Source organism: Cupressus sempervirens, chromosome 3, assembly GCF_028749045.1.
Source record: "Cupressus sempervirens isolate cs-2001-9-10 chromosome 3, ASM2874904v1, whole genome shotgun sequence".
NCBI lineage: Eukaryota > Viridiplantae > Streptophyta > Pinopsida > Cupressales > Cupressaceae > Cupressus > Cupressus sempervirens.
The window spans coordinates 221287840-221576197 of record NC_143120.1 but is presented as its reverse complement, the minus strand read 5'-3'; the positions used below and the strand labels follow the sequence as shown (position 1 = coordinate 221576197).

The following is a 288358-nucleotide window of genomic DNA, read 5'->3' as shown; positions in this document are numbered from 1 at the left end:
GATGGTTTTCCCTGTGAAAGGCCTACCCTATTAAAGGCTTTACATAGTGTATATAGTGACCTGGTTAGAGGATTTACAAACACTTACATGAAGTGTCACCCTGTTAAAGGATTTACAATAGGTTGTTAAACCCACCTAATACATAGGATTTTCATCACTTTCTCTAAAGGTTCTCCTACCTAGCTATTAAGCTAACCTATCAACATAGGATTTCAACCTCTAATACAATTGTGAGAGAGTATTAGAATATTTGACCTGATTGTATGCAATCTCAAATTGTTGGGCACAGGTACTAAATTTTCTCTTCTTGTTCTGATCATTGCTTGATCTTATCTCTATATGTGTTCCTTATCGCTTGTACTATTCTGATCAATTGGATATGAAATTGTTGCTCTATTCCTCTAAGTCATTTCCTCTTCACATTGAAATTTCGTTATAATCTCCCCTTAACACTATTCTCTTCCACACATGCAATGGGTTCTTGACCTCCTTATAAAGAATTCAAAGACTTAGGGTTAGGTATGAATCTACGATCCATATTGAATCTCAGGTTCCCACTAATACCTTGGATTTTTCTCATTGGTTGCATGCCTTCTCATTTTTCTGATTGGTTGCATGCAGATTTCATAGGGAATGTAAATGATTCATCCTTATCCTTTTTCTCCTTTGAAATCTCTCTAAGTCAGCTCCAAAAATAGTTTACATCTTAGTTTGTGAAAGCACAAACTCTTATGTTGATCCTAAGTTACTCGGCACTCATTACATTACTGATGCTCGGCATGAACTAATTCCTAGATTGCTTGGCATCTATTACTTTCCTGGTTTGCTTGACACCTGTTAGACACTATATTGCTCGGCACATGTATGTTCTATATTGCTTAGCACCTGAACATTTCTTGGATCACTTAGCACATGAACATTTCTTGGATCACTTGGTACATACTACGTTCTGACTTGCTTGGCACCAACTGTGGCTCGACATACATTGTGCACTCGGCATATATAGTGAAAATGGTTAAGTGTGTTGACACTCAATTGTCAAGACTATTCTTTTGACCAACAATAAATTCACTTGCCCAAAAGAGGACTGTGTACCTTTAACATTCTTAGGTCTTGGTACTTTTTCAATGGTTGCTATCCTTTTGAGATCAATTTTGACCCATTCCTTGGATACAATATGGCCAAGTAGCTTTCTTTCTGCCACCCCAAAGGTGCATTTCTTTGGATGTAAAGAGACCCCATACTCTAGAGCTTTGATAAAAATCTTTTCTAAATGTTTGTAATGATCTTCAACCTTCTCTGAATATGCAGTTAGGTCATCCTTATATACAACCATAAACTTATCAATATACTCATCAAAAGCTACATCTGTGGCTCTTTGAAATGTTGCCCCTATATTGATTAGACCAAAGGGCATTCTTACATAAACATACGTTCCCCATGGCGTAGTGAAGGTTGTCTTAAATTGTTCCTTTTCATCCACTAGGACCTGATTATATCTAGAGAAACCATCCATCATTAACATTAGCTCAGAGCCAGTAACTCATTGCAACATGGTCTCCATGTTAAGTAATCCATAGTTATCTTTCAGGGATGCAACCTTCAAATTTCTAAAATCAACACAAAGCCTAATGTCACCACTCTTCTTTCTAATTGGTACCAAATTAGACACCCAAGAAGAATGTCTAATTGTCTTAATTATTTCCCCATCCCTAAGCTTCATGAGTTCTTGCATCTTAGGAGATAGAGTAAGACTGACATATCTTTGTTTTTGTCTGAATGGCTTGACTTCCTCCTTGAGAGGTATGACATGCTGAAAAAGATCTTCTCTATAGGCTTTAAGGTCATCATATGACCACATAAAGACATGTCTAAATTTCCTCAATAAACCTATCAAATATTTCCTAATTGTGGGAAATAAGGTCTACCAATGTATACCTTTTTTTGGAGATTCAGTAGGGCCCAAATTAATTTCTTCAAGTTCTAGTGGCTTATTATCTTTGATGTCCACTTGTACTCTATCATGATTATCAAAGACATTCTCAAGAACTACTAAACCTTTAGAGACCTTGTTATATTTTAGCTATAATATTTCCTGACCAAAGATGGTCTATTTTCCATCTACTATTTCTACAAAATTACTACAATCCAATTCCTAGCCATGATATTTATCCTCACTAAGCAGAAAATTTAAAATGTATTTACCATCTTTAAAAACTTGACAATTTTCTACATTGTGTTGTGGTTTCACAACACACTCCCCATTTTGAGTCACAAAATGGGAACCCCCTAGTATATTTTTTAGTTTTCCAGACCCCTAGTCTGGGGTCTGAGTCTTTTTTAGTGTCTTATCCAGTGTCTAAGCCTAGTCTGGCTAATTGTTTGAAAACCCAGTTGACATGAATTGGAGGTTTTTAGGGAAAAGTGAATTTTGGTGCTAAGGTGTGCACTAATGCACCTAGTGCACCTAGCACAACTTAAAGGTGCACACTAGTGCACCTAGCGCACCTAGCACAACTTAAACACACTAGTGCACCTAGCATGCACCTTAAAGATGCGCAAGGTGCACCAATTTTTTGTTCTTTAGAGGTGTAAATTAGGTTTTTAGGTGTTTTAATAAGGTTTTATATTCTAGGTCATTTTGTATTCACAATTATGGTTTGCTTAAGGTTTGATTTTCAACTTTCTAGACTAATGTTTGCTTCTTTGTGCAGATAAAAAGGGCATCCTTAACTTGTCAAGGTCATAACTTTTGACCTAGAGCTCAAAATTCAAAATTGTTTACACCGTTGGAAAGAAAGACTACATATCTAATTTCAGTAACTAAAATAGGGACCCTTTGGCTGCCCAGTTTTAGGGATTGATGAAAGTTTCAACTTAATATCTTGAGCAAAAGATCTGAATCTTTTTTAGGGCCCTATCCAATGTCTAAGCCTAGTTTGGCTCACTGTTTGAAAACCTAGTTAACAAAAATTGGAGGTTTTTTGGGAAAAGTGAATTTTGGTGCTAAGGTGCACACTAGTGCACCTAGCACACCTAGCACAACTTAAAGGTGCACACGAGTGCACCTAGCACACCTAGCATACCTTAAAGGTGCACAAGGTGCACCAATTTTTGTTCTTTAGAGGTGTAAATTAGGTTTTTAGGTGTTTTAATAAGGTTTTACGTTCTAGGTCATTTTGTGTTCGCAATTATAGTTTATTTAAGGTTTGATTTTCAGCTTTCTAAACTAATGTTTGCTTCTTTGTGCAGATAAAAAGGGCATCCTTAACTTGTCGGGGTCATAACTTTTGACCGAGAGCTCAAAATTCAAAACCGTTTACACTGTTGGAAAGAAGAATTGCATATCTAATTTCAATACCTAAAATAGGGACCCTTTGGCTGCCCAGTTTTAGGGACCAATGAAAGTTTCAACTTGAATTTTGAGTAGAAGACCTTCAAAAAAGCCAATTAAAAGGACCTAGAAAAGCTTCTTAAAAAGGATATATGAAAGTTTTAAAGATTTGATTGTTTTGGATGATTTGGATCAACTGGTCTCTGACCGGGAAGGATTGGGCAATCAGAAAGAAGAAGAAATCAAGGAATGGACTTCATAGTGCATGAAGTGTGCATAACACGAAGGTGTGGCACATAGCGTGCAAATTTTCATAGCATCTTCATTATCAACATCAATAGAAATCCCACCTAAGCTAGTAACCTTCACATTCAAAGGAGTCACGAGTGCCTTGAGATTTCAAATAGAAGTGGCGCTAGAAGGAGGGCCCCAACCATTCGGAATAGAAGAAAATAACTTGCAATTTCAAAATTTTGCATTCTTTACAAGTTCAAAATTTTTTTTGAGCATCTGAGCTTCTGAGGTGCACTTCTTTCAAAAGTTTTTATCTATAAATAGGGTGTAAATCATCAAAATGGGGGCAAAATAAGCACACTAGAGTGCTCCTAGACCTCATTTGAGAAAAACCCAGAAACCATTTTCAAAACTGAGAACTTTGATTTTTTGGTGAATTAAGCTTTCGAGCTTCTTAGGTGCACTTTTCCTAAAATTCTTTACCTATAAAGAGGGTATAAATCATCAAAAAGGGGAAAAATAAGTACACTAGAGTTCTCCCAAACCTTGTCTAAGAAAAACCCAGAAACTGTTTTCAAAATTGAGAATTTTGATTTTTTGGTGAATTGAGCTTCCGAGCTTCCGAGATGCACTTCTTCTGAAAGTGTTTGGCTATAAAGAGGGTATAAATCATAAAAAAGGTGCAACCTAAGTACACTAGAGTGCTCCCAAACCTTGTTTGAGAAAAACACAAAAACTATTTTCAAAACTAAGAACTTTGATTTTTTGGCGAATTGAGCTTCCGAGCTTCTGAAGTGTGCCAGGTGCGCTACTTCTGAGGTGCACCAGATTTTTTTTGAAGAATTTAGAATTCTATCAAGAGTTAACTACCAATTCCAAATTTAGAGCTTTCCATGCACCATAAATGCATTTTAACGACAATTTAACTCCTACAAACATCTAGAATAGTTTGAGCTTCTATTTTTGGCACCTCTAGAGACTCCTACATCATTTAATGGATTTCTTCTTATTTTCTCATGCTTTCTTTGATTTAAGACATGTAAAGGCTCATGCATCCATTTAGTGATATAAATATGGATGGAGTCCTAATAAGCACCAGTTAGAGAGTTAGTTTGTACATAATAGATTTATTTTATTAGTTTAGAAGCATATGTTTGCATAAAGAGATCTCTCACTCTCAACACAAATAAAGGAGATGATTTCTTATAAATTTGAGAATGTAATATGTATTCTAGGTTGTTATTTTGATGCAATAATATATGCTTTTGGTGCTCACATTTGGAGTGTAGTGATTCTTGCCTAAGTGTGTTATATTTTGCGAATGTATTTCCATGGAATGTAATTGAGCCAAAAAAATTATTGTGTTATTTTGATTGAGTGATCTTTTAATTCTAGTGTTTGCTATGGTTTTACAAATTTTGTTGATGTACTTAGTTTGAGAAGAGATCAACCTATTGTTCCTACATAGCTTTTTTTCTTGCATGAGCACACTTTCTATGGCCTTGCAATTTGATGAAAAGTGAAACATCTTAAGGAACCTTATTGAATTTCCATCAATGATTGTATCAATGGAATTAAGGAAGTTTTGCTCCTATTTTCATTGGTTACCTACCGATCTTTTCAAAGGCTTAACTCGTAGACGTGTTGTTTTTGTGACTTATGTCCACTAAGATTTTCCTTGTCATGTTATTTTCTTAAATTTCTTGTTACCCTACCTTCGTTATTTTCTTTACTAACCCTTGGTTAAATTAGGAATTCATATAGTTGTATTGTTAGATTGCATTCATTAAAAAAACATAAAAATACAAAAATTTATTTCTTTTTATGTGGTTATTCTTTTGAGATAGCAAGAAAATTCAAAATCTTATCTGAACTGGTCAGAACTAGCAAAGGCTTCCCTATGAACAAATACATTTATCTTCAACTAAGTGGATTCCAATAGGTCACAATATTACCTAGAACCTTAGAGTTGATCCTAGATCGGCTTTTCAAGAGAGGAGTTTGAAAGGATTCCTTTCGTTAAGCATTGTGCAAAATGATAGCTCAACACATTGTCAGGAATAGAAGGTCAATTCTACACTTCAATTGTAGATACAACAACAAATGAAATGTCATCCGGCTTGATTGCCACGTTAGCTAGCAAATCAGCCATTTTATTATTACTCTTATCCATGCAAGAGATACCAAAGGCATCAAATGATTCTATCTAATCCAAAACAACATTCCTATATTGTTTCAGTCTTTTATTCTTGGAGGCATATGTTTCTTTAATTTGAGACACAACTAATTCAGAATCCCCAATGACACAAAACTTCTTGATTCCATGACTAGCTACAACCTTTAATCCTAGTAGTAGTACATCATACTCTGTAACATTGTTGGTACAAGTGAAGTTCAAGGTGAATGAATACCTAAATGTGTTTTTCTCTAGGGATATAAATACTACACCAGCTCTTAAACCTTCCTTAGAACTTGCCCCATCAAAGTACATGGTCCATACCTTTTGTGATTCCAAACATTTAGTCACCTCTTGTGTAATCATGGGAGGTGGTTTTTCAGTTTCTTGGATAATAAGATCTTCCCTAAATGCATTTACCTTAGTGTCAAGAAAATAAGTAGCATCTTTATCAATATTATCTTCAAAGATATGAGTAACCCTTGGCTTCCTATCAACCTTGATAGACTTTTCCCCTATATGGAAAGTAGCATATGATAAATCACACTACAAGCTACCTCCCATAGTAGCACTCCACTTCCTAGAGAGCAACATTCCATAATGGGGAGGGATATCAACTATAAGGACAACCATAAAAAATTCTACATTAGGGTAAGGATCAGGTTTAAAAGGTAGGGCATTGATAGTACCTATGACATGTACTTCTCTAGCATTCATTGATCTACATCTACCTTGCTTGGTATCAACCTTCAAACCAAGGCCTCCATAACCTTAAAAGGCATAATATTATTTGATGCACCAGAGTCAATCATGCAATTTCTTAGAGTTCTACCATTTATTAGCAGACTAAGGAAAAAAGGGTCAATATCATCTAGGTAGGCTATAGATGAATTGTCCAAATACATTTGTGGTTTTTGGGACATGACCTATTTGTTGTCTTGATCCTTTACCATAGCTAATGTGTCAGATGACGAGACTATGTGTTTTTGTGTGATAACATTTGTATTTCCTGTCCCCTCCAACCAAGATAAAGCCTTATTTTTGTGTTCCTCTATCCCAAACATTTCTAATAAATGGATCTTGATAGTAATTTGTGATAACATTGATATATTGTCAATAGGATCATAATTGGTAGGCTTAATAGAAATACCTATGGCTACAAGCGTTTGAACAGTAGGAAGTTGCTTTGGCTTGAAGATATCAGAATCTAACTTCTTTTTTGATACACTTATCCTGATAGTTTCAACACCTTGAAACTGTACCCTTTTTTTCGGTTCCCACTTCCTGGTCTTAATTTCCTTGACCTTTGCAACCATTGGATCCTCTTTTCTTTTCTCACCATTTGCTTTGTGAATAGTATCCTTAATGAATATACCAGAAGACTTACCAACAATATTGTTGACATTTCTATTTCTCAGATTGTAAGAGCTATGAACTTGAGCTATCGTCTCAGTAGTAATCCTATCAATCTCCTCCTTGGATGGCTTCCTTAAGTTTGTATGGGATGTATTTAACAATGTACTACATGTCTGGTCATCATCACAATCCTCACTATCTAAAAAAACCTATTGATGATGTACTTGATAAGCACTTCTTTGGTCTACAACATCATGTTCAGATTCACCTAAATCATATTCAAACCCATCATCACATAAATTCACAATATTACTACCTATGTCCTCATGATCTGCTCCCACATTTCCATCCTCATTTTTTGCCTATTGATCTATAGAGAAAGATTGGGCTACTGCATAAAAATCAGGGGAATGAGGTGACTGACATATATTGCACCAAGGCACTTCATCATTTATATTTTATTGAATTCCTTTGTAAAGGGTTTGGGGGGCCTTTATCTTTGTTTCTTTAAGCAGGATTGGGAATTGGCTTGCCATCCTTCCATTGATTAGTATAAGGATAATTTTGCATTTTGGGCTACCTATTAAAATTATTATTGAAAGGGGCCTTCTCAGCAGCATTTGGCTTACTTGCATGGTAGGTTGGTGGATTCATTTTCTTTAATAGGATTAAAATTTGACCCATTGTATCCTCCTCAGGCTTCTTCCCTACAACAAGCTTTTCACCTTCTTTCTTATTTCTAGGATTGAACAATTTAGGGTCATCCCTTCTTCCAACTTTACTAGTAGCCTTTCTATTATTTTCTATATTTATTGCCATCTTATAAGCCTCCCTCAATGTTTTAGGATCCTTGTCCCTAAGATTATAGGCCATTTTGCAATCAAAAGCATTGAAAAAGGTTGTGAGACACACATCCTCATTCAACCTCATTACTTGTAATAGTTTGTACATTTTCTTCTAAAATCTGACATTGGAATCAAAAGTGGACTCATTTGCACCCTTCTTTATGTTATTGAACTCATTTATCACAAAGCTGGCATTGGTGTTATCACCATATTATTCTTTGAACAATTTTTCTAAGTCACTCCAAGAGGTTACACTGGCATCTATTAATCTTATGAACCAATCTCTAGCATCCTCTATCAGTGAATGAACAAAAAGCTTCATCACCACATCCTCATGTTCCACTTTATAATCATTGAGCATGTCAATGAACTTCTTGAGGTGTTCCTCACCAGTGATGGCATTATGTCTAGAGAATTTTATGACCTTGTCTCTAAGGTCATTAGAGATGGGATGTGGGAAACCAGGGATACCTAAGAAGGATATATGTTTGTATTTTTTCATGTAAATTGGTTTCCTTTGGAAACCTACAACATTTGATGTACTTTCCCCAAAAACTTGAATTTGGTTAGGGATTTGGGGCTATTGGGCTTGTTGAATAGTAGGGATTTGGCTAGCAGTAGTTGAAGTTGAGGCGGGGATTGGCAGTGAAGAGATTTGGCTCATTATTAGGGGTCTAGTAGTAGGAATAAATGGGGTAACTTGTGAAGCTTGGCCTGGAAAAAAAACTAGTGCAGAGTTAGATTTAATAAATTGGATATTTCTCCCAGTCTTAGTTGCCTAAGCTTCATTTTCTACTTTTTCAAGTTCCTTTGCCAAGTCTTGTCTTTCCTTTCTGGCCCTTTCGAACTCTAGGTCAAGCTTAGATGTGAAAAGCTAGTGAGCTTATTAGGAAGAGCTTGAGGCTCATTGATTTGCACTCTCACAATCTTTCATTTTCCTTTGTCAAGGTCTTTCACAATCAAATCTAAAATACTAGGTTCAAGAGTTTTGTAAGGTTGAACTTGTGTAATAACAAGCCCCTCCTTCTCTTTAAGAAGGTGCTCCTGCTCTCAGACTTTAGATTTTAATCCTTCCATATCTCTAAATATGTCAGAATGTAGCTTAGAAGATTTTTCCTCTAATCTCTTATTTTGTTCTTGTAGGGATGCCATTCTTCTAAGAAAGTTGTCTCTTTCAATGAGAGTATTCAAAGTGATCCATTCTTTCTCTTTTTCCAAACATATATGTCTAGCCTCTTCTTCTGCAACCCTCTTTCTAAGAGCTTCTAATTCTAAAAATAAATCTTTAGGGTCTGTAGAAGTAGTCTCTAAACTTACTAGATCATCTAGGTCTATGAGATTTCTCTCCTCATACTGACCTTGTCTAGGAGTAAACTCCATATCCATATTAACCCTATATCACCAACTATGGTTGATTTAATTTTCCAAATAAAGCCTACAAGGAATATTCCCCATTAAGAACATAGTTTTGTCATGATATATTTTCTTTTCTTGACATGGGGTGGTAAATGTTTCTCCTAATAGCATATTGGTTTCAAATTTAGGGCTTAAGGGAGATGACACTCCTTTCACAACAAGTCGGTATTGAGAATAAGTAGATACACTAGCTCTAGGCTTTCACATAGGGTTAGGGTCCACCTTCTTATTTTGGTTCTTCCTACCTGCAAGAGGTAACTTAGTGCATAGTGGTATCTCTGGGTTGGCCTTAGCAAAAGCTTGGGTATTATTCTTCTTATTATCTTTTCGTTGGAACATTTTTAGAAAATATTGCACTAGATACAAAAATATTTTACTTGAGTTGCCACCCCTTGAAGGGAAAAGTGTTTAAAAATGACGTTTTAGACTAAAAATACCACGATTTTTTATTTTTTAAACAAGGGACACCAATCAGGAGAAAAATGACATCACACACTGACTAAAATAACTTATTTTGCTGACAAGGCACATGACAAGACAACGGTCCAGAAGTATATCTCATATACAAAATCTTTTAATTCCCCAATGGAGTTACCCTTTTGTTGGTTTTTTTCCAGACTACTAGGTACTTTAACCCAATACCAAAAAACATAAGACAAAAACTAACCTAAGAATTAGCCAAATCCTATATTTAGTATGATTAGTCTTAGCTTTTGGACCAACTTCAACAGAATATATGCATACTCCCTTCACTTTAGGCTCTGTAGGGCCAAGGTGTGAAATCCTTAGGAATTTATCTGATAAATTTTATGATACTCTTCTTTTCAAGATTATCCCTTATAGTAGAAAAATGGTCACAATCTTCTTCTTAGATTTGTAATAAACTTCTTGATGACAATGGTTATTTTTAATCAATAGGAAATAAATCATGAATAAGGGTTGACCATAAAATTTAGTTCTTCATTACTTGAAATGGAAAATTGGATTTTATTGATGTATATATCTTGCAATTATATGAATCATCAACTTGCAACTAAAATTAAGTGATCAATGCCTTATCCATTGTTACATAGAGTCAATACCAATAGTCTTGGACCTATTTAACTGACTTGCAATTAAATTTGTCAATAGTGAACTTTGAACTTCATTCTTATCATATCTCTCTCATATACCCAAAACTTTACCTCTTATTGAAAGTAGTTACTTAATTCCTTGAACTAAATGCAATCAATAGGAGATATAAAATCTATCTAAATTATAATAAACTGAAAGAAAATTGCTCATTTCAATCTCAAAATCATAGATATGGAAGAAAGGAGACAAAACACAGATACACAGATATGCATAAATTCTCTCTTATATTAATTTCCTTTGAAAATACATACAACACTAGATATAGACTCACAATATAAATCATAACTTGGCCATTTGATCATTCATATTCATTATTCTCTCAAGTTCACAAGTTTGAGCACATTCATACAATTACAAAAGACTGGACGGATTGTAAAATAACATAAACTAAAAAATGTACAAACTTCCAACCTCAACTCTTCATCTTGGAAATCCTTAAATAGGATTGCAACAAGTTATAGATGGGAGGAGGACACATGTCATCACCTTAATGGAAAAGATAAAGGTAAGACATAAACAAAAAGATAATAAAAAAACATTCTCTTATGCTTGATTCAAAATTAGGAGGGTAGTTGAAAAGTCAGCAGGTGGCACTTTAATGCAACAACCTTATCTTTACTCTACTTTGTCTTCTTCTACCATCCACTTTGTCAAAAGTTTAAAAATTTGATAGGCCTATTTATGAGAGTTTTATCCTTTTGATAAATTGATCAGTGTATCTGATCTTACCTTTTAGTCTCTCGTTCACCTTTAATCCTAATAATATTTCAGTTGCTTCTTGCTAGTAAGGTCTTAATTTCTCCCACCGCTTCCCACACATAGATCTCTTTCTTGGTGGGCCATTCTGTATTTTTGACCTCCTCTAGGTCTTTAGTGGCTTTATTCCACCTGGCATCCATAATTTCTTTAGACTCAACAGAAAACTTGTTTAAGTATATCTCTACTCTGAAGAAGGAGTCAATCAATTTATTATATGGGGTACCAAAGCTATCTTCAAAAACTGCCACAGTGGCCTCTTGAGTCAAAATAGCACCAAAGGAATCAAACCATTCCTATCAATCTCTCATGGTACTAGTGGGATCTGAAATTGGTGGTATGCAGGGTTGTATTTCTTGAGATAAAAATTCTATCTTCCCCTATATGAGTTGCAGTTTAGTAGTGGCGAAGCCAATTAGTCCTTTGACTACCTCTAAGTCCTCCCTCACTGTGATTACCTTATCAGGAAAATTTTGGCTTTTTGCCCATCAATACAATTTAAGCCTCTCTAAAAACTATGTATATGGCCCCCATGAATTGAATATGGGTGATAACCATGAAATTGCCTCGTTGCAAAATTGCTCAGCACTTTGTAAAGCAATATAAAAATTGTGAGCTTTTTGTGATATATTCTTCAGAGTTTCAGCCCTGTGGCTCATCAAACTCTTAAGGATAATTGTTCTTGTCTCATCTCCTTGCTATGTTGGTGGAGCATTAATGCTCATTCTACTAGGTTCTGTTGTATCTTTTGCCTCCAACTCATCTATTTGCGTTGGGGCCTTAGTTGTGTCCTTAGCTGGCTACTCTTGATCTTTTTGTTCTTGGCTCTGCTATGCAGTAACCATTTGCTTTGCATGTGCTTGGACCTTAGCCTCAAGATCTACAATTTTATCCTTACATGCATCACTCTTTCTAAGCTCATCCTCATAGATCTTCCTTACATCAATGTAATCATGTATTGACTTGGAAAGTCTAGTCTCAATCTTCTCTACTTTAGCCTCATTCATGAATGAGAAATGCTTCATAGCCTTTAATATTTTTTTACTAGAGGTTCCCTACAAAGTCCATACAATCATGTTACCCTATTATGTGCTATGCACATCCATCAACTTTGGTTTATTTGATGATGGAGCCATGCTCCAAACTACCATAGATTTTGTATCTATGTTGAATCCAATTCCCCTCTGTAGTCCATCAACATCAAATGCCTCATATGATATGGCATTCTCATGTCTCCTTATTTGATCAAGCATAAATGCTTGCTCCAAATCCCATTAGGGTACCCACTAACAACATACCACTCCTCTACAAAAGGTCCCTTGCCTCTTCTAGAGTCATGATTTCACTCTTAGGATCATAGGCCTATAGCTTCTCAACTAGTTCCAACTTCTACTCCTGTGATTCTCCTAGATTCATCTTCAGCACCAAGTCACTTTGTTTTACCTTATATAAAAAGCTCTTGAACTCAACTGATTTGATGAATTCATCATCCTCTATGAATTGTTGGGCCTAAATGATCCTATCGTCCAACCTTTCTATTGCTAGTTCCAAGTCTGTGAGTGTGCTCTCAACTGCATTAATTATGTCCTCAAGATAGATCTTCCTTAAGTCATCAAAATACTAACTATTTCCTAGTAAAATTTGTAGGGTCCTTTGTTTCACCTCTGTAAAGATATGGACCACTTTTTGCACTATTGCAAGGCATGGAAAAGGTTTCTACAATCTCACGATATACTAGCTACTGTTACATCAGAGCTTTCTTTGAAAATCTTTACAATATCATGATAGGTGGTTTATGTTGCACAATGTAACATCTCATCTTATCTTTCTTCGGCTTACGATCCTATGATCAGGCTCAACTAACTACTTTGTGACTTTAGTGGTCATCTTCTTTACCCCTATGATACTATGAGAGACTGTTATCTCCCTTTATCATAACATCACCCACCTAAAATTTACTTCTATGATTTCTTGATGCATTGCCTAGGTCGTAGCTTCACAACACCCTTGTGCCACTCTTAAGATCTTACGAGACATTGATTGTTGCAAGATTAAGAACTAAATCTGTCAAATCATAAACTTATGTGAAGACATTTTTGGTCCCACTAGCTTGATGTGGCATCCACCTTGTACACTTTGTATTATCTGACCAATCGAAATAGAACACCCATCACATTTTTGACTTGAATTGCTAACTTGCTTTGTCATTTGTTTCTTTACAATCTTATGATCACCATCCCTGAGTCATCATGATCCTTAAAATCCCTTCCTCGATCTCATGGCTAGAGCATTTGGTGTAACATTGGAACATTCCTTAAGAACCATTATGATGCCACAATTATCTCTTCGTCATAACATCATGCCTTCCAAGTTAAAACTTTCATTAGAAACCTACGATACAATGACCGTAGCATATCTTAACATCAGGGAACCTAAAAGATCACTCTACAATCTTGTGCTAAACCTTGTATTGTAACATCGAAAGCAGGAAAAAGCAAGCCAGTGATTAGATGGCAAGGCCATAATCATAAGATTGGAGCCTTACAATTTGAAAGTCATAAAAAATCCTGCTTGAAAACTTAGGATAAGGGAAAAAAGGTTGTAATTTTGATTGAAAATTTAATGGAAAGATAAGTATACAACCTTAAGATACCCTAATAAAAACCTTAGGGCAAGATTTTCACTATTTTGAACTTGGGTAGAATGAAAATTGCTAGGGTTCCTTTTTTAAAAATTGAAATACATGAGACAAAAAACCCTGACAATGCACACAACTTCAGATCATTTTCACAATGAGGATCAGTATTTTAGTACAGTGAAAATGAGGGCTATCACAAAGGATGACCTAACAATCATTTGAAAGACTTAACATTCTATGTAAATCCTTTAGTAGGGTGACATTCTAAATGGAATGATCAAAGTCCTCTTAAAAGGCCACTCCTAACAGGATAATTAAATCCTCTTACTGGATCACATTTAACAATGTGTATTATAACCTTTAATAGGATTGGCTCCTAACAGTGCTTACTTCAAAAGAGTGAAAAAGTGGTGACATGTTGCTGGTGGTTTTTCTTTTCTATTCTTCAATAGATTCATCTTGGGAAATAATCTCAAGCTCATTTGTTCTTTCTTTTTTAGGTTCTAGTCCAGATTCTACATGCTCAACATTCTCTATCTAATGGTCGACATTGCCTGTCTGTGACTTGACATATTCAATCCGTTTCTTGGAAAACTACAATGTGATTTGCTTTTTCATTTGGAGTTTTGGGAGCACCATCATCCACATAGATGAATGCACTATAATCTTTAGATTATTTATTGCATGTAATGTCACTTCTTTTTGCAAACTTGTCAACTTTCACATTTGCAATTTCTACTACTTTGTTAGTGTTAGATTTTAAACACTTGTAAGCTTTACTGTTGGTGGAATATCCTAGGAATATACCTTCATCACTCTTTGCATCAAGTTTTCCATTCTTATTATCTTTAAGTATATAGCATTTACTTCAAAATATTTTGAAATATTTCACATTGGGAGAATATACATGCATAGTTAAAAAGGTGTAGCATTTGTACCTTTCTTGACTTGTACTCTATTCAGGGTATAGACAACAGTCCTAAAAAAATCTCTCTAATAATTCTTTGATACACTCTTCTACATCATCAATTTTATTGCATAGTATATTAGGATTTAACCACAAATAGAAATAACAATTACATGCAAATATAAACAATATCAAAAAATAATAGATCACACAGAATATAACACAAGACACCAAGATTTAATGTGGTTCACCCAAACCCTGGGCTATGTCCACCAAACAACAAGTCCAATACTATTATGATCCAGTGATTACAACTTGATTACAATCTGTAATCCCTTATAGCTCAATACTGCCGCAAGAAGCAATTTTTGCATCACACCTTATGAAACAATCCCTAACCCTAAGCCCTTTTATACAAGTATTTTTCCTGCTTTAGGGTTAAAATTAGTTACAAAATGTCTACCATAAATTGGTGAATATTAGCCATTGGCAAATGGTAGCACAATTTTTTTTTAAAGAATTTATGAAGTATGTACAATACTTCCCTGATCAATCACCACAAACTAACACAGTCCACTATTGATATGTTTCTCCTTTCAACTATTCCATTTTGAGGAGGGGTCCTTGGTGTTGATATCTATCTTTTTATTTCTCTGTCATTGCATAATGCATTGAACTCATTGGAAATGAATTCATCACCTCTATCAGATCTCAAGAACTTTAGACTCTTTCCTGTTTCTTTTTCAACTCTAGCTAAATACCACTTGAATAACTAAAAAGCATCAGATTTAGCTTTAAAACATCACCCTAGAGTATTCATCAACAAATAGAATGAAATACTTATCTCCACAATATCTTTGAACATCAATAAGTCCATATAGGTCAGTATGAACCAATTCCAAAATATCACTAGAAGTGTATGTTTTGCTCTTGAAACTAGACTTGGCCATTTTCCCCAATTGGCATTGTTTACACACAGCATTGTCAGGCTTCTTCAGTTTAGGCAACCCTCTTACTTTCTTTATTTTACTAAGGTTGACCAAATTGTCAAACTTCATATGACATAATATCTTGTGCTATAACCAAACATCTTCTTATTTTGCAAAAAAAATGCCTCATTAGATAAATATAGATAGAACAAGTTACCTCTTGTTTGATCACCATTGCCAATCAGCTTACTATCGGCATCATATATCTTGGCCTTCCTATGATGGAATTCAACTCTGTAACCTTATTTGATCAGCTGTGAAATACTCAACAGATTATAATTAAGCCCTTCAACCCAGTAAACATTGTCACATTTGATCTTGTCAGCTAGTTGAATAATACCTTTACCTCTTACAACACATGGGATGTCATTTCCAAATTTAACACATCCACCTTTGTATGGACCAATATCTTCAAATTTATCTTTATCACCAGTCATATGATTGGAGCATCTACTATCAATTATCCATCTGTCACTTTTGTTTACATAAGAGACTAATGCAGTTTTCTCATCTTCACCAAGATCTTCTTCCATAGAAACATAGACAACTTCATCATCATTACTTTTAGATTCATTGTAATTTTCTTTTTAGATTATATAACAAGATTTTTTACCTTTTTCATCTTCGTTTCTCTTGTAGTCTTGGTCATCTATTCTTCATTTGTACTTTCTTTCCTTTATTTCAGTCTTATCCTCTCTGTTAGGACACCTAGCAACAATATGACCAACTTTATTGCATGAGAAACAAAGAATAGGTAGTTTACCTTTATATTTACCTCTTCCTCTTCCAAATAATTTTTCAATAAGGGCTTCAAGTTCATCAAGCTCATCATCATAATTGTCACTTTCACTCTTCACATGTTTTGATTTCTTCTTGCTAAGAACCAGTTGTGACTTAAAGGTAGATTCAATAGTAGAAGGTGTATAGTTATCAAATTCAAGCATCTCAAAAGTAGTAAGTCTACCAATTACACCTTCCAAGGTCAAAGTGTTACCTTGTGTGCATCTCAATTCTTGAATTGCAGACACTCTAATAACTTATATAGGAAGTAGAATCCTCAATACCTTGTTTATTATTGTTTCATCTTTAATTTTTCCATTTGCACCACAAATAGCATTAACAAATTATTTGACTCTTGTGCACTATTGCACTATATTATCACCTTCCATCATTCTCATGTACATAATGTACTTGATTAAAATCCAATTGATTGATTTTAAAATGTACATAATGGGTCTCATTATATAAGAGAGGTGATAAGAGACAATGATAAGGAGAAGATAAGCTATCACCTACAAAAGGTGGAATCACATGTCTACCATAGGTAGATCATCCTCCATTATGCAATGAAGTATGTACAATGATGAGGATGATAATGTGATAAGTTCCCTAAAGGTGGATTGAGGTTACAACTATGAATACCTAGAGTAGAATTCTCCTACACCATGTGCTTAATTGAGATACAAACTCCTAGGTTTCTCAATGAAAAACTACTAAATGATGAATTAGCCTAAGTAAGCTTAAGGAAGTGTAACAGTGAATATCTAATTACACTAGCAAAGACATTTTTAACAATTATGAATAATCTAATATTCTAGCTTTAAATTTAATGAAAATTTCTATACCTAAATTAATAATAGAAGAAGATAATAAATTTCTTAACCAAAAATTCTCATTAGAAGAAATAAAAAGGAACCCTCTTTAATCTTAACCCAAAAAAATCTCCATGCCCGGATCAAGTTCAAGCCTTCTTCTTCCAAAAATGTTGGGATATTTTAGGTTATGATTAATGGTAAGCAATTGAGGCTTAGTATTTCTTCTTATAGAAATCAATAATACCTTTTTAGCATTAATTCCTAAGAAATCTAACCATGGGGAACCTAGGGACTTTCATCCTATTGCGTTATGCAATACCTTTTATAAAATACTAATTAAAGCTTTAGCTAACATAATCAAAACAATACTTCCTAAAATCATATTTGAAGAGCAAACATGTTTTGTACCTTACAAATCAATTCTCGATGGAGTAATTATAATTCAAGAAATCATCCGGTCAACACAAATCAACAAGGAACCTAGAAAGCTAATGAAAATAGATATACAAAAAGCATATGATAAAGTAGATTGTAGATTCTTATGCAAGAAAATGAAATTCTTTAGATTTTCTTGTCAATGGATAAATCTTATTTTCAATTGTATCTCAACACCCAAAATATTACTACTCATTAATGGAACACCAGATAGATTATTTAATATATCATGAGGGACAAGGTGAGAAGATCTGTTATCACCTTTCTCATTCATCATTATGGCAGAGGCATTTGGTAGAGCTATAAAGAAGGCTCAAGTAGAAGATAAAATCAAAGGTGTTTTAGCAAAAAAAAAAGGTGTGTGGTGTAGGGGCACCTAGGTGGCTAAGGAAGACCTAGAGTTCCATTAGATTTTTTTGGCTTGTAGTGGTGCTATCCACGCCAATAGGTGAATAATAGAGCTATTCTAGTCCTTAAGCGAGGTTGTTTAGGCTAGATTGCTCTTAGTTGCTCAATGTTGTTCAATATAGCTATGTAGAGAATTTTTGGGTTTTGAAGGATAGAAAGGTCAAATAAGTTTTTAAATGACTTTATTAAGTTTTTTTTAACCATTTAATGTCTTTTTCATGGTTTGGAATCATATAGAGCAAGTTTGAGAGTTAGATGCTCAAAATTGTCAATGTTGTCATTAACAACATTTGACAACTTTTCTTGCATTTTGATCAACTTTGTCAAGAAGGTATTTTAACTATATGACATAGTTAGGAGCATGGGTTGAAATCCTATATGACTCCATTCTCAACCTATTCAAGGGGTTGGATAAGTTAACTTTTGCATTGTACAGACTGAGCAATAAGATTTGAAAAATAATTTTGTGTTTTTGAGTGTTCTTGGCATATAGATGGATTAGATCTAGATCCTTTTGAGTTGGAATAGTTAGCATGAACTTATTTAAGGTTTTTTATAGTTCAATTTTGTTAGTTTACCAAGTTCTATGTGCTTAGATTAAAATTTTGATTCTCACCAGTTTGTTGTCCTAGGATAGACTATTTGCACAAATGGAGTCATAGGGCCATTTCCCACCGTAGGAATAGTGTGGTTATTTTGGGATTTGGAACATGAATCCATGTGCATTCTATATAGTGGATTTGGGGCTCTATAATTTTGAAGAGTTTCTATTGTAGTGATGCCCTAGGCAAGTCCTAGCACCTTGATTAGGGATCACAAACTGTTACAAAGCTGATAGGAGTGGTTGAACTGTGGATACTTGAACCTAAGCATGGATTATGTTGAAGGAAGGAGTGGTGTAACCCCAATCCAAATGGGAAGCTTTGGTGGGAGACCTAAGGTGTGAAAAATAAGTTTTTCAATCAGACAACATACAAACCCTTAAAACCCTTAATTTTAGGCTAAAATTGTGCCCATATAGTATGGACAATTTGGAAACCCTAGACCCCAAAAATCCTTAAGGTCTCTAAAAATAATATTTTGAATGGTGGTTTCTTTGATCCTTTGTTAATTATTTTTACAAGATACTTTGGTTTTAGTGCATTTGGAGGGCTAATTCTAGTAGCCTTTTTACAAGCATTTGAATGCATTTTCACTTGTGGGTTAGAACTCGGTTAGGGTTTTAGTGTTGTTTTTGGTTTGGAATCTTGAAGGGAGTCCATAGGCAGTCCAAGGTGACCATCCATCCATTTTTAATTCATTTGGTGTTATTTATGTTGATGGGGATTAGCAAGCAAGTTGTTCTACCTTATTAATGTGCACCAATTGAATGGTTAGGATATATTTTATAGAGTTCTAAGGAGTATAGGGTGAATAGAAACCCTATTTGGTCAAGTGTGAGACCTAAGGAGACTCTAGGAGAGCTTGGGGAGTAAAAGAAAGATTGGTAGTTACATCAGTGTGCCTAAAGTAACACACCAAAAATTTGTAGATGATAGTATTCTCCCATGAGAGAGCACAATGGAAAACGCATGAAACTTCAAAAAAATAATCAAATCATATATGGAAGCCTTGGGGTAGAGATTAAATTCTGAAAAGTCAAAAAAAAATCTTTTTAAACACTCGTATAGATATGGAAATAAGTATATACAACTTAACAGGATATAGACACGGTACTTTCCCATGTAAGTATCTAGGTATCCAATTGGAAAAGGAGCAAGAGATAATAAATCTTGGAAGAAAATTTAAGAAAAAATAGATTAAAAAATAGAAAATTGGAAAGGTAAATGGCTTATAAAGGTTGAGCAAGTAATTATGATAAAATTAGTACTATCAGCCATTCCTGTTAGAAATGGAAAAAGAAATCTGTAAATAAACAATACCAGGAAAGAATCTAAGTGAGTAAATGCATGAAAAGATATTACCATAAAATAGGAGAGAGAAAGCTTCAAGCTCCAACACCATGAGACAAGATATTTGGAAAGGGGAAAGCAAAGAAAACCCCTTGTGACATTATGAATGAGGCATGAAAAGCCTAAGAAGGAAGAGAGAGATAGATAGAGAGCAATGCTCATACAATAATTGAGAAGAGGAAGAAACCTCATTGTTGTTAAATGAGAGAAGAGGGTCATCTCTTAAATAGAGATGAGAGAGAGGAGTTAGAATGTAACTCCCATGTCTATGAATGCCACCATTCATATGTGTGTGAGGCCAAGTGTGAGATTCCTCTTAAGGAGGAATAATCTAAAATTAGAAATTACAATATATATTTGTCCTCACATATTCCACTAGATGACAAAATAAGATGTAGTGGAAAAAGGACAAAAAAGAAATATATTAGGATACCTTGGCTTATATCCTAATATATTATAATAATAAATAAAGGAGGTCTAACCTTGGTTTATAAATACACCAAGGAAAGATTACAACTTCTAACAATTCCAAACGATCAAATGTCATGTTTACCACTCCTGAAAGATATTAAAGAAATCTAGTAGGAAAAAAAAAGGAATTTATTTTGGAAAGGGAGAAAAGATAAGGAAAAATAGGCAATGATTAAATAAGAAAAAAATTTCAAATCAAAATAGTTTGGGGGCTTAGGAATTATGAATCTACAATGGAAAAATGAAGCATTAGGAGCCAAATTATTTTGGAGAAGGTATCATGAACATGAAAACAAATGGGCTAAAATTCTATATCATAAATATCTAAATAGCTCTAATCCCTTGTCTTTATTCCAAATAGAAACCCACCCAAAGACTAAAAAATATGGGACTTTATGATGCAATGTCGACCCTTAATCAACAACAATTTAACATGGGATGTTGGACTATATAGAAGCATTATTTTGGGAAGATTCATGGGATGGCCTCCCATCTTCAAATAGTTATAACATACCAAATAACATAAAAACTACTCAAACAAATACTTTTGGGAAATATATAAGTGACTATAGACAAGTAATAAATCATAATAATATTAGATGATGGAAATGGAGATCTATAGAGGAGACAAATTTGACAAAGCAACAAAAACAAATCTTTGACAAATTTTTAAATCAAAGGTAAGTCAATAATAAAAAAAGAAGGGATAGATTTATATGGGGAGCTTCCAGAAGTGGAAACTATAGTGTTATAAGGGGGCTACAAATTTATTATAAACACACAAAGATGGGAAAAGATCAATATCCCCCTTAATCTAGGATTCAACGTGCTTACCTAAATTAGGAATATTTCTTTCAGTTGCATTGCAAAATAGAATTCTTATAGTGGATAGATTTACCAAGATGGGATTTCAGGGGCCGTCTAGATGTCTATTATGTGAAAATGATTTGGAGATGTGAAAATGATTTGGAGATGATAGATCATCTATTTTTACAATATTTATTTTTTAACTCAATATTGGAATTGGCTATGCTAGAAACTCAATTGGTCATCACATAACAATCTTTTGAATCATCTAAAAAGCTGGCCCAAAAATGGAAAATCTAATAATTACAGTAACCTATGGAAAATATCCCCTTCTATCATTTTATGAGAAATATGGAAGGAAAGAAAAGGAAAATATGTGCTGATGAAAAATGACAATAACCTCCTTTCCAAACGAAGTGGAAGCCAACACAGTAGAGGTAATCAATAATAACTTAAAAAATATGCTCACTAAAGAAGGAACCTTCTTAGATTGGGATGAAAACATCTACAAAAGTAGGAAGAATCTTATTGATCCCTGATGACCTATCTAAAAGCTAATAAAAAATAAAGAGAAGAGTGTAAATGTGAACCTCCTTCATCAAGATGCACAAAATTAAAACTCAATTTAGCTTCTTGAGCCAATCCAGGAGAGTTAGAAATAGGATGTATCATTCATTTGGAAGATCGATCTTGGAAGGTAAAAAGAGCCAAGTATTTAGTGGTAACTAGTAGATATAGAGGCATTGATTGAAGGTCATCACATTAGTTTGGATTTAGGTTCAAAAAGACTAATAATCAAAGGGGATTCATAGATAATATTAAATGTAGTCCAAAAGAAAAGTACCAAATTGGAAAATCAATTCCAAAATGGAATATGCTTAAAATTTAATAGAAAAATTTGAGGAAATTAAAATTCAACATATATACCAAGAATGAAACAAAGAAGCAAATAAATTAGCAAATCAAGGGACTGACGATGAAGACTTTGATATTAGGAATGATCTAGCTATCCATGATTAACTAAAGCTTAGTGCATCTACCAACTCTAGAATTCTAATATTCTAGATAGATAGATCTCATATTAGTTTTAGTGTCTTAACTTCAATTTTTAGATATTGAATTCAAATTTTAGAAGGTAAAGAACTATCCAAAATAATAAAAAAGACAAATATGGTAAATATTCTATAGTCATAAGATGAAATCACTAGTAAATATCTTAATAAGGCATTTCAAATTTCATCATAAAAACTAAGCTAAAGAAAACAAAATAAATTTGGAAATTAGCAATTATTATATATTATCCTATTATAACTAAGGTTTCTCAATTCATTTAATGAAACTCTTAAGCTAAGGATAAAGAACCCATGATTATAGAATTTTGGAGAGTAACCTTTTTTGTCAACTTGAAGTGTAAATCAAGTTGCAAGGTTACTATAGATTGATGTAAAAAAAAAGCATAAAGAAAATAATCTAAACATGTTAATGATTCCAAATAAGAAGCACTGACATCTCAAAGAATGCAATTCAGAGGCCATAAGCCTCCTTTAAATCCAAGCAAGAGAAACACCAATTGTAAGATATTTAAGATATTTAAGTCACAAAGGTGAATGTATTTGTATGAAATTAGGAAATAAATTCCCTGGGTTATACTGGGGGTTTTCTTCCCCATTCTTTTCCTTCTTGTACCTGCACTTTGAATGAGGATAAGTTTTAAATTATTTTTAATATAATATATAGGGCTCTTTGTCTTATACCGACAAAAAATAATAAAATAATAAATAAATATAATTTGAAATATTTTTAATATAATACAATGAGAATTTATGTAGCATTTGCAATGGATGTGGTTTAGTCTCCTAGTAATAACAACATTTTTGATATAAAAGCAACCAAAACTAGGGGGCTGACCCATTACAACAACGGTGGCATAACTAGCAAAAAGCCAGCCAACAACCAACAAACAACCACACACAACACCCTCAATGATTTACATAAAAAACAAAAGGAGCAAAATAACTGTAATTAAAAGTACTAGGGATCCAACCCTTAGGACCAGGGATCATACCAGCTATAGCCCGAAATAAAATTTAACCAAAAAAACAAAACCATCAGCAAAGGATGGAGAGTGAGAACCAGCAGAGTACCAAACACAACATAAAACAAAGGGCCACTATGTGGCATCTTTTTTCTTTCTTTTTCCAACTAGGAGCACCTTGGCCCAATCTTCAGCAAGGAAGTCATAGAGAAGCTTCGAGTCCTCCTTCCCTAAGATGTCCTCTTCCAACACATTAGCCAATAGTTATAGAGTAGTCGTAGCTGCGTGAGTCACCTTCAGGGTAAACTTTGAGAACATGGAGAAGCCCTCCTCCATCATGTTGCACCTATCTTTGCGCTCCTGGAGATCCTTCCGGGTAACCTCCCCTTTCTCCTCTGCACCCAACTTTAACGCCTTGTTGTTCACCAGAGTTCTGTTGCTATTCTGCATCACAAGACTATTAGTGGAGGCCTTTGGGTTAACCAGGCCCACATTTTTGGCTAGGAAGGAAATGGTGTCAGGGGAGTCAATCATGATTTTAGAGTTCTCCTAGTAATAACAATGTTGATTGAATTTTATTTTTCAATTTTATTTGTCAACTTAAATAAGGATAAATTCATAAGCCAATAATGTAAAGTTAAGTTTCTTAAATCTTCTATTGGTGATATTTTCATATTCTATATTCTACATGTTTTAGTTAATTGTAACCAACTTTCAAAATTGCAACCATAAAGATGTTAAGATTTGAAGATGAATACAGATTTTTAAATTTTATTTATTTGTTTTTATAATTATCAACTTTAAATTATCTCATTTATTTATTTTAAAATATTTTTATTTATTTTAATACTGACTATAAATCTAATATGTTAAAATATAATTAAGTTATATTATAAATATATTTAATAAAATATAAAATGATTTTTTTAGATTTTATACTATATTCATAAAAAGTAGTGTGAAAATAATGTAAGAAATTAATTAACCTAATTTGATTCTCATAATAAAAATATTTGTAAAATATATCAATTTTGTTTTTCACTTATCCAACATAAATAAAATTTATTTTATTACTATATATTAAAAATCTATAATTAAAATATATTTACATTGAAAAATTACAACTTTAATATCATTAAGAATAAGTTGTTTAAAATTATTCTTAATGATATTGGAGTCGTGTATTTTAAACTTTAAATATAACTATTATTTATTTTAGATAAGTTAAAAATAGAAATTTATAAAAAAAAAAATTAACTATGCTCTAATTATTACGATTATAAATCTTTTGTCATAATAATTAGAAAAGTTAAATATATCAAAATGCAATTATATTATATTATTAATTAAATTTTTAATGTACAATACTTTTTGGTTGGATTAATAAATGTGTATGTACAAAATCAATTGAATTAACCTATTCCCATTTTACCTAATATCTCAAAATTTACCACAATAAAAGTTGTAGTATAAATATTAATAATCTATAAAAATTACTTCTGGGAACAATGAGTCTTATCAGGAGGGATAATCCCAATGGAAGTTATTCTGTTGCTTCTGGCTACAACTCTCTCTGGGGTTTAAAGGAGAAACCCCCTTGGGTGGATGCCTGGCTCACGGGCCTCACTCCAAAGATCAACATATTTTATTGGCTAGCCCTTCAGAACAAAATCCTAATGCAAGATAATCTCATGAAGAGAGGCCATGTTATGCCCAGCAGATGCCCGCTCTGTAAAAACCAATCTGAGTCGGGAAATCATATCTTCATTCAATGTGACTTTGCTAGGGAGGTGTGGAGTTCTCTTAATCAGGAAATGGAGATTCTCTGGTGTTGGTCGGATAACCTTATCAACTTTTTCAGTCATTGGAAAAGCCTTTGTAAAATTGCAGGCCGGCAGGATAATTATGCCTGGTTTTTGCCTCACTTCTGCTAGAGCATTTGGAAGGAAAGGAACAACAAAATTTTCAGGGACAGAGAGGAGCCAGCAATAATTCTAGGAAGGAAGATTTTGAAAAACATAAAAGAAAACCTTCAAGTGATGAAGGAGGGGGAAGTTGATATAGGGGATAGGAAGACGGTTAAAGAAAAAGACAGGAATCCCAAAAGACAAGATGCCAGATGGATTCTACCCCAGGAAGGATGGTCAAAAGACAACTTCGATGGCGCTTCTAAGGGCAACCCTGGCCCCTCTGGAAGTAGTGGAATTATAAGAAACAGTTTTGGGGAGGGGATTGCGGCCTTTTCTCTCCCGCTTGGTACCCAGACCAACCATTTGGCCGAAGCCAGAGTCGCGTGCAGTGTGGTAAAGCTGGCTTTTGAAGCTGGCGTTTCCAAACTTTGGCTTGAAGGGGACTCCAAAAACATAATTAACAATATTAATGGAATCTCCCCCCCCCCCCCTCGTGGTTGATTGCAAATATAATTGATGAGACATGTACCACCCTCACAAAATTTGAGAAGGTCCACATCACTCATGCGTTTAGAGAGGCAAACCTAGTTGCTGACTGGTTCACTAACAAAGGGGTGGGAGCAGACAAAGAGATGACCTGGCATTCTGGAAAAGATTTTCTGATGGAGGCTAAGTCACTAATCGAGTTGGAGAAAATCCACGGAAGTATGGGTCAATCTAACTGTTATCATGTTTAATAAAGAAAGATTGGATGTTGGCACGAACCATAATAAGTTTCTTGGTTTTCGTAATCTCAAGGGATTTTTTTCATCATTTTGACATGTTTGGAGGATCGTTATCAGTTTCACTTGCTATTTTATCAGAGAGGCGAATGATCACGAACCCAATAATAGAAACAGAGCCAAAATCTTGGCTGGAAAAAATTTGCAGAGATTGGGGCTCATGAGAATAGTTGAAGAAAAAGTGGATGTCATGACTAGAGAACGGAGCAAAAAGGAGCTGGTGGGTGAAGTGGAGAAGTGGAAGAATATGGGCAAAGTCTAGAAAAATTTGGAAAAGGGTGGGGTTGCAAATTTTTTTGAGAAACTCCATGGTTTTGACCCTGAGGTCACCAACAACATGGTGAACTCGTGGAACAATGGCAAGGTCAAGGTGAATGGGGTTTCTTTCCAAATCACAAAGGAGGTGGTTGTGGAGGTCACTGGTATCCCTATGGAGGGTTTCAAATTCTACAGGGACAAGAAACTTTTATCCAATGCAGTCAAGGAGTTCGTGAAAAATTCTGCAAAGATGAACAAGCTGGTAAAGAAAGAGTCTTTCTATGTGACAGAGACTATAAAGAAGTTCTGGAGGTATGTTTTATATGCCCTCGTTGATTATGTTACCCTGGACCCTAGGTTTGATCGGGTCAAAACTCACCATTTTGTGATTTTAAATCATTTTCGCCATAAGAGAAGAATTTCCATTCCCTTTTACCTTCTCACTTCTATGAACAAGGCAATCTCTAGTTTCAAGAAGAAAGCCACTGTTAACCCTGCTTTGCATGAGGGATTATTGCTCCTCATCCATGAGCATTTCAAATCTCAGTCTATATGCAATAGCCCTCCTCAAGTTGAGGATGTTGACAAAGGCAGCTCCAACTTTTCTTCAGACTCTGATGACATTGAGAGCATTAGCTTGGAGGAGGAGAATGTTACCTCAGGAAAGAAGAAAAAAGGTCAAGACAGGAAACAGTCCATAGCTACAACTCCGAATAGGAAAAGCCCTAGGGATCGCGGCCAAGCTCAAGCAAAAGAGAGTTATGTTGAGGAGGAGGAGGAAATGGATATAGAAGATTTTGAAAAAGTGTCGAAGGAGGAGTTGGAAGAGGAAAAACTTGGGAAAAAATGGAAGAGGGAGGTAGTGAGAGTTGAGGAGACTAGAAATTAGAGGATGGATGCTATTCCTCTTCCCCTCTCCCCTGTCCAGTCTCAGCTTCCTTTGGAGGAAAAAGTGAATGTCATAACTGGTGAGAATGAGGGGGAAGTGCAGGTCAATAATAGAAGAAAGGCCTGAAAAAATTTCAATGTGAGGACTTCTACTATGGGGATTTTTAGGGAAGTTATGAACCCTCAGATCCTGATGGACAACCTAGAGCAGCCTAGGCTCAATGAGCTCATAGACCCAGCTATCCTGGCCATTTCAGACAACGCAAGGGAGACTGGAATGAACCTTCTAAATAATGCCCACAATAGTATGATTGACAACTTCAGATCAATCAAATGGCTCTTCCATGAGCTAGAGGAAGTTAGAGAAAGGGTATCCCAGATGGAAAGTACTAAGAATAAGACAAGTATTGATAGCCAGGAGGACCAGGATAACAAAGAAATCTTAAATGAAAGGAGATTTAGAAATCTTGAAAACTACAACCACAACCTGGCAAGTCATATGATTTCTCTCCTGAGTTCAATGAATGACAACATCCAATCCCTTACTGGTAAACTTAAGGATAGGGGATTGCTGGTGGAGGAGGGAGGATAGAACAGGGATAAGGTCAGGCCGAATGATGACAAGGCCACAATCAGTACGTTCACCAGTATGGATCAGGGCATGGAGAAGGTCCAAGATCAAATGGCAAAGGAGCAACAAAAGATAGTCGAGGTAGCTCAAACTATGCAGGAAATGGAGAAGATAACTAAAGACTAGTTTTCTTGTCTTTTGTATTTTCATCTTTCTTGCTTTTGGCTTTTGGACAGGCTTTCTGTAGCCTGTTTTAATTTGTTTGTTTTCTGTTCTTTCTATGGGCCTTTGTTTTAGGCTGGGCCTTCGGGCTTTTTTTAGTTGTTGGACCTCTATTTTGGCTGGGCTTCTTTTTCTTATTATCAGCCTTGTTTTTTATAAAACTTTTGGGTTTCAGGATCCCTTAAAACCTATTTATCTTATCAAAAACAATGAATCTTATCAAATGAAAAAGTCATTTGTTAACTCTAGCACATGATAGATATTTGTTAACTCTTACACACGACAAATATATTGTCAATGTCATGATGGAAGGTCTCTCAAATTCATCATTAATTAAAAAAGAGAGCACTAATTAAAAAAATAGAAAATTGATTTTGATTATAAATTTTAAAAAATTGATGTTGATTTTTGTTTTTTAGATCAATTTATATGTTGTACCCAAAATTTCCAGCCAATACATGCACACGCGTGCACACACACACACACACACACACACACACACAATTTCTTTTTTAAAGCAAGTGTAAATCTGTAAACATATTGTACTTTAACAAGATTCTCAAATATAGAGTAATACAAATGTAGATTACAATAGAAACTCTTTCTTCTTTGCATATGAGAAGAAACTTTCAAACACATTAGAGAATCGACAACAAAAAAATTGCTCTTTCGAATCTAAGACGAACACACTAGAAAATGAAAAAAATAAGAACTTCCTTTTGACTAAACTTAATGTTGTCAGTTTCTATTTCATAATGAGCACATCTTGCACAGCTTAAATCATAGAGAGAGACATAAACTTCTTTGCATTTTGGATCTTTATATCTCCAAAAAAAGACATATACTTCTTTACATTTCACATATTTATATCTCAAAAGAAAGCACTCATGAAAAGTAACTAAAACACTAAACAACCTTGCTCTTTTTCACCTAACCATAATGACATCATGAGATCTCAAGGATCCTAGCCATACCCCAAAGCAAGACAACTCTTTGCAACCAAATATATTGGGTGCTATCTCAAAAGTTCTTTCTTAGAAATTATGGATCATTTCCTCTAAACAACATTTTATCACATCAAGAAGAACCCTATTATGAATACAAGAAAGAAATAACTTATCTTTCTATGAGCTCTACTTTAAGCTAGATCTTCATATTCAAAATGCAAGATCCATCTCTCCTCTTCCTCCATCTTTTTCTCCTAACTCCACTAGAATTGTCTTCAAGATGAAGAGTCAGTGAACAAGAAGAATGCTTTCCAACATTCTTATTAAAATCTTCTCCTTTCCTCCACATCTCTCAAGCTTTCTTGGGAAGAGTGTGGGTGGCATTGGTTTCTCCCCCCAACCTATACCATTCACAATAAATACTCTTGGTTTGTGTTCCTACTTATACAACCTTCAAGGAAAATGTTTTGTCCTTCCAAATCTTCACACTCTCCAAGAAATGCCCTTCAATTTCGGATATCTTGGGAAAACCAACTTTTGGTTGGTTCCCTAACTCCATTATGAGGGTTTATATGGCTAAAAATGTTCCTAATCCCTAGATATACCATATGTAACTTCAAAAAGTGTCCTAACCCCACCTTAGGATTCACTTTAACCCTCCTAAAACTCACTTAAAGTTTGCATACGGATTTCACTTACCTTTGACCCAATTCAAGGATCTTTAACCAAGGTTTTCACTTAGGGAACCTACATGGCTCAACCTAAGACATAGTTTCAAATGTACTCGTCCTCCATTAGACTTTACATTTTCTACCTTATATTATTACAAGTGTCAAATGACACCCCAAATACATAACACAACTTCCACTTGGCATGTCTTATGAAAATTACATAGTTACATAATTACAAATTTTTTAATTAACATTTGAGAAAACTTTTAGGTGATCTCTATTAACCAAAATGCCTTCCCACCAAATAGTTGAATTCAAATGATAACAGCTTGGTCCAACGGTTACATTCCATATTTAAATATTTAAATATTCAACGAAAATACAAAATTAATGAAATAAACTTTAACATTTCCATATAAGCCTAAGATTATTTTCCTGACCCCCGCAACTTTCTCTACTATTAGATCTTGTGCAAATCTATGATGGTCTCTTTTTCGCATTTTGACATTGCTTGAACTTTAAGCATTGCAAGGAAGTGACACCTCGACACGTGGTCATGTGGGGTCATTTTTTTTTCCAAAGGTCAATAGGTGGTGCAAAGGTGGAATACATGTCATTATTTCAAGTTGATTTTCCAAGAAGATTATGTGTTCTATGAGGTGGATGTTGAGTGTTTAGTGGGCCCAAAAATATTGAAGGAAGGCATCATAATACTAAAGACTCATTATCATTGATCATTGGTGATCGACAATCATTGTTTTCCTACATTTTGAAGATGCCAAGTTTTTAGACAATGTGGGGAAGCAACATAAGGACACGTGTCTTTGCAGGCTTGGGCAGTAAGTGGTGGTAGCAGTTGATAGTTAGTTGAGGTTAAGTTCATAGTTACACAGGGTAAGTGGTTAGTAGAACTAGCATGGCAGACAAACACTCAAAGACTTTGCAAGCTACTGAAAAGAAATAAAACCATTGGTCCACATGGTGCTTTCTAGTTGTTGGACATGTTTGACTACTAATTTTGATGTTTTGTCAAGCCAAGAGGAAAAGAAATTAGTCTTTTCTATGTGATCTGATCTTCATGATTGATCTTAACCACTTCAAATGAATACAAGACTAGTAACAATACAAAGGACATCCCTCCACCAACTGGTTATCTATCTACCTGGTCAAAACATTAATGGTGCTATTTCTATCACTTCAGGGTTTATTCTAGGTTAGGATCTACTCTTGTAATGATCTACTCGTCTCTATTTTCTTTGGCATTGCTTTGGCATGCTTATTGTAAATTCCCTTTGCCTATGAACTTCATGATATTTTGCCTTACCCCTTTCAACCATTGATGTACTATGTAAGACTCACTTGCCTCTCATCAATGTATTGTGGATGTCTATAATTTGCATAATTGTGTCTCCTTTTGACTAATGAATGGTATATAGTGAATCCTTCTTCCTGGTGTTATCCATTTGGTTATCTAATTTGCATGTGGTTATTGGATAAAAATAAGTCTGAATATGTATTTTTTTGATGTTGTGATAGTTTAATTGTGCATGTATGGGCAAAGATTTTTTTGAACACTATTTTGGTGCATCACCTCCTTAGGATAAATTAGGTAATTATTTTACATATGCTTTCTCCCCTTTTCCTCTCCAAGTGTAGCTTAAGTACACCCTAATAGTAAGGAAACCAACCTTCTCTGAAGATTCAACCTCATTGTTCAAATCCCACAACTTGGAAGTTGTTTCCATGTTTCACAAGGTTTCCTTTAAGTAAACACTTCAGGAAAGGGTGCAAACTTTTGTGACAACAGTTTTTGGCACACCCAATGGGATAGACTCTTGAAGCTCTATAAGTTCACTGGTGTCAAAGAAAAAAAGTTCCAATACATGCTAAGAATATAGTGTTGCTCTCAGTATTTTCAAGCCTTCAAGAGGTTCATTTTCAAGCACTTAGCGACTCTATCCTACAATATATCTAGTTTCTAGACCAATTTGTTGTGATTCATGCCCAAAGCTCATACAAGGGCATCTTCTAGAGGTGATTTTCAATACATGGAGCTTTCATTTTTTAACCCTAGAAAAAGTAGAAATAGAGTGTCTCTATCACCAATTAGGAGTATAATAGTACAAAAGTTACAAAATAGCTTGTTTTAGCACTTATATTTTTTAACAAGGTGTTTCAACTAGACTGTGATGGTAGTGGTACTACAATATGAACTATTTTGACCCAAGAAGGAAAACTTGTTGCTTATTTTAGTGTGAAGCTTAATAATGCCAAAAGAGAATATTTTGTTTACGATCAAGAATTTTATGTTATAGTTCAGATATTGAAGAAGTGGAGACACTATCTTCTTCATAAGGAGTTTGTTTTGTATACTGGTCATCAAGCTTTGTAATATTTGAATAGTCAAGAAAAGTTGAATAAGAGACATTTGAAGTGGGTTTGTAGAGTTGCTCATTTGTATTGAAATACACGAGCAAGAAGTCTATCAAGGTTGTAGATGATGTCTCTCCACTCCTCCTGTTGATAGATCATAACCTAGGTTTTTGTCTTTTCATATAAATAGGTCATTATTCCATATGGCTCAGCCTAAGGTGCATGTATTTTCCACCTTTAAGGGTGGGATTCCTCTCCTTTTGGCTCAAAGACATGATATTCTAGTGTCAACTCTCAAAAGTGTACCTGATTTCACTGGAAAAAATTCCATCTCCCCTATGGAACATATTCAAGAGATTTCAAATGTCTGTAATATACATGGTATTATAGAGGATGATGTTTCTTTTAGGCTTCTAGATTCATCCTTGAAAGGAAAAACATTACAATTGTATAGAGGTTTGCCCCATAACTCTTTTGTTGATTGGGATAGGTTAGGAGTAGGGCTTTGTAAGCATTTTGAGGACAAAAGTGATCACCTATCACTTTTAGAGCAGCTAACAACCATCAAGAGAGCACCCCATGAATATATGACTAATTTTAATTATAGGTTTCAAAAGACATGGGATAGAATACCTACTCTAGTAAAGCCTTCCCCTAGTAATGCATTCGTGTATTACCTCAAAGCCTTCAATAGTGATATTGCTACAACCCTACAATCTATGGGAGGGGACACTTTACCAAATTCTTATGAGATTTCTATAAGGGAAAAGAATATCTTGATTCAAGGAGGAAAGTTAACCCTAAGGCCTCCAATGCCTTTCTTTCCTGACATGCCCAATCATCAACCTGTAATAGCCCCTATCCCTACCACATCTACAAGTCAACCCCTTGTTGTGATCCCAATAGCTTCCACATCCTCTAATGGAGTTGATAATATTGAGGCCATGATGTAGACATTGATGCAGAGTATGGATAAGAGGTTGCAAGATCAAGAGAAGAGGATGGAGGACAACAGTGGAGTAATGCAAAAAAATAGTAATGAGTTGGTGACTATGAAGAGGCAAAAAACTCAAAATAATATTTCTCCCCAACTTCAATACCAAGGTACTATACATAATAGATCCTCAAACCAAAGTCATTTCCCCTACAATCAGAATAGACCTATTGAAAACACCCATACTACGAATACTAACCTAAACAAGGCTTTAGTCCCTCAAAATATTCTTGTTCAAGATCAAGACTTCTACCCTTCTTGTAACTACTCCTATGGATATTGTATGTGTTAGAGGGAAAATTCTTTTTTGGCATTAACTACATAAGAACAAGTAGTTGATCAGCAATATAATGCTAATCAACCTGTTGATGCTTCTCATCCACAATGACAAGGTGACTATTCCCTCATGAATCATCAAGTAGAAGAGCATTGTCATGTGAATCAAACCCCCATTGCTCACAACACTAGGAGAAAGTGAAGATTCATTGATGATGCTATTCCTCCCCTTCCCAATTAGGCCTCAACATTGAGTACAATACCTCATGTACAGGCAGTAAATGATCAATAAAATGCTCCTTAACAATAAAGGCAAAATAATAGCAGAAGAGATGTGAATGACCCTCAAGTTGTTCCATCTCAACTTCCTGCACATGTAGCCCCCTAGGTTTATACCAAAGCACCTAATGCATCATTCAATGTGGTAGAAAAAATGAAGAAAAAAAATGTGAACATTTCCATGTGGGAAGTTGTTGCTACCATACCTATGCAAAAGAAGTTGTTGCAATAGTAATTGGAGAGCATTGAACCAAAGAATCAACCAGCTAGCATGGAGAGTGCCACAAGTTTTGTACAACCATTAAAGGAGGTAGAAACAAGTGAAAAAGTTAGACCTCCATTTTATGTTTCTTTGATTATAGGGGATAAGCTAGTCCACAATTGCATGATTGATTCTAGGGCTAGTGGTACAGTGATGCCCAAGTGTGTTGTTGATGTCTTAGAAATGAAATATGAGCCCATTGTTAGGGATGTATTGTAGTTGGATGGTAGTACTATCAAAAATGTAGGAATCCTTAGGAATGTTGAAATGACCCTTCATGCATACCTTGGTTATATTGTAGTTCAAGATATATCAGTTGCTGAAGTTAAGCCACACTTTGCCATCTATCTTTTAAGAGATTTCACTGCTCAAATAGGTGGTTAGATATCCTCTGATTGGTCATACATTTTTTTTAGAACAAGATATGGAACTAAAGATTCAATCAAAGTAGAACCCTTAGCCCTCAAATCATATTGAGCCCTACACTCCTAATCTCATCAACATGAATTGCATTGTCCTAGAGATAGATGAAAATAATATAGTGTAAGAGTCTACCACTTCTTTGGTAGGGACACTTGATTCCATCTTGGATGAGTGGGTTAATGCATATTAGTTTGATCCTATATTAGAAACCCTGGAGAAAGGCCTTGGTACTTATTGTATATTAGAGAAGGACACTCTTGTCCCTGACCTCATTAAGAACAAAGAGGATACAAGGGGGATATTGAGCATGTACTTTGATGAATCAATAAATAAAAATTGATCAAGGGCTGGTGTGATGTTGGTTTCTCTTGCACTAGAAAGATACTACTTCTCAATTAAGATTGAATTTAGTTGTACTAATAACATTGCAGAGTATGAGGCATTGATTCAAGGTCTCCTTCTTGCTAAAAAAAAGAGGAATTCAAGCCTTAAGTGTATATGGAGATAGCAAATTGATTGTCTGTTACGTAAGAAACTAGAATGTCACCAAGAATGGTTTGCTCAAGTCTTATAAACATAGAGTATGGTATTTTCTTGAATATTTCAATGCATTTAATATTCAAAGAATCCCTAGGAAATAAAATAGACATGTTGATAGACTTGCAGTAGTGGGTGCATCTTGTGATGTGCCAAGGAGCCTTGAAGATGATAAGAAGTGATAGATTAGAGTGGTGGTTAGGCTTGCTATCCCTAATAATAATATCAACTGGAAAGTGTTTGAATCTGATGCACAAATTGTGAGTTTCTTGCAGAATGAAGTAGAGTTTTCAAATAGAAACCAATCAATATTACATGACTAGTATGGGGATAAGATCATTAATCTTAGTTCCAAAAAGTTGTCTAAGGGTCTAATTACCTTGGAAAGTGCTTTCACTCCTAATGATCAAACAAGAGATAGAGACATGAACCTTGTTACAAGTAAAGATGATCGCATACCATTCATGGTTGTTGATGGAAGAACCCTAAAAATGGGAGAGGTATGTACTAAAATTGAACAAGACAATTTCATTCATCTATGTCAAGAATTTAGTGATGTGTTTGCATGGACATATGATGATCTAAAGGGCTTTGACCCAAGTCTATTTCAGCATACCATAGATTTAAATGATAGCATTAAACTAGTAAGACAAAGTAAAGGCTAGTGAATCCTAAAATTGAACCCTTGATGAGAAATGAGCTATCTAAGTTGATTGAGGCTAATATTATCTTTCCTATCAAGCATTCCTCTTGGCTAGTAAACCTTGTCCCTATTAGGAAGAAGAGTGGAGAAATTAGATTATGTGTACACTTTAGGGACCTTAACCAAGCCTCCCTTAAGGATTTTCATCCCCTTCCTTCCATGGAAAATTCCTATCTAGGGTCATTCATTCAGAAAGGTTCTCATTCCTAGATGGATTTTCAGGCTACAATCAAGTTGGTCAAAGAAGTCGATAGATATAAGACTTCATTTACAACAAAGTAGTGCACCTATGCTTACAATAAGATGCCATTTGGGCTTATAAATGTAGGTGCCACTTTTCAAAAGGAAATGGAGATGGCCTTTAAGAATATTATAGAAAAATTTGTATTGGTCTATCTTGATGACATTATAGTATATTCAAGGAATGTGATAGATCATTTTGGCCATCAAAGAAAGGTGTTCACAGATGTAGAGAGTATGGAGTATCCTTGAACCCAAGTAAGTGTGTATTTTCCACTAACCAAGGAATTTTTTTAGGACACATTGTATCCAAGGACGGTCTGACTATTGATCTAGAAAGAATCAAAGCAATACTTTCTCTCTCTTCCTAATCACAAGAAAGGGCTGCAAAGTTTCCTTGGTAGGATTGATTTTGTGAGGAGATTCATTCCTAATTTGGCTACCATGGTGAAACCTTGTATAGCTATGCTCAGGAAGAAAAGGGTCTTTGCATGGACCAATGAAGGGAAAGCAAGTTTTGAAGAGATCAAAGCATCCATATCCTCAGCTCCTACTCTCATCAATCCAAATTTTGAGAGAGATTTCATTCTTTACACCTTAGGAGGTGAGTCAAGTATTTCTACTATTTTGATTCAATTGAATGATAAGAATGAAGAACATCTTATTTCCTTCTATAGTGAAGGGATTGAGGAGTATGAAGATAACTATAGTTATTGGAAAAGCAAGCCCTTGTGGTCATAAGATCTTTGAAGAAATTCAGACATCTTATATCCCACAATAAGATCCATTTGCTAGTGTCTCATGCAAGTGTGAAGGACTTCCATTTGAGAAAGGATATTAATGAAAAAAGGGAAGGTTGGATCACCAAAGTGATGGAGTATGATGTGGACATCTAGATTACCAAGTTGGTAAGAGGGAAAGGATTGTGCAAGCAGATGGTCTCATGTCAAGAATCGGATGAAGAAGTTGCCTTGGTATTGAAAAATAAGAAGTAGGAGATGATAATCCAAGGAGTTGGATAAATGACATTATGGTATTCCTATCAAGATATGGATATCCTCAAGGATTGGATAGAGCTAAAAGATGACAGTTCATATTGCAGTCAATTCCTTATGCCATAGTTGATGGTATTCTCTTTAGGAAGGACTTCGACAGAGCTTTGCTAAGATGTATTGATGCAAATCAAGTAGAAAGAATGATTAAGGAGCTTCATGATGGTCCCAACGGTGGCCACTTTTCAACAAGAACCACTACCATGAAGATAATATGGGCAAGTTACTATTGGCCATCATTGTTCCATGATTTCCATAAGCATATTAAGAAGTGTGAAAAATGTGCCTTCTTTTTAGGTAAGCAAAGACTTGCAGCCCTTCCACTTCATCATCTTCAAGTGGATTAGCCTTTTACTCAATGGGGATTAGATTTCTTAGGTCCTATTAACCCTCCTTCTAGTTCTGGCCATAAATGGATTCTAGTTGCTACAAATTATTTTACCAGGTGGATGGAGGCAATTGCATTAAATGATGCTACTAAGAATTTAGTTGTTGAGTTCTTAGATGGAATCATCACAAGGTTTGGAACTCCTTCCACCATCATTTCAGATAATGTAAAATCATTTGTTGGAGCTCATATTTGTGCATGGGTAGTAGATCATGGTATTTATGAGTACTTCCAATTACTACCCTTAAGGTAATGGACTAGTTGAGTCATCCAATAAGAATTTGATCAGAATAATGAAAAGAACCATAGAGGATAACACCTAAGAGAGTTATAGGAAATTCTCCTTTCATGTTGGTTTATGGCAGGGAAGCTAGGCTTCCTATTTCATTGGATTTTCCTGCTCTTGAATTGGTTCATCAACTTGAGTTATCTTTAAATGATGCTATGATAGTGAGAATAGAAGAGTTGATGGAGTTGGAGGAGAAGAGAAATTGAGCAATGCAAACCTTGGAAGCACATTAGTAGTAGACAAAAAGGTCATTTGACAGGAAGCCTAAATTCAAGAATTTTAAGGAAGGTAATCTTGTGCTGAAATGGCATGCAGATAGAGAAAACCAGGGAGGCATTCAAAATTTGATACATTATGGAGTGGTCCCTACATGATTATCAGTTGCAAGCTAGAAAATGTTTTCTAGTTGAGTAGGCCTGATGGTGAAATTATGCCTATTCCATTCAATGGAATATATCTTAAAGCTTTCTTCTAATAGAGATGAATATGCATGTACATAGTTAAATAGTTTGTTTTCTATTTTCTCTATTTTCCAAAGAAGTGCACAAGCACATAGTGTTTTTTGAAGTCTTGCAAAGGCTGCAAAGGGTTGTTTCCTAGTTTTACAACTGTAAAAGAGCGGTTTTAGCATTTTGTAGAGTAGGCCTTCATGTATTTAGGGACTCCATAGCCCAATGGATGTTTTATAGTCATTGGTCAATGCATAGCAGGCTTGCATTCCCTCCGAGTTGCTAGAAATGTTAACCAAAATGCCATCCCACCAAATATTTGAATTCAAATGATAACAACTCGGTCTAACAGTCACATTCCATATTTAAATATTCAAATATTCAATAGAAATATTAAATAAACTTTAATATTATAATATAAGCCTAAGTTTATTTTCTTGGCCCACGCAACTTTCTCTACTGTTAGATCTTGTGCAAATCTATGACGGTCACTTTCCCACATTCTAATATTTTTCAAACTTTAAGCAATGTAGGGAAGTGACATCTTAACACGTGGTCATGTGGGGTCATCTTTTCAAAAGTTCAATAGGTGGTGTTGAGGTGGAATATGTGTCAGTTAGTTCATATTGATTCACCAGGAAGATTACATGTTCTATGAGGTGGATAATGAGTGTTTAGTGGGCTCAAAAATATTGAAGGAAAGAATCATAATACTAAAGACTCTCATTATCATCGATCATTTGGTGATTGACGATCATCACTTTCCCACATTTTGAAGATGCAATGTTTTTAGACAAAATGGGGAAGCGACTTGAGGACATGTGTCCTTGTGGGCCCAAGTGGTAAGTGGTGATAGCAGTTGATAGTTAGTTGCAATTAAGTCCATGGTTAGTAGAATTAGCAAGGCGATCAAACACTCAAAGACTTTCCAAGCTAGTGAAGAGAAACAAAACCATTGGTCCATGTGGTGCTTTCTAGTTGTTGGACCCATTTGACTATTAATTTTGATGTTTTTCGAGCCAAGTGGGAAAGAAATTAGTCTTTTATGTGGGATCTGATCTTCATGATCAATCTCAACCACTCTAAATGAATGCAAGAGTTGCAAAGGACATCCCTCCACCAACTAGTTATCCATCTACCTAGTCAAAATATTAATGGCATTGTTTCTATCACTTCAAGTTTATTCTAGGTCTCTCGCCTCCAAAGATGTACCAGATCAAATCTATTGTCTAGATCACATCCAATCATCCTCTTAAAGCCTTGAATGCATTGGCTAAGTTGTGAAGCAATCTATAGGTTATGCCTAAGCTATAAAGATACATTTTAAAATACTTGTAATAGTCCACTTTTATCTATTTTCTTTGGCATTGCTCTAGCATGCTTATTATAAATTCCCTTTGCTTATGAACTTCATGATATTCTGCCTTACCCCTTTCAGTCATTGATGTACTATGTAAGACTCATTTTCCTCTCATCAATGTATTATGGATATTTGTATTTGCATGACTGTATCTCCTTTTGACCAATGAATGGTATATAGTGAATCATTTTTCCTAGTGTCATCCATTTGGTTATCTGATCTGCATGTGGTTATTGGATTAAAATAAATTTGAATCTATATATTTTTTGATGTCATGATAGTTTAAATTGTGCATGTCTGGGCAAAGATTGGTTTGAACACTCTATTTTGGAGCATCACCTCCTTAGGGTAGATTAGGTAAGTTTTTTACGTATGCTTTCTCCCCTTTTCCTCTCCAAGTGTAGCTTAAGTGCACCTTGATAGTAAGGAAGTCAGCCTTCTCTAAAGATTCAACCTCATTGTTCAAGTCCCACAACTTGGAGATTATTTCCATGTTCACAGGGTTGCCTTTAGGTAAACACTTCAACCAAGGGTGCAAACTTTTGTGACAATAATCTCCTTTACGAACAATCATGTTGCTACAAGGTATTATAGACCCAAATTTCACACATAGGTTTACTCCTAGTTCATGGTGAATTTCTTGCATAATTCAATTCATACATCAATAACAACAAAAATCATGCAATGTAAATAAATTACACCATCAACAAAATTCTATCTCAAATTCACTATTTTCTAATATTCAAAAATACAAACATGCATGATTCACATAAGAATCATTACTATTTTAGAGTCACTTATATAGAATGTATTTATTGCATTTAATTTGATTGACCATAATTCAATTACTAGAAGTATCTAATTATCATCATGAGATACAATGTAATAAGATAATGTGTTTATCCATAAAGTCAATTGCATTAGCTAATCTAAAAATTTGTCTGATTATGACAGTAGAAATATATCATATCTAATGTTATAAACCCTTTCAACATAATGTATCCCTATTACATATGCATTATCATGTCCTTAGGTAGAGAAGTTTAAAATTTCTTAGATCTCTATCAGTAACTATTTTTCAAATATTATTCCCATACCCTAAATCATGAATAGATTCCTAGTTGATCACAAGTCAAAACCTACATTTGCACAACAATTATCCTTTCCTAGAAGATGTATTTTCCCTAATATGAGCATAAACTTCTATTATACTAAATAATGATAGTAAAGCTTTGTTCAAGAATAAATCACAAGCTGGAACCAATCATAAGTTTGATAAATCCAAACACATTCCCTTCTATGCAAAGGAAATCATTTCACAATGAGAGCATGTTCACATAAATTAGAGAGTTGGTCAAAACTAGTTACATAGGACTACAAAATAATAGAAAATAATAATAAATGAACTTCGTATAAATATATTTAAATAAATAGATAAATGAATCTCTTTAATCATGCTACTAAGAAGAAAACAAGGAACTATTCATTATTAAGGGAAGACCTCATCTTGTCTACTATTGACACAATGAATATCGCTTTCATGAATTGCAATATAATCAACTATTTAATTGAGTTTTAATAGTCAAATAAAAAAATATGAAGATTGATTTATTATCCTAAGAAGTATGTGCTTATAAATCCTAAATGATGTGGGGTCTTACATCTCCCTCCCCTTGTCTTTGACTTCCTCCTAGAAGTCACCAATGTTTGGGAACACACATACACACACATTTATTTATCCTAAAATCCTACTTATATAAGCTATCATTTCAAAATTTATTGATTTACCATTGCATGAACATATATAGATCTATTGGACACATTTACACATGTACAAGCCAATTATTATTCTTTCCTTTAATCAAACACTTCAAAAGTTAGGGAAGGGATCTCTTAGAATGACAAAATAAACATTTCTAATTTTCACAATGTACAGTATGTTGAATCATACAGATAACTCCCTATCTTTACTTGTAATGATGCTTAGTGATATCAAGAGAAAAGGAGGAAAAATAAAACCATGGTATCCTGATTGTATCATGTGAAATCTAAATCTGGTAAATTTCGTTAACATAGAACATAATACATTGAATCAAAATAGGAATACTCTTATTAATTCACAACATTGCCAAATTTTGCATACTAGATCCACACTAACATTTAGAATCAAAAGTTAGAATCCTTGTTTAGAAATCACTTATAAGAAATAAAGATTTAATCCTCCTTCGTTACTAGTGATTCCTTCTTAACAACCATTGCAAATCACATTTTCCAAATGAAAAGTTATATTATGTTTTACCAACACACAAAAGAATAAGTGCACCAATATAGTCAATGTCATTCATTTGAGGAAACTTCAATCACATACTTTTCTTTTTGAATATCAAGATTTACGAATGTGTATTTATCCAAAATCACATTTTATGTTAAAATACTGTAATAATCAACATACTATATGTGTATCCTATACACACGTGCAAAACCACATTATAGGGATATCACATCACAAGGCTGGGGAGTGGTCATTGCTCTGCACAAGCTCTCACTCAAGGGTATATTACCAATCTCATATATATCTGGAGTCCATAGTAAAAATCAAAATTTGAAAATTTAATATATAACCATAATCCATGATCTAATCCATACATACTGGCTTGATGTTACATAGTCCTCACATACTAAGAGGTCATCCATACAAGACCATGTGCCTTACTCCTTATTTTTGTAAGATGGTTAGCTTCCAAGGAATAAACACCACACATAGGTGAGTAGTCAAATCAGTTGTGTTACAACCCCATAGACCCCCATCCTCAAAGGGTCCCTACGTCTACTTCCTCATATACACTCATCAAGTTTGTCTCCACTTTCCTCTATGATGAATCACATTACAACACAAGACCAACATTTAAAAACAGAAAAGGGGAACTAGTTTAGCCACCAAATTTTACTACAAAAGGAAGTTAAATTATAAACAACAACAAAAATTCAATGGATTGCAATAAAAACAAAATTTAAATTTAAATTCAAAAGTTATGACTAAACCATCATAGAAAAAGATAAATAAACTTGATGGTCAACACAGTCAAAGATAAAATAATTCTTGATTTCCACATTACATCATTGTGTGTCTATATCTAGTCACCTTACGAGGAAGGGGGGAACAACATTTGGCTATCATAATAGCCCCTCATGTGGGCACCATGGTGCACTATCCACATGGCATGGGGTATTGCCTCAACAATACCTCACATCAAGTGCACCTGGTATGTCATATGGTAGTTTTCCTTGCTAAAGTTACAAGATGCACCCCACATAGTGATCTCACATAGAGTATCATCAAATCAAGAGGTATACATGGCCAGGGTCCATCCATATGCCTACCACATCCACATGACTGAGAATCCATGTGTGCCCTTCTACTAGCATGCAAGCAACTCCAATAACTCTACATCGGGTATAAAAACATAGCATATATAGTGTATTCACATAACCATGTATGTGGCATCATGTTCTAAAGCTTGGCTCACTACCATCAATGACATGACATCATCACCTTACTCTATGTTAGAACATCAATGAGGTGTGGCATTGTACCCATTATTTCATGTCAAAACATGCATGAGTACGGTATCCATCACAAAATGAGTAAATACTCCCTCCATATGTTGGACAATGTAGGAATGTATACATATCCACAAATCATATGTCTACTCAAACAATCCCATAATGAATGTGTATATTATGCTCTCAAATGTGGGGATTGGGCTAAGACTTATGAACCGCATATGTGGGTTCATCATAAGAGGAAGCATTTGTTTACCTCCTTTTTTGGGTAGTGGAAACCAAGGTTGCTTCACACTGCCATTACTCGTATGTTTCCCATACTACCCAAAGAAGTGGTAATGATGATAGTAAACTACCCCTTCACATACTGAGTTGTAGGGCTAGCATTGGATGCTTCATCCCTCAAGTAGTGGAAGCTACGATTAATTTGTGCAACCATTACACATACACTAACCATTATACTTGAGAAATTGGAAACATATAGTACCCTCTTCAAACAAACCTCAGGGTGATATTATTGAGCTGTCATTTTGCACGATGCTTAACAGCAGGAATCCTTTTGAACTCCTCTCTTGAAAAGTCAATTTGGGATCCAAGGTTCTAGGAAATCTTGCGACCTATTGGAATCCACTCTGTAGAAGATAAATGTGAGTGTTCATGAGGAGGCATTTTCTAGTTCGAACCAATTTCAGATAAGATGATCAATCTACTTATTGTTTCAAAATTAACCACACAAAAAAAATGATATATTTTTGGTATTTTCTATTTTTGAATGAATGCAATCTAACAATGCAACTATATGAATTCCTAATTTAACCAAGGGTTAGCAAAGCAAATAACAAAGATAAGGTAACAAGAGATGAAAGCAAAAAAGCATAAAAGGGAAATTCCTAATGGACATAACCCACGGAAACATGTTTGTGAGTTAAGCCTTTGAAAAGATCGTTAGGTAAACAATAAAAATAGGAGCAGCACTTCCTTAATTCCACTGATGCAATTGTCGATGGGAACTCATTAACCATAAGATTTTTCAATTTTCATCAAATTGCAAGACCATGAAAAGTGCACTCATGCAAGACAAAAAGCTATGCAGGAACAATAAGGTGATCTCTTCTCGAACTGAGTACATCAACAAAATTTGTAAAACCATAGCAAACACTAGAATTAAAAGATTGCTCAATCAATATAATGCAATAAAACTATTGGCTCCATTACACTACATGAATATACATTCATAAAATATAACACACTTAGGAAAGAATCATTACACTCCAAATGAGAGCACTAATAACATATATTATCACATCAAAACAATGGCGGCACAAAATACATAATACATTCCTAAATTTATAAGAAATTCTCTCCTCAATTTGTGTTGAGAATAAGAGATCTCTTTATGCAAACATATACTTCTAAACTAATAAAACAAATATATTTATGTATAAGCTGACTCTCAAACTGGTGCTAAGTAGGACTCCATTCTTGTTTATATCATTTAATGGGTGCATGAGCCTTTACATGTCTTAAAACAAAGAAAGCATGAGAAAATAAGAAGAAGAAAGCCATTAGATGATGTAGGAATCTTTGGAGATTCCAAAAATAGAAGCTCAACCTTCTCTGGATGTTTGTAGGAGTTAAACTATCATCAGAATGCATTTTCAGTGCATCGAAAGCTCTAAATTTGGAACTGGCAGTTAACTGTCGGCACACCTCTGAAGTCTTTAAAAAAAAAAATTGTCACACCTCGAAAGAAGTGTACCTTAGAAGAAGCACACCTTGCACATGTTAGAAGCAACACACCTCAAAAACTTGAAAGCTTGTGCACCTCAAAAGCTCAAAAGCTCAATTCGCCAAAAAATCAAAGTTCTCAGTTTTGAAAATGGTTGATGGGTTTTTTTCAGACAAGGTCTGGTAGCACTCTAGTGTACTTATTTTTCCCTTTTTTATATGATTTATACTCTATTTATAGCCAAAAAATTTCATATATTTGAACCCCTTCTACTTCTTCTATCTAAAATCTCAAGGCACTCATGACTCCTTTGAAGGTGAAGGTTACCAGCTTACGTGAGATGTTTATTGTTGTTGATAATGAAGTTGCTATGAAACTTTATGCACTTGCACATTATGCGCCACACCTTCGTGTTATGCACATCTTCATCTATTTCTTGACTTTTTCTTCTCTCTGACTACTCGATCCTTCCCGATCAGAGATCAAGTGATCCAAATTATCCAAAACAATCAAATGTTTGAAACTTTTTCATATTTTTTAACAAGATTTTCTAGGTCCATTTATTTGGCATTTTCAGAGGTCTTTTTCTCAAAATTTCAAGTTGAAACTTTCATTAGTCCTTAAAATTAGGTAGTCGAAGGCTCATTGTTTTAGGGATTGAAATTAGATTTTTAGTTCTTCTTTCTAATGATGTAAACAATTTTGAATTTCAAGCTCTAGGTCAAAAGTTATGACCCTGACAAGTTAAGGATACCTTTTTATCTACACAAAGAAGCAAACATTAGTCCAAAGAGTTCAAAACATTAATTAAAACAAACCCTAATTACCAAAATAAAATCCAAAAACCCTAAATCCTAAAAATTAGCTCACAAAACACCTAAAAACCCTATTAAACACCTCAATTGAACAAAAATTGGCGCACCTTACGTACCTCAGAGGTGTGCTAAGTGCACTTCTTCTCTTAGCAAAACTTTCAACACTAAGTTTTTCAGTTAGTGTACCTTGTGGGGTGCACTAGGTGCACACCCTTTTTCATGTTTTTATGAAGCTTTCCTTTTGAAAGGTGTGTACCTTTTACTAGGTGATGTTTTGTGTTAACTTTAGGTTTTAGTTTAAAGTTTTTTAAGGTTCTGTAAAAGAAAGGTGTGCACCATGCGCACCTTGAGAGTCTGCATGGTGTGCATCTTCCCTTGTGTTCATTAACATGTTTATGTTTTGTTTGTAGGAAATGGAGCTGAGAGGCAGAGGTGCAGTAGCCAAGAGATGGAGGAGATAATGAAGTGAGGAGAGGGGCAAGGTCCCAAGCTTTATAGGCCTGAGATTTAGCGCACCTCTTGGAGGTGCATAGCTGTGCACTTTCAAGGGGAATGTGCTTTCCTCTAGCACACTGGCACACCTAGTGACGTGCACTAATGTGCCCTTTTATATGCAAATCTGATTTTCTCCTTTAGAAACATGGTTTTCGGCATCTGGGTTTTCAGACAAAGACCCAGATTCTAGACAAAAACACTAGGGAAAATCCTAAAAAAGACTTAGGCCCTAGACTAGGGATTTGGAAAGCTAAAAAATAAAGTAGGGGGTCCCCATTTCTAGTAGAAATAGGTGTGCATTGTGAAACCACAATAGATACTTAGTAGGATTACATACAAGCAAGTAATACAAAAGAGGTATGATTTCCCCCATAACTATGAACAAACATGATTCCCATAGAAGGGTTTATAATTACTCCTTCTCATGGGCACACAAAACAATTATTGGGTTTTGCACAACACCCAGCAAAATGTCGGTACAAGTTTAGTCACATGGACAAGGAAATACAAAATGATATCATCCATAATTTCTCATGAAATAAAAAAAATTTGATTAATTCCTCATGAAACCTATAAGATTGTATCCACTTAATTACATAAGGCATTTATATCTTGATCAATATAAGCCACAATGACCATCTTTTTTTTCAAGTGAGGGTATAAGGCTTTTATCTATAATCAGATAAAATATTCCCATCAAATATGAAAATATTGTTAACCAAAGAGAATATTAGATCTTGATCATTATTTCCTATTCTACTACTCATTGGATTTCTATTCTTTAATTACCCTGGTTACTAGCTTACTCATTATGTTTATACACAAATAATCTCACAATGTCTTAATATGTTCCAAAATATAATTTTACCTCGAACATCCCATAAAATTTCTATATTACTAAACAAATTATGTTTATTTTTAAGGTTAAAAATACATACAAGTGCAAATTTGTCAATACATCACATGCATCATTGGATACCCATTAAATTAAAGTACTTGTTTTATTCATTTAAATTAATGTCATGTCACAAACTTGCCAAAATATCACTAATTTTAAAGTCTCATTCTTAATATGCCAATATTACATTTGCAGTCTAAATCTAAAAGATTCTTAAATATAATTGAATGTATTGAGTCATAGTAACACATATAAAAGTTAAATGACTTATAAATTTGATTAGGTCCAAGATTACATAGATCAAGGTATTCGAGTTCTAAAAGTTAATCCTAATGTGGGATACAATAACACTTTCATCTAATACTATTTTATATGCTATTAGTCATTCATTTTCCACTTTTAGTTAAAGGTGTCATCACATTAACCTTCACTATGTTAAATTTTTTACTAACAGTTTTATCCTAATGCAAAAGATAATTAAATTGATCATCCCTCTTATCTCCAATATCAACTCCATCAATCAAACGTAGCTTGCAAATCTGAGAGTCGCCTGATATTTTATTTTTCCGTAGTGTTGTTATAAATTCAAATTCATCACAAAATTTAATACCACCTTTAAAGTATCTAAATCATGAACTATCATTATAATGTCCAGAACAATAAAATTTGCTAAAGTAATTACTATACGATCTTATGACATAACATAGATATATATAGAAGGATTAATATTCGATTTAAAATGATCAAGGACTATTTTCCCACTACACTTGATTAGGTGGTATAAAGGCTCCAAAACAACTTATCACTCTAGTTAAGTTTTCAACAAAAAAAACTTTTGCGAAAGTAATTTAATTTTAATTTCAAGTGAAATATGAAAATTTCAATGTAGTCTCATAAAATTCTTCTTCAAAGTGTAAATCCATCTTTGTAGTATGAGAACGTAAATAATATTAAATTCAGATCACCACCTTAAACAATATTGTAATCTTATTTAATAAGGATACTATTAACTATATTATTTAAACCACATAGGAAATGTACTACTACTTATTCACCAATTTTTTATCAACCATGTTAGAATATTATATTACTTTGTACCACTTTACCCACCTAAAAATCTAATTCTTAATAATCCTAGAAGGCAATGATCTCCTCCCAAGTATAATCTACAAAAAAAAATTTAAATTTAAAAAAAAAAATCCTTTTATAACCATTATCATAATTATATTAATTCTCCTCTTAATAACAATTTCCTTGTAATAAAACTAAACATTAGAAAAAATGGACTTAAAATTTTAAGAGTTACCATGATTTAATCATTCTTATGACCTCAAAACGTAAAAATCAATATAATGCCAATTAATCCATTAGTAGTAGTAGTGCCATACTCGTGATATGATAAAGTTATAGGCATATTCTAATGGTTATATTTAGTGCAACCATTAAGTATATATATACTGTTAGTGCAACTCCCTTATATATATATATATATATATATATATATATATATATATATATATATATATATATATAAACTTTGCTATAAGAAAAAAGTTGTTAGAAATTACAATTGGAACAATTGCTATGTTGTCATTGATGTCAAATCTTATTGGTGAGATTGTTGCTAGCTGAGTAGAGTGACCTATTAAGATTATTGATGAAGAGGATTTGAGAAGAAGAGATAAGAAGAAGACCTAGTGGAAAGGTTGAGTTATGAGGAATTTCAATGTACACTTGATTAGTTGGACTTTGACAAGATAATGTGTTGTTTAATCATAACACTAGGTGGAGACGATAGTTGTGTTCAACCCTAGTTGAGATAATCAATGAAGGACTAAATGCATAGGCTTAATTGAGCTTTAGAGAATAAGATAAAGGAACTTATAGTTGAAGTCAAGTTGTGCTAGTGTTGATTGAGTGAACTAGTAAAAGCCGAGAAAATATAGTGTCGATTAAGCACCAGTAAGACATAGTACCAAAAAAGTTAGACTGAGAAAAGTTAGTATAAGTCAAGCAAGAAAGTTAGTGATGATTGAGTTATCTAGTGATAATTGAGGCCGAGGAACATAGTTTTGGCTGAGTGTCAGCATTTGTTATTTTATGAAGGGATTGAGATTCCTGCCCGAAATAGTTTCAATTCCTAAAATATATAAAACATGTTGAAGATAAGTGTTAGAGTAATAAAGTATTTTCTTATTAATTAAATTATATTTATTTAATTATTAAGTCACTTATTATCTCTAGTTTACTTAAGCTAAACTTTGGACACATAATAATTAACTCTTTTTATATTTATTATCATGCAACCTAGGTTTTACCTTTTAGGGTTTTAATCTCCTTTTTAAGGATTGACCTCTTTGTAATAGTTCATTCATTTTTGATAATAGAAATTTATCTTTTGCTCATCAAGAATGTATCATCTATGGATCTAGGAATTCTAGCCTCCATAGCTTTTGTTCTCTCTTTTTGTGACAGGTGTTTGCATGCGGATGATTCTTGGGAGTTTTTGGGTTGATCTTTCATCAAATTCAACATGGTATTAGAGCTTCGGGTCTTCAATCCATTATTCTATTTGTGAGAGATTTGGCATCAATTTTTAGATCTATGGCTTTTAGAGGATCTTGTATTGGATCTAGGGTTCACTTTTTTTCAGGGCACTTTTAGCCCAAATGGACATCACCATTGAGCTTAGAGCACTTGAAAACCCCTATTTCCATATAAAATTTGTCCAATCTAGACAAAATTGTTTCTGTGGAAAAAAGTTTTACACCCAGGTCGTATTGACTCGAGCACACAAATCGATAAGATTGTATTTTTTTTTTTAATCAAAAATTTATCTTAATGTTTATTCTCTCTATTCATAGCACTGATTATTTTTTTGAGGGGAGCATGCAACTTGGAAAAAGCACATTATTTTTGGTGGGAAGGTCTATGTATTAAAAGTGCATATGAAATAGTATTTTTTAATAGGCAAGCCCACTAACAATCCTTTCGCTGTCATCATTTTTGGACCCCATTGCAAGGCATTACCTTTGAACTTTTGTTTTGGAAAAAGAGTGCATGTCCCTCTGTTTGATCTGACATGCTATTTTTTGGATGCAAGGTCCCTTATTGGTTTGAAGCCCTTGCATGTTCATTCAGTACTACAGGATCATCTCTGTCAACATAGGTCATTTTTTGTGGAGGTGTGGGCCCTCCAAATACCTTTTATTTCCCATCAATGCATTCACCAACTTTAGCTTGCACATGCAATTAGGGGAAGCACATCCTATTTTGGATGTCATGCATTTTGTTTTGGCACCAACTTGTTAGAAATAATAGTCCACCAAAATAACTAAGAGGGGGGTGAATTAGTTATCTAATTAAAATAATTATCAACCTTAATTAATCTTAACCATTCAATGAAAGTAAACAACAGCCATAACAAGATGCACATACACAATTACACCAAAAATTTTAACTAGGAAAACCCTTGATCAGAGCGAAAACCCCGTAGGAATGATGCCCACAAAGATCTACTGATATATATACTCCTTGTTAGAGGATGGACCCTGTTAGGAGTCTACGAAGGCATTCAGTACATAAAAGTCCCTATTAGGAGACTGAATCCCTATTAGGAGATTCCAACCCTATTAGGAGTTACAGAAAATAGAAGGACCCACTATCCAAATAGATTATGGGGCAAGAGCACTGAACTCACTGTCCAACTAATCTTTCAACTATTCCTTGTAGAATAATTGTTTGTACTATGTTTTAACCTCTTTCCTTTGTCCTGTCAACTAGACCAATCACTGTCAAACCTTGTAGAATAGGTCACAAACCTTAGATCCAAATATCAAACCTTGGATCTCATAATAAAACCTCGACAATGAAGTTATCTCCAAGTTTTCTCTGCTCTGCTTATCTTTGCATTTTTCTCTTCGTGCTTCCTATAATCATTCATTCATTCATACATAACAAAGGAAAATGTCTTTTCCTTTATACCAAATCCATAAAAAATTCCCTGAGTTGGCTATTACACCTTCTCAATTAATTAATATAAGACCTCATTAAGAACATGTTACACTTAGCGATAACGTTAATCTATCACCTTGTAACTTGAATAACTTTTAGTACATGTACTATCATGATGAGAAAGCTTAGTCATGTCATCTCCAACATGTCTTCTACACATGTTCAACCTTGCTTCTCAGAATAATAGATCTGCTACAAGATATAACAAGTTTACCAGAACATGCTTTTGTAAACTCTATCTCAAAATAATCATCACCAAAACTTGCATAACTTCTTCTAGACTTAATGTATTATGCTTGCAAGTATAGCTACATATACTAGACACTTAGCAGTATCTCCCTTTAACCTTACTTAGTGAAAGTAGTCAACGATCCGTCCATACCAACTTGATCTTTCCAATATTCTTCTATCAAATACCACAGAAAATTGTTATGTCGACATCAATGACAAAAATAGTCATGAATATAACATATCATTATGATAATGATCTAATCATGTTTCTACAATAATCCCCCATAGAAGTATCATCAACATCCATGCTTCCAACAATCTCCCTCTTTGGCATTGATGACAACATAGATGAAAAACATCTAGTTCCAAGGATACCAATATTAAAAGATTGTTATCCTTTCTTTTCAAATCCTCTTCATCAATCATTCTCCCCCATTAATATACCTCAATGTGCTCTATATCAGCTATAATCACTCCCTTCAATATACTCTATATCAAATTGTTTTTCATGTTGTAATCTATCCCCCATTGACATCAATGTCAAAGGTTTCAACAATCATCTATCTCTGCAACAATTGTCTCTAACTTTCTCAAGTGTCCAAAGACACAATTTAAAACAACATTTATCAAGAGTCCTAGATGACTTTATCCATTATAGATACTCCCCCATATAGGAAGCATCAACATTCAGTCCAAACAAACAATAGTGCTCTATAACACTGGACTAATGCACTCTTGCATCTTCTACTCTGATGTAGATAGGGGCATAATTCCTAGTATACCTCGCAAATACTCAAAAGTCTCTTTGGGAAGAGGCTTGGTGAAAATATTTGCAATCTTCTCTTTGGTGCTTGCATAATCCAATCTGATTTCCTTTTCTACAACTTTCTCTCTCAAAATGTGATATTTGATAGAAATGTGTTTAGTATTAGAATGCAATACTAGATCCTTTGACATATTCACTATGCTTGTGTTATCACAATGTATGAAAATAGGTTCACTAAATTCTATCCTTATATCCTTCAACATCTGCTTCATCCAAACAACTTGATTACAATTATTTGCTACTACAACATATTCTACCTCTATTGTACTTTGTGAGGTATAGTCTTGCTTGTTTCTTAACCAAGAAACCAATCTTCCTCCAAGAAAGAAGGCTCCACCACTAGTGCCCTTTTTATCATCCATACTACCTACCCATTCAGCATCAATATAAGCATATAAAGTGAAATCATTAAATCTATCATACCACAATTTGAACTCTAGTGTTCCCTTCAAATATCTAAATATCCTTTTAACTATTGCATAATGTGCTTCTCTAGGATTAGCTTGAAATCTTGCAACAATTCCAACTGCATTTTCTATATCTGGCCTTGTGTCAATTAGAATCCTCCAATCATAGATTTGTAACTCTTTTGCTCAACAGTAGGTGTCTCATCCTTTGTAGATATCTTTTGTCTAGTTACCATAGGTGTTCCAATTGGTTTACATGTTTCCAAACCAAACCTTTTCAATAGATCTTTCAAATACTTAGTTTGAGAAATAAAGATTCCTTCTTTATCATGCACAATCTATAATCCTCATAAGTGTATCTTCTCTCCTATCATGCTCATTTCAAATTCTTTCTTCAATTCTTCTACAAACTTGTAATTTTCATCATCATTTCCTCCAAATATGATATCATAAACAAATATTACCAAAATCATTAATCCATTATCTATCTCTTTCCTGTATAGACTATTGTTTTCCATACCTTTACTAAATCCAAGCTTTGTCAAATGCTTGCCCAACCTTGCATACCAAGTTCTAGCTACCTGTTTTAAGCTATATAATGCTTTCTTCGATCTACATCCCATGTCCTTGTTATTTGTTAAAGGAAAAGATTTAGGTTGTTCTATGTATACCTCTTCTTCAAGTTTTCCATTCAGAAATGTTGACTTGACATCCATCTAATGTGTTTGAATTTCTTATGTGCTGCATATGCTATGAATAACCTTACTACTTCTATTATTGCCATATGAGCATGAGTTTCATCATAGTCTATTGCTTCTTGCTATGTGTAACCTTTACATACCAATCTTTCTTTGTTCCTTACAACTTCACCTTGTTCATTCATCTTGTTCTTGAATACCCATTTTGTTCCTATCACATTATTGTATGTTGGTTTGGGGACCAATTCCCATTTCTCATTCTTCACTATTTGATCCAATTCCTCTTTCATAGCTTGCTTCTAATAGTTATCTTTACATGCCTCATCTACATTCTTTGGTTCTACTTGAGATATCAGACATAATTCTTCATTGATTCTACTTCTTGTCATCACAACTTTATCTTTGTTGTTGATGATCTACTTGGGTAGATGATTCTTTGTCATATTCTCACCTGAAGTAGGAGTTTTTATCTCAACTCTTAACTTAGTTCTAGGTTCTAAACTTTGTTCCTACCTTAGCTCTCCTTCATTTTACAAATCATTGTTAGTCTTAAAGAATACTTCATCATTCCTTGGTTTAGTAACAACAAAATTCTCATCATCAGAATTGTAGTCACCTTTTCTTTCTTGTAGCCTAAATTTCTCATCGACTCCTACATTTTCACTTTCAACAATAGTCTTAGTTCTCAAATTATAACATCTATAACCTCTACTTTTCAATGAATAGCCAAGAAACATACCTTCATCACTTCTAGCATCAAATTTACCAACATCATCATCTCTTTTGATTTAACATTTGCTACCAAAAATTCTAAAATACTTAACTGTAGGTGAGTGACCAAACCACAGTTCATAAGGGATATTGTTTGTGTCTTTCTAGACTTGCACTCTACTCATAGTGTAGACTGTTGTATTCACAGCTTCTCTCCAAAACATCTTGGATACATCATTTTTAGATAACATAGCTCTTGTTGCTTCTATTACTAGCCTATTTCTTCTTTTTGTAATGCCATTTTTTTCAAGAGTCTTCAACTAAATCTTTCTTCTTTCTAGGATTTAATCTTTTGTCTTCAATCTAATTCTCATTCTACAAGTCATTGCTAATGATAGCTTCCACATTTTCATGGTTAGCCTTTGGATCAACAATAGTTACCAAAGTTGTCTCTTCTACTACTTTCTTTTCCTTAACCAATTCAGTCTCATTATCACAACCATTCAAGAATCTTCCATACTTGCTTTAAATTCTTCATCTTCATCAAAAAGTGAACTCTTTCTAGTTGTCCTTACTCTCTTAGGGCATGTAGATGAAAAATGACTAAACTCATTACATGTCCAACAAGCAAAAATTTCATACCTTCTTTCTCTCTTTTCATAAGCAGATCAATACCTTCTTTGATCTCCATGTCTTATTCGGATCTCAATCTATCTTTACTTGTGTTTCTATCCAAAAACTCAATGATCAATTATGTACACAATTCTGATCTCTCACCAAGAAGCTCCATCTTCTGGGTGTCAAAATTTCCTCCATAAGACTGAAGACTATCTTTTCTGAAATAACTTGTCACCGATCTCCCAAATTTGTGAAGCTTATCCTTCAAGGACCTAATGCTCTGATACCAATTGTTAAAAATAACAGTCCACCAAGATAATTAAGAGGGGGGGGGGGTGAACCAGATTAAAATAATTATCAACCTTCATTATCTAATTAAAATAATTATCAACCTTCATTAATCTTAACCATTCAATCAAAGTAAATAGAAACCCTAACAAGATGCACATACACAATTACACCATATTTGTTAACTAGGGAAACCCTTGATCAGAGGAAAAACCCTTGTGGGAATGATGCCCACAAAGATATATTGATATATATATGTATGTATGTATATATTGTTAGAGAATGGACCCTGTCAAGAGTCTATAAACACATTTAGTACATGTAAGAGTCTCTATTAGGAGACATTGAATACCTATTAGGAGATTCCAACCCTATTAGGAGTTGTGCCAACCCTGTTAGGAGTTGTAGAAGACAAAAGGACCCACTATCTAAACAACTTTTGGGGCAAGACCACTAAACTCACTGTCCAACTAATCTCTCAACTATTCCTTGCAGAATAATTGTTTATACTATTCTTAACCTCTTTCCTCTATCTTGTCAACCAGACCAATCACTATCAAACCTTATAGACTAGGTCACAAACCTTGGATCCAAATATCAAACCTCAGATCTCATAATAAAACCTTGGCAACAAAGTTCTCTCCAACTTTGCTCTACTCTACTTACCTTTGCATTCCTCTCTTCATGCTTCTTGAAATCATTCTTTCATTCATGCATAACAAAGAAAAATGTCCTTTCTTTATACCGAATCCATAAAATACTTCACTAAGTTGGCTATTACACCTTCTCAATTCATTATTATAGGACCTCATTAAAAACACGTTACACTTAGCGATAACATTAATCGATCACCTTGTAACTTGAATAAATTTTGGTATGTGTATTATCATGATGTGCAAGCTTAGCCACATCATCTCCAACATGTCTTCTACATGCCATTAACCTTTCTTCTTAGAATAACAAATCTGCTAAGAGATATAACAAGTTTACTAGAACATGCTTCTATAAACTCTATCTCAGAACACTCATCATCAAAACTTTCATAACTTCTTCTAGACTTAATGTCTTATGCTTCTAAGGTTAGCTACATATACTAGACACGTAGCAGTATCTCCCTTTAACCTTACTTAGTGAAAGTACTCAATGATCTATCTGTACCAACTTTATCTTTTCATTGTTCTTCTATTAGATACCGTAGCAAATTGCTATGTTGACATCAATGACAAAATAGTCATGAATGTAACATATCATTATGATAATGATCTAATCATGTTTCTACATTACTCCCCCATAGAAGTATCATCAACATTCATGCTTCCAACACAACTATGTGCATTTTTTCATTGGATAAACAAAAAAAAAATCATTTGGGATCATGATCTCCCTATTAGTGCTCAACTCACTTCATACTATGTGATTTGGCAATTATTTGTGGCATCTATTTGTTAGAAAAGTTTTTTTTTTTTTATTGGTGCATTTTCTTCCATTTGAGATTGGTGGCTTTGCCAATGCCAATGCAAAGGCATTTTTTTGCCTTTGAAACAATGTATTTTGGAAATGATAGTGGTTTTCATCTTAGCTGACATGATTTTTAGTGTGTTCAATGGTGCTTGTTTGACATTTTTTGACCTCTTGTGGCCATGTCACTAATGTTCTTGTGATTTTTGGGGAGCAAAAAATATGTTTTATTTGCCTCTCTTCAGTGCATGTTGTTAGTGAGAAATTCTAGGCACTACAAGCTCTACATCACCTTTAGCATTGTTTCTGTGAGTGCATGTTTTTGGATGGTACTCCCATGTGAGTGGTCACCTCTGCCCACTTGCCTCAACATCCACTCTTCTCGGCCTCTAGACCAACATTCATCTCCATTGGGCACTCTTTTATGCATGATGATATCAACATCAATGTAATTGTCCATCCTTTGGCATTGCAAATCTCAAGTGCGAGTTTTAAGTCACAGGATTTGTTTTGAGCAGTGACAAATTTTTTTGAGCACTCTGACCTTTTTCTAACAACATTTTATTTTAGCATCCTTCTCTCTTTTTGCAGAACCTTTTTTCTAGCATCAGGGGTCTTTTTTAGCCTTTTTTGAACCCAATAATCAAATGACCATCAAATTTATGCTCGTCAGTTGCCAATGTCAACATGGCATCATCATACTTTGCAAGCCCTTGTAAGATTGTGGTGACTGATCATGAATTTTTGTGTTGTGGCTGATGTTGTAGCTGACATATCGCCAACATGTTGTAACCCTAAAATGGCATAAAATACTTGTATAAAAGGGTTTAGGGTTAGGTATTTTTCATTATGTTGTGATTTAAAATTACTTCTTGTGGTGGTATTGAGCTATAAGGGATTACGAATTGTAATCAGGTTGTAATCACTAGATTGTAATAATATCAGACTTGCAGTTTGGTGGACGTAGCACAGGGATTGGGTGAACCATGTTAAATCTTGGTGCCTTGTGTTCATTTCTATGTGATCTATTATTTTCTGTTATTGGTTATATTTGTATGATTTTTTTATTTCTATCTATGGTTTTATCCTAACAGGTGGTATCAGAGCAAGGTTGTCTTTCAATTATCCTCTATAAGAAAGTCTCGCGGTTGAGTGGGAGTCTCACGGTTGAGTGGGAGTCTCACAGTTGAGTGGGAGCAATGGCAGATGAGGGTAAGTTGAGAGTTGATAGGTTTAATGGGCAGAACTTCCAATTATAGAAGATGCAAATGGAAGACTATCTTTATTAGAAGGATTTATGAAAGCCGTTGGAAGGAAAAGCCAAGAATCAGGGATCTATGTCAAATGATGAATGAGATCTTTTGGACAGAAAGGCACTTGGAAGCATTTGGTTATGCCTAGCACCATCAGTGGCATTTAATATTACAAAACCGAAGATGACAGAAGAGTTGATGAAAACCCTAGCGACACTGTATGAAAAGCCCTCTGCTTCAAACAAGGTATTTCTCATGAAGCATTTATTTAATATGAGAATGGCAGAAGGTGGATCTGTTGCAGATCATTTAAATGAGTTTAATAATATTACTAGTTAGTTATCTTCTGTAGGTATGAATTTTGATGAAGAAATTAGGGCTCTCTTGATTTTTTGTTCTTTGCCTGAAAGTTGGAATGGCTTGGTAATGGCGGTGAGTAATTATGTTCCTAGATCTAGTACCCTAAAATATGATGATGTGATCAGTGTTGTTTTGAGTGAGGAAACTTGTAGGAAATCCTCAGGTGGATCTACATCAAGAAGTGCTTTGAATGCACAAAGTAGGGGCAAAATGACAGAGAGGAAGCAACTCTAGAAATTGTGGGAAATCAAGAGGAAAGTCAAAGAGGAAGAGGTCTCAATCGAGAGGATCAAACAACTGCTCGTACTATGGGAAACTAGGCCATAAAAAGAAAGATTGTTGGAATCAAAAGAAAAATGAAGGAGATAAACCAGATGGAGACAAGGAGGCAAATGTGGTAAGTAACAAATCTAAAGAGGATGTTTTTCTTTTGTCTTTAGAAAGTGTTGATGATTCATGGATTTTAGATTCTGGTGCTTCATTTCATGCTACACCTCATAGAGGTTATTTCATTGATTATGTCCAAGGGGATTTTGTGCTTGTTTATTTGCGGGATAATGAACCATGTTAGATTGTTGGAAAGGGAAAAATTAAGATTAAGTTGCAGAATGGGAATCATTGGCTACTACATGAGGTAAGACATGTTCCAAGGCTGAGTAGGAATTTAATTTCAGCAGGGCAACTCCGTGATGAGGGTTGTGTAGTTACTTTTAATGATAAAAATTGGAAGGTTTCAAAAGGTTCCCTTGTAGTAGTAAAAGGTGTGAAAGTAGGCACCTTATATCTTTGTACAGGTCATATTGTTCCTTCTACTTTGATTGTTTCAAAAAAAATGAATGTTCAGGAACAATTGTTGCAGTTGAGCAGGGAGAACAAATAGTTGCTGTAGATTTTGATACGGTGCTATAGCACAACAGACTTGGGAACATGATTGAGAAAGGTATGAAAGTACTTCATTCAAAGAAAGTTTTACTAGGTTTGAAATGTGTTAATATGGATTTCTGTGAAAGTTGTGTGTATGGCAAACAAAAGAGAGTGAGTTTTGTAAAGACTCGGAAGGAAAACAAAAAAGAGAAATTAGAGCTTGTGCATATAGATGTATGGGGACCGGCTCAGGTATCTTCCCTTGGTGGATCTCATTCTTATGTTACATTTATTGATGACACAACTAGAAAAGTATGGGTTTATTTCCTTAGACAGAAATATGATGTATTTCAAACTTTTAAGAAATGGAAATGCTTGGTTGAAAATGAGATTGGTAAGAAATTAAAATGTCTCAAATCTGATAATGGTGGTGAGTATTGCAATCATGAATTTGAAGATTATTGCTCCACCAATGGTATTCATAGACAGAAAACTATTCTAAGGACTCCATAGGAAAATGGAGTGGCTGAACACATGAATAGGACTATAATGGAGCGTGCAAGGAGCATGAGGTTGCATGTTGGGTTGTCCTTACACATGTGGGTGGAGGTTGTCAATATTGCTATATATTTGATTAATAGAGGTCCCTCTACTCCTTTGAGCTGTGGTATTCCAGAGGAGGCATGGACTGGTAAGAAGGTGAGTTATTCTTTTCTCAAGACCTTCAGTTGTGAAGCTTTTGCTCATATAGACTCTGAAAATAGAACCAAGCTAGAAGCTAAATCAAAGAAATGTGTTTTTGTTGGATATGGCATTAATGAATTTGGTTACAAGCTTTGGGATTTTGAAAATCATAAAATTGTAAGAAGCCGAGATGTCATATTCAATGAGAAAGTGTTGTACAAAGATCTACTGCAGTAACATGAGAAGAAAGAAGATGATTATGTAGTGTTGGATGATACTCCAAAAGCTAATGTTTCAGCCATTCCTCATGATGTGCAACAAATACCACACACACCAGTGAATGTTAGATAGTCAACGAGGCAAATTAGACCTCCACAAATATTTTCTCCCTCTTTGTATTCTATTTTACTTACTAATGCAGGTGAACCTAAAAGTTATGATGAAGTTGTGCAGGTGGATACTAAGATTCAGTGGGAGTCTGCAATGAAAGATGAAATGGACCCTTTGTTGAAGAATAAGACATGGGATTTGTGCAAGTTGCCTGTAGGTAAAATAGCTTTACAGAATAAGTGGGTTTACAGGTTGAAAGAAGAGGAAGGGGGTAAGAAAATATTTAAAGCTAGGTTAGTTGTAAAAAGATTTGCATAGAAAAATGGAATTGATTTTGATGAGATATTTTCTCCTGTTGTTAAAATGACTTCTATCCGTACTATTTTAAGTCTTGTGGCTATTGAAGATTTGTATTTAGAGTAGCTTGATGTTAAAATATCCTTCCTTCATGGTGATTTGGATGAAGAAATATATATCGCTCAGCCACAGGGTTTTGAGGTCAAAGCTAAGGAGAACTTAGTGTGCAAATTGAAGAAAAGTTTATATGGCTTGAAGCAACCACCCTCGGCAATGGTATCTAAAATTTGATAGTTGTATGCATGAGCAGGGATATAATAGGTGTCATTCATATTACTGTGTTTATTTTAAGAGGTTGGATGATGATAGCTACATCATTTTATGCTTATATGTTGATGATATGCTTGTAGCTGGGTCTAACATGGATCATATTAAGGGGCTAAAATGTCAGTTAGCACATGCATTTGCTATGAAGGATTTAGGGGTAGAAAAAAAAATCCTTGGTATGAAGATTTGTAGAGATAGGAAGAATAGAACATTGACGCTATCTCAGGCTGATTATGTTGAGAAGGTGTTGTAATGTTTCTCTATGGAGAATGCTAAAGCTATCAGCACACCTTTACCTGGTCATTTGAAGTTGACTAAGGAGATGTGTCCCAAGACACAAGAAGAGGAGGGTAAGATGTCCAAGGTACCCTATGCTTCAGTTGTAGGAAGCTTGATGTATGCTATGGTATGCACTAGGCTAGATATTGCACATGCAATGAGAGTCATTAGCAAGTATATGAGTCATCCAGGAATTGAGCATTGGAATGTAGTCAAATGGATTCTTAGATATTTGAGAGGCACATCCAATAAGTGTTTACACTTTGGGGGCTCTACTACTAATTTATAGGGCTATGTTGACTCAGATTTGGTAGGAGACATTGATACCAGGTGGAGTACTATAGGTTATGTCTTTACTATTGGTGAGGCAGTTGTGAGTTGGGTTTCTAGGTTACAGAAGATTAATGCTCTATCCACTACAGAGGTAGAGTATGTTGCTACTACAGAGGCAGCCAAGGAGATGATATGGTTTTATTTCTTCTTGGAAGAATTGGGACATCCTCAGAAGGATAATTATTTGTTCATAGATAGTCAGAGTGTCATTCATCTTACCAAGAATTCAGCTCTACATTCTAAGACCAAACACATACAGTTGTGGTACCATTTCATTTGGTCAGTTTTGGAGGATGGATAGTTAAATTTGGTGAAGATACATACAAATGACAATCTAGCAGATATGTTGACAAAGGTTATAACAAGGGAGAAGTTGAACTCCTTTTCAACTTCGGTTGGTCTTCTAGACTGAACATGAACAAAAGAACAACAGAGTCCAGGGTGGTTTGATCCAATGGGAGCCCCATGTGGTAGTCGTATTGCTACAGGATCAGTCTCCAAGTGGGAGATTGTTGTTTAGTGTGGAGCCTGATCAGTCCCCAAGTGAGAGATTGTTAGATTGTGCTGACTGATCAAGAAAGTAATGTACATACTTCATAAATTCAAAAAAAAATTGGTCATGGCCAACGTTGTAGCCAACATATGGCTGACATGTTGTAACCCTAAAATGGCATAAAATATTTGTATAAAAGGGTTTAGGGTTAGGTATTTTTCATTATGTTGTGATGTGAAATTGCTTCTTGTGGTGGTATTGAGCTGTAAGGGATTACAAATTGTAATCAGGTTGTGATCACTGAATCGTAATAATATCAAACTTGCAATTTGGTGGACGTAGCCTAGGGATTGGGTGAACCATGTTAAATCTTGGTGCCTTGTGTTCATTTCTGTGTGATCTATTATTTTCTGTTATTGGTTATATTTGCATGTATTTTTTATTTCTATATGTGGTTTTATCCTAATAGCCCTTCTAGCTCAATTTGAACCTACCTTTGCATTTTTGCTCCTATCTTGGGCATAAGGACTCTATTTTTTACAAACAAAATATCATCAAAAAGCTTATTCCATGCCTATCATAGTGGTATAGGTAATTTCCAGTTTTGATGCTTTTTTATGGTATATTTTGCTATCAAAATCAAGTTTACATTTTTGCACTCTAAGAGACATATCTTGAGCATCTGATCTCTAATTTGGGAATTCTTCATATCATTGGAAAGGCCTTTTAGATCTCTTTCTACTATGCTAGTTATTTTTCTAGACTCTTGTCTAGGAACATTATATTCACTTTTTTCTTATTTTTTCATTCTAGTGAATATCTTGGTTGTTTCAAGCATAGGGATTAATTTTGTTTCTTTAAATGACTTGTCATGGATTGTACTATCTCTTGTATCAGCCTTATGTATCTTATGGTCTTTGTAGACATTATTTGTATGCATTCTTGCAAACACACTGAGATAAAGTGTCATATCACATCTGTATTTTTGTTTCAATTATTTTTGTCATATTTTGCCTTCTAATTCGAGCAATGTTATCTAAGGACACACATACAGTGTATTCTTTAGATTCACCATATCTTGTGCATTAATTTACATGTACTACTTTGATTAAAGTACCATTGGGGTTGATGTTTTTCCTTTGTTTGTCATGTTCCTTTGTCTAGTAAGTTTCCCTTTTGTGACATTAGCCTTATGACATGTTTGAGATTGATCACCTTAGTACACACATATGTATTCTTTTGTGCATATTGGTCATGATTCCTTGAAATGCAATTCTTTTGGCCCACTTTCTAGTTTCCTATCACCTCATGCTTATCTACAATAGGGGGGTTCTTCTATTGTTTCTCATGCTTCCTTGGTTTAATGAGTGAGCTTTGTATTTTTTTTTTGTTCCTATGTACTACATGGATGCAGTGGCTAGGTACCTATGAATTTTGATGAGATGGATCATTTATCATATAGACTCTTCTTTTCATTCCTATTTTGGTCACATCCTTCCATGTTTGATTGATCAAATCTTAAGTCTTTGGTGTTTTATGCCATCAGTATCTTCAAGTTCAGTCATTTTCCTTTGTGTTCCTACTAATTTATGTAGTATCGTCTGAGAGAACTCATACATATTATAATATTCTCTACCTAGTCAAGCTCTATTTCAGTGGAGGTTCTTCATATCAACAGTTACTTTTGACAAAGCTTTGCAGCTTCTACATGCTTCAGTGGTGTTCTTTGTGATCCTCTTTTGTTCCTATCTTGTGGAACATTCCTTAGTTTGGAGGCTTCTTTAGTCCTTAACTAGTTCTTTTTAGCATTATTTCCATCTCTTTTTGGAGTAGGGTTTTTCCCATGTGATTTTCTCTATTTCTCCTCTTTTCAGAGATTTGGTTGTGCTTGGGTACCCCATTAGGCCTTGTTATTAGGACCCAAAATTTCTTTCAATAATAGTTTCTAGGTTTTTACCTACTCCCTAAGTTCATCTTGGGGGGGGAGGTATTAGAGTAATAAAGTATTATTTTATTAATTAAATCATATTTATTTAATTATTAAGTTACTTATTATCTCTTGTTTACTTAATCTAAAATTTGGGCATATAATAATTAATTCCATTTTATTATCATGCAACTTAGGTTTTACCTTTTAAGGTTTTGATCTCCTTAATAAGGATTGATCTTTTTTTAATATCTCATTCATTTTTTATAATATCAATTTCCCTTTTGCTCAACAAGAATGTCTCGTCTGTGGGTCTAGGAATTCCAGCCTCCATAGCTTTTGCTTCTCTCTTTTTGTGACAGGTGTTTGCATGCAGGTGTTTCTTGGGAGTTGTGGGATTGATCTTTCATCACCTTCAACAATGAGGTTGGTTAACAAACTTACACTATTTCCATCATACTGAGTAAAGTTAACAAACTTACTTTTGTCTCTTGTCATGTGATGTGAGCATCCACTGTCTATGATCCATCTGTCATTCTTGTTTATACATGTTACCAATGTTGTGGGCTCTTCTTCATCAGATTGGTCCTTCATGGCTACATAAACAACTTCATCATCATTGTAATCAGAATTTTCTTCAACAATATAACACTTCTTACCTTTTTATTTGTAATCTCTCTTGTCATCATCTCTTTTGTACTTGTATTTGTTGCCTTCCTTGGAATCCTTTTTTTGTGGACACCTTGCAGTAATATGACCTACTTCATTGCAATTGAAACAAATGATAGGCATATTACCTTTGAATTTTCCTTTGCCCCTATGAAATCTTCTAGTGAGCAATGCTTCCAATTGTTCCACATCTTCCTCATCAGTGCTACTATCACTGGATACATACTTCATTTTTCTTTCTTTCTTTAATTTCACATGTTCAACATCTTTCAGTGATAACTTGGCCTTAAAAGTACATTCAACATTTTTAGGTCTATAGTTGTCAAAGTTAGATAACTCAAATGCGGTGAGTCTACCTATTATACCTTCAAAACTTAGATTATTTCTCGGTATACATGTTAGCTCTTGTATTGCTGATACTCTAATAGCATAGATAGGGAGAAAGGTTCTTAAGAACTTACTATTAATAGTATCTTCATCTAGTTGACCACTCAAGCATCTTATTGCACTTACCACTTCCTTTATTCTTGCACCATACTAAGCAGCATTCTCATTTTCTTCCATTTTCATGTCATCAAACTTTCCTCTAAGACTTTCTCTTTTTGCTCTTTGTACATCCTGATCTCCTCCATAGATGTTTGATAGGGCTTTCCACATTTTGAATGCAGTGTCACATCCTTTGATATCATCAAATTCAGCATAGCTGAGTGCAGAGGCAATTTCCAACATTGTTTGATTGTGTTCTTGCTTGTTTTTCATGTCTTTTGCAGTAGAAGCTCCTGTTGGATCTACATGTTCAATGACAATTGAATTTTGGGCATAATCTCCTATGGATCCAAGATGTAGCTTCATCAAAAATTTTCATGCAAAAAAGTTGTCTTTGTTGAGCTTAGGAACTTCTCTCTTTGGCATTTTGATCTTTTTTGCTTGTAGTCCCTTTAAAGTAAATCAGCAATCAGGCTCTGATACCAATTGTTAGAATTCTTTAGAATAACTGAGAGAGGGGGGGGGGGGTGGGGTGAATCAGTTATCCAAAGTCCAAATGCCCTATTAATACCTTTTTACTACTTTTAATGAATCCATACACTTTTCATCCATCCAAACTTAAATCAATCATATAAGCAAGTTACAGTAAATCAATATGCAAAGATAAAACATCCAAGATCAACACATGACACAATGATTTACGTGGAAACCCAATTTGGGAAAAACCATCAATAACATGCTACTTGATTCTCACTCTTCTGAAGTGATGCCCTATTAAAAGCTTACAACACACTGTTAAATGTGACCCTGTTAGAGGATTTCACCAAACTATTAGGAATGGGCCTAGTTAAAGGTCTTTAGAACATTCACTTGGAATGTCACCCTGTTAAAGGATTTATCTTATGGCTATTAAACCAACCTAAGTCCATAGGATTTAAACTTATTGTTACAATTGCTAGAAAGTAACGATAATGGTCTTTTGATCTGATATAACTTACAACATACTTTGCAGATTTCAGATCACACTTTCAATTCAATCCTTATGCTTGGCTTCAATCACTCTAGCTCTGACTGCTTGTCTTCCTCTCAAGCTTCATCTCCTTGAGTCTTCTTACTCATTCTGCCAATGCAATCATCCTTGTGGTCGTCTATCCAAACAGAGTTCCTGTGCTTTCTTCTCCTTAGCACCTTCTTCAGTACTTCATGCTTTTTATGCTTGACAACCTCTCTTCTCTTTTTATTTTCATTAACTTATGTCTTCTTAAATAGAAATCTGATTTGCCTTTGCTGCTCAATTCTCCCTCTCCAATTTTAGGGTTTCAAAATGGATTAGGTAGGATACAATGTATCTACCCCATATCTTGTTCTCTTCTAGAAACTTTGCCAGTTGTATACTTAAAAATGTTCTACATGGTGTTCTGTGCCACCAGCTCATCATTCTTATCTTCCTTTTAATTCACAAATTTCTAGATAACAACCTTGTTGGCTTAGATCTGGCGAATCTTTGATTTCCAAAATAATGCAGCAACTCGGCATTATTGAGTTACTGGTGCTCGGCACCTCTGAGTTACTGGTGCTCGGCACCTCTAAAGTTTACTCGACATCTGAAGTGTACTCGACATCTAAAGTTTACTCGACATCTGAAGTTTACTCAGCATCTGAAGTGTACTTAGCATCTAAAGTTTACTCAACATTAACTAGGAATTTTCTCGGCTCTTACTAGCTTGCTCGGCTCCTTCTCTCTAATGAACTTAGTTGAGCTTTACAAAAGACTTAGCTAAAACCTTAAATCTTTGATATGTTTCAGTGTGCCCATTCTTTGTATCTTATAGTATGTCATCAAATACACTTTTTCATCAATGGCTTAGCTGATCCTTGTACTTCATTACAACATCATAACTGAAACCTTTCTCTAGGTGTTCTAGTTACATCTTATTGATTGCCTCCTCCTTAACAATCAACTAATTGATAGTATTTGGATCACTAAAGCAATTGTCATTCCTGCAAGTAGCAAGTTTGACATCAATGACAAAACAATGATTGAGGACATTCTTTACCAGTTCCATATATTATTCCAACAACTTTTCTTATGATCATTTCAATCATTTCCAACATTTAAATGGAAAAAGATCAAAAGTTACCTAGTTAAGGGGGCATTAGGATTAACCTATAGAGGTCAGAAGTTGCTAATTTTATTGATTGGCAAACTTGAGCATAAGGTTGAGAAGAAAGAGAAGAGCAATAGTGAAGAGTGATTTCTTGAATGATTTTCCAAGAAGATCAGAGAAAGTGACGAAGACATGAATGGAGTCTAGTCAGTAAGTTGATACATGAGCTACATCATGATCTATATTTTTTAAGTGAGTTGTATTTATTAGATCAACCTATTGTTACTTTCTAATCAATTCTATCAGTTAAAATCCTTTAATCAAGGTTGATCTAACAGTCATTTGTAAATCCTTTAATCAAAGTGACATTATAATGGAATGTTCTTAAGTCCTCTAACAAGGCCACTCCTAATAGGGTGATTAAATCCTTTAATAGGGTCACACCTAACAATGTGTATTGTAACCTTTAACAAGGTTGGCTCCTAACAGAGCTCACTTCAAAGGTGACATATTACTAGTGTTTTTTCTCAAATTGGGTTTTCATGTTAAATATCGATGTCTTACTTGTGTGAATGTTATCTAGGATGTTTTTTGTTTAATGTTTTACATACAGTAAGTTAGTTATTATTGGGAGAGTGGACTGCAAGTTTATGTTACTAATAAGTTACTATAGAGACCGAGCTACTTAAATATCAGATCTAAGTTGTTTAAAGAGTTCAAAAGTTTAATTTTTACATCTGGACCTGAGGGTAACTGATTCACCTCCCCTCAATAAATCATTCTAAAAATTGGTATTATAGTAGTAGTGCTTGTAGAGAAAAGTTTGAAGGGACTTATGGCTAAAGATCAAGATGTACAAGAAGGAGATACCCAAGTTGAACAAGGATAAATTACTTGCATGGAAAAGTTTGACAAAGTTGCACATTACTAGGATTGGATATTCAACAATATTCTACTTAGAAAATGAATATGTAATAGTATCTGTACCTATGACAACCCAGGAAATAAAGGAGAAACAAGAGAACAATCATGTAATGTTGGAGATTGCATCTACCCTAAGTTACTCAAAGTTTGATGATATAAAGAATTGCAATACTACAAAGAAAATGTGGGAAAATTTGGCAAAGACACATGGAGGAGACAAGAATGTACTTAGAACCAAATCATAAAGCTTGAGAAGAAATTTTGAGGACATGAAGATGGTAGAAGGTGACAACATTTCTCAATATGTTTGAAGAATCAAAGAACTTGTGAATGCTATCAAAGGAGCTGATGGAAAGATCAATGATGAGACTATGGTTAATAAGGTACTGAGAACCTTACTTCCTATTTGTGCTATTATATTTTCTACAATACAAGATGTCCTGATAGGAATGACAAGGGTGAGAGGAAAGACACTAAGTTCAAAGGAAGGAGAGATGATAAAGACAACAAAGTATATAATGACTACAAGGGAAAAGGTAAGAAGTCTTGTTACATTGCTAAAAAAGAAACTGATGATGATTCAAATAGTCATAATGAAGAAGTTGTTTATGTTGCTATGAAAGATGATTTTGATGAAGATCAGAAAACTACACTTATTTCATATGTAATTAAAAGTGATAGATGGATAATTGATATTGCTTTCTCACATCACATGATAGGTGATAAAAGCAAGTTTGAAACCTTAGAATATTATAAAGCAGGTAGTGTTAAGTTTTCTATGATACACCATGTCTTGTGAAAGGTAAAGGATCAATAAAATTGACTAATAAGATTAAATGTGATAATACTTATTGAGTTGAAGGTCTTAACTATAATTTCTTGAGTGTGATAGAATTGAATAGTTCAGGCTACAAAGTTGCATTTTAGCAAAAGAAGGCCAAGATCTACAATGGTTCTGGTGAATTGATTGGTAGTGGAGACCGAACTAGAGGTACCTTCTTCTATCTAGACCTATCTAGCGATACATGTTTGTTTGCACAATGTGATGATATATAGTTATGGAATAAGAGTATATGTCATGTGAATTTCATAATTTGGTAAGCATTAGCAAGATGAAGAAAGTAAGAGGATTACCAAGATTAAAGAAACCTAATAATGTGATGTGTAAACAATGTCAATTGGGAAAAATGATAGGCTAGTTACAAGAGCAAGACCTTCTAATGTTATTTTAGAGTTGATTCATATTGAATTTTTTGGACCTATTGGTGTGCAAAGCTATTGTGATGAAAAATATTTTATTCTATTTGTTGATGACCACTCTAGAATGGTGATTGTGATGTTTCTTAAAGAAAAATATGATGCATTTCAAATGTTAAAGTGGTATCTAACTAGAGTTTAAAAGGAAACATGTAAAAACTTGAAGTGTCCAAGATCTGATGGAGGAGGTGAATTCATATTTGGGGACTTCAACACATTCTATAATGATAGAGGAATCAAGAGACATATGACTATACCTAAGACCCCTCCACATAATGATATAGCTGAAATGAAGAATAGATCAATCATGAACTGTGCTGGAACACTGATGATGAAGAATAATATTACACCCTAGTACTAAAGAGAATTTGTAAGTATAGTTGTTTATACCTTAAACAAAGTACAAGTCAAGAAAGATACAAGTATTAAACCATTTGATCTATGGTATGGTTATACACCTAGTGTGAAATATTTCAAATTATTCGGAAGCAAATTCTTGTAACAAGCTAGAGTTGTCATTGCACCAAAAGATCGACTTGTCAATACCTGATACAACCACTAGACTTATAGAACATAGGAGGCAATTAAGCCATGTCACAAATCCTGAAGGGGAATGTTGGTGGTTAGTCCAACAATCCCTCCGTTAGCATAACCTGAGGAGATTCAAACATGTGACGAAGCTCTGATACCACTTGTTACAAGCTAGAGTTGTCATTACACCAAAAGATTGACCTATCAATGGCCAATACAACCACTAGACTTATAGAACATAGGAGGCAATTAAGCCATGTCACAAATCCTGAAGGGGAACATTTGTGGTTAGTCCAAAAATGCTATATATTGAAAGATAATAGAAATGGAAAATTGATGCAAAAATTGATGAAGTTATATTCTTAGGTTACTCCACAAAGAGCAAAGCATACAAGTGTTTGAAACTCTAACACTAACAAAGTTATGGAAAGTGAAAATGTGAAGGTTGATTAATATGTAGAAAAGAATGAAGTTGAATGTAAGAAGGAACCTAAAGATTACATAAGTTTCATATTCATTGATGAAGGTGAGCCCAACACCTTACCTAAACCTAAGAAGAAAGATGTTCAGAAGCAGTAACCAGTACATGTCGAGTTACAACAACAACGTATAAAAACATCAGGCATTTGGTGCCTAGCATTAGGAAGAACATGTTGAGCATAGTAAGTGATTGCCAAACAACTAGAAGAATATGCTAAAGTGCTACTTGAAGCTAATCTACAATATGAACCTGGAGAAGAAGAAAGAAGAAAGGAACCTACATTAGAAAAATATGTGAGACAACATCATGCACCTGATCAAATATTTGGAGATAAAGACTCAAGTGTTATGATAGGAAAATTCTAGGGAGTGATAGAGATTGAGCAGATAGAGAAGAACAAAACCTAGTCACTAGTACCTATACCAAAGGACAAGAATGTTATTGGAACAAAGTGGGTATTAAAAATAAGCTAAATGAAAATGGTAAAGTTACAAGGACTAAAGCTAGACTAATTTGTAAGGGATATGCACAAGAATAAGGTATTAACTATGGGGAGACATTTTCCTCTATTGCAAGATTAGGAATGAGAACTTTTCTTACGTATTCTTCTTACAAAGGATTCAAAGTATACTAGATGGATGTCAAGTCTACGTTTTTAAATGGAATTTTGGAAGAAGTCTATATTGAACAACTTGAAGGATTTTTTGACCCAAACAAAAGAGATATGGTATTTAAGTTGCACAAAGCATTGTATGGATTGAAATAAGCCCCCAGAGCATGGTATGAAATGTTGCACACATATTTGGTGAAGATTGGTTCTGCAAGGACTAATGATAATGGAAATTTATACTTGAAGACTGAATCTGAAAAAGGGATACTATTAGGTGAGATATTTTTTCATGATATCATATTGGGAGGAAAGGATGCATTGTGTCAGACATTTGTAGATCAAATGAGGGAAGAGTTTGAGATGTCTATGTTTGGAGAGATCAAATTTTTTTGTTGGATTGCAAGTATATCAAATGAAGAAAGGTATCTACATTACTCAATCAAAGTATATCAAGAGATACTAAAAACTTTTGGTATGGAAGACTCAAGACCAGTTGGAACAACCATGGCTACTAGACATAAAATTTCAAAGAATGATGATTCTACTGATGTAAACCAAACCTTATATAGATCAATGATTAGAAAGTTACAATATGTTGTTTATAGTAGACCATATATTGCACTAGTAGTTGGGATAGTTTCTAGATTTTCTGCAAAACCCTAAATAAAATCACATGATGGATGTAAAAAGGATATTTAGATATTTGAAAGGAACAGTGGATTATGGATTGTATTACAAGAAGAATGACAAGTTTGAACTGAAAGTCTATACTGATGCAGATTCAGCTAGAAATGTTGATGACAAAAATATTACAAGAGGTGGAGCTTTCTTTCTAGGAAAGAGACTAGTTTCATGGAGAAGCAAGAAGAAAAATTGTAGCGCTCAATCAACAACTAAAGTTTAATATGTAGCTTAATTGTTCTAACAATCAAGTAATTGTTGAAAGGAATGAAGGAAGAGACCATTGAACTTGTTGTCATATTTTGTGATAACACAAATGCTTTAAACATATCTAAAACTCCTATGATGCACACCAAGACCAAGCATATTGCTATCAAGTATCATTACTTCCGAGATTTGGTACAAGACAAAGAAGTAAGATTGGAGTATGTGAATACAAAGGAAAACATAGTTGATATATTCTAAAAGGCCTTACCTAAGGATGAACATGAATATCTAAGAGGCAAATTGGGGTTGATTCCCCTAACTGAGGCTACTTAAGCTAAGATGGAGCTCTACATCAAATATGTTGATTAGAATATTTTACAAATTCATGTAGAAGGTCACACTTTAGGACCTTCCTAAAGTACTGAAGAGAGAAGCACAAGAGGTTGAATTAGGCATAAGCAAGATGACAAAAGAAGAACATAGTTCAAAGAACTGACAAAGAGATATCTACATGATGAAGATGTCTAAGACAAAGTTAACTAAAGATGTTGAAGTGTCTTTGGAATTTTTATCAAAGAGGGAGAGATTATATAGTTACCATATGAGAAAGTCAAAAGGGAGAGATTGTAGATTAAAGAAGTCATACATGAAAGAGGGAGAAGTTTAGAAGTTACCATCTACATGAGTAAAGAGGGACAAATTGTCTAAATAGTTAAGAGGGAGAGTATGTACAATTTATTACCAAGAATTAGAAGACGAGGTGTTTCCATCAAGAGGTTTTGTGAAGTAGTTTAGGAGATGTATATCAAAGAGGGATTTCATGTTTTGATATGATAAAGGGATATGTTGGAATTGATACTAGAGGTATTATATATCAAAGTTGCATGAATGAGAATCAGAATGAAACTGAAAGATGAGATTAGAGAGACTGTTGGACACTAAGATGAGAATCAAAATCAAACTAAGGATATTAATGAAATTTTGTTTACTAAACATAGAGGGAGTTGACAAAAGAAAATCAAGTGGAAACTCAAATTAATTTTTGGATTGCATGGTAACTAGAGGTATTCTCATCAATACCAAAGAGGGAGATTGTTGGAAACTACAACTAGATAATTGTTATGTTCTCACTGATGTTAGACCTTATTGGTGACACAATTGATACCTGAGTCAAGTGCTATATTAAGATGATTTATGAAGAGGATATGAGAAGAAGAGATAACAAGAAAACCTAGTGGAAAGTTTGAGTTACGAGGAATTACAATGGGCACTTGATAAGTTAGGCTTTAATAAGATATTATGTTGTTTAATCATAATATAAGTGAAGAAGATAGTTGTGTTGAAGCCTAGTTGAGATGATCAATGAAGGACTAAATGCATAGGCTTAAGTGAGCTTCATATCATAAGATTAAGGAACTTATAGTTGAAGCTAAGATGTGCATGTGTTGACTGAGTGAACAGTAGAAGTTGAGAAAAAATAATGTAGTCCAAGCACCAGTAAAGACAGAGTATCAAAAATGTTGGACCAAGTGAAGTCAATGTTAGTTGAGCAAGAAAATTAGTGATGATCGAGGCCGAGGAACACAATTTTGGCCTAGTGTCAGTATTTGTTATCCTGTGAAGGAATCAAGATTCCTAGCCAACATAGATTGAATTATTGAAATATATAAAGCATGTTGAAGATAAGGATTGATGAGCTAGAAAATTTAATACAAACAAAATAGTGTTTGATAATTTCTAGGTATGGATTCAAAGAGAAGCTTTGAGAAGTTTCTAAAAGGAGAAGGAAATAAAATAATGGAAGGATTCGATGGCTCTGACCTAACCCTAAGATTGTTAGTGGTGTTTAAGCATCAAAAGATCAAATTTACCTGTTTAAGGAGGCATAAGGATTAACCTATAGAGGGTAGTAGTTGCTAAGTTTATTGACTGGAAAATTTAAGCAAAAGGTTAAGAAGAAGGAGAAGAGTAGAGGTGAAGAGTGATTGCTTGAAGGATTTTCCAAGCAGATCAGAGACAATGATGGAGACATTAATGGAGTTCAGTCATTAAGTTAACAAATGAGATACATTGTGATATGTATTTTCAAAGTGAGTTGTATTTACTAAATCAACCTATTATTAATTTCTAACCATTGTATTAGTTAATATCATTTAATCAAGTTTGGCATAACAGTCATTTGTAAATCCTTTAATCAAGGTGACATTTTAATGGATCGTTCTTAAGTCCTCTAACAAGGCCACTCCTAATAAGGTGATTAAATCCTTTAACAAGGTCACACCTAACAGTGTGTATTGTAACCTTTTATAGGGTTGACTCCTAATAGAGCTCAATTTAGAAGAGTGAAAATTGGTGACATGTTACTGGTGGTTTTTCCCAAATTGGGTTTGCATGTTAAATCCTTGTTTCTTACTTGTGTGAATGTGATCTAAGATGTTTATTGTTTAATGTTATAAATTATTCAAGTTAGATATTATTGGAACAATGGACTGTAAGTTTATGTTACTAATAAGTTACTATAGAGATTGAGCTACTTAAAGATTATATCTAAGTTATTTGAAGACTTGAAAATTTTTAATTGGTACATATGGACTTGAGGATAACTCATTCACCCCAACCCCCACCCCCCTCTCAGTTATTCTAAATCATTCTAACAAAAAGTACCAAGTATCAAACAGAGTATATGAATCACTACACCATGTACTCAACTTGTGGTCCATTTAGATCAAATTTTACAACATCAAAACATTAAAAAATGACTACATATGATAAAACAACTAGATGATAACAAACAAAAATATCCTAGTAATGCATATTACTCAACCCATGTTACCCCATGGAAGAGGTCCTCCGGCCCATTTGAGCCTCTTGACTCAATCTTTAATGATAGTGGTTGGGTCCTTTTGTTGGAAACTATGATTGGAACAATTGTTGTGTTGTTATTAATGTCAAACCTAATGGAGAGACATTTACTAATAGTGTAGAGTGTCATACTTGTTGATTGATGAAGATGATTTGAAAAGAGAGATAACTAGATGAAGTAGTGAAGTTTTGAGTAATGAGGAGCAAGTATGATGGAATAGCTATGGGTACTTGATCAGTTAGTCTTTGATAAAATGATGTATTGTTGAATCATCATATAAAGTATAGAAGTGTTGAGTTAAACACAAGTGAAGCTTAGTGCATAATGGTCATTCAATGAAGGAGTTGAAATAGAAGATTATGGAACTTAAGAGTGAGAAAACTAGTATTAGCCAAGTGATAGTTATGGTTGAGAAAGTTGAAGAAGAAAAATGTAGTAGCAACCAAGCATAGTGAAGATCGAGTGAGCCAGTAGAAGATGAGCAAGACAAAATAGTAGAGACTGAGCTACACATTGACAACCAAGCAGAAGAACATAGTAATGACTAAGTGTCAACAAAATTATAGTTTGTGAAAGAATTAAGTTTGAGGTCAATGTAGTTAAAGTTTTGGATAATTCAAAATGTGTCAATGATAAGGATTGATGACCTTGCATATTACATGCATGAATTGAGTTTTTTATGTGAAATCAAAGGCAAGGATTTAAAGAGAATTTTTTAGAAGTATCAAGAAAGGAGTAGAAGGACAAATTTATGGAGTGATTCATTGAATCTAACCTAATTCTAAGATCTATAGTGATGTGTAAGTGAAAAAGGATCACAATTACCTATTTGAGGAGGCATAAGAGATGTTTTCTAAGGTTCGTTCATTGTTGATTAACAATCTTAAGGAGAACCTCTAAAGAATAGAGTAGAAAAGGAGAAGTGAAGGGATTGAAAAAGTGTGATTGCTTGAAGGGTTTCTAAGCATATTAATAATGGAGAGGTTAATGAAGTTCACTCAATGAACCAACAAATGAGCCGAATGGAGATCTGAATTTGCAAAGTGAGTTATGTTTTATTAATCAAACATGTTGTTACTTTCTAAACATTGTGGCAGTCAAAATCCTTTAATCAAGGTTGACCTAATGATAATTTTGTAAATCCTTTAATCAAGGTGGCATTCTAATGAAATTATCCAAAGTCCTTTAACCAGGACACTCCTAATAGGGTGATTAAATCCTTTAATAGGGTCACACCTAACATAGTATTTTGTAACCTTTAATAGGGTTGGCTCTTAACTGAGGCACTTCAGAAGAGTGAAAAGTGGTAGCATGTTACTTAGTGGTTTTTCCCAAATTAGGTTTCCACATTAAATATTGGTGTCATATATGTGTGAATTTTATATATGTGATGCATTCTATTTACAGTTGGTTGACATATACTAAAAAAAGAATTAAGTAGTGAATAGTATATTAAGTTGTTGATGTGTTGCTATATGGACAGAGTGGTTTTAAGAGTTTGAATAAGTTGTTTGAAGTTGGTAGAAGTTGATTTGGTACATATGGACTTGAGGATAACTAATTCAACCCCCCTCTTAGTTATTTTGAATATTCTAACAATTGGTATTAGAGATTTTGGTTCTTGTAAGGAAAGTTTGAAGGAATTAAGCTAAATATCAAGATATAAAAGATAGAGGTACCTAAGTTGAACAAGGAGAAATTTGTAGCATGGCAATGACTGATGAAATGACATCTATCTAGAGTTGGAGATTGTGTAGTGTACTACTTTGAAAATGAATACATTGAAGTTTCTAGACCCATGATTGTTGAACAAATGAAGGAGAAGTAGGATCATAATCAAACAATGATAGATTTGACATCTTTGAGTTGTGTTGAATTTGATGATGTGAAGGAATTTACTACTACAAAGAAAATTTAGGACATGTTGGCACAAATCCATGGAGGAGACAATAATGTGTTGAGAGCTAAAGTAGAAAGTTTGAGAGGAAAATTTGATGACATGAGAATGAGAGAAGGTGAAACTATTGCTCAATATTGTAGCTAAATCAAGGAGGTTTTTAATGCTCTAATAGGATATGGAGGCATCATATCTAATGAGACTGTGATAAGTAAGGTATTGAGGACTTTACTTCTTATTTATGCAATTAGAGTATCTATAATTCAAGAAATGAGATGTACACCTAGTAATGATCTGACCTTGGATAGTCTAATTAGTAGACTTGCTACATTTGAGTTGTCAAATTTTGATAATTATTCCCTTGCTAATATTAAATGTGTTTTCAAGTATCAACTAACCTTTGATGGATCTAAGAGAAAGAAGAAAAGTGGACATGTGTAAAGTGACAGTGAATCAGATGATGATCTTGATGATCTTGAAGCATTACTCGTAAGAAGGCTACCAAGAGGAAAAGATAAATATAAATGTAAGCTCCCTATTATATGTTTTACATGTAATAAAGTTGGTCATATTTCTTCAAGATGTCCTGAAAATGATGAGAAGGAAGAAAGGAAGGATATAAATACAAAGGAAGAAGAGAAAGAAGAGATAGCCAAAGCAACAAAAGCTACAAAGGCAAAGGTAAAAATTCTTGTTACATTGTTGAAGAAGATGGTTTTGATAGTGACACTGATGACAATTGGTGTAGACATTATTTATGTTTCAATGAAAAATTAATCTGATGAAGATGAGAAAACTACATTGATTTCACATGTGAACAAGAATGACAGATGGATATTTGATAGTGATTTTTCACATCATATGATTGGTAATACAAGTAAGTTTGAAAAGTTATAACATTATAAGGGAAGTAGTGTTAAGTTTTGAAATGATGCATCATGTTATGTGAAAGGTAAATGACCAATTATACTAAATGATAAGATTAGATGTGACAATGCAAATTGGTTTAATGGCTTGAAATATAACTTTTTAAGTGTGGCATAGTTGATATGTTTAGGCTAACGAGTTAAATTTACAAACAAGAAGGCATAGATTTATGATGCTACAGGTGAACTAACTGAAAGTGGTGATCTAATAGGAGGTAAATTGTTCTATCTAGACTTATCTGAAGATACTTGTCTATTTTCACAATTTGAAGATATTTGGTTATGGCATAAGAGGCTATGTCATGTGAAATTTTATAATTTGTTAAGAATTAGTAAGATGAAAAGAGTGAGAGAGTTACCAAGATTGAGTAAACCTGTTAAAGTGGTGTGCAAATAATGTCAAATGGTAAAAATGATAGAGTCTAGTTTCAAGAGTAAGAACTATTGTTTGATGATATTTTGGAATTGGTTCATACTAATTTATGTGGTCCTATTGAAGTGAAAAGCTATCATGGTGAGAAATATTTCATTCTATTTGTTGATGACTTTTCTAGAATGATGATTGTGATGTTTCTAAAAGAAACATCTAATGCAAATGTTTAAGTGGTAGTTGGCTAGAGTTCATAAAGAAACAATAAATAGTCTAAAGTGCTTGAGATTAGATAGAGGAGGTGAATTCATATTACATGAGTTCAACATATTCTAAAATGACAAAGGAATCAAGAGAAAAATGAGTGCACCAAGGACTCCACCACATAATGGGATAGCTGAAAGAAGGAACAGATCAATCATGGACTATGCAAGGACACTAATGATGGAAAAGATTGTTTCACAAAAGTATTGGAGAGTAGATGTAGGTACTACAATCTATAATTTGAATTGGGTTCAAGTGAAGAAAGGTATAAATAAAATACCTTTTGAACTTTGGTGTGGCTATACACCTAATGTCAATTATTTCAAAGTTTTTAGAAGCAATTTTTTCATATTGAAAGATGCAAGGAAATTAAAACTTGATGCAAAAAGTGATGAAGGTGTTCCTAGGATATTCCACTAAAAGCAAGGCATATAAGTGTTTGAATTCTAACACTAACAAAATTGTGGAAAGTGAAAATGTTAGAGCTGATGAATTTGCAAAAAAGAGTGAGGAGGGATGCAAGAAAGAACCTAAAGACTACAGAAACTTTGTCTATGTATATGAAGGTGAACTTAGCACCTTATCTGAACCACAAAAAGAAGATGTCAAGTATTAGTATCTAGGAACTACCGAGGTTTAGTAGAAGAGTTCTTCTAAGCATCAACAGACTACCAAGAATCAGGCTATATGAGCTGAGTTACAGACAATAGAAGAAAAACATCAGAGATAGGAAACTAAACACTAGACAGACCAAGCCAAGTTGCATCCAAAGATACTTGTAGAAGAAGAGAAAGAAGAACCAAGTGAAATACATGAAGAGGAAAGAAGATATGAACCTATATTAGCAAAGTATGTGAGGAATCATACACCATACCAAATCGTTGGAAGCAAAGATTCAAGAGTCATGACAAGAAGTAAATTAAAGAATGACGCATGTTTACTATGTGAAGTTGAACCTAAATTAGTTAAAGATGCTTTTAAGAATGAAGATTGGATTAAGGAAATGAATGAAGAATTTGGTCAAGTAGAGAAGAATAAGACATGGACATTGGTACCCAGACCAAAGGATAAGAATGTGATTGGAACCAAGCAGATACTCGAAAAAAAGTTGAATGAAGTTACAAGGAACAAGGCAAGACTAGTTTGTAAGGGATATGCACAATAGGAAGGAGTTGACCATGGTGAGACATTTTCCCCAGTTGCAAGGTTGAAAGGAGTGATAACTTTGCTTGCATATGCTGCTTACAAAGGATTCAAAGTATATCAAATGGATGTCAAATCTGCATTTCTAAATGGAATATTAGAAGAAGAAGTCTACATTGATCAACCTAAAGGATTTGTTGATTCTAGCAAGAGGAATATGGTATACAAAACTACACAAAGCTTTATATGGTTTAAAGGAATCCCCTAGAGCATGGTATGAAAGGTTACACAATTATTTGGTGAAAATTGGTTTTGCAAGAACTAATGACAATAGAAAATTATACTTTAAAAGTTAATCTGAGAACAAGATACTATTAGCCAAAATTTATGTTGATGATATCATATTTGGAGGACATGATTTGTTATGTAAATCATTTGATAATGAGATAAAGAAAGAGTTTGAGATGTCAATACTTGGAGAGATCAAATTCTTTTTTGGATTGCAAGTTTATCAAGTGAAGAAAGGTATTTAAATTACACAATCAAAGTATATCAAGGAGATATTGAAGACTTTTGGAATTGAGGATTTGGGACCAGTTGGAACACTTATGGTTACTTTTCATAAACTATCAAAGAATGATGATTTTGTTGAAGTGAATCAAACATCATACATGTCAATGCTTGGAAAACTATAATATGTTTTACATAGTAGACCTGATATTGCATTAGTAGTTGGAATTGTTACTAGATTTTCTACTAATCCTAGAGAAAATCACATGATGCCTATAAAAAGAATATTGAGATATCTAAAAGGAAAATAAGACCATGGATTGTGGTACAAAAAGAGTGACAAGTTTCAGCTAAAAGTTTACACAGATGCTAATTGGGTTAGAAATGTTGATGACAGAAAGAGTGAAAGTGGAAGTGCTTTCTTTCTGGGAAGAAAACTGATTTCATGGACAAGCAAGAACAAAAATTGTATTTCTCAATCCACATAAGAGGCTGAGTATGTTGTTGTAGCACTTAATTGTTTAAACATTGTGTGGATCAAGCAATTGTTGAAAGTTATGAAAGAAGAAATTACTAAACCTATTGTGATATATCACAATAACACAAGTGTTATAAAAATATTAAAGAATCTTATAATGCACACTAAGACCAAACATATTTCTATCAAGTATCATTACTTGAGATAGTTGGTATTAGACAAAGAAGTGAGACTGGAGTATATGAACACAAAGGAATAGATAGATGACATATTTACTAAGGCATTACCTAAGGATGCTTTTGAGTACTTAAAAGGTAACTTAGGGGTGATTCCCCTATCTAAAGCAAGCTAAGAAGAGATGTTGGATTGCATCAGATGATATGATTAGAATATCTTACACATTGATGCAAGAGGTCACACTTTAGGAGTTGCCTAAAGACTGTAAAAACAAAGACTGGAGCATGAGGAGATGAGACTACAAGGAGTCAAGGTAAAGAGAAAGTGGCATTTTTATATTAGTGAGATAGTGATAGATAGTAGATGACATGTATGCTAGAGAAAAGAGGGAGATATATGTTATGGTTGATATCTTTCACATTGTTGTCAAAGAGGGAGAGGTTATGTAGTTACCATTCTATATCTGAATGAAAGAGGGAGAAGTGTAAGTGAGTGCAAGATGAGAATCAAAATGAAACCAAGGATATTAAAGAAGATATGTATCAATTCATAGAGGGAGTTGTTACTAATAAATCATTAGAATGTCTTTTGCATTGACATGATAACTAGAGGTGTTGCCATCAATGCCAAAGGGGGAGATTGTTGGAAACTACAATTAGAACAATTGTTGTGTTGTCATTGATGTCAAACCTACTCAAGACACATTTACTATAGTGTAGAGTGTTGTATATGTTGATTGATGAAGAGGATTTGAAAAGAGATAAGAGGATGAACTAGTGAAGTTGTTGAGTGATGAGGAGAAAGTATGATGGAATTATTGTGGGCACTCGATCAATTAGTCTTTGACAAGATGATGTATTTTTCAATCATCTTATGAAGTATAGAAATGTTGAGTTAAACAAAAGTAAAGATTAGTGCAAATTGGTTGCTCAATGAAGGAGCTGAAATAGAAGATTAATGAACTTAAGAGTTAGTTAAGTGAACCGGTATTAGCCGAGTGATAGTTATGACTGAGAAAGTTGAAGAAGTAAAATGTAGTCATGATTGAGTGTAGTGAAGACTAAGTGAACCAATTGAAGCCAAGCGAGAAATAATAGTAGAGACTGAGCTACATAGTGATGACTGAGTAGAAGAACACATTAATGAATGAGTGTGAATTAAGTTTGAGACTGACATAGTTGAATTTTTGGATTAGTCAAAATGTGTAGATAATAAGGATTGATGAGATGGCATATTAAATGCACAAATTGAGTTTGTTATGTGATCAAAGAAAAGGATTCAAAGAGAAATTTCTAGAGGTATCAAGAAAGGAGTAGAATGACAAAATGTTGGATAGATTCATTTAATCTAACCTAAACCTAAGATCTTTTGTGATGTTTGAGTGGCAAAAGATCAAAGCTACCTATTTAAGGAGGCATAAGAGATGTTTTCTAAGGTTGTTCCAATGTTGATTGATGATCTTAAGGAGAACCCATGAAGAACAAAGTAATAGAGGAGAAGTGAAGAGATTGGTAAAGTGCGATTACTTGAAGGATTGCCAAGTAGTTCAGTGATGGAGATGTCAATGAAGTCCAACCAATGAACCAATAAATGAAACAAATGGAAATTTTCATTTGCAAAGTGAGTTGTATTTTACAAATCAAACCTAGTGTTACTTTCTAACCATTATGACAGCCAAAGTCCTTTAATCAAGGTTGACCTAATAGTCATTTTTAAAATCCTTTAACAAAGGTGACATTATAATAGAATGATCCAAAGTCCTTTAACCAGGTCACTCCTAACATGGTGATTAAATCATTTAACAAGGTCAAACTTAACAGTGTGTTCTGTAACCTTTAACAAGGTTGACTCTTAATCGAGCTCACTTTAGAAGAGTGAAAAGTGGTAGCATGTTACTTGGTGGTTTTTCCAAAATTGGGTTTCCACATTAAATATTGGTGTCATATATCTGTGTGTGTGTGTGTGTGTGTGTGTGTGTGTGTGTGTGTGTGTGTGTGTGTGTGTGTGTGTGTGTGTGTGTGTGTGTGTGTGTGTGTGTGTGTGTGTGTGTGTGTGTGTGTACTTTATAAGAGTAAAAAGTGGTAGCATGTTACTTGGTGGTTTTTCCTAAATTGGGTTTCCACATTAAATATTGGTGTCATATATATCTGTGTGTGTGTGTGATGCATTCTATTTATTGTTGGTCAGCATATACTAAAAAGAGATTTAAGTAGTGAATAATATATTAAGTTGTTGATGTGTTTCTATATGGACCAAGTGGCTTTAAGAGTTTGAATCAGTTGTTTGAAGTTAGTAGAAGTTGAATTAGTACACGTGGACCTATGGATAATTGATTCACCACCCCTCTAAGTTATTATAAATATTCTAACACCTTCATTAGTGCTTTCCATGGAAGATCTAGAGCAGATGGAACAACGTTGAACATTAGACATGGGGGTCTTCCGATAATCAGGAACATTCTCTTTGACAACAATCATATTTGGGATATCAATATCATTTGTTGATTTATTGATAAAATGTCTTAACTTGGATCTACTATTAATAGGTTTGGTTGCACTAGTGCTTGGTTGGTTGACTATCTCCTTCTAGTTGTTCAGTTCTTTGAGCTCCCTTCTCAGTTTGATCTAGTCAAGCATGTTTTAAAGACTGAAATATAAGTTGAAGAGGTCTTTATCACTTGTCTTGACCTCATACTAAACTTTTTCCTCCTTGAGAATCTTGTTGTAGATGTTAGTGATCCTCATCAACTACTTTTCATTCACTTTATAGTTGATAGTGGCCCACATAGAGATTTTCTACATAGGAGTCTCTGTAAAGACTCAGTATGGATCCTAGTCCTACCTTTAAATATATCATCATTCCTAACTATCCAAATAAACCAAAGCAAATAAGATGAAAGAATGGCCCAAAATTTGTTAAGTTGTTTGGAGAGACTAGGGATGTTACCAACAAAGGCTTGAAGGATGTGGATATCAGAGTTAATAGGGATACCAAACCAATTCTAGACCTCCTTGGCAAAGTTACATTTAGATTCAAGCTAGGAGAAAAAAGTGCAAGGGTAGGGTTCTCCATCTAACTTAGCCAAAGGTAGTCTATGAAGCAAGGCATGGTAGAGAAAACATTGTATCTTTCATTCAACATTATGATGCCATATAGAGAACAAGCAGTTAGATCACCATTTAGAGTCAATGTGACATGACCACTTATTATTGAGAAACTCAAAGACTTCATCACTATTAGAAAACAAGTTAGATAGATACTTAGCTTTAATAGAGAAAAGAGGAGTCTCATATGGCCAATTCAGAAGAGGAAGTATGTCAATTTCCTCCCCACAAACCCCTAGGATTTTGGCACTCTTCAAGCACCTATAAGAACAACATATGTTCTTTTTTGGGATAGGGGGAGATTGAATTTGGAAGCAAGTTCCTTCCAACCACACAACTTACCATCATCAATGAGATCAATGAACCTGTGAATGTCCAATTCGGCCCATGACTTGGTTGAGTAGCCTTGTATGAGTGTAAGGGGTTTACCATTTCTTTTAAGATTCCACCAAGGGGACTTTTCTCCACAAATTTTGGAATGACTATATGTGATCACAACCATTGGCACATAATGTCTCACCCTCTCCCATGCTTTCCAAATGGATTTAAACACTACAAACCCTTCTACTTTGATTTTCCACCATCTTGAGAGAAGACCATGGATGTGTAAGGTTTTCCAAGACTTCCCCTTGCATGGGATACCATGAGCAATATTATCCTTGATTAGAACCTCCAGGGCTCATTACCTTTAGTAGACTTGGAAATCCATTTAGTAGCAAGAGATATACCCTACCACATGAGGCCCTTTAACCCAAGGCCACCCAATTCCTTTCTTATTGTTCAACAACCCCGATTAACTACATGACTTGATGAAAGTATTTTCATTGATGTCAAAGGATTTCATAAGAATGAATAAAACTACCAATTAGCATCAACAATGTCAAAGGTATTCGAGAATATGTTATTGATGTCAAAGTCAAAAACAACCAGGAGTTACATATACATATGAGAATACATGTATTATAGAAGATGAAACTATACTGATCATATGAACAAGTACCTTTTATAAATGTGGCATACAATAGAATGGATAAATAGCATAACTTTCCATTCTAGATAAATACATATTAAGAAAAGAATAAAGTGTTAAATATGGAAAGAAATAGTGTGATATGACACTTAACTCACTAGAGATTATAATACAATGGGGTCTGAGATGTGCAGCAACATATCATATTCAATCAAAATAAAATGAAACCGCTCGACTACATTTATATTTACATGATGAAGAAAAGACAGAGTTTGGAGAGTTCAGTGTACGCATTGAAACCAAAACTAAATAGTCTCGGGAGTTATTCCATGTCAGCCATGATACAACAAGCAAGTATATGAGTGATGATGTTTAGTAATGGCAACGAAGATATATGTGTTATGTCTGCTACAAACAAATATTTGTTGGAATATATTAATGCAGTTTTGATGTTTTCCCCTAGAGCCAAATGCTCACCTACCCCCCTAACATCTAGAACTGACAGAAAAATTAATACGGGTAGGTGAATTTTTTCAAATTTTGAAAAGAGGGGGAAAATGGAATGTGACAAAAAGGAATGTTTATTCATTCATTTGTAGAGTTCAAGCAGATCAAGCAGATCAGAAGTTGCAGAGGAGAGCAGAGCAGAAGAAGGAAGAAGAAAAGAAGTTTGTGCCTGCAGTTGCATGTGTTTCCCCTGTTCTCTCTATAAGTTGTTGTTTGGATTTTTCCTGTTGAAGCAGTGATTGATCCAGGCACCATTGTATGCAGCCATTAGAGTTGCAGGTTTAAAGTTTATTGAAGTTTGAAGTTTTACTAGTTTAGGGTTGTTTTAGGGTTTTCTGGTTGAAGCCGAATGCTCCCAAATTTTGTAATAGTTTAAATCAAAGATTGAATAGAAGGCAAGCAGGCATACTTGAATCCATTGTTCTTCCCTTGTATGTTGCATTTGAGTAATTTTTTTGAAAGCTTAAAGCTTTGGCTCTCTAGTTTTAATGGTGAAAGCATTCACATTGGAATTTCTTAAGTTATAATTTTTCAGTTGAACTGAACACTCGGCATCCTCTTTCTCCATTGGAGCTGAGCTCACTCAGCATCTATTATTGCCAAGCATTACCTTTGGATCCGAGCTTACTCGACATCCATTGTTGCCGAGTATTATTTCTTTGAGTGCCAAGCTAACTCAGCACCTGTTGCCTGTCACTTGGCACCATCAAGTGCTGAGCAACCTGCCACTCGACATCATCAAGTGCCGAGCAATCTGTCACTCGGTACCTTCAAGTGCCAAGTAAAAATGGCACACAGAACCTTCATGTGTCGAGCAACTTTTAAGTGCCGAGTAAAATTTTAGGCTTAGGGTTGTCAGTATTAAATTAAATTTTAATATATTTCTCACAATATTGTCAGTGATATGTATGATAAAGGAAAATAATAAAAGCCTCATAAATATTGAAATGATATAGCGAATACTCTGAATTCAAAACATTTACAGTCCACAAAGTTAGCAAAAGGATGGTTGAAGTCGATTGAAGGAAGAATAAATATTGTTATCAATGATGAAAGCGAGAGAACAAAGAAGTGAAGATGTTATTTTGTAAATAAAGAAATATACAGTCAATCGTTGTGTATTGAATGTTTGGTATAAGATTAACATGATATAATATAGGTTCGATGACACCAAGCAACAATGAAGTAGGCATAAAAATACGAAGGATTGAAGACCAAAAATGTCACCCATTGAAGAGGAATCATCATGGCAATAGATATATATTTGAAGGGACTTGTATATGTTGTCAGGAGTTTGTAATCATTTCTAAAGATATTATATTGAAGGAAGAATTTTCAAGGAAGTTGACCGATGGAGAGATATGCCGGTTCTTAACAGAGATGTGTTTTGGAAAACTTTCATCCATATTAGCATATGAGGAAATGACAATCTATAAGAAGCCACGAAAGACAAACAACCTACCAGGATGTCAAACGTAGACAATATTATTCTGAAAATGGAGGGCGTTGGGTAATCTCAAGACAAAATGTACTAAATACAAAAAAAAAAATCAAACATGATTCTTTTTCAGATTACGAAAACACAGTGAAATTTTCTCAAAATTTTTGTTGTTTTCGATCACAAAATAGATCAAATGTTGAAAATTTCAAAAAAAATCATTGTGTTTTCATTTTATTGAAATTTAGTCAATGGTTCAATTTGTAGGGAGGATAACCACGTCCAAAATGGAGTATGCTTTCAAATTTCCATTTTCAATATTTTTATGAAATCATCATTAAATTAGTGGTTTGATAAATAAGGAATAAACTAAAAACTAAAGTGGTGCAATTAACATTTCTTGTAATTAGTATAACAAGAAATTTGTTAAACTAAATGGTTTAAATTTATAAGAGACGTCTCTTTACCAAGAGACATATTTTTTCTTTGAATAAAAGGATATGTATAGAGAGAGTTTAGTTTGAAGAAAAGTGTGAAAGAACATAGCAGTGAACAAAAGAGTAGATGAGAAGAATATGTGTAGAAGAACGAAAATAAAAAAATAGTTGGAGTGAAAGTTCAAAAGAGAAATGAAAGTAAAAGACAAAGGATATGAAATAAAAAGAAGTGTAGGAGATGAATAAAAGAAGAATGAAAAGTGTGGAAGAAATATTTATATCCGAATATTAAAAAGGAAGAATAAAATATTACAAATTTGGCAATTGCAACCTTGCTACCAGATGTCTTGTAGAAAATATCAAGTTTTGTAGTAAGGTTGGAGATATTATCCTCTAAAAGTTCAATGAGTAAGGATGTGTCATCAACAAACTAAACATTACTTATTTCTTCCAAGTTTGGCAGAGTAATATCCCTAAATTTTGGAGATGAGGAGTTGTCTTTAAGAATATAATGCAAAATATTAAGATCAATAACAAATAATAAAGGGGCCTAAGGGCAACCTTGTTCAATAGACCTTAAAAGGGGGAAGGATATGACCTATAGCCATTGACTTCAACTATTGTAAAGGCATACACCATTCGAGTGGGCAATAATTTAATGAAGGTCTCCAAGAATCCTAAGCACTCTAGAATCAATTTGATAAACTTCCATTCTACCCTATCATATTCTTTTTCATAGTCAATCAAAAACATAGATGCTTGTTGGTATGATTTCTTAGCCCAGTTCATAGCCTCTCAATAAGTGATGAGATTTCAAGGATGTACCTACCCTTCACAAAGCCTATTTAAGTGTGGTTGATAACATAAGGGAGAACATCTTTGAGTCTAAGAGAAAAGATTTTGGCCAAAATTTTATGTGATACATTAAGGAAGGTAATGGGCTACTAGTTCTTGATCAAATTCTTATCACCATCCTCGAGTATAAGTTTGACAAGCCCTAAATTAACCTCAACCAACAAGGATCCAAACTCCACAACTTTTTGGGATAAAAGGAGAAGATCCTTCCAAATCCAATCAAGGTGAGTTTTATAGAATTCCATCTAACCCACGATCCTTAGCATTACTCATTTGGGAGACAACAAGAACAATTTCTTCTTTGGAGATGGGTTGTGCAAGCATAATCCTATCTTTTTTTGAAACCCTTTCTAGAATCAATTTCCTAATTATGTTTCTTTCTCTTTCCATGTCTGAGCCAGTATCTCCTAAGGTAAAAAGGTTCCTACAATAAGAGGTAACTACTTTCAAAATATTACTACTCTCTTCAATTAATCTATCCTCCTCGTTGAGAACATCAATCTTATATCTTTCTTCATTATTTTTGAGGATTTTAAAGAAATATTTAGAGCCCTTATCCGCATGGACAATCCATTAATCCTAGCCCTTGTTTTTCTCCCTGGATTTTGATCTGCTAAAGTCTCCTTAAAGCCTCTTTATCCTCAACTAGGGTGGTTTTTAAACCACTTCTCCCTAGATTAGATTGTATGTTTATTTCTATCACAACTAGAGTTTTATGCAAGGAGGTTTCTTCTCTTCTCATATCCTTGGCTTTATTCTACCTACTATCTGGAAAAATTTCCTCCACCTACTAACCATAGTTGTCCATCTAGTGGAGGCATTGGTAAACCACCTCACCATTATAGTGGTAGCATTCAAGTTAGCATCTTTGAGTGGGGGGTATTGAAAGAAAACCCAACAAATTTGGAGACAACAGATGATTGTTGCTTTATCCAGAAGATGGAGGCAATAATTGGGTGGTGATTAGATAAGGTGAAATGGTACACTAGAACATTGGTCCCTTCCTCTAAGTTTTGAAAACTGAAAGTGTTTCTGTTCACATAAAAAATATCCAACCTGTAATAGATCCTTTTGTTCCCCTTCTGATAGTTGGTCAAGTATATTAGAGGGCATTGGGTTCACTCCTACTTCTAGCAAGGGGGTCAAATAAAAGGTGTGTGTTGATAATTTTAGTCCAGGGGAACCTTTCCTCTCCCTTCCATTCAAATATGTAGCCTCCCACCTTATCTTATTGACTCTCTATCATATCAAAGTCTCCAGCCAATACCCAAGGTACATCTTTCAATTAGGAGATCCAATTCCAGAATATGATTCTATCCAAGTCATTTGGGGCATAAACTAAGTAGGCCCCAAATTCATTACCCTAGTGATATAGGATAACCCACACTACTCTATTGCATGGTGAGGACCTCCACTCAACCATTGTATTCTTCCATTTAGGACTAATAAGTATGGAAGCTCCTCCCTTGCCTCTGGGATGATTGGTAATAAAGGGTTTAATATCTCTCAAAATGCACTTCAAAGCTATGTCCAATTGAAATCTAGTAGCCTTAATTTCTTGAAGCAATAGAAAATTAGTGTCTTGGTGGGCTATCAAGAGTCTCTTTATTACATACTTCCTATCTGGGGTTTCAAGACCTCTAACATTTCAAGAAACATATTTGGCCATTATAATTGTGGGTATTTGTATAAACTATCCTTAGGGGATTTCAAACTCTTAAAACATTTAGGTAGATAACCCTTTTGGATCTTTGAAGGTTTAGAAGGAATGCAAGAGAGTGAGGGTCTGCCTCTTTTTATTTTCATCACCTAGTCACCCTCTCCCTGGATACTCTCTTCAAAGTTCATCTCATCAATCTTTTCAACAAAACCTCTTCTAGGTTTCCTAATATTTTTCTTGCCATTGAATATAAAACTTTCTTCTTTATCTTGGGTACTAAGACTAGGTGGTTCCCCTTTGATTCAAACATCTTCCTCTTTCTTTTATTCTTCAATTTCCTCATCACTTGGGATTCTAATCTTTAAGGCAATATTTCTAAAATTTTCACTTCCTTAAAGGGACAGTAGGGAGACTTGTCCAACCAGCATCACCACTAGGTCAAACCTATTAAATTTATCAACTGAGTCGTAGCTTTTCATAATAGCATTCAAACCATCATTTCTATTACCTTGTTTGAGATCCTGACTAGGAGTGGCTAGAGCTAAGATTGGTTTTGAGGCTTCTTTGCTAAAGTGGTTATTTGAGGCTTCTTTGCTAGAGTGGTTATCATGTTCATTGAAATAAGCATCCACTTCTTTAGGGGGAGGAAGAACAAGATGAATATTCAATCATTTCTCGAACTCATGACCATAAATTTTCTTGATTTTCTCTAGTACAATCTATTGAGAATTCATATTTATGTATTTTGGCTTTCTCTATTACAGTCTAAGAGACTCTAAGCAAGGTTTAGGTAGCTCAATGGATAAGGGCTCATTGGAAAATAATGTAGCATCTTTCTCGGCTGAGGTTTTGAAAGTTGATTGTAGGGCATTTAATTCGATGTATAGATCCACACAAACACACAGGGTGTCAACATTTAGGGAGGGGACATTATTGATTAGATCATTTTAGTGGTAGAAATTTCCTTCTTGACTTGGGATTTGGAATTAGCATGAGGGTTACTGATTGAATGGAAGCCCAACTCTTTTATAAGAGGGTAATTCTTTCTAACATGCCCTTCTTCTGCATGGGAAACAAGTACCAAGCCCACATAAAAAGGAGATAGAGAAGACATAATGACAACCTTGGATAGGAAAGGGGGCATCTTTGGGGAGGCATTTTTTAGGATCTGTAGCAATCAAGACCCTTACATCGATATGGGTCAGCAAAGTAGAGGATTTGCCGATTTGAATGACTTTGCCAATAGGGTTGAGGGCTTGTGGAATTATATTCTAAATAAAAGGTAGAATTTTACCAATGGAGATCCAATGCAATGAGGATAAAGTCAAAATTTTGGCATTGATTGCATCAGGTGTGCAGGGAATCACTTCAAAGGTAGAATTTCCAATTTTCTAGAATTTCCTATCAACAGCTCTCTTCTAGGATTTATGGTCTTCAGAGAAAATTAGAAGTAAGACATTTTGGATGATTTTGAGAAATAAGAAACATAAACCTAATTTCTCAAACCAATTATTTTGCAACTATTCATTAAGATATGATCTTGCAGGAATATTTTTAAGATCTTGAATAGCAAAGAAAGTTGTAGTGTCTCTAAGCCTAGAGATTTCATTCTTTATTTATTTTTTCATTTGCAAATTAGGAATTAGGACATATGAAGGAGAGGAATTATCCTTACCCAAATATCCTCATTGATTTTCCTTGACTCCACATATTTTCCCTATGCACTCAAAGTTGGCTCCATTTGGCATAATTGGTTCATTCCTTAGAGCCTGAATGAAAGTTTTCAAATTCATTGCACTTTGAGTAACTTCTTACAGACTAGCGATGGGTATTTCCTGAGAAATACCACCAGGAGAGGATATATTAATAAATGCCACTTTCGGATGTAGGTAGTACTAAAGTAACCAAGGTGGCGAGAATATAGGAGGCTAGCACTCCACCTTTTGGATGACCTCCTCAAGATTGTTGGAGAAGTTTGACACTTGGGCAAAGAGCAAGTTGCAAAGCCTATTAGGGCCGAATCTTATTGGGTGCATATATGCTAGCATCGCATTACAATAGATGCTTTTATTATCTTTTTAGTGTTCCTCTTTCAGTCAATATGAATACCACCACAATTTGTGAGGATGACTTTTGTTTTATTACCAATATTAGAATATTGATACTTCTATTATTTATAAATATTAAATCTCCTTTCAAGCCCATCAATAATCTCATAAAGTATTAATTATATAGTCATATACATAATTTATAGAGTCCAACATACACTTAAAGTCTTGTAGGTAATTAAATTCATCTTGACAGTCTAAACACTTTAGTTCTTAATCCTCGTAATGAACCAACCTGAAATTTATGGTGGTTCTACTTTATGTTAAACATTATTTATGATTCCTATCAATTAATATTATTCTCTTGATCCCTCTTATCATAACTCCTACCCTAATCCCATTTAGGCTTAGTTCATTCTGACTCTACCTATCCCATCCTTATCACATTAACCCATTTTCCTTCCCAAGCCCTAACCCTATTTCTATTGTATGGTGCATAAAAAATCTTGATGATGGATTGAGGATGTTTTGAATGATGGTTGGTGTCATACCTATAGGGCAGAAATGCAATTAGGGATGGTCTTCCTTGAGGGTTCAGTGGCATCGAGGGCACTATGCCCCCTCCCCTAGAATGATGCCTTATGATAGAGGAATTGTTGTCGCTTGTGTGGGGTCACTTGTCAATTTGGTACCACATAATTTCCTACATTTTTTTTTTGTGATTGGTTATCATGTAGGGTGGGCCTACATTTCCCTTGCTCAAAAGTGGTTAGCCTCTGTTTGGTTTGAAAGACTATAGAATCACATATATTGTTATTGTTGATCTTTTTTCTTATCATTTTATTCCTTGTTTGTAGGTTTGGTAGACCCTATGGTGGTAGATGGGGTTCATTAGTTGTTGGATAGTGAGCAGTGTTCTAGTTTAAGTCAGCTCACATTTCAATCTGAGTGGTAGAGGGGCTTGGTGGTGAACAATAGGGAGGTGCGACAATGAGGAAATGAAGTGGTGCCACCACTATTTGATCTTTACTCCCATGTATTGGAGGTTGTGACTACTGTATACAAGGACATGGCACATAAGGGGTTTGGGAGTGGTACCAAGCAAATGGGAAGACTACTATTAGAATATTTAGAATAACTGAGAGGGGGGTGAATCAGTTATCCCCAGGCCTATTTGTACCAATTCAACTTTTACTAACTTCAGACAATTTAAATAAATTTATAAAACCACTCGGTCCATATAACATATGAATAGCAACTTAACATATTCATTCATCAATAGTTCTTTGTTTAGTATATGAAAACTAACAAAAAATAAACAACAATAAATATCATGCATCACACATATAACATTCACACAATTGTGATGTGCCAGGATTTAACATGGAAACCCAATTTGGAAAAAAAAACCAAGTAACATGCTATCATTTTTCACTCTTCTAAAGTGAGCTCAATTAAGAGCCAACCCTGTTAAAGGTTATAAAACATAATATTAGGTGCGATCTAGATAGAAGATTTAATCACCCTATTAAGAGTTGCCTAGTATAGGACTTTGGATCATCCCATTAGAATGTCAACTTGGCTAAAGGATTTACAGATGACTGTTAGCTCAACCTTGATTAATGGATTTTTACTGCCACAATGGTTAGAAAGAAACATGTTTGATCTATAAAGATACTACTCATTTTTAAATTCAAATCTCCTTTTGTCTCATTCGCTAGTTCATTGATCAAACTTCATTATAATCTCCATCTTTGATCTATTTGGAAACCCTTCAAGAAACCATAGTTCACCAATCTTCTCACTTTTCCTTTGCTACTTTGTTCTTGATAGGTTCTCCACAAAATTGCCAATCAACAACAAACCAACCTTAGAAAACATCTCTTATGACTCCTTAAATAGGTAGCTTTGATATTTTTCCACTTAAACATCATCGTAGATCTTAGGGCTTGGTTAGATTTAATGAATCTAACCATATTTTTTTCCTTCTACTACTTTCTTGATTCTTCTAGAAACTTATATTTAAATCCTTGTCTTTGATCACATAAAAACTCTATTTTTGCATTAAGTATGTCAGCTCATCAATCCTTATCATCCACACATTTTGACCAATCCAAAAAATTCAACTGTGTCAGTATCAAACTCGATTCTTTGACAAACTATTATTTGATGTCACTTGGTCATCACTGTGTTCTTCTACTCAGTTAACATTGTGTATCTCGGTTTCTACTATTCTTTCTTTCCTGGCTTCCACTGACTTGCTTGGTCTTCACTATGCTCAGTTGCTACTACATTTTCTTCTTCATCTTGCTTGGTCATAACTATCACTTGGTTTATACCATTTACTCATCTAATACTTAGGTTCCTTAATCTTATGCTTCAATAGCCATCATTGACCGACCACAATTCACTAGGTTTTACTTATGTTTAACTCAACACTTCTATACTTCATACAATGAGCAAATAATACATCATCTTGTTAAAGAGTAACTGATCAAGTGCCTGTTGTAATTCCAACACACTTGCTCCTTATTACTCAACAACATCACTAATTCATCTATTTATTTCTCTTTTCAAATCCTCTCCATTAATCAATAGATATAACACTCTACATTGTTAGTAAATGTCTCACCAGTAGGTTTGACATCAATGAAAACATAATAATTATTTCAATTTTAGTTTCCAACAATCTCCCTACTTGACATTGATGGCAACAACTCTAGTTACCATGCAAATGCAAAAAAAAACATTCTCATGTTTTATCATTATTAGCTCTCTCTAATTCTCATCCATGCACTCACTTACACTTCTCCCTCTAACATACCAACTCTAATACAAATTGCATTTGTTCCCTCTTTCTCATATCTTCCTCATAACTATCATATCTCTCTCTTATATGTTAGCATATATTCTCCCTCTGGATATGAATGGTAACTATAGACACATATCTCCATCTTTGACAACAATGCCAAAGACATCATCCATCATCTTTCTTTGGTTTTATCATTCATGTTATCTTCACTTTACTATCTGAGTGATCACTATCTTATTGAAATATCACTTCTTCTATCATCTTAGACTTAACTCCTTGTAATCGCATCTTCTCATGCTTATGTCCATCTTTTCACAGCTTTAGGTAGTATCCTAAATATGTTCTAATCATAACATTTGATATAATGTTGCATCACTTCTCAGTTCACTTTAGATAGGAGAAAGACCCCTAACTTACCTCTTAGATAATCAAAAGCATCCTTAGGTAATGCCTTAGTGAATATATGAGTTATATGTTCCTTTGTCTTCACATACTATAGTCTTGCTTGTTTGTCTTGTACTAACTCTATTGAGTAATGATACTTCATAACAATGTGCTTGGTCTTTGTGTGCATCACATGATTCTTTGATATGTTTATAGGTCTTGTGTTATCACAATATATCACAACAGGTTCAATAATTTCTACCTTCATACCTTTCAACAATTTCTTAATCCACACAATATTTGAACAATTAACTACTGCAACAACATACTCAACCTCTATTATGGATTGAGAAATATATTTTTGTTTCTTGCTTTTCCATGAAATCAGTCTCCTTCCTAGAAAAAAAGTACCTCCACTTGGACTCTTTCTATCATCAATTTTCCAGCCTGATCAACATATGTGTAAACCTTTAGTTCAAACTTGTCACTTTTCTTGTACCATAATCCACAGTCTTATGTTCCTTTTAGACATCCCAATATCCTTTCACAACCATCATGTAATTTTATTTAGGATTAGCAAAAAATCTAGCAATAATGCCAACTCCTAATGCAATATCAGGTCTTCTATGTACAACATATTGAAACTTTCCACTCATTGATTTGTATAATGTTTGATTCACCTCAATAGAATGATGATTCTTTGAAATTTTGTGACCAATAACCATAGGTGTTCCAACTGGTCTTGAGTCTTCCATTCCAAAAGTCTTTAATATCTCCTTGATATATTTTGATTGTGTAATGTCGATTCCTATCTTCAACTAATAGACTTGTAAACCAACAAAGAACTTGATCTCTCCAAAAATTGACATCTCAAATTCTTTCCTCATCTCATTACCAAATGATTTACACAAAATATCACATCCTCCAAATATGATATCATCAACAAAAAATTCATCTATCAATATCTTGTTATTAGATTCACTTTTAAAGTACAGATTGTTATTGTCATTAGTTCTTACAAAACCAATTTTTGTCAAATAAGTGTGTAACCTTTCATACCATACTCTAGGGGCCTATTTTAAACCATGTAATTCTCTATGCAACTTACATACCATATTCCTTTTTCTTTGATCAAAAAATCCTTCAGGTTGATCAGTGTAGATTTCTTCTTCTAGGATTCTATTTAGAAATGCTGATTTGACATCCATTTGATATACCTTAAAACTTTTGTTATATAAACACCATATGAAAGAAAAGTTCTTACTCCTTCCAACCTTGCAACTGGGGCAAATATTTCTCCATAGTTTATTCCTTCCTCTTGTGCATATCCCTTAAAAACTAGTCTTTTCTTGTTCCTTGTAACTTCACCTTTCTCATTCATCTTGTTTTTGAATACCCACTTAAACCCAATTACATTCTTGTTCTTTGGTTTGGGTACCAATTTCCAAGTCTTGTTCTTTTCTATTTGATCAATTTCCTCATTCATTACCTCTATCTAATCTTCATTCTCCAGTGCATCTTTGACTGTTCTTGGTTCAAACTCACATGATAAACATGTATCATCTTCAACTTACTTATTGTCATGAGTCATGAATCTTTTCTAACAATGATTTGGTCAAGTGTATGGTTCCTTCTCACATACTTTGTTAGGACAATTTTATATCTTATCTCTTCTTGTTGTGATTCACTTAGTTATGCGTATTCATCTTCTACAAGTATTTTTGGCTATTGCTCAACAATGTCTATCTAATATTCAATTATCTCTCTCTGATTTTTAGCTTCTTCATTTTGTGATTCAACTCCCACAACCTGATGCTTGACAACCTATTGATGCTCAACAAAGCCTTTCTGCTAAATCTCGGCAGTGCCTCCCTATTGATGCTCAATAACCTCTTTCTCTAGCTCAGGTAAGGTAATAGGTTCCCCTTCATAGATGCAAACAAAATTTATGTAATCTTCAGGTTCTTTCATGTATTCTTCTTCATTCTTTTCTATAAATTCATCAACTCTAACATTTGCACGTTCAATAATTTTGTTAGTGTTATAATTCAAACACTTATATGCCTTTCTTTTAGTGGAATATCACAGAATTATACCTTCACTCTTTACATCAATTTTTCCTTTCCTTGAATCTTTCAATATGTAACACTTGCTTCAAAAAACTTTTAAATAGTTTACATTAGGTGCATCCCTACCAAATTTCAAAAGGTATTTTGTTTGTACCTTTCTTGACTTGTACTTAGTTTAGAGTGTAGATTGTAGTACTTACAAGTGGTCTCCAATACTTTTGTGAAACATTTGTCTCTATCATCTGTGTCCTTGCACAATCCATGATTGATTTATTCCTTCTGTCAAATAATCCATTATGTGGTGGAGTCCTAGGTGCAGACATTTGTCTCTTGATTACTTTGCCATTGCAAAATATGTTGAACTCATCTAATATGAATTCTCCTCCTCTATCTGATTTCAAAAAAAATAGACTCTTTTTTGTTTCCTTTTCAACTCTAGCTAAATACCACTTAAACATTTGGAAATAATCATATTTTTCTTTAAGAAGTATCACAATCATCATTCTAGAGAAATCATCAACAAATAAAATTAAGTATTTATCAACACAATAGCTTTGCAATACAATAGGACCACATAGATTAGTATGAACCAACTCCAAAATATTATTAGAACAATAAGTCTTACTCTTGAAACTAGATTTTGTCATTTTTCCCATTTGACATTGTTTGCACATCACCTTATCAGGTTCACTCAATCTTAGTAGTCCTCTTACCCTTTTCATCTTACTAATGCTTACCAAATTTTCAAAGTTGACATGACATAACATCTTATGCCATTACAAAATATTGTCAAATTGTGCAAATAGACAAGTATCTTTAGATAGGTCTAGATAGAACAAGTTACCTCTTATTTGATAACTACTTCCAATTAGTTCACCAGTAGCATCAAAAATATTTTCCTTCCTATTTTGGAATTCAACTCGGTAGACTGAATTGTTCAACCATGCCACACTCAACCATCAACCCAATATGCATTGTCACATTTGTTCTTTACATTCAATGTAATTGATCCTTTACCTTTCACATAACATAGTGCATCATTTCCAAACTTAACACTACTTCTATTATAATGTTCTAACTTTTCAAACTTACATTTATCACCAGTCATATGATGTGAACAACCACTACCAATTATCCATTTGTCATTCTTATTCACATGTGAAATCAATGTAATTTGCTCATCTTCATCAAATTCATCTTTCATTGCAACATAAACAACTTCTTCATCATTCTCATCAGAATCACTATCAAAACCATCTTCTTCAGCAATATAACAAGATTTCTTACCTTTTCCTTTGTAGTATTTGTTACCTCGACTGTCTTTATTGTCTTTCCTTCCTTACTATTTTTCATTCTTCCTTTCTTCCTTCTCATCATTGTCAAGACATCTTACAACAATATGACTAACTTTGTTACACGTAAAACATATAATAATGTTGAGATAATGGATGTTGCACACATTGCATAATATTGTTATTTTATTATTTTATTTTTATTATGTAATGTTGTACCTAGATGGACGTGCAACATGTAAAGATTCCCATGGAATATTCTTGATGAGTTGTATTGTAACATTGTGATAATATTTCATGTAATTATTTAATATTGAGGAAAAGAATTAAATGCCCAATATTAAATGTGGGGTTAATGGGTTAGGTAGCACATGGTTTATGTAATACCACTTAGTGGTTTTGTGGGACTTGCTACTATATAAGCAGCCACAAGGGTAGTTGTTGTAGAGTGACAAGGCTTGACAGGTTAGCCAAGGGAGCATTTGTGAAAGTTGGAAGCATGGCATGGGATGTGTGGATTCATGCTTGTTCACATAGTTTGCTCGGTTGTGGCTATGGCCATGAAGGCTTCCATAGTTGTATGGCAATGGTATTTTTTGCTGAATAATACATGGTGATGGATGCTTTTGGAGGCTGGGTTTTTCCCTCAATGAGGGTTTCCCAGGGTATATCTTGTTTCACAATTTTGTGGGTATGTTGTCTATTCTCTTGCATGTGGATTTTAATTCCGTATTTTTTTTTAATCTATTATGGGTTATGTGGAAGCAGTTATATTCTTTGTTGCCAAGTTTCCTTACAAGTGGTATCAGAGCTATGGTTTTATTATTTTAACCCTAGATTGAATCTATGAGAATGCATGAGAGGATAAAAGAAAGGGCAAGATATATGAATGATTTATTGTAGATCTGAGGGTTTTGGGGGGTAGCATGCAGAAATGACCTCTTGGGTAAAAACAGACCTCACCATTGGATCCGGGTTGACATTTTCATAAATTTTGATATATAATATGCCCTAGTTTGGCCATGTTTAGAGGAAATGAAAGAGTTATTTGGTTTCAGCCCATGATGGCCGTCAAATTTAATCCCGTCGGAATTTTCGTCACTGGAAAAAAAATTAAAAATGAAAAATCGTACTGAAAATGGTAAAAAGACTGTCTTAGTAAAACAGCCATAACTTTCTCTCAGAATATTGAATTTTAGAGTTCTTACAAGCGTTGGAAAGCTAATTCAGAGCACTACAAGATGGTGTAGGTTTGGTTCTATGATTTTGAAATTTTGTCAGATTTTGAAATTTTGTCAGGTTTTAAGAGCCCTAAAGGCAGATGTTATTTACTTTAAGCATGAATTGGGGCATAATTTGGGCATATGGAGTCAGATTTTGGACTTCGAGTAGTCAACAGAAAGCTCTTGGAGAGCTCTACACATTGGTTTAGATTTGGTGCAGGTTTGGCATGATTTATTTGTTGATATATTGATCTGAACAGTTTATAGGTATATTTTGACTATGGTAACTTGTGAGTTTATGGCATTAGAGATTTAAGATTTGATGTCATTGTATACTCAGTTCATATTTCAGATTGGTCTCATGATGATATGGTTATCAGTGTTTGGTTTGGATATGCATGATGACTTGTTGGATCTACAAGTTGTGCAGTGTTGTAAGCGGTCTATACTTACAGGTTGCATTTATAGCTTGGTTATGGGTTGTCTTTGCCCATTGATCTTTCATTATTGATGCATATTCAGATTGGTGGCTTGGATTTGGGTTGTCTATGCCCTAAGTCACATGATTTACTATTTTCTTCATGTAGAAGGGATGAGATGTTGTTACCAAGTACAGTCATGGTGGAGGATTGTGGTTGACTATTTTATGCTGACAGGTTGGACACTTTGAGAGCCAGATGCTCGGTTCATGGATATGATCATGGTGCCATGGATTTTGGCATGACATGATTGGTTATACAGGTACATCCTTCATGTTCATTAGCTTGGATTTCTGATTTGGTTATGGTGGTATATCTTCTTGGTTGAGGATCATGGTTATTTGGTTTCTTTTGAGGAGCTCATGATGTGCACTTTGAATTCTTTGATGGCTTGATGCCTTGGTTGATTCTCATGGTTAGAAGATGGATTTTTTCATCATGATGTCATGGATAGCTTGGATACATGGTTTAGTGGGAGCTTGTGACAGTGATAGGGTGATAGTGCAGGATTAGTTCCTAGTTTGGTTTATATCCTCTTGGTTTGGAGAGGATGGATTTTATGATGCCATAGGTGACTTGGTACCACAGTTGAGTGGGAGTTGTTGGCATTGATATATTTATTGAGTATTTGCAGATGTTGGAGGTTTGTCTTAGATCCTGTTGCTGCAGAAGCATCTTTGACATTTGCATGGTGCACTTGTTATCTTCATGGTGTTTGAAGATGGTTAGATCTTGAGGACTCATGGAGTTCTTGGTTATCTTCATGGTGTATGGAGATGGTTCTTCCTAGTATGTGGAGATGGCTCTTCCTAGTATGTGGAGATGGTTTTCTTCATGGTGTGTGGAGATGTTTGCATCTTGAGGACTCATAGGGTTCTTGGCAAAGGTGTGGTTTATGCTTTTATTTGGCATGTTATCCTTGATATGAGGATGGTTTCATTATTATGCCATGGTATACTCTTGATACGCGTTTAGAGTTGTGACATGTTATGGTATGTTCATATGGAGCATGTTATCTCTTTAGTTGAGATGGTAAGATCATGTTGTCATGTTTATGTTCCTGAGGCCATGGTTGGAACTTTGACATTGATCTTGGTTTAAGTTTCTTGGTATTGAGTACGCTGATCATAAGCTAGATACTTCATGATATTTCTATGTTGCATTTGGAGTTGGCATGAATTGATTGGTTACAGGTGCTCATGGATACTTAGAGACGGTGGTGATGCTGATTTCTCTTGGATTAGAGAAGTATTTGTTGGGACGGTTAATGGTTTCAGCAGGAAGTCCGAGGGGTAGTCACCTGATATGGACTTGAGAGGAGATTGTTCTTAGATGAATCTTGGTTGGAGACTTGGGTATCTTGATGAGCATTCTCATTCCCCACTCTTGGTCTACTCAGTGGTTTGCTACTTGAGAGGTATAGCTCATTATTTTCTCTTAGTTGCATTATATTTATGCTTGTCTTTCATGGATATGGATCTTGAGCTATGGTACATGAGTTAGTTCTAGAGGGTTCATTTGAGAGATGGTTTAGTATTGGTTATCTCCATGTGCATATGTTGTTATGCTGGTTGAGTTTGGGAGATGGTTTTATATTGGACATTTTTCCTTGGATTAGGAATGGTTATTCCTTGGTTTAGGAATGGGTTTATTGAGTTTGATCTTCTTGTGAGAGGCTTACATCCATGATTAGTTATATGGTATGGTTTGGGTGTTGTTGAGGCTTCTTGTTGGGGTTTTATGGAGGAGATCATACTTGCACAGTTTACATCTAGAGGTGTGTGTAGAAGGACATGATACAGGTTATGATTTGCATGGTTTCTCTGGTCTTGGTTATCTTCTTGGATGTTCAGTTTTGCCTACATTGGATTTGAGATTTGTTGGAGATTGTGATCACTGGTTTGTGCTCATGTATGTCATGTGAGAGATGACATGGTTATTTCTTTATCTCTTTCCTTTGTTGGTTGTGGAGAATTTGGGAGACTATTGGAGACTTGTTATGAGAGTTGTTCTTGCAGGATATTAGTTTATGTATTGTGGATGTCCTTGATACTACATGGATTCACTTCTTTGAGATGTGTTGAGTGGATTGGTTATAGATTTGACATTATCTTTTGCAGTGGGAGCTTCTTGGTACATATGTGGCAGGTATTTCTCTTGAGGCTTGTGATTGTAGGTTGCAGATTGGATATGTCGGTGATATGAGATTCACTTGTTATACGTTTGAGGTATGGATAGTTGGATGGGTTTGGCACTTGTTGTGGGTGCTATTTCAGCTATGGATATTTTGACAACTACGGATACATGTGATTACCTTTGGATCAAGTTTTTGTGCTTGGAATTTTAGTTGGTACAGGATTTTATGATCTTCTAATGCAACAAGTTGGGTGGCTTTCTCTTTGGATGGCTTCTATGTATGTCTAGTGGGAGTGGCATAATAGGAGGTGAGATCATTCATGTTCGAGATGCTGGATACTTTGATTTTGTTGCGGGTACCAAGATGGAGCACTTGGTGTATTTTGATCCATGATGGTGGATGTGCTGGGAGGGATTGTTCCCTTGTTCATTTATGTGGCTACGGATTGACCCTATGCAATGTATACAACAAGTGGGAGATTGTTGAGATAATGGATGTTGCACACATTGCATAATATTGTTATTTTATTATTTTATTTTTATTATGTAATGTTGTACCTCGATGGACGTGCAACATGTAAAGATTCCCATGGAATATTCTTGATGAGTTGTATTGTAACATTGTGATAATATTTCATGTAATTATTTAATATTGGGGAAAAGAATTAAATGCCCAATATTAAATGTGGGGTCAATGGGTTAGGTAGCACATGGTTTATGTAATACCACTTAGTGGTTTTGTGGGACTTGCTACTATATAAGCAGCCACAAGGGTAGTTGTTGTAGAGTGACAAGGTGAAGACAAAAGGCAAGAGTCGAGCGGGACAAGGCTTGACAGGTTAGCCAAGGGAGCATTTGTGAAAGTTGGAAGCATGGCATGGGATGTGTGGATTCATGCTTGTTCACATAGTTTGCTCGGTTGTGGCTATGGCCATGAAGGCTTCCATGGTTGTATGGCAATGGTATTTTTTGCTGAATAATACATGGTGATGGATGCTTTTGGAGGCTGGGTTTTTCCCTCAATGAGGGTTTCCCAGGGTATATCTTGTTTCACAATTTTGTGGGTATGTTGTCTATTCTCTTGCATGCGAATTTTAATTCCGTATTTTTTTTTATCTATTATGGGTTATGTGGAAACGGTTATATTCTTTGTTGCCAAGTTTCCTTACAAATAAGGAGTCTACCTTTGTATTTTTCTATTCCTCTTGGTATTTTTCTTGCCATTAATGCTTCTAACTCATCATGATGATCATCTGATTCACTATCACTTTCCACAAGTTTACTCTGTTTTCTTTCTCTTAGATCCATCAAGGGTTAGTGAGACTTGAAGGCACATTCAATACTAGATGGTGTATAATTATGGTAGTTTGACAATTCAAATGCATTAAGTCTATCAATCAGACTATCCAAGGTTAGATTATTACTAGGTATATATCTTAGTTTTTGAATTGCAGATACTCTAATTACAAAGATAGGAAGTAAATTCCTAAATACCTTAATTATCATAGTCTCATCAATTACATTTCCTTCAACTCCTCTTATAGCATTCATGACCTCCTTGATTCGGTCATAATACTGTGCAACATTCTCACCTTCTTTCATTCTTGTATCATCAAACTTGCCTCTCAAGCTTTCTGCCTTAGCACTTAACACATTTTTATCACCTCCATGGATTTTTTGTCAACTTATCCCACATTTTCTTTGCAGTAGTACATTCCTTTACATTGTCAAATTAAGCACAACTTAGGGAAGATGCCAGATCTATCATCATTTGATCATGTTGTTGCTTCTCCTTTATTTATTCAGTTATAATGGGTCTAGGAACCTTAATGTATTCATTTTCTAGGTAGTGTTTTGGTTTCACAATGCACGCCCCATTTCTCTTAGAAATGTGGACCCCCTAGTAATTTTTTTTCTTTTTCAGACCCCTAGTTTGGTGTCTGAGTCATTTTTAAGGCTCTACCTAGAGTCTATGTCTTGCTTGGTAACCTCCCTAAAAAACCCAATTATTAGATTTGAGTGTTTTGGACCAGAAAGGTGATTAAGAGGTAAAGGTTCACACTAGTGCACCTAGCACACATGCACATCTATCATGGGTGCTCAAGTGTGCTAGATGCGCAAGTGCACATGCACACCCTTTGGAGGTGCGCACTTGTGCACCTACACAATTGCACACATCCTGAAGGTGTGCATGGTCCTGGGTCTATAAATGCTCGAGACCACCCCTCCCCTTATTCATTTTCAACCACAGAGCATTCACAAGTGCACCTCCACACCTATAGAGGTGCGCTAATTTCCTCTTCTCCTACACAAAACACTTGGTTAGGGTATTATAAAGGTGCGAAGGTGGGCACCTTTCATCAAAACCTAACTAAGAAACCTAGGTAATGCTACACATATGCACACCATTTCAGACCCCTATAAACTAGAACACAAGGGTGCGCACATGTGCACCCCATCAAGGTGTGCATGTGTGCACCCTTACCACCACAAACCATTAACTTACCTTAAAGAGCACATTGCACTATGTGCAGTAGTGCATATGTGCATGTGCGCACTCCATAAGGGTGTGCACCTATGCAAGTGTGCCACTACACACTTAACAGCCTTGTAAAGGTTAATTAGCACACCTAGTGCACCCATAAAGGTTTGCAAGGTGTGCTAAATTGCATAAATAGAGCTAAAAGAGGGATTTAACTAATTTTGTGAGGGTTTTGATGTTTTGGGTCTAGTTTTTTAGCAATTAGAGCTTATTTTTCACCCCTCCAAACTAATGTGTTTATTTTTTATGCAAATAAAATGGCTTCCTCATTGTCATCACTTACAGAGAAGATGGCTCCAAAACTAATTTTTTTCAAGTTTCAAGGGGCACTTAAGAAATCATGCTTTGAGGATGCACATTCAAAGATTAGAGATACAGAATTGGGACATATAGGCTGAAACGCATTCCTAATACTTTGCAACAAGCCTAAGGAGAGGTCCCTGATGGTCTTAGCACTTTTAAGACCAGGCTTAGTTAATGCAACTTCACATCCCACATTAGTGCAATCTTTAGAGTTGGCCATGGCCTTGGTAGAGAATTATGTGTCAGAAGAAAGAGTTGTGAAGAGTATAATAGTGGAGATAGTCTCAGATTGAAGACTGAGAAACATTGAGAAAGTCTTCCATCTTCTAAGAATGGATCAATATCTAAAAATTACTTATCATCAAGCTGAAAGATGGTATGGGGAACATCAAAAGGAAGCTAAAGAGATCATACAATCATCATTCTTGATTGAGAGAACACTGGTGGGAAGAAGAGCAAGCAAGGTAGATATGACTAGAGGATATATGAAGGATGACATCGGATACTCCATTGTACTTTTGAGTAGGGTTATGGGTCTACCAACAGCTAGGCACCTGAATATTTGGATGATAAATTTCATCAAGACCATTAGAACAACTAAAATGCCAATTGGTTGGGCCACAATACTAAGTGAAAACTTAGATGCACAGTTGGTAGGAGTCAAATCCGACCCTAAGTTTTACATGACATCATACTTGGTGTATTTACTGGCGGCAAGGACAACTAACTATCCAAGATTATATAAGAAGGAAAGCATGCAAGATGTTAATGCTTGGCCTTATGCACTATATCCAAAACTGGTAAAGAAGAAGCTCTCAAATCAGAGCAAAGAATACATAATAGTCGATGATGCTTTCATTTTCACAATCATCTAGTTCATTGAGGGTGATTATGCCAATATGATGTTAGTAGAGGTAGCAGTAAGGATTGTGGAGATGGGTGCCTATTACATCTAGTTCAATACATTCACCGACCTAAAGGTAGTAGACACAATGGTGAATCCAAAGAAACTCCTGAGATATCCATTGGATAGGCTCATTTTACTGGAGATTGCTAGACAACTCACATCTGCATATGACAAAGTGAGGAAACAACATAAGAAGACCTAGGTACGGCCCATCACTATAGGTCTATTTGAAGTAGAAAGGAAACAAGATATCATGACCTTTGATGTAGAATGGGATCAATATCCCTTGGAAGATTACAACTCCCCTCGTTCATTTGTTGACAATATTGGCAGAGTTCAACTTTTGGTAGGGAAATAATGTGTTCATGAAGATGCAGTAGAAGATCATTGGATGAACATGATAGATGACTATGATATCCAAATTAGGGATTAATTGTAGGATGACTCTATATCTGGCAGGTAGCACCTTGAAGATAAAAATCCCACTTAAGGTTGTCCAACAAGATACTCAAAAGGTCTTGGATTCCTTGTACAATTGTGACAAGATATTTGATAAGACAATCATGAATGCAAAGGTTGATAGGGAAGAGAATGAAGACATCAATCACAGGGTGAAACATATAATCCAATTAACAAAGGATTGGATCAAGAAGCCCTTCAAGTTGGACCTAGTTCTCATATTGTAATCTTATTAGCCACAACACACCCAGTTAAGGGTAAAGGTGCAAAATAATAGTACCAACATATTCTATGCAATCTCTAGTCAAACCGAAAATGGAATATAAGCATGATATGGAAGTTGGTTACTTTAGGATAGAAAAAGGGAAGAATAAAAGGAAATGAGCTTCTCCAAAGCAAGTTGAACCCGAAGCTAAAGAACCTCAACAACAAGAGGCAACTCAAGCCCAAGAGGCAGCTCAAGCACCTAAGAACCAAGAGCCTCAAAATGTAGAGGCAACTCAAACTTGGGATATTCCACCAGTACCTCCCCTAGAACAAGCCCTAGAATAGGAAGCACAAGAGCTATCCCCACCTACACAAGAGGAACAAGCCTTTCTTTCACTTGCTAAGAAAGATAGATTTGGACCTATTGTCAGAAGGACTAGGAGGCAGAAGATACAAAGAAGGATTATACCTATTCCCCTAGTCCAAGAAACCATCACTGAAAAGGATGAGGAGGATGAAGAAGATGAAGAAGATAATCTCCCAAGAAGAGAAGAGGAGGAGCTCCACCATCACCCCACCATCTATTCCCAAGCAACCTATTGAGGTTACAACTTCAGAGGATGAGTAGCAATGGTGGGTAGATGAACAGGAAGGGAAAATAATATATATTTTCAACATGTCTAATTTCAAATTTATGTGAGTAGGGACTAAAATGGTGGGTGATAAAATATGAGATACACCCATGAACCAACCTCTAGGAGAGGGTTGGAATCAAATGCCACCTCTACCACAAGGATCTTTGGGTACCTCACCACCACCATTTTAGGATTTGTCATGTTTGGACAAAGGATCAACCACTCCTCTCCCTCTTGTCACTAAAGAAGAGAGAGCAGTGCATGAAGAAGAGCCTAAAAAAAGACCAGTCAATGAAGTATCCGAAGAAGGATGGATACCTGAAGAACCTTAGCAAATTTCTTAGGATATAGAGGCTAGGACTTTCTGTACAATAGATGCAGGGACACCAAATTTAGATCTCCCACAGAAGGAGAAGACTCCAAAAAGGAGTGATAAGGGAAAGGGGCCTGGTAGGCAAACCTCCTCTTCAATGAATTACTTGTCTCTTATGGGCACTTCACCAGCCTAGTTGAAGAGGGAAGTTATGGTCCAAAATAAGTGACAATTGTACCTAAATAAAGAGGAGAGTATGGATGCACTAATAGAAGCCATCAAGAAGTCTAAGCCACATATGGGTGATGCGCAACAATTGACCTTCATAATGAAGAACGAAGATCAAGACCTACTTACTCACATAGCCATTCCTCCTCCACATGCTGAGATCAAATATTTGACTCCTAAGGACTATCATATTACAGAACTCCTATTAGGAAAGCCCACGGTAGATATAGCCAAGGTAATGATCACTATGGGTGTCAAGGAGGTGTTCAAACATTTTGATGATAATAAGAGTGAATTGATAAAGATGTACAAAGAAAATGAACTACTAAGAGGATATCTACATGGAATTGTAGGTCCATTAGATCAAGACCACCCAAAGGTTACTCTTGATGTAGCATTAGAAAGGAGAGATAAGGGTAGTGTCCAAGTTGATTCATTTTTGGGAGCATGTCAACAATAGCGTGACAATTTTGAGCACAAGGGTGTAGAGATAATATAGGCTAATTTGAACCTGTTGCATAATGTTCATTCTAGTGCATAGAAATTGGTATCTATAGTACACCAAGATTTTGGGCTTATGGATGAGGTACATACTAAGGGAAAAGACCTTCAAGCTCTCCAAACAATAAAAGGTCAAAGGTATTATACACTCACCAAAGTGTATACAATAGATTAGATTGATAAACTTGAGGATTGGATCAAGAAGATAGCTACCAAGAATAAGGTCACAAAAGAACTTCATGAAGATATTTAGAAGTTAAAAAGCTAGTCTCATGAGCAAGTTTTGGATGCAGATGGATAATGTTGTTTCTCTAGAGATTTTTGAAGATGAGTCTAAGACAAAGCTCAAGCAAGTACAAGTAGTGGTTGAACAATTCCAAAGAACTTTCGAGGATTCTTTGTCTAATGAAGATATTAGACAAGCATTCAAGATTGAAGATGTATTGTTGAAACTTGATAGTAGACTTGACGATTTTGTGGAAACTCGAATGGATATCAGTAACTATCGACAAATAGTTAGGCATTAGATTTACTAGAAGCTTCCCAAGTAATGGAGATTATAGAGAGATTCAAGAGCAAACATCCAGAAATCGCCCTAGTATAAAGGGGAAGAAAACCTAGAAGCTAGAAATTCAATTTTGACACTTGGGAAAATTTTAGATTTTTTTAACATGTTGCGTAGATGTGTTATTCCAAAGGTGCACCAAAAATTTTGAAAAGTCAAAGGTGCGCTGACAGTTAACTGCCAATTCCAAATTTAGAGTTTTCCATGCACCAAAAACAAATTATGACAATAGTTTAACTCCTAGAAACATTCAGAGAAGGCCAAGCTTCTATTTTTAGAGCTTCCAGTGACTGCCAAATCCTCTTACAACTTCCTTCTTCTTATCTACTACTTATTTCTTTGTTTTAAGACATGTAAAGGCTCATGCACCCATTAATTGATATAGACAAGGGTGGAGTCCTATTTTAGCACCATTTAGAGAGTCAGTTTGTACATAAATAGATTTGTTTTATTAGTTTTAAGCATATATTTGCATGAAGAGATCTCTCACTCTCAACACAAATTGAGGATATGATTTCTTATAAATTGAGGAATGTAGTATGTATTATAGGCCGTTATTTTGATGCAATAATATATGCTATTGGTGCTCTCATTATGAGTGTAGTTATTCTTGTCAAAGTGTGTTATTTTTGTGGATTTGTGTTCATGATAATAATGGAGCCAATAGTTTTGTTGTGTTGATTTGATCGTGTGATATTTTTAGTTCTGGTGTTTTTCGCGTGTCAACAAATTTCATTGATGTACAAAGTTGGAGAAGAGATCACCCCATTGTTCCTACATAGCTTCTCGTCTTGCATGAGTGTACTTTATGTGGCATTGCGATTTGATAAGAAGTGAAACATCTTTCATTTTTACTAAATTCCTATTGATGATTGCATCAGTGGAATTGAGGGAGTGCTACTCCTACTTTCATTGGTTTCCTACCTGATCTTTTCAATGATTTAACTCGCATAAGTGTTATTACTGTGGTTTATGTCTATTAAGAATTTCCCTTTCATGTTATTTAATTTCATCTCTTGTTACCTTATCTTTGTTATTTAGTTTGCTAACTATTGTTTGAATTAGAAATTCATATAGTTGCATTGTTAGATTGCATTCATTAAAAAACATAAAATACCAAACAAAACAAAAATTGTGGTTAATTTTGAAACAACAAGCAGATTGATCATCTTATCCGAAATCGGTTCAAACCAGCAAAGGCCTCTTTATGAACAAATACATTTATCTTCAACTGAGCAAATTCCAGTAGGTCACAAGATCACTCAAAACCTTGGAGTTGATCTTAGATCAGGTTTCCAAGAGAGGAGTTCGAAAAGATTCCTAGTGTTAAGCATCTTACAAAATGATAGCTCAACAGGGAGTACAATGCAAATCTCCAACTTGAGATGGATGCAATTTCATTAGTCATTTCCATGTTGGGAAGTTCTCTTTGTTCAACTTAGGTACCTCTCTCTTGTACATCTTGATATTTAGCTTAAAGTCCTTCAAAATTTCCTCACAAGCACAAAAGATCTTATGCCAATTGTTGGAATATTTAGAATAATTTAGAGGGGGAGGGGTAGGGGATGAATAAGTTATCCTCAGGCCTAGATGTACCAATTTATCTTTTACTAACTTCAAACAACTTTAAAAAATCTAGAAAACCACTTGGTCCATATAGCATATCATCAAAAACTTGACATATTTATTCATCACTAGTTTTTTGTTCAATATATGTTGACTAATAGAAAATCAACAATAATAAATAACATGCATCACACATATAACAATCACACAATTGTGACACCAAGATTTAACATGTAAACCCAATTTGGGAAAAACCACCAACTAAAATGCTTCCACTTTTCACTCTTATGAAATGATCTTGATTAAGATCCAACCCTATTAAAGGTTACAAAACACATTTCTAGGTGTGACTTGGTTAGAGGATTTAATCACATTGTTAGGAATGGCCTGGTTAAATAACTTTGGATCATTTCATTAGAATGTCCCCTTGATTAAAGGATTTATAGAATGATATTTAGGTCAACATTGATTAAAGGATTTTCATTGCCTCAATGGTTAGAAGGTGACAATAGGTTTGATCTGTAAAGATACATCTCACTTTGCAAATTCAAATCTCCTTTTGGCTCATTTGTTGGTTCATTGATTGGACTTCATTATAATCTACATCTCTGATCCACTTGGCAACCCTTCAAGCAATCACACTTCACCAATCTTTTCACTTTTCCTCTACTAATCTGTTCTTCACATGTTCTCCACAAAATCACCAATCAACAATGAACCAACCTTATAAAATATCCCTTATGCCTCCTTAAATAGGTAACTTTGATCTTTTGCAGCTTAAATATCATTGTAGATCTTAGGGTTTGATTAGATTCAACGAATCTATTGATCATTTTGTTCTTCCACTCTTTTCTTGATACTTTTAGAAAGTTCTCTTAAAATTCTTTCCTTTTGTCACATAATAAACTCAATTCATGCATTAAATATTGTAACTCATCAATCCTTATCATCCACACATTATGACTAATCCAAAAATCCAAATATGTCGGCCTCAAACTCGATTCTTTCACAAAATGTTAATTTTCTGACATGCAGTCATCAATGTGTTCTTTTTTCTCAGTCAATATTGTGTATCTTGATCACCACTCTTCTATCTCACTTGACTTCCACTGACTTGCTCGGTCTTCACTACACTTGGTTGCTACTACATTTTCTTCTTCATCTTTCCTGACCATAACTATCACTTGGCTTATATCTCGGCTAATACTTAAGTTCCTTAATCTTCTGCTTCAATAGCCTTCATTGACTAACCATAGTTCACTAGGTTTTACTTGTTTTCAACTCAACATTTCTATACTTCATACAATGAGTAAATAATCCATCATCTTGTGAAAGACTAATTGATCAAGCACCCATTGTAATTCTAACATACTTGCTCCTTATTACTCAACAACTTTACTAGTTCATCTCATTATCTCTCTTTTCAAACCCTCTTCATCAATCAACAGATATGGCACTCTACACTATTAGTAAACGTCTCTCCCATAGATTTGACACCAATGCCCTCACATCTACCATTTTGTAGTCTAAAAGTATTTATGGAGTTAAAGGTCTAGATCTTGTGAATAAGCCTCATTTTAAAGATAATCCCATTTCCCATGTAATGGAGAATATTTTAATTTTCAATTGGGATCATGAAAACTAGGTGGTGTGGGAGTCATGTAATCAAGCTATAAGAGTTGTGGAAGAAATGACACATGAGGACACAATTGAGGGAAAAGAGGATCTTTTAGGTAATGATGAGATATTTGGTTCAAAGATGGATGAAAGTTTAGAACTTGGACATTAAAGAGGGGGGAAAGAACATTTGAATAATATTCAAAGAGATCTTTAGGATTTTGTGCCTTTTAACAACTTATAGGGGATTAAAGCTACAAATGGTTCTTTTACTTAGATGTATTGACAACAAGGATTCTCCAATATTATAGAATAACTAGATCACTTCTTTTCATACTATTCATTGGATTCCCTTTTGTTTGTGTATGAATATTTCATCCTACCTATTTTTGTTTTAGACCATTTTTGGTGTCTTTAGTGTTGCAAAAATACTTTGTTCCTCTTAGATGTCCTTTTAGATTTGAAAAGATGTGGGCTCATGAGGGAATTATTTTTGAGTTGGTTACTAAAAAAGGAAAGAATGAACCACCCTACTGTAGGAATAAAAGACTTAGTTTTTTCAAGAAATTGCAACACTTAAAGCCAATCTTGGGGTATGGAATAAAGCCCACTTTAAGAATACTTTGTTTGAAAAACATATGCTTCTAGAGGCTTTGGACATCAAAGAGATTAGAGAAGGTATGGATGAGGGAGATTTCCTTCTTGAAAAATATATTCATGCAAAATAATCAGAAGGGCTTACACAGGAAGAAAACATATAAAAATAGAAATCACGAGAGAATTAGCTTATAAAAAGTGATTGTAACACAAAAAAATCATTATTCTATTAAGGCTATGCTCTCCATAAATATGATTTCTTCCATTAAACACCCTAATGAGCAAGGGATTCATCACTCAAAGGAATTAACAAGCAATTTTTTTCCATTATTTTCCTCTCTATGGTTGACAAATGGATCAAGGTCAATGAAGGATTTTGATGAAGTTTGAGTAGTGCTCCCAAAGCTAATTATTAGAGTTGATTTAAACAAGAATCAATATATTTTAAGGAAGTCAAAGAATCTCTATTCTCTTTGGATTGGATTAAATATCTTGGCTTAGATGTCATTATTTAATCCTCTTGATTCCTATATTTTTTCAAGATGATTTTTACGCTTTAGACTTCTTTGTCATTTTTTCAATAGGTTATATGGTTTATATTACTTGATGATGTATGCAATTTTCAACTAATATTCTTATGACAGGTGCTAATTGTGTCCTGATGTTCAATTTTCTTTATAATGATTTTACAGTTTAACATTTTCTAGAAATGGATAAGGTTAATAATGAAACATTCTTTTCATTGTTGAATGTAAAGAAAATATGTTTTAATACAGGTTTATGATGCTTTATGATTTGGAATAGAATATGCTACAATTGAATTTTGATTATGGTTTTTTGGATATGAACCTACTAATGTAATTGTGAGTGGTTGAGTTCAATTACAAATGTGGGGATGTAGGCCAAGTAAAAGAGAGTGATAACTTGGCAATAGTAGGGAAAGATGTGTTTGACACACACCACTTAGACATGATTATATGCATATACAAAAGATGTTAGATTAAAGAAATATTTTTCTAACCCTATTTTAACATGATCAAGTTTATGCTTAATGTGTATATTGAAGAATTCATTTAATGAACTTTTTCCTAAATGTGAATTCCAATAACTGTAACATGATATTTGATTTTTTTTTAAATGACACCTTTTACCTCTCCCATTAATTGTTCATGCAAAATTATAAAAAAGGTATGTAGCATTATTTAATCATAGGAAGCATTCATGCTTGGTAAGTTGCTATATGAATGTGACAAAAATGTATTTGTTAACTATATTTTATAAAAGAAAATAATTCACATGAAAATGAAGAAAAGAAAATGGTGACAAATAGTGATATGGTCAAATGGGAGAAAATGATTATAAGGAGGTAGGTAGGGGTCAAGAAAATAGTTGTACAAGTTCAAATATTTGTACAACCACTTCTAACTATATTGCCCACTATTGCAACACATTTATACTAGACATTGCAATTAAATACTCTACATCTAAATAAACAAATTCAAATACTTGTCAAAATGCACCAATAGTTGAACATGCGAGGACCTATAAATATTATATTAAAAACACAAAAATAAAATTGTTAAGAAGTGAACTATATAACTCTTTGTTCCAAACAAAATTATCATAACTATCTACTTTAAGTGCATCATTTAAAAAATAATATACTCACATACACAAGCATTATTATTCTAGTAAAAAAATATTATTCTAATGTATACAATTATTGGGCTAGCCATGTATATGCATTGAAATTCCATATCAATAATTTGTCTTACACTATATATACCATTGTCAAAAGGTTTTAGTGTTCAACTAGTGGTCAATTTATCTTGGTAAGTTATATCTTATACAATAATGTGTCATTTTAATAACAACATTTTTTTTTATAGTTTGTTTAACTATTGGTCATTCTATGTGAGATTTAAAAAATAAAGATGATAAAAATTTATGATAATTGTAAATATTTGGTCCATTTAAATTGTATATATACTATATTTTCATAGAAATGCAATATTTTACTAATAACAAATGATATTTTTAAATTTGAATGTTAGAAAATTTTTAATTAAGTTTTGCTCAAATCTTTAAAAAGTTGTTTAATTAAATGTGTTCTAATACCACACATTCAAACTTTAGTTGTAAGTAGTTAAGTGACTATTTCACATTTCTAAAATTATTATATACTATCCAATGACTAGGGAAAGTGATCCAAAGTAACCTTTTTGTCATGTTTAACCCTCAATTACTACTATTAAAAGAATTCAAAGAATGAAAATACATGTACTAATAATATATCACACATGTACTAATAGTTGATCAATTTTTAGCTTCTTTGATTGTTGACTGGCCCATTTGTCCGCCATTATTGATATATTTAGCCGATAGGCTATTATAGGTGGATATTTCATAGGAAACCTGTTCGTCTATAAAAACCACTTACCACTAGTCATTTTAAACCAACATAAAAATTGCATACCACTAGTTGTTTAACTTTCAATTGGAAGCAACTCAATGAGCAATTAATGATAGTCTGAGTTAAAGCAACACAACCATATTTGTTTTTTTGGGATATTTGTGATCTGTGTAATCAGTATATATATCTTAGAAGATCTTTTAATGGTCGGTAAAATATGAAGATTGATTATTTCTTGAGATATTTGCTAGTTATAGGCCTAGCAACAAAGATGTTTTCAACTACTTACATCTTCTATGAAGATGTATGTGAATGGTGTAAATAGTATTGACACCTCCACTATTTTGAATAGTAGCTGGAATCCTAAATACTGTTGGGCAGTCATTTTACACGAGGTCAATGGCAGGAATCCATTGCGCAATTCCTCTCTTGAAGAACTAATCTTTTGGGATCAACTCCAAGGTTCAGTATTTGTCTTGTGACATACCAAAATCTGCTCAGTTGAAGATAAATGTGATTGTTCACGAGGAGGCCTTTGCTGGTTCTATTATGATCTTGAAATGAAATAAATTTGTTCATTGTCTCAAAATAACACACAAAAGAACAATATTTTTGTATTTTCTAATTTTTTTAATGAATGCAATTCTAGTAGTGCAACTAAAATGAGTTCCTATTCTAACAAGGGGGTTAGCAAAGCAAATAACGTGAAATTGAAATAACTTGAAATTTAAATCCTAAATGGACATAAGCTACAAAAAAAAACATGCTGCGATCGGTAGAAAACCAATGAAAGCAGGAGCAACACTTCCTAGAATCCACTGATGCAATCGTCAGTGAGAAACTTTAACAATCATATGATATTTCACCTTTCATCAAATTGCAAAGCCACAGAAAGTGTGCTCATGCGAGACAAAAAGCTATGTAGGCACAATTTGATGATCTCTTCTTAAGCTAGATACGTTAGCAAAATTCATAAATCTGTAGCAAACACCAAAACTAAAAGATCACACAACCAAAAACAACGCAATAAACCTTTGGCTCAATCATAATCCCATGAATAAAATTCATAAAACAATGACACATTCAGGCAAGAATAACTACACTCCAAATGTGAGCACCAAAAGCATAATTTTATTGGATAATAATGGCAACCCCTATTACATATTACAATGGAGTATTTATAAGAAATTGTCTCCTCAATTTGTGTTGAGAGTGAGAGATATCTTCATGCAATAAAATGTTTTTTAAATAGTAAAACAAACTAATTATATACAAACTAACTACCTAACTGGTGCTTAGTAGGACTCCGTCCATATTTTATTCATTTACTGGATGCATGAGCCCTTTACATGTCAAAAATAAAGAAATTATGAGAGAAGAAATAGGAGGAAGCCTTCAGTCAAAGTAGGAGCATCTGGAGGTGCCAAAAATAGAAGTTGGTCCTTTACTAGGCTTGTATCGAAGTTAAACTGTAGTCAAAATGCATTTTTGATGCATGGAAAGTACTATTTTTGGAACAAGCAGTTAACTGTCGGTGCACCTTTGAATTGCAGACCTGCATACCTACATAGCTGCACACCTGCGGAGCTATAGACCTGCGCACCTCAGAAGCTCAATTCGCCAAAAAATAAAGCTCTCAATTCTAAAAATGGTTTCTGTGTTTTGCTCAAATGGGGTTTTAGATCACTTTTTGTGTACATTATTTCCCCCTTTTTGATGATTTATACCCTCTTCATAGCCAATCACTTTCATAAACTTGAACTCCTTCTGCTTCTTCAATCTAAAATCTAAAGGCACCTACGTAGAATCTTGTCATTAATAGCTGCATAAGATGAGGAACCTGTTCCGCTTCATGTGTCCAACCTTTGTATCTTCAACCTTTGTCTTCTCTCCAACTGTCCTATCCTTCCCAGCAAGAAACCAAGTGATCCAGATTATCCAAAATGATCAAATGTTTGAAACTTTTTAATATTTTTTCACAAGTTTTTTTAGGCATTTTTAAATGGCTTTTTTGAAGGTCTTCTGCTCAAAATTTCAAGTTGAAACCTTCATCGGTCCCTAAAATTGGGCAGCCAAAGGCTCACTATTTTAGAGACTATAATTAGATCTTCAGTTCTTCTTTCCAGCAATGTAAACGGTTTTGCATTCTAAGATCTAGGTCAAAAGTTATGACCTTGACAAGTTGAGGATGCCTTTTTTAACCTACACAAAGAAGCAAATATTAGTCCATAGAGTTGAAAAATACTTAATTAAGATACACCTTAATGACACCAAAACTAAAACCCTAAAAACTAGTTGTGTAGCGTATGGGAGGTGAATGGGAGGCGCGGTGCGCACACAGAGTGATGGCGTGCAGTGCGAAGTGAGTGCACACGAAATAGAGGTGCGCACGCAGCGTAGAGTGGATGAGTGTGCATAGAAGCAGGGTTTTTGGAAGTGCGCATGGCATGAAAGCCTGCACGGGATGCACAGTGCTCATAGGTGGGCATCCAGCGCGGTGTGCACTGTGTGTTGTGGCATGCGCAGTGCTTGTAGCATGCGCTCAGTGTGTTATGGAACGTGTGGTGCGTTATGGCGTCTGTGCAAGCGCTCTATGGCACGCACACAGTGATGGAAGTGCACGCACGCAACATGTCATTTTTTTTTCAATTTTTCAATTTTTTTTTGTTTTTTTTTAACTTTTTGACTCTTAACATCTTTTCCCTCGACTCTCGAAGTGTGAGTTCAGGAGTCAGAAAAAGTAGGGGTTCCCCATTCCTAATGAGGAATGGGGCATGTGTTGTGAGACCACAACAAATACCAGAGTTATTTGGGAGTTTTCCTTTTGAATAAGGTAAATCCACTAATAAAAATCGCATTGAAGTTGCTTTTTAGTAGACGCAAAATTCGTCTACTAATAGACAAATTGAGCTGGAGTGTTTGTTGTGGTCATCATCGCACTTACAAGAAGTGGACTTAGAGATGCTATCCTCTATGGAGGAATGACAAGAAGATCAGTCTAATGACTCCCAATCCAGATAAAGGGGGTTCACTATAAGACAACAAAATCTTGTGAAACTCTTTCTCCAGATGGATCAAATTCTTGTAACATCCCATCTTGCGGTGTTTTTGTCGACCCACCAAAATTGATTCTATTTGTTATAAATTATTATGTTTTTAGTAACAAAGCATACGATATTGTGTTTTCTTTGTTTGACAGCTTCTTAACAACAAGCTTCTTGCTCCCTTGGAATTTAAAGTTGATCCAAGTGGACAAATGTTGGATATAATATGATTGTTTGACTTTTTTCTCTTCACCCACATATGGTCATGGGAGCTTATAGAGTAGACAAATTTTAGCCATCCAAGATTTTGGGTAGGTTTCCACTTGTAATCCAAAATGAAATTGCCCAACTCTACAAGTAGCTATGGTTTACAATATTCTAATTTGAAGATATATATACCTTTTATTGAAAGTTCTCAAAATAAGTGTGGAAATTCAACTTAAATAAAGATATTGGGAAGCCAACTTTGGAAGAAAGATCTCTTTTCCATTGGAATTATGAATTCCATAGACGCTTAAAACATCATTATGGTCTCTAAATTATTGCCACCTTTTGAAAAAAAAAATCATGGATCATAGAAGTGAATCCTTTTCATTGATTGTGTAGTGACAATGATTCTAAATGAAGCTTTGAGATTGTATACCCCTACCATACAGATGAGTCAACAACTTACAAGGAAATAAAGCTAGGAGACTTCAATATTCTAGTTGGCACAAAACATTCAATTCTAATCATTGCAATCCACAATGACCTGCAACTATGGGGAAGCAATGTAGAGGAGTTTAGGCATCAATGATTTGATGATGGTACTACTAAGGCTTCTGAAAATCCATTGGCATTCATGTCATTTGGATTGGGACCTAGAACTTGTTTAGGCCAAAATTTTGCTATGATTGAATTTAAGGTAGTTCTATTGGAATATTAAAACTTATTGGTTTTTCCTAGAGCCTACCCATCAGAAGACACTGCATTTGCAAAATTCAAAGGCATTAAATGAGGTAGGTGAGTTTGAATATTAAATGAGAGAGAGAGATTTTCAAATTAAAAACAAGAGACAAAGGGGGGGGAATTTTTCTTTCATTCTATAAGTCAGACTCAGACATTCAAAGAGTCAATTTTTGATTTCAACAAAGCATCAGATGCATGAAGGTCAATCAGATCCAATAGCAACAGCAAGGGTGGATGACTTTCTGGGTATTTTGTGAAAGTAACATTTTGTCTTGTATGAGTGGTGATTGCTCTAGGTTTATTGTATGCAACCATTAGTTTTTGTAAGTTTGATTCAAGTTATTAGATAGTTGTATTTATCTAGGGTTAATAGTTTATCTCCAAATTTGTATTAGTTTGATTTAGTTAATAGAATGCAAGCAAGCAAGTATATTTTCCATCTCCAATCTATTGTTGTTATAGATCTTGTCTCATTTAATATATTTTCCACTGTGCATGATTAGTGAGATTTGAGATAGTAGAGGAGAAACTATTTAACACTTTTTTAGAACATTGTTATTCCTCCCCACGTTACTTGGCTTCTACTTGAACCAAGTAAATCAGTTTGTACTGACTGAGCAACTTAGTCTCCTCTGCTAAGCCCATTATTGTCGAGCCACCCTTTGGCGACTGAGTAACTCCGTCTGTATAGGTTATGAGAAACTCAACACTCTCTACAGCTTGACATGCTACATTGTCGAGCAACTTGGCATAGCCTTACACACGACTCTTACCCTGCCAAGTGACTTTGATGCCTCTGCAATTTGAATTTTTTGTGAAATTTTTACATGGTATTAGAGCTATAAGGCCCCACATCCTCATATTTTTGGACATAGTTTTTTTGGGTGTTTGGTATTTTTGTGTAGGAGACATGGGTGGAGATGCAGGAAAGACATGGAAACAACCACTGTCCTTTGATGGAAAAAATTATGACACTAGGGCAAAGAAGATGAGAACCATTATGGTTGCAAATGACTTATGGGAGTTTGTAGTAAATGAGTTCAATGATGTATCTGACCCAACATAGTATGCTGCCCTCACTAACCATCAAAAGACTCAGCTAAAGGAGTCAAGAAGAAGGGATGCAAAAGCCTTAAGCTTAATTGAGGCAACCATGATGGAAACCATTTTTCCTAAGATAGCAGCAGCTAACTATTCAAAGGAAGTATGGGATATCCTTAAGACAAGTTTCAAAGGGACTGATAAAGTCCATATAGTAAAGCTATAGATGATTCAAAGGGAGTTTGAGAACCTTCAAATGAAGGATAATGAGTCTATTTTAGATTTTAGCTCAAGGACCTCTAGTTTGATAAACTAGCTGAAATCAAATGGAGAAGATTATGAGGAGCAAATAATAGTGGAAAGGATATTCAGGATTCTATCTCCAAAGTATGATAATATTGTGATGACCATTGAAGAAGCAAAGGACCTCACTATCTTGACAATGGATGAATTAATCGGTACTCTTCAAACCCATGAGCACCAGATTAATAGATCAACAACAACTTCCCAAGAGAAAGTTTTCAAAGCTCAATTAAATTCAAGAAGCAAGGGGAGAGAAAGAAATGGTTTTGGTAGAGGCTCTAGAGGCAGAGGTCATGGCAACTCTAGACAAAGGAATGCTAGAGGAGAAAGCTTAGGATGAGTAAGCAATCAAGAGGGAGCAAGCAGTTCTCAAAATAACTCTAGAGGAGGTAAGAAGAACTACAACTCTAACAAGAGTAATGTAGAATTCTATTAGTGTCATAAATTTGGGCATTATGCAAGTGAACACTAGAAGAAGCAAGGTGACCAGTCAAGTCAGAATGCAAATGCAGCTGATGTAAATGTGGGTGAAGTCAACAATCCCATAGCCTTCATCGTGTGCAACATTCATGAAAAAGACAACCCTGATGTATGGTATTTGGATAGTGGTTGTAGCAACCACATGAGTGGTAATAAAATCCTTTTTTCATTTATTGATAAGAATTTCAAATCAGAAATTAGAATGGGAAATAATGAAACCATTCCTATTATGCACAAATGATCTATAATGGTTTGCACCAAGAAAGGTGTGAAGAGAGAAATATAGAATGTATATTTTTCCTCGGGTACGAAGCACAACTTGATAAGTGTTGGACAACTCATTCAAAATGGCTATAAGGTGTTGATGGAAAATGACAAGTGTGTCATTCATGAGAAAGATGAGAATAAGAATGTTCTAGTAGCAGTCCAAATGACAAGGAACCAAATGTTTCCTCTAAGGATAGGCACTTGTTTCTCTTCTCAAATGATTGATGCATCTCCCAAGCATGCATGTATTGAAAACAATTGATCAATTGTATATTGTCTTTGATGTTACACAAAATGTCACATATTTACTAGTCAATGTATATCGAGCTCACTTGGGCAATGAAGACAATTTTCTGTGTTTGCTGAGAATTCTAGTGTTTTCCAAGCTCAGAAGATAGTATCTACCAAGCTCACTCGAGTAACAAAGGAAAGTTGGATAGAACTAGTGTTAATCGAGCTCACTCGATTACCAAAGGAAGTTTATGAAGCTACAATGTTAACTAAGTTCACTTGGTTAACACAAGAAAGTCATTTCAATGTTAGTATCTATCGAGAAGGGTTGGCTAACAAAGGATTTTCTTTTTTTGGCATATTGAGTTTAATGGATTTGTTTGTTGGTTCTAGCCGATTGAGGAGATGAACATTAATCGTTCTAGGTTGTATTCAAGATGACTTGAAAATGTATATGATATAAGTATAAGGTCAAGTTAAGGATTGAATGTGAGATAGTGTGGAAGAGAAGAAGATTCTTATAGGAAGTGAATTCGAAAGATAAGCAAAATATCCTTGTTGGGCGACAAAGATTAATCTGATCAGGAAGGATCAAGTATTTGAGCCAGAATTGAGATCTGAAATCAACAATATAGTTGAATCAGCAATCAGGTCATATCATTGTTACTCTCTAACCATTGTAGTAGTTTATCAAATCTCTTAACCGAGTTGGCTTAACAACTATTTGCCAAATCTTCTAACAAGGTGGCATTTCTAGATTGAAGTGTCTAAAGACCTGTGATAAGGCCACTCCTAATAGGGTGATTAAAACCTCTAACAGGGTCACACCTAATAGTGTGTTTTATAACCTTTAATTTGGTTGGCTCCTAACTGGGCTCACTTCAGAAGAGTGAAAAGCAGTAATTAGTTAAAATTGGTGGTTTTTCCCAAATTGGGTTTCCATGTTAAATCTTGGTGTCACTTGTGTTCTTGCTATTTCTTTTATGTGTATCAAACTAAGTTAATTAAGGATAATCATAGTTAATATCTTAAGATCTACATGTTCAGTATTTGTCGAGTAACAATTGATATTATAGCGCTTATTGAGTTACAACATACTGTTAGTGTTAACCAAGTGCCTGTGTGTTGACCGAGTAACAACATTTTCAATAGAGTTTATATTTTGTATTGACATCTAAGGGATCTGGGATTTATTTTTGTGGTAACTAATTCACCCTTCTCCTCTTAGTTACTTCTCTTGTATTTTCAACAATTGGTATTAGAGCTTTTGGTGCTTACAGAGAAGGTTTCAAGGACCTAAGCTAAAGATCAGGATGTCTTACATGAGAGAGATTCCTAAGTTGAACAAAGATAACTTTGAGGCATGGCAGGAACTAATGAAGCTACATCTAGAGTCTAAAATATTTGAATGCTCAGTATAAGGCTCCTACTAGAACAATGATTGTGGAAGAGATTGTTAAAAGAAAAATAATAACATTATGATGATTGACATTGCATCAACTCTTAACTATGTTGAATTTGATGAGGTCAAAGGGTGTGCTACTACTCATAAGATGTAGAAAAAGCTAAAGGATATCTATGAAGATGATGATAGTGTGAGAAGAGCTGAGGAGAAAAGCTTAAGAGATCAGTTTGATGAAATGAAGATGAGAGAGGATGAAAAAATTCCAAAATATGTTGAGAGAATCAAAGCTAGTGTCAATGTGATTAAAGCCTCTAGAGGGAAAATTAATGATGTGATAGTGGTAAGCAAGGTGCTTAGAACCCTTCTTCCTATTTATGCAATTAGAGTGTCACCCATTCAAGAGATGAGATGTGATCTAAATAATAAGATAAACTTGGATGCTCTAGTGGGAAGATTGACAACATTTGAGCTAGATAACTATGATAATTATGTTCCTAGTTCTAGCAATCTTGAGTCTGCATTTGAAGCCAAGTTGCCACTCAAGAAGAAAGCTACAAAGTCTAAAGGAAAATAATCTGAAAGTGAAGAAAAAGATAGTTCTAACATTGATCTTGAAGCCATTGAAGCACTACTTACAAGGAGATATCCCAAAGGCAAAGGAAAGTACAAAGGTAAACTTCCTCTATTCTATTTTTCTTGTAAAGAAGTTGGTCATGTTGCTACAAGGTGTCCAAATAGAGAAGGGAAAGATGAATAGAAGAACACCAAGTATAAAGGAAAGAAGGATTTCAAAAGTTGCAAGGACTACAAGGATAAAGGTAAGAAGTCTTGTTTCATGGCTAAAGATTTAGATAGTAGTGATGATGATGAGTTTTGAAATTTTTTAAAATAACTGAGAGGGGGGGAGGGTGAATCAATTATCCAAGGTCCAGATGTACAAATAAAACTTTTCATGGCTTAGTGAACCCATATCCATAAAACAGATTCATTATGCATGCATCCATTAGATCATACAATCACTTAAACTTTGTATATTACTATCAAATCAACTTTGTAGAAATATAAGCATGAAACATAACATATTGAATAACACATTTGAAACAATGATTTTATGTGCAAATCCAATTTGGGAAAAACCACCAGTAACATGTTACTCATTCTCACTCTTCTGAAGTGATGCCTTGTAAAAGGCCAACCTTGTTAAAGGTTACAATGCACACTATTAAATGTGACCTGGTTAGAGGATTTCAATCACCCTATTAGGAGTGAGCCTTGTTAGAGGACTTTAGATCATTCACTTGGAATGTCACTCGGTTAAAGGATTTACAAATGACTATTAGGTCAACTTTAATACAAAGGATTTACCCTAGATTGATAAAATGATGAGAAAGTAACAGTAAAGCTTGATTTGATAACAACTTACGACATACTTGCAGATTACAGATGTTTGTTTCAATCCTCCATTATGCTTGGAATTTACACACTTCAGCTCTGATAGCTTGTTCACCCTTCAAGCATCCATACTAGCCTTAAGCCTTCTTGCTTTGCTTTCCAGTATCACTCTTTTCTCTTAGGTCACTGAATGAAGCAATACCTTAGACTCCTTTTCTTCCTTAGGTTCTCGCACATGACAACCTTTGGTTATGACCATCCATCTCTATAAATAGATTATTTAGATATTTTTTCGTTGATCCTCTATTGTCCATCTTAGGGTTAGGTAGGATTAGGTAGGATTCAATGAATCTACCCATCTTTTCATTTTATTCCCTTCTAGAAACTTCTCCTTCAATCCTTTTTGAATTTGCCTCAAAACAATTCATCTTGAATTCTATGCCACCAGCTCATCAAGATTATCTTCCACACGGTTCACACAATCCAAGAAATCAAACTTGTCAGCTCAGATTCATCGAATTCACAATCTTTCTCATAATGCTAACACTCATCATTAACTTGCTTCTAATGCTTGGCAAATACTATGTGGCTCGACATCCACTATCAAATCACTCAGCACGAACTAAAGTTTACTAGTGCTCGACATCAACTAAACTTTACTTGGCTAACATTGTATCACTCGGCATACACTGAAATTTGACTTTGCTTGGCTCCAACTAATTTTTTTCTCGGCTTACACTAACTTTTCTCAACACCTACTATGCAGATTGTTGAGCTTAGTAGACACAATTCATTTTACTTGTTCTTCTAAACTTAATCAGTGTATCCATCCTTTACAACCTTAAGTACATAATCAATGCACTGTAATATCACTATCTTAACTAATATTTGTACTTCTTTTCCATATCATAACTCAACCTTTCCTTTAGGTGTTATTGTTACCTCATTTGATCAAATCCTCTTCATCAATCAAACAAATGATAGTACTCAAATCATCTAAGCAATTTTCTTACCAGCAAGTAGTAGGTTTGACATCAGTGACAAAAAAATGATTGAAACACATTCTCGTACTTGTATCAATCTGTTTTCAACATATATGATGGTCTATATAATTGTAAAAGATGAATTTGATAATGAAGAAGATAAAATGACACTTATCTCTCATGTTAGAAAAAATGATACATGGGTTATTGATAGTGGTTGTTCTCATCATATGACTGGTGATAAGACAAAGTTTGAATATATGGAACACTATCATTGTGGAAGTGTAAGATTTGGAAATAATGAACCATGTTGCATAAAAAGAAAAGGTTGTATTTCACTAACCAATGAACTTAGATGTGATAATGCTTATTGAGTTGAAGGATTGAAACATAATCTACTAAGTGTGGCACAATTGAATAATATTGGATTCAAGGTAGAATTCATGAATGGGAAGGCCAAGCTTATGGATGGAAAAAGAAATCTAGTTGGGTCCGGTAACCAAACAAAAGGTAACTTATTCTACCTAGATCTTAGTGAAAGTTCATGTTTCATTGCTCAAGTAGAAGTAAGTCAGTTATGACATAAAAGGTAATGTCATGTGAACTTTGACAACTTGATCAAGATAAGCAAAAATAAAAGAGTAAGAGGCATTTCTAGTCTAAGGAAACCTAATATGGGCCTATGCAAAAATTGTCAAATTGGTAAGATGGGAAAGACAAGTTTCAAGAGCCAAAACTATCATTCTAAATAAGTCATGGAGCTGGGTCATACATACCTTTGTAGACCTATTGGCATTGAGAGCTATAGTGGAGAAACGTACTTTATTTTATTTGTTGATGATTACTCTAGAATGATGGCAGTAATGTATCAAAAAGATAAATATGAAGCTTTTCAAAAGTTTAAGTGGTATCTGGAAAGAGTAGAGAAGGGAACAAGAAAGAAGCTAAAATGTTTAAGGTTAGATAGAGGAGGTGAATTCATTTCTAATGAATTCAATGAATTCTTTAGTGAAAGAGGAATCAAGAGACAAGTATCAACCCCTAGTACACCTCAACAGAATGGTATAGCAAAAAGAAGGAACAAATCAATCATGGATTGTGCAAGAACCTTGATGATAGAAAATAATGTTTCGATCAAACACTAGAAGGAAGAAATCAATACAATAGTTCATACCTTGAATAGAGTACAACTGAAGAAATACTCAAATCAAACTCCTTATGAACTATGGTATGGTTACAAACCTAAAGTTATATTTTGAAGGACACTATGAAAGGTAAATTTGATGTCAAAAGTGATGAAGGCATATTCCTAGGATACTCCAACATAAGTAAGGCATATAAATGTTTGAATGTAACCACTTATAAGACCATAGAAAGTGCACATGTGAAGATTGATGAATTTGCAAAAAAGAGCGAAGCAGAGAGCAACAAAGAACCTAAAGATTATAGAAAGTTTATTTACTTTGAACTTGATACATTTCCTAATCTAATTGGAAGTCAGTAGACTTGACCTCTCAAGTCCCTAAAATCTCCATAAGCACCTAAGTTGCAGCCAGTGCAACCCGAGCCACAATTTGAAGGACCCGAGTTGCAGTTAGAGGCTACCAAGTTACAGCCAATGCAACTTGAGTCTAAATCTGAAGGACCCAAGTCAAAGACAATGGGACTCAAGCATGACGTAGATGATCATGGCGAGGCAAGTGGAACCAATTCTTAATCCAAAGTACCTGTATTAGCAAGCTATGTCAAAATGCACCATGCACCTGTGTAGATAATTGGAGACAAGTCAGATGGTACAATGACAATGAACAAATTGAAAGGTACATGTTTGCTTATTGAATTTGAATCTAGAATAGTTAAAGATGCTTTGGATAATGAAAGTTGGATTGAAGCTATAAATGAAGAGATATAATAGATAGAAAGGAATAAGACCTAGACTCTTATTCCTGAACCCAAAAATAAGAATGTAATTGGCACTAAGTGCATTTTTAGAAATAAGCTGAATGAAGATGAAGTTTCAAGAAACAAAGCAAGGTTAGTGTGCAAAGGTTATTCTCAAGAGGAAGGTATTGATTATGGTGAAACTTTTTCTCCTATTGCAAGATTAGAAGGTGTTAGGACCTTACTTGCTTATGTTGCATATAAAGGATTTAAAGTGTATCAAATGGATGTGAAATCTGCATTCTTGAATGGAATTCTTGAAGAAGAAGTTTGCATAGAACAACCTAAAGGTTTTGTAGATCCTCACAAAAAGGATATGGTTTGTAAATTGCACAAAGCATTGTACGGTCTCAAGCAAGCTCCCAGAGCTTGGTATGAAAGACTTCATAATTATTTTATGAAGATTAGTTTTCAAAGAACAAATGATAACATCATTCTATACATCAAAGAAGGACCAGACAAGAAGATTGTGTTGGCAGAAATCTTTGTGGATGACACATTGTTTACTAGAAATGATGATTTATGCAAATCTTTATTAGAGGAAATGAGTAAGGAATTTGAGATGTCACTATTTGGAGAAATAAAATTCTTTGTTGGCTTGCAGATTCAACAGAAGAAAAATAGTATCTACATTACTCAATCTAAGTATATCAAGGAGATATTGAAGAAATTTAAAATGGAGGACTCAAGACCAGTTGTAACACCTATGTCTACTAGACATAAGCTTTCCAAAAATGATGATTCCAAGGAGGTAGATCAAATCACATATAGATCAATGATTGAAAAAATTTAGTATGTTGCACATACTAGGCCTGATATTGCTCTTAGAGTTGGTATGGTGGTGAGATTTTCAGCTAATACTAAAGAAAATAATATGATGGAAATAAAGAGAATCATGAGGTATCTAAAGGGTACTAAAGACCATGGATTATGGTATAAGAAAGGAGGCAATTTGGTTTTGAATGCCTTCGCTAATGTAGATTGGGCAAGAAGTGTTGATGACAAGAAAAGCACCAGTGGTGGAGTGTTCTTTCTTGGTAAGAGACTAGTGTCTTGGACAAGTAAGAAGAAAAATTGCATTTCTCAGTCTACAACAGAGGCAGAGCATGTTGTAGCAATAATTAATTATTCTAATATTGTTCGGTTCAAACAACTATTAGTAGGTATGAAGGTAGAAATTAAGGATCCAATGTTATCTTCTGTGATAACCCAAGTGCAATTAATATATCAAAGAATCCTGTGATGCATACCAAGACCAAACATATTGCAATAAAATGTTATTTTCTAAGAGAATTGGTGCAAGAGAAAGAGGTAAGATTAGAATATGTGAATACTAAAGAACAAATTGCAAACATATTCACAAAGTCATTACCTAAGGATGTATTTTTGTATCTAAGAGGTAAGTTAGGGGTTATTTCCCTATTTGAAGCTCACTAAATCAAGTTTAGTGATGCATCAACCAAAACGCGTTGAAGACCAATCAAGTTGATGTAGTAATGAAAGGGCAGATTGCATATGAATATGTGCATCAGGTACATTGATATTCACTAAATATTGTCTTTGGTATAAGATGTCAAAGAGGGAGAGTTTGAGTGTCATTTTACAAAAAAATTCTTTGAAGATTCCAAAGAGGAAGAACTTGGTCTAATATCAAAGAGAGAGAGTTTCCTATCAGAAAAAGATGTTGAAGACAAAGTTTGTTGATAGAGGGAGAAACTGAAGTTAGAGGGAGTTCACACTAATAAAGGGAGTTCTCATGGATGAGAATCAGAATGAAACTAAGGATATTATCCTTACTTTTATTTTTCTTTAAAAATTCATTGTATTATGACATGTTGTGTTTCCATCAATGCCAAAGAGGGAGATTGTTGAAAACACTTGATGAATTGTATATTATCTTTGATGTTACACAAAATGTCAGATCTTTACTAGTCAGTGTATACTGAGTCACTTAGGCAATGAAGATAGTTTCCTATATCTGCCAAGCATTCCAGTGTTTACCAAGCTTAGAAGATAGTATCTACTGAGTTCACTCAAGCATCGAAGAGAAGTTCATGGAAGTTTCGTGTTAATTGAGCTCACTCGAGTAAAAAAGGAAAGTTGGATGGAACCAGTGTTAATCGAGCTCACTCGATTACCAAATGAATTTTGTGAAGATGTAGTGTTAATCGAGTTCACTTGGTTAACATAAGAGAATCATTTCAATGTTAGTATCTACTGAGGAGGGTCGACTAGCAAAGGATTTTCTTGTTTTTGCATATTGAGTTTAATGAATTCATTTGTTGGTTCTAGCCGACTGAGGAGATGAATATTAATTGTTCTAAGTTGTATTCAAATTGAATTGATAATGTATATGATATAAGTATAAGGTCAAGTTGAGGATTGAATGTGAGAATGTGGAGGAGAAGAAGATGCTTAGAGGAAGCAAATTAGAAGGATAAGCAGAATATCCTTGTTGGGTGACAAAGATTAATCTGATTAGGAAGGATCAAGTATTCGAGCCATAATTGAGATCTAAAATCAGTAATACAGTTGCATCAGCAATCAGATCATATCATTGTTACTCTCTAACCATTGTAGTAGTGTATTAAATCTCTTAACTGAGTTGGCTTAACAATTATTTGCCAAATATTCTAATAAGGTGGAATTTCTAGATTGAAGTGTCTAAAGACCTCTAAAGAGGCCACTCCTAATAGGGTGATTAAGTCCTCTAACAGGGTTACACCTAACAATGTGTTTTGTAACCTTTAATAGGGTTGGCTCCTAACATGGCTCACTTCAGAAGAGTGAAAAGGAGTAACTAGTTGCAATCAGTGGTTTTTCCCTAATTGGATTTCCACGTTAAATCTTGGTGTCACATGTGTTCATGCTATTTCTTTTATGTGTATGCAACTAAGTTAATTAAAGTTAATCATAGTTAATATCTTAAGATCTGCATGTTTAGTATTTGCTGAGTAACAGTTGATATTATAGTGCTTGTCAAGTTACAACATACTGTTAGTGTTAACTGAGTGCCTATGTGTTAACTAAGTAATAATAGTTTCAATAGAGTTTATGTTTTGTATTGACATCCAAGGGATCTGAGATTTATGTTTGTGGTAATTGATTCACTCCTTCTCTCTCAGTTACTCCTCTTATGTTTCTAATAGTATGTACAAAAATAAATCATCAATCATTTTTAAAGAGTGTAATTGAAGAGCCCTCCAAGCTGTGGCATCTAAGGTATGGACATTTTGGTTTTGTTGTCCAAGAAAAAAATGATAGATGGTTTTCCAAACATTATTGATTCATGTGACAAGTGTGAGGCTTGTATTTTGGGTAAGTAACATAAGCTCCCCTTTAATTCTGGTAATTCTAGAAGGGCAAGGGCACCATTAGAGTTGGGCATTCTGATTTAGTTGGCCCTATGCAAACCACTTCTACTAGGGGGAGTACTTATTTTATGACATCCATAGATGATTTTCAATTGTAGGACATGGGTGTATTTTATGAAAATAAAATATGAAGCATTTGATAAATTTGTTGAATTTAAAGCCCATGCTAAAAAATAATGTGGACATTATGTAAAAGTCCTAAGGTCAGATAGAGGGGGGGGGGAGTATACCTCCAATTCTTTTGTAAATTTTTGCAGGAAAAATGGCATCAAGGAGCTTACAACCAGTTATACTCCATAACAAAATGGAGTGGCTAAGAGAAAGAAGAGGACCATTGCTGAGATGGCAAGGAGTATGATGAAAGAAAATGGACTCCAAACTGAATATTGGGGAGAAGCTATAGCAACAATGGTATATCTGATAAATAGGTGTCCAACAAAGGTAGTCCATGACAAGATTCCACTCGAGGCATGGGCAAGACACAAATGGACAATTGAGCACTTGAGAGTGTTTGGATGTGTAGCATATGCACATGTGCCAAAAGAGCAAAGGCAAAAGTTGGATGACAAAGGTGTGAAGTGCATCTTCACAAGTTATAGTTCATAATCAAAGGCCTGTAGATTGTATAACCCAATCACCAAGAAAATCATCATTTCAAGAGATGTGGAGTTTCTTGAAAATTAGTCATGGGATGGCTCGGTGGATGAATCTTCAAGCACTTCAAGTAAAGTGTTGATTGTTGATGGAGAAGATGAAATTGGTGATCAACAAGATGAAGAAGCAGCATATATACATAGCTGCAGATAGAGGAAAAAAGGAAAGCAACCTCAAACATCTAGAGAATCAGTTCCTAGTAGCTCTAAACAACCCCAAATTGGTATGCAAAATAATAGCAACAACAATATGAAAATTTTGATCCCACTCTCACCTCCCTATTGCTAAGAAAGACTAAGAGTCTAAGGGAGATATACCAAGATGAAAGGTATGATGAAGATTATGATGAGAGTGTTAATTTTTCATTATTTTCTCATAGTGATCCAATATAGTTTGAAGAAGCCATGAAAATAAATAAATGGTGTAATTCCATGGATGGGGAAATAGATGCTATAGAGAGAAATGAAACATTGGAGTTAACTGATTTGCCTCCTAAGAAACAAGTAATTGGAGTTAAATGGGTCTATAAGGCCAAGGGCAATGCTCAAGGAAAAATAGATAGGCATAAGGCACAACTAGTGGTCAAGGGATATAGACAACAATATAGTAGAGATTATGATGAGACTTATGCCTCAGTTGCAAGAATGGAAACTATGCGTGTTGTTATAGCAATTGTAGCTTAGCACAAATGGAAGGTATATCAAATGGATGTGAAGTCTACCTTCTTGAATGGTGTGTTGAAAGAAGAGGTGTACGTGGAGCAACCACCTGGTTACAAAGTTGTAGGTGAGGAACACATGGTATATAGATCGAAGAGGGCTCTTTATGGGCTCAAACAAGCTCCATGGGCATGGTACAATAGGATTGACTCGTATTTGATGAGCAATAGCTCTAGCAAAAGCGACGGTGAGCCCACTCTCTACATCAAGACAACAAATGGTAAGGTTTTGATTGTTATTTTGTATGTAGATGACTTAATTTTCATTGGAAATGATAATTTCCTATTTGGTGAATTCAAAGAGGCCATGAAGAGTGAATTTGAGATGACAAACTTAGGCCTCTTGAAGTACTGTCTAGGCATAGAAGTAAAACAAATGCATGATGGCATCTTTATCTCTTAAGAAAAATATGAAAATCAGATCTTGGAGAGATTCAAAATGAAAAACAGTAAGGTAACTTAGGTCTAAAGTTGAGCAAGAAAGATTGCAGTAGAAATGTGAATCCAACATTATACAAAAGCATGGTTGGAAGTCTGATGTATTTAACAACAACTCAGCCTGACATGATGCATGCAGTAAGTTTGATTTCTAGATTCATGGAAGCTCCTAAGTATTCCCATTGGCAAATGGGAAAGAGGATCCTAAGGTATGTGAATGGTACCAAGGGATTTGGCATTTTGTATACTGTTGATAATGATTTTAGGTTGATTGGTTATACCAATAGTGATTGGACTGGAAGTCTAGATGATAGGAAGAGCACTTCCAGTTATATGTTTCATATGATTTTGAGTGCAATTTCATGGGCATCCAAGAAACGACTAATTATTGCTCAATCTACAATAGAGGTTGAATACATAGCAACAAATGCAACAACATGTCAAGCTATTTGGCTAAGAAGAATTTTGGTAGATTTGAATGAAAAGCAAGAGGATGGAACCGCAATCTTTTGTGACAACATTTCCTCAAATGCATTGACCAATAATCCAATTTTTCATGGGAGAAGCAAGCATTTTGAGATCATATATCATTTCATAAGAGAGCTAGTGGAGAATGGAGAAATCAAAATGAAATATTGCAAATTTGAGCAACAGCTAGTAGACATTTTCACTAAGCCATTGGGCATAGCAAGTTTTGTGCGTCTAAGAGGGTCTTGGCGTAGTTGATTTGGATCAGCATTGATCCTGGTATTGTTGGCTTGGGACAAAGGGGAAGTGTTGGAATATTAATATTTATTGTTTGTCCTTGGAGCCTTGCGTCCACCTACCTGTCATAAGATACTGTAGTTGCAAAAGTCAGAGGCGTTAAATGAGGTAGGTGAGTTCAAATTTTGAATGAGAGGGAGATTTTCAAATTGACAACAAGAGACAAAAAGGGGGGAATGTTCCTTTCATTCTATAAGTCAGACTTAGACATTTAGAGAGTCAATTTTTGAGTTCAACATAACAACAGAGGTAGGAAGGTTGATTAGATCCAATAATAGCAACAAGGGTGGATGACTTTCTAGGTATTTTGTGAAAGTAACATTTTGTCCTGTATGAGTAGTGATTGCTCTAGGTTTATTGTATGCAACCATTAGTTGTTGTAAGTTTGGTTCAAGTTATTAGATATTTTTATTAATCTAGGGTTAATTGGTTATCTCTAGATTTGTATCAGTTTCATTTAGTTAATAGAATGCAAGCAAGCAAGTATATTTTCCATCTCTAATTTATTGTTGTTATAGATCTTGTCTCCTTTAATATATTTTGTTGTGCATGTTTAGTGAGATTTGAGATAGAGGAGGAGAAACCATTTAATGCATTTTTAGAATGTTGTTCTTCCTCCCCACACTCAACTTCTACTTGAACTAAGTAACTCGGTTTGTATTGACTGAGCAACTTGGTCTCCTCTGCTGAGCCCATTGTTGTCAAGTTGCCCTTTGGTGACCGAGTAACTTGGTCCATATAGGTGTCGAGCAACTCGATACTGCTTGCGACTCGATAGGTTACATTGTTGAGCAACTCAACATAGCTTGACAATTGACTCTTACCCTGTCGAGTGACTCGGCTGCCTTTGCATTTTAGATTTTTTTTTTTTGTGAAGTTTTTACAGTTCTAGCAATGATTTTGCAAACATTATCATTTTTTGTGTCCCCATCTTATTTTCATGCATCTTCCACTGTAGCCACTCTGCTACCTCAATATGGAGCTCAGATAATTCTTCAACTACACAACTGTAGAAAAGTTTTAGACGAGTGGTGATGGAATAGAATGAAAAACCTTTCATTATGAGAAATAAAGAAGCAAACTAGATACCAAGTTAAAATGTAACACAAAGTCATTTTTTAATCTTGATATAACAATAATAATAATGAAGGCATGGAAGAGCTTTCAACCTTATGAACTATTCTCAACTTGATGTCTAATTATATTCAACAACTTCTAAAGTTCTCTACATATATAGTGTTTTAAATTTGTTAGGGGCCAATCAAAAATTTTGATCTCAGTAAACAAATATATAATATATTATGGCCAAGGATAAATGATGGAACTTATAGTTGTTTTCTTAAACAATTCAATAATCATCATTTATTTTTCAGATTCATTAAAAAAATACTATATTGATCATGCAGAGCAAGTTTACACTAATAGGTAGTGTTCTACAAGGCATTTTGGTATAGGGGTACTTGGGGCCTAAGTTTGGGAGCCCCAAGGGGACAATGATGGTAGGGGTAGTGGAGGAATGATGTCAACATGATGATAATACATATATAGTATATTATTATTGGCACTTGAAAAATTACTATTATTTAAAAAAAGATAATGATGTATAACATAATAATAGGAGTCTAGTATTAGTATTCAAATGACAAATGTCAAAGTTCAAGTTATCAAGATTCAAATATGTTCAAACTTCATACTTCAAGCTTAAGTAATTCTGCAATCAAGGGCACGTGACTTGCTTTTCTCTACAATTCCTTCTCATTATCAATTAAAAATCCCCACTCTAGAAATCGCCAAGCTCTGAGAAGTTGAAATAATGTAGCTAGTGAATTATAATAATGGAATTCAGCCTTAAAACTTCCTTAGAAAACATTGAAATTACATGAAGTGTGCAAAGTTAACTCATACATTTAGGGCCCATTTGGTTACAAGCATAGGAATAGGAAATTATAATGGAAAATGGGAATGAGAATGTGAATGGGGAATGGGAATGGAAAATGACATTATCAGTCTTGTTTGGTTCAACTACAATTTAATTGGGAATGTGTTTTAATTTTCAAAAAAAAAATTGTTCTTCTGAATGTTGTAAAAAATTTCCACTGAATCTATGTGTAGCTCTAGGTTCCAACCCCAAAACCAACACTATTCCCAATGCAACTTACCGTTTGCACTCCTCCCTTGAATTTGCCCTTGTAGGATCCCCCAATTGCCCTTCCGCTGCATCTGCCTCCGTTGAAGAATGGCCAGACTGAGGAGGGACTAAAAGAAGAGGCAAAACAACCACACGAGGAGGAGGTTCGTAGTGGCGATGGAAAATTTGGGGAGGGTAGCATATTTTTCTATTTTTATTAATAATATATTTATGAATGCTTTTCTTTCCATGATAAATAGATTTTGGTGCTACGATATATTGGTACCCTATTAAGGAGATCGCTGCCAATTGTAATTTTTCCTATAAGTGCCGCAAGATCTCATCCCCTGGTAGTAGCAATGGTGGGGATGAATTGGTGGAGAGTATGTACAAGGACTTGGAGAGCCTCCTAACTTGGTTGTATCCAAGCCTACATACCAAAGTGTCTTGTCCACAAGAGAAGTATTCCTATTCTCCATTCCAATAATAGGTATTTTTGGAAATGGACATATGCTCATTTTGGGGCTAAAATGGGAATACATATTCCTATTCTCCATTCCCATTCTGCGCATCAAACGAAGAATACAACCAGATATTCTAATTTTCAATGATTATTTCAGTTGTATTCCAACAACCAAACATACCCTTAATGAAATGATCATTTTTGCGCACTTCGCTTCAACTCAAAACTTCCACCATTGATCCCTATCTACTTCTCCATCCACAACTTAAAATTGATCCGACCGTCGTTGAACATCTACTTTAACAATTGGGATCACCACCTTTAACCAATGGCAAGGAAAAAATGTTTTAAGTAAGCTACCCATTACCCATTTGACATTTAAAAACTCATACGACAATCTTCTTCATTGTTACAAATTTACCCTTTTACTACATTTCTTCTACTTTTGTTTGAAAATACTATATACTTCTACTTATATGTCCTACTGTACAATATTCACAATTATGCATACAAATAACAATATACATTTAATTTATAGAAAATTACAAATAGTTTCCTATCAACATACCTCTTGCACCTCCTTCAGGTGCAAGTGCTAGTTTATAAAAACTACTAGAATATTTGATGGAAATCGCATTTTTTAGTGACTGACTACTGATACAAGAATATTCTCATGACACCTTTGAAATGCCATTTTTTCACCACTTTGAATTCAAAGATAAAAATCCACAAATATATCAGAAATCTTAGCTTTAAACTCTTAGCTTACTACCAAAATATATTAAAGACTAGGAAAAATCTGATTTCCAACAATTTAAAAGTTCTACATTTAACGTGGATGGCTAACTAGTCATCTCCCTGCCCAAGCATTAATTACTTTGTGTTTTTGTTAGTTCCTGCCAAAGGCAGGATACCATTGCTTTCGTTCAATTCAAATTTTCAATTCAATTGACCGATCAACTCATAGAGATTAAAATATTAAAAGAAACTTCAAATGTTTATATCTTTTTCTAATTTTTCATTATTTTATATATCACATTTTTCATTCATTCTATTATTCCATACTATTTTCAGTAGGGAGAAAATTTAATTTTCTTTAACAAAAATACAATTATTTTCTAACAACTCTATCATACATTAATTAATGTATTAATTACAACTTTATCTTTTTCACATTTGTGACAAGTTGATTAGATTTTCAAAAAATAATCATTTTTATCTTCCACCTCACACCACCTTGGACAAAAATGAATGTCTAATCAATATTAATTATCACAATCTATTTTTATTACCAAGTTCAAATATAAGGTTAAATGTTTTATATTTACTATTTTAAATATATTTATTAATTTTACATTGATGTTTATTTTTACCAATTGTAAAATGCTATTTCTTTAAGTTTACACTATGTTTTACTAGCTACTATTTTACAATCATGCTATAATTTATTTTTTATACCATTTTACCAATTATAAAACTAATATTACTCCTCACACTTATTAGATATTTTGGTAGTTTGAATTAAATAATCAACAATTTATTTTTGAAAATTAAATATTTCAACTAATAATTGAATTGATAGAAATGAATAATTCATTCATATAGTATAATTTATATTGTTATTTATATATTTCTTAAAATAATATAATTATTAATTTTTTAAAATTCTCTTCAATCATCTTTAAGCTCTTTCTTATATACTTCCACTTCTATCTATAAATCTCAATTTTCCTCCTTTTACAATTATTTAGAGGAACTTTGACATTGCGTCGCTAAAGGGAGACATTCTTAAAAGCAAACGAGGGAAAAAGAGGGGAGTCTCAGAAACAATACAGAAAACATAGACGACGATGGGTAAGGAGAATTGAGGGGAATTTAGGAAATTCGAATTCATTTAATAAACAGGACGAACGGAACCAGGAAAGAAAGGAAAGATACAAGGCGGGCTAGCGAAGAAGCAAAAGTTCTGAAAGGGAATCGACATCAAATTCCAGGTTCTTTAGCTGTCACCTTCTTAATTTCAAGAAAATTTGAGGGCTTATGGTTCCTTGCTGAGAGTAATTTATGACTGTCTATGCATTGTTTAGTGAGCCTGAAACCTTTCATCAGAAGTACTTAGTTTATACATCAATCTCGAACGCATAAATTTATTTCCAGTATAAAGAATATGATCTTAGAAGAAAAGAATGATGGGAAAGATATACCATTTCTTAGACAACACAAAACGGCTTTCTAATAGGTACTGAAATGAGTAAACTTTATATCTATTTTAAATGCCAGTTAATGGACCTGTTATAATCTTCCGGCATATTCCTTGCCGTATGCGAGCCGCATAATAAGATTTATGTTTATGAAAAAAAAACGCTCAAGTATTGTACATGTTTTCCCTTCATTCTGTTCAATTTTTCACCTGAGTTATTCGCTGTAAATAATGCGAACTCTATTAAACCTGTATGCGGCTTTATGGGAAACAAAGTTGTTCTTTTCGATTCACCTATTTTCCTCAGATTTTGCGATGGCTACAACATGACTAATGTGTGGGTTTTTTTGCTTAAATTCCATTTTTCATAGATTTGTTTAGCTTTCTATTTTAGTTTCGAGCAAAGGTTAACCTCCAGATTTGTCGTTCCGGCAGAATAATGGAAATGGTACTGTAAAATATAATATTTAGTTAATTAAAAATTAAAAACAGTAAAATTTTCTGGTTTTCGAATTAATTAATAATTCTAAATCTTTCACAAACAAAATTATAAAAAATACTAGCCACAGAATAGTGGTGTTTCAGTCAATGATTATACATTGCAAGTTGACGCATAGTAGCCACAGAATAGTGGTGTTTCAGAAAATTACCCAGCCAAGTGAATGCCATCTGGCATTTTGTGCTGCTTCTCATTTCACCCAGTCTCTTCATATCTTTTGGTAAATTAATTTTGGGTTTCACGGGGCAATTAATTTCAAACATTTCAAGTCGCTCAGAATGTGACGCCAGCAACAATTTTTTAAATAATCAAATCCTGAAAAAAGCATCAAGAGACCGCCCATGGTAAGGTTTTTCTTTAATAAAATTGTAACCGGCAAATTTCTTGTACAGGAAAATGGCTTCAACCACTGTAAAACAAAGTGAAGTAGGAGAACGTGAGGGGCGGCTGAAGGAGCAGCTCCAACAACTCCGCAGGGAGAGTGAAATGTTTGAGAGAGTGATGTACAAAAGCAAGAACCAGCACCGACGCTGCCTTTACTACAGATCTCTCTCCAAGGTTATACATTTCTTTTAACAGCTGGCTACTAGCTATATTAGAGTTTCTAGGGTTAGTTTATAACAGAAATGGCTACTGGCATGTTCAATAATAATGTGAAAAATGGTTTTCTATGGATTTATAACATCAAGTTCATTTTCTTAATATGTGTTGGATGAAGGTGAGGAGAGACCTGAAACTCTTTGAACTTGCAAACCTCAAAATAATTCTGAAAAAGCATTTCCCCATAATCAGAGGCAACACGCCCACTCAAGCAATTAGTCTTTTGGAGAGGTGAGGTCTGCTCTGTTTCATGCTATCTATTACTATTTAGTAATCTAGTAGACAGTTTTTCTTTTTCATTTTTTCTGGTTTTTTAACTTGTAGTATTGTTAAACTCTTCATTGTCACAGCTTAAAAGCTGGAAAAAAGGCCACCGAAGGAGTGGATTTTCAAAAGGGACTTCTAGGAGTTGCGCGCTTACTGGCACAGGTCTTTCCATTTGATTTGTGCTTGACATTCCCGTCACAGTTTACGTTTTGATACTCACTTTAGTTTTTGGCTCTCATAATTTGGTAACTTATGAGAAGAAAGCAATGGAGAGTGATTTATTGTAATTCTTCTAGACTAGAATAATACTGTAATTGTTCTCAGCACTTTAAGTTTTCTTTTTTGACAAAGTCCTAGTTGAGATCGGTATCAGCAGTTTTTAGTGTCAACTTGCAATGTATGTTTAGTAGAATTAGCTCAGTTCCTGAATTGGTAACTCAATTCAGGATCCTGACCTTAAACAATTATTCACATCCTTAAAATGAAGTCTTCTAGGGAAATCAATATTCGGTTTACTTTTATTAAAGATCCATTCTGTTCTTTTCTAAAGTGTAAACCTTGTTTATGTGTTTATCCATTCTTGAAGACAAGATCAAGGTTTTATTAAAATTCTAGTTAAACTAATTTTATAATTGTACAATAAATGTTAAATTCATTATTCAAAATTTGAAACTTAAACTTTTGAAATGAACATAGGTATGTGACAATTTACATCTTGATATCTGACAATCTACATCTTGATATCTGCTTTGCATTCTCTTAAGCCTACAAGGAAGCCTCCACAACTGTCAACTACATTGCATGGAATTTTTACATTGTACTGAGTTATTAAACTTTTATCTTGCATTTATCTTTATACCATTTGCTAAAACCTAATCTTCGAAAAATAGCATTCTTATCTCTCAAAAAGAAAGCAACATTGTTTCATGCAGGAGATGACTTGGAAGAAAAAATCTATGTCATTAGTGATTCTCTTCACTTTATTGATCTTAGTTAACTAAATAAAAGATTCAATTCAATCATTAAAGTGAATTACAAACTAGAGATGGCTTGAACTACTTGCACAGTTGTACTCAACGTGTGCAGAAGTTCCAAACTGAGCTAAAAAATTAACAGATTTAAACCAGCTAGTATTTATATATCATAGATAACATACAATTATTCTAGACACCTTGTGGGATTGGACAAAAATCCAAGTCTATAAGGGCCTAAATGGTTTGAACTTCATGCACATTCATTCTGAACGTGTGCAGAAGTTCTGAACTGAGCTAAAAAATTAACAGATTTAAACGAGCTAGTATTTATATATAAGATAAAATTATTCCAGACACCTTGTGGGATTGGACAAAAATCCAAGTCTATAAGGGCCTTTTTTAATTTTCTATTAGTTAATTACAAGGTTAGCTGGAGATGGGGAGACTTGGAGGTGTCCGGTACTGGTACTATTAATTTTTCAAAAATAGGAGGGGGTACTTGGAGATGACAAATATTTAAATTTATTTTAATAATTTTTAAGGCTTATTTTATCAGGAGACGTGAGAGACTTATTTTTTGGAATTGGAGCTTAGATTCTTCAGGAGACTTCACCATGAAGCCTCCAGCCATTTTTGAGACTCCGGAGACTTGAAAAAGTCTCAAAGATGCATTTCCGTTTCTGAGATGTGTCTTGGAGGGGGGGGGGGGAGACACATCTCTCAGTAGCACTGCTTAATTACAAATGCATTGTACTTTGTACTCCAGTCAGCTTACTTCTTGTAGTTTGCGTATAACTATCTTTTTCCTTATTATTACTACTCCAGTTCAGGCACCATGTGACCTCCAATCTAAGCTGACACCTTACTAGCTTAATATTAAAATAAATTAAATCAAGAGTGGACCTCAACAAATACATAGGTATTGACCATGTGTAGTGCAACAAGCCTTGGTGATGTTAGTCATCTGTTGCAGCAGATTCAGAGTACATGTTATGAAGTCCGAAATCATACACGCTTGTGTTAAGCATCAATATTTCTATATGATTGTGCAGGAATGAATCAATTATGGAGGAATAAATTAACTGTTACTTTTTGGAAATATATCTGCCCTAGTGCAGTCATCAGTGTAATGTCCTCTTTTGGGATACCCTTATGCCCTAGAATCACAACTTCAATAAAACGAGAAACATAATATAGTTAGAGATATACCTTTACCCAAATAATGTGAAAGCAATCTAGATCCTGGTTGAGATCATGCAATCATGTTAGATAATTAGGAACATTCAATTCATAAAATCAATTATTATAACTAGGGTTAGAGAACACATATTCACAATCATTAAGAACATTAGTTTTCCACAATCCACCATTGTTATAACTGCTGCTTCTAGTCTAGATTGTGTCCAAACTCTTTGCATCAACATTTCAGGATCACACTTTGTGATCCTTTATGGTTTAGATTGTGTGTGATTTTTTGTCTCTTTAAGCTTGCTATCATCTTGATGATGGATCACAAAGTGTGATCCGTAATGTTGATGAAAGAAGAAAACACAGTTCACAATCATTTTAATCACACACGCACACACACATACTAGGTTTAACCATAATGGGGCTTGGATAAGCAGACATGAAGGGTACCCAAAGTGATCTTCACAATAGGCCCAAAAATAGATATACTATTTCTCTTGGACTCATGTGGCCTTCTACCATCCATCCTTCATGAGGTGCTGCACCTAGGGAGGAAGCTTGTACCTACCCTCCTTATTCATGTCACTAATCATATAATATATTTAACTCATTATTTGGGTTCAGCCTTAATGGGCTTGGATAAAGAGCCATGATAGGGTGCTAGAAGTGATCTTCATGCTAGGTCCATGAGTGGATATACCATCATTGTTGGCCTCACAATGCCTTTAGCTATCCATCTTTCATGAGGTGGTGTACCTAGCGAGGGAACTTGTACTTGCCCTTCCTATTCACGCCACCTTATTTACTCTTCTATGACTGAGACTCCTTAGGATCCATTCTAACAATCAAACATTTTAGAGGTTGGAGGTGAAATTACAATAGGTTGCTTAGACCATCCTTCCCATCTAAGCCCATGGATGGGTTACACCTTGCCTCCCTTGGCCTCATGTGGAGGACTACTAGCCAACCACCGTGAGGTGGTGTATCAATTTTGCCCTCATTGCATTTCTTCCCCCACCCTGCCATAATTGTTTCCATGGGAGAATAACTAAATTAAGAATTTAGAATGATTAGCATTTCACATAAGAAATTATATGTTAGATAATATCTTCATTGCCTATATGCTAAGCATACATCTCATGCACACTACAATTGAACAAGAATGCTATTGCCTGGAATAGGTAATAATCTCTGATTAGATCCATCTATGTGCCTGATCATTGATATCTGATGAAATGATCTGCTCTTATGAGCAGCGATGCTAATTGGATTGATTGTCTTCATGCTTTGGCCATTGTGGTCTTCTTGCCTTTATAACTTGACATCTCTTGAAGAGGGACAACTCTTGGTGGTGTTACGGTAAATCAATGTTGTTATATTAAATAATGGAGATGAAAGCTCCTTATAGTGTACAAAGATGATGTTTCTACAAGAAACAATCGTGAATTAAAGACGAAAATAGAAACTACCTAATAAATTTAAGACTAACTAATATGATCATTAAATAACATTATAATATTTTAGCACCCTCCCTTAATGGTCATCGTTTAACTACTGTCTTTTGGTCACAGATTCTTTGAAACATTCTGCTGTTGTTGAGACACTTCCTGGATCTGCAAAATGTTAATGGCCAAGAAGCCATCCAATCTAATGTTGTGTAATAAAGGTATTATCCCTGCAACCAGAGATAACAAGATGAAACTGAAACCACGATTTTGAGGAAAAGTGCCATACCCTTTTTGCAGATGAGCACTATACCCCAAAACGAACTGCAACAAAATGATTCACCTAGAAATTTTGTAGATGAGCACTACGACTCAAAATAGATTGGAAAAAGTTAGGATTTTTTAGGAGAAAAATCAAAAAATCTAGACATGATTTTTGAGGTGAAAAATCGATCAAAACCAGACAACAATGTCAAAACACTGATTAGAGAATACAAAGCTTCATTTTTGAGGAAAAACCGGTAGAACCCAACAAATAATTTTGAGGAAAAAATTAAAACCCAACAAATAATTTTGAGGAAAAAATTAAAACCCAACAAATAATTTTTGTGGAAAATTATCAAAATCCAACTGGATAATTTTCGAGATATTTTTAAATTAAAATCCACCTGATAGTTTTTGAGGAAAAAACTATTATAACCCAACCATATTTTTTTAAAGGGAAAAATTATGGAAACCTTCATGCGGCAAAACATGAGACTTCCAGTGATAAAACAACAGATGCAAGTATATGAAACTCACAAATTTGCACATGCAAGTACCTAAAAAAATTAGAGACTTTTGTTCAAATCAGAAAATCACATGATCAAAACCCTTGACCAGGCTCGCAATCGCAGCAAAATCTTCGAGAATGAACCACAAAATTTTCATAAAATACCTTACAATTTTTATTTCAAAAAATTGAAAAATAAATTTCTTGAAAAAAATTCCAAATAAAAAGAGGTTCGAATTGTTCTTAAACAAATCACAAATTTTATGAAAAACCATCGACTTGCTCTGATGCCATGTTACAGTAAATCGATGTTGTTATATTAATCAGAGGAGATGGAAACTCTTTATATAGATTTACAAAGATGATCTTTGTAAAAGATTCAATCGGGAACTAAAGACAGATATATAAACTACCTAATAAATTAAAAATTAACCCAGATGACTATTAAAGAAACATTATAATATTCTAACAGGGGATTGCTGTCCTTAAGTGACAGATACAACCTTTCTTAAAAATATTTTTTCATAACTAAAACTAATTTCTGCATAATAGGAATATTGTTTCCTTTTTATTAATAATCACTGCTAAAATAGAATTGCTATCTAATATATTTCTGCTGCTGCTTTTGTTAACTTACCGCGCTTAAGGCCTGTCTCTGCTTTTCTCTTCTATTATTTCCTGGATACTTTATTGAATTTCCTCCTGTAACTCTATCTCACTTACTCTTTTTAGTACCTGATCCTACATTTTCTTGAAAGGAGGTGGAATTTTGTAAATAGGGACAACTTTCGAAGGGTGCTGACTTCTCTCCCAAGAGAGGTCCTTCATCATTACTAGTCATGAATCAGCCTTCTCAACCCTTGATCACTTTATTGATTTATATCCTTTAATTGTTACTGGATTCTCTAAATGATGCAATTATGGAAAGATGGTGGGCCCTTCACATATATGCCATTTCCCTTTTTGTTGTTCTCAGCAGTCCCTTTGACCCCTTTTGTGTTCTCTTGCCATTTATAAATTAATCTTATCACATCTTTTGTTGTTGCTTGGGTTGGCCCTAACCCCCTCCTTCCCTAGTTGGCTCATGCAATGTATCGTTTGGGTTTAGGTAGTATTGGTTTGTGGAAGTCTCCATGGCAGGGGCATGATAATCATTTACTCATCAATTGTTTATTTTGTGTTAGTCACCCATCAATTATGCATTTTCTAGTTATACAGTTGGATAGTTGCAACTTGTTAGGATTAATGAGACATAGATAACAATTACATGCAAATAGAACCAATATTAGAAAATAATAAATCACATAGAAGATAACACAAGACAAAGATTTAATGTGGTTCACCCAATCCCTAGGCTATGTCCACCAAATAACAAGTCCAATATTCTTATTATTAAGTGATTACAACCTGATTACAATCCGTAATTTGTTATAGCTCAATACTGCTGCAAGAAGCTACAATCTCATCATACATTATAAAATCTCTAACCCCAAGCCTTTTTATACAAGATTTTTGCCGCTTACAAAATTAGGGCTAGAATAAGTCGTCCAATAGAAAAATAGCAGTTGATGCCTTTTACAATAAAAAGTCGGTCGAGCCTTTGGGGGCACTATTCCCAAAAACCCTTGCGGGGGCATTGCTCCTTGATCGCACCCTGTACTATGATAGGGAGTAGCTTTGTCCTAGGACCTTGCAAGGGGCATTGCCCCTTGACCCTGGTAGTAAAATCTGGGGGGCGACTGCGCCGAATAAAGTGGGGAAAAATTAACCTATGAATCTAATTATGCTCCACATCTCTCACTTGGAGATTGATCAAATTCCACAACAATAACCTTCCACTTGGAGACTGATCATAGCACTGCTAAACTTGTAGCTCCCACTAGAATGTAAAACCACTGGGGCTCTATTGTTCTTTTATTTTGTTCAGTCTAAAAGACCAACCAATGCTAAAGAGAAGTTCAACTTCTCCATTGTCATTGCCTTTGTAAACATATTTGCTGGATTATTGTCTATATATATCTTCTCTAGCTTTAACTATCCATCATCCAAAACTGACCAAATGAAATGGTACCATTACTGTATGTGTTTGGTCTTTGAATGTAGAGCAAAATTCTTTGTTAGATGAATGACACTCTGACTATCTGTAAACAAATAATTATCCTTTTGTGGGTGTCCCAATTCTTCCTTGAAGAATTGAAGCCATATCATCTTTTTGAGTGCCTCTATAGCAGCAACATACTCTGCCTTTGTAGTGGATAAAACATTAACCTTCTGCAACTGAAAAATTCAGCTCACTACCGATCCACCCACAGTAAATACATATCCTATAGTACTTTGCTTGGTATCAAGATCCCCTGCGAAATCTGAGTCAACATAGCCTTGTAAATCAGTAGTAGAGCCCCAAAACGTAAACACTTACTGGATGTTCCTCTCAAATATCTAAGAATCCATTTGACTGCATTCCAATGCTCAATACCAAGATGACTCATAGACCTTCTAACAACTCTTAGTGCATGTGCAATATCTAGCCTAGTACATGCCATGTCATACATTAAGCTCTCTACAGCTGAAGCATAAGGTACCTTGGACATCTTATTCTCCTTTTCTTGTGTCCTTGGACACATCTCTTTAGTAAATTTTAAATGACTAGGCAAAGGTGTGCTGATAGCTTTGATATTCTCCATAGAGACATGTTGCAACACCACCTCAATATAATCAGCTTGAGATAATGTCAATTTTTTGTTCTTCCTATCTTTGCAAATTTTCATACCAAGGATTTGTTTTGCTGCCCCCATCCTTCATAGCAAATGAATGTGCTAATTGTTGTTTTGACCCCTTCATGTGATCCATTTTAGACCTAGATACAAGCATATCATCAACATATATGCATAAAATAATGTAGCTGCCATTATCCAACCTCTTAAAATAAGCATAATGATCTGAATGACACCTAGTGTATCTATGCTCATGCACAAAATTGTCAAATTTAAGATACCATTACTGAGGTGCTTGCTTTAAGCTATATAAACTTTTCTTCAATCTGCTCACTAAATTCTCCTTACCTTTGACCTCAAATCTCTGTGGTTCTGCCATACATATTTTTCATCCAAATCACCATGAAGGTTGGTTGTTTTAACATCAAGCTGCTCTGAATGCAAATCTTCAGTAGCCACAATACTTAAAACAGTGCGAATAGAAGTCATTTTAACAACAAGATAAAATATTTCATCATAATCAATGCCCTTTTTCTGTGCAAATCCTTTTACAACTAACTTGGCTTTATGTCTTTTCTTACCTCTATCATTTTCTTTCAACCTACAAATCTATCTATACTATAAAGCCCTTTTACCTACAGGTAACTTACATAAATCCCAAGACAATTTTTCAGCGTCCATTTCTTCTATCATTGCAGACTCCTATTAAATCTTTGCATCCACCTGCACAACTTCATCATAACATTTAGGTTCACTAGCATTTGTTAATAAAATAGAATACAAAGAGGGAGAAAATCTTTCTGAAGGTCTACTTAGCCCTGTTGATTGTCTAACATTCACCTGGGTTTGTGGCATTTGTTGTTGCTGTTGTTGGAGAGCAGAAGGAACTACAAAAACATCATCTTTTGGAGTATCATCCATTACTACATATTTTCTTTCTTCTCATGTTGCTGCAACAGATGTTTGTACAACACTTTCTGATTGAATATGGCATCCCTGCTTTTTACAATTTTATGATTTTCAAAATCCCAAAGCCTATACCAAATTCATCAATGCCATATCCAACAAATACACATTTTTTTTGACTTAGCTTCCAACTTGGTTCTATTTTCAGAATCTATATGTGCAAAAGGTTCACAACAAAAGGTTATGAGAAAAGAATAACTCGCCTTCTTACTTCCTTTAGAATACCACAACTCAGAGGAGTAGAGGGAGTTCTATTGATCAAATATATAACAGTATTGACAGCCTCATTCCACATGTTTAAGGGCAGCCCTACATGCAACCTCACGCTCCTTGCACGCTCCATTATTGTTCTGTTCATGTGTTCAACCACTTCATTTTCCTGTGGAGTCCTTGGAACAATTTTCTATCTATGAATAACGTTAGTGGAACAATAATCTCAAATTCAATCTCAAATTCTTTGCTGGAATACTCACCACTACTATCAGATTTGAGACATTTTAGCCTTTTACCAGTCTCATTCTCAATCAAACATTTCCATTTCTTTAAAGTTATAAATACATGAGATTTCTGTTTAAGGAAATAAACCCATACTTTTCTAGTTGCATCATCAATAAATGTAACATAATAATGAGAGCCACCTAGGGAAGATACTTGAGCTGGTCCTCATACATCTGTATGCTCAAGCTCTAATTTCTCATTTTGTTTTCCTTCCCACTCTTCACAAAACTCACTTTCTTTTGCTTTCCATACACACGACTTTCACAGAAATCCATATTGACACATTTTAGACTTGGTAATATTTTCTTGGACGAAGTAATTTCATACCTTTCTCACTCGTGCCCAAGTTTGTTGTGCCATAGTGCTATAGTAGAATCTACAATAACTGTTTGTTCTCCCTGCTCAACTACAACAGCTGGTCTTGAACATTAATTTTTCTCTGAAACAATTAAAGTAGAAGGAACAATATGACTTGTACAAAGATATAGGGTGCCTACTTTCACATCTTTTGCTACTACAAGGGAACCTTTTGACACCTTACAATTTTTATCATTAAAAGTAACTGTGCAACCCTCATCATCTAGTTGCCCTACTAAAATTGAATTCCTACTCAGTTGTGGAACATGTCTTACCTCTTGTAGTAGCCAATGATTCTCATTCTGCAACTTAATCTTAATTTTACCCTTTTCAACAATTTGACAAAGTTCATTATCCCCCAAATAAACAAGCCCAAAATCCCTTTGGACACAATCAAGAAAATAACCTCTACGAGTAGTATGAAATGGAGCCCCTTAATCTAAAACCCGTGAATGATCAACACAGAAGCAAAGCATCCTCCTTGGATTTGTTACTTACCACATTTGCCTCCTTGTTCCCTTCTTGTTTGTCTTCTTCATTGTTGTTTCAAGTCCAAAAATCTTTCTTCTTATGTCCTGGTTTCCCACAGTACTAATGATCTCTTGGTCCTTTGAATTGAGACCTCTTTCCCTTTGATTTTCTTCGTGATTTTCCACGATTTTCAATATTACTTCCTCTCTCATTCTTCTTGCCTCTGCTTTGTGCGTTCAAAACACTTCCTAATGTAGATCCACCTGAGTTTTTCCTATGATTTTTGTCACTCAGAATAACACCAATCACATCATCAAATTTTAGGATATTAGATTTAGAAATAGAATTATTCACAGCCATTACCAAGCCATTCCAGCTTTTGAGCAAAGAGCACGAAATCAAGAGAGCCCTAATTTTGTTATCAAAATTAACATTTATAGAAGATAATTGACTGGTAACTGTATTAGACTCATTTAAATGATCTGCAACAGATCCACCTTTTGCTAGCTTCATATTAAATAAACATTTCATGAGAAATACCTTATTTGAAGCGGAGGGCTTTTCATACAACCTTGCTAGGGTTTGCATCAACTTTTCAGTCGTCTTCGCTTTTGTAATATTAAATGCCACCGATTGCGCCAGGCATAAACGAATACTTCCAAGTGCCTTTCAGTCCAAAATATCCCAGTCCTCATCCACCATTGTTGTTGGTTTCTTGGATTTTCCTTCCAATGGCCACCATAAATCCTTCGGATAAAGATAGTTCTCCATTTGCATTTTCCATAATTCAAAGTTTTGCCCATTAAACTTCTCAACCTTCAGCTTACCCTCGTCTGCCAATGCTCCCACTCAATCATAAGACTCCCACTCAACCGAGAGACCATCCTACAGAGGATAACTGAAATTAACCTTGCTTTGATATCAATTGTTAGTATTAATGAGACAAAAATAACAATTACATGCAAATATAACCAATATTAGAAAAGAATAAATCACATTGAAGAGAACCCAAGACACAAAGATTTAACTTGGTTCACTCAATTCCTGGGCTATGTCCACCAAATAACAGGTCCAATATTCTTATTATCTAGCGATTATAACCTGATTACAATATGTAATCCCTTATAGCTCAATACCGCCACAAGAAGCTACTATCTCATCATACATTATAAAATCCCTGACCCTAGGCCTTTTTATACAAGATTTTTGCCGCTTACAAAATTAGGGCTAGAATAAATTGTCCAATAGAAAAATAGTAGCCGACGCCTTTTACAATAATAAAGTTGGTTAAGCTTTTGGGAAAAAATCCCTACGGGGGCGTTGCTCCTTGACCCCACCTTGTACTGCGACAAGGAGCACATCTAGGGCTCTACCCCCGAATCACAGTAGTAAAATCTGGGGGCAAATCACACCAAATAAAGTTGGGAAAAGTTAACCTCCGAGTCTGATCACGCTCCACATCACAACACAACTAGGTAGATATCAATAGGAATATGTCAATTATAAAAAACCAATCCTGCTGTAGGCAAAAAGACTATGAAGTGAGTGAGATTCACTGCCTGCAAGAGCTTTAGAAGGTCTTGAAGCCTCAAGTGAAAGTGTGTTTTGGGGCCAGAAAATGTGAGCCAAATCCTGGAAGCCTGATCACAGCTAAGCATGATCCCATACCGCTCTTGGACTTTCCTTGAGTCGGCATACATATCTTCTCAGAAAGCTTTTATTTATGTGCTGTTTTGGGAATGTTTTGTGGGGTTAACTAAAAGTTTATTTCATCTTTTGAGGTCAAGTTTGCTCTTCTAGAGATTTCAGAGCCTAGGATAAATCATAAAAATAAAATATATCAGAGGTTTCCAAAATCTGCAATCTTTTTTCAGAGATTATTTTATGCTCTTCATCAGTTTCAGATTTGGTTTATGACAGTGATATTAGAGGTAGTTTCTTGGCCTTATGGGAGAAGCATTAGAAATTACGAGAGTCTATTAGTCTTTTTGAAGAATCTCCAAAAAACCTTTTTTTTTTTCAATGTATGCGACATCTAGGAAGAAAGTTTTGGAAGCACATCTTGGAAGTTGAATGCTGTTGAATGAAATCAAATAGTTCACTTAATGAAATAGTTGGCGAGGATGAGCATTTGAATGAGTTTCAAAAAGTATGAGACGGGCAATGAAGATTTAGCTGTAAACTTCTCAAACACTAAAACATCCTTGTTACTTGGTGTTGTTAAGAAACCTTTTGGAAGGAGGTTGCAGCTGAGAAAAGGGAAAACTTTGTGACCATATTCATCTATATCCCTGTTCTAGTTAGATAAAAAAGAAAAACTTGTGAGCAAATTCATCTATTCCCTAATCCCATTACTGTATTAAAATAAAAAGAAGTACAGAAATGCAGCAGTTGTATTTAGCTCAGGAAATATGGCTCTATGGTCTGTATGTCATTCAATTATCTGTAGTTTGTCTTGGAGATGAATGGCTGTGCATAGAACGCAATAAACTTGCTAGGAAAAGGCTTTTTCCAATTCATAAGGTAGCCAGTAGAATCAATTCCTTTGCTATTGTGGAATGAGTTGAAGGCATAGCCTTCCATTGAGAAAACTGGGATGTTGGAGCCATGCATTTTCCTCAATTGATAGAACTTGTTTTAGCACCTCATTGTTATAAGCTATTGGCTGTTGTTTTGGCAATTCATGACTTATATCACTTAAAGAAATGGTCCCTTGATGTTCTCCCTAGATTGTGCCAAGTCAAGTACCACTTCATAAGGATACACTATGAACATTCTCAATTATACAATGTTTATGATAGAACATGATCTGCACACTTGGGACTTCAACTGTCGTCCAATCAGAATTGGTAATGGCAGCAACATGCAAAGCAATTTGGCTGTGTTGGGTTCTCAGCAACATTCAGTTGGACCGTATGCTTTGTACAGTTTGATTTGTTCTAATCTATTAGCCATTTGGTTCTCAAAAAAAATGAATTTATATGCTAGAATCAAACTTATTGAAATACATCAATTAGGAGACTAGAAAGTACGGAATAAGGTAGTGGAATTGTTTTATCATTCCGCTGAAGATTAGATTACAAGAATTTTGAATGCAACTTTGAAATTTCAAATTTATTTTCAGAAACTTAGACCTCCTTTGTGTTAGAAAAAAAACTTTGTTGTAGCAGAGTTTTGCTTTTGACAACCAATTAATCATTTAATTTATAATTTTATAGTTTGTAATTTGTAATAACCGGAAAATATACTAATATAGCTACGTATTGTATGTAGTTTGACTTCATTGTTATTCAAGTTAATTGATTTTAGTAAGTCTATGACGGCGAGCATGTTCTTAAAGCAGTGAAATGGATTCAAGCATTTTACATACTCTCTTTTTCTTGATTTTCTTTTATGTGGATTGCATTTTATGCAGAGGGAATACAATAATAGATTTTTGATTGCTGTCTCAGTAAGTCTAAGATTATAAATATTTAGATTATCTTTCCCTTTAGTTCAAGTTTATGCACCATAGTAAGTCTGCATAAAAAAGTATCCATGTAGTCAAGGGGTTCATTCTATAGATCTTGTTTGGTGTTATCTTTTTCTATCATGGAGATCGTTTTTCATGCCGAGGAAGTGTAAGAACAGGTTTTTCATTTGTGAAGGTTCTTGTATGTGTTTTCTTTATTTTACTAATCCATTGCTTTCCTTTTCTATATTTGGGCCAGCTTTTGTAATTCTAATGTGCAATTTATTTCTGCAGATGACCAAGCCAATTATTGAAGCAGGACTGTATCCTCATTTTAACTTTTTATAGTTATAAAAGATGGATTGTACATACTTTTTAGTATTTTTTTATTCATCTTATAAAACTTGCAGTTTTGATTGTCTCTTTACATGAGGGTAGGGTGAACAAATTTTGGAAATGCTAGGTCTCATTATGGCTCCTCCCAAGCCTTATGGGTGCCTTTTTTTGACTTATTTTTCATTGTAATGACTTCATGTGTTGAATTCACATTAAGTAATATTCGTCTGAAGAAATGGGACAAAATATATTTAATAGAGTTCAATTGTCATTTGCGGTTTGTCCTTTTGTTCATAAATGTACTGATATTTATATGATCTACATAGCTCCACAAAGTTTACTAATGTGGGGATGCAAGGACAGGTTTCAAGGATCGGGGGACCAAGGGACTAAAGTGGGGACTGGTGGTGGAATAAGAACTACTGAATATTTATCAAATTGCAAATTAGTAAAATACAAAAACTTAAATACTTCTAAACTTGAAGTGAACATCAACAATTTAACCTTCAAGTTTGAACAATGAAAATGTCCAATTTGATTTTTGTATATTCTAGATTAAGTACAATGATTTCAAAATAACAAAAGGGAGTGAAGTAAGGCTTCTAATTATCCCTAAAATCTTCATCACTAGAATTACTGGAAGTGGACTCATGATCAAACTCTTCCAAACTAATACCAAGAAGCTTTGCTTGTGTAACTGTAGTATCCTCATCAATCTGTGTTGGTTTCTTTTACTCTACATCCTACTGTGTTATTGGACTTTCTTTGTCTGAAAGAGTCTTGTGTTCAATGAGATGCAAAGCACTATGTACAACCAAAGGCTTCTCTCCTCTCCTAGAGGTAAGTTTATTCCTCTTAAAAGAGTGGATGAAGCTGATAATTCTCAAATTTGAAATAGGATTTAGCAATACATTATTAATAAATTTAAAAGATAAGAGACTAAAAAAAAAAAAAAAAAAAAAAAAAAAGAGTGAATAAACTTAAAATCTAAGTTGTCGGTTGGGGTGAGAGTCCAGTTTATGGATTCGTGATTTTTTTCTCCATTACGATTCGTATGGATTTGTGTGTGTATATATATATGCCTTATATATACGAAAAAAAAGAGAAATATACATAACTGTAAAACTAAATCATTTCATAGTATGAAATTATGAATCTATGATGCTTGATCATTGATCAATGCCAAATGTCAAAGATAAACATTAAAAAGTTAAATACTTGATCGTTGGTCTATGTTCACGATTCTAGAGAAAATCATCACATTAATTTATTGAATTACAAAATGAAAATTCAAAATATAGTTCCTTAGAGTTTGAAACATGATTCAATGTTCATGAATCATGAAAGTGTTCATCAATCATCGAATGGATTATCACAAAAATCTGGATCAATGGGGTCTTCAACAATTGCAATTGGTAGATCATCATCCTCATTGGAACCCAAACTGATTCCACTAGCACTAGAGGGTGCCGTGTCATCCTTATCATCATCACATCAAGCAAAGTGGCATTAGTGAGATCTTGAATGATCATATGGAAGTCAATAGACTTGGGTGCTACATCCCATAGCTTCTCCACCCCTCTTCTTGTATTTTGGATACTTACGTGCAATGAGGCGCAAGTTGTTGGGAACAAACACCAAGTCTTCTGCTTTTTTTGAACCCAACTGGTTACACTTCATTGAGTAGCTAAAGGAGTATGTACTCTAATTCCATTCAGTGGTAGCAGAACTCGCAACTTAGAGAGAAAACCAATAAAAAAAAATAAAAATAATACAAGATGAATTCAAGAGTGTGAAGCGTTGAGTGTTAAATTCTATAATGCAAGTGGCCAAAGAAAAAAAGACAAAAGAACATACAAAATTACTTTTGATAAAATCTTAATTACAAGAGGCTAGAGGTATACATAATCTTGCCCAAAAAGGTACCACCATGTAATAGCATCCATTTTGCATTGGTCATTCACAACAATAGGGTTTGCACCTTTCCATGAGATGAATATTTCAAATTCTGTTCTAACATTTGCCCCATTGCTGAAGAGTCTACTAAATGCCCTCTTATATCCTCTAGCAACCTCACCATCTCTATATGGCGCCACTTTACCTAAAATAGCAAGTACCTCTGCGCTATAATACCTAAGAGAGAGCATATGCTAGGAGGTGCAAAGCTGTTGTCATCTTATTCCAGTGATGAAGAACAATTGCTTCCACTTTTTTTTTACAAGGTGTCCTCAGGATCATTTTCTCTCCTTTGTATGGTCTAGGATATCAAATGATGTTCATGTAAGTTATTTTGATGTAAGTTATGTTAATTAAAAATTTAGATATCTCCCAATAAACAAGGATAGAGGATTGTATTAGAACTTACCAATTTTACTTTCTCCAACATGGTGTCTAGTGCATCATAGATGTCCTCCAAGCATGGTTTATAAGTGTCCTCAAACCAAATCATAAACGTGATAGGCTCAGTGAATTCCTATACATGATCCGCATAGCCCACCAATCATCATCCAATATCATTACCTTCACCTTTTGGGCCTTTTCTGTATTGTGTGATGCAAAGTAGGTTTCAACCACCTAAGAATATGTTAATAGTAAGTTAATAACATATTTAAAATATGTAAGCACCCCAAAAAATATTTTATTCAATTATGTAAAACATGGCATAAAATGATAAATGAAACTAAATAATCAGATTTTAAAATTTACCTTCGATAATTCCAATTTGGAGAAAGTTCTAAAAATTGCTTGTGACATATGGTGGTTTTTCACAAACATTTGAATCTCCTCACCTTCCTCGTATATTTGCCTCACCCATTCTATTTGGGTGCCAATTGCTTGAATCACCAAATTAAGGGAGTGAATGGTTCACGGTGTCCAAAAGATGTGATCATATCTACCCTGTACCAAAGCACCTGCAACCCTACAAACTTTTGCATTGTTCGTAATTATTTGGACAACATTGTCATGATCCATTGACTCTATAGAATCAATGATAATTTTGGCAATGAACTCTCCATCTTTTACTTCTCCTTTACAATCAACCTCTCTCAAAAGCATTGCCCGCTTAGGGGATACAACAATTACAATGATTAGTGCATAGTTTTGGCAATTATTCCATTCATCGAAAACAATAGACACACCTGTTTGAACCCAAGAATCTCTTTTTGGTTTTAGTTAGATCTCTACATTTTCTCTCTCATTATGTAATAAGGTAGTGGTCACCTTTTCATATCTAGGGCCTTGGTGACAAGAAGGTTCATTATTTATTGCTTGCACTAAGAAGCTGCATTGTTTTTTGTTGCACTATCTCCCTATAATAAGGTGTTCTCACTAAGTTGAATGGAATACCATTCCCATAGAGGCAATGACCCATTTTTTCATCAACAATATCTCTTAACTCATTTTGAAATGACTTATCTAATGGACCTCTCTTGCAGGTGGTGGCTCTTCTACTTCTTCATCCTCCCTAGAAGGCAAAGGCAATAAGGGATGTCTAGAGGCTAGTTGAGTGGGCTGCGTCATTATTTTTTTGTTTCCTGGTATAACCATCTTGTTTCTCTTTTGAAATTGATTTGTCAACATCTTCTTGTTATTTATGAATGCTGCTATTTGCCTAGTTGACAACCCCCTTCCTATCTAGCTCCTCACACATATTAATCCCTCTACCTCCAAGGCCCAAAAAATGAAGTTTGACTCAGGGGTAGGAGCTTTTATATTGTGTGTTACAAAAATTACATTTCCAAATAAACCTTCCACCTACAGGAATTGAGAAATTATTGTAGGTTGTCTCCATAAAGGAGACCCTTTATTAATTTTAAATGTTTTGAGGCCCCTCCCCACTTACTGAGCTTTGACTGCTCATTGTTGCAATCTCTGAGAAAAAAAACAAAAAAAAACGTCAAAACTTCTACAAAAACTTAATTTAAAAAAAAATCTTCTAAAAAACTTAAACAATCTATCAAAAAACTAAAGAATTATGGTTGAAATACATGCCTTGAACACTAAAGTCTGCTTTTTGGAAGGTATCTTGTAATGTACCTAACCACATGACATTGAAATTTTCCACTACAAGTCACATACCTTTGTACCCAAGAGAAGCACTTGAGGGAAACAACCAAGCAAAATACCGAAGAGTAAATTGTTAGAAATATAAAGTCCACCAAGATAATTGAGAGGGGGGGAGTGAATCAGTTATCCAACTATTAAAACATTTATCAACCTTAATAATCTTTAACCATGTGAGCAATGTAATCAGCAACCATAAGAAGATACAGATAAACAATAACACCAAATATGTTAACTAGGAAAACCCTTGATCAGAGGGGAAACCCCGATGGGGATGGTACCAACAAAATGATGTACTAATATTAAAGTTCCTTGTAAGAGGATAGACCCTATTAGGAGTTTGTAAAATACATTCAGTACATATCTCTCCCTGTTACGAGACTTTGAATCCCTGTTAGGAGATTCCAACCCTGTTAGGAGTTGCAGAAGGCAGATGGACCCACTGTCCAAACAGCTTCAAGGGCAAGCCCACTAAACTTACTGTCCAATTGATCTCTGTATTATTCTTTGCAGAATAATAGAATGAACTGTACTTGTACTTTCCTCTTCCTCTGTCTTGTCAACCGGACCAATCTTCTATCTCGATCAAATTACCAACTTCACATCCAATAATCCCCTGGATCGCTTACTCGCATTTACCAAATACTCTGCTCTTGTTCACTTGATCTCAATCGCAATCCATATTTCAAAAAAGGAAAATGTTCTTCCTTTATACTGTGTTCTCAAAATAATTACTTGAGTCGGTTGTGTACCTTTCCCAATTAATCAAATAGAACTTCAATAAGATAAACACTTATTTTGACAATCACATATTATTGTCGGCTATCACGCGCACTTCATCACGTTACCAAGTAACTGTCTTCTTCTTGTAGCTAACTTCACATGTCGTGATTATATCCTTGTTAAAGATATAACATGAAAATCATTAACTGCTTCTTACTTGCTCTGTTTTGGAACAATCTTCACTAAACATCGCATAACTTGCGTCCGTCTTCATAACTTTGCTTGTGCACTTATCTACTTACTCAAGACCACTGTAGAATATGTTTGTAACAGTGCAATTCTCCAACTGATACCAAAAGTTTTTACTAGCTCAATCTCAGTCTGCTACTTTGCTAGCCTTCACAGAAACAATACAATGTTGACATCAATGACAAACATAGTCATGAATGCAACATACAATCTCATCAACTACCTCATATACTCCCCAAAGAATATCATCAGCATTCATTGCTAACATAAATACTTGAGAGAAGTCTTGAAGGGAAATACCCGAGGGAAGCATTGGAGGGAAATAATTGAGGGAATTACTTGAGGGAAAATACCCGAGGGAAAAGTACCTTTGACACCTTCGAGCCTCAATCAACTATACTTGGCACTCTTTGGCTTTAGACGATACTGTTCTCCTCCATTCATAGATAATTACTCTGTCATAAGATTATTGTAATGCAAGAAATCATCGACACAGAGTATACACAAACAACATTGAATAGCTAAGGACTAGATATTTATAATTATATTTCCATACAGTAGAGATAGATCCAACAATGAAGTACAAAGTGAAATATTTGAAGCGATATCTCGAATGATAGATGAGGGTGAGGAGTTACTCTCATTGAAACTATAAATACAGAATAGGGAGTATCTTGTACCTTCTGAAATTGCATACAAACTACCTTTAGCCTTCATCTTTCAGAAACATGAGTCAAACACATTCCATAATGATTTACAATGCCCTTCCATCTCCTTATAAAGGCCTCGAGGAATTGTCTAGAGATTTACAACAAGTTGACATTATTTTATTAATTTATGAATTTTTGTCCCCTTTTTATTTAATATTTAATTCAATCAAGTCCGTCCTTATGATATTTAAATTTTTGGACCACTTAATTAACCTAATTAAGACACTTATGAAAAATAAGGACATTACAGATCCTCATCGCCAAAAGCAATATCGTTGAAAGCTTGATGCTGCACCATTATTACAAACACCACCTGCAAATCTCCAACAAATTTCCATTGTGTCACTCTGATATATATGTTTCCATCCTTGGAGTCAAGATCCCAATGTAGCTAATCATCAAACACATCAATGGTTAGATAAAAAGCTTTTATGTTATCAATCTCCTCTGGAATCTCATAATTCGGGTTGATCTTGTTGTTTCCATGAGGAAGCCCCTCATAGGGAGGGAATTTAACCATGCACGTCTCATGCTCTACCAAAGGATATACTCCATAATCAACCAACTATAGTTGCTCCTATAAGAAATCATTGATAACATGTTCATGAAGTTGATCAATCACTGATAGAGCCTGATCATTCAAAGTGTCACTGATAGAAATCCCATTTCCATCAAGTTGATCATTAGGTGCTAGTTCAACGAAATTGGTGCAATCTTCACCTTTTTGGAAATTTGGATGTGTTATAGTTGAAGGGAAAATTGCTGACTCATTCTTGTCCAAATCCTCCTGTGGCTGTAGTGAAGGCACGACTTCATTCATAGGGCTCATAATTCTAAGTACCTCATTGTTTATTACCCAATTGAGATTTATGCTGCAGGTCCTATTACCTTCAAAGGATGAGTACCTCAACCTTAGGTCTTTGTAGTCCTTGAGGGATATGTTTGTCTACTATCCTTCATCGATCCAATCCTTCTTGATTTTTTTCAATGACTTAACAACAATCCATTTCTAAATTGTTCCACAGGCTTGCGAAAATTGGGCTTTTATACTACTTCAATGTACCTAACTGCAAGATACCTAAATTTTCATTGTACGTCACGTACTTCTATACCCAATGTTAAAGTACCCAAGGGAAGTACCTAAGGGAAGCACCCGAGGAAGTACCTGAGGGAAAATACTCGAGGCAAGTGCACGAGGGAAGCACCCAAAGGGAAGTACTTGAGGGAAGCACTCGCGGGAAGTACCTAGGGGCAAACACTTGAGGGTAGTACTTGAGGGAAGCACTTGAGGGGAGTACCTGAGGGGAGCACCCAAGGGAAGTACTCGAGGGACGCACTAAGTAAAGTACCTGAGGGAAGCAACTGAGGGAAAAGTACCTTTGGCACCTTCAGCCCTCAATCAACTACACTTGGCACCCTTTGGCTCCAAACCGTAATGTTCCACTCTAATTTTAGATAATTACTTTGTCATAAGATTATTGCAATACATGAATGAATCATTGACACAGAGTATACACCAACAAGATTGAATAGCCAAGAACTAGATATTTATAATTATATTTCCACACGATAGAGATGGATCTGAAAATGAAGTATTAAGTGAAAAATTTGAAGCAATATCTCCAGTGGACAAACTAGGGCGAGGAGTTACTCCCACCGAAACTACAAGTACAAAATAGGGAGGATCTTGCACCTCCAAAACTACATACAAACTATCTTTAGCCTTCAACTTTCAGAAACACAAGAGTCAAATGCATTCCATAATGATTTACAGTGGCCAACCATCTCCTTAGAAAGACCTCTACGAAGTGCATGGAGATTTACAAAAGGTCAACATTATTTTATTAATTTATTAATTCTAGTCCCCTTTTTATTTAATAATGAAATTAATTAATTAAATAAGTCTTAATGATTTTTAAATTTTTGAACCACTTAATAATTAATCTAATTAAGACACATGAAAATTGGGGTCATTACATATTTGGCACTTCACAATGTTATTTTCCGAATTCAATCACCTCTCTTCAAATCTGCAAGATGCAGAGCAAAATGAGAGAGCAAATGTGAAATGAAATGTGTTTTTGGAGGCTTCACATTAGGGTTGTTTTAGGGTTTGGAGCATTTTATTTTTAAAGTCACTTTGACCCCCTTTTTTCATAGTTTGGCTCGTGGATCCTTGAGGGTCTATGTTGGATTCCCCGTGGGTCCTTGAGGGTCTATGTTGGATTCCCCAGAGTTTGTGATGGATATGGGCAGGGTCCATGTTTGACCTTGTGGGTCATCTTGATGAATCCATAGGGTTAAACACAAACCCTGCTTAGATCCATCATGGACCGATTTGTGAATCCTGTTCACACCCATACTCGGTTCAAGGGCCTAGGGTGCAAATCCGGTAACATAGCTTAAAGTATAACATAATTAAAATTAAGTTAATGAAGGGTCAAAAAGACATGAAATGAAAAGTTGTGACTCCCTTAAACATAAGATACAAAAAGGAAGAAAAGAACTCCATTTGGAAGCAAAGAGAGGAAGAATAGAAATGGAAAGGTGTGATTCAAGAAAGCATTAATGGAAGATAAAAAGGAATAAGAAGAAAATAAGGAAGTGGCTCCTTCAAAAGGCAAAGTTATGACTCTCTCAAAGATAAGATTATTAATCTCCAACAAGAGACTACAAAGAGGGTATGGGGGATTGCCAAGTACAACGAAAGAAACCAACCAACAAAAGGACCACCAAACGGTGTTTGGGGAAAACAAAGCGAAGAAGATTAGGAGGTGGGAGCAGCAACCAACAAGCAACTAGCTGCTCCCCACTGTGGAAAAGAAATCCAAAACTGGGGGATATTGCCCATGGAAAGAAGATGCCTTGTGCTATCTTTGAGATCCACTAGAAGTGGAGGACCATTGACGCATATATCTCTCGCGAGGTCTTATAGACCTTGTGTGACTAAAGAGGGGGGGGGGGGGTGTGGAGAACGTGCTATCGCTTTGTACTCTAGGCCAGAGAAGTCATTGGAAATGAGGTGATTAGCTGATCAACGATTTATCTTAGAGATTAGATTTGTAAGGTGTGATCCAAAAGTCTCATGGTCTCTTGTAAATGAAGTGCAAGGCACCGTTGGTTGGTAGACTCGAAGAAGAGATTTTGGTAATCTCTGAAGAGGATAATAAAATCTCCCCTAGATCTCATAATAGATAGGACAACAAAAAATAAAGTGTATATTCAACTCTGCCACCCTATGTCGTGAAATCGACAAACGCGATCCTCCTTCTCAATCTAGTGATAAGTCTGAGTATGGAGTCGATGAGAACCAACTCTGGAGGAACCTAAGGTGATGTAGAGTGCATGAGTCCAATGCCAAGAAAGATATGTAGGGTGAATGATGACTCAATGTTGAATAAGTAGAAATTGCTCTGCATAGAAGGCCATCCTCAGACGAAGTCCCTTGTGGGGATCGACTTATGTGGTGGTAATGTACTGTTTGTAAATATCCAATTTGATGTGCTTGTTTAACTCTTGCCATGAGGGAAGGAGATGAGCAGGAGCGTCCAAAGAGTACTAAAAGGGAGGGAAATAGTTAATGTTGATCCCCACTATCTTTAGAAGGCCAAAAGTGTGCGCATACCAGCAGCAGGCCTGAGAAATGAAATTCGAACTTGCAATCTCCTCAGAAGACCACTAATTGAGGTAGGGATATTTGTGTCGCCCATCAGTCGAAGAAGGAAGAGAGAGTCTGGTAAGCTTTGAAGAGGATTACAAAATCTCCCCTAGATCTCGTAGTAAATAGGACAACAGAAAATAAAGTGTATCTTTGTCTTTGCCACCTTATGTTGCAAAGACGACAAACGTGATCCTCCTTGTCAATGTAGTGATAACTCTGGGTACAGAGACAATGAGAACCAGCTCTGAAGGAACCTAAGGTGATGTAGCGTGCATGAGTCCAATGCTAAGAAAGATATGAAGGGCAAATGATGACTCAATTTTGAATAATCAGAAATTGCTATGCATAGAAGGCCATCCTTGGGCTGAGTTCCATGTAGGGGTTGACCTATGTGGTGGTAATCTACTGTCTGTAAATATCCAATTTGATGTGCTTGTTCAACTTTTGCCAAGAGGGAAGGAGATGAGTAGGGGCGTCCAAGGCGTACTAAAAGGGAGGGAGATAGTTAATGTCGATCACCACTATCTTTAGAAGGCTAGAAGCGTGTGCATACCAGCAATAGGCCTGAGAAATGGAATCCGAACTCGCAATCTCCTCAAAAAACCACTAATCGAGGTAGGAATATCTGTGTCGCCCGTCAGTCGAGTCCGCAAAACATCGAAGATGACAAAGAAACCAAACAAGCTCGAAAATGCCCTATAGTCTGAAAGGATGAGCCCCAAACTCTGCCAAAATGATATTGAGGGGGGTAGAGTAGTTGTACTTGATGATGTGCAAGAGAAGAAGGAATTGGACCCCTCTCCACCATGACCCAATCTGACTTCAGCAACGAGTGACCCCAAACCACAAAACCATAAAGAGCCATAAAGAGCAATAATAATGAAGGGTTGTGACTTTTTCAAAAGGGTTGTAATTATGAAAGGCTGCAACTCTTGCAAAGGAAGCAATGTTGAAGGGTTTTGGTTCTCTTGAAAAGGTGGTAATTATGAAATGTTGTCTCTCACAAAGGGTAGAAATGGTGAAGTGTTGTTACTCTTTCGAAGGGTGCTACTTATGAAAGATTGTGACCATTGCAGGGGGCATACATGATGAGGAGGTGCTATTCTCCCCCACATTGGAAGATATAAAGGGGAGAATATTTCATTTGAGGAGGACATTCAAGGTAGATCAATGTGGGGAATAATATATAATTCTCAAAGGCAACAATAAAAAGGGGTGACTTAATTCTTATTAAATTTGGGAATCCTTTCACCAACTAAAGTATAAAGGACGTTTCATTCCAAGCATTAAAGGGGGAATTTATCAATCTATATCCTTTTTTGTCAATCATTAATGCCTCAATCAATCATCAAATCCACAAAAATATCAGTTCATTTTGGGATCAACAAAACATACAATTCAACAATCAAGTGTCAGTCCATCAAATCAACATTCGTTCAATCATCATCCACCAAAATATCAAATTGAAATTCATTATATCATTCAATCATCTAATCAACAATTACTTAATCATAATTCTACAATACTTCAAATCATCAAATCAAAGGAATTCATTCTATCAATCAATCATTCAACAACAATCAAATGAACAATCAAGTCAGGACATCAATAAGCATTAGTAATTGCATAGCATTGAACCAATCATATTTGTCTTAAAGCGATCTTAGTCAAACATAGAGAATCTAAATATTATATATAATTGGTATAAAACATCATTTCTTATTATAAGAGGCAAAGTGCATCTTATTTATGATTTCTTGCTTATAAATAATGTATGAACGGGATATTATTATTATTTGACCTTTTTACGAAGAATACATGCAATGATTGTAACTTTTATATGCTTTCTATAATCAATCATTGTAGTGATAATAAGGAATACAAAGAGCTAGAAATTCTTATGAGGTCCTCTTCAAAGCACATCACTTCATGTGGTAACGGGTTGTCCCATGAGGCCAAAGGGGTGCAAGGAGTGCCCCATCCTGGACATAGAAGGGAAGGATGCTAGGAACACCCTTTCCTCAAACCCTTGGCTAACCATTATTTATGGCACTCTAATCATTAGGAGGATAAGGGTGGCTATGCAAGAGGAGAAAGATTGTGAATTTCCCCACTAGGCACACCCATTCATATGGATGGCAAAGAGCCACATGATGGCCAAGAGGGATGATATCCACTCTTGGGCCTATGGAAGGAATTGTAAATGGATATGGAATTCCTCACTAGGTATACCCTTCATATGGATGGGAAAGAGCCACATGATGGCCAAGATGGATGATATTTTCTCTTGGGCCTAGGGTAGAGGATCGTAAAGAAATAAGGCACCCAATATGCATAGGACACGTCCCATGAGAGTACTTCACTTCACCTTGGTTGGAATTTGAAACTATTTTTGGTTGAAATGTTTGACCCCCAAGCATGCTTAATAGCCCTTCAAATAATGAGAATTTGAAATTTTGCATTGCTGCAATTTTTGTTACAATAAACACCCTCAATTTCTTGGGGAAACACTTGTCATGTGGTTTTTAAATTTTGTCAAGTCACATAATTTTATAATTGTTTACATTTATTGCCAAAAATAGCTATAAGTACTTGCCATTTATTTGATAATTTAGAATGTTTTTAAATAAGCTATTAAAAATCATTGGCAATTATGTCCTAATGCTAGAAAACATTGCATAAATCACACAATACTACAAACATCAATTATAGAAGCTCACACACATGATTACACCTTCACATCCATTTTTTATATTTAGTTTTCTAGTTGTTTAGAAAACTCAATCTTTCTCTCCTTTGAAAGAAAAGTTTGAATGGCTTGCTTACTATCTTGTATCTTGCTCCCATCTTTATACCAATTCAGCTAAAAATCTTATCTTCCAAAAATTCAATTTCAATCACAAAAGCATCCTTATCACTTATAAGGATGAGATGGAAGATAAGTCTTAATTAGTATTTGCATTTCTACACTTTATTAGACATATTTAGCTGAATAAAAGATTAATAACCTAAGTGATATACAAAATAGACTAACCTGAACCACTTGAACTTATACCTACAAATACTTTTAGCCAGAAGGGAATTTTACATTGCTTCACATTTGACTTTGAGACTTTAAACTTCCATTTTGTGAACGTCTTCATTGGATATCAACTTGTTGTTTGGTGGACGTGTATTGGAGCTTCATTGCTCCCTTTTGAATCTTATCTCCAGAGAAGTGATAATTGATCTCTATGTGCTTGGACTTGTGATGAAATCAAATAATCTATGTGATTTTGACTTCCCTTTGATTACCAATTTTTCACAATAAATGATTGTTGTTTATTGCTATACTAGGTAAATTACATACAAATAATAATAATATAGATGACAGTGTGCACCAAATACAAGAGTTAAGTACATCTTGAAATATATCTTTATTTGCTAATGAACTTGTTACAAAGAAGAAGACTGGAGATGGTCGGGTGAGGATTACAATTTATCCAACTATATCCTCCCCTTCCTTGGTGATACATGACATATTTAAAGGACCTAACGAGTTCCAAGGGGAACAAAATTGCCAACCAATTGACATTACAACTATTCAAGAGTGATAACAAACTTAGTACTAACAATCAATACATTGATGGATAGCTGATATTATCAAACATAACAATAGACATTTACGTCAACTATGTCATACCCCCAAAAGAAAAGTCGTCTTCTAAAAGACAAGTATGTATCCAATAATATCTCATAAGACTAATGTGTACTATACAAACACAAAGTTGTAGTGTACTTCAAAAATAAAATAGAGGTCTAGGGGTAACAACCCTAGTGGGTTCAAGGAATAGTGTCCCTCACGAGGGTTTGGGGGTAGTGCCCGATGAGTTTTGAGGGCAGCGTCCCTACTACCAAGACCAATATAATACCTTTAGAACCACATGCACTCCTTTGCACATCATTTTAAAATTATTTTGGACACCAAATACAATACAAATAAATCTTGAAATGAGAGATTTCATGTGAGAATTGTGAGATATCCTTTCCGTGTGCTTGCATTTTTTCTTACATGGTACAATTTCCTATGTCTTCCGTTTGATGTATAGTTTTGTTTGATCACCAACTTCCTTGGTCATAAGGGTGTTTTGGGTGTGCAATGTTAATTTGTCTTTGATGTAATGTAGCTTGACTTCGTACGAAGATGTCTTCTTGTGGCATATGGATTTTAACTTCTTTCTTGCCACTTGTGCGGTCAACTTCTCTCATACAAGAATCTTCCACTGCCATGCACCAACCTTCAACTTCCTTTGCACAATTGTTCTGCTCAGTGCAATTGTTTTATTGTTCCTCCATATGGTTGACCATATGATTAATTTGTCCCATACAAGTAACATGTTGCTCCATACGGTTGACCTCTTTCCTTCTCAGTACACTAACTGTTCCACCAGTACAATGTGCTTCTCTTATTGTATGTCATGGAGTCGCTGGCCTGATCCCTCCTCTTATATGATGTGTGGACAACCTCTTGTCTGTATGGTGTGTTTCTCTTATTACTATACAATTAACTAGCGTGCTTCTCCCTTCTCTATTAATGCAGTCAACTTGTGTCTTTGTTCCTTCTCCTTTTCCCTTCGTATTTCATACAATTTGTAGTTTGTGCTTTTTCCATATACCGTATGATTGATGATTCTTTGGCATGATTTACAGACGTGATTGCTTTATGTGGTGCTATGGCAATTTTTGCATGTCTTTCAATTTGATTTGTACAAGGTACATAGCTCTTTTTTGTTGTCCTATTCAACTTTGTACGTCATTTCTATTGTTATGTAATATACTTTACATGACACCATGTGCCTTCTGTATGGGGTGGTTCTCCTTTGGTACAATTATCAACTTTCCTTTGTCCCTTAAATTTATACTTTCCTTAATCAATTCTTCCTCGCTTCTTGTCTTTGGCTCAATCCCCATTCTTCTCACTTTCAGAATCAATTGTCCACCTAGTGTACTTTTATAATCCCCATCGACTAGCTTCGTCCACTTCCTGGACATGTAGCATGTTTCACTCTAAGTGGGAGACTTCTTCTAACCAACCATGAAATAGCCCATATTGTGAACTTGTGTCATCCTTAAAGCAGTCTTCCAACTTGAGTAACGCTTCGTCATTTGGTTCCATTCTCTTTGTTTCCATACTCCAATCATCATCTCTAGACTCTGAGTTGGAAGATGCCAATTATTCACAAATTGTCTAACTCCTCAGGTTGACGTACTTCCCCCCTTTACTCTAGATCAAGAGTGTGTTCCACTTCTAATTATGATTCACCTTGCCAAAAATTAGCCAAACTCTACTAAGAAGCGCATCATATGCCTTCTTTGCAAACATGATAACTACAAAATCTTGGAAAAACATTGTGTGCCAATTATTACCTTTTGTGCCATCAATGTTCCCAATGACTTAATTGCATGTTTTTCGACATCTATCAAATGGAAGGTTGGCGACAAGAGTGTTGGCTTGCTAAGGGCCTTCCATGACTCCTCCGAAACACATTCACCTCAGAGCCTTTGTCGACAATAGTATTTATTAGCTTTGGTCCCATTATTTCCATCTCAACCACTACAATCCTCCCAATGCCTATTGCTAGTAGCATCGGTCGGTGGTAATTGTCTTTTTGTTCCTTTTTCGACTTGACATGGTCCTAACTGAGTGTGGTTTTAGTTTTACTAACTAAACTGGTAATGGCCATCTTAGTTGTGGCATGGTTTACAGAAGATCAGATACTTGTATGGGTATGGTGGCGTGCAACGACTGTCTCATGATGGCCTTCTTTAACTCTAACTGTAGTGGAGTAATGGCAGCATCATTTGAGGTTGTTCTCTCCTCCGCCATTATTTATTCAATGTCAGTTTCACTTCCTTAAGTCTTTCTTTCTCCGTACAAGGGTTAGGGTATACTTCCTTCTTGGTTTGGAGTTTGGTGATTGCCAACACTTCCTCCTTTGGGTCTTTTACATCCAACACATTTACTCACTTTTGCTTTGGGCAGTTAGTGTCATCATGGTTCCCCAAACCCCACCACTTGCACAACAAACTCAGGGAGTTCTGTTTGCTCTGACAATTTCGCACGAAGTGACCCCACTTGTTACATTGTCAACTGAATGATAGGACATCCTCTTGAGTCGTACTACATTTGATTCCCACATTGATTTATATGATTGTCTGGGGATACATTTTGTGGTTTCGATAGAGTGGACTTTTCATGTGTAAAGAGTACTTGCATGCTTTTGGTCTTTAAGTTAAATGGACACTCCTTTATTAAATGGCCTATCACTTGGCAAATCCTTTAGAACATCACTTGCACAACAAACTCTTGTTCTGCCTGCTTTGTTTATGGAGTCATCTTCATTGACATATAAATTAAACTATCCTAATTATCTGTTTCTCTATTAATGTTTACTTTCTATACACCTTATGTTTTTGACTTTGACATTGATAGTTATATTTCCGTCATGAATATCCAACATTATTTCTAAAATGGAGCCCCAAATTTTTGCAAAAATTAGGTCTCCATCAAACTTGAGGATGAGATAACTTTGCTATTGGTGCAAGGGGCCTTTCTCTAAAGGTCATACTTGTGCATTAAGGCCAAAGGGGGCAGCCAACCGTGGTATGTGGGTTTATATTGATGAGATTGACAGAGTCATCGTAATAGTGTGAGGATGAGGATGGGGATGGTCATAGTAGGAGTAGAGTATATACTGTGATGAGTGTTTATAGTGTCATATTTGACTCACATGTTCAAGAGTTGCATTGGGTGCAGAGTTAGTTTGTGCCTATGCTGGATTATTGGCAGGATGGTTGGATGGGTATTGTGAAGGAGAGTATGCTGAAATCTCCTATGGAGTTGTCTTTTGGTGATACCCGACTTCTACATCATTAACATAGTTTTGGAGTGCTATGTTGCAAGTTATGTTGTTGGTTCTAATGATGTTACTGGCGTACAGTTGGTTCAATGATGACAGGGATGTCATGTGTTTCTTATGGGATCTTGGTGGAGGTTTCAATGTATTACCGGATTGCTTGAGGACGAGCATCTTGAGGAGGGAGGACTATAATGTCCCCATTTTTGGCGAGTCTTTGCAATTGATTGAGTTAGTTCATCATAGCAACCCTCATGAACTGGCAGTGAGATTTGAGTGTCTCAGTTGTGGACTTACAATTTTTAGTGAGTCTATTGCAGACAGTTGCCATATTTGGCAGTGCTGTTGGTAATGTTGGCAGTTGGTCATCACTTGCATTGGATGGGGCTATTTATTGCACGGGCTCATATTAATTAATTAATTATTAAGTATACATTATTATAAGGTACTTTACTATATTTAATGTTATGAAATGATGTTGTGTTAATGAAGCTTCTTAAGTGGAGTTACGTTTGGGAAACTAAGTGCCATTTGGGGATTATAAATTTGAGCCCATTGTGAAGGAAAAAGCATCTGATTGCCTATTTTGCTTTGTTGTCTTGTGAGGATTTCTGAGGTTGATGATTTCTATGCCCTTGCTGAAGTATAAGGGTTTGAAATTGTGAAGTGCATTGTAATTCACAGCTGTGGTATTATGAATTAGTTTTGAGAATTGTTCGAATTGAATTATAGATTTTCCGTACTGTTTTCCATTGTGTCTGGGAAGTCAATTAATTGGTAGCAAGTCTGGAGTTTGTAGAGGATTTCATTATCTATTGCCGAGGGTTCGATTTATATTAGAGGATGTTGCAATTGCATAGAATATATCTGCGAGTTTGGAAAAGGAAGTGTAGTGTGCTGGAGGCAGTGATTTGGCATTATTTGACTCGCTGCGTTCATCTTTCTAGGCCTGCATCCATTATTCTGGGTCCTGTGTTCAGCCATTTGAGGCCGTGGCTACCTGCGTGAGGCCTGCAACCTGATCTGAGACGCCAGCATTACCATTTACAGACCTGCAAATTGTTTGAGAAGCCCCCAATTCCTAGTAGAGGACACAGTTTGCATTTCAGGGGCTGCCGTCACTAAACTTGGCAGTGGTTCAACTCCCATCCAGCTGCAAATTAATTGTGAAGGCTCACAATCACATTGTGATGGTCTGCAACCATTCTGAAGGAGCTTGCGATCTGATTTTATGAGATCTGCGTATAACTTTTGGGTGGCCTATGGTTGTTCCAGGAAGGCACGTCCCTGTTGGCGGCTTAAGTAGCATTTTCAGAGAGTTGCGAACTGATTGAGAAGGAGCTATTGCATTCAATTAGCCTCATGTGTGTTTGGAGAGGGTGGCTAGAGTGACCTGGCAGGTTGGGAGCTTGACTGGGCACGGCATCACATTGAAATCTGCATTCTGTTCAGGTTCCTTATACTGATTTTGTCCATTTTGTGTAATTGCAGCTAGCATTGTCATTGTGAAATTGAACAAATAAGAGATTGATATTACCTGTCCATTTGTAATTTAATGTGCAAACTTTCATGTGAGAAAGAAAAATTGTTGTGATTGCAAATCCCAATTGTGACCAAAGCTGCAGCTTTGAATTATGAAACAACTTTCAGTTTAAGTTTAGATAAATTTGTATGTCATCCTATCCTTGGCATTGCATGTTTGTTGGAGGAAAAACTTCAAATTATATATATTTCAATTCAAAACTGAAAGACAATAAGATAGTTATCAGTATTTTGCCAATTCCGTTAAAGTGCCTTTCAGGGTCTTTACAGTAACATTTCTTTGAACCAAAATTTGCACTCTCAGGTCCATGAATGGCTTGAAATACATCCCCAAGATACACATTGTGCTTGTATTTTTCAGTATCTGTGGTATGGGCTACTCATTCAAGATTAGATATGGGGCTGAAAGCTGAAAATTTAATGTCATATTGAGACCAATTTGTTAATCACAAATTTTTAATGTTAAAAGAAAAAAATAAAAATTTGCAAAGAATATATCTATTTGCAGTGACTTACTTGTGACAATTTTAAAGTGTGCTTGTAATATTGAAATGGTCTATGATACACATGAATGACAGTTATTTTTCCCATTAGCAATTGCTTCCATTTTTTAATCGCTGGGGAAATACTATATAATTCCTTACCATATGTGCAATAATTTGAAATTGCTTCATGGAAGAGTTCTCAATAATATTAGACGAGCTTACATCCTAGCAATATGTTGATAATGATGTTACTAGCATGCTTTTACACCTAAAATGGTAGCTGCAAATTTGATGGTTCTGAAATGAGTGCATTGCTAATCTCCTACTCCAACTCAACAAATGCCGCTGCTTTCTATGCCAGCTAAAGGACTCGTCTCACACACACACATATTTGGATATTGGTTTTCGCTGGGTTCACTATGCCCATCCAAAAGATTTATCATCCAAAACAAAAACCCCAATTTCATCACCATTTTGCCAATAATGACAAAGATGAAATTCCATCTAATAAATCCATAAATATGAAACACCATCATTTATCATCCGAAACAAAAACCCCAATTTCATCACCATTTCGCCAATGATGAGAAAGATGAAAATTCCATCAAATTAAATCCATAAATATGAAACAACATCATATATATCTGGTAGAGAACATACATAATATTCTTAGTTCCCGATTCCGGATACAAATCCGATTCGGGCACGTGAATCGGATTCGTGATTTTTTATTTTTTTATTTTTCCCGTTATGATTCGTGAGGATTTGTGTGTGTGTATATATGCATTATATATATTTATTCCAAAGTTTGGCGCTTGTTTCCTTGGGGATTTGTGTTGTTGGATTCGTGAGGGTCTGCCTGGATTTTACAGATTTGACCCTGGTGATTTGTCCGGATTCGCGGCCCACTGATCTGGATAATATTGCAACATATAGTTCACCATTTTCTATTGACTACCATATTGACTCCTCTATCTGGGATCATACAAAATACCGACCAATAACCTGTAATGTATGTGATGTCCCCCTTCAGAAGTAGAATTTAATAATATGTAATTCAATATAATAATAATAATTTATTTATTAATAAATAGTTATAATTAATAAATATCACAAACAAATAATTATGAAATTATCTTGATGATTATATGCTATTAGCGAACACCTAATATGTTATTACTTGTTTATAATAAATATCATGAACAAATGAATTATTCACAATTATCTTCATGATTATATCTTACAAGTTATTAATAGTCAATAAATAATATATATTAATAATAATATGATTCATTATAATAACACTATAATATATAACTAACGTAAATCTATTTACTGACCGTAAGAAATTGTAGAACAAAGGAATAATATTAATATTGATTCATACAGGTCAGATCGGGAGATAAGCTAAAGCCATATAGAGAAGTGATAAATAATAATAAAAATTATCTATCATTTGATATCCCTTTAAAGATTATTACACCCAATAGATATTCAATCTGTACATTGAGCAACATGAGTCAACAATTGTCACATCGTAAAATGAGTAGAAAACTGATAAAAGAAAAGATGCAATAATAAGGATTTGGAATTAATTTATTGAAGTTCAGTGATCATTTTAAAGAGATGCTAGTCCATCCATGAAGGACAGGATTCAGCGATTCAGTAAATGACGACACCTCTCTGTTAAAAGAACAATAAAGATTTAACTGCAATAAGTCAAGGGGTGCGATCATAGTTAAGGAGTTGTCATTGATTAAAGAAGAGTCACAATCCTTTTGTGACACAACTGTTGAAAAGGGTACATGAAAGATGTAAAATTGAGATTGAACAGATTGAGGAGGGGGCATGGAATTATAATTGATTAAAAATTTAAATATGAGGATTACGGATTAGAAAGAAAAGGATTAGGAAAGGATCAGAATTATCATTTATGATTGATACTCATCGATAAAAAAAATAGAAACAAAGCAGCATTACAGAATAACACATATTTCCCAGGCAATCGAAAGTTCCAGTCTGCAGGAGATTCATTTCAGACCATGGGAAACTATAAGACATTCATTCAGGATCAGAACAATCATTCATTTGTCAACAATATGATCAGTTTACAACACATAAATTGCTAAAAACATATATTCTGTGCCAGATATATACAGAAGCTTGAAGCTCTTTTAATGATTGATGAACATACTTAAGACATACAAATAAATATTATAATTATATACAAAAAACCATATTCAATCCTATTAGTTTTTGATTTATAAAAGGGAAGTTTGTGATGTTACCAAGGAGGGGGTTGTATAAATCCGAGCAATGGATCTTATTAATGTTTGATAGCTTTTGTCGGATAAACATATGTATAATTATATGAGATATAATTGAGCTATAAATATATGAGATAAGAAATTAATATAATAATATACATATATTATATATATGATTAAATATATTATTATATTAATTATCTGATTAACAAATAGACATGTCCCTTCGTCTATTCATCTACCTATTCTCAATATATATCTAAAGAGGATGTTGCATTTGGAAAACACATACCAATCCGGCAGTGCTTAGTACATTTGCAGCGATCCTTGGAAAACTAACATGGTATCAAAGCCAAGCTGCAAATAAATAGACATTTATACACATCACAAGTATTGAAATTCTCTACATCTGGAATATTAATTACAGTGGCATACGGAGGACAAAAGTAAGGAAATCATTCCTCATAGGCAGTCAATGCCTCGAATAGAACAATGGACTTCTACAGAAAATATCAGTTGGAAATTATAAACCTTTATTTTGAGTGTATACCTTGTGGCAAAGGATTATCCTTGAACAAGAGGAAATAAAAGTTGAGTGTCACTGTTGATGTCCGATCTGCTACAACTGTACAGGATCTGAATGTGCATGCCTTAGATGATGAGGCACTCCTGCATTAGCATTGACAGAGATCAATGTCTAGTTAATGGCTTGGCTGCAATCAGGAGCAACTTGTGCGTAGTATTACGCAGATGTAAGATCATAAGGTGAGAAGCTCAAATGCTGGATTTGTTGAGGAATGTTGGTCGATTTGGGTCCGCTCGAAGGAAATATTAATGTAAAAGAAAATATTGATGTCGAAGTATTTCACATATAATACTTAACTATTGTGGCAATAGGAGTTGCCATGACACCTCTTCATGGGTTTGACCCATTTCATACTTCAATGTTTTCGCTCTGTACATGGCTAGTGGCTAATATGGACTAAGGACAGATTAGAAGAAGTGATACATGATATTTAAGGCCAATAAATGATGAACACTAAATGTAGAGACAACGATATTGGTATCAATAGTATGAGTATATATGGGAGGAAGCAAATTGTTCGAGCACATCGAATAAGAGAACATGATGGAAAAGGTGAAAATAGTCTCAGTCGAATACTGCTCCACATTAAGAGATTTACAAGAGTTTAGATATCAATAAGTTTACATAAAATAATGAATGTCATCATATGCGGACTAAGAATAAGCACTTATGGAACCATCGACACTTTTATAAGGGGATTATAATATAATATGCAATCAGACACATTGAGATCTATGATGATTGCAAAGAATATTGATACATTGGTAGTATAAATAAAGGAATTACTAGTGTGATATGATACTAACATAAAAGAAAGATAGTAATAAAGAAATACAGCGATAGCAGGTGACCATACCATGGAAAAATGTGGACCTTGTGCATTGGGTAAGTAAGGAAAACAAGTTTTAAAGCAGGAGAACTCCCATAGTTTGTTGGTGGCCACGTAGAAGGTGGACTCACCCAGGACCATTAAATAAGAAAATCTCAGCCTGTGCCTAGATTTGTATGCAAGGGGGAATTTAGTCTAGATGTCAATTTAATTTGATTAAATTAAATATCAATTATGAAGTAAGGAATAAAACAAGTATGAACTGCTTTAATAGAATAATCGACCACCTTTTAAGAGATTTGGTCTAAACATAAAGACCAGGTTGTATATGGATATTGTACAAGGTAAAAAGAGTCGAAGAGTGATCGGTAATCACCATATATTCAGAATATAGGTGAATGAAGGAGGTCATGTTAAGTTCTTCATGTTTTGGAGGGACAAGGTGACAAAATTGCAGATAAGTATTTATTATCCTTGTGTATTACATTTATCTACTCATTGTAGTTTCTCTCTTACTTGTATATATACTAGACCAATGATTTGCCTTGATCTTTTTTTTTCTTTGAGTATGATTCTTGCAGGAAAAAGAGGGAGATTGAGATTAAGAGGGAGACTGACATTTCAGGCAACCTTGAAAGAGAGGGAGCAAATAGAGAATGTAATTCAGTTAATCTTCGGTGATCTCAGTCATATTGGTTCAGAGGCAGTAAACCATGTTGAGATGGATTCTTCAGTGAGCTATAAATTGTAGCAATCATGAGGATTGTGATTCATGAATATACCTTGTGGCTATGTGATTTTAATTGGCCTACCCCCTGTGTACATCATGAGGAAGTGACAACTTCCAAATGATGTCACTTGTATTTGCAGAAGTTATTGTAAGGTGACAATCTTATAATAGCTTGTATTATGAGATCAAATAAATTGAGTAAATGGTGAATGTCTTGCATCTCAACATTTTGGGAGACCATTACTCGGAGTATTTGGTGAATATCTTTGATATTCTGGGAGGCCAATACTCTTGATATCATATGTGATATCAAACCTTATTTTGAGTAATTAATGAATATCTTATGATATTCTGGGAGACCAATACTCATGATGTCAAATGTGTTATCACACCTTATTTGAGTATTTGGAGAATATTGGATGTCGATATTCTAGGAGGCCAATGCTCTTGATATCAGATGTGATATCAAAATCTTTTGAGTACTTGGTGAATATCATTGATATTGTGGGAGGCCAATACTCGTGATGCTGAATGCAATATCATATGGTGGAAAACTTGTGAGGTATCTAATGAGATATCCTTAAATTTTATAATACTACCAATGGTGTAATATTTGTCTTTTGTTCATCCTCCCTAGCTAAGAGGGAGTGTTAATGTTTGATAGCTTTTGTCGGATAAGCATATGTATAATTATATGAGATATAATTGAGTTATAAATATGAGATAAGAAATTAATATAATTATATATATATATATATATATATATATATATATATATATATATGATTAAATATATTGTTATATTAATTATCTGATTAACAAATAGACATGTCCCTTCGTCTATTCATCTACCTATTCTCAATATATATCTAAAGAGGATGTTGCATTTGGAAAACACATACCAATCCGGCACTGCTTAGTACATGTGCAATGATCCTTGGAAAACGAACAGATCTTTGTTCCTAGATAGCGTAGGGTCTGCATTCCATAAGCCTTGAAGGATACAGACTTGGACCTGTAAACTTTGAGGAAATCCATTGCGAAGTTGGCATCTAGGCAATTTGGAACACCTACACCTTCCATCAATAAGCTGAATAGTAATATGATTGGATATGTGAGTATTAATAAGTAATTTGTCATGGATAAACTAATACTATTTATCTATGCTCCACGGAGTTTCCGGGACGGGGACGTTTTAGGGGACGGGAACGTGTTTCCGGTACGGGTACAGGTCGAAGCCAAAATTTAGGGGACGGGACCTCAGGGGACGGCTATAAAATATAGGGGATTTTAAATTTTTTATATATGGAGAATTAGACTTCTTTAGAGATATATTTTTGATATGCATACCATAACAATGATAAATCATAACATTGATAAACCATTCACCATAGAATACATGGAAATTGAAAACTATTAAGATTAGAATCAAAATGAGAATATGATATGATGATATATCCGAATATCGCATACAATTAGCAAAAATGCCCAAAGGCTCCAAGTATCAATCTATCATCATCATGCATGAAATGAAAATCAAAATGACACAATGAAAGTAAATACTAGAAGTGTAAATGAGATGTCCAACTCCATAATAATCAAAAGCAATAATGTATCTGAGTATCTGAAAAGCAGAAAGCCAAATATATGGCTGTCCTCTAGGAATCTAAATCTCTATCTAAATCAAGATCATCATCAATCTCATCCTCTGAATCACTGGCAGGGGTAGGCAGAGGGTCCTCATCCAATGGAACTCCAAGCAGCCCTGGGGGTGTGTTATCCTCATCAATCTGCAATGCATCCTCAGGATTAACATCCCAACGTAGTGCTGGAGTTTGTCGATACTCAAGACTCTGTCGCTCCTGTAGTCGCAATACACTATGAACAGCCACAAGCTTCTTTGATCGTCTAGAGGTAAGGTTGTTCCTCTTGACCGATTGAATGAAGCTATATGTAGACCAATTCCTCTCTGCAGCAGAGGAACTCACAACCTGTGAGAGAAGACGGGTGGCAAGGGCTTTGAGCTCAGGTGCATCTCTACCATGCCATGTCCACCATCCAATCGGGTCCTTTTGAGCTAATGTAGCTCTATCAGTCCTCGCCTCTGGTCTACCAAATGTTGGACCACGAAGATTGGCAAAGTCAAGCCATTGCCCTCGAATTTTTGCAGCATCCTCTGTACTATACATTTTTGAAAGGGCCTTGAAGAAGCCGTCCTTCACCTATATTGAACAAACAAAAATTAAGAAGTGAGAACTTAGAGTTTATAAACTTTACAAATAAAATAAAATATTTAAAAATGTATTATAAAATCAGAATTCTTTAATAAATTAAACTCACCTCCTCATCATTAGATGGAGGCACTCTTCCAGGCCTTGGTGCATACCATTTTGGATTGACTGCATAGGCTGCCATATGAAGTGGATTGTTCATAGTGTTCCACCTTTTCATTACAATGGGCTTAAGATGCTCCTCATAGAACTCCAAAGTAGGTTCCTTATCTTTAACAGCTTGCTTGATCTGCCCAAGCATGCTATCAAAGGTCTCATAAATCTCTCCAAGGCTAGGAGAGTCAGTATCAGCATATCCAATGACCTGCACAATAGGGTCAATGAAGGAGCAAATGTATCTGCAAATGAAAGAAAATTGCAAGTGAGAAACATAATATGTTAAAAAAATCAGCAAGTGCTTAAATCAATTTTTTTTTTTATTAAATCAGCAATAATAACAATTATGATATCCACCAATTCTTAAGTTTCTTACCTCATTGTGGTCCACCAATTTTCATCTAGGATTCTTCGTTTGACAAGTCTTCCATATGGGGTGCTTGATTCATGCCATCTATTCCACTCTGCATTGACCACCATGGATTGTAAGGCCTCTTGGACCTCAAGCATCCTCTCCAACAAAATGAAGTAGCTAGCATATCGAGTCTCCACAGGCTTGAGGAATTCTTTTTTGGAAAATGTCCTAAATAATGCAAGAGATGTGTGATGATTGCAAATAAACATTTGCACGTCTCTAGCCTCAAACACCATAGTCTTTATCCAATCAATTTTCCTAAAGTCCTTCAAGGTGTTATTCAATGCATGTACACAACATGGGGTCCAAAAAATGTGTCTATAGGTGCTCTCTACTATCAATCCAGCTGATTTACACACACGGGCTGAATCAGTGACTACTTGCACAACATTTGAAGCCCCTACCTCTTCTATAGCATCCTTCAAAATCTGAAATTGGAAGGATGCATCCTTCTTTTTTCCCGAACAATCAATGGCTCTAAGAAAATATGCCCCTGCTGTACTAGTGACAATAAGATTGATGAGTGGCCGATGTTTGATATCGGTCCAACCATCCATGATAATAGAACATCCATCACTCATCCATGTTTGCCTCATATCCTCCATCAAAATGTTTACTTTTGAGTACTCTTTGTCAAGGATAGTGGTGCGTAATTTAGTCTCTCCTGGTGGTACAAATGAGGGACTAGCAGCATAAATATCTTTGCACATTTGTTTATAGAATGAGGAACGAGAAACATGGTATGGTATGCCATGAGCAACAAGAAATCTGCCAATGGACTCTTCAGCTCTATCTTTTGCTTGTATGTTAAATAAATCAGCCACATTGGTATCTCTCTTAGTCTTGGCCTTTCCCTTCCCTTTACTAACAGTGCTAGTGGGAGTCAATGAGGGTGTGGGTGTGCTACTCATAGGACCCCCGGATTTCAATAACTCCCCCTCCACATACAACCTATTGGCCTCAAGTTTTTCTTCCTCCGTAATTTTTTTGCAACCTTTCACCCCTTGCCCACCTATCCATAAAATATGGCAATACACTCTTGTGTAGCTCCCAAAATAATGCTTCTTACATAAATGACACTCCCATTCCCTACTACCCCCCGAATTTTTCTTCTTATTCTTGTCTACTTTTGTGGCAAATTGTAGGAGAGGTTTCTTAGGGTTGAATGGGCCTTTGGCATATTGTTTTAAGGCTTTGGAAGGGCACTCAAATGGATTAAGCATTGCATCTTCCATAGGGACATCTACATTAGGCTCATCAATGGCTGCCCTAGGTCTTTTTCTTGGTCTTTGTAATTGTGACACTTGAGTTTCTTGCATGGCAACTTCCATGCTATCACTACTTCCCTCACTCTCACTGCTGCTCATGTTTTTGCCTTTGGATTTTACAATGATTTATAGTATACTGCTGCAAGTTATAGAAAAAAAAATATTTCAATGTTCTATTAACATGCCCTCTTTATGTCATTGAAAAAAATGAAAAATGACAACAAACAACAATGAAGTTTGAATCAAACAAAAAGAAAATAAAAAACATACCTAGAATGAAGTAGAAATGAAGGCAAAACTTTCTCTTCCACCTCCAAAACACACTCCTCTTTTGTTGTTGTTGAATGTTCAATGTTTTCCTCTTCCTCCTCCCAACTTGCAAACAACTCCAAATGAGCAATGAACTCCAACTTTAACTATTTAAGAAGACACATTAGGGTTAACAACTTAACATCCATGTGGGCCCTAGGCGGAATAGAAAAGATTAAATTTTTTTTAACTTTTTAACTCACCCGCGGCCGGCTGGAAAATAGTAGACGGTGTGGGCAAAAGGGTACGGGCGAGGGACGGGAACGCCGTCCCCGGTACGGAAATCCGTACCCAAGTTTCTTATGAAATTTTTTTTTGCGTTTCGGGGACCGTCCCCTTTCCCCTCAAAAAGGGACGTCGCAGGGTACGTCCAAAATCCGTACTCGCATCCCCGTTTCGTACCTGGTACGAGTACTAGGGTACAGAGGCAGGGGACGCGTCCCCGTGGAGCATAGCTATTTATGAATACCTTAGATTGAAATTATTGTATCTTAGGACATAGAATGTAAGAATTTGAATGAAATATGTAATAATTATGTCTAACCTAACAGGGGACACTACAGATGGTATTAGAGCTATGATCTTGCCATCTTGCAGGGTAATGATAAACATAGAACCATTTTAGTGCGTGGAAATGAATTTATCTATCTATCTATCTATCTATCTGCTTGTCTCTCTGTCTGTCTGTCCGTCTATTTGTCGATCTATCTATCTACATATCTATTTGAAAGAAATTATATAATTAATAGACTATAGTCGTGATTGTGTTGTTGATTGTCTCGTAATCAATTGGATCGTATAGAGGAAACAAGTTGGGAATTGCAGTTTACTAGTTCCCCCAAGCTAAGTAGGCCGCCCCAAGGGATGAAATTGTCATAGTAGGACGTTCCTGCCTCTTGTGGGCCACAAGGTGAGTTGTAATGGGACATTGCATGCTTTTGGGTTGAGCAATTTACATGCACCCTCTAGAGGCTTTCCTATCGAGTTAAATCATGGTTGATTATGAAAGATACATTTAGCATTCTTTGATTTCTATTTAGTAAGAATGAATCTAACAATGTGTTATGTGTATACTTTGGGTCTTAATGCATTAATGTGTATGCTTCATGTCTTCATGTATCACTGTGTATGCTTTGTGTTTTCATTCATTTTATGTTTTCAAGTGCATATCCCATGTGTGGTTCGAATTTGGTTTATCTAGTATAATAGATGGTTTATCTAGAATAATAGAATAACAAGATAGATGAATTTGAGAACTTGGTTTTAGAAATTCAATAGACACCATTATAATCTGGTCTAAGATCATTCCTCTGAAAAATCAAAGAAAACTTAAGTCAAATTATAAGGAGAAAGACATGTAATTGCTTGAGGAAAAGCAATTTTGGGGAGGGAAGGACTGTGATGTCCCCCTTCAGAAGTATAATTTAATAATATATAATTAAATATAGCAATAATAAAAAAAGAATTTTATAAATAAATAATTATAATAGATAAATATCACAAACAAATAATTATTATCTGAATGATTATATGCTATTAATAACTACCTAATATGTTATTACTGGTTTATAATAAATATTATAAACAAATAATTATTCATAATTATCTTCATGATTACAAGTTATTAATAGTCAATAAATAATATATCAACAACAATACGATTCATTATACTAACTCTATATTATATAACTAATGTGAGTGTATTTACTGACCGTAAGAAGTAGCAAAACAAAGGAATACTATCAATATTGATTCATACAGATTGGATCGTTAAAACGGAGATAAACGAAAGCCGTATAGAGAAGCAATATATTATAATAAAAATTATCTATTGCTCGATATTCCTTAAAGATTATTACACCCAATAGATATCCCACATGTACGTTGAGCAATATGAGTCAGCAATTGTCAAATCAGAAAATGAGTAGAAAACTGATAAAATAGAAGATGCGATCATAAGGATTTGGAATTAGTTTATTGAATTTCAGTGATCATATTAGAGAGTTGCTAATCAGTACATGAAGGACAGGATTCAGGGATTTGGGAAATGACAACAACACTTAGTCAAAAGAACAATAAAGATTTAACTGCATTGGGTCAAGGGGTGCAATCATAGTTAAGGAGTCACTGTTTATTAAACAAGAGTCTCAATCCTTCTGTGACACAACTGTTGGAAAGGGTACATGAAAGATATAAAATTGCGATTGAACACATTGACGAGGGGGCATGGAATTATATGTTATTAAATATGAGGATTATGGATTAGAAGGAAAAGGATTAGGAAAGGATCAGAATTATCATTTATGATTGATACTCATCAATGAAAAAAATAGAAAACAAACCACAGTAATACAGGATAACAAATACCTGTAGGCAACCGAAATGCCCAGTCTGCAGGAGAGTTTGTTTCAGACTGTGAGTGCGAAACCAGTAGCAATACAAGTTACCATAGGAAATTACGAGACATTGATTGAGGATCAAAACAATCATTCATTTGTCAACAATATGATCAGTTTATATGACAACACATCAACTGCTAAATATATATATTCTGTGCCAGATATATACGGAAGCCTGAAGTTTTTATTAAATGATTGATGAACATACTTAAGCCATACAAATAAATATCATGATATTATAAAAAAACAATATTCGATCCTATTACTATTTGATTTATAGAAGGGAAGTCTGTGATTTTAGCGAGGAGGGGCTCATATAAATCCAAGCAATGGATCTTTTCCCCAATATAGGGTAGGGGTTAGTGTTCCGTAAGGCTTGAAGGATATGGACTTGGACTTGTAAAGATTGAGGGAATCCATTGTGAAGTTGGTATCTAGGCCATAGTTGAAAATCTCGATCTCGGCAATATCTCGGCCGACCCAAAAAAATCCAAAATTTCGAAATCGCCAAAAACTTGGCTAAAAAATTGGCAATAAATAAGCAATTTTATCAAACATTTTAAAATATATAATTTCTTAAAATAATCTAAAAAAACACACAAGTATACAAAATTTATAGAATGTGTACTGATTTGAGATATCCATCATATATTAATCAAAGTTTTGACATAAATGCATAACAGTTTGTCAAATACAATTTGCATATTAACATAGATATTTAGAATCATTTACCAAAAAACAAATGTGACATCTAAATATTTAATAAGCATAAGTTCAATACATATAAAACTTTATGAACTACAACTTGTGAATACATATTAAATTTCAAGGTCGATCAAAACTAGAAATAGAAATCATAAATTGCATCTACGAGTAAAGTTCAAAAGAGATCACTGCTGCTGGGTGGGTGCTACTGAAGTAGTTGGAACATCCTCAATAGGTGCCTCCACATGTGCCTAATTGTGCTCATGTTATTCTTCACTTGCTGCCACTTCTACATCCCAATCATCTACCTCCATCTCAAACTCAGCTAGTTGCTCATCAGTCAACAAAGGATCTCCATGCACATCCGCATCATCACCATCAGGAGGAGCTAACCAATCTTCTGCATATGGATCAATATCATCCAAGTCAAGTGCTTCATATGAAGCTTGCCCTTGCACCCTCTTTTCATGCAATCAAAGGTTGTACCGCACATAAACTAAGTCATTCAAGTGCTTTTGAGTCAACTCTTTGCGTTTCTTTGTGTGTATGTTCTCAAAAGTGCTCCAATTCCGCTCGCAACCAGAAGCACTACAAGGCTGTGATAATATTCGAATGGCAAGCTTTTGAAGATTAGGTGTTGTGGCACCATAATCCTCCCAACACAAATTTGCAAGGATAAAAAGCCATTTAAAATGTGCTCAAGACTCTGGTAAAGTTATAAACTAATGAGTGAAATCAATGGTATAATAAAACAGAACACATGTTCTTTTTTACCTGGTTGTAATGTGTATCTCCTACGTTTGCAATCAGGAGAAGAAAGGAATGGCCCCTCTTCCCTCTTGTAGCTCTATAGCTCACCAAGTACAAGGTCTCGAAGGTCCAAATCAGCAACCAATCTTCGAATGCATGTGTCGAGGCCAACATGAACCTCTGCATCTACTCGAAGAGTGTCAGCGAAAAAGAGCTTGGGGTTCAAATAGTAGGCAGCTGCATGAATATGCTGGTGGAGTTGTCAGTTCCAACTACGATCAATAATGTTCCATATGGGTCTCTATTTGGTCTCATTTGACCTATTTAAGTGTTGAATGGTCTCTTTGGCCCTATCCATTGCCTCATATAGATACACCATGAGGGCTTTATCCCCATTCACAAAAATCAACAAATTGCAATATTTGAAAATTAAATAATAAATCATTAATCAAAACTTGAAATCTTACTTTGATGATCTCCTCCATTAGCTTGCCGAGTCTAGTATCAAACACAACCTTTACAATCTTCTCTGCTTCAGGCTTCTTGGCATAAGGACTTTCCAACCATTTCTTACTCAAAAACATACGCCTTAGGTCTAACAATGTTTCCAAGTTGAGAAAATTAGTAGCAGAGCGTGTGACCCCTGCTTGCACAAGATCCTTGCCACCGGTGTGCTCTCTCATAAGACTCAGGACTCGTGTGATTGTAGATATACTTTGCAATATTGCTTCCATCTTCAACCACCTTCTCCACCCAACTCAATTTCCCTATGTCCTCAATGAGTAAGTCAAGACAATGGGCAGCACAAGGGCTCCAAAATAATGTGGGATGCCTTTCCACCAAAAGTCTATCGGCTGCCACATATGCAGCTGGATTATCAGTCACAATCTGGATTACATTAGCCACCTCTACTTCCACTACCACCTCATCCAACATGTTGCATAAAGTTTCTGCATTCTTCACTTGATCAGAGGCATCAATTGATTTTAGAAATATCAACTACCCCCTTGAAGCAACTATAAAGTTGATGAGCATCCTATTCCTGCCATCTGTCCACCCATCAGATATAATAGTGCAATCCCTATGTTCCCATATTTTTCTTTGCTTTTCCACAAGTTGATGAATGTTTTTTTACCTCATTGTCTAATAAGGACCCACTCACTTCATAATGAGTTTGGACCTTGAACCCCTCACCAGACATAGAAATCGAAGTGGCCACTTGATCCCAATATGGACTACATAAAGCATTGAAGGGAAGATCATTGTAGGTCCAAAATCTTGCAACTGTCACCTTTGTCTTCTCATGCATCTATTTGTCACACGCTGTGCCTTTCAATCCAGGCTGAGCACTAGGAGTGTTACATGGAACCCAAAAGTCTGAAAGATGACCACTCACATTCTCGGGTGACGATCCTTGTATTTGTGGGCCAATGGAAGAAGAAGCCTTTGCACCTGTTTGAGACCCTGTAGAACTAAAATCTCCCATTGGAGCAGCGATGGCATTTGCTGTCCTCTTTTTTGCTATCTTCTTTTGCTCATATGCATTAAGGCTTGTTATAACCTCCCTAGTAGCCTCTTTAGGATACTTAGCACATGGTGTGATATCATGGCCTTCTATCTTTCCAATGTGATATTTTAGTTGAGTTATGCCCCCACTCATCGACTTAGGACAATGGTTACAATTCACATCTCCTTTTTTGCTCCTAGTGTCCCATGTTTCCAAAAGGGATCCCTGGTTCTGCCACTGGCCATTCTCTAAGTATAGATATTGATTATTTTATCTGTGGCTTTAAGTTTGCAAAAAACAAGAATAAAACATAAGTTTTGATTCAAAATATTTCTATATTATTGTATTTTAAATAAGTATTTAATTCAAAAGAAAGAGTCTTTGTACAAGATTTGATTATACACATTCATTTAGAAGTTTGAAAAATTACAAATTTATATATATTTGAGGTAAATTTATCTAGAAAGTGAGAAATGATACAGTAACTAGTTAACTGTTATATCATAATTAGAATTTACATATACGAAATATATAAATTTGGTTCATACATATGGAGGAAATGTGATATTTCATATTATTATATATACAAAGTTTTGTATATTCTAGAAAATTGGAAATCCGAAATATACAATATGAAATATGAATATACGAAAATTAATAGCACATATTATTATATCACAATATAAATATAAATGTTGGTATACATCCATATTATTATATAAAATTATAAATCATAAAACAATATATTATTTGACTAACATAATGATAAATCATAAAACAATAAAAAAAATATTAGTCAACTTTGATACCAATTATCGCGAGTGATATATGTTCCGAAGTAAACTATTAAAATGTTTAAGTTAGCTCTTGAAAAAAAAACTTTCACCTTATTTTTGATATCATCAATATCATCACAGAGAAGGTATATCACAGCTGCATTCAATAAGAGAGAAGTACAACTTAGTACATATTGTAGCACCAGTGACATTGTGTTGACCAATTGTTTGCTTGGGGTTAAGCATTTGTGCCAGTATCACATGAATCCCCACCTTGGGAGAGCCATCTACCTCTTTGACTAGTGTTTGTATACTAATAATCCATAGCCAAAGAACATTGTTTTGAATATCCCTCCCTAAAATAGAAAAAATATTCAACGTGTCCATATATTTTTAGTTTCACCCACAAGCATCTACATATGTATGTATATATATGTATTTGTATATGTATACCTATATATATATATATAAAGTTTGATAAGGAGCAAAGATATAGGTGATTATTAGTAATATCGATACATTGGAGTACTGGACTTGACGGAACAACTGCAATGTGGTGTTATGTAGGTGCATATGCTATATATGTTTGTGTGTACATACACATATATGTATATACATTTAAAGACAAAAGGATTTGAATTTATTTTGTCAAAGCTCCTATTGTAGCTAGTCCATCAGATTTTCATTTGTATGTCAATTCATAAGAAATCTTGACTTTAATTCGCAGGAGAGTATCTACTTTGCTTGGCCAGAGTTTCTTCATTCAATTTGCTCTCACAATGCTATCATGTCTTGCTCGCCTCCGAGTTTTAGTTCAACAGGTTTGTATCACTTTTCTTGATTCCCAATATTATGGATTTATAATTTTCAGCTTTAGAAATGTAACCTTAAACATGTTTGTTTTTGTGGCTTGTTTGCTTGCATGGATAATGCATAGAAAGACAGAAAGGCAAGCTGTTTAGTAGTTTGTGGGATATTCAGATATTAACATATTGAAGTGAATTGACCCATTTGCATTATATATATAAATGTTAGTGATAAACACTTAAGTGAATAAAATTTAATGGTTCTGCACATATTGTTTGCATAAAGAGCTATTTTTTGGTTACAACTAAGAAATAAAATTGTAATAGATTGTAACAATTGTAATAGATTCAATTGTCTAGGTTGTCATTTCGAAAATCAAACTGCTTCAATTGTTTGACTCATATTCTGTTCAAGTAAAAGCAATGCAGGTCCTGCTTTAATTGAAATTGTTGGAGAAAATGTTGTACATTTAGAAATTCTGTCAAGTTTGGTCTAACATATTGTCTCTGACCAGTGCCTTAACTAGGATACCGTATTTTAAGCTCATTTTTGTTCATGTGATGGTCAAAATTAAAGTGGCATACCTTATAGAAGAGGGTTGAATAGGAAAGTGTCATGCAGGTAATGAAATGTTGCTTGTCGCTCAGAGAGCCTTAGATCTGAGGAGTTGTTCAGTTTAATAGTTGTAGGATTGTTTATTATATGCTATGTGAAGAAATTCTAATGGAGTGGAATATTCTAATTATAGAAGTAGTCAAAAGAGACTTTCTATCCCATAATTTTGAGTTCACTCTTTGTGATTGGATTTCATTTGACTAATGTTTCAATATTTTACAACATGTACATTTTACTGTTGACTTACTAGGCTTAAAGTGTGGAGTTTTCTGACATGGTATTAGAGCGTCATTGATGCCTAAAGCTGTGCATGCGAATTCAGTTGTGAGGTGGAAGTAAAACCTCACAAGTAATGCAGACTAGATTGCTTGTAAGAATAGTTGAAGCATGTGAGTGAATGTTGGACTGCATTTTTCTGAAGTATATTGATCCTAGATGTCTATAAGAATAGATGTGAGCCTGACAAGGAACATGAGTTGCAGTATGTTGAGCCTAATTTTGAATAATAATATCCTTTGAAATTATGGACAGAATGACCAAATAAAAGTAAGCTAATATAATTTGTATATCAGTTGGAATTGTAATTATCTAAAGACAAAAATGAAGGAGATGGAGCTATTGCTACCATGGTGTTGAATGGTACAAGCTTTTTCAATTATGGTAAAAATTATTGACATATTGTAGAAAGGAGAACAAAATGATTGAAAATTAGAAAGCCTGAGCAGGAATGTATGTGTGCAGAGAATTGTAACATGTTATAGTCAAACAAAAACAAAGTTAGATATCAGAGAAAGAAGGAGAAGATTGATCCTGTTAATTCTGTAACTCTGGTAATCATGACTGATCTGAACTACAGATTGTACAGATCCTGTAATGCATGAATATCCTTAGTCGGATTTGCCTCTTTAATAAACTTAGATGATTAACCTTATCGTTGGCCTTCTTAGGAGCATTTAATAATGTTCTTTTGCATGATTGTTGTTAGTATAATCACTAACTAATTATGTTTTCTAGGAGACGCCGATTACAGAATATAATCAATAGTTTATTCATAAGGACCGACCTAGAAAGAGACATGTCCTTTGAAAGGACATGCCTCTTGGGTGCAATATAAGAATGAGGTAAGAATGAGGTTAGAGAACACACAACACACAAACAAGTCTGCTTCTATACATTACTGCCTTATGCGATTTATTGAAGGTATAAGAACTTTTCCAGAATAGTTATTATACTATTGGTAACACTTAATACAAGTCTGATATATATAAAAGATCATCTTCAACAAGTAGATAAAGGCATTATAAAGTTTGGTTGTTCAGAATTTGCAGAAACGTTACTGATTCAACATGTGAAACTTCATGAAATTGATCTAAGCTGTGGAACTTAGATTGTAACAATTCAGTATAGTGAAAAATATCTCTGACTACATGAAATGGTTGTCTTACTAAAAAGTATTTAATGCTTTTTTTTTTAGTTGAGAATTTTATATTGGTGTCCTTTCTATGTATATTTAGTCCTTGGATACTTGGTTTAATCACAAGATGATAGATTGGAAATAGGTTTCACATTAAAATGGAAACTTCCTTTGATGATTGAGCTACGCGACTTTTAGGATTATTAGATTTTTTTGGTTGGTAGCTGTTTATCATATATAGATAAAGAAGGAAGAATCTATGAATTCATACCATAATTGAAGACAAAGAGCTAACATTTATGGCTATAGATGGGTTACCCGATTCATGGGAAACATTCTCACAAGGAGTAAGTGCTAGAGACAATCTTCTAGACTTCAACAGACTTAAAGGAGATTGCCTTCAAGAAGAATCTAGGAAACTTAAGAAAGGAGGAAAATTGAAAACTGAAGATGAAAAACTTCATGTTCTCAACACAAATTCTTATAAAGGTAAGAAGAAGCACTTCAAGAAGAAGGAAGGTAATCAAAGAAATGACAAACCTAAGTAAGATTAATCCAAAATAAAATGCTTCAAATGTGAAAATTTTGGATGCTATAGATCTAATTGCCCTGAGAATACAGATTCAACATGTGAAACTTAATGAAATTGATCTAAGCTGTGGAACTTTGATTGTAACAATTCAATATAGTGAAAAATATCTCTGACTAGATGAAATGGTTGTCTTACTAAAAAGTATTTAATGCTTTTTTCTTTTGTTGAAAATATTATATTGGTGTCCTTTCTATGTATATTTAGTCCTTGGATACTTGGTTTAATCACAAGATGAAGATTGGAAATAGGTTTTACGTTAAAATGGAAACTTCCTTTGATGATTGAGCTACGTGACTTTTAGGATTCTGAGATTTTTTTGGTTGGTAGCTGTTTATAAGGGTATTACACGCTTATTTTAAGTCTGAAGATGCAGACACGAAATAGGTGCTAAAGATTTTGGTGGAGGAAAACTAGAAATCATGGGACCACAATCATTTGTGGTTATTGGAGTTAAAAGAAGATCTAATAGGCAAAAATAGTAAGAATTTAGATAAAATGTTGAACGTTTTTTTTTCTGAATCTATAGATGATTAAATTTACACATGTTTGAGTAGAGAATCAAGATTATGAGCATTAAGAACAGGAATATAAATTTGAGCAAGTTGAGTATTATATAGTTAATAGACATAATATTGCTTGAATCATCAGATTTTATTTATTAGCATTAATTAAATATCAAATGAGCATGGGCACAGATATGGACATAGATATGGATACAGGTACAAATAGTTTTGAAGACCCCCCAATATGGGTACGACTGGATACACCATTAAACACATTAGATTTCCATAGTTCATATTGATTGAATTTGAGAGCTTTTCAATTGAACTATGCATGTTTTTTATCAATGTTTCAAATTGTTAAATTTGAGGACTAGAATTCAAGAATGCAGCATACAGAAAATCAGAAAAACATGTGAACAAATGACATTATCATTCACCTTGGGAAAACCCTCCTACATGAGGGAAAAAATGCCACAACCAAAAAGTAGACCCTTTATTGAAAAATCTATAAGTCTGAATACAAAGCTCACAAGCTTCACCAATAGTAAATCCTATATTGAAATTGTTAACACTTTACAATCAAGATTGGTTTCATAGTCATATGTAAACTACCAGACTTCATACACATAACCTCCTTTTTGTATCAACCACTGATACTATTCACATCACGATAACATAGACAAAAGTCATATATCTTCCAAACATCCTAGCCAATATCAAGTTGTCTTTTAGCAAAAAGAACACAAAATGATCACTTCAATGCAAAACTGAGTCACCTGCAGCTGCAACATTATCCGATGCTCTAGTATCTCACGAACATCAAAATCCCTCATGTTTGCTCTCCAAGCATAGAAATCTTAACTACACACTTAGAGGTTCCATGAGTTTTGAGAAATAAATCTCACCATAATCTCTGTCGCAGACCCTTACACATAAGTGCCTTCAAAATTGTATCACACGAGACCAAAAGACTCTACCATAGAATATAGAATGACGCCCGTTCCAAGACAATGAACCGACAACAGTTACATAGACATGTTGGGTGGATATTTTGCAACTAACAGTTTTGTGAAAATCTAGTTGCAAAATAGGATGACCAGCCACAATGTCTGAGACAGAGTCTCTCCTACCTTAAAAGGAAGGCTCCCCCTTCTCACAATTCCTTGGATCAACTCAAGGTAAGTGAGAAGTTTAAGAGATTCTGAAAGGGGTATTACCAATATACTTTCCTCTTTAACTTTTAGGAAAGAAACCACTTACTTGTAGAGCGAGTAATGGGCAAGATGAAATTTCTAACTACTCTTCTATCTAAAGATGGAAATAGTGATACCGATAAACCAACACTAACTCAAAGGCTAGTTGAAAGCGTACCGGTTTGGCTCTAAGTCCGGTTTTAATCTATTCTATAAGAATAATCTTTACTATTGGGGCTCAAAGACGTCCAAAAGTAAAGAGTTCTAATTGTTTTTGTGATTTAAGAAGGAAATACAAGCTAAAGTCAAAGCTCCTAGTCTATGTATTTCTACGATCGCTTCAAAGATTCAAATCCGACTGTTTCTTAACTCTTTATGCTTAATTATTTAAACCAAACAACAAAAGCATGAATTAAAGACGACAGACGCAAATTACAGTCAAAGCTTCCAATTTACACTAATCACAATTGCACTCAATCAAAGTTCACCTCCAGTTGTTTCTTTGTATTCACTTTTCATCCGAAATAGTATTACACAATCAAAGTTATGCTTGCACAATTTCTTCAAAGCTTTCTTGCATACAATAAAAGATGATGTTTTACAATGAGAGAACATTCCTTTATATAGGCAAAGGAGTTGAAAGAAAAGTGGAGGAAAAAAAGGGAACAACTCAACCAGCTTTGACTTGGTCTAACTAGGCGAGAGAAATTATTGGATTACATGTCATAAGGATATGCAATCGAATTACGTGTATTTACATAATTTCATGCAATTCATTTTCTCCAATCTACAGACATGGAAACTAAAGAAAGAAGAAGACAAAAGAAAAATGAAACAATCTTAGGGATTGTTCTGAAGGGCCTTGTAGTTGGCGATACAATCATGTATTGTAGGAAGATCTAAGATTTCCATTGTCTTTGATATGGCTTCAATTCTGACTGTATCGACACAGGCTGATTTCACAACCTTGTAATTTGGTGAAAGAGAATCCCATAGGTGTTTTGCTACCGATTTGTATGCAGCAAACTTGTTCATTGTGTGCGATCCAAATTCTTCACAATCAAGATTAGCATTTACTTTGACTGTATACTTTGAAGTCATCTCCTCCTCTGTGACCAAGTTGTCATGTTCTATGAGGACATTACATCCCATTTGCTTCAAATTACACATGATCTTTGTTTCAATTGATCGATAGTCTTCTAAGGCTGGTTGCAACTTTATTAGAAGTTTTCTTAGTGTCTCTTCTTTGTGATCGACGAGTTCTTGACATCTGTAGAACATTTTTGAAGATGGAACACATCATATGTAATCAAACCATCTAAATCAGCATTAGCCATTTGATTCCAATGACCTAGGATTTCTTTCAAGGTATCAATTTCTTGATTCAAAAAAGCAATCAGGTCATGTAACATCTCTTCTACGCCTCAGATATGTTCAAGAACTTTGACCGCATCCTTGGTGGTCTGAACTCCTTCAGAGACAACCTCTCCAAACCAAGTCTTTGCTGCTTCAATTATTTGTTTTTCTTGAGGTGTTTGAGGTGTGGTGCCTGCGTGTTGTGAAGATTGCTAGCGAATGACCTCATTGAGACGAGCAACTTCTTGCTTAAGCTGATTCTTCTTCTCCCACAACTCATGGTTGCTTTTTGACACATTGGCAAGTGCATCTTGAGTATCTTGTAGACAATTCAGCCGTGATTGTTTACCAAGTTCAATTTTAGTGAACTTATAATCTAAATGGTTAAGTTCTTCAGCTGGTTTATCTACCAAAGGTTCAACAATCTTTGCATGCTTAGTCTTTTTAGAATCTACCACAATCCTTAAAACAATCATGTCCTTCAAAGATTTAGACTTATTTTTCTTGATAGGAAGATTGTTTGGAGGTACGACGACCTTTCTTCTTTTCATAGTGATCTTACCTAACCATGTAGGCAAACTGAAAGCCTCATTTGATGAAACAAAGACAATGACCACTACAAACATCGATCCTGATTGTATTTCCGTTGTGACAGTGCATGCTTTAGTCTGCACAGCTGAATTCATAGGTACTTGATGAGAGGATTCTATCATGAACAAATCAAAACCAGCTATTGAAGTATCAAGTTGGGAAGCCCGAGAGAGAGTGGTTCTAGAGAGCATGGTACGGGACGAGCTTTCGATACCACCAACAGTGTATGATCGACTTGGACAAATTCCTCAGCTATTGGCAAGAAATTTGGTACGCCTGGAGGAAGAAAGAGCCAAAATGGAAAGAGAGTAGAGGTAGACAAAATAATTTCTATGCTCATTTTTTATTTGAATTTGAATCCATATTGCAAACAATGGTGGCTGGTTATGATAAGAAAGCTCATAAATTTGTAATCCAGTATTCACAGCAAACACTGATGGCTAAAGAGATAAATAAGGTTTTCAGAATCCCCAACCGTGGCTAGGAACTGTCGAAAACCTTGATGACAATGGAGGAAAAAAAGAAGTGGTTAGGGTTAATGTGCATAAATGATCTCACGAAACAGGAGTCAGAGAGCATTCTCAACAAAAAGAATAGTCGGGGTCTAAAGAAAATCTACATAGCTAATGAGAAATGGCGATGCATTGTAGACTTGGTAAAAAGTAAACTTACAGCTGGAAGTCGCATATTAGACATTGCTATACAGATGTTACTAGTGGTTGATGGATTAAATAGGGGACGAGTGTAGAATTGGGCACAGTTTCTCTCAAAGAGATTATAAGAATTGATGGAGTTGAAGCATAAGGCATTCTACATGCCACACCGTGCGATAGCCTTATTCCTGGAAGCAATTCAAACTCAGGTGGCTGATGAACATAGAGGGTCATTGCTTCTAGCAAATAGAGTGGAACCGTATAAACTACCCATGACAGATTAGTTTCACATGGACACTTTCGGAACAGGGTTAGGTTGTGATATCCCCATTTTGACATATAATTTAATAATAAATAAGTATTATATATAAAGTTTATAATATTAAAATGATCAATAATGTATATAAATTATTATATATCAAATATTATCATATAACTATACATGTATATATATGTAATATATACATATATACACACATATATATATATTAGACATTTAAAATACTATACTATTGAATATAAATAATTAATATATATACACATATATCAACTATTGACAATTACATCATTTTAATAAAAATAGTATTACAAGGAAAATGATTCATATAATTAATATAATATATAATCATATATAATTAACATAATAATATATAATATAATTACCTTATTAATATAATTAATATTAATAATGAAAGGACATGACTCTTTGAAATACACACATATATAGAATATCAAACAATGAAAAGGATATCATATATGAAATTATCAAACTTATACGAATTGAAAGGCAAATAAATAATAGACCTAAACGAGATATTACAAGTGGTATCAGAGCATGATTCTGCCAGCCTGTAGGATAAAATATTAGCAAATATCTGCATCAAGATTGCAACAAGAAGAGCCATATCCATGATAAAATCTTGGCGGAAAGGATAGGTAATTGCGTGAGTGGAAACACTGATATTATGAAAGCTATTACAAATATTTGATGGATTGAAAATAAGGTATCAATGGCAACTTAATCACCCAACAAATAATTGCCAAAATAAAATGTTGATCTAAGGTATGAATATATGTCTCCGGATGATTTACTGTAAAGTTTGGGCCTCTGTCATCCCATGTCTATCATAGGTTCCTCGATATAAAATAGATTCTTAAAAGATTTAAAGTTTTCCCTAGTAGAATATATCAAGAGAAATGAAAGTTATATATAAACTGAATACATTTGGAAGGTGAGGGTAACTATTAGGAAGGAGGAAACATATTAAGAGCGAAATCCTCTGCCTTATCCCAAAATGTGGGTGAACCAACCCAATAGCAAATGCTGAATCCGATACTTCTTTCCCAGTAGGGTGGGGCTCGCTCGATTGAGGAAGTCTTGGATTAGCAATCGATCTCTACATGCGGCCAGCCGAAAACTCTATAAACTCCTGTCTGTTGTTGAGGAGTGATCGAGGAGGACGTTTGATCAGATCTTTTGTTATATGGCCAACTATGCATCACTTAAGTGGAATAAGATAGTTGCATATCATCGAGGAAATCATATTTACTATCACCATATTATCAATTGTTAATATTAGATGATCAGATACATCATATTCAACAACTAGTATATCATATCTCCTATTCACTGAAAAGAGTGGCGATTGAAGGAGAAGTGCTACGAATGAACTAGTGAGAGGATAAGAGAATAAGAATCATAGGTAGTGATATTGTACTGTGAATATAAGAGCAGTGAAATCACAATGCGACTTAAAGAGCAACGGGGACGAAAGATAATACACCATTTACAAAAAAGGACAGTTTGACAAATTAGGACCCACCAAACATGGTAGCATCAAGCGAAGTAAAAGCCTCCAAAAATCGAAAGTAAAAGAAATCTTAGCTTGCAAAGTATTAGCAGAAATCACTGCATGAATCAAAGGAAAAATATAGAACCATTCGTCCATGTTGATGAATATAGGGGTAGTCCAACAATGTAGGTTATATTTGTTACATCCATCTAGTCTCCTACTGAGAACTGCCTTCTCAAGCATTAGTCACCATCACCTAAGTTTAAATAATAAAAATTGGAACCATAAGATTGTAGGCTGAGTACATCACAAGTTTTGGAAGTATTATGTCTCATGTCAGCAGGAAATATTGAAAGAGTGTAAAGTCATTCTCGAATCCCATATGAAGGAAAAGGAAAAAAATAATGGACAAAGGAGATTGGACCCATGGAAGTAATAGAGAGAATCATTTTTTTAAAAAGTTTAAAAGGAAACATCGATCAAGATCAAAGACAAATATATTTGAGTTCTTAATTGGTAATGGAAGGAACAACATGGTCATTGGGTTTCACATCAGCATTAACAAAGGACATGGAACGAAGTCAGAAAGAGCATTACAAGCACTTGAGAAGGGTGTGAGACTTGGGTATTCGGATACATTTAGACCCGTCAATCCTTAACTGAAACTGTGGAGTGTCATACACGATCATCGGATTATAACATAGCCAACGATAAAAACAAACAAGGGGAGTGTTAAGCCATCATATATTAGTGCCTTAGAAATCGAGATAAGACTCCTTTACCACATAATTGAGACTTTAATATATATCAACTATTCAATATTATGAGATTCATTTATACATGTAATATATAAGGGGTATTTAGATTGGAAATGGTTGATTAAAGGATAAGTAGATTTCTTTCCATGCTTAATAATATAAATTGAAGGTTTAATAAATTATTATGTTAAGTAGAACTACTTAAATTATCTAAGATCGTCATCTTCCCAAATAAGATAAGGCCGACGGTGGAATGGGCTGGATGACGCCATACAAAGGTACTAGTTAAGGCCTGTAGTGGAGTGAGCCCAGTGTACATCATACAAAGGCACTATCTTGGAGATGATGATTGGAGAGAGATAACTACAATAAGGGGGAATGGTGAGGCCCACTAGGTACACCACTCCATATGATATGGGGCCAAGGGGGGTAGAGGATCTGCCCTTGGACCTAAGGTTGGGTAATAGGGCACCCTATTATAGTTTCTCCACCCATACTCAGGAAACGATAAATTAATATTATTGGCAATATGTTAAATAATGAATTATACTTTTGATTGATAAATCACTGTAAGATCAAATTTCTGTTTATTCTCTAAATTGAGATTATAAATAACTTGTCAAGGGATTAATATAGGGAAACTGTAAAAAGGGACATTACAGGTATATGAACGTGTACTAATGATTTGGTGGTTGCAGGTTCACAATCATGGAATTGCATAACGTGTGTATTGTGTGTTTACATCATGTATACTTCATGTCTTCATTTGTCTACATCGTGTATGCTTCGTGTTTTCATGCATTCATGTGACTACTTTGTGTCTGCTTCATGTTTTCATTCATTGTAGATGTATATCTCATAAATCTTTTAGGCCTTTTGTATGCAAATATGTTTTGTATCTGTGAAGGAGCTTGTGTATGAATGATTTTGCTTGAGAACAAGCAAATTCGAGAGGGGATGACTGTGATATCCCCATTTTGACATATAATTTAATAATAAATAAGTATTATATATAAAGTTTATAATATTAAAGTGATTAGTAATGTATATAAATTGAAAATATAAATTATTATATATCATAAATATTATTATATAACTATACATGTATATATATGTAATATATATACACATATATTAGATATTTGAAATACTAATGAATATAAATAATTAATATATATACACATATATCAACTATTGACAATTACATCTTAATTACATATTAAAATTAAAATAGTATTACAAGGAAAAAGATTCATAAAATTAATATAATATACTCATATATAATTAATATAATATATAATCATATATAATTAATATAATAATATAATATAATTGCCTTAATTAATATTAATAATGAAAGGACACGCCTCTTTGAAATACGCACACACACACACATATATAACAATGAAAAGGATATCATATATGAAATCATCAAACTTATACGAATTGTAAGGCACATAAATAATAGTCCTGAAACGGGATATTACATAGGTGGAGTAGGGCCAAGGAAGAAGAAACCAAGATAGACAATGGTACAAGAAGCATCTATTCAAAGCTCAGGTCAGGAGGAGATTGCAAAAGACAGTTTGGAGGATGACACTAGTACGGACACATCTTCCAATTTCCAAGATGAAGAAATTCATCTGAGCCACCTCAAGGGTACTCTTAGAGATATCACTTTTCTACCAATAGGGGGAGGACCATTGCCAAGAGGGTTACCGAAGCACGCTAGGATTTACCAAGTTGATGTTAGGGGCACTTAGGAGGGTTGTACATAATCTAATCGTACAAAGGGGGAGGCCGCCCCTACACAAGCCCATCTGGAAGGTGTCCATAGTTGATAACCACTCTACAACCCTTTGTCTTCATGTCCCCAAAACTTGTCTCACCATCCCCTCATCCCCTTGCCTCAATGGGTGGTGGTACACTGCACATAACCAAATTGGAGAAATGAAAATTGTTTTATCATGGCGTTGGACTCACACGTTCTACATCTCAAATCAACGATCCAAATCAAATCCCAGAAACCCTAATTAGGGTTGCCACCCCATCGGCCAATGAGAAGATGCCACCTCATCAATGGACCAATGAAAAAAAAGGAAAAGTGGCAACCAATGAGAAGTCACCAAAATGGTAGCTAATCAGAATCAAACACCTATCCTACCCAAGAAGAAGGAGAAATTGTCACTTGGGCTTACATCAAATGATCTTCTAATATAATTCTACCCTTTTCTTTCATCTTTTTAGCCAAGGCAATGAACTTGGCTAGCCTATCGTTAACTTCCTTCAGAAGGAGGGCTGAATTGGAATTCATTCTGGGAACAACTTTGAAAATTTGAAACATCATTGGTAGACATACCCTTCATTTATCACCATCAACACTATTTGGCGCTCGTATACTTTACCAAACCAGATATCATCACCATCACAACGAGAGTTTGGCAATCCTTGAATGAATAACATAAGTCCGCCTACGTGATTAACCAACAAATCACATTAATATAACTGAGTTAGTATCCACAGGTGTAAGGAACATTGGAGTTTTTCTTATGTCTTCATGAGTATTTACTTTTCAAGAGAGGGATTGAGTGTTTGATATTCCATGTTAAATATTCAATCGCTATATGTTATGTAGTGGTACAACACTGACATCAATAGAGACCACGAGACTTCAGGACCATACACTACAAATTCAGTCCCCCTCGAGATAGACCACATACAAGTTCATCACCTCCTCTTTCTCGATGGTCTCCTTGGCTCGATGTACGAAGCGGTTGCCTGGTCTCCGTACCCCTATGCACACTAGGTTTGTGAGGCCTCGCAAGAGTTATTCATGAGACTAGTCCTCCACCTCTTGCGACTCAACGACAACGGTGGATTTCCTTTCACCCTAGGTTGTATCCTTCGGTTGTGGACTTATTCTCCTTGGTGGGGGCCTCTTGGCCTGTTGCTGATGGTTTCCTCTGGTCCTTTTTGTTTGCTTTGAGTTATTGTTGGTTCTTCTCTTCCCTTGGCCACTGTTTGGTGTTCTTGCTGTTGGCTGGCTTCTCTAGTCGTATTTTGCTGTAATGGACACCCAGGAATGCCCAAAAGCTGAACCAAGGCTGAAATTATATTAATTCTAAAAATGCTGCAATCAAGTACAAAGAGATGTATTCCAAAGGCCAAACCCTAAGGGAATGGCGTCTAGAATATTACAACAGAGAATGAACGTCCCCTATTGCCAAAAAAGAGTGTGATTCACACATCCAAGCTCTTATCAAATGCAAGTTATAATCATCCGATGCAATAATCCCATGCTCAACAATAAGACTTTCAGCCCTATTTATCCTTTTCTTCATCCTTCTAGAAGGAACTAAAACATTAATTAATTGCAAGTGCTAGAAGCTTCCTCCTTCCAATAATTAATGCATTCTCTAGAAATCCCTCCCTAGCAATAATTAATTAAATGACGAGAGGCTTCCGTCCTTCCAATAATTAATACATACCCTAGAAGCTACTCCCTTGTAATTAATAATTAAATTAATTAAATACAAAGTCACCTTTAAATTGAATGACTTTATAAGAAATTAATTTAATTTCTTCTTATCCTCCACTTAGACTTTGGAGAACGTGAAGGCTAAAACATGGGATCATTACATTTGCCAATCCCTTAGACCTTCTTTGCAGTCTCTCATTGGACATTAATGAACTTATCTTATCAAAAACTGTCATAACATACAATGGTATTGGACATGAATATGATGGTGGAAACATATAACTGGTCTAAAATCTTGAACTCACATAAATACCATTCGCTAGGAATAGGTTCAACGGTTGTGATTTACGAATGATTGTCATTAGTAAACCTCAAATTTAAGTAACAATTCTTTTAACTTTGAAGTGCACCATTGTTCAACGTTAGGGTTGATGTTTCTATTGTCTTTTATTCAGGAAGTTTGTATAAAAAATTTCTGTTTATGAACTGCGATGAAATATATTGCTTTATGGCTCCTTCAGCTATAGTAGAGATTTGATGCCAAACGGCTCTTGTTTTCTTGCTAAAATTGGATTCATTCTACTATCATACACTTTCATACATCATTGGAAGATTCAAAATTGATTATTGAAGTTCCTTTTGCAGATATTGCTTGATGTTGTATGGGTATTTAATATGTCGGCGAGTGTGTCTCAAGCTCAACAGTCTTCGAGACTTACAAAGGAAGGGCCTGCAGTATGTTTCTTTCCCATAAAATCTGTTAAATGGTCTGTTTTATCTTATGCCTTCGAGGAACCTAGATTGCATTTGTATCATATGCAATAAGTATGGGGAGAAACTTGGAGGAATTTAGATCTTTCTGTATGTTTCCATTTGGCCTTCTAGTAAGATGCCTTTAGATAAACAATCCTGTTTCTTTTAATCAGATTTATTATCTTTGTATATTTATGTGTATTGGAATTGGTAACTCAGCAATTAAAAATATGATGACTTAAGTGCTTTTCTAGTTCCAGCACATTTAAATATTGATTGAAACATGTCACATTGAGAAACATTTATAAGATAGATCGATAAACATAAATATGAAAATCAAGTGCAATAAGTTGAATGTTTGAGTTGCTAGTAATATTTAAATTTAATGTGATCATACTTACTAACTGAATTGCACTATTGCTGACCCATGCCTTATTCAGTGAGAATTTCAGTCAGTGGGTTTCTTTGAGATAATCAGACGCAAAATTCTGGATCTGATCTGTATAAGCATTATACTGCTGAGTTTGCTACATTAAATGGGCTGACGTAGAGAAACCTTGGGGAGGACAAGATAGGTAGCTTGCCTGATATGGATTAGATAAGGCAACCAAAAGATAAAGAAAAATTCTATTGTTTGCCTTTTATTTATATATCTAGCATAGAGAAACCCTTTATTTATCTATTGGTTGCCTTTTATTCAATCATAATAAAAAATCTCTCCCTTTTGTGGATTTGATAAAAAAACCAATAGATAAATAAAGGGAAAGGAAAGCTGAATAAAATTTTGTCAACACCTTAATAAATGGAAATTACAGCAATCATGTGGTATCGTCAGCCAAGGAATGGACTGTAATAATATTAAAAGAGTTTTCACAAGAAAATCATTAAAATAAATACTCGAGGTCACGTCACACACTTAGAAATCAAGAAACATTACACACCACACATAAATCATAGAGATCTGGAAATCTTCATAGAAAATTAAAATACTAAAGCATTGGAAACACTCACATTGAAATGCCAATTGAAAACACACAGAAAACTTGCCAACCCTACAACTATGAAAATCTGGATCTTCAGCAATTATCACCAATGTAATCCTTGAGTTGGGATACTTCACCAGTAACCCAAGATTTTTCATTACTGAATCTCAATAACATCTCTAAGGTTTTTTTTTTTTCCTTTGAATCTTGCAACCACAAGGGGTTTTATGCTTGCTTTGGTTTTTCAGTACAAGTTCTTTCAAATGAAAGAAGTTGATAATAAGATTCATCCTTTAAGCTTTTCCCGTCCTTTTATAGATTTGTTGAAGGAATAATTAAATATTAGTTCATTCTTTTCTACTTATTCCCCTCCACTTCTTTGGTTTAAAGTTTGTAACTTATAACTCTCATCCCAAAAGATAGAGATATGATAAAATATTGCTAAGAGTTACAAATGACCTTATTGTGCCCTGTTTAGGTGGTCAAAAGAAGTATACAATAATTTTCAAATAATATTATGACTAAATGACTAACTTTATAGTCTAGTAACCCTAGGTCCACTTCCATAACTAGATTTATTAAACAAGGAAGAAGTTGTCCTTTAAAATATTTGAAAATCAAAATAACTGGCTCAGGTACACTTGATTGTCTTTTGTTCAGAAAAAGGACACCACACAATGTAGGTAGGTACTCTTGTCACATCCCATTCAAAGAAGATTTACAAGTTACCTATGCTCCATGGAGTTTCCAGAACAGGGGACATTTTTATAGTAGCAGTATGATTCAAAGCCAATTTTTAGGGGATGATTGGGGATTACTATTAAAAAATTGGGAAGTTTTTATATAGAGAGAGAGCTCAAATATTGCTTAAAATAACATGGTAAACCATTCACCGTAGACATTTTAGAAGCTCAATACATAAAAAAGTAGCAAAACTCAAATACTTTCATTGTAAAAATATGGTGTACATATAGCAAAAATGCCCAAAGGCTCCAAGTTTCATGCATGGAATCAAACTGACATAAAGTGAAGTCCAACTAAAAATGCTAAATAGTAAACAATAACATAGAAGTTCAACTCCATAATCAATAATGTATCCGCAAATAATATATGCCAAATATATTGCTGTCTTCTAGGAATCAAAATCAAAATCAGAGCTAGCCTTTGAGTCACTGGTAGGGATGGGCTGAGGGTCCTCATCCAATGGAACCTCAAGTGATCACGGAGGTGTGTCATCCTTGTCAACCTACATAGCATCGTTGGGATCAACATCTCAATGTAATGCTGGAGTCTAACAATATTGAACACCGCCGATCTTGTAGCTGCAATGCATTGTGAACAACCACTAACTTCTTTGATCGTCTAGTGGTAAGGTTGTTCCTTTTGATTGATTGGACGAAGATATATGTTGACCAGTTCCTCTCTACAACATAGGAACTCGCAGGCTATGAAAGAAAATGTATGGCAAGAGCTTTCAGCTTAGGTGCATCTCTACAATGCCACTCCCACCATCCCATAGGTTTCCTTTGAGCTAATGTAGTTCTATCTGTCCTTGCCTCTAGCCTACTAAAGTTTTGTACCACATAGAATGATAAAGTCAAGCCACTGTCCTCAAAGTTTACTGACATTATCTCCATTGTACATTTTTGAATGGTCCTTGAAGAAGCCCAACTTCACCTGAGTTGAGCAAATAAAAAATATATTAATTAATGAATCATAATTAATGAACATTGAAGATTGAAGAGATTATCATGAGATATCTACTTTTCAGCTTGCTATTCCAAATTTCAAATTTCAAAATTGAGATTTCAGATTTGAGACTCATCTTCTCATCCATAGATAGAACCACTCTCCTAGGTCTCGCTGCATACCATATAGTATTGAAAGCATAGGCTGCCATATGAAGCAGGGTGTTCATAACTTCCACTGTCCCATCACAATAGGCCTAAGATTTTCCTCATAAATCCCAAAGTAAGGTCCCTGCTATGAATAACATGCTTGATCTTCCCAAGCATGTTATCAAAGATCTCATAAATCACTCCAAGGCTAGGAGAGTCAGTATCAACATATCTAACCACTAGCACAATAGGCTTAATGAAGGAGAAAATGCATCTGCAAATGCAGGCAAGTTATAAGTTAGAAACATAATAAATTTTAAAAATCTTAGTTCTTAAATAATAAAATCAGCAAATGCTAAAATGAGAAATAACTTTATTAAATCAGCAAAAATAATTTTCAAAGTTTCTTAACTCATTGTGGACCACCAATTATCACCAAGGATTCTTCATTTAACACTAATTCCATTCGGTGTGCTTGATTCATGTGATTTACTCCACCTTGCATTGACGACCATGGATTGTAAGGCCTCTTGGACCTCAAACATCCTCTCCATCAAAATAAAGTAGCTAGGGTATCTACTATCTACAGGTTTGATGACTTTTTTCTTGGAAAAGGTCCTAAATAATGCAAGAAATGTGTGATGATTACAAATAAACAATTGCACATCTATAGCCTTGAGCACCATAGTCTTTATCCAATCAATTTTTCCTATGTCCTTCAAGTTGTTGTTCAATGCATGCACACAACATGGGGTCCAAAAAATGTGCTTATAAGCATCTAATACCATCAATCTAACGAGCTAACACACCCAGGCTGAATTAATGGCTACTTGCACAACATTTTACAGTCCAACCTCTTCTATAGCATCTTTCAATTTTTGAAATTGGAAGGCTACATCTTTCCTTTTCCCTGAACAATCTATAGCTCTAAGAAAATAAGAGCTCATTGTGCTAGTGACAGCAAGATTGATGAGTGGTCAATGTTTGATATTGGTCCTGTTGCCAAGTTGGCTAGTATGGATGCATGGATGTTATCATTTGTGGCAACACTCTCATAAGGTAAGGTCGTTTGAAGTTAAAGTATGATTTTTGGTCTTGGTGAATGAAGAAATTGTCTAAGCACAATAGAAGATAACTATCAGCAGAGGTACAGAGTGAGTCAGTGAGCTTCACTGAAGTAATATAATTGGCCACAATTTTGGAATATGATGCAACAGAGTCTAAAGATGATTTATTAATGTTTGTTGGTATTAATATAAAAGATGGCATGAGTTTTTGGTTCAAAAACATAAAGACAGATTATTATTGCAGAGTTAGGATATAAGGCAAAGATCAGATATTTTGGCAAAGGGATTGAATTTATTGACAATTCAAGAACTTGGCAATGTAGGGACGACATCCTAGATGTTAACCCTCAGTTAGCATATTGTGATAAGTTTTGGATAAGTGTTTACACATTTTGCTATCAAGCCGACCAAACAAGAAAAATGTAAAGGGTATATAAGAAGGCATTTTGGATATGCGAAGTACAACTATGCTATGATTATGTTATGCGAGCTTTATGTATGTTCGAATATTGATGTTTTGATCATTAGATGTGATCAATTGATGCATGGGCATGATCAAATGCAAGGAACACAAAAGGACTAATTAAATATTGAAGATATTAGTATAGTCAGTTTTAGTACAATATCTATATCTCTTATATAGATTGTATATCATTGTATGGGTAGTGTGCTCCTTTCGTTATATAACTCCTAACAGGGTTGAGACCTCTAACAAAGTCTAGTCCTCTAACATGGGCTAATGTACTAAATGTATGTAATAGACTCCTAACAATGTCAACACTCATAACAAAGTATTTCTTACTAGTGCACCATTTTTGTGGGTAGAATGTTCACTGGGGTTTTCCCTTGGCTAGGGTTTTCCCTAGTTGACAAATATGGTCTTATGAGTTTATTGTGTTGTGCACTTTACTTTTCAGTTGACTCATTTGTGCAACTATTTGGTTATATGCTGAAATCTATTATTGAGCAAAAAAGTGTTGGAATACCGATCCATCCTCCCTCTTAGTATTCCCTATTTCTAACAATTGGTGTCTGAGCTAAGTTACTTGGAAGAAGTTTAATAGCTTGAGGAAGACCACAATAGATTCAGCAGATTTGCAAAGCAACTATGAAGCAGCACTTGAAAAATTGGATCAAGCAATGATGAGAAGGAAAGGCTGAAAACTAACTCAAGGATGCACATGGTTATATTAAGAAGCTTAACAATTAGTTAGATGTTTCAAGAACTAAGAGGAAAGAGCTAGCTGAACAGATCAAGGAATCAGATTTGGTCATGAAACTGAGGGAAAAAAGCCAAGCACTAAAGCATGAACTTGAGGTCACATCACTTAAGTTGTTCAAGGGATCAGATGAAAGCAAATCGGGAAACGACAATCTTGAAGCAAATCTGAAAGGTAAAAATATTGAATGCAAGGATTTGAACACTCAGCTTACAAAGTAAAATCAGAACTTGATGATTCAAAGTTAAATACAAGGAACTTGAGAAGTATAATAATATTGTGAAAGGTGAGCTTGTTGAGACAATGTTACATCTTGATAATTTATACTCAAGTACGGATAAGCTTAATGAACAATTGATGTTACAGAAGCCTAAGGGAGACATGACAGGTATATGATATATAGAAGGAGAATGTTCTAAGGAATTTGAGAACTTGATTTAACAAGAACTTGAACAAGATCCAAATCAGATATCAGATCTGATTGAGGAACCCAAGGAACAAAGGAAACCATTCAAGGGAAGATGCCATGCTTGCAACAAATATAGGCACATGAAGACAGATTGCAAAGGTAACATGAATACAAAACCTTTTACTGGATATTGTTTCAATTGCCGGATTTATGGACATAAATCACATGAATGAAAGAAACCTAATCAAAGATTTAGTGGAAGAACAAATGAGAGATCTAACCTGACAGCAAGGAGACCTTTAGGATTGAACAATGTCATAAACAATGGTGTTACATGCTACAAATGTAATACTTTTAGACACATAGCCAAAGATTGCAGATTGCAAGTTAATCAGAATGGACCAAGGTATGGAATTCAGACGTTACATGCGATAATTGCAATAATTTGGGTCATACAGCTAGGTATTGCAGACTTAATGGATTTTTGAACAACATGAGAACTCCTAATATCAGAAGGAATAATTATACTAAAAGAACAATAATGTTAACAAAACTCAGTATGAAAGCATTGACAAAACTTTTGTGAAGGAAGGTAGTTGTTAACAGCAAGGTATGGAAAGAAAAGGATCAAATTAGTGCAGAAAACTAAGGGGAAATGGTGCCAAACATTGAACCCTCAACTTCAACCTAAATAGCTATCATAGCTATAGAGGTAGCATTTCAATTAGTAAATCATCAGACCTTGAAACCGAAGAGTTAAGGTATGCAAAGTTAATATGAGGTATGTAGGGCATCACAAATCTTGTTTTTATGTTTGCAGATCTTAATATGGTAGTATGAATGTTCGCTGTAAGATTGAACACGTTCTATTGAAGTCTGTCAGCTTTTTGTACTACACAATAAACATATTAATGACAAAGTTTTGCTAAGAATTTAAAGGGTAAAATTGAGTTGATTATCATCATTCGAGCAATTGAAGTCATCAAAGATCCAAGGTTAAAGGATTGGAAGAAGATCAAAGTGTTTTTGAAGCATTTGTAGAAAGCCCTAACAGGATCATTAAGAGGTATTCTATGCTTTGTGAAGTTCGTTATTTGAACATATTTCAGTAGTTATTGAAGTTAATCAAGTATGGACAAGCTAGAGCTATATAATGTTAAAGATAGGCCTAAATATTAGTTCAAAAAGTACCCTTTTATATACATGGAAGACGATCCTTCTAGTGTGTTTTTGCAAACGCTTGAGGGAGTATTACACGTAGAAGACATTAGAGCATACACTTAATACAAGTTTGAGTCAATTGGCAATGAGGATGAAAGGAAAGACCTATCTGAGATTTACTAGGTAGATAAGACCCTTAAACCTGAGTTTGCACATTTTGAGAAACCTAAACTTACTTCAGTATATGGACTATGAGGAGTTTGAAGAACCTGAATGAATTAGGATAGTTCTTAGCAGGATCCATGGCCAATTCTTTTGGTTAGGAGATAAGCCTACTATGATCACAAAAGAATTGATTCACCTTATGTCTGGATTGGATAATGCTCACATAGCGCCTGTTGCTACCAAAATGGTGAAGAAAGAAGTTGAAGTTAACACCGGTACAAAATGGGATATGAGAGCAATGACATTGTCTGATATAAGACAACAAGATGTAAGGATAATTGCCAAAATCTAGATTACAAGATGCACTATAGTACAAGGAACAATTCAGTTTCAGCTAGAGTTATACATATTACAAACAACAAATCAAATGGTAGTGGAGAAAGAACATTTTGATACTTGTGAGATACTAAGACAACAACTATTTGAGAATCTGAGGAGAATTAAACATGACAAGAATCAACCATTCAGATTTGGGTTACTTATATTGCACATGTTGTTTCACATCATGCACAAGCTCCCAAATATGCACCCTTATGCATGGACCAATGACCAACCCACCATGGAACTAATAACAGAGCACTATAACTTGTAATGCAAAGGAAATATCACCACAAACCTATTCGGTATGTTCAAAGGCTTTCAGAAAGAAATGACACAGAGATATAGGATACTAAGATCTATGGTAGAGAACTATGCAGAGACCATTTGTTTTATGGTAGAGACAAATGTTACTTGTATGGAGGCTGTTGAGGCTAGGGAAATCTTTATTCACCCACTTGGATAAGAATTTGAAAAAGAAGCATTAGAACAATATGTGGAAGTGATGCTTGCATCACCTAGGGATAAGGTAGCAGAGAGATGGGACACTTATAAAGAGAAATTTAGTCAAGTTAGAGGACAATTATAAAGGAACAAGAAAGAGAAAAGTAGAAAAGATCGTGGAGAAGGTAGAATTAAAAGAAGGTATAACCGAAGAAAAATGGGCAAAGACTAAAAGGGGAAGCAAAGTTCCCTCAGGGGCCAAGCTTGGAAATACAAATATTGAGCCTACAAAGGAAACAATCACATAATTGAGGTGCAAGATACTAGGAGGTCTACCTCAACCTCGCCAAGCAACTAGGAGGTCTACAAGGACACCACCTGCAAAAAAGTTAGACAAGCTTGTTGGACAAACTTCTACGAGGTCTACAAGGCAGAAGGCAAAAACCCAAGGTCCAAACCTTATGAAAGAAAAGGTCACAGATAAGAAGGGAGACAAAGGAAAGAAAACAAAAAAAACAAAAGATAAACTTGTGACTGCAGTATCTCCTTAGGTAGCAGAGGTTAATATAGAAGAAGAGAGGAAGAAATGAAAGCCGAATATCAAAAAGATCACTGCAAGGATTGAAACTAAAGGGAATTTGGATCAAATCAAGAAGTATTACTTGAGATATGATGAAGATGATCAAGCAAGTATTGAAAATTCCATTATTAAGTATTTATTGAATTTGAAGAGGAATCTTGTAGAGGTCAAGGGTAGTATTCCAAACCCTATATTGGTAAGTTAGACATCAGAAGGCAACACATCTTAGAAGAGGATAAGAATATAAGAGAGGATAAGTTGTGTGAACTTTGCACACTTAATGAAATTAAGAGGATTTTAGAAAAGGCTAGACCAAAGATGAGAACCTAGATGAGGTAGTTAAAATCATGATAGGTTAATATGATGAAATCGTAGATGAGACAAAGAAAGCATTGATTAAGGTTTTGAATGAACCTAGTTCCAGTACATATCACATTATTGAGCCTACACACAGGACAATTGGTATAACCATATAAGGAACCATTAGTAAAATCTAATGAAGAAAGTGGTGATGTAAATCAGTTTTACAACACAATGAAACAACGAAACTTCTATCTGATTGGTATCTTAGTTACTCTTGATGCATCGCTTGAAGATAAGAAACAAGAGCACGACACATCTGAGGATAACTTAATGAGCACTGAGGACATGCAAGAGATTATGACAGAGGTGGTAGATCAACCAGATCAGATTGATGATGATGAAGATAATTAGGACAAGGAAAATGATTAAGGATAGAAGGATGAGGTTGTCAATCAGTCAGAGGTTAGATCTATGGAAAATGAAGGTACACCTTCATTTCCCATAGCAGATGCTAGTACACGAGAATATTGTCTCCTACACCATCAGAACAAAGGACAACTACAATTGGCAACATTACAATTATGACTGAGATGAGGGAAAAGGTACTTGTTTCATCACCTATTTCACCTAGTTCATCACTGTAATCATTGTTGGCAAGTCACCTTAATCAAGACATTTGCAATTTTGTAAAGGAGGTTATGGATGAGAATGCATTAATGAGTGTATCACTAATAGCATTTGCCAAAGCAAAAGAGCAATTAGAGAAGAAATTTGAGAAACATGCAAGAATCTTAGAACAAGCACTTGATAGATTACAAAACACTTTACCAGTACAAAAGACACTTGATAATAACAATGTTGTAGAAAACTTGACAAAGGCAATAGAGGGATTTGATGCTCATTATACAACACTTGCAGAATCAGCTAAGGCAAGAGCTTAAAGAGAGTTTGAAGAAAAACAATTCCATAAGGTTTGTGCAAATATTGCAAATACTGTCGAAGTAATAAATGAATGTATCAAGGACTTAAGAGGTTGTGTACATCAAGGTAAGCAAGTCTACATGACATGCACTAAATTAATCAACTATGTTGAAGATGTTACAAAATGTATCAAAGAAGATGGAGAAAACTTAGAGAAGCTAGTTGATGAATTTGAGAAGGGAGAATTAAGTGTGATAGACATGGATAAGGCAATAAGAAAAACACTTGATGCCATCAGTATTCTACAAGAGGAAAGAGACAAAATTTTAGGGAGGTTTGTACGATTGCGAAGTCTTTTGACCCCCAAATTTGATATGATGCAAAATAGAATTAAAACTATTGGAGTCTTCGGAGAAGACTTATGAGACATTTAGAATAATGGGATAACTTGTAGAAGTGGTAGTGGTAGTGGGGCGGTGCAGACAGTGCTACTACCTATGGAGGTGTCTTGAATAGGTAGAGGGAGTGGATTTGAATCTTTGCAAATAGGATCTTTGTGGTCTCATTGATCTAGGTTGAAAAGGTGAGTCCAAGTGCCTTTTGGTGGCACAAACCATTTAAGGGAAGAAAGAGGTGATAAGCTAATTAGATAGAGGATGTAAGGGGCCCTAAAGAGAGTGGTCCCTCAAGCAAGTAGTCTTTTGAAGATAAAGAGCCACACATCTTTGGTCCGTGTACTTGAAGAAGGATAAGATTGAGCGAGACTCTCTAAAAAGATAGAAGAACCTACCATGAATGTCATAATAGATAGCACAATGAAAGATAAAGTACTTCGCCAGCTCCACCTCACTAAGAGTACAATGCTGACAGATCCTGTCTCTACTATCAAGTGAGTGATTAGTCTTGGTATGGAAAAGATGAGAACCGGCTCTGAAGGATCCAAGAGGAATCTAGGAAGGATGAACAATGATACCATCCTAAATCTCTAAATAATGCCAAGCGTAGAAGGCTATCTTTGATTGAAGCCCCTCATGGGGTTTCACCCAAGTGATATGAATGTAGTGCCTGTAGATATCCTCTATAACACATCTGTTGAGCTACTACCTTAACGGGAGAACTTGGGTAGGGACATCCAAGGAATACTAGAACGAAGGGAGGCAGTCAATCTCAATCCCAATAGCATGCAAAAGGGAAGTGACCCCTTCAAACCACCCACAGGACCGACTTGAGGGGGCAGCAAAGAGCAAGGGACTCCGAAGAATAGTAGGCAAGGTAAGGATATCTCAAACAATCCTCCCCAAAGTCAACAAAGCCATAAAGACAATGAAGGAACTAGACAATGTTGAAGATAGCTTGAAGCATGAAGGGGCGTGCCTGAAACTCAGCAAGAACAATACTATGAGGTGTGAATGGTCTGCATCTAATAAACTGCTAAAGGAGAAGATTCTGTACCCACTCGATAAATGTCCAATCTGACACCAGGAGAGAGCCCCCAGATAATAGAGCCATAGAGAACTGGGGGGCGTGCAAGAGTGTCAAGAAGTCTCATCTTGGACGAGACATCCTGGAAGTGATGCTTGACGCACTGTCTCTCAAGAAGAGCCAAGGAACTAAACGTCTTAGAGATACGCAGATAGATAGTAGGTCTCAGGCTGAAGTGGTAACTTGAGAATTCAAAGTCGTTAAATGTGAAGTGAAGATGGGAACTCCTAAGATAATTAAACACCATAACTTTAGTCTTACCCAAGTTCATAGATAGTTGTCTCAGATCACAAAAGGAAGCTAAGCAGTCCAACTGTCTCTGTAAGTCCTCTTGGGAGGAGGCTAAAAGGACCACATCATTAGTGAAGAGTAAATCTAAATCAAAACTTGGTGGAGAAGGAAATCATCACCCATAGGAAGGTGGTTGATCACGGAGAAAACCCTTGAGCTCATCAATATAAATCCCAAACAAAGTAGGAGATAGCGGACAACCCCACTTCATCCCCATAGTGCTATGAATGGAGTTGCAAAGCGAGTGGGAAAACTAAGACAATCAAGAACTAGCTCATAGTCTCATGATAGTATTGATATGTTTGAGATGTCAATGTTCCAAAGTCTCTAAAAGAATACCCAACAGGGAACCATGTTGAAGGCTTTGCGAAAGTCAACAAAGCAATAGTAAACCTTAGAGGAGCGAGAGTGGTCCTCCTCAATGATTCTGCAAAGAGTCAAAATGTGGTCCATAGTTTGATGACCCTGTTTGAAACCTACTGGACATTTGGCCCTAGCCTAATGTTGATCAAACTCTCTAGAAAGAAAGATATTAAGGTTTATGACATACAACTTAGGAAAAGTGTGGCCGATCATGATGGTTCTGTAGTTACTAGGATTGGAAACCACACTTACCTTATAGATCAAATGAATGATGTGGTGGGAACAGGAGGGAGAGAACCCCAAACAAACCACCTAGTTAAGGAGCTCCGAGAGATGGGATCCAAGGACAGTGACACCAAGCATGAAGAGTTCAGTTTGAAAGCCCTCCTCATCAAAAGCCCCATCAATCCTCATGTATTTGATAGCCTCCAAAATAGTTGAGCAAGTGAAAAAGATGACACATAGAAGTGGGGATAGGCTAGATAGGAGGCTAGCTGGGGATATCATACATAGTGGAGACATGGGAGTGTAAGGTGCTCAACACAAGCTTAGGGGGAAGGGTGGAGTGATGAGGAAAAAAAGTATGCAAAAAGAGTCGAGAGAGCGAAGGAGAGAGGAGTGAAAAGAGACCCTGCAAGATATATGAAGAGACTCTTCTTAGGTGGAGGAGGCAATAAGACTATTGCAGGAAGGGGGAGGGGGCAATAAGCATGGGTACATCAAGGTAAGAAAGTCTACATGACATGCATTAAAATCAATCAAGTATGTTGAAGATGTTACAAAATGTATCAAAGAAGATGGAGAAAAGTTAGAGAAGCTAGTTGATGAATTTGAGAAGGAAGAATTAAGTGTGATAGACATGGATAAGGCAGTAAGAAAAACACTTGATGCCATCAGTATTCTACAGGAGGAAAGAGACAAAATTTTAGGGAGGTTTGTACTATTGCGAAGTCTTTTGACCCCCAAATTTGATATGATGCAAAATATAATTAAAACTATTGGAGTCTTCGAAGAAGAGTTATGAGACATTTAGAATAATGGGATAACTTGTAGAAGTGGTAGTGGTAGTGGGGCGGTGCATACAATGCTATTGCCTTTGGAGGTGTCTTGAATAGGTAGAGGGAGTGGATTTGAATCTTTGCAAATAGGATCTCCATGGTCTCATCGATCTAGGTTGAAAAGGCGAGTCCAAGTGCCTTTTGGTGGCACAAACCATTTAAGGGAAGAAAGAGGTGATAAGCTGATCAGATAGAGGACGTAAGGGGCCCTAAAGAGAGTGGTCCCTTAAGTGAGTAGTCTTTTGAAGATAAAGAGCCACACATCTTTGATTTGTGTACTTGAAGAAGGATGAGATGGAGCGAGACTCTCTAAAAAGACAAAAGAACCTACAATGAATGTCATAGTAGGTAGCACAATGAAAGATAAAGTACTTCACCAACTCCATCTCACTGAGAGTACAATGCTGACAGATCCTGTCACTACTATCAAGTGAATGATCAGTCTTGGTATGGAAAAGATGAGAACCGGCTCTAAAGGATCCAAGAGGAATGTAGGAAGGATGAACAATGATACCATCCTAAATCTCAAAATAATGCTCAGCATAGAAGGCTATCTTTGATCGAAGCCCTTCATGGGGTTCACCCAAGTGATATGGATGTAGTGCCTATAGATATCCTCTATAATGCATCTGTTCAGGTACTACCTTAAGGGGAGAAGTTAGGTAGGGAAATCCAAGGAATACTGGAAGGAAGGGAGGCAGTCAATCTCAATCCCAATAGCATGCAAAAGGGAAGTGACCCCTTCAAACCACCCACAAGACCGACTTGAGGGGGCAGTAGAGAGCAAGGGACTCCAAAGAATAGTAGGCAAGGTAAGGATATCTCAAACAATCCTCCCCAGAGTCAACAAAGCCATAAAGACAATGAAGGAACTAGACAGTGTTGAAGATGGCTTGAAACATGAAGGGGCGTGCCCGAAACTCAGCAAGAACAATACTATGAGGTGCAAATAGTTTGCATCTAATAAACTGCTAAAGGAGAAGAGTTTGTACCCACTCGATAAATGTCCAATCTGACACCAGGAGAGAAGGCCCCCAGACAATAGAGTCATAGAGAACCGGGGGGGCGCACAAGAGTATCAAGAAGTGTCATCTTGGACAAGACATCCTGGAAATGATGCTCGACGCACTGTCTCTCAAGAAGAGCCAGGGAATCAAACATCTTAGAAATACGCGGATGGATAGTAGGTCTCAGGCTGAAGTGGTAACATGAGAATTCAAAGTTGTTAAATGTGAAGTGAAGATGGGAACTCTTAAGATAATTAAACACCATAACTTTAGTCTTACCCACGTTCACAAACAGTTCCCTCAGATCACAAAAGGAAGCTAAGCAGTCCAACTGTCTTTGTATGTCCTCTTGGGAGGAGGCTAAAAGGACCACATCATTAGTGAAGAGTAAAATCTAAATCAAAACTTGGTGGAGAAGGAAATCATCACCCATAGGAAGGTGGGTGATCAAGGAGAAAACCCTTGAGCTCATCAATACAAATTCCAAACAGAGTAGGAGATAGACGACAACCCCACTTCATCCGCATAGTGCTACGAATGGAGTTGCAAAAGCCAGTGGGAAAACTAAGACAACCAAGAACTAGCTCATAGTCTCAAGATAGTAGTGATATGTTTGAGATGTCAATGTTCCAAAGTCTCTGAAAGAATGCCCAATAAGGAACCATGTCGAAGGCTTTGCGAAAGTCAACAAAGCAATAGTAAACCTTAGAGGAGCGAGAGTGGTCCTCCTCAAGGATTTTGCAAAGAGTCAAAATGTGGTCCATAGTTTGATGATCCTACCTGAAACCTACTGGACATCTGGCCCTAGCCTAATGTTGATCAATCTCTCTAGAAAGAAGGATATTAAGGGTTATGACATACAACTTAGGAAAAGTGTGGCCGATCATGATGGTTTTGTAGTTACTAGGAGTGGAAACCACGCTTACCTTATAGATCAAATGAATGATGTGGTGGGAACAGGAGGGAGAGAACCCCAAACAGACCACCTAGTTAAGGAGCTTCGAGAGATGGGAGCCAAGGACGGTGGCACCAAGCTTGAAGAGTTCAGTCTGAAAGCCCTCCTCATCAAAAGCCCCATCAGTAATCATGTATTTGATAGCCTCCAAAATAGTCGAGCAAGTGAAAAAGATGGCACATAGAAGTGGGGATAGGCTAGATAGGACGCTGGTCTGGGATATCATACATAGTGGAGACATGGGAGTGTAAGGTGCGCAACACAAGCTTAGGGGGAAGGGTGGAGTGACGAGGAAAAAAAGTATGCAAAAAGACTCAAGAGAGCGAAGGAGGGAGGAGCGAAGAGAGACCCTGCAGGGGAGATGAAGAGACTCTTCTTAGGTGGAGGAGGCAATAAGACTACTGCTGAAAGGGGGAGGAATGGTGACGCTGGGTGAAGGCATGGCAAAGGTGAGAGTCAAAAGCCTTATTGTCTGCATCATACCAACAACTCATAGGACATGAATGTCTAGGCCATGGCTCGAAAAGGGCAACTGAATGAGGGACAAACAATAAGGTAGCCTCTTGAATAACAGTAGAGAGACGAGAGAATACGGTGGAAGCGTGGGGGAGTAGGGAAAGGGATTCGCTGAAAGGAACTATCTAAGATTGGAAATGAAGAGGTAATGGTCATCATCCTCAAAGTGCAGAAGGATATGAGTAGCGAGCCAAACAAGAGGGGCAAGGGGGGGCGAGGAGGCTAAGGTAGGGGGGATCTCAAGCTAGAGATGGAGAGGCAAAGGAGAGAGGGGTGATGGAGAACTGAGAGATGAAGGGGATGAACAACTGGGAGGAGATAACATAAACAACAATGTTGGCCCCACCAAAATGTGGTTTACAGGTGAAAGCATGGGAACCCAAAAAGCACTAAAGCCTATTGCAGATCACAAGAGCTAAGGACTCACAAAAAGGGAGATGTTTATCGTACTTAGTGGGCGAGCTTGCAGAGACAGCCAAAGATTTATTGAGGCTAGATGCACCAATCTCAATATCCTTAGTGCAATAAGAATTAGTAACTGTCATGTAGTAGAGCCTGCCTAATCTGGGTACATGCATTAAAGTCGTTGAGAATAAGAATGTCATCGTCAATCGAAAATTGCGAGATATTGTTTGATAAGATTGTTGTATGGATCCCCATCAATAACATTATGAATGGCAAATGAAGAAGAGGTCGATGGGAAGTAACATACTGCAATAAAGAGACATCCCTAAGGTAACAGGTAGTGCGGCGAACATAGACCCACATGAATCTAGCCTAAGTGTCAAAGTTGAGAACGAAAACTTGATGCTAGATATTATACTAAACCAATCACCTCACTCCCCTTGAACCGCGAACACCACCTGAGAATCTAGTTTCCATTCGACAATCAAACAACCACTGAAAAGTAGGAATGCGAGAAAGGGGACAAACGAGGCTCTTATGGGTTTAAGTAAGACAAAAAATATCCGAGGTACCTAAGGCGTCAAGAAGCAGCCGAGGCGAAGATCGAAATTACTATTCCAACAACTTACTATAAGATCAGAAGTTGCAGAACCATCTCACATCTACTCATTACGTAGACATCATTTTCTATCCTCGGGATGACTTTGATCAGTCAATTGGAAAAGAGTCCTTGATGACAACCTTTAAGTTAGGAATCACAGTCCATTTGTCATTTTTCCTAACCTCAACAAGCAATATTCTAGATTGCTTTAGTTCAACAACTTGCAACTTTGTTAAATCTTCCTCAAGAAACATCTTTGAGGGCAAGGGGAAAAGTTTCCTCCTTGGCTTAGGAGCACAAAGGCGATCAACAACTTTAAAATGGAGAATCAAAGCAAAATCGAACCCAAACTAGGCTCTGTCAAGGATGATCCCTATAAGACCCTGATATTCGTCAAGCAAGGTGCCAACCACGACCATAGGATCCTGTGACAATTGTGGAAGCCCACAAACTCCAAGATTAAGTTCCTTAAATTATTGTGACCGTTCCTAAGTAGTTTTAGATTGTACAAGCACTTCAACACCTATGGAATAGGAGAATCATTATTACTGTTATTGTAGATAGAAGCCTAGGAATGAAGTTCCTTATTAGTTTTCGCAATGAGGTTGTCATGAGACGAAAGCAACTCAGTGTATTTGGCCTTGAGCTTTGAGATACCCAATTTTTTGGCATTGGTCTATGTAATGTTGGCATTGATTAATTGTCTTAATTTGGTGTTCTTAGTGGTCAAAGTAGAGACCAAAGTAGATAGGTCATTAAGAGAGCATTTAAGAGCTTCATTGTCTTGTTCCAGTTTACCCATGCGTTCCAAGATGTCTTGAAGGGTGGCTCAACCGCTGGTAGGTGACTAGAGGAGTAGAGATGATAGAGTCAATTGGAGGGGCAACAAAATTGCCATCCACGTGGTCTAACATGGAGAGGAGTGGGGGAGCAAACTCAAAGCAGCATCGAAAGACAACAAGACAACCAAGACAAGACCAATTCTGGAATAGAAAATTAGGTCAAGTACATCAGAACCTACAACTACCGCAAAACAAGCAAGTAGGACGTAGGTGTGGGAGGAGTAGTAGTGACGAACACATACAACAAACAATCACCCAACAAGCCCAGACTACCACGTCACTAGATCTCAAACTACCAACACAAGGTGAGCGTCCAGACGTGAACATGAAAACAAGTACAAGAAGATGATGGATGAAAAGAAGGGAATGAGAATGAAGAAGGCATGTAGGTATGAAGACAAACATGAACAGCCTGTTGGTTCTGAAAACCACATATTGGAAATCCAAGAGCTTGCCCTTCTCCAATAAGATTTCACAATCAATTCTAGCGATTGAACGAGAATGACCTTGATTCTTGTGCACTTCAGGCTCCACTACACCTAGGCAAGTAGACCTTCACCTTAACCGTTGATTGCTTTCTTTAAGGCTTTTCTATAGTGAATCTAAGCTTTGATGAGTTCTTCGGTTGACAAAGTCCTTGAACTTGATCAATTACAAGTTGCATGCTGAATGCTGAATGTTTGAATTGATTGAATGTTTTGTATAATATTTGTTAATAATGGATTTGATGCTTGTAAGAAGGAAGATATATATTTTCCGACCTCAAATATAAACCCAATTTCAATGATTCAAAAGACCAGTAGGCAACAAAGTCAACTACAATGAAGATTTCCATGTACAACTTTATAAAGTTCTACGCACTTATGCTATCAACAATTAAATAATCAAGATGCGACAGATCAAATATATATGCAATCTTAAATTAGTCCATATTGAATTTTAACTCCTATGGTAGGGAGACAAACTGGACACAATTACGGAAACAATTTGATATTTCACCATATCTATGATAATCACATTTAAGATGCTAGATGAATGTGTCCACTTATTTGACGTTTTAAATTGTTTACAATTTTTTTAAAAATGATTATAAAGGATGAAACAATTGCAGTTTAAATCTCCATGCCTTTTAAATAAGAAAAAAGCAAAAAAGACTTTAATTTATCGTTAAATATAATAAATAAATTTATATTACAAAATCATCTTTAAGCTCCTTATTCCTCCCTACAAAAATATCTCTTTTATAAATGCTTCTTTGAATATGTTTCACTTGTCTTTTTTGCAAATAGGACAATGCATATTTATACTTGATATTGTGACCTCTTAAAGAATCATGTCTCTTTTAAAAAAACTTACCTAAATGTTTGTAAATTATAGACTAAGATAAACATATCATATGGCATTCCTAATTTATAATATGCTCCATCATTGATTTGTATTTGAAATAGGGGAGAGGAATTAGTAGTCGTGAGGGCTAACTTCGTCAACATGTAGCCGCTACATGAGATATCGTAAGACCACCATTTTTTTTAGAATTGTAAAATGGACATTAAACTACTTACAACTAAAGGTTTGAAGATGTGACTCATTACGCAACTCGTTAAAATAGTGCACCTAGTGAGATGTGTCCAAAAAATGACTTTTTAAACATTTGACCAAAGTTTAATCTAAAATTATTTAATAATTGAATTTAAAATTATCATTTGTTGTTAATAGAGTATTGTATAACTATATGAAATGTAACATATATGTAACTTAAATGGACGAAATAGTTATTATTAATCATAAATATTTGTTATATATAACACAAAAGGACAAATACTTCAACAAAAAAAAAATTATTTGTTGTTATATAAATAACACATTATTATATAAATACAACCAATACAAAGGGACCATTAGTTGAACACTAAAAGTTTTTGACAATCTCACACATTTTATAAGAAAATACAAGGCATTTATTAGTATTCACCTTTTATATTTGTGATGAGACATATTATTAATATGATTTACTCTATGCATATACATTGCTACCCCAATAGTCATACACAAGAGTAGTATTTGTACACTAAGATATCAATGTTTATTTAATTGAGCATATTATGTTTTGAGTGACACATATATGAAATAGCTATGATATTTTATTTGAGACAAAAAGTTATTTATTTAAATCATTAATTAATTCATATATTTATTTTTTCTATAACATTTATAAGTTTAAATGTGTTCAAGTATTGGTATATTTTTTATCAAATTAATTACAATATATAGTAAAAATGTGTTGGAAGATTGGACTCTATAGTCACCATAGAGTGACTGACAATTGGACCTCGCTCAACTATTGGGTCCTCTCCCCTATACGATAATAATCCTTGCTTTACCGTGGATGACACTTTTACCATGATATCCCTTGGCGATGCGGCAGGTCTGAATCATTCAAATCTATCACTCTCGGATTTATCTTCAGAAGATATTCAAAACTTTTGTTTTTATTTCAAAGCGTCCTCTCGGAGAGTGGTCCTCCCTCTTATAGTGTACTCAGAGCAAAAACTCACCAAGAGAAATTTGGTTTCCATCGACTATGGCCATCGACTGCAACGATTACAAGCTTATCTAGAAAATCGTAATTCCTGTGAAAAATCAACTATTGCAGTCACTAATTATTAATCTCCTATCACAAACGATTATTAAACTGCTGAAAATAAATTCCCAGCTAATATCGAAAAATAACACAACTCCAACTTCACTTATAAAATACGGAAAGAAATGCGCAACACAATGAACACAATATTTTCGGACAAATTGTCCCTGGAAAAACCCCTAAGGGAAAACCAGTTCTACAGATGAGGAATTATATTAAACTTCAGCAAATCAAGAGATACAAAATTCTTTGCCTTTCTTTGGCAGAACTCCGACAACCTCCTAATTTCTCCCGCCGATATTCCCCACTGCTATCCCCACGCTAACACTGCGCCCTTGCTAACACTGCAAGACTGTTTGCTAACACTGCAAACGTTTCTTTTCAAAACTTGTTCTCCAAATGACCCAATGACCCCTTTCTATACTACTCTTGTTGGTAAACCAACGATCGAGATTAAATCTAACCAACGGCTGAGATTAAGACAACTCGACAGCCAATAATAGAATTGGTTGCAAAGTGTCCAAAAGGAATCACTAAAATTAGTAAATAATAACCATTTACTAATTTTTGGCAAGTGGACAAACAGCTGTCCAAACCACCCATAAATACAACCGCTATTCATAGATAAGGACGAACAGCTGTCCAAGCTACCCATAAATACTACTGCTATTTCCGGGTCAGAAATAACAGTTGTCCAACTGACAATAATTAACAGAATTTATTTTCAGCAGTTTAATAATCGTTTGTGATAGGAGATTAATAATCAGTGATTGCAATAGTTGATTTTTCACATGGTATCAGAGAATTGTTAAGGGTAGAAGAGTTTTGCCCTAGGAAAGAAATTTTGATCTCTTTAGATTTATTATTGCTTTAAACCCTTGAGATGGCTTCAGCTGGTTTGAGAGATCAGGATAGATTGGATGGTGCCTCAAATTTTGGTGTCTGGAAGGCCAGAATTTCTTTATTGTTGGAAGAGAATGGTATCAAGGATTATGCTACCAGTGGTGTACCTGTACCAACGGATGCAACACAACTTGCAACATATAGGAAGGACGATGCCAAAGCGAGGAGGATTATCCTTGATGGTGTCAAGGATCATATTGTTCCACATATCTCGGAGCTAGATACAGGAAAGAAGATGTGGGACGCCATTCTAAATCTGTACCAGAATGCTACCACCAACAGGAAGTTGATTCTCAAAGAGAAGCTAAAGAATACCCGGATGAATCAGGGAGAAGACGTCACAAGTTACCTCACCAGGCTCAGACTTGTCAAGGATGAGTTGGCAACTGTTGGAGATAGCCCTAGTGATGATGAGCTAGTGAGAATAGCCCTAAATGGGTTTACTAAACAATGGAGTGTCTTTGTTCAAGTTGTCAGTGGACGAGATACTTTACCGAGTTGGGATCGACTATGGACTGATTTCACTCAGGAGGAGTTTAGACTAAGTCTTGTCAATGGGGCCAACAAGAGTCAGAAAAATGAGGTGGAACAAGGGAACGTTGCCCTAGCGGGTAAAGGGAAAGCAAAGAAGGGATCTAGCAAAGGATCAAATTCACAAAGTGAAAAGAAGAAGGACCTTTCTAAGGTCAAGTGCTTTGGATGTCACGAGTTTGGCCACTATGTTAGTGATTGCCTAGAGAGGAAAAAGGGTAAGAAGCAGGTGGCAGCTTCAGCAAGTGCAAAAGAACTCTCCAGCAGAATTGAAGATGAGTTTGCACTCATAGCTTGTATGGTTAGCTCAACCTCACAGTGTGTTTGGTGTATAGATAGTGGGGCGTCATTTCATATGACAGGAGTTAGAGAGTACTTCTCTAGTTACAAGGAGGAGGACACCAACATCCAGATTTCTATGGGTAACTTGTCCAAACTCAACCCTGTTGGGAAAGGGACTGTTTAGTTTCAGAGGGAGAATGGAAAGATAATTCCTCTTCATGATGTGTTATATGTGCCAGGCTTAGGTATGAATTTGATTTCTGTATCTGTTCTTCAGGATAGGGGGTATAATGTACTCTTTAGAGGGACACATGTGTTGATTAAGCACAAGGATTGGAAATCACCCATAACTATTGGAGTTAGGAGTGGTCGCCTTTATAGATTGCAGTTTGATACTCCTAAGGCACTTATGAGCAACAGTAATCCTAGAGATCTTGGAGAGCTATGGCATAGGAGGATGGGCCATATTCATCATGGAGCACTTAGATTGCTTCGTGAGACCGTGACAGGTGTTCCAGAGGTGAGCACAGAGCATGACGATGTATGTAAGGGATGTGTGTTGGGGAAGTTTGCGAAAGCATCTTTTCCAAGGAGTGACACCAGATCTAAGGGTGTTCTTGATCTAGTACATTCAGATGTTTGTGGACCAATGTCGACGAAATCTCTCAGAGGATATGAGTACTATGTTACTTTTATTGATGATTTCTCTAGAAAGACCTGGATATACTTCTTGAAGACTAAGGATGAGGTTTTCAGTCGATTCCAATAGTTCAAGGCTCTTGTGGAGAATTCGACAGGAAAGAAGATAAAGGTTCTTCAGTCAGACAATGGAGGTGAGTACAAAGGAAATGTCTTCCAGGAGTTCTGCACCAGAGAAGGAATCAAGAGAGAATGGACTGTTCCTTACAATCCACAGCAAAATGGAGTTGCTAAGAGGAAGAACCGTTCTATATCGGAGGCAGCAAGAGCTATGCTACATGACTAGGACATGCCCCGTTACTTATGGGCAGAGGCGTGTAATACCGCAGTCTACATTCAGAATAGAGTTCCACACAAGGTGCTAGGGAAGATGACACCAGAGGAGGCTTTCACAGGGAAGAAGCCAGATGTTAGTCACTTCAGGATATTCGGGAGTTTGGCATATTGTCATATTCCTGGAGATACACGTACAAAGTTAGATCAGACTGCAGAGAGGGGGTACTTTGTTGGGTACAGTGAGACCTCAAAGGCATATAGGATTTTCATTCCAGGGACTAAAAGAATTATTGTCAGACGGGATGTCAAGTTCATGGAGGACAAGGCATTTAGGAGATCCAGAGATTTGCTAGCAGATGATCGGAGTGAGCAGCCAACAGAAGCTCCAAGACCAAGTCAAGGGCAGCAAAGCTCAAGTACAGTTACCAGTACGAATGTAGACTCAGTTAGTGAAGATTCACAGAGTATGGAGCAACAGGTGCAACAGGAAATGCATCTAGAAGACTTCGAGGTTGACATTTCATCCTCTACAGTTGGCAGTAGGAACCATGTGGTTCCAGATACACAAAGGGATACTCAGGAGTTTGTGGGAGCTCCTAGGAAGAGTACTAGACAGCGAAGACAACCAGCCAAGTTCAATGACTATGTGGCATTAGTTAGTCAGTTGGTAGATAGTGAGCCTTCTAGCTATCAGGAAGCTGCAAAACATCAGGTATGGCGAGATGCTATGGTTGAGGAATATTCTTCAATAATGCAGAATGATGTGTGGGAGGTAGTAACTAGACCAACAGATAGGGCTGTAGTTGGATCACGCTGGATCTATAAGATAAAGCATGGTGCAGATGGTAGCATCGAGAAATACAAGGCTAGGTTTGTGGCAAAGGGGTTCTCTCAGAAGGAGGGAATAGACTATGAGGAGACATTTGCTCCAGTTGCTAGGTATACTTCTATACGAGCTGTAATCTCACTTGCAACACAGATGGGATGGCAAATCCATCAAATGGATGTCAAGATAGCATTCCTCAATGGTGAGTTGAAGGAGGAGGTATACATAGAACAACCAGAAGGCTTTGTAGCACACAACAAAGAGACCCACGTGTGCAGATTGAAGAAAGCATTGTACAGACTCAAGCAGGCTCCTAGAGCGTGGTATGAGCGCATTGATACATACTTGCAGAAAATGGGCTTTGTGAAGAGTGAAGCAGATGCTAACCTCTACTACTTGATGGTTAGGGGTGAGATTCTCATTCTTGTTCTTTATGTGGACGACCTATTTCTTACAGGTTCACTAGGGCTCATAGTGGATTGCAAGAGGAACCTTGCAAAAGAGTTCGAGATGAAGGATTTTGGACTTATGCACTACTTTCTAGGCATGGAAGTGTGGCAGACAGATGGGGAGATTTTCCTTGGTCAAGGGAAATATTGCATTGAAATCTTGAAGAAATTCGGGATGGAGGATTGCAAAGCCATGTCTACACCCATGATCACGAATTGGAGGAAGGTAGATACAACTAAGGAGAAGGATGTAGATCCCACTTTATATAGACAGTTGATTGGTTCGCTTATGTATTTGGTCAACACTAGACCAGATATAGCATTTGCAGTAAACTCTCTTAGTCAGTTCATGGTTGAACCAAAGAGAATGCATTGGATAGCGGCTAAGCATGTGCCACGTTACTTGTGTGGTACAGTCGAGTATGGGATCAGATATGTTCGAGGTGAAGGTATCAGGTTGATAGGCTATATTGACGCGGATTGGGCAAGAAGTACAACAGACAAAAGGAGCACTTCAGGGTGTTGTTTCAGCTTGGGATCAGGAGTTGTATCTTGGTTCAGCAGGAGCAGAAGTCTGTGGCTCTAAGTTCAGCAGAAGCAGAATACATAGCAGCTAGCATGGCGACATGTGAAGCTATATGGCTTCGGAAGTTGTTAGTAGCCTTGTTTGGTCAGAAGGTTGAGACTGCTGTGATACATTGTGACAATCAGAGTTGCATCAAGTTGTCTGAGAATCCAGTGTTTCATGATAGGTCTAAACATATAGATATCAGATATCACTTCATCAGAGATTGTGTACAAAGGGGAGTTGTTCCACTACAATATATACCTACAGATGAGTAGGTAGCAGACATTCTGACGAAGGCTTTGGGAAAGGCCAAATTTATCTTCTTTAGAGATAAGATGGGTGTCATGCAGAACAACTTCCTCGCTAAGAGGGAGTGTTAATTATTGTCAGTTGGACAGCTGTTATGTCTGACCTGGAAATAGCAATAGTATTTATGGGTAGCTTGGATATTTGTTCGTCCTTATCTATGAATAGCAGTTGTATTTATGGGTGGTTTGGACAGTTGTTTGTCCACTAGCCAAAAATTAGTAAATGGTTATTATTTACTAATTTTAGTGATTCCTTTTGGACACTTTGCAACCAATTCTATTATTGGCTGTCGAGTTGTCTTAATCTCAGTTGTTGGTTAGATTTAATCTCGGTCGTTGGTTTACCAACAGGAGTAATATAGAAAGGGGTCATTGGGTCATTTGGAGAACAAGTTTTGAAAAGAAACGTTTGCAATGTTAGCAAACAGTCTTGCAGTGTTAGCAAGGGCGCAGTGTTAGCATGGGGATAGCAGTGGGGACTATCAGCGGGAGAAATTAGGAGGTTGTCGGAGTTTTGCCAGTGAAAGGCAAAGAATTTTGTATCTCTTGATTTGCTGAAGTTTAATATAATTCCTCATCTGTAGAACTGGTTTTCCCTTAGAGGTTTTTCCAGGGACAATTTGTCCGAAAATATTGTGTTCATTGTGTTGCGCATTTCTTTCCGTATTTTATAAGTGAAGTTGCAGTTGTGTTATTTTTCGATATTAGCTGGGAATTTATTTTCAGCAGTTTAATAATCGTTTGTGATAGGAGATTAATAATCAGTGACTGCAATAGTTGATTTTTCACAATTCCTGATCTGGTTATTGCACCTCAATGTTGTGTTGTTTTTGTAGCGTCAAGGTTGAATCATGGAAGATCATTCCTCCCAAAGTTTGACATTACGTGCGTTATTTCCTTAATTCCTCATTTTGCACGATTCTATTCCTTCCATTCTAATGCTTAGAATGATGGTGTTGCATCAACTTTTGGCTATCCAATTGAAAGGCCACGCTCATTTCCCGCACGACAATGATAATAAGCATTAATTCCTGGAAAGTAATCAATGGAACTATGAAATCTTTGAATAGATTAATGTTTTAGCATCACCATTTATTTTCTTCAAAATAACGTTGTGTGGCAAGCAATCAAAGGCTAATATCGATGTTTTATGTTGGAGTAATGCTGGAATCCACTGCCTTGATTTCATGTCGTCTTAGGGAATTTTATTTCCGTTGATGAAGCATTAGCCTTAGGTGTAATAGCCTCTCCTTCAGTAACCTTCGTTCTGGAAAGCTTGACTGCCTCCTAGATTGTTCGATATGGATTTTGCTATATTTTTTTATCGGGTTCCATCTTCTGTTTCTTGAAACCACTACCCGGATGTCAACACACCTTGGTTTATTGTGTCTTGAGAGTGCCATGATACACCCGTTGTAACACACTAATATGTACTTCCAGATTCCCAAATCTAACAACTAATTATATATTCATGATCATTGCAGAAGGCCAGAACATCTTTTATCCAACGGACAATCATTGTTCATGTCTGAGAACATTCTTCTTGAGTCTCCGAGTAAAGTTGCATACAAAATTCATCATCCCAGAAAATACTTGAGGAGTTCAGGTGTGACATTCTCATATATTGTTCTGCTTCGTTATAGTATGCACTTTGACATTTTTCCACCACTGGTGATGTGAAAAGCCAATCCACACTATTTTACTCCCAAATAACCACAAATCTCATGTATTTGATAAGGCACTTATCTCGAGGTATATTCCCTACATAGCTAGGCCTTTATTCTCACATGTAACTATGTCCTCTCCATGCTAATTTCTCAACTGCACAAGGTCCAGGTGAACTCTCATATCACTGTTGTCACGGCAATGTTCATCCTTCTGTTGACTGCACTTCGACACACAGATTAAGCTTGCTGCTGGGTATACTTCCATGCTGTGAGAAAACTGCAGGGTACTTCTGCACTACTGAAGAAATAATACACAGTATATTTTTTCACAGTCGCTGCATAGAAATGAGGTTCTTTCCATGGTTTTGTCATTGTCTTGTGTCTTATATTCTTCTCAATGTGAATTTTAGTGTTTTGAAACATTTTGAATATAAGTAGTGGGTAAGATCTAAAGATTCTCTCTTTGGAACGGTATTTTGGGACTCTAAATTCTTCCAAAATTTAGAGTTCCATCACAACCAAAGCACACAGGTGAGACAATAAACACCAATAACGAGATGACAGACTAGAGCCAACACAAACACATGAGCAATCAAAGAACAACACAACACTGATGATGAAGAAGACTGAACAATCGAACACAATAAGAACAAACAAGCAAACACCACAAACCCCGCAAAGAATAGACAAACACAGGCGTGAGAGAGAAGGCACAAATGGACAACTAGACACAAACACGATTTCCATGGGAGGTGAGGAAGCCAGTAGAAGCCATCAAGCAAATGTTTGGGGATTAAACGCAACTTGGAGACATTGAAGAAGCTCCAATACAAAATATAATATACTTGAACATTGAATATTGAATTATGGTTTACCAATTACTATTAAAAACTAAAATATTCAAATTATTGGCAAATAGAAGATTCTGATTTATATTGGAAAGAACATTATATTTGGATGCTTCTGTTACATGTGACAATACTCTTAAAGATGGACCAAATAACAAATCTATTTTCATGATAATAAAGAACTCTATATTCTAGTGTAACACAAGCATTGGGGAACTTTTGAGTCGGGAATAAAGGGCTTCAATTTGGGGATGGTGGCGGGGAATGCTGTAATATACTATACATACAGTACCTGAAATTTTAGTTATGAAATGATTTATAATAGTATAAGAACTAATAAAACCAAATACTTGAACATAGTAAAATTGCAACATACCCAATACAAAATACAATATACTTGAACATTGAACATTGAATATTGAATATTGAATATTGGACATTGAACATTGAACATTGAACATTGAATATTGAATATTGAATTACTAATTACTCTTAAAATGTAATAAATTCAAATTATCGGCAAATAGAAGATTCTGATTTATATCCTATAAAAAATACCATAAAGAGTTATTTGACAAAATGATCAAAAACAACTAACAACCACAAGAATCCTAACCAGGTGACCTAATTATCAATATTCTTAGCTATAGGTTCCAGCTTGGATGGTGATTCTGACCTTCCTTCACATGCGTGCACTCGTTCTCTCTTTGATGATACTTCCCCTCCCTTCATAAGAAGAACTTAGCGATGCTTATATTTATTTCAAAATAACTGTTAACTAGCATAATCATCTAGATTATCACGTCAATATATAACACCATCCATCCTTGAACATTAATCTTTATAACCACCATTAGTTCATATTCATCATAATTAAATCAATAGCCCATTAATACTATAATTCACATAATTAAACCAAATACTTCATTAATAAAAAGGCTTCACATTTCCCATAAAAAAATTATGATAGTTATTTGAACCGAGGAAGGGTTCTAACAAGTATTGCTATCAAGATTTAAAACGTAGCTTTTGAGTCAACCTAATTGAGTAATTGACCCATGCTTCATGAATAGTGGTTCACAAGAACCCATCTCTCATAAGTATAAGTGCGACACTTAGCATTCATTACATGATGCATCTAGGTGATACTCACAGAGGTCCATCCCAAGAGGATTTTTCACCACCAAAACTCATTCATCAAATCCTTTTGTAAAATCCATGAAATCCAATGTGTTTCCTATGTGAAAACACCAAACCAGCCAAGGAGGATATTTCATGCCAAAACTAGTGTATTTGAATAGGGTTTTCATCCTTAGGGTGCCATAAGGAGTCCCCTTGGTTTGGAAAATTGTATGATTAATTACCTAAAAATTTAAACCCTTTCTAGCTTCTTTTTAATGCGAAAAGAAGGTTATTCAGCTAGGGCATTTCCCTAAATCCTCAGTTATGTGGCCAGCATCAAGGGCACATGAGAACACCACCAAAAAGCACTGATTTTTTTTCACACCAAAAATAAAATCCACAAATTTGCAATTGAAAAACTTTGTACATTTTCCTTTTTTTCCAAACCCAAGTTCAGAATATCTATGAAATCCAATTCGTTTTATAAAAACACCAAGCCATCTAGGGAGGATTCTTCACCTCCAAAACTAGTGTATTTAAGGGGGGTTTTGATCCTTGGTCAACCTCAGAATAACTATTCTAACTATGAAGACATTGAAAATTGAAACTGAACAAGCCAAGAAGGAAGTGACACCGAAGAATGATGCCAAGTGCCGTAATGGGAACTTCTAAAGTGAACAGTGTTTTCCAAGAACTATGGATAACAACCAAGAAGACCCAAAACATTACAAAGAGTGTCACTGCAAACCTGAAAACTAACTGAACTCCAAACTGCCACCGGATGCCAAAAAATCCCTGAACTGAGCTCTCAAAGAGCACTGGGACTCTCCCAACTCACCTGGAAACCTTTGAAAAGCCCCCAAAATTGGCAAATGCTCACAAAACAATATGGCATGAAAATAGGGATATTACAAGAAAGAATAGTCCTTGGCTGCTACCAATATTTCATTTGGTTTGAGACTAACAGTTGCATACAAAGGCAAAACACTCTCAAATACTTTACTCATTTTTTTTATTAAATCTTTGAAATGTGTTTAAACAATAGGTATTGCCTATTATTTAGAATATATCCTATCACATTCCTGTCTTCTCTAAACCACTTGTCAATCCATGTTAACATACTATGAATAGATTTATTAAACATGTGCACCAGACTTACCATGTGTTATTCCTAACCTCTGATTGTTTTTCAGCGTATGAATAAACAGTTTCTGCTCATAAAAGAAATTTTAGCTGAAATTGAATAGTGAGAGGAAAGCAGGAGAACAAAACACAGTTTGTGGGAAAATGAGAAAGGGGGGAAATCAATAAGATGTCTCATGCATTGTTTTCTTCATTCTCTAAGTTATCAATTTTATCAAGAAAATGACTCTTGCAAAGAACTTGTGTAAATATATTGTTAACAGAAATTATGGATTCTCATGCTACGTTTGAAGGTAAGGGACCAAATCTACTTATAAAAAGGCTCAGGTTTCTATCGATACAAGAAATTCTGAAATAACTATAAAATAGAGATCAGATGCTATAAATGTGGATTCAAGATTAGGAAAAAGAACACAATAATAATATATTAGCAAGATCCTCTTATGAAGATTATTGCATAAATTTACTCTTCACAGTTATGTGTAATTCTAAAGGGATAGAGCTTAATCAATAAAATACTAAGCTTAACCTAAAAGTAATTCTTTTTGACGTATTATATCACCTTTCCTTCTGATTGCCCAGTACAAAGGTTAGTTCTGATTGGCTGGTTGAAAATCAGCTTAGTTTTTCTACTTTCCTAAATATTGGAATTTTGAAAATAAACAGCAATACTAAGTATTAGCTAATTACATAAGTTTAAATAACATGGTGATTATGTGATCACATCAATAAACATCATTAGTTAATTCATTAAACCCTTTTTTTAGATTGCAGGAATCAGGAATATATTTCTACTCCTTTTGAAAGTATTAAACAAATTTTCATTTTATTCATTCAATGGCTCAAATGATTTGTAAATATTTTGTATTCGAATCAGTCAATTGCCAGATACAAAACATACCATTTTTGAGAAAGTTTTGCCATGAATGTACGAGGACAAGAGTCTTTTTGATGTTATACCGAGTACAAAATACTTACGTTGAGATTTTTTATCAGATATATCAAAAAAAAATGTGTTTTTCGCTTCAATTTTTATGTTGAATTTTTTCATCAGATATATCGAAAAATAAATGTGTTTTTCACTTCAATTTTTAATGTGCAGGATGATTGAAGTCTTTGGCTTAGCAGTTTTTACAAATTTTTAGCACAGGACTTCTTTCTTTTAGTATTTTCTACAATCAAATTTCTAACATGTTGTGGCAGGTATTTAGAGATTACTTTCCGCCAAACAAACAATTAGTTACCTTGGAATGCCAATGGGATGGAGTAAAGTTTTGCCTAATCGAGAAGCTTGTAGAAAGTCAAAGGAAGATTGCAGATATGCAGAGAATTCCATTGCCTGAGTATGGTAAAGGAAGTAATGTGGAAGTTCTGAATAGAGTAGAAGCTGTAAAGTACAACAACACTGAAGGATTAGATGAAGGTGAACGTATGCAAGCTTTAAAGATAAAATCTTATGTTCCGTTTCATTTTCAATGAACTTGTTAGAAATACACGGCAAACCCACAAATTTATTGAGAACTATTCACAACTAGTTATCAAGAATGTAATATCCTGGTCAGATATTCTCCCCAATTTTACTGCAATAATTTTCAGAGTATAAACAAATAAATTATGCAATGAAGACCAGCAACATTAACCAGTAATTACTCATAGAAATTACTCAAAATTTTATTGCACTATAATATTCAGCAATACAATAACAGTCTAATCATAAAAACAGTGATAACAGATAGATTGGATGACCAGAAAAGAACTTGAAATGCAATTGTGAACTCTGTTGCGAATTCGCTATAGATGATGAATTGGGGCTGCGTCCAATTCACCCAAGAAGAACCTGAGGGTTTGCGTCCTCGGATCCTAAATATGAAGCTTCCTTAGTTTTTTCAAGAGAAATCTCAACCAAATCAATATCCCTGCATCCAAATGAGCTTCTCATGCCTCTTTTAAAGGCCCAACATGTGACCCTTGAGCTTCCTTCCTCTCCTTTTGTCCTTTTCCTTCTTTGTCACCTCCCCTCTATAATATTAAACTGATCCACTTTTATAAATTTTCTTTAAACTCTCATAAGCCAAAATTCATATTTTATGAATTTAACTTTGGAATTCCTAATGCCCTGAAAAAAGGGACATGACAAAGAGCTTGACAAGATTCTAGAATGTGCAATTGTACATTAATGCTCGCCATGGCATTAATTCTATATTTAGAGGATAAATAGTGTATTCTCAGTATGTCTTTGAAGTTGTAGGTGCTCTCAAGAAATCAATGAGGAGATGATGGTAGCTGTGAAGCAGCCTAGGAATATATCTCCTACCATAGTGTAAAAAGTCGTGAATTGAAAAAGCTTGAGGGATTCAGTTTTGACACGAACCTTGTAACTTGACAAAATCCGGGTAAGATTCGTCAAATTATGAAAAACTATCTACATTCCTTAAAGAAACATATTTCATGCAAGGTATAATTATAGAACATATGAAATGAGTTTGTTGAATGTTAGGGAATTGTTTTCTATTAGATTTGAGTTAAAAAAAGATTAAGTATTGAATCAACATGTGAATATGACAGCCTATATATTATGATTTGAATCTCATAATGATTGAAAATTATTATTAAAATAAATTCAGTTTTGGGCAAGTTACAACTATATAAGTCATTCATTGATGAATGAGGTGTGTTGCCCATATTTTCTACCCTTAGCTTAGAAATAAATTTTTCATCAGGTTTCGAACCCTCAAACCTTTTTGCTAAGTCCTTTTTCTAAGTCGTTGAAATCTAAGTATAGTGCTAGAATGATTGTCAATGCAAAGAGACATAAAGATGGTATTCACTTCCCTATCCACCTAGGGGAATATAGCTGCCAATCCTCATTAGACGCTATAAATATTTCTAAGGAAGTCATGAAACATACAATGCACACATGATGTAATGAGGGGGCAATTTGATTCAGAGGGTTTTGTTAAATACACTTTGCATTTGGGCTCGTCTTATATTTACAACCCACTTCTAGAAGATTTTTGGGTAGATTGGTATGATGAATTTGAAGTAAGAAGGAGAATGTGGCCGAGGCTGGCCATGAGGCAAATTTTAGGGATGATGAATCTGATGTGATAGACCACCTCTACTTCACACAGATACAAGGTAAATCTTTGGAACCAGTTGATTGGGAGGCTCTTGAAGAAAGTGATGTGGATATAATAACAACCCTTGTCGTTAAGAGGTCAAAATAATGTGGTTGACAAAGAAAAGAGAAGATAGATTAGGGAGTGTATCCTTCAATCGTCAACCACCACCAAGTCAGAACCTAACAACTCCATCAACTCAAGTCGCACCTACTTTGGACACACAAATCATAGTCCTGTCATAGGCAATGAGCACCCACCAAAGGAAGGCTCAAGGCTTAAGCTGACTTGTGAGACAGGACCTTTACCTGATGTTAATATTGTTGTAGGTGGTTAGACTTCTAAAGGAGATGATCACAGAGGAGAAAAGGGAACATTCGAGGGAGCAGGTGATCAAAAAGAGAAGAAACAAGCTCAAGACCCCAACATGCAAGCTTGAGCGTTGGTAAGTCAAAGCCCATGTTCCCCCTTTTTGCCCAAAATGTAAACACAATGCCCCCAATTAAGAGAACTCCATGTTTATCATCGCATGTGATGAAATCTGCATCCTAAGTACTAGCTACCCCTTATGGCTTCAGACCACTGTCACTCCTTTTACATTTAACCTTTTTAGAAAGTCACTTCCTTATTTTCTTCATATTACTTTACTTTTCTATTTTTCCTTTTTGAACTCCTATCTCCTCTCCTCTTTTTCCCCCTCTAAAATAAACTCTCCCTTTTATATCTTAATTTAAAGGAGTCATGTCTATTTGTTAAATATCTCTCGACTTTTCATTAAATTTAGTTAATTTTTATTATTCTATGTTATATTATTTATTTAGTTATTTGTGTTTATTATTATTTATTATTAAATTCTATTTAGAAAGTTAACATACTTTCTGCAATAATTTCTCTTCTATTTAATTTAGTTTCTTTATTTACTCATTTTGATATTATTAGTTTTTAATTATTTAAAATATCATACTAAATATTATTTCATTGATAATATAGATTAAATAATAATAATTTCCTATTTTTATATTTTAGTATTAATTTTAATATAACTTTATTATCATTATTTATTTACTAACATTGTATTATCTAATTATTAAATAAATTCTATCTTAAAATAGGGATATGACAAAACATAACATAGAAATACATATAACACTTCAGGAACCATATATATTTAATTAAGGCTACAATGCTTCAAGTACATCATATGCCAATACACAAGATTGGTAGCAACGACTAAAACTGAATAATCTTATCTCCCAACAAAGAGTCTACATAAAGATTCCAAAGGGGTGCGACCCAACCATCGCGTCATAACAAAATGCCCTTCGGTTACTAAAACCCTTAACACATGTTTTACTATTTCCAATGGCATAAGACACTTTTGCCGACATCATCATTCCCCCCAAAAAGAAAGTCGTCTCCGGATGACAATATGTAAAATGTCTAAGACTAAACACAAAAAAACAAGGATAATAATACTACATAACACTATGAAGGACTAGGCAGCTTAGAATACGTCCCTGTAGAGTCCAATATCTCTCGCAATTGGTAGACTTACTCAGTGCAAAGTTGCAAATATGTTTGTGTTTGTGAATTTATCTATACAACTTCTTTCTTTGCATATGCTACTCGACTCGCAATCACCTTAGCTCGGGCCTCCTCTAACTATTTCTCAACCATGCTTTTGTCTTGTAGGAACGCTACTTGCTCAGTTGCCCACTCTGCGTGTTGTATAGCCAAGTGGATGGCTAACTTCTTCGTAGACTTCTCTGTAGTCTCTCTAGACCTCTTAGTCGCCACTCTATCGGCCTCGGCACATCATTGAGCACAGTAGGCACCTTTTTATGCCTCTACTACCTCACGGCCAAGCCTTTCCATATTGTTGCGCTCCTATGCCGATTCCAGTTTCGTGGTCCAGTCTACCATCATTTTCAACGTCTCAATTGACAACCAACCTCTTGCCTCAAAGAAAGATCGAAAGCGTACTGGGCATCTCTTCTATATGAAGGCTAAACAAGTTGTAACTCCTTTATTCTAGTCATTGCATTATGACCAATCACACAACCCATAGCCAACACATCGCCAAGGGTCTCAAAGTATGCGATCACCCTTGTAGAATGAAAATACTACTCAAGTTCATAGAATAATAAAGATATGCATACAGAGCAAAACATAGAATGTACCTTAATACTACAATACCAATTGGCAAGCAAATGATTTACTTTATTCATACCAAAACATCATGAGTACATTGACAATATTCCAAGTACTTATAGAAGGGTCGGTTGGTTGGGAAAACCAAATGACGCATTCCCTCAACTCCTAACTACCTAGCCCGCTTAAGCCTTAACAAGCGCTAAGTACAATAGTTACTTTATTTTCTACTACATCTAACCCCCCCGGCAAAAAAGAAGTCTTCCAGACGACTGCTGAACACACTAAAACTGAAAAACTTTGATTTTAAAAAGAGGGATGGGAAGACATCACTATACTTGGAGCTCCCCGTAGCCATTGCAGGTCACGTTCAACTATCTTTTTGTTTTGTCTGAACACCTTGTAGTACCCTTAAGGAGCAACTTTCTTTGCTTTCCATTGATCTTGAAGAGTTTGCCAAGCTTTTTCCCCGTTGGAGTTCCAAGAAGGTCTCCTAACTTCCATAGCTGCAAGGGTCTCCATGAGAGGCAACGAGTGTTCCTGTCCATAGGGAATAATAGATCTTTTTGTCCATGTAGCGACCATGTCCTCCTGCAAATATCCACTCTACTCTAATACTCCATTGTCTATATGGCAGCCTATCTGCATAAACGCGACCAATGCTTCCACTTCTATTATGACAACTTCTAGCTTTTGAGACCTAACCTGTTGCATGAGCTCCATGGTGTGCAACCCGGTGAGAAATAACACTGCCTTGGCTGTGAAAGAGACAGTGTTAGGGGGCTCCACGCGCTCACTTTGTATCTCTACTGTGTCCTCATTAACTACCAATAGAGGGGAGGACACCATCCCTTCTCCCTCAAGTAATCTGACAGCCTCCTCCAAGACTATATCAGCCATATTCGCGATACTCCCCATAGCGTGAATGTCTCCCTGCTCGTTATCCACTACCCCTGTTGACTGAACTACAAGATTAACTGGGTGGACTACTTTTGGGCCTAAAGGTGTTTGCAACCTCACCTTATGTGCACACTTTGTCTAGCATCTCAAATCTATTACTTTAGTGCGGGTGTGCTGTTCTGGGGGGATTAGTTGCGCCCCCCTTGGGAGTGATAATCTGGAAGCCCCCCATTTTGGAAGTTGTTGCCTGTTGCCAACTCCTTTGGCTCTCTCCTAGGCTTGGTCAAGAACATCCATAGGCATTACTGAGCCATGCTTTACTTCCCCTACTCCTGTAGCAATTCCTTCGAGACCACCAGTCAGGCTTTGGTCATGGTAAATCTCTGGAGATTCTGATATTCCTTTTGGAAGTGGCCCCTCTCTAGGTGGTAAGAAAACAACTTCCTGCGGAGTTCCCTGTAGGTGTCTTAGGAAGATTTATGCCTCCTGGGAATCTGAGGAAGATGAATCTGTCTTGCTCACATTGTCTTTGGAACTCTATTCCTCCTTGTCCTCTTCCGGACTGCCAACCAGTGCCTCCACCACAACTGCCTGTTTTGGTTTCTTTTTCCATGGTTTGCCGCTGTCAAATCCTACACTCATGGTGTCCACATGGAGCCAATATGTCATAGCTGGCTTGTAGGGTTCCACCTTATTGGTTAGTATGAATGTCCCTCAATGTTCATTGCTCACCTGAGTCCGTACTGCTTCTAGAAATAAAGCCACGACGTGGTGGGGCATGTAAAAGGCTTTGTGTTTTAATTCCATGAACTCTTGAAGTTTATCTGAAAGAAATTGTGCCCAGTTATACACCTCTCATTTATACAATCCATCAACCACGGGCAACATCCAAAGGGCAATGTTTGAAGTGCGGCTGTCGGCTATGAGTTTACTTTTCACCAAGTCTACAATGCATCACCATTCGTTATTGGCAATGAAAATTTTCTTGAGATCCCTACCATTCTTCAGAATTCCTTCCCATTCCTAACTTGTAAGGTCTTTTCTGCACATTAGTCTCAACCACTTCTTTTCCTCTACGGGTATTAGGATTTTTTCTAGTTCTTGCCCTTTGTTGGGAATTTCAAAAACCTTATTTATTTGCTGAGCTAAATAAGAAACTCACCAGTTGTTGGAAATATTGGACTCTAGATTTATGGCATGATCTATGATAACCTATGACCAAATTTCGTAATCTAGGTTTAAACTCCTTTAAATCAAAGATTGGCATGAAGATTATTTTATTTACCTCTGTTGTGCATGACGCCTTTTTCAAAGGATCATCTTCCGTTTTCTCCCACCAAGTCTTGCATTCGCTTCCCATCACACTTTCAAACGTGATATTCTCAACACTGATCTTTTGTGTCATTTTACCCTTGCCCATCATCTTCCTTACCTACTTTTCTTTCAATGCAGTTGTTTTCCTCTTTTTGGAATCAATGATGTTCGCTCTGCTTAGGTTTCTTATGCTTAATTTCACCATTTTGTGGTGATGCCTCAATTCCCGAATTTTTTCAATTGGTTGTGTATGCCAATTGCACCAATCGTTTCTGCATTGTGTTGTACATCTCCCTATTCTCTTCTGACACACTCCTACTGATGCTCGTGCTATAAAAATAAGTTGCTCTCCTTCCGTCTCAGTCAGCTGTGTACGGAATATTGGTGTGTGCACGAGTTCTCCAGGCTTTCTATAGCCCTTCGTACGAACCTCCTCCGCGTAGGACAATGTGTGGTTTGTACAGATGGAATGTTGGCTCTATACGAACTTAGTATCTCCCTCTACGAAAATGGTAAGTGCAGCTCGTATGACCTGTAGGCAACTTCCCTCGTATGGACTTGGTATGGAGTGTTGGCTTCGTACAAACTGAGTATGTCCTCGTATGACAAAGATGGTGAGTGCAACTTTCATACGACAACCTCTTCCCATGGTAGCTTCCCTTGTTCAGCCACTCGTACAACAGCCTTCATACACCGTACAACCCTTGAATGCCTTTGTACGGCCGCTTTGTTCCCTTTGTTCTGTTCTAGTATAGCTTCTCTTCCCAAGCCCTCAGATATGACTATTCCTGGAGGTATTCCAGTCATAGATGGAAAACTCGCCGAGTTTCCTAGCTCAGAGATTTTTTCACCAGTTAACTCGCCAAATTAAAAACTCGGCAGTCTGGTAAAAACTCGCCGAGTATTCGGTGAGTAATCGTGAAAAACTCGGCGAGTTTTTCATAAGAACTCACGATTTACTGGTGAGATTTTCGCCCGCAGCCTATGACGGATTAAAGTGGCAGTGAATGTGTTTTTTCTCATTCTTTGTTGTATTTGCATTGTTTAGAGCCTTGAGGAGTGAAGAGAAGAAGGTTTGGAGGCATTCTTGGCTGATTGCAAGTGATTCAAGGCGGATTTGAGTGGATTGTAGAGGATTCTAACCGATTTTAGAAGACAAATTTCTTTCCAGGTATGTTCATCTTATCATAGTTTGAAAACCTTTTATAGTTTTATAACAAATGTTCTTTTGTTTTTGTTGTTGTTTGTAAATGTTTTCAAATCATTTAAAATCATTTTGAATCATTTGAAACCCTAGCTTCTAAGGGTATGGTTGAAGTTTGTTGTTTGCTAAGGATATGGTTGAAGTTTGAAGTTTGAAACTTTGAATCATTTGAAACCCTAGCTTCTAAGTTCTAACTTTGTTTATTCATTTTTCTATATATTTATGTGTAGGGCAGCGGTCAACCATTAAAAAAATGACAAACCCGCAAGAAGAGTGGCCACAAACACCATGCCCATTTGGATATATAGGCACTCAAACTAAAAATGCAAGAGATAAGGCATGGCGGTATGCCTATGAAGCTCCAAATCCAAATGATATTGGGAAGGTGATATGCATTCCCTGCGAGAGAATTATTTTTGGAGGCATAAACCGCCTCAAATACCACCTTGCAGGCATAAAGAAACATGACTCAAATCCTTGTCTCAAGGTAACTGATGAAGAAAAAAGATTCATCCATGCCTACTTGCAGCTGCTGAAGAGAAAAAATTGAATAGGGAGAGGGCAAAATTAGCTATGAGGGCAGCCATAGCTGAATCAGAAGGAGCTCCTTTTGATATGCAAGAGGAAGAAGAAGCACTTGAGAACATACTAGGATCTCTTCATGGCCCACGGATCCGCAAACAAAATTTCTCTTTTACCGGTTCCACTTCTTCTACATCTACTTCTTCATCATCACCATCCGGATCCCCATCAGGGATAGGTGGTTATTTTGTGCCCAGGAACACACCTGGAGCACAACCATCATTAGAGGGCACTGCATCGTTTAAGGAGGTGCATGAGCAAATTGATATTGTAGCAGCTGATTTTTGGTTTTTCAACAATATCTCAATGAATGCCGATGATAGTCCCTATTGGGTCAATACGGTGAATGCAATGACAATATCAGGCAAAGGGTACAAGCCGCCTAATTGCAAGGATATGAGCGGAAGGTTAGTATTTTACTATTTAGTAATTGTAAATAATTGTGATTCACTTTAGTTCATTGTTATATTTTAAATCTTAATTGTTATAACTTATTTCCTAATTTTTTTCGAACACTTACACTTTATTTAATATTACACCTAAATTTTGTAGGTTGCTTGACAAAGCGGTTGGTAGGGCAACATTGTTGATAGAAGACCAAAAGAAAGAGTGGAAGAAGTATGGCTGCACCATTTTATCTGATGGGTGGACAGATGGAAGAAGTAGAACCATTATTAACTTCTTGACTGCTTGCAAAGATGATGTGGCGTTTTGGAAATCTGTCGATGCCTCCAACAAAGTGAAAAATGCAGCCACATTGGCTTTAATGTTGGAGAATGTTGTCATGGAGGTGGGAATAGAGAATGTGGTGCAAATAATCGCAAATAATGCAGCAGCATATGTGGCAGCAGGTAGATTTAATTTTTTATATTTGAATGATGAATCAATATGAATCATGAATGTAATGCTATGGATAATGGTATTAGTCAATTTAGATTTGATGTAATTTGTAAATACTAAATATGGAAAGTTTGTTATTGATTATTGATTTTTTGCTAATCTTTTAGGTAGAATCCTCTAAGAGAGGCATCCCACACTTTTTTGGTCACCTTGTGCAGCACATGTCCTTGACCTTCTTTTGGAGGACATAGGAAAACTTGATTGGGTGAGTCCAGTTGTGGAAGATGCTAGGCGAGTCACGAAATATATCTATAATCACCCATGGGTTCTTAGTTTGATGAGACCTGCTATGACAAGGTTTGCAACGGTCTTCTTGACGTTGCAAAATATTCTTCACCACATATTGGCTTTGAAGCAAATGTTTGTGTGTGCTGATTGGGTTGCTTCACCTTACTCAAAGAAGCCCGAAGGAGAGGCTATGGCACGAATAGTCTTTGATGATAGCTTTTTTGCAAAGGCTAAGGAGATTGTGGAGGTAACTTCATTATATTTTTAGTTTATTCAAGTTTCATTATCAATTCATAATTTACTATGTTATTAACTAATTTTTATTTTTCAAATTTCAAATGTAGATGTCTCTGCCCTTGGTTCTAGTCTTGCGCACATGTGATGGGCAGCAATCCCCAATGGGAGGTCTTTATGAAGCCATGGATAGGGCGAAAGAGGCTGTTAGAAGTTACTATCACGGGGATAGTCTCAGATTTGACCCCATTTGGGAAATAATTGATAGGAGGTGGAACAATATGCTCCACCAACCTATTCATGCAGCAGGTTACTTCATCAATCCCAAATTCAGGTACTATGATAATTGATTGTCCTTGAAGTTGGGATTTTAATAAGTCTTTATTTTACTTTACTTTTTAAGGTTGTGTAGTAAGACTTGATATCATTTTCTATTTGTTTTAGGGCTGATGATTCCTACTCAGATCCTAATGGAGAGGTCATGGAAGGTCTCTCTAAATGCATTGAGAGAATGATATCAAGTGAAGAGGAGAGAGACCTTATTGTGACCGAACAACAAATCTATGTGGAATCAAGGGGTCCTTTGTTCTCTTCTATGCTAGCAAAGAGAGCAAGATCTACTCAAGCACCAGGTAAAGCTTCAAACTTAAAATTTTTTGCTAATTGATAAGTTGTGCTTTTGATTTTTTTTTTAATTGCTTTATAACTTTTTTAATTTTGTTTTGCAGATGCTTGGTGGGCAAGTTGGGGTGGCAATACCCCCAATTTAAGGAAATTTGCTCTCAGAGTCCTATCCCAACCTTGTAGCTCATCCCATTGTGAGCGCAATTGGAGCTTATTTGAGTCCATCCATACAAAGAAAAGAAATAGAATGACTCAAAAACGGCTTAATGACCTTGTTTATGTGCACTATAATCTTAAGTTGTGCATAAAAAAGGCACAGCTCTTAGAACTACCTGGTTTTTGATCTAGATGAGATAGATCCTTATTTTGATTGGACAACACAGGAGCCAAGTCCATTGTTTACACCAGATGAGATCGCTGATTTGGAGAGGCAGGCCATGGAGGGGGAGGCTAACACTGATTTTAAGTTCACTATGGATGACATTGAGGATGAGGACGAGGATGATGATGATTCAGCCGAGGATCAGGCATTACCATTAGGAGGAGATGCATCCTCTTCTAGGATGCCGAGCCAGTCAGTAGGGATGTCGAGCGAGGGGGCACAGCCACAGAGTTCACAGTCACGCAGCTCACGCCTATCCCAGTGCGGGGCACTTCTTTTAGGACTAGACCCCCTCGCTTTCCTGCTAGTGCAAGTGGAAAGAGGAAGATGTGATTGACATTGTCACATTGTATTGATGTATTTAGACTTTTAGTATTTACTTCTAGTTTGACAGATTGAAACTATTTAGTAATTTACTATTTTGCTTCCTACCATGAGCATTCTGCATGAGAACGCAATTTTGTACGCATTATGCATTTATATATATCTAAACTTCATTTCTTTCTTTTGTATTGTCTTTAATTAACTTATTAGATGCATCTTCTCATTGAATTTTGCAAAATAAATGTATTTTTAATTAAATTCCAGCGATTTTTTAGGTTCCCGAGTTTTTTTTTTAAATCGCCGAGTTTCTCCCGATTAAACTTTTGGGGGGCTTGGCGAGTTTTTGCATTTGGTGAGTTTTCCAACTATGATTCCAGTGATGGTGATGATTTAAATAATCTTCGTGGTATTCTGTACGACAACCCCTTTGTACAAACCTCCTCCACGTACGACAACGTGTGGTTTGTATGGATGGAATGTTGGCTCCGTACGGACTTAGTATCTCCTCCTACGAGAATGGTAAGTGTAGCTCGTATGACCTATAGGCAACTTCCCTCGTACGGACTTGGTATGGAGTGTTGGCTTTGTACAGACTGAGTATGTCCCCGTACGACAAAGATGGTTAGCGCAGCTTCCGTACGACAGCCTCTTCCTGTGGTAGCTCCCCTTGTACAACCGCCCGTACGGCAGCCTTCGTACATCGTACAACCCTTGAATGCCTTCATACGGCCACTTTGTTCCCTTTGTTCCATTCGAGTATAGCTTTTTCCAAGCCCTAAGATACGGTTGTTTCTGGAGGTATTCTAGTGATGGTGATGGTTTAAATAATCTTCGTGGTATTGTGTACAACCCCTTTATATGAGTTAGGGTGAAAGTTTTTTGTTAAGCGGCTGTTTGCTTTTCTTATTTGTTTATTTCCTCCTTCCATGCTTATAAAATAGTTGGGCACCCACTTATTCCTTTCTTCATACACTTAACTTAGACCCGTTTACTAGGTCTTTGATCGGTTTATTATCTAGAGTAGATTACTTTATTGCTCCATTTTCTTTTATATCTCATATTCTAAATGGTCCTAACCATCGGACTTTAAATTTTCCTAGCTTTATTTTACTCTTTCCATTATACCTGAGTACTAGTTGTCCTTGTTTAAAATTCATCTTTTTTTAGTGTTTGTCATGCCAAAATTTCCACGTTTGTTGGGCTGCCTCTGTAGTCCATTGAGCAAGCATCCTCCTTTCGTCCAGTTTTTGTAAAGTGTACAGTCTTTACTTGAGACTCTCCTCATCGCCCAATCTATTTTGAATTGCTACCCGTAGACTTGGTACTATATGTTCCATTGGCATCACTGCTTCCTGTCCGTACATGAGATGAAACAAAGTGTGTCCAGTAGTGGCCTTATAAGTAGTTTTGTACGCCCATGCCACAACTAGAATCCATTCTTCCCAATCTTGCCCTTCCACTCCACAAGTTTTATATAGAATTGCCACTATTACTTTATTCGTGGCCTCTGCTTGGCCATTTGCCCTTGGATAGTAGGGACTGGAAAAAGAAAGTTTTTATATTCACTTGTCATCATCTTGATGGTGTGATTCACAAAATGTACTCTGTCACTTGTCAACTAGAGTGGAAACCCAAATCTCATGACTATTTGCTCATACGGAAATCTGGTCGTATTAAGAGCAGTATTATCTAGAAGGGCCCGCACTTCCGCCCATTTTGTCAGGTACTTTGTTGTCACCACTATGTACTTACACCAATGGGTTTTGCTTACAGGTAGGCGACCCACAAAGTCTAGTCCCCACCGTTCAAATAATTCCTGTGATTGTGACGAAAATAATGACATGAAGTCCTTTTTGAGGGGTTTGCTTGCTCTTTGACAAGTGTCGCAGCTCAACACCCATTCCCTCGCATCTGCATACAACGTTGGCCACCAGAGTCCTACCAACAACACCTTTTTTGCCGTGGTATTAGGTCCCATGTGACGTCCCGCCAATCCTTCATGGGATTCTTTTAGAACTCTTGGGATTTCTTCCTCCATAACGCATCTCCTCAATATTCCATCCTGTCCCAGTTTGTACAATAACCCTTCAATTAGCTGAAATGTGCTACTTTTTAGGGCGATTTTTCCCCTCTCAGCTATCGGCATTTCTCTTGGGAAGGTCGTTGTTGATAAGTATTGTCCAAATTTTTGCGTACCATTGAGGTAACACCGCAATCCGGAACAGGTGTGCATCTAGAAAATCCTCATTCATCTCACTGCCTGAGGCTTCTCCTAACTTGATTCTAGAGAATTGGTCAGCAATTACATGGGTTTTTGCTGGTGGGACTATGATTTTGAATGTAAACTCTTGTAGCAGAATTAGCCACCTACTTACTCTCCCTTGAATCACCGACTTGTTTACTAAGTACATTAGTGCTTGGTGGTCAACAAAAAATGTAAAGGGCGTAGCTAATAAGCAATGTCTAAACTTCTGCATTGCATACACCATACCTAATGCTTCTCTCTCGATGGTGCTGTAGCTACGCTCTGCTTTTGATAGAAGCCTACTTGCAAAATACACGGGGTAATCAAGTCCTTCCTTCCCACTTTGTGCTAGTGGCATCTTTTGCATAATTGGATGCATCCCCATGGACATGGAGATCTTTGTTCCAGTTGGCATATATGAGGATAAGGGCCCCAACTAATCTTTTCCTCAATTCTTGGAAGGCATCCTCCCATTCTTCCATCCACCCAAACCGTTCTCCTTTCCTAGTTAATTTCTCCAGGGGTAGTGATACTTCCACAAATCCTTTTATAAACCTTCTATAGTATCCTACATGGTCCAAGAAGGATTTGACACCTATTACATCTGATGGAGCTTCCATTTCCAAAATAACCTTGATTTTGTGAGGATCGATCTTCAATCCTTCTTTGCAAACGAAATGTCCCAGAAGTCTTTCGTGAGGAACCATAAACTTGCATTTTTTCGGATTGAGAGCTAGCCTTGCTCTTCGACATTTCTCCAAGCGTTCCCCAATAATCTTGAGGTGGTGCTCCTTCCCACTATAAACCAACCAGTCATCCAAGAAGGCTTTTGAATTTCCCATTGACATACCATCGAAGATATGTAGTATGATTCTCTGGAATGTGGCTGGTGCATTGCACAGCCCAAAGGGCATCCTGTTATAGGCATATACCCCATCTTTAACCACAAATTTAGTTTTTAGCTTATCCTCCTCCGCAATTCTAATCTGATCGTACCCTGAGAATCCATCCATGAAGGATTACATCTTATGGCCGGCTACCTCTTCCAAAATGCTATTAGTAAGCTGAATGGGGAATGGATCCTTTATAGTCATCGCATTCAAACATCTAAAGTCTACACATATCTGAATTTGGGTGCCATCCTTCTTTTGTGATATGACTATAGGAGATACCCATTCACTTGTTTGTACTTCGAATATTATCCCTGCTTTCAAGATCTTTGTGATTTCTTCCTTGACCCTTGCTGCATAGTTCTTATTCATTCTGTAAGGTCATTTTCGCACTGGTCTTACTCCAAGTACCAATAGAATTCGATGGACACACAGCTCTGGGGGTACTCCTTTCAAGTCTTTGTATGTCCAGGCAAATACGTCCTTATACTCTGGAAAGATTCTAAAAGTTGTCACCTTTAACACTGGATCCCAATCGTCCCCTATCAAAATCTCTTTGGGTTGATCCTCTTCTCCAAGGTTTAAAGTCTTGAGTTTGGCCACCCTGTACTCCACCTCTTTTTCAAAGATGTGTGCAAGTGTCTTGTTGAGGGTTGCCACACCTTCCTTATACTACGTGTACCCCTCCAGGTATCTTTCTTCCAACTCGGATTCTTGTATTTGCAACATATTACATTTTGCGTGGAAAACTTCATAGTCACCCATCTGCTAGTGAAATAATCCATTAAGGGAACTTCTTTCATCATCTGAGCATTCCCCTAACTCGAGCACTCCTTCCTTGTTTGGTTCCATCCCTTCATAGTCTTCCCCCTCCGAGTTTGATGCCAGGTCCTGACTTACTGGCTGGTTCTTGAGATCTATGATGTACTTTCTTCCTTCAGACTCAATAGATAGTGTTTCGTTTCCAATTATGGGTGGATTTTGTTGTAACCAACCATTCTCTTCCTAATAAAGCATTGTACCCTTTCTTCTCTATGGTGATAACCACAAAATCAAGGAAAAATTGTTGAGTAATGACTGTGACTTTTTGTCCCATCGAGGTTCCTATACTCTTAATTTTGTGTTGTTCTGCTCCAACTAGTTGAAATGTAGTTGGCCAAAATGTGGATTTTCCTATTGCCTTCCACGTTTCTTCAGATAAAACGTTTGAAAGTTTGCACCCTAATATCTCCATTTCTACTACGGCTGGTGTTATCCCCATTCCTATAGTGAATAGGGTATTGTTTTCTGTCTGTGCTTCTCCTTCTCCTTTTTAGAAGTTGCCCCCCTTAGGCTTGCCTCCTGTGTTAATACTACTAGCAACTGGGGTAATATTTCCAATAAATTAGCGATTTTCACTAGAATGGTGGTTTCTAGTACTTGCCTTACAATATTCGGTACACACTTGTCTGAAGGAGGTTTATTTGGCCTTGTCTTGCCTTCCTCTCCCATGCTATCTTGAATGTCCTTTGCTTCGTGAAACATTTCCGTCTCTGTAGCAACCTCTAGATAGGCTAGTTTTTTGGCTTGCATCCTGGTGACTGCAAGGATTTCACTTTCTGGTTCTTCAATGTGTAACATATTTACCCCCTTCTGTCTGGGGCAACTCGCATATTCATGATTGCCTGGTCCACACCATTTACACAACATTCCCTCATTCTATCCTCTGTTTTGGCAATCTCGTGCAAAATGTCCCCATCCATTGCACCTACTACATTGGATCATGGGCCTCCCCTTAGAATCATACTAGATTACACGTCGGGGTGTGTTGTTATTATTGTTGTTGCTATTATTATTACTTCCTCTTCTGTTATTTTTGTATCCTCTTGTGAGGCTTCCGTATTTGTATTCTTTAAGGGGTGGAGGGTGGTGTAGATTGCTCTCCTTGGATGAGGAATACTTGAGCACTCCATGTTTTTAAATTGTAGGGACGATCTTTAATTGCATCCCTCAATACCTGACAAATCTCACTAAATGTTTTCTTTGGACATGCCCCTGTTGTATAGCCTTTTTTTTCACAGTCGGTGCACTAGAGGTCCCTCCCTTTTTTTTTCATCTTCCTTACTCCCTGTCACTTTAGTAATCGCCTCAGGTCTTTTCTTAGGGCTTGGATGGTTTTGGATTCATCTTCACTTTCTTCTGAACTTTTACTCGCGCTTCCATGCCTTCTTGCCTTGGAAGTTTTGCTCTCGCTTTCTGTGTCCATCCCACGAGTACACGCATCACCTAAGGTTGATGGTGGGACTATTTTCATCTTTTCCTAAGGGACGGTGTTAATCCTTCAATGAACCATCTTTTCTTAAGTCCATCCACAGGCTTGTTGTCAAGTTTTCCTATCATCTCTTTTAGCCTTCTATTGTAGGCTTTAACGAATTCACTCTTCCCTTGCCTTTTGTTATAAATCTTCGTTACTATTTCATCATCGTCCCTCAAGAGTCTGAATTCTTCCTCAAAGTTTGTGCGGATATTATTCCATGTGTTTTTCTATCCTGCCTCCAGATTGGTATACCAATCAATGGCTATACCCCTTAGTGTGGCAGGGAAGGCTTTTAGCCACTCAATTGCCTCATTTTCCCCGTTGGCTTGCCATATGGTTATGCATGTTTTACAGTGCTGTGTGGGGTCCTCTGAGCTATAACTCCATGAACCTAGCCATTTTTGTTTGTCTATTGCCATTATGTTGGCCCTTTTTCCCTCTAGTGGAATACTTCCTCTTGGCGGTTTGCTTCCGGCACTCCCTCCTGAAATTCCTAGTGGAACTCTTCCTCCAAATGGAACACTCCCTCCTGATGGAACACTCCATCCTGGTGAGACACTCCCTCCTGGCTGGAAATTTCCTCTCAACAAACTTGATTCTTGATTACTGGAGGTATCCAAGGTATCCTCTTCTCCAGGACTTTTCTCCTGTCGCAGTTCTCTCCATGCAGGTGTCTCTGGGTTTCTGCACCCTAACTTCCTTCCTGGGGTCTCTGAGATGGTCAAATTGGCTATTCCCTCAATTGTATGCTCAATCAACCCCTCTTCGATTCTGGTGGGATCCCCTTATCCTCCCCTTAAGTTACGACGTCTCTCCTCTTGTTGCTAGAGACATAGTCTCCTCAAGGCAACGTCCTACTCAGTTTCTTCCCCTGGTACCCACCTCAGATATTTGTTTGGAATGAATCAGTTTAGTGTCTGTTTCCATTTTTGAAATTTTCACATTTCTCCAAGTTGCGTTCCCTTGTCCTCCTTTCAGCAAACTGTTGGAGTACTTGTCTCCTCTGTTCCCTTTTTGTCTCGACTCTTTTCTCCTCCACTCATAACAAGTTACGTGCCAACAAGCGAGGAATCTGTCCTAGTAGATTGTACACTACTGGGGGCACTGAAAGTTCATTGTGTACCGTACCTTCAAGAACTATTCTCTCAGGGGGTTCCCTTTGTACGTACTGATCGACCACAACTTCCCAGGCCATCACCAGATTGCGTGTCAACTGATCTTCCCTGGTTATTTCCTCCTCTTTTCCGTCACTGTTTGTTACTTATATAAGTGGTAGAAAGGACCTTCCCATTAGTCTGTCCTGTCTACCTCTAGGTTCGGACTTAGGCAATGATGCCAAAAATGTAGAATGGAAATGCTACTCAAGTTCACAGAATAATAAAGATATGCATACAGAGCGAAACATAGAATGTACCTTAATACCACAATACCAATTGGCGAGGAAATGATTTACTTTATTCATACCAAAACATCACGAGTACATTGACAATATTCCAAGTACTTATAGAAGGGTTGGTTGATTGGGAAAACCAACTGACGCATTCCCTCACCTCCTAACTACACAGCCCGCTTAAGCCTTAACAAGCGTTAAGTACAATAGAGACTTTATTCTCTACTACAACCCTCTCATTATTCGAACTGTAGTCTATCCCTTCCTTTCCTACCTACTCTGTGTGTAGTGTGGCCTTTACCTCCATTCCTTGGGCACCTCTTTCTCATATTGCAACTATTTCCACATTTTGTACGACCTCCTCATACTGTTGTATCACAATATCTCCTGGTGTTGCCATCGTTGATGCCCTAGCCAAGATATCTTCCCTTCTCGGGGATTGAATGGAGGATCCCCTTGCCACAGGGGCAAGCCAAAATTGTTGTTTCAAGAGCTCACTAATACGGCCTGTTAATGGTGCAGGTGGCAATGTCGTTGGCATAGTCATCTCCGTACAGCCAACTCCTTTTGGTTTAGCCAGTGGTGTTGTGTCTATAGTCACCATTGCGTCTAATCCGATCACGTCGAGGCAGACCTGAGGCCCTTGCGGCTCCTGTGATGGATAGTCTTTGATCTCCATAATCTCCATTGCTCCAGTATCCTAAGCTACCTCTATAAATGGTTGCGATGTAGTATCCTCTTCCTCTATCGCAATCACTCTCATGAGGTATAGCACTCTCTATCCCTAGAACAATATCTGCCACCTGTGCCTCACTCTCCATCTACTGAACTACTACTATGGTGTCTTCTCTTGTATTAATTGTCTCGGTTACCTCTGTAGGAATGCCCTCTGTTGGTATAATCGTCGTTGTCTCAGATATCATGTGCACTGCCTCAAGAATGGCTACTGGCTCAAGAATCACGAATGGTGCTCTCTCCACCACTAACAGAGTCATGTCAATAGGTCTTCTAATCTGTCCGAAAGCAAGAATGTGCGTACTCACCATGGTGGTCAAATGAGTTGTCGTGGAGAGAAGAGGTTGTGGGAATAATAGTGGCATTGCCTTGATTATCTCAACCTCATCCCCTATCTGTATGATGTCCCCCTCATCTATATCGCTTGCACTTTCGGATGGGGTGTCCCGTCTACCACTATTTGTGTTCCCGTGCGTAGATCCTGAGTCCATCTCTTGTTCGCGTCGTTTGTAGCCTGCAGGGCCTTCTGTCTGCCTGGTGTGTCCAAATGGCGCTAGTGCATAATGGGACGTTCTCCTAGAGCTAATGATCCTTGCTTGATCTCAAGCCTATCATCCGGATCAGTCTTGTTGTTGCATCCATAAACAGTCCAATAGTAGAGTGAGGTATATAAAATGTTTTATACTGCAACGTCATAAATTCATACATACGTTCTGAAAGCAATGTTGCCCAATCATATACCTTTCCTGTCATAATCTTGTTCATCAATGCCACCTACGAGAATGAGAAGTCTGAAGAACGGCTGGACCCTCGAAGTCTTCTTTTTACCAAGTACATAATGCAGAGCCATGGTCCCTTTTTGATGTCTGATTTCTTCAGCACTCTTCCTCTAGAAGTCCTCATCAAAGCTTGTTTTGCTGCCTCAAATAGGTCTCTGTACACCATGTTTACGAGTAGTTTCTTTGCTTTTAAATCAATCTTTTTTGCCCCCTTCCGCATATCCAGTAATGCCGAATACTTTGGTAAAATCTTCTGCCTTGAAGGAGATTTCTACATCATAGTCTAGATAGGAAAAGGTAGTCGTTGTCGAGTTCCTGTTATAGGTATCTATTATTATCCTTAAGGAACCCTCAAATTCTTTAATGTAGAAAACTAATATTTATATCGCCCATTGTACCTGTGCTTTCCTTATGTTATCCTCCACTAGGTCATCATCTAGAGTTTCCTTCCACCACTTTTGGCACTCTAAGCCATTCAAGCCTTTAAATAGAATGTTTTGATGTGTTACATAAGATTTTGTAGGCATGTGTACTTTTGGTCTTACTTTCTTTTTCCATGTGTCTATCCGTCTTGCAACTTTCACACCTGAGGACAAAGTTTGAACGTGCTTATTTGCATTCATACTTTGGGTGCTTGGATCGCTTGCTTGCAACTGTGCTTTCCAACGTCTCTTGCTAGCTGACTCCATAATGGTTTTTTGCTTTCTATTGAATAGGAGACGAGAAAACGGTTAGGGCTATCGAAAATGCATCTTTCTTCTGTACGACAGTAGTTTACTTCAGCCCGTCCAATGTGGTCGTCCACCCGGGGTTTTGACTTCCTCTACCATTTTTCCCAACTTCATATGCCCAGTGTTCTTGTGTGAGGCTGTATGGCATCAGAGTGTTGTGCCTTGTCCTTTAACGTTGTTTCAATTGTTGTCGGCAATTGGTGGATGGATTTATCTCTTTTCTCCTGGCAAAACTTTTCACATATTGGCCGTGAATTCACTATGGTATCCTATTGGTGCTTTGATGCTCGATCACTAATGATCTATTTCACTGCCTTTGTGATTGTTTTTATTTGATGCCTTACCACCATGCAAGTATTGTATAGTGATCTATTTTGTGTCGTGAGCTCTTACCGTACGCCATATGGTAATGAAATGCTTTCCCTCATTGTGCCTGTATCCCTGCAAGGTTGCCCTACGGTATATCCAATCCCCTCCTGCTGTATGGTTTTCTATGCGCCTTTCAACTTTTATTGCCTCTTGGTGTTGTTATAGGCCCCATGCACTACCTCCGTGTAGTTCATATCCATGTGTTTGTCCTTGCAATAGTATATTTCCACAAGTCCGTCGCCATAGGGAATTAGGTTACTGCCCTTGGTGCGCCTACCTTATTTGCACAATATTCCTTTGTCTTGCCTACACGAAATGGTGGTTATACGACAAGATTATCTTCTCCAAATAATGATGCGTTTTTCATCCAACCTCCACACTTATTCGTTGAACATATCATACGGTACCTTTATGGGGACACCTTCTCGATTTGTGACTATCGTAGGATGGTCATCTTTGTGTCTCAAACTATTGCCGTACATCGTATCGTATGGGAATTCCTGCCTTTGTTTCACCGCACTGCGCTTTGGGGATTTGACGTATAGTGTTTTACATGTATTGTTGTACAGTCCCCAATATTGTTGTGGTGTGCCTTGATATTGTCGTACGGTGCTCTTGTATGTGGGCTTTCGATCTTTGTTTACTTGCAATTGTTCTTTAAATATATACTTAAGTCCTACCTAAGTCTAATATATCTGGCCTTGGCAGGTCCTCGCGGGTTTGATGGTAATCTTTAGCTTTGAACCGTCCACAACATTGGGGACTTCTCAACTGTTGAGCTTCCACAACTTGATTGATCTGTTAGCTCCAACCTCCCAAATTTTATATGGTCCAAGCCACTTTACTTTGAATTTGCCTAGCTTGATCTCGTTTCCTCCATTAAACTTCAAGACTAACTGACCAAATTGGAACCTCATGCTCCGAAGATGCTTATCATGCCAAAATGTTCAACGTTTTACCACGTCGGTTGCCCACTGTGCTAGCACCTTCTTCTTGTCTAATTTGTTCAAGGCATAAAGTCTCTCTCTTAAGCTCTCCATGTTGTTGAGCCTGTTGTCAATAGCTATCCGCAAACTTGGTACCATAAACTTTGTTGACTCCACATACTCTTGCCTGTACATTGGTTGGAATTGTGTGTGCCCTGTGGTCACCTTGTACGATGTATGGTAGGCCCACAACACAGAGGGTAATTTTCCCTCTCAGTCTCTACCCTTGACTTCGCATGACTTATAAATAACTTCAACCAAAATCTTGTTAGTTGCCTCTATTTGCCCATTCGCTCGAGGGTAGTACAGACTTCACAGCGTACGGAAAATCTTGAATTCGGTAGTGAGCAGCTTGATAACATGATTCACAAAGTGCCCACCCCTGTCACTTGTTAGTTGGATTGCGATTCCATACTGCGTTATAATCTATTCGTAAATGAACATAGTTGTGCTTAATGCAAAGTGGTCTAGCACTACTCGCGCTTCTACCCATTTTGTTAAGTATTCCATGGCCACCACAATATACCGATACCTTTTGGCTTGGCTAACCTATAGGGGTTTGACGAAGTCTAACCCCCACCTTTCGAACAATTCCTGGGTGTGTGACGGGTTGAGTGGCATGAAGTCTCATTTGTGAGGCTTCCCTACTCGATAAGTGTCGAATCCGACAACCCATTCTCGTGCATCGTTGTGCAATGTCGGCCACTACAAGCCCTCCAGGAGCACTTTCCTGGCTGTGGTGTCAAGACTTATGTGTCTACCTATTGGTCCTTCATGGGCTTCTTGAAGTACTCCTGGTATCTCTTCTTCCATCACACATTGTTTTAGTACTTGGTCTGTCCCCATTTTGTAGAGTAATCCATTAATTAATTGAAAGGTTTTACTCCTCCGATCCAATTTCCTCTGTTCTCCTAGAGGCATGTCTCAGGGAAATTGGATTATGGACAAGTATTCCCTGATATTGGTGTACCACGAGGGAAGTGCGACAATCTTAAACAAATGTGCTTCGAGGAAGTCATTGTTTACTCCTATGAGTGGTTCGCCTAACTTGATTTGTGCCAATTGATCCACAATCACGTGGCTATGCCCTAGCTGTACTACGATGTTGAACATGATTTCCTAAAGGAGCAGAAGCCAATGACCGACTCTCCCCTAGATGATGGGCTTATTCACCAAGTACATGAGGGCTTGATGGTCTACATAGAAGTTGAATGAATTGGCCAATAGGTAGTGCCAGAACTTTTGTACCGAATACACCATTCTGAAGGCTTCCCTTTTGCTAGTGCTATAATTCTTCTCTACCTTGGATAACAATCAGCTTGTAAAATATATTGGATGATCCAATCCGTGCGCCCCTTCCTGAGCCAGGGTAGCCCTAATGGCGTGGTTCGACGCATCTATATGTACATGAAGTTCCTTAACCCAATTTGGGAGTGTGAGAAAGGGAGTGCCCATCAATCTTGTTTTAAATTCTTCAAAAGTGTCTTCTTGTTCCTTTCCCCATACGTACGACTCCTTTTTCCTTGTGAGTTTCATAGTAACGAGACTCGTCGCGAGTCACCCGAGTCGGCGAGTCATGTTACCCTTGCCGAGTCAAAATGACCCATGACCTTGACCCGCCAAGTCATCAAATATTTTATATTTCTCTAAGGTATTTCTATTAATATACCTTGACTCGCTGAGTCATTGCCGAGTCATGATCGAGTCCGAGCCGGGTCATGAGTCGAATTGCCCTTGCCAAGTCAGAGTCGGGTTTGAGTCTCGTTACACTGGATTGAGTTTGTCCAACAGGCGGGATATTTGTGCGAAGTTCTTAATAAATCCGATAATATCCAATATTAGCGAGGAATGATTTGACTCCGGTCATATCTGTTGGGGCCTCTATTTCAACGATCATCCATACATTGTCCGGGTTGGCCTTCAGTCCAGCTTTACAAACAATGTGCCTAAGATCACCCATTCCCTCACATCTGCATACAACGTTGGCCACCAGAGTCCTGCCAACAACACCTTTCTTGCCGTGGTATTAGGTCCCATGTGACCTCCCGCCAATCCTTCATGGGATTCTTTTAGAACTCCTGGGATTCTTCCTCTATAACGCATCTCCTCAATATTCCATCCGGTCCTAGTTTGTACAATAACCCTTCAATTAGCTGAAATGTGCTGCATTTTAGGGCGATTTTTGTCCTCTCGGCTATCGACATTTCTCTTGGGAAGGTCGCCGTTGATAAGTATTGTCCAAATTTTTTGTACCATTGAGGTAACATCGCAATCTGGAATAGGTGTGCATCTAGAAAATCCTCATTCACCCCACTGCCCGAGGCTTCTCCTGACTTGATTCTAGACAATTGGTCAGCAATTAAATGGGTTTTTCTTGGCCGAACTATGATTTTGAATGTAAACTCTTGTTGCAGAATTAGCCACCTACTTACTCTCCCTTGAATCACTGGCTTGTTTACTATGTACATTAGTGCTTGGTGGTCAACAAAAAATGTAAAGGGTGTAGCTAATAAGTAATGTCTAAACTTGTGCATTGCATACACCATATCTAATGCTTCTCTCTCGGTGGTACTGTAATTACGCTCTGCTTTCAGTATAAGCCTACTTGCAAAATACACAGGGTGATCAAGTACTTCCTTCCCATTTTGTGCTAGAGTGGCACCTATTGCATAACTGGATGCATCCCCATGGACATGGAGTTCTTTGTTCCAATCGAGATAGATGAGGATAGGGGCCCGGACTAATCTTTTCTTCAATTCTTGGAAGACGTCCTCGTGTTCTTCCATCCGCCCAAACCGCTCTCCTTTCTTGGTTAATGTCTCCAGGGGCAGTGATACTTCCACAAATCCTTTTATAAACCTTCAATAGTAGCCTACATGGCCCAGGAAGTATTCGACACCTGTTAAATTTGACAGAGCTTCCATTTCCAAAATAACTTTGATTTTGTCAGGATCTGTCTTCAATCCTTCTTTGCAAACGAAATGTCCTAGAAGTCTTCTGTGTGGAACCATAAACTTGCATTTTTTCAGATTGAGAGCCAACCTTGCTCAACATTTCTCCAAGCGTTCCCCAATAATCTTGAAGTGGTGCTCCTTTCCACTATAAACTGACCAGTCATCCAAGAAGGCTTTTGAATTTCCCACTGACATACCATCAAAGATATGTAGTATGATTCTCTAGAATGTGGCTAGTGCATTGCACAACCCAAAGGGCATCTTGTTATAGGCATATACCCCATCTTCAACCACAAATGTAGTTTTAAGTTTATCCTCCTCTGCAATGCTAATCTGATTGTACCCTGAGAATACGTCCATGAAAGAATACATCTGATGGCCAACTACCTCCTCCAAAATGCTATTAGTAAACAAAATGGGGAATGGGTCCTTTACAGTCATCGCATTCAAACATTTGAAGTCCAGACATTCGAATTTGGGTGCCATCCTTCTTTTGTGATATGACTATAGGAGATACCCATTCACTTGTTTGTACTTTGAATATTATCCCTGCTTCCAACATCTTTGTGATTTCTTTCTCGACCTTCGCTGCATAGTTCTTATTCATTTTGTAAGGTCGTTTTCGCACTGGTCTTGCTCTAGGTACCAATGGAATCCAATGAACACACAGCTCTGGGGGTACTCCTTTCAAATCCCTGTACATCGAGGAAAATACGTCCTTATACTCCAAAAAGATTCTAAAAGCTACCGCCTTTAACATTGGATCCCAATCATCCTCTATCAGAATCTCTTTGGGTTGAACCTCTTCCCTGAGGTTTAAAGTCTGGAGTTTAGCCTCCTTGTACTCCACCTCTTTTTCAAAGATGTGTGCAAGTGTCTTGTTGAGGGTTGCCACACCTTCCTTATACTACATGTACCCCTCCAGGTATCTTTCTTCCAACTCGGATTCTTGTATTTGCAGCATATTACATTCTGTGTGGAAAACTTCAGTCTCCCATCTACCAGTGGAATAATCCATTAAGGGAACTTGTTTCGTCGTCTAAGCATTCCCCCAACCCGAGCACTCCTTCCTTGTCTCTTTCCATCCCTTCATAGTCTTCCCCCTTTGAGTCTATGATGTACTTTCTTCCTTCGAACTCAATAGATAGAGTGTTACGTTTCCAATTATGGGTGGATTTTGCTGTAACCTAATAAAGCATTGTACCCTTTCTTCTCTATGGTGATAACCATAAAATCAAGGAAAAATTGTTGAGTAATGACTATGACTTTTTGTCCCATCAAGGTTCCTATATTCTTGATTCCGTGTTGGTCAGCTCTGACTAGTTGAAATGTAGGTGGCCAGAGTAAGTTTTCCTATTGCCTTCCACGTTTCTTCAGATAAAACATTTACGCTGGGATCTCCATCAACAATAGTATTTGAAAGTTTTCATCTTAATATCTCCATTTCTACTACGGCTAGTGTTCTTCCCATTCCTATAGTGAATAGGGTATTGTTTTTTGTCCGTGCTTCTCCTTCCTCTTTTTTAGAAGTTGCCCCTCTTAGGCTTGCCCCCTATGTTAATGCTACCTGCAATTGGGGTAATGTTTCCAATAAATTAGCGATTTTCATTGGAATGGTGGTTTCCAGTACTTGCCTTACAATATTCGGTACACCCCATCCGAAGTAGGTTTATCTGGCCTTGTCTTCCCTTTCTCTCCCATGCTATCTTGAATGTCCTTTGCTTGATGAAACCTTTCTATTTTCGTAGCAGCATTTGGATAGGCTAATTTTTTGGCTTGCATCCTCGTGACTGCGAGGATTTCACTTTCTGGTTCTTCATTGTCTAACATATTTACCCCCTTCTGTCTAGGGCAATTCGCATCTTCATGATTGCCTGGCCCACACCATTTACCCAACATTCCTTCATTCTGTCCTGGGCTCTATGTAAATCCCTGGCCAAGGTAGATTTAGTGGCAATTGATGTTGTTGTTATCAATAGAGGTCAGAATAGCCACCAGTTGGATAAATAGACTATTAGGAGGCAATCCAGACGGCTGGATGGTTGACACTCTAACATCGTATGCTTAGGTGGCAGGACGTGATGGTGTTCCCGCGCAAGGAGGGTCTTTCTTAGTTGAGATTGTGTGGGGATACTTAGAGTCCGTCGTTGGTAGGTTAAGCCTCTAACAAAGCTTCTCCTCTGCATTAGATGCCAAGACTTGCACAAGACAGATCAAGACTGCATTTTTAGTCATTATGGCTAGCGGGTATCTTTCCTCCTTTCATGTTTATTCAAGTTCAGTTAGTTAAGAAATTATTTATGTGGCTGTTGCATTTATTTTCTTTCAGATTTATAAAGTATTGTTCAATAGTATCAAGTAGGAAGTGATTTCTCGCTTTCTCATTATGTTTTGGTTAGTTATGATGACAATTTATAAAGACATTAGTTAGATAATGATATCTCAATTCCAATTGTTAGTTGAGGCAATGCCTGAAAATTAGTTAATCTATTGAAACAGTTAATCCCATGCTTGTGAATATGTAAACTTTGTGATTTGGATATTTAATCAGAAGATAAATATAGGGTTATAAGATTTGGTTGTTACATTGACCCATGTTTCATGAGTAGTGGTTCACAAGAACCCATCTCTCATGAGAATGAATGAAATACTTAGCACTAATTGCATCTAGGTGATGCTCACATAGGTGAAGCACTGAGACTTTTCGGGAGGTCACCCATCCAAGTACTACTCCAGCCCAAGCACTCTTAACTACGGAGTTTCCTCCATGGTCAAGCCCACTCTTATTGCAATCCCCTGTTGTGGATATTTGTTTTAATAATTGAAAACTGTGTGATGGCAGTGGGAAAATTACGTTCATCAAATTATCTAGCATAGTTTGTGCCATTGATCACTTGGAGTTAGTCCCTAGTGATCTGTCCCCTAGAAAATGAGCTAGATTTTTGCCTCTTGAAAACTCATTACTAAGTAGGAATTAAGAGAAAACCTAAAGGCAACTCGCCTTTGTTGGGTTATTATTAAAGTTTATCTTTTGAGTTTTGGACTCAAGATCCTGAATAAACTTAAATTCATGAGGACATTTGCATCCGCAACTCAATCTAGAAGCAAATCAGTTAGTCTAGGATTAGTGCCAATAGGTTAGTCCCTGGGAAAGTTCAAGTAACTTACCAAAGGAAATTATTGTTGTTGTAAAAGCACATTAGTTTGCCCTTGACTTTTCGGCTCAGGATCTTGAATCCAAATTCATGAGAGCATTCACATCCTGAATTCAGTCTAGAAGCAAATTAAGTTAGTCTAGGATTAATGCCAATAGGCTAGTTGCCAGGGCAGTTTAAAGTAACTTACCAAAGGCATATATTTTCATCGTAAAAGTGCATTATTTAACTTTATATACCATACGTGAAACTAAATTTCATGACAATTGACAATTCATAAATGCTGTCTAATTTCTCTCAATTCCCAAAGGGTGCTATAAATAAGTAATCAATTTCTTTCCTTGAATAAACGGAATTCAATCACCAAAGAATTTTCTAGAAGGAAAATCATTTTCATTCAAGTAGACAAAAAAGATGGTAATGCCTCGTAATTTCTCTTCTTCCCTCTGAATAGTATCAACCATTTTAGAATTGGGGCAAATGATCATTTTTTTCCTGGCTAAACAAGGGCAGTGACCATTTCTGTCTTCTCCTTCACTTGCTTTCCTTCCATCCAAGATGTTGAGCCCATCTCTGTAGCCATCAGTTAGACTAAAACAATGTTTTAGGAACCACTGTGGCATACTTGGTGCAACAGGCTTGTTTGAAAAATTTCTCAACTCATTAAACCTTTCCAGTTTTCTCACTGCGACCGGAGCCAAGACTCTTGTCAGCCAAATGAGCCTTAATTTTTTTGGTGTTTCCATTTTCGCCTTCACCATTTCCTTCGGTCATGAGGTACATGAGATTGTCAGACTCAGAAATCAAGTAATCTCTCCTAAGAGGTATTTATCACCAAGAATAGAAGCAAAACATGTAGCCTGAGATCCATACGAGGAAAAGTGAGTAAGACAAAAAAACACTAGGAAAATGAAAAACAAGAAAACCTGAAATCTCCAGTCTATTCTGTAAATAAAGAACAAATGAAACAATGATCAACAAGGGAGTAGATCACAAGGCAAAGAAAAGTCTAACAGACCTTGTGGAGGATGACTTTACACCTTCCTCATTCAGCTTCAAGCTCCCCCTATTTTTTCTGTAAATATTTTTCCAAAGTAACTTCATACTTACACACCTACCGTTGCATTTGTAAATATGACAAGTCTCTTGAAAGAATTGGTTTACAAAATAATGTACATATTTTTAATAGAGAGACCAGCTATAATACACTTCAAACAGAACAAATGCAAGTCTTTACAAAAAATGATAGTAAGTATGGGCTTGTGCAATAATTCTATGCATCTGAATAGTTTGAACTCTTTGATATTCAGACAATTAACAGTGGACTTAATATGAATCAATTTGCCCTTTATTTCTATGGGTGCTTTAAACGAGTGAGACTACCGCAGCTTAGGATTGTGATTATTTTGTCGTATTCATAAGTTTGTGGTAGAATAGTTGATTTTTGTAAATCCCTATATTTATTTATTCTGTTTTTCTACAACTTAGTATGCTGCTAAATTTCAATAGAGATTGATAGCTAAGGATTTTAAATGAGTGACACATTTGGAAATCTGAGAAAATAGCTGATGTTATCCCCTGTTTCCATTTATTAATTTAGAGATAGCATGAAATTGACGTCGCTTATGTGTTTTGAAACAGCATCAGGTGCCAATGAGCTGAATCAGGAAGGCCCTTTACTTGGGAAGCAAAGGGAGGATCAGTCAATCAATGAGGCAACTGATAATGACAGGAAATCAATTGACAAATCAGCTATTCAATTTAGGAAAAGAGAAACCAATTTTAATAATAATCACCATAATCAAGAATGTTCACAGATTGGACTAGATGGAAATGATAGTTCCATGGAAAGTGGAATGCCTAAGTCTTATCCCTTGAAGGGTTGTGAGCTTACAGATGTAAGTTCCGGAACAAAGAGGAAAGTGGCTTTCATCTCAGTGAATCCAGCTTTCACTGCAACAGGTTCAGAAAGGTCTGACAAGAAGTTAAAAGCTGTATCAAATGTCAGTCCTGCAGAAAAATCTCAAACAGGTGCAAGAGAGTCATTAGATACATTTTTCAGTCTTCTTTTTGATGGAAACAACAATGATACTCTTTTCTGAGGTCATTTGTTGATGATCTTTTGTAAAGCATAGATTGGCCGAGCTTGTTGCCTGTTTGGTAATGTTCAGTGACAATCATATTTCCACAGATCTCCATGGTTAGCTCCCATTTTAATAATCAAGTGCCATCTTTTGCAATTTGTCTGAGACAATGTGTTGCATTGCTTTGACAAATTTGGATAGATCTGTTTTCATCCCAAGCTACTCAAGCCTTTCAGTTTGTGGATATTTGATATATTGTTTTGTCATGGAAATTAAGAATCTTCTTATGCCAACAGTTCTGTTTTTCAACCTTTTTCTGTTAAACCTGGGTTGTAAGTTACTACAGATGAACATTGTTTCAAAAGAATCAGGAAATTGTAATAGGTTAGTGAAGCTGTCAGCTCTTGATGTAGTGTTATAATTTGAACATAATTTTATTTCACACATGGATCTCTTAATGATGCTCTATTTTCAACATTAAGTTCCCCACAAAGAAGACACCCACACTAGGGGTTTATTTGCAGAAGCAGTTTAGTTGAGTGGTGTGAGTGCATGCCTAATTTCAACTTTTGTAAAAGCCATAGGTATGAGACAAAGACTCGCCTCTGACTCGAAAAGTCAAAATCCGACTCGGACTTGGACTCAGCAACCAGACTTAGCCAGGACTCGGCAAGGACTCAGAAAATCGAAAACCCCATGAAATTCAAAGACTTTTAAGGATTTAATGATTTTTTATTCATCATTTAGTCAATTAACATCAAATACACAATAATTGAGATAAATAGAAGCTACTTAACACTCATACACAATTTTGCATAAATCACATATGTATAATAGCAAATTTTTGAAGGAAAAAAATTGAATAACATAATATAAAGTTGAAGATTTATGATTTAAGATTCAATCCTTAATAAATTCCTGACATACCACAACATCATTTTCAGAATTACTATATATTGAAAAAGAAACACCTTACAGAAATCTCTATCTTTTTAATTTAAAAAATTTATTAAAAAAATCAGGAGAGTCCTGGGCTTAGGACTCGGTAGAGTCCCTATACTCGGCAAGTCCATGTGGACTCGGCCGAGTCAATGTCCAGAGGCCATTTGCCTCGGAAAGGTCGCCTTTGCCTCAGACTCACAAAGTCCTAGAACACTGGTACAAGCATATATCCTCATACTTGATCCTCGCTTGTTCAAAGTTGTACTGAGGGTTGGTTTGTGAACCAAGGATACTTCAGTAGAATTGCTTGCGGTGAGCACTTCCCCTCATTCTCTTCTATTATATGGGTGCTCTGTGGTTTGTTTCTTGGTTGTCCTTTCATTTGTGCTATTTTTAGTTGCTTAGTAGTTATTTGAACATTACATTCATTTTCTTTCACAAGGGCACAATTACATCTCTCAAGAGGGTACGCTTTTTCCATGAGAAAGTTTGGCAATCCAAATAAGCAACTTGACATGCTTTAGGATCAAATTGAAATCCTTTAGATCAAGGGTGAAACTACAAGAGGCCAAAAAATCATAAAAGATACATTTGGATGAGGAACAATGGAAAACAACTACAATCCTCTCAACATTTAGCAGGTCTTATTAAATTTGTAACAAAGTGTTCAATTGTATGCATTTGTTATTTTATCATTATCTACCATAATACACATGCCATGATTTATCTTCACCCCTTAATCAACTCAACATTTCTCTAATACAGTCTCTCGACATGCCTACCAAACACCCATATCTATACTCCCATTAGACACCATATCATAAACACTCTTCATCTATTAATTGTTGCTTGACTCTTGATCCTAGTTCCAATGTCATTCTTTTTGTTGCATATCATTCTTTTCCTATACTTCTGCTAGACACTATAACGTTGATACACTCTTCATCCAATTATTGCTACTTTGACTCTTTATCCTAGTTCCATTGTCATTCTTCCCCTTGCATTCCATTTTTTTCTTTTCCACAAAACATTAATGATGCCATTGGCAAATTACATAAATGGAAGCCCTTGATGCCTACACGAATATTGTAAGTACTAATACAAAATGATTACCATATCCAATATTATCAAAGGATAATGTTTCCCCAAGTAAGAGTTACAAATGATTTATCCAATGGATAAGATTAACGATTAAGAAAAACAGATAGAAATGAAAAGAATAAAGAATATTCCTAATGTCTACCCTATAAACTTTTTTGACCATTATAAGTAAGATGTTACAATATTATTTTCAGTGCCCTCCATTAATGATATACTTGTCAACTATGCTACCTTTGAGGAGTCAAATACTTGGTAAGAATGTGTGTAGTTTGATCCTTGTTTGAAATATAGTGCACCATTATCAATCAACCTTGAATGAGTTGTGTAAAATGACAATGAAGCTCCACATGTTTTGTATGCTCGTGGAAGTGTAGGTCCCTGGCCAACTTTGGCATCACAAGGTTTAAGGCCCTACTCGGGACGTAAACATATTTGAAAGCATCCTTCGTATTCTTTAAGACTAGAAACATGCCTAGAAGCATGATTCCTACCATCAACAAAACTTGGCCCATTTTTAATCAATGAACCTAACTAACTTAGGTTCTTTGCTTTTGCAAAACAAAGTGTCAAAGTTGAGTGTCCCTTTTGCATATTTTAACACCCTCTTCCATGCAACCCAATGTTTTGCCTTAGTGCTATCATCAATTTGGAAATGCAATTCACAACATAGCTCAAGTCAGATCTAGTGGTTGTATGGTGGATAAGGTTGCCCAAGTATGTGCCAAGATGTTGATTAATTGATCAACTTTGAATTAGTCTTGATTAAAAGCTGAAGGACTTTCTTCATAGGTGTAGATGAGATCTTGCAATTTTTTATTTTAACATGTTTTGCAAACCCATACTCTAGCAATACAAAGAAATGAAGATACAACCACTTGTAAAGACTCTACACGTAGGTAGTATTGTAGGGCACCTAAATTTGTCCCGTCAAAAGTCTTGCTCAAATTTTGTTTGATTTTCTCAATCAAATGTGTTTGATTACCTATTATGATAATATCATCAGCATAAATAAGTAGGAGGATGCAAACGTCATTGCCTATGCTTTAGATGTACAAGATCTAAAGGACTTATCTAAAACCTTTGTTTATCCAAAGTACCTCCCAAGCTTTATGTACCTTGGCTTGGGTGCCTATTGTAAGCCATAACAAGCCTTTGTTAGTTTGCATAATTTTTCTTTCTTGCAACCTGAAATCCTTTAGGATGAGTCATGTGTACACGTCTTTCTCTAACTTAATGTTGGGGTAGGCATTCTTCTTGTTCATTTGATGGATTGTCTAGCCAAATTGAGCTACCATTGCTAGAACCAAGCATGGCACTCATCTTTCTTATAAGATAATAGGTTTCCCCATTATCATTACATTTTCCTTACAAGAATCATTTAGCAACCGATCATGCTTTGTACTTGTTAATTCAACCAACAAATTTGTATTTTTCTTTGTATGTTTAATTGCAACTAATGAATTTCTTCCATAGTGGAAGATTTGAGAGAGCCCAAGTCCTATTTTTCATAAGATTGTTATGTTTGATTTCCACAGTCTTTTACCACGTAGACTTACTTTTTGTCTCTACAAAATCCTAGGTTCATATACACCTTTCAACCATAATAACAAAACTAATTGTGTTCAACTTGCTCTCGCATTTGGTCGATCCATCTTTGATCGTTCCATCATCCCAAACAACACCAATGTTGTTAGGATTTAAAGAGATAGAAATAACAATTACTTGCAAATATATCCAATATCAGAAAATAATAATGCACACAGAAAAGAACACAAGGCACAAGGATTTAACATGGTTCACCCAATTCCTAGGCTACATCCACCAAACAACGAGTCCAATATTTTTATTATCCAGTGATTACAATCAGATTATAATTTGTTTTCCCTTATAGTTCAACATTGCCACAAGAAGCTATTATCGTATCACACCCTTATGAAATCCCTAACCCTAAGTCATTTTATACAAGATTTTTGCCACTTTGGGGTAATAGTTAGTTACAACATGTCAGCCCAAAAATTGTCAAGTAATTATGTATTGTACAATACTTCCCTGATCAATCACCACAAACTAGCAATCTCCCACTTCGGGAGTGATCAAGCTCCACACTAGACAACAACCTCCCACTTGGAGACTGGTCATGTAACAATACCGCTACTCCATGAGGCTCTCACTGGAGCGAATCACATTGGACTCAACTATTTTTTTATTATGTTAAGTCTAGAAGACCAACCAAACCTTAAGAGGAGTTAAGCTTCTCCCTTGTCACTACCTTTGCAAACATATCAATTGGATTATCATCGATGTCACTAGTAAATATGGACCTATTTTTCGACACTTTTCTATTGAAATTGCGACTAAAAAATGTTGAAACCTACTATCACGAAACTAGAGTTGAAAGTTTGACGGCCAAGACAGGTGTCAATATATCGACAACAAAAACCATAAAAAATTATTGCCATCATTGTCCCATGGCGACACCAGACAACTACTTCGGAACGTCAAACTATCGACGCCTATGAGATGGTTCGATAGGTAGTCCACATCATCGACGGCAGGAGGAGTTGAACTATTGACGACCTGTAGATATGTTTCGACGGATTTCTCATACTCTCGACAACAGGATCCATCTAACTATCGACAACCTATAGAGATGTTTTGATGGGTTGCTTATATGGTCAACGACAGTAAACATTGAAATAGCGATAGTAGTTAGAGTTTTTTTTTTTAAATGTAGTAGCAAGCAAAATTCTATAAAATAATTGATATTCAAATAATTGTTGCCAAAGACAACATATTAGACATCATTTGTTAAGCATGGCTTGTATCTACAAAATATTTTCTTGGGCAGTGGGGAAGCAAAGGAGGATTCTAATGTGAGTCTTCCAATAGTTTATACGAAGAAAAGAATGTCAATCAGGATCAGAAAAATCACATCCCAACATTAACTTCTGTATTTTAAATGTAGAACTTTTTTGAGAATGTGCCAAGTATGACAATCACCAAAATATATGTTGTATAAACTAAGGTGGCCATTATTCCATGACTACCTTAATTTTCTTAGTGTTTTCTTTATTGTTGAAGTGCATATCCTCATCACTTCATCACGATACTAATTTAATTATTCTTCTCTTTTTGGGCAGCTAGAAGATAGAAGAAATAAAATTTTGTTGAAGTTCACAAAAATTAATGTAGGTCAATACAAAGGAATTCAGTTACAGTAGACAATGATGGAGTGAGAAGGCCGAATACTCAAGTGAAGAAAAAGGAGTATGACAATAACTACAGTAAAGTAATGATACACACTTTTTGCATACTAACAAAGGCATGTTGTTGTCTTCACAACCTATAGAATTCTTGACCTTTTTCTCTCAATATAGACATGACTTTTGCTATGACAAACTTTACAGAGCTTGAAGAGAACAAGGATCTTCCGGTTTCTTTTTTATTTTTGGCAAAATAAGGATGATAATAAATTAAAACCTGAAAGAAACTCTTGGTATCAACTAAATAAACTCTATGGTCTATGGTGCATAATGCTCTCATACCCCTCCAATCTTGGAGTCATCTTTCATCCTACGATCTACATTTATTCACCTTCATTTGACTTGTACAAATTCATAGCTCTTAGTTGTAGAGAGTCTCATAAGATATTGACAATAACAAAGATAGTATAAGAAACTTGAAGCTAGTAAACTTAGAAGATTAATATACCTTAATATTGACAATCAAATACTTTATCCTCCTTGGTGGACAAGTGTGATACACAATCTATTGTGAGAGTAGCTCCATGTCTGCATACAACTTATAAAGAAAGCAACATGCTGTCCATTTCTACCAAAGAAGCAATTGGTAATCAGCAATAAATCATAATCTGCATACAACTTACAGAGAAAGCAACATGTTGTAATTCATAGTACTTATGTTAAGGCCATTTTAAGGCATTCACCTGGAACTTGCTATGTTCACCCACTAAAAGTAAGTACCATGTTGGAGACGTCAAAGTTCGAGCATCTTCATGATCTACAATAATGACAATAGCGCATGTGAGAGTCAATAATGAATAATGCATGTGAGAGTCAATGATGACATGATATAAAAATAAGTTGTAACTAAAATGCTTTTAACGGGTTTAGTTTGAGTTTCACATAGTTTCGAGAATCCTTTCATATTCTTTACTTAACAAGGCCAACCACGAGAAGGTGGAAGCTCATTTGGCCTCCCCCCCCCCGCCCTTCCCCAATAATCACTCTAAATTCCCCATTAACAACAAAGTAAATATTTCATTCATTCATTTTAGAAGTATATCATTGAATCATTATAATCACATAACATACAATTAACTAATACATATAAACATTCATCAATAATTTGTGAACACATCGATCATTATATTTACATAACATTCATTAACACGATATATAATTCATTAATACCTATAAACATTCATCAATAATTCGTGAACACGTCAATCATTATAATCACATAACAATATTCAATAACATGACATAAAATTCATCAACATTCATAAAAATCCATTAATAAGCAACATTCTTTATCATAAAAATCCATTAATAAGCAACATTCATCATCATAAAAACCCATTAATAAGAAACATTCATAAATATCCATCAACACATTCATCATCAAATAAGGTTTTTAACATTTATTTCTTCTTTTCTTTTTTCTTTTTTTGAAGATAAAGGCTAATAGGTACATCTTGACTATCTTCGGCATCCTGTGGCTCTTGTGGTTATGATCTTACGACATGAGACTTCTTCTTTCGTCAAGGGCAAGGCTGATGCGCCCCTACAATAAGGAATAAATGGGTTTAATTCTAAACTTTTTTTCTATGTTATAAGTAATTCATTAATCTAAAGAACATAGCATGGATCTTTCTTTACCTAATAGTGCCACATCATCTACTATCACATTATGTTCAGCCCCAACCTCAACATGCTCAACACTAGCATCACGCTCTGCATACTCAAAAAATATCACATAAAGGTTACACCAATTGCAATTTAAGATGTTAAATTTTATTAATAATTACATGATTAATTTGAAATAGAAATTGAATATGTACTTGTATAATTGTGATGCGCATTGAGGTCTTCGTCATGTGTAGGATCAGTGCCTTCCTCATCATGAGTAAGATCTATGCCAAGAGTAGTAGGCTGTAGTGAAATGTCATGCGCGCATTGTTATCATTGTTTGAAATTAACATCAAAAAGGTTATTTGTCATGAAGTTCTCAATTACTGTTATTATTCATTTGGCCTATTTACATGTGTCTCAATCGCTACACCGGAATCTTCTACACCTATTTGGCCACTGGAATCTGTGTGGTGGTGGGTGATTGAAGCCAATTTGTTTGTCCTCTTTTGTGGGCGCTAGATTGAATTCAATGCCCTGCATTTTTTGCATAATATCGTGAATAATTAATGTATTGCTTATTTGTAATTTTATATAAAAAATTGATATGAAATTTTATTTACTGGTACTTACAACCTTGTGAAGCACCTTTTTCATTATTTGATCTGATCGATATCTACTAATGTGACAATCAGGGCATTCTATTGCAAATTCATATTGTTTATGATATATAATATGATCATTGGGGCATGCATGTATTGTTTGATACTCCATTCCAATATCTTTCATAATGGCTGATAATTCTCAGTAAGAGCAAGGTAGAATGTTTGATGGTGATAACAAACACTCACCTATCAACCTATGGAAAAACATTGATATAAATACAAAGAACATTAATGGTACGCTAACATAAAAGATGACAAAAATGAAACTATACCTTAGCATATGCGAGATTGCTACATTGGATATACCATTCATAACCTTGAAGTTTACTAGCAATAATACAATAGAGAGAAGTGTTATTTGGGAGCCTTGGTACAAGGGCACATATGCCTTTTCAATTACAGGTATATCAAGGTTCTCTTCATCACCATCATTAGATGCACGACTATCATCGTCTTCATCATCTTTATCAATTGGGTCAGTAACATCTTCTTCAATCTCGTTCTCTAGTACATCATTAGTTGCACCAATACCAACATCTTCAATTGTGTTCTCTACCCCATGATCATCTTCTTCCATGGGAGCATTACCTTTTGCTTTGATATTCACACCTCCATGTTCCATGTTCCACCAATTCGAAATTCACATTCACCAAAGGATGAAAATCATTTCCCCCTTCAATGTGATCGTGTTGCCTACAATGTCTCTCAGCTATTGTGATTAGAGTTCTTCAATTCTTTAAGCCCTTGCATTTTTGTGAGGACAATTGATGAGGGCACCGTTCACAACCAAAATGAACGCAGCGGGAAAAGGGAGATTTTATTATCAGAAGTGATATGTTTGTACATTCAGTACAATGAAAAATAGACTCAAAGACATGTCCTACGAGCTTACAAAGGTCTGATTCTGGAGAAAAATCCTCCTCACAGTACCCTCTCTCAAACTCCACCAAAAACTGTCTTTACAATGCTAGAAATGTTCTTAAATAAACCCCAATTAGGTTTAGGGTTAGGAATACATTCTAGAATATGCCATCGGCATCCACCGCCAAAACAAAAGGTTCTAGAAATCACGTCAGAAGTCAGTGTAAAATTAGAAGAATCCAGAAATGGTAGTCCAACTTTCGGAAGGCATAACTTTTGATTCGGGACTCCGATTGACGAACTGTTTACATTTTGGAAAGATCTCCAAGTACTCTATAGGCCCTATGGACGATCTTTTCTTATCCCTCATTTTTGGGCCCGTACAAGGTCATTTAGTTCCTCAAATCTGACTTTGAAACGCTCTTAGGAGGTCTCCAGGCAACTTAAAACTGCAATAACTTTCAAACCGTAAAGTCTTTTGACCTTATTCTTTTTATGGAGTGTTTTAAATTACAATTATAATCATCCCTCCAACTTACACCCTCTAACTCATCATAATTATGGCTCAATTACAAAATAACCTATTTTCTACATTGGTACGTACCCAAGGTTCTCAAAAACTCTAACCGAGAAAACCAATAGTGGAACTATGAGAGTTGAAACCTTTATTTGACCCAAATGGGTATCCAAAAATGAAAACACATTAAAAGAAACTAACACTAAGCATATTTTTGGGTGATACAAGATTGCCCTTACACCACTAGATGCTCCTGCAGCAGACACCTAGGGTAGATTGAAAAGTGACCCTATCACTTTATAGCTAGTAGAGGAAAATCCAAATGGGCAACCTCCATTGCGTATATCTAAGTTGAATCTTCTACTGGTCGTCCTTTCCACTTCAGTAGATATTTTCCATACTACCTGTTTCTAGTACTCCGGCCCACACAACTATCCAAAATTTCTTCTATCTCTTCCTTCTTAGAAGTAGGAATTGGACATGAGTCCTGCATCAACAGGATTGCCCTTACACCACTAGATTCTCCTGCAGCAGACACCTAGGGTAGATTGAAAAGTGACCCTATCACTTTATAGCTAGTAGAGGAAAACCCAAATGGGCAACCTCCATTGCGTATATCTAAGTTGAATCTTCTACTGGTCGTCCTTTCCACTTCAGTAGATATTTTTCATACTGCCTGTTTCTAGTACTCCGGCCCACACAACTATCCAAAATTTCTTCTATCTCTTCCTTCTTAGAAGTAGGAATTGGACATGAGTCCTGCATTAACTCCTCATCTGCACCATCATCATGATATTTTGTTAAGTTTACAATATTGAAAATGGGAGAAATGTGAATCCCATATGGCAACTCCACCTCATATGCATTCCCTGAATCATGTTTCTTCAAAATTTTATAGGGGCCGAATTTCTTCATCTTCATCTTGTTGTAGGTATCCACTGGAAATTGTTCCTTCCTCAAGTATACCATAACCAAATCCCCAATTTGGAACTTCTTATGTCTCCTCTCTTGATCTACCCTAGCCTTATAATGTTGGTTCATCTTGGTAATATGTGCATGTACCTCCTCATGTAGGTTCTTGACATGTTTAACAAATTCTTCTACCTCAGCACTTGTCCTCTCCCCTTGCTCCATCTTCCTTAGCTCTGGTGTAGTCCTTGGACTACTCCCATACACAATTTGGAATGGTGATCTACTAGTACTCCTATTTATAGAATTATTGTAAGAAAATTCTGCTTGTGGTAGAATCAAATCCCATCCCTTGGGCTTATCTCCTACTAAATACCTCAAGAAATTGTCTAGACTCCTATTCACTACTTTTTCTTGTCCATCAGTCTGGGCATGATGTATAGAACTAAACTTCAATTGTCTTCAATTTCTTCCACAAAGTCCTCCAGAAACACCCAACAAATTTAGTATCTCTGTCAGAAACAATGCTTTTCGGGAGACCATGTAGCCTCACCACCTCTCTAAAAAACAAATATGCAATATGTACTGCATCATGAGTCTTGTGGCATGGAATGAAATGTGTCATCTTGGAAAACCTATCAACCACTACAAATACTGAGTCATTACCCCTTTGTGTCCTTGGCAATTCAAGAACAAAATCCATACTTATGTCCTCCCAAGGCTTTGATGGAACAAGCAATGGATGATAGAGTCCAGTATTTTGACTAAATCCTTTGCCTGTTTGACATACTTGACAACTTTGCACAAACTTCCTCACATCCTGTGACAATTGAGGCCAAAAATAATGTTCTCTAATAATAGAAATGGTCTTATCTCGACCAAAGTGTCTTGTCATCCCTCCACTATGCTTCTCCTTGATCAAGTTCTCCCTCATGGAACTCTTTGGAATACACAATTGACTTCCCTTGAATAACATACCATCCTAAATCATGTAATCTAGCCACCCGATCCTGTCTAGAGAAATAGGTTCTTTACAAGCCTCTGCAAAGTTAGGATCCTCAAGGTACATATTCTTGAGTTCATCAAACCCAACCACTTCAACCTGCATTAGTATCAGCAGCAATTGTCTCCTACTTAATGCATTTGCAACCATATTAGACCTTCTGCTTCTATGTTTCAATACAAATGTGTAGCTTTGCATGAACTCTACCCATTTCAAATGTCTTTGATTCAATTTACTTTAGCTAATTAGGTACTGCAATGCCTAATTATCAGTATACAAAAAAAATTCTTTTGGCAACAAATAATGCCTCCATTTCTTTAAGGCCTGAACTATTGCATAGAACTCATGATCATAAATAGAATACTTCTTCTTTGCATCATTCAAATTTTCACTAAAATAGGCAATAAGCTTACCTTCTTGGCTCAACACAACCCCAATAGCACTACCACTAGCATTGCAATCCACCTGGAACACTTTGTTGAAATCAGGAAGTGCCAACACAGGTTGCTCTGTCACTTTCTTCTTTAGCAATTCAAAACTCCTTGCAGCGCATGTAGTCCACTTGAACTCTTTTCTATCCCCCCTCATTGTTTCAGTTATGGGTGCACATATACTACTGAAATTCCTAATGAATTTCCTGTAAAAACTAGCCAGACCATGGAATGACCTCACTTTAGTGGCAGACCTTGGAGTAGGCCATTCCAAGATGACCTTCACCTTCTCTGGGTCCATTTTGAGACCTTTAGTTGATACAACAAACCCCAAATAGACTAACTCCTTTTTGACAAAGCTATACTTCTTCAAATTAATCAACAATTTCTCTTCCCTCAACCTTTCAAGGACACTACGAATGTGCAATAAATGTTCATCCAATGATTTACTGAAAATCAAAATATCATCTAGATAGACAATAACATTTTTTTCCAAAAAATTCTTTAGTACCTCATTCATAAGCCGCATGAAGGTGCATCATGCATTGGTCAGTCCAAAGAGCATGACTAACCAATCATATAGACCCTCCTTGGTCTTGAATGCAATCTTCCACTCATCTCCCTCTTGTATTTGTATCTGGTGATAGCCACTCTTGAGATCTATCTTTGTGAAGTACTGAGCTCCACTCAAACAGTCCATAAGATCATCCATTCTTGGCAAAGGAAATTGATACTTGATGGTTATTCTATTTATAGCTTGAGAGTCTACACATTCTCCACTCTCCATCCTTCTTTGGTGACAGCACTACATGTACTGCACATAGACTTAGGCTCTCTTGAATCAAACCTTTCCTCAATAGCTCTTGAACTTGTCTATTTAGCTCCTCAGTCTCAATAAGAGTCATCCTATGAGTAGCCTTGTTAGGCAAACTAGCTCCAAGGACTAAATCTATTTGATGACTAACTTGCCTTACTAGCGGAAACTCTTCTGGAACATTATCAAAGATGACATCTCCATACTCACTTAATAGACCTAAAACTTCAAGTGGAATTTCACTACTACCTTCCTTATTTTTTCTAGGAATCAAAGCATAACACATATGCTGATGTTTCATGCCATCCAAAAATTTTATTCCATCAACAAGACATACCCTAGCACTACTACATACCTTTTAACCCTCCTTTATCAAGAGCATCAATGTGTGGAAAACTCCATCCTTTGTCAGAGAGTATGTATTTGCATGACCATCATGTATAGCATGCCTGTCAAACTGCCATGACCTTCCCAACAATAAATGGCAGGCATCCATTAGAATGATGTCATAGAGAACCTCTTCATGGTAACTCCCACTCTTGAACTTTACCAAACATTGCTCATTAACTAGGACCTTATGATCATCCTACACCCAAGCAATCTGATAGAGTTGGGGATGTTTCTCCCTTTTAAGCTTTAGCTTTGAGACCATCTCCTCTAACACCAAGTTGTTAGTGCTTCCACCATCAACAATCACATCACAACATTTACCCTCACACTTGCACCTGGTACAAAAAAAACTCCTCTTTGGTCTAGGTTCAGTCTTACCGCTCAGTAAGACTCTTTCATTAATTAGAACCTCTCCTCTTTTTGCATCCTCTGAATGCGATGACTATGCATCATCATCTACATGAGCAACCCTTTCTTGACCATCAACTCTCCTATCTATCCTTCCTTAGTGTTGAGGGCATTCAAAGGAACGATGACCTTCTTCATTGCAATGAAAAAAGGTACCACGAAAGCCTCCTCTTCATGAACCTTGTCCACGTCCTCTACCTCTTCCTCTTTGATCTCAAAATTTTTGATCATGGGAGCAATTGAAACTCTTATTCCTTTGGTTTCAGCTAGTACCCACATCTTCATTTTTCTTCTATTTCTCATTTAGGCCTTAAAATGACCTGCCACCGCCCCTTCCTCCTTGACTACACCCTCTTTGCCTTCAATCAAACTTTTTGTTTAGCTTCTCCTCAACTTGCAAGGCAAACTGGTATGCATATTCAATGCTAGTCATTCTAACCAAACTTAACTCCTCCTAAATGCTAGGTCTTAACCCACTAAGGTAACAAGCAACCTTTTCTTTGTTTCCTTCTGCATGCCCCACCCTAATAAGGAATCGATAAAATTCCTCTGTGTATTCCTAGACAAAATTTCCTACTTCCTTTAATCCTTGCATCTTCTTGAACAAATCAAGCTCACAATCAACAGGAATGAACAACTTCTTTAGTTTGTCCACCATGCGATGTCATCTTGTGATTTTCTCCTTTCCTCTTCTATTTCTTTCCAACTGAATCTCTTGCCACCAGATTTTGGCATGGCTTTCATTTTGGCCTTTGAAAACTTAACCCCAATTAGGTTTAGGGTTAGGAATACATTCTAGAATATGCCATTTTGCATCCACCTCCAAAACAAAAGGTTCTAGAAATCACGTCAGAAGTTGATGTAAAATTAGAAGAATCCAGAAATGGTAGTCCAACTTCTGGGAGGCATAACTTTTGGTATGGGACTCCAATTGACAAGTCATTTACATTCTGGAAAGCTCTCCAAGCGCTCTATAGCCCTATGGATGAGCTTTTCTAATCCCCCATTTTTTGGGCCCGTACGAGGTCATTTATTGCCTCAAATCTGCCTTTGAAGCACTCTTAGGAGGTCTCTAGGCAACTTAAAACTACAATAACTTTCAAACCGTAAAGCCTTTTGACCTGGTTCTTTTTCTGGAGTATTTTAAATTATAGTTATAACCATCCCTCCAACTTACACCGTCTAACTCATCATAATTATGGCTCAATTACAAAATAATCTATTTTCTGCATTGGCATGTATCCCAAGGTGCTCGAAAACTCTAACCCAGAAAACCAATAGTGAAACTATGAGAGCTGGAACCTTTATTTGACCCAAATGGGTATCCAGAAATGAAAACACATTAAACAGAAACTAACACTAAACATATTTTTGGGTGATATAGGATTGCCCTTACACTACTGGATGCTTCTGCACCAACAATAACATTTTCCATCACCATTTCTTTTGAACTGAGACCACAATCTAGCAATTGTTGCTTTATTTTGTTCTAGGTCAATATTGTTAGGTGTGGACTTTCTTCAAAAGCAAATATTTGGGCTATAAAATTACAATAAATATAAACATACAAGCATTAGTAATATGTTGTATATAATCAATAATAACTAAATAATTAAATATTACTATCTCTTCAGTACAGATGTCATCTAAACAAATCAAATTAATTATACAATATAAATATTGGCATTGATTTTGAACAATATAGCATTAGCATTGATTCTAGACTTCATTCAACTTGGTAGAAAGCTTTTGAACTATTACATCCACGAGGTAAGGCCTGAGAAAGTGCATATTGCATTGTGATGATCCATGCTACCTAACTATTTCCAAGGCTACCTAACTATGTCTAACGTGTGTGCACACTGGAGGCATACTCTGCCTACCAGGTTGCCTACATACCCATATACATGGGATCAAGACCCTTGAACTACTCACTCTAACAAATATGTAGTTTCGGTTTCTAATTATTTTGATGTAGCTATATTCCTATAACCACTAGTGAGCTTTACTCACCTAATACAAATCTTCGCCATCATACACCCACTAGGGAAAATCAAGCAGCTTTCTATAATTACAATCATGTAATACCCTAATGCAACCTTTGTGTTGTAGTTTACAGTTAATGTAAGGTTAACCTATATACGTCCTAACTCACTCCTTATATAGTTATGTTTTAAAGCTTGTGACAATAATCAATGGGTCTAAATAGACCAGTCAAGTTAATGCTGGCTAGAAACAACTGATTGTTCATTTTATTATACCTAATTTGATGACAATTCTACAAGAATTTTTAATCAACTTAGCTAATCAACAACTAGACCAATTGACTTGTATACATCCTAACTTATTCCTTATATAGTTATGCTTGTGGCCATGCTACCTATTGAGTGACTTTTATTGTTTATATACATACATACATACATACACATACACATATATATACATATAAATACACATATGTATATCTATGTACATACATATACATCGATCAAAAGAGAACGACAACGAAATCCTAGATCTTGGTGTAGGGGCCCAAGGTCCTAAATAAGGTAGTCAAACACTGCATAGGATAGTATAGAAGGTAATCAATAAGCGTCCAAGTTGACACAAGATAGTTTAGACAATGGAACATGCATTTAGGCAAGTTGTTTACATATTGTAATAAGGTTATAAGCAAGTCAAAGGTTGGTCAATGATTGGTCAAACATTGTGAGTTGACCAAAAATCTCCATTTTTATATCTTATAATCTTTTTGCATATTGTGGAATAGTTTTTAAGGCATGTGGAGTCTTTTATTTGAAGTTTGTGTAAAAGATGTAAAAATTGCAAAAAATGCAATAAAAGTTGTCATGCAACTTTTTGCAATTTTTCTTGCAATCTGGAAGTGTAACAGTTAGATCATTATTTTGACTGAACATGGAAGGATGAAGTTGTAAGGTCAAGAGTTATAACCAATAAATTGATTATCTTTAACCTAGTCTGGGGTTGGAATAATACTGTATCGATTTGAAATGAAATAGCAATCCTTTTGGTGGGAAAATCCTTACTCTTGTTGATTTTGTCTTCATCCCACCATAACATATACATACATACATAAATACATACATACATCTGCATATGCAATTTTATCACCTCAATTAACTAGCTTTACTTTCAAATAAAAATTTAGGAACTAAAATATTGGAACCATACAAAGGAATCATGGAAGAAAGTCAAACAAGTAAGCAAATGAATGTTGGAAGGCATAGAAATTAATGATAGGAAGCAACAAGCATCGTGAACGGATATGGAATTTGATGGTTCTTGCTTTGTAATCTCTATGTTCATGATGGAAAGTAACAATTAGCTTCACCCTATCGTTCATGGTTTGAGAAATTATATACGACCTACTCTTAATTCTAAATTTTTTTATCGAAGGAGATAAATGATTACCTTTTATCTGAACAACAAACATGATTGTAATTTTGATCTGAACACTATGAACGTGCAATAAGGAATTTGTCGAGTTAGAGCAATAATGGAGGGAAGTGATATGAGAAACTTGGGAAGAGACTATTCATCTTCCACAATGAGTGGGAAGATACATTCACCAATTTTTCTATGATTCAATGGAATAATCTAAGGCAAGATGGAGCCCTAGTTTTTTTTTCAAAAGTCAGGTCCTCCATTTATGACGTTGGAAAGTTGAAAATGGGCAATCATTGATATCACTTGATCTCATAAAGAAATATTGTCCAAAATCTTGAGAAAGAATATGGAGCTTTGAAAAGATTCTTTCAAAAAGAACATAAATTAATTAATGATTACTAGTGAGCCTGCTGTTGGAAAAATTTCAATTGTTGAAGGACTTGCTTAATGTGTTATACAAGGAGTTGCTCTTGAACTACTTTTAAATTGAAAATTTGTTGTAGTAGATATGGGTGCGCTTATTGTTGGAACTAAATTATGTAGATATTTTGAAATGATTGAAAATAGTATAAGAAAATTTATAGCATTGAATGATCATGTTGTTGCTTCTATTGAAAATACACCAAATCCCAAGTCACAAGGAGGATGGATTGGGGCTTAGACCAGAATGATATATGAAATAGCATGCAATTATTCTAATGCAAAACTACAAAATTTATAGTCATAATTGGTAGAAATTAAGAGTAGATTTCTCCTAGCGGTTATAGCTCATAACTATAAATCTAAAGATGCTATAGTAGAATGTCAAGAGGACTTTCAAACTTGATTCAAGTAAATGATCGAATATACATCTTATGGAGGAAATAGATGAAATTAATGAGTTTTAGGGCTAAAATTTGTTTCAAATAATGGTCACATCAACATCAAAACCCATAACAACATGATTTTCTTCCTTATTTTATTAATGCAAGCAAGAGAAATTCAAATACATCCATTACAAATTCCTAAATAGAAAACATCCTTGAAGACTCTGAAATAAATCATTATCCAAAAAAAAAATCCATCTCTGTGATTCCCAATACAAATATTTATCATGAAGAGGGCTCATAAATGGAAGATGGAAACGCAATAACCAAATTGAAATAGAGACAAGAATGGCGACAAACCAAGCCAATGTTGGAAATGAAGCAACGGGAGATATGCAAAGGATAAAGAGGATGACGGTACTCTTATGTGGTTCAACGCATAGCCAAGGAAGCATCCAAATTAGAACTTTAGAGTTAAGCCACAAGAAATCAATGCCAGACAATAATATGCCTATTGTGAGTGCCATACTATCATATATGCTAAAAATAAAATAAAAATTATTTCTTAAGATGCAAGAATCTCTCATTTCATGATTTGATTGTAGGGAACATCCAGACGTACACATTACCATGTACTACTTGACGAAAACAAGTTTAGTGTAGACATTATTCAAAATCTTGTCTGCACCTTATCATGTGTAAGAGTAAAACTGTAAATGATTTTCATCTTGTTATCTATAATGCTATTTCTAATGTAGCATTAAGTTTATTGTATTATGTATTTTTTGTCATAGGTATCAAAGAAGTACAACAATAGTATCTGCAAGTTACTTGCTCCTTAATAGGCTTTTGAAGAAATTTTATTGACTTTTTCTATTGAATTTTTCTTTTTCAAAGTTGTCTTTCAAGCATTTCTATAGAATTTTCATTTTGGAAATCATGATTCTAATGTTTACGCTTGAATTGTAAATTGAAAGTTTGTGGTTCCAATGTGGAAATAGGTTCCATAACCTCTAATAATCAAGGTTATGTATAGCATATTGTAAGGTTTTTCTTCAAAAAAAATGGTTGGTTTCAGGGATTTATGCCTGATGATAGAAATACAATTTGTCATAGGTATCAAAGTAGTACACCAACTATATCTGCAGTTTACTTGCTCCTTAATAGGATTTTGAAGAAATTTCATTGAATTTTTCTGTTGAATTTTTGTTTTTCAAAGTTGTCTTTCAAGCATTTCTATAGAATTTTCATTTTGGAAATCATGATTATGATGTTTATGCTTGAATTGTAATTGAAAGTTCATGGTTCCAATGTGCAAACAAGTTACATAGCCTATAATAATCAAGGTTATGTATACCATATTGTAAGGTTTTTCTTCAAAAAAAATGGTTGGTTGCAGGGATTTATGCCTAATGTTAGAAATACAACTTGTATATGAGAAACTTGGGAAGAGACTATTCATCTTCCACAATGAGTTGGAAGATACATTCACCAGTTTGCATATGATTCAATGGAATAATCTAAGGCAAGATCACATCAGGGCTAAAAGTTGTTTAAAATAATGGTCACATCAACATCAAAACCCATAACAACACAATTTTCTTCCCAACATGCATTACAAATTCCTAAACAGAAAAAATCCTTGAACATTCTAAAATAAATCATTATCCAAAAAAAAATATTCATCTCTGTGATTCCCAATACAAATATTTATCATGAAGAGGGCTCATTAATGGAAGATGGAAACACAATAACCAAATTAAAATAGAGAGAAGAATGGAGATAGACCGAGCTAATGTTGGAAACGAAGCATTGATAGATATGCAAAGGATAAAAAGGATGACAGTACTCTTGTGGTTCAATGCATAGTTGAGAAAGCATCCAAATTAGAACCAATCTCTGTAGTCTAATAGGTTCAATCAATTAAAAATTTTAGATATAATGAAGATGCAAAAGAAAGTCACAAATGAATATTAAAAGGTGTAAGACATCCAAGTCCTAGTGCACCTACAAAACCAATATCAAGTGTATCCCAATATCAAGTGTATTTATGAGGTCTTGTATCCTAGGTTTATCATGAATACCATGAAGACATAGACCCATTTTATTATCATTTTATACCATCAAGGGCACTTTTTTGGTTCAATAAACACTTAAAAATCTTAAATGGCTAGGTCTTTATAGAATCCAATCGAGTCATGAGCTAAGTAAAGTCAACTGGTGAGACATTGAATCCTTGTAATATCTTGATAGACAACACCTCAAACTTCATGTTTCCAATAGGCTCTTCTAGCGGCTGTGGATACATATCGATTACTAGGGTATCAACGCCTCCATGGAAGATTCCTCACTAACACTCTCACTAAGAGATCAAGGAAGAGAAATAGTTTAATTTCCACAAGTCTCCCAATTTTTTTGTAGGGGTTCAGATTAATTAGGCAATTTGTTCAAAATTGGAAAATATGAACAATGTCTGAATCGCCATAATCAATGGCCAAAGTAAAAATTACCTTGAATCCTTACCCTAATATTAAGCAAGTATCAAACAAAAATTACCTTGAACCCTTACAACGAAAATGAAAAATACCTTCAACCCTTACAATGAAATTAAGCAAGCAAATAGAAGAGGACGAGACCTTACCTTGAAAGCAAGTTCCAAATAGAAGAGAATGTGGATAATGCAAATGAATCCATCAACCTTATCTTGGTGGCACTAAAAATCTCTTAATTGGTCATGCTAGAAGCCTCCTGCCCGCACTTTGTCGTGTGATATGAAATGAAGTTTCACTTCTTTTTTTATCCCCGAAAATATTGGAAGTTCAACTCCAATCTTAATTGTTTTCGAAATTTTGACATTATCGGGATCAAAATTTTTTTTAAAGAATTTGACAAGCTAAGTTGGCCTGCCATCGAAAATTACTCCCAAATATACTAGTATCTTGTCCAACTTTAACTGTCTATCATCCAAAACTGATTGAATGAAATGGTACCACAATTGTATGTGTTTTGTCTTTGAATGCAAATCAAAATTATTTTTAAGATGAATGGCACTCTAACTATCGAAATACAAATAATTGGGTAAAAATACAAAGTCATGTCACCTTTCAAGCTAACTTATCAAAATGATTGAATTTGAGTGTTTCTACCTAAAAATCACTTTTGTTCAAACATATGATCTAGATAAATTCATTCTAGTTATGTTATATATGTTCTCACACTTTTCCAATTGGAAATGTCTATTAAATGCATGTTTTATACTAGTTTCTATCCAATTACTAAAGAAATAAAATTATTTCAGAAAATTGACGTTTCAATAACTTACTCTTTTTATTGATATTTTTTTAATAATATATAAACACCATTTTATAGAGCTCAAAGTCAAGAACATTCTCATATAGATTTTATAATGTTTTAATTAGATATTGTATATTGTATTAAAAAGATACTACAAGTACATATTTTAACACTCAAAAAGATGTTTATTTTGAGAAAGAAAAAAATAGTAAATCATATAAAATAAAATAAACATACGATTTTCTAGAGGAGAGAGTCTTTTTTTCAGAATGTATAATTTATCTTTTGGTTAGAATAGATTTGTTTTGAAAAATGTGGCAGGAGATGAAAATTATCAATTCTAGGTGAGTTGAAATTTGAATTGTTATCAAAGTGAAAGTATAGGTCAAAAAACATTTTTTTATTATTAATTGATCTATCTATATGTCATCTATAAAATAATCTGAGATCAAAGGGAAAAAAAATTTATTTCCATATAGTTTTGTGGTGGGAACTAGACCTCTAATTTGAGCATTTTTCAACAACTAAAAAAATTAACCTTAAAAATTAGGAAAATACATCAAGTCTTATTATAAATAATCATTATAAATATTAAACCTAAACTTTATTCATTTCTACACATTTAATTTACTTACTTCATTTTCAAATTCTAAATAATAGAACAAGTTTTATGTCATTGAAGTTGAACAATTATACTTTTGTTAGTCATTTCCTTTATCGAAGGGTGACATAGGTTTGTGCTTTAACCCAATTACCCTTCTATGGATGTCCTGGTTCTTCTATGAAGAATTGTAGCCATATCATCTTCTTGGTGTCCTTTGTAGCAACAACATACTCTGCCTCGATAGTGGATAAAGTATTCACCTTCTGTAACTAAGAAACCCTACTCATTGTTGTCCCACAAATAGTAAATACATAACATGTAGTACTCTACCTGGTATCAAGATCCCTTGTCATATCTAAGTCAACATAGCTTTGTAAATCAGTAGTAGAGCCCCAAAAATATAAACACTTACTAGATGTTCCTCTCAAATATCTGAGAATCCATTTGACTGCATTCCAATGCTCAATACCAGGATGACTCATATACCTGCTAACAACTCCCACTGCACATGTAATATATGACCTAGTATGTATCATGGCATACATTAAGGTCCCTACAACTAAAGCATAAGATAAATTGGACATTTTATACTCCTCTTCTTATGTCTTTTGAAATATCTCTTTAGTCAATTTTAAATGACTAGACAAAAGTGTGCTGATAACTTTGACATTTTCCATAGAAAAACATTGCAACACCTTTTCAATATAATCAATCTAAGACAGTGTCAAATTTCTATTATTCCTATCCCTACAAATTTTCATACCAAGGATTTGTTTTGCTGTCTCCAAATCTTCATAGCAAATAAATGTGTTAACTATTGTTTCAACCCCTTAATGTGATCCATGTTAGACCCAACTATAAGTATATCATCAATGTATAAACATAAAATAATGTAGCTCTCGTCATCCAACTTCTTAAAATAAATACAATGGTTAGAATGACACTAAGTATAATCTGTTAGAATCTGAAAAGATTGATAACCCAGAAAACTAGTGCAAAGAATAAATATCTAAACTATGAATGCAAATGATACAAAATCAAAATAGCATCATAGAGTTAGTCTCCAAGAGAGTAATGCAAATGCTGAAAGCAAAATAGCATTAAGAGGGTGCAAAAACAAGAGATGTAAATACAAGCCAGGTAGCATGCTTATATAGGCAAGGAAGAGAGAGGAGGTGGCAACACCAACCAATGAGGAGCAACCATCTATCGGACTAAAGATAGCAAAGTATCTTCCCAAGATAGCTAATGGATGCTCACATGTAGGAAGGTGACACCTCACAACCATTCACCTAATAAGACATGCTTAGTAACCTAAGCAAGATTATTAAAAAGTGTAGGAAAAACCTAGCAAAATAGGAAAAATAAAAAACTACACTAACACCCCCCCATAAGCGAAGCTTAGGTGGATGTAGAAATGGGTCCCGGCAACGAGGCCATGTTAGGTACCCAAGTACAATGCAAGAAGATGCAACCTCTGAAAGCGGGGAAAGAGAGAAAACCACATGGGAAAAACCCTCCCCCAAAAAGAGGTAAGAACCTAGTGAAGAACTGAAGAAGTCTCCCGCTAGGGAAATTGTCCCCTAAAATAGGAACAAGGAGTGATCATGAAGAAGCAGCATCACTGAAGCATGAAGAATCGCAAAACTCTGTCAAAATGATGATCTGTAGAACCTCCATGAAAATAGAAGGCACGAACCATCAACCAAAGGAACCTCCATGGAAATAGAAGGCACGAACCATCAACCAAAGAAGCATAGAACAACAATATAACCTCCCCTTAAGGTAGGTGAGGTGACAGGCAGCTGAAAAGATGGGCCAAAAATCTCCTACAACACAGGAGCCAAACTCATCGAGAGTGAGGTACAAACACAAATAAAGGCATGTGTCGTCGACACTGCATGAGGAATTAGAGAAAGAGGGCCTATAAGCGGCAAACAACTATCCCCCCCATGGCACTTTATATAATAGTGCGAGTACAACGAATCACAATGATGAAAAGGATCTCAAAACACAAGAGTGGCACTTTATCTCAGTGCGTTGCATAAAGATGCTTACAATGAATATCAATAATGATCAGAAAAAATATAAGGCTAAAACAACAGAAGGTAAAGCCCAAAACGAAGCAACTGAAGCAACAAAATCGATCTTCGGACCTGAAACAAACAGAATATCGACCAAAATGCTAAAATGAAAAAGACTGAATAGGATGTTTCTGGAACATAATCTGGAACAACAACCATCATCACTCGAAAGAGCACAGAAAGAGCTTTCCAGTGATATAAAGAAGTCCAAAAACGGAGATCGGAAGCTCAAGATACGCCTCCCAGAGTGCAAAATAGAACATTCAGCTTTGACTGCCATAACAGGCAACCAAACTGAATTAAAACTCAAAAACACCTGTACCAGCATCTCCGTCTCGGAACCAGCTTTTCGGCACCTCTTTCGGATCGGAAAAATACCTCCGTATGCAAAAGTTATGGCCAAAAAGCCACAAGTAGGTCCAAAACCAAATAGAAGGAGAGTGCAAGCAAGGATGATGACACACCGCTGACGTCAGCATTTGACGGAAAAAAATTTGACGGCCCGTCAGCCGTCGCAGCAAAAGAAAAGGCCACGTGGCAGCAACGTGGCAGTGCCATGTGGATGCCACGTGGCGGGAAGATGACGTGGCAGGTACGAAAGATGACGTGGCAGGGGCCACATGGCAAAGTGCCACGTGGCACTCCTGCCACATGTCACGCGCAAACTGGTGCTGACGTGGCACCTGCTGACTGTGTCCGGCGGAGCAGCGAGCGCTGAGCTGTCACCGGGGGAACCGGAGCTGGAGCTGAGCGGAGGCGGTCGCAGGGCGGCGGAAGGAGGTTGAACCTCCGGCGGAGGTGGTAGTCGGGCGGCGGCTGGGCCGCGGCGAAGACCGGGCGGCGCTGCCTGCTGCGGGCTGCGCGTGGGTGGCGCGGCGGTGGCCCCGCGGTGGCGCAGCGGCGACGCTCCGATTTTTTTTTTTTTTTCGTCCCTACATCCGTACGAGCCGTACGGCAGACCCTGGAGGCTTAAAAAAATCCCCAAAATTGCCCTGTGTCCAAAAACGACAAGCTTTATATGAATCCTGACTGCAAACAGCCTTCCGGATCCAATGGTAATGTCCGTTCGGGCCCAAAGTGCTCCAAAAATTTGCTGACCCCCTGATTTGAAGAAAAATTGCATTCAAATATGTGACAGCCAACGGAGAGGAGTATGGTTGTAGCTTTGCATGCTCGATTCTGAAAAATATACAACTTGCATGCAAAATCTAAAAGATACCCAGATGGTTTTTCGAGGCTGCGAACAAAACCCAGAAAGTGTTTTTTGTCAAAACTTTTCTGATTCTCAGGATCATCCAAAGATGCAAGAGAAGAGCATACTTCATTTTTCAAAAAACTACAATAAAGTTTATTTGGCCCCCCCGAATCTCTCAAATAAGGAAACTAAAATCTACTCTTGCACATAGAAAAGCTCTGATACCATGTTAGAATCCGAAAAGATTAATAACCCAGAAAACTAGTGCAAAGAATAAATATCTAAACTATGAATGCAAATGATACAAAATCAAAATAGCATCATAGAGTTAGTCTCCAAGAGAGTAATGCAAATGCTGGAAGCAAAATAGCATTAAGAGGGTGCAAAAACAAGAGATGTAAATACAAGCCAGGTAGCATGCTTATATAGGCAAGGAAGAGAGAGGAGGTGGCAACACCAACCAATGAGGAGCAACCATCTATCGGACTAAAGATAGCAAAGTATCTTCCCAAGATAGCTAATGGATGCTCACATGTAGGAAGGTGACACCTCACAACCATTCACCTAATAAGACATGCTTTATTAACCTAAGCGAGATTATTAAAAAGTGTAGGAAAAACCTAGCAAAATAGAAAAAATAAAAAACTACACTAACATAATCATGCTCTTTAATAAAACTATCAAATTTAAGATACCATTGCTGAGGTCCTTATTTCAAGCCATGTAAACTTTTCTTCAATTTGCACACTAAATTCTCCGTACCTTTGACCTCAAATCCTTGTGATTGGCCATATATATTCCTTTGTCCAAATCACTATGCAGAAAGATGATTTAAACACCAAGCTGCTCCAAATGGGAATCTTCAGTAGCCACAATACTTAAAACAATGTGAATAGAAGTCATTTTAACAACAGGAAAAAATATCTCATCATAATCAATGCCCTTTTTCTATGCAAATACTTGTACAACTAACTTGACTTTATATCTTTTCTTACCACCATCCTCTTCTTTCTGTTAAGGTTGTAGCTTTTGTCAGATTGATTTTAACATGAGATACCTTGTTGATGGTAAAATCATCTTTCAAATAAATATCTTTTATATATAATATATATTATATATTATTATATAATAATATATTACATATATGGTTAACATATTAATATTACATATATGCTTAAGATGATTTATAGATATGGTTATTTATATTAATATGTTAACTAGTGATGTTTAACCATAGAGACATGTGCCTTCATGAGACATGTCTCCTCCTCTCATATTTATAAGCCTTTATTTACATTTGGAACACAATCAATAAAATTTCCATTGTTAGTGCATTTGTAATGATCCTAAAATTCAACATGGTATCAGAGCAAGTTGAAAATGTGACAGAGAATTGTAATTTCATTTCCTTAAGATTCCAATAATTTTTGGATATTACATATCACTCGCCTATGCAAAATATTTTGGGTCGGAGCCCTTTTTTTTGAAATTGGTAGACTAGGAATCATGCATGAGAGATCATCGCCTTACTCACATACAAAGTGTTGTTTACTTGGAAGTTGGAGGTCCTTGTTTATTGAAGGAATTATATTCTCGTTGGTGATGATTATGGAATAGTTAACTCACATTGTGTGTGATAGTCTCAGGAAGACCCAAGCACCAATCAAACTCAAATTGTCGTAAATCCTTCAATGTTGACAATGTAATTGTGCAACCAATGTGCTTGTCGTAAGAGGAGAACTAATGAAACCAAACTAGGGCTTGTGCAATGAGAAAATGCCTCTACTAGTGCTCACATATGTGCTTTCCTATGACAAGGTTGGGCTTTGATGTCCTAGTTCCAATTTTCGATCTAGTTGCCTTTTAATGTTGATGATCACCATCATTGTCGAGCATGCAATGTCTTCCAAGGAAGTAAATTGGAAGGTTGTTGAGAATTCTCATGGCCAATATGCTAGTCCCTATATTCTCCAATTCAAAAATTCTTCACCAAAGTACCATGAGGATTGGACAATGTGATCCACAGATAGGCAGGGCTTAATGCAATGTGTGAGTCAGTTTGCATAAAATGTGTTGGCTCATGGATCATGTTGTTAGTCACCGCAAGTTGAATATGATATGCCAAACTAGGAAGTGTGAAGTCACTACAATGTGGATGCTAAGATGGATCATAGTATACCATAGATCACGATGATGTGTGCTCTTGGGCCTCCATAGAGAGGGAAAGGGTGCGGGTCTATGAAAAAGAGGAATTGTAGATCATTGAGCTTGGCATCGATCAAAGATTGGATCCTTACATCATGTGGATCCTTGATTTGGACTATTCGGCAATAAGAAAGAAGAAATCTCTGCTATTGGAGCCCTTGGAAAGACAATGATAGTGGAGATTGCACATAGAGTATCTAGCGTACATTGGTCTTTCTACATAGATAAGTAATGGATCATGGTAAATCAGGGAAAGAGTAATGCTTTTTAATATCTAAAGATCTCAGATTAAATATCACATTCTCTGAAATGACTATAATAAAAGAAATAGTAATAGAAATGAAAAGGACCCATGAAAGTGTGTGATCCATTTACGGTACGTATTCAGCCACCGAATGAAGATGATGACTATTATCATATTTAGTGGGAGACTGAGATTCAAAAGGAGCCAAACATTTCAATAGATGCAGCCTTGAAAGCAAGGAAGCATATAGAGGATATGATTCAGTCAACCTTTGGTGATCTTGATCATATTAATTCAGAGGGAGTAAACAATCTTGTTATAGATTCACTAATGATAGAAATTTGGAATACACAGATTGGAAAATGTGTGTAATATAGGTTCAATCAATAGATCAAACAAATACATTTACATAAACAAAGGAAATTTTAGTTTTTGTGAGACATTAATGAATCTCTTAAGAATTCATTTGAACCATCTACAAGTCTCTCTTTGATGAATGAAACATGATGTATGAGTTGTAGATTCATTCATGTGGCACAACCATAATCACTCAAGATACTGGCGTATTGTGGACGAGTTCGAAAAAATGGAAGGAAATGTTCGCTTCTACTATTAAGCTAAATGAAATTTTGGACCTTCAATGGATTAAAAGAGCAAGTTGGAACTTAGAAATAAGTTTTCATAATTGATACAAAATTGGTCAACAATATAAAAGTGGGAACTTCACATTGTGGGGGGAATGATAAACAATGTTCTATTCTCACTTGAACCATTTTTAAAGGGAAGATGTTCCATTCATGTGGAGATAAGTACTTTTTGTCTTTGAGTATTACATTTATCTACTCTTTATATTCTCTCTTAAATTTTACTCCTATATGTATTGTAAAAATTCATTTTCCCTTATCTTTTTCCTTTATGGCTAAGGAAATTCTTGTAGGAAAAGAAGGTTGGTACTTTACACATGCTACCAAATATTGTGCAGACAAGAATTCATTAGTCATTTGATGATCAAGATAAAGTGAGAATATATAAAATGATTGAGATTATGAGTATCCTTCTACATTAAGAGGGAGTATGACACTTCTTTGAAGGAAACAAAGGAGCTTAGAAGATTAATACTTAGAGGGAGTCTAGAAATACATGTATGACTGCATGATTTTGATGGGCCTACTTTTGAGTGCATCATGAGGAAGTATTGACTTATCATTAGAAAATCAAAAGATTGATATAAGATTCAAAATGAGTTTGATAAGCATCCTTGGGTGAAGAAAGTTTCTAATGAAGTAAGTCCTAACTTCCCAAGATCATTTTTCATAAGGAGAAATTTTGAGATGCAATCCTTTGGGAATGATATCTTCTCTATGAGGAAAAGTTCTAAGTAAAATTTCTTGTAATATGCTCTCCTCTATGAGAGAGAAGTTTGAGGTGAAAATCCTTGTTCCACCCTCTAGTAGCAGTTATGGTGGTTTATGGTGGATATCATGTACGTTACTGATGATCTTATAAATGGTAGACATATTATCATGACAGACTTCATTAAATTGTTGTCATATAGAAGGTAACCATTGTAAGGCAGTGATCTTCTAAATGGTAGACCTATTATCATGGTTCTTTGGGCTAGATTTTACTGGACACCATGATAATAAAATTTTTATGGTTCTTTGGGTCGGATCTTGCTAGACACCATGACATAGTTGCTACTCTAGACCACACTTAAGGTGGTGTTTTATAGTTATGGAAATTACTTTAAATGTGTGTTATGAAAGGTCAAAAATTTAGCCTCATAATGAATTGAATATCATATTGAGATGACATCTCTTTATATTCTTGAGATCATAATGTGTTCTATAAATCCTCCCTAGCTAAGAGGGAGTGTTAAGGTTGTAGCTTCTGTCGAGTTGATTGTAACATGAGATACCTTGTTGATGGTAAACCATCTTTAAGATAAATATCTTATATATAATATATTTAATATTATTATATAATAATATAATAATATATATTATATATTATTATACAATAATATATTACATACATGGTTAACATGTTAATATTACATAAATGCTTAAGATGAGTTACACATGTTTATTTATATTACTATTATATTAATATGTTAACTAGTGATGTTTAACCGTAGAGACATGTATCTTCATGAGACATGTCTCCTCCTCTCATATTTATAAGCCTTCATTTACATTTAGAACACAATCAATAAAATTGGCATTGTTAGTACATTTGTAGTGATCATAAAATTCAACACTTTCAACTTGTAAACCTATTTATCATGTGAAACCCTTTTACCTACAAACAACTTACATAAATCCCAAGTTTTATATCTCAACAATGAGTTTATTTCTTTTGTCATTGTTGAATCCCATTGAATCTTTGCATCCACTTGCACAACTTCAGCATAATCGTTAGGTTTACTAGCATTTGTCAACAAAATAGAATACAAAAAGGGAGAAAATCTTTCTAGAGGTCTACTTAGCCTTGTTTATCGTATAACATTCACTAGGGTGTGTGGTATTTATTGTTGCAATTGTTGCAGATCATGAGAGACTATTGGAACATCATCCTTTTGAGTATTATC

At 35.7% G+C, this 288358-nt stretch overlaps 3 protein-coding genes across 5 annotated transcripts; all 3 read left to right on the top strand.

The window, feature by feature from the left end:
• The first annotated feature begins 136409 nt into the window (after nt 1-136409).
• Nucleotides 136410-259309, top strand: LOC149565630 (uncharacterized). 3 transcript variants are annotated; one of them, XM_089819139.1, is made up of 9 exons: nt 136410-136679; nt 137777-137942; nt 138103-138215; nt 138335-138413; nt 151382-151410; nt 185410-185503; nt 199081-199170; nt 229644-229863; nt 258580-259309. In XM_089819139.1, the coding sequence occupies exons 2-9, from the start codon at nt 137781-137783 to the stop codon at nt 259032-259034; spliced, it is 1242 nt and encodes a 413-aa protein (XP_089675265.1). In that variant the 5' UTR covers nt 136410-136679; nt 137777-137780; the 3' UTR covers nt 259035-259309. The 3 variants fall into 3 exon arrangements, with proteins under 3 accessions (XP_089675265.1, XP_089675264.1, XP_089675266.1); XM_089819138.1 differs by having other exon boundaries at nt 258574-259309; XM_089819140.1 differs by lacking the exons at nt 151382-151410; nt 185410-185503 and having other exon boundaries at nt 258574-259309.
• Nucleotides 236898-238854, top strand: LOC149565632 (uncharacterized). The gene is made up of 4 exons (XM_089817188.1): nt 236898-237095; nt 237359-238117; nt 238263-238561; nt 238718-238854. The coding sequence occupies exons 2-4, from the start codon at nt 237702-237704 to the stop codon at nt 238729-238731; spliced, it is 729 nt and encodes a 242-aa protein (XP_089673314.1). The 5' UTR covers nt 236898-237095; nt 237359-237701; the 3' UTR covers nt 238732-238854.
• LOC149565631 (uncharacterized) lies at nt 238737-240581 on the top strand. Its single transcript, XM_089817187.1, has 4 exons — nt 238737-239085; nt 239183-239406; nt 239517-239704; nt 239801-240581. Exons 1-4 carry the CDS (start codon nt 238888-238890, stop codon nt 240037-240039), a joined length of 849 nt encoding a protein of 282 aa, XP_089673313.1. The 5' UTR covers nt 238737-238887; the 3' UTR covers nt 240040-240581.
• Nucleotides 259310-288358: the final 29049 nt, after the last annotated feature.

Coding starts and splice junctions, on each gene's coding strand:
- LOC149565630 (XM_089819138.1), top strand. CDS start 137,781: ATGGCTTCAACCACTGTAAAACAAAGTGAAGTAGGAGAACGTGAGGGG. Junction 138,414..151,381: donor TTGCGCGCTTACTGGCACAG/GTCTTTCCATTT, acceptor TTATTTCTGCAG/ATGACCAAGCCAATTATTGA. Junction 151,411..185,409: donor CCAATTATTGAAGCAGGACT/GTATCCTCATTT, acceptor TTTAATTCGCAG/GAGAGTATCTACTTTGCTTG.
- LOC149565631 (XM_089817187.1), top strand. CDS start 238,888: ATGAGACCTGCTATGACAAGGTTTGCAACGGTCTTCTTGACGTTGCAA. Junction 239,086..239,182: donor AGGCTAAGGAGATTGTGGAG/GTAACTTCATTA, acceptor TTTCAAATGTAG/ATGTCTCTGCCCTTGGTTCT. Junction 239,705..239,800: donor AAGATCTACTCAAGCACCAG/GTAAAGCTTCAA, acceptor TTTGTTTTGCAG/ATGCTTGGTGGGCAAGTTGG.
- LOC149565632 (XM_089817188.1), top strand. CDS start 237,702: ATGAGGGCAGCCATAGCTGAATCAGAAGGAGCTCCTTTTGATATGCAA. Junction 238,118..238,262: donor TGCAAGGATATGAGCGGAAG/GTTAGTATTTTA, acceptor TAAATTTTGTAG/GTTGCTTGACAAAGCGGTTG.